The sequence below is a fragment of the Polypterus senegalus genome, chromosome 1, assembly GCF_016835505.1.
Source record: "Polypterus senegalus isolate Bchr_013 chromosome 1, ASM1683550v1, whole genome shotgun sequence".
In the NCBI taxonomy this organism is placed as follows: Eukaryota; Metazoa; Chordata; class Cladistia; order Polypteriformes; family Polypteridae; genus Polypterus; species Polypterus senegalus.
This window is the reverse complement of record NC_053154.1, coordinates 301,205,420-301,493,777: the sequence shown is the minus strand read 5'-3', so window position 1 is coordinate 301,493,777 and position 288,358 is coordinate 301,205,420. Positions and strand designations below refer to the sequence as shown.

The following is a 288,358-nucleotide window of genomic DNA, read 5'->3' as shown; positions in this document are numbered from 1 at the left end:
CTGGAATTCAAGTGGTATCCATTCACTAAAAGATGAAAACGTAAGACACTCATAAGGCCCAGCATAAACAGTGGTGCCTCCAGGGTTGGTGCTATCAAGCTTGAGGACACAAGATTGTTTCTTTGAGCAGTTTACCTCCTTCGTGATTTCAGCTCATGGACACTTGATTGTTTCATCGAGCGGCTGTCCTTCTTGGTGAATTCAGCGAGTGGACACTGTAAAATATTCCAGGGTGTCAACAGTCCAAACCCACAACACAAACACATCAAGAGTCTCGGGTGCAAATAAAGGATGGTTTATTTAACCCTATTTCTTCTACAGTACCACAAACTATCAAAAAACACAGGTTTCTCTCTCCAAAAGACAAAATTCTCTCTCCTTTCAATTCTTACCACCACACTGCCCTCCTCCGGTTGAGTGTTGCCTTTCTTCCTCCCAGCTCTGACTCACCTGGGTAAGGGAGTGCGGTCCCTTTTATTAAGGACCCAGGAGTACTTCCGGTGCCATGGCCATATGAAGGTCCATTACAGCAGTGAGCTTGTCTCCCTGCAGTGCCCTCTTGCAGTACCCAGTGACCCCAGCAGGGCTGATCTGCTGGACTACATTTCCCAGCATGCCCTGCTGGCTTCCCACTAGGCAGTGATATCCAGGTCTGCTGCCATCTAGCATGCTGGGGGAATAAAAAAAAAAACCCAGTGGCATCATCTCTTTCCGGTGAGCTGTCTGTCCATCCCTACTGGCTCTCGCTTCTGGGTCTGATCCCCTTCTCCTCCCTGTCCCGGATGCCTGTCTGATTGCTAGAAGCCTCCCATCCTGATAAGGAACCATCCCCTCTTCTGGCTGGGATGTCCATTCAGCCCGTGTGGCATTTAAAGCACAGTCTTTTGTTTAATCAGGTTAATCCCCTTTGGTGATTTCAGCCCACAGACATTCAATTGTTTCACCAAGAACTTGTCCTACTTGGTGAATTCAGGCCACAGACACTTAATCGTTTAATCAAATTATTCCCCCTTGGTTTTTTTTTTTAGCCTGAAACACAGTACAAACTTTTTTTAGACAATCATTTTCATCACCTTCTCTGATGCTGTCACCCACACCCCACTGCCTCTAAATGACCATGGACATGTGACTTGATATTATATGGATATCAGAGAAAGGGAAATGAAGAGTAAAACATGAAAATGGAAAAGTGGAATTGAAGAATCAGAACAGTCAGTGATAGAGTGAGGAGGCAAAAAAGAAACAAAGATTGAAAGGATTTGGACACATAAGCCATTTTCAAATTTTAGTGATAGAAACTTCTTCAATCCATTTTTAAAGCCATTCAGTTCAAAACAGATTCGCGGAAGAGGGTACGACTTATTGTGACATTATGGAGCACAAGGCAGTAGTGTGCCATCATGAGTTATATTCACACTTCCAATCTATAATACAAGGCCAAGTTAGAGCTACCAATTGTCCTAAGATGCACTCCTTCTCATGTGGAAAGAAAATCTGAAGTGTCTGTACAGATTGAGGGGCAACTTGCAAATTCTGTCAGGATGTGTTCAGGTCAGAATTCTTACCTAGGAATCTGGCACTGTGAGGCAACAGGGCTGGTCATTACATGGCATTGTCAACAAAAGAGAAAGTCAGTTTGCAAATAAGTAAGCCAGTGAATAATCTTTTGACATATATGGCAAGTTTTCATTTTTAGCCTGATTTCTTTAGGTCACTTCAACATAAGAAGGTAAATCAGGTGTTGGCCAAAAGTCAAATAATAATTGGACCAAACATGTCAAAGGTGTGTCCACACGTTCATTAGTTCATCTAATCATCCTTCTATTCCTGCTATGATCCCACCCAACCAATTATCCACCCGCTCTGTCTTATCATCCATCATTTGATACATCCATGTGTTATGCCCATTCCTAATTATTTAATTAGAGCTTGACGCAGACTAATGTGTCTAATTAAAGCCAACATGCCGAGTAATTAGGTTTACTGCTGAGAAAGTGCAAGTTCTAATTGAAATAGTCACACAGCTGTTCATGATGGGGCCCACCTGTCTGATGCCATTCCTGCATCTGTCGAATGAGTTTTAGTGTGATTTTGGAACGTTCTTTATAATGCTGATTACTTATCACAAAGGCAATGATTTTCATTCTTCTTGAAAGTTACAATGTGCCTTTCTGGAAGTTTTGCTGCATAGGAAAGTTGGTTAAATTCACTTTATGCATTGTACTTGTAGAGGTAGGAAACCAACATGCTTCAAAGATGTGGATTCAATTTAGAGCTTGGTCAACTAGTTGTTGATTTTTCCTGACATTTCGGCTTCTCTTAGAAATAAGCAAATTAGGTCAATTGAAGTGTTTATATTGGTCAGAATAACATGAACCGTTATGTAACAATATGAATTATATGCTTTTTGTTTTATTATCATTATTATTTTTCTTTGTTAATTCTGATAGGTTTGTTATTATATTCTGTAACTTTAAGTGTGCCTCAATTCCATGGACTTTGTGGGTGGAGTCCCAGGAGGGGAGGCCACACTGACGTCATCCCTCCTGAGCCCAATCTCTGCATATTTAAGGCCAGAGAAGAGGAAGCTTAGGCAGTGGACCGTTATATTTGTGTTGGAGTTCTTGTGTGATTATCACTAGTACTACAGTATTGCTTCTGTTCTGTGGATCCTTTGGAAAGGCAAAACCATTAAAAAGTTGGATGGAAGCTGACCCTAGGACGTACACAAAAACTGTTATAGATTTGCCACATACTGTACTTAAAATTAGTTCTTGTAAGGTACTTCACCAGAGTCACTTGTATGACAATTTGAATATAATGTACTTCTGAGAAAACTTTTGTAAAGGCACCTCTTGTAAATCAAAAATGCAACCACAATTGTGAAATGTGAAAGAAATGTATGTGTTCTCAAGCACCAAAACTGACAGCATTTTATTTTAATATTTATTTTCAATAGTTATTAGTATCTGGTAAAACACTTTTCAAAGGGGCATTTTTCTTTCATTAATGGCTCATTAACACAGATGTTTATCAATTCCCATTAAGTTTATTCACAGCTATTGTATTACACACCTTGCATTTATACCCTGCTCAAAAAAAATTAAGGGAACACTTAAATGACACATCGGATCTTGAAGGACAAAATACTTAAGTGGAAAATCTTTACTGAGTAACACTGTGTAATTTGTTCAGAAGAAAATGATGTAATAGCAATCAGTGGAAATCAAAATCACCAATCCATTAATCACTGGATTCAACATCACACCGAAAATCAAAGTAAAAATTGTAATCACAGGCTGATTCAACTTGCATGAATTTCATCACAGCAGCTCATAGTGTGTCTCAGTAGTGTGTATGGCCCCCATGTACCTGTATGCACTCCTGACAATGTCTGGGCCTGCTCCTGATGAGGCAGAAGATGGTGTCCTCAGAGAACACTCCTCCCAGACCTGGATAAGGGCATCAGTGAGCACATGGACAGTCTGTGACGCTACTTGGTGGCGTTGGATGCACCGATACATAACGTCCTAGAGGTTCTCAATTGGACTTAAAAGTGGGGAACGTACAGGCCAATCAATCAATGCCTTTGTCATCCAGGATCTGCCTACACACTCAAAAGGCCAGGTATTGTCCTGCATCAGGAGGAACCTATGGCCCACTGCACCAGCGTAAAGTCTAAGAGTGGTCCTTAGGTACCTAACAGCAGTCAGGGTACCGTTGCCTAGCACGAGGAGGTCTGTGATGCCCACCAGGGATATACTTCCCCAGATCATCAATGACCCATTACCATGCTGGAGATGCTGAAAGCTGCACGGCGTCTCTAGACTTTCATGTCTGTCGCATGTGATCAGTGTGAACCTGCTCTCATCTGTGAAGAGAATGGGGCACTAATGGCGGAACTGCCAATTGTGGCATTCTCTGGTGATTGCCAATCAAGCTACATGGCAATGGGCTGTGAGCACAGGTCCCACAGCATGTTGATTTTCCACTGTCCACTACAGTACACTGCATAAAGAGCATATATATAGTAAAAAATTTTAGAACACCTCAGTTTTTTTTTTAAATTTTTATCGAAATTGACACAGTTTGATGCCTTAATGTTTTATGAAATCAAGGAATAGAACAAATAAACAATGGCAAAATAATAAGTCAAGGAATCATTAAGTGTACAAAATTTTATTGAAATTTTTAATTCATCAAAGTAGCCACCATTTACTGATATAACACCTAACCTGTGGTGACTCATTTGATTCAGAATTGCAGTCACTCTGTGTAAGTCACCAACTCTGCCTCCAGCAGAAGAACCCCAGACCATCACACTTCCTCCTCCATGTCTGACAGTTGGTGTCACACACTGAGGAACCATCCTTTCACCAACCCGATGGCACACAAAATCCCTGCCTGAAGATTTCAAATTTTGATTTCATTGGTGCATAAGACTTTCTTCCAGTCTGCAGTAGTCCACAGCTGGTATTTCAAGTCCCAATTTTGTCCTTTAAAGAATGGCTTCCTTACTGCCACTCGTCTTGTCAAACCTGCAGCACAAAGTCTCTTGTTCACAGTAGAAACTGAGACTTGCTTTTGTCGACTGATGTTAAGCTGTGCTTAAAGCTGTTGTGCTGTGAGGCATCTATCACTTAAGCTGGTGACCCTCAAAAACATGTCTTGTAATTGGGTTGTGACTTTGGGTCTGCCAAATCTCTTCCTATCAGAGTTTCTTCCAGTTTCCAATTGCCTTTTGGATTGTGTAGGACACCACTGGACTCACTGGCACTTTGATTTTCTTTTGCAATTTCTCCAAATTAAAGGCCTACACTTCTAGAAGTAATGCCTAATTTTATTTGTTAACTGCTATTTAATCTCTGTAATATTGTACAATTAGTATTTCAGAATGTTTAGTTACACAGTCTGTCCCAACTCTGCTTTAAGATGGACAGGTGATTTTTAAGTAATCAACAGAAGTTGAGACAATTGTGCACAAATTTTTTGTTTCAACTTGCAAGGCTTAATTTAATTTAATTGTTGCAGAACATCTGTAGGTTGCAACCTATTAGTTCTTTCCTGAATAAAGCACATTTATAATATTCTGAAATTTTCTTTTATTCAGTTTTTATAAACCTTTTAATTTTAAAAAATTTAATTTAAACCTCTGAAAGTTTACCACTTATCTTGTCACCATTTTAGGTCATTCATTGAATTTCAACAGATTAAATTTGAAGAAAAATTGGGAAAACGGAGGTGTTCTAAAACTTTTCACTGGTAGTGTGTACAGGATAGATAGATAGATAGATAGATAGATAGATAGATAGATAGATAGATAGATAGATAGATAGATAGTGTCATATACGAGCGATTAGGGAGCAGCTTACGGACCCGACAAGCAATGCGAATCCGCAAAGCAAGGGACTGCGACAATGTACTAACCAATCTCTCTTTATTTTGGTAGGAAAAATGAATAACAGCCCCTATTAGGCCAACTATAACCATTTGAGGGCCGAAATCTATAAACGCTACGGCATGACTGCGGGCGAGCAGGCAAGGGAGTGGCGGCAATGGAAATTTGACCCAGAGAAGCCTGCCAGAGTACAGGCATTTAAGTTCTGGGGCAAGATGGGCTGCTGGCTAAGGCCAGATATTAATCATGCCCGAGTACCTTGCCCAGCAAGTCCAACAACATCTGTTCAAGGACATAAATGGCCTTCTTGAGGTCCTTGAGTGCCAACTGGTGGTAAACTGACTCAGGGGGCCAGAACAGTAAGACTGCGGAGCTCGACAGGGACACATTGCTGCTCCTGAGCCCACTCATCGTGCTATGGAGGCTCCGGGGAAATCTGAAGAAAAAAGTCCCAGTCTTCCCCATTGTTTCAAGTGTGGGGAGCTGGGACACATTTTCACTGCTTGTCCATAGAACGCCAAGCCCATGGACTGCCGTTTATTAAAGGGAGAAAGGTATTGTGTGTTGTCAAATCCCCTATCAGTTCCAAATACGGGAATGGGGTTGATAAATGGGCATAAGGTGGTGGCTCTGCTTGATTCCGGGAGTAACATCTCTATGGTTGCTCGCCTTTTTGTCTTACTGCGACAATGGGAGGCTCATAAAATAAGCATAACCTGTATACATGGGGTGACCAGACTTTATAGGTCTGCTAGGTGCTTTATAACCTGGGAGGGTTCAACCGAAACAACTAGTAGTGGCTGTCCTACCCGAGCCCCCCTACCCAATTATATTGGGACGTGACTTGTCGGAAAGTAAAAGCGGTAAGTCTCCTACCACTCCTAAAAAAAGTTGGGTCTAGTCATGGAGAGACTGGAGTCTGCCCCAGCTGCTCTTACAGTGTGATAACCAGCGAACACTGATGACGTGGAAGCCCTGGGGACGGATGTCCCCACGCCAGACCCAGAAGCGACTGGGAAGGTCCGCCTCCGGAGGTCAACGTTGATCCATTGGTCGGCCTAGACTTTCACTTCAGGGCTACACTGGCCTCCATTAAGAGAGAACATTGGAGAGAGTGAAACTCCAATCATTTTGGCCAGGAATAAACAAGGAGTCCGGCAATTTTGTCAGTCATTTCCACAATGTCAACTTTGCCAAATACCCCGGAGGGACCATGCTCCTCTCGTTCCTATACCCCTTATTGACATTCCACTTGAGATAATAGGCATTGATCACGTCAGACCCTTAGAACCCTCGGCAAGAGGCCATAAACACATTCTGGTAATGGTAGATTATGCTACCCGGTCCCCAGAGGCTGTTTCCCTGTGAACAGTTAATACGAAAAGTAATGTACGGGAACTAGTAGGACTCTTTTCATGAGTACGTATACCTAAAGAAGTCCTTACGGACCAAGGTACACCTTTTACCTCGGCTATGTTCAGGAAGGTTGCCAAGTTACTCCACATTAGGCATCGTAAGATGTCTGTGTACCACCCATAGACGGACAGACTGATTGAAAGATTTAACCAGACCCTTAAACAGATGCTCTGCAAGGTAGTCAGCAAGGACGGTAGGAACTGGGATCAGCACAACGGGGTTTTCCCCCTTTGAATTATTATATGGACGACAACTCTGAGGTATTCTGGACATACTAAAAGAAGGTTGGGAAGGAGAGGCCCTTCCCTCCACGAATACTTTGGAGTACATTGCACAGTTACATGATAGATTGGCTAAAATCTGGCCCCTACTAAAAGAGCACATGTCAAAGGCTCAATCAGCGCAGGCCCAGAACTATAATAGAAAGAGCTCCTTACAGGAGTTCCAACCCGGAGACTGAGTGATGGTACTCATGCCCACTTCCCTGGCCCATTGGCAGGGCCCGTACAAGGTTAAAGAAAGAAAGGGGCTCGTTGACTATTTGGTGAAACAGCCAAATTGTTGACCGAGCGAGTGGGTTTACCACGTCAACTTGTTAAAGCCGTGTAAAGAAAGGGAAACCGAACTACAGCCCGGCCAAACCCACTTCCTTTTCTCGAAAACTTCCACCCTTAACCTCGAACCAGATTTGAGCCCCTTCCAATGACAGGAGCTAGAGTCTGCAATCCTGTCCGTCCTGGAAGTGGTCAGCCATGACGCCTGGCCACACTGCACTGATTCAGCACGACATAGTGACCAATTCTGGGGTGATCATTAGGGAAAGCCCCTACCGCCTCCCGGAGGCAAAATGCGTGGAGGTAGAACTGGAAATCCAACACATGTTGGATATGGACAATATTGAGGAGAGTCATAGCCCATGGTCCAGTCCTATCGTTCACTTTTCTAAGCCTGATGGCTCATTGAGGTTCTGTAATGACTTTCAACGTGTGGATGAGCTCCTCGAGCGGTTGGGACATGCACGTTATTTGACTACTCTTGACATGACAAAGGGATACTGGCAAATTCCCTTAACGGCAGCAGCACCCCTAGCAGACACTGGCAATACAAGCTCCTCCCATTTGGATTGCACGGAGAACCAGCGACCTTCCAACGTCTGGTAGACAGAGCGCTAAAGCCCCACAATGCCTACTGTGCTGCCTACTTAGACGATGTCGTCATTTTTTCCAGCACCTGGGAGGAGCATGTACTGCTGGTTAACACTGCCCTTTTGACACTAGTGAAAGCCGGGTTATGCATCAACCTCAAGAAATGTTTCTTTGGGTTGACGGAAGCTAGATACTTAGGCTACCTGGTGGGCAGAGGCATAGGCGGTTTTGGACAGGGGCCAACAGGGGCCAGTGCCCCTGTAGAACTGGCCCTGGCACCTGTTATGGCCCCTGTGCTGAAGAGATAAAATTTTAATTAATTACTTACGGTGATGTTCTGTGCCCCCATGAAAAATCACTGGCCCCACCCTTGCACCCCTGGTACAGTTAAACCGCAGTGCTCCAAAATCAGAGCCATTCTTGACTGGCCCCATCCAATTACCAAGCACTTTGGCGGGCTACTACCACCGGTTTGTACCCCGATTCTCTGAGAGCCGTTGACAAATCTGACAAAGAAAAGGGCCCCTTCCCATGTGGTGTGAGACAACGGAACGGGCATTTTGTGACTTAAAAGTGGCTCTTACGATGGCATCTATATTGAAAACTCCTGATTTTTCCTTTCCCTTTATCCTCCAGACCGATGCTGCTTTAAGGATTACCTATTACTAGAATGCAATCCAAGTCTTTCTAAGATCCAATATTTTAGTATGTGCCTCCTGTAAGTATACGTTTTAAATTCAATCCTTCATAAAGTACAGTCATTTTACAAAAGTAACCATATTTGAAAAGAATTCAGGAACTGGTAGTAGCAAATATGAAAAAGCCCTCTTTCTTCTGTCTTGCAAAGTTTTGACTATGTCTGAAAGTTTATTTCCTGGGAGGTCTCAGAATAAACCCCTCCCGTCCCCCAGTTTAATCTTTCCACTGTTTGGAAAATAGAGCTGTAACCAGACTAGTCCCTAACAAGCCCTGCTATTTGGATTACCACGTCTTTGACCTGCTCGTGTGCACCCAGTGCTATGATGTGGATGTTTTGGAAGCTGGCAGACCGGTTCAATATACCCCACTGGGGTCCCGTTGGAATGTTTTTCTTTGTCTCTCTTAATCACACATTTTAGGATCACTCCTACTGAAACTCATGGAGCGACATAATTACCCTGAAAAGCTATTAAACTGAAAAATATTTCCACTTCTTTCCAACCATTCCCCATTGAGAATTTTTTTTTGTTTCAGTTTAAAGAAGAGCTATTAAGGTTTTTCTGTTCACTACTGGAACAGAGTGCCAGGTACTGTACTCAGGCCAAGCTGAACATCAGAAAAAAAGAATAAGTTTAATGTAAAAAAACATGCTTTCTACTTCACAAAATAGCTACAGTTGTCATTCATAATTGTAAATATTTTAATATCAGGGCTACTGTTTATAAATAACATGTCTACATTGGGTTTGCACTTCTTGTTGTACTCCTTTGGCTGACAAAGGTACTGTAGACAACCCAGGTCTGCTTGGCACATTTAAATCCTGGATATATCAGCAGGGCATCATGCCCCAAATTCTCTGGCCTCTTTTGGTGTATGACTTGCCAATTACAATCATTGAAATCTTGAAGATGAAGATTAGCAGCTTCCTCCGTAGCAGAGCAGCCAAGTGCGGGAGGAGTAACATGCTGCTGCTTCCACTCAGTAGCATCTCTGAGGAGTTTAAACTTTCTCACTCAAGGGAAGCACTGCAGTACAGAGAATCCAGAGACCCTGAGGTTTCAAAAGCTGGTATAGAAGATGAAATCAGCAGGAATTGGTAGGCCCACATCTAACCGGAGTTGGCAACACTGGCAACTGGGTGAGCACGGCTAGGCACCTAGAGAAAAGAAAGGGGCCAACTCTTCAGGAAGAAAATGTGAGCAGGCGTAGAAGAGGGTTGGTAGCAATGTGGCAGCAGGGGGCTTGGATTAGGTGGGAGACTGTACTGGAGTAGAAGATTGCCTAGTCCAACATCTGGCAAGTAGATCCCCAGTGCTTAAAATTCCTGATTCAAGCTATGTTCAGTGTCTTACCCAGCCTGGCAAACCTCCACAGCTAGGGCAAGAATGAAACACCATCTTGCCTCTTCTGTTTGGGAAGTTGAATGCTAGAACACACCCTGAGGAGCTACTCGAAGTTCTTGGGAGCAGGTCACTATCACTGGCGACATGATCAAGTGTTAAAGGTGATGGCAGACAGCATATCACCCCCATCATCAACTTTGTGAGGCCAAGAGGTGACCACAGCCCAAATCGCTTTCTGTTTCAATGTTTGAAGGGGCCAGGATTTACTTCTAATTGAATGTATCAGGTACTGTGGTCACTTGGGCCACAGTTAGCTGAGAGGACTATATAAAAAATTACTTGCTTGAGTGTTAGTTGCTGCTGCTGCTGTGTTCTTTGGCCCTTCTATGTGTGTTGTGGTCTTTTTAGATTTTATGTTGGAAATTTTCTTGATTTTAAACTATAGTTTTTGCCTTTAATGTTATGTTTCAGTAAGAGTGTTTTCCCAGTCTCGTGTTTATTTTCATATTTTGTGCCTTCTTTGTTATTTTAATTATTTTATATGCTTTTTGTAATTATGAATTTTAATTAATATTGTTGTGTTTCTTCACTATTTCACTGATCAAAATCAAAGAAAACACAATACTTACAATGACTCCACTATTCACCAAGTTTATAGAAGGAGGTTTAAGGAATGGCCATATCAAGGTGGCCCCGCCAATTGGGCTATCACCCACGGAATACAAGGGGTGTAAATACATTTAAAAAGACAGTGCATAATAATAAAATGAGGTTGGTGTAATAAAATAGTTGGTATCCACATTCCTTACATACATTTAAGGCAGCTACAGAGTAGTTTGACCAGGTGATGCCACACAAAACCGGTAAAGACAACAGGGAAAGGTAGAGGTCAGTGAATGGTGCAGATCTTTATAGAATGAGGTCCTGCTGCACCAATTAAAATCTGTCACAATCAGAATTAAAAAAAAACATTTTGAGAGAGCCTAATTAAGTAAATGTTTTTTTGTCTAATTTTTTTAATGTTCCATGGTATTAGCTTGGCATTTTTCAGCCAGTAAAGCATTCCAGATTTTTGGTGCAAATTTTGCAGTTATTTTATCTACTTGCCTCTCAGAATAATAAAAAAAAACAGTGACTGAGGGTGTGAAATTACGATTGTAAGTGTAATGGAAATAGATATTCCAAAATTTAAGAAGGAGCCAGATTGCTTCAGAGTTTTATATACAACTAGACATTAAGCCTGTTACAATAACGGGTGCTAGAACAGTATTGCATAAACATTATTAGGAACAGTCTACTGTATATTAAATGGCAAGGGACCTTGACCTCATTCTGTTTGTTGTCTTAATTTTTTTGTTAAAAATATTTTTGCAAGAAGCCTAAAGTAAAATATTAAAAATAAAATAGAAACGTATATGACAATACAGTAAGTATAATTAATATTGCCTTAGTGTAAAACTTTATAACAATCTGTAATACACAATATCTGAAGAAGATATTTAGGAAAATGTTTTTTTTTTTTTTACCTCAGGAAATTTTTCAATAAAATTTCATTATAGACAACATTTTTTGTAAACACTCTTGTTCAGGACCATCTGCAACATTGACAACAACATCTGTAAAACTTCTAACTCTTGATTATGCCACATATAACTGACTGTGGCTGAATACTGGTTGTGGCAAGTAAATGGCAACTTTTTCTAAGGTTTGCCCGTGAGCTTTATTAATTGTTATGGCAAAGGCTAATGTAACTGGAAATTGTCGCCTTCTTATGGTAAAGGGTAAATTAGTAGAGGATAGAGCCAAATCAATACGGGGAATATTCTGACGCTCATTTTCTTTTTTACAATCGATCTATTTGCTCGTATTTTTCTTTGTCTTTCAGCCTTTCTTTTGTTGATGTTTACTTGCTGAGCTGACCGTTCTTCCAGGAGATGTTGCTTATATACAATTTGAGTGTCTGTGTCTTACTTGACGTGTCCTTTTTTTTGGGTGGCATGTTGTTAGTAGATAGTTAGTTAGTAAACATGCACGGGCCAGTATGTGTGGCGTCTCCCCAGCAATGGATTTTATGTGCGCGGCCGCGACTACCCAATCAGCACTCTCCCCAGAAATGCTGTCCTTTATTTGCTTCTCATGCGCGGCCGCAGCTACGTCATTCACTGTGTGCTCAGCTTCCAGTGTGTGTGCGTCCATGATGCCGGCCGTGCGTGTCGCACCGAGCCTTGCGCATGCACACTTCACCAAAAGACACACACACACGGACACCTAGACGCACACAGGGGTTTTATTAAAGAGGATGATTATGTTGTTGTTGCTCTTAATTAAGAGTATTTTAAAATCAGTTCCAAAGGGCACAGTGAAGCAGTAACACAGTATGACCAGTGACATGTCCTCATTTTGGGTAACATGTTGACTGCCACAGTACAATCGGTAAATTTGTAAAATCACAATAAAAATGTGTTCTCTCTAAAAAAAAATCTATTTGAGTTACATCCTGAGACTTTGTGGGATCCCCTCAAGGTTGCTGGATATCATGGCCGGCCTGTGCACTGGTACTGTGAGTGTTGTGCAGAGTGGAGGCAGAACCTCTGCGTTTTTCTCAGTTGATTCTGGAGTTCATCATGGGTGTGTTCTGCTCCTACTCTGTTCAATGCTTGTATGGATTGGAGGCTGGGCAAGGTTGTGAGGTCCAGCAGCTGTGGGGCATCTGTTGGCAAAGAAAGATTAATTTATCTTGACTTTGCTGATGATGCTGTGATCTTCATGGAGTCATTGGATGCTCTCGAGAGACTGAGTAAGAACTCTGAATGTCTGGGCATGTGAGTGTCCTGGATAAAAACCAAGATCCTGGCCTTTAATGACCTCTTAGGCATAGCCATCAGCAGTCTGTCTGTCTGCGGAGACAGTGTCGATCTTGTTGAGAGGTTTATGTACCTCAGCAGTGATGTTCATGTCTCTGGTGACTCTTCCAATGAAGTCAGTAGATGGATTGGGAGAGCATAGGGGGAATATGAGGTCGCTGGAAAGGGGTGTGTGGTGCTCCCGATACCTATGCAAAAGGACAATGGTCCAAGTCTTTAGAGTCCAGGTGCTTCCTGTTTTGCTATATGGTTGTGAGACATGGTCTCTATCCACTAAAACGAAGACTGGACTCCTTTGGTACTGTGTCTCTTCAGAGAATCCTTGGGTACCACTGGTTTGACTTTGCTTTGAATGAGTGGTTGCTCACGGAGTCCCAAATGAGACACATTACCTGCATTGTGTGGGAGTGTCAGTTACGGCCATGTGGCGCAATTCCCCAAGGGTCGCAGGATCCTCATTGTTTAGGACCCAAGTGGCTGGACCAGGCCAAGTGGACGCCCAGGTAACCCCTGGGTGCAGCAGATACAGTGTTCTTTCTGGAGGGTGGGACTGGACCACGTGTCTGCCTGGGGGGCTGCCAACCAGGATCCCAAGCTGTTTTGTCGTGTTGTGGGTTCGACAACATGCTGTACCAGTGCATACTCACCTACATGACTTGACCTGAGTTACATTGTAGTTGGTGCATTGAACAGAAAATCATTGCAAATGAATGTTGTAATTTCCATTTGAACTTTATAGTGGTGAGACACTAATTTTGAGAAATATTCAGATTGTTGTGATTCTACAGGCGTATATTATATTTGTGAAAAATAAAGGTTATCCAAAATATGGCTAATAAGAAAAAAACTTACTGAAAGTGAAATATTCTGTTCTGTGACTCCACACTGATATATTCGTTGCCCACTATCCTCTATTTACATCTGTTACCTACTCAGGAACACGCTCATATTTGACACTACAGCACCAAAAATGGTTTATGAGATAACTTGTAGGTTGGATCTGTTTATAGATCACCTACCACGAGCTAACTCGAAGTCAACTTGTTAAGATTCTTGCTGCTGCATTCTGAACTAACTGCAGTTGATTGATGTCTTTCTTAAGTAATCCTTTTAAGTGTGCATTACAGTAATCGAGTTGGCTAAAACTAGTATGTGTATTAATTAACAAAAGCATAAAAAGAGTAAAGGAGACCATACCAGTTACCATGCCAGTGCACTAACTAGGACACCACCAGCAGCAGTATGCCTAGTGCATGTGCATAGTGGAGGCAGGACACCAACATTACAGGAAAGTTAATGGAAAAGACATGAGAACAGGAAATATGGTTCCTCTAGTAAAGGTAAGATTCTGCGCTGCACTCTACATGAGGTGCAACTTTGGTCCTGCCATGGCAATACAGTCCTCATGTGCTTATAGGAGGCTTTGGGATGTAGATACACAAGAAGAGATGCTAGATGGATGTATAGTCCAGTTCATCTGTAGCCAATATAGTCTTGCTCTTAACCCTAGACTTGGTGCTAAACCAGATATGATCCCAGGAAGGGGTTTAAAAGCTCCTCTGGGACGAGAGCTTATTGAGAGTAGATTAGATGGAGTGCTGGTGTGAAGAATTTAGGTGACAGGTTACAGAGAGAGCGGAGAGTTAAAGGGAACCCTGTTTACAGGTGGATAAATGGACAAGCCTTCCAATTTAATACTCTTGGACTTGAACCAGTGCCAGAAAGTCCAGAGTGGTTTCAAAGGCTCACTCGTTAACTTCTGGACTGTTTATTCTCTTTTGCACTGAATGTGTTATTATGTGACAGTATCTTTAACATAAGCCTATCCTATATGTCAGACAATGTGTGTCAGGTATCTGAAACTGAGTAAATAAAAAATGATGAGATTTGTTCTCTTTACTTGCAGTTATGTCTTCCTGTACTTTAACAAGTGTTTTAGAGGATTTTATTAATTTCTTAACAGTTTGAAACTGAATGAGTATATGCTGAACCAACAGGAGAAACATACGGCAATACCCAAAGAAAGCAATCAGCAGTCATAGTTGTATAACTGTATAATTATTTCAGACTACATTTTATATTTTTCAGATGCTGCATGTGTTAGTATGCTTCATTCCAAAATCAAGTGAAGAAGAGTTTTTGATGTTCCATTCACTACCACACTGTTTGGTAATTTATTCCATGTGTCTATGACTTCCTCTATGGAGAAAAACTTTCTAATGTTTGTGTAAAGTTTACCCTTAAAAAGTATCCAACTGTGCCCCTGTGTCCTTGTAAAACTAATTTTACAGTAACAGCCTAGATCCACTGGACTAATTTCATTTGTAATTTAAACAAATTCGGTATGTCACTTCTTGATCTCCAATATTAAATTGACAATGTTCAGCTCCTTCAGCTTTCTTCATAACTCATACCCTGCAATCCTGGTATCAGCCTGGTGGCTCTTTGGACTTTTTCTAGTGCTGCTATGTCTTTTTTGTAACCCGTAGACCAAAACTACACACAGTATTCCAGATGGGGCCTCACCAGTGCATTATAAATTTTAAGCATAAGCATCTTTGAATTGTATTCCAGACGTTGTAATTTATAACTTAACATTCTGTTAGCCTTCTTAATGGCCTCTGAACCGTGTCTGGAAGTTGAGTGTCCTTTACGACTCATAAATTCTTCTCATATGGGGTATTTTTAAGTTTCAGACCTTCCTTTGTCTATTCAAATCTAGCATTTTTACTTCCTACATGTAATACTTTACATTTACTTTCATTAAATTTCATTTTCAACAAATCTACCCAAGCGTTTTAACAGAATTTAGATTATCAGTCAATCCACCTAACATGGTAATATCTGCAGACTTAACCAGCTTGTTGTTTATGTTTGCATCCAGATCTTTTATATATATATCAAAAACTAGGGGGCTTCACACCCTGCTCGCTTCGTTTGCCAACCCCTGCACTATGCATCATCCACTTCGCGTCTCTGCCACTCGTGTATGTGGATTTCACTTTCACCAAACAACAAATTTTTAATTCTCGCAGATGCGCCTCTTCATTGGGAAGAAACACTACTTTTCTCTGATGGTGTCATGAATTAGACAATCTACAAGTCTACGACTTAAAGTTTAAATCCAAACAATATATTCAATCTCTTTTCACTGTTCCGTTATTTCACTGAGTAATAATTTCCGTTTGCGCTAATGCGATCTTTACTGTCATTTTTTTTGAGACTTTTGAATTTTTGTACTTTCATTACCTCTAACCTGCTCTGCATGTGTATCACGCCAATGTTTTTGAACCTCTTTATGACATTCTACTCTTGGTCTTTTATTTCCTCCCCCAGGTGTGGCACAAATTCTCATCTAGCGGAACTTAAAAGTATCTCTCTGAAAAAGTCACGTCTTGTCCTATGCTAAAAAGTTTTGTCTGATCCCAGGATTTTTTTATATAATAGAGAGATGACAATGGCCTCTGATGGACACCACTTTTAACATGACTTAAATAAGGCTCCTGGCACCATAATCCTTTGCTTTCATGAGGTTTAGTGAATTTTACACCCATCTATACACAAATCCCTGAATTGCAACCTCTTTTAGTTTGATGCCCTACTTCTCATGTGTCATCTTATCCAATGCCACAAGATAATCAAGATAAATAATAACATATGCACCTCTCTGATTGTATATTCCCAGTATATTAGTAAAACACTGAACCCATGCTGACTATTCAGTAAAATCCCTGTTCTTGACGTGTGCTGCTCCATTTGTTCCTTAATAATTCCTTTCATTAATGTGCCTGTGATGCCCGTTAAACTTACTGGCCTATAGTTACTTGTAAGGCACATGTTGTACTTGTTAACTTCCTTAAGCATTTGAGGATAAATGTTATCTGGTCCTGTTACATTTCAGTCTGTTTAATCTAAGGAACATTTCTCACTTTGCAATTCCTATAAACATAACTTGCAAACTTGTAAAATCTTTTAACTTGCATTCGGACTTACAGGGTTTTTAGTCTCAGCTTATAAAGTATACAGTGTAACCATATGATTTCAATTTGTAAGAAATACATGAACAGAACAAGTGAATAAGGCTGTCTTTTATTCTTGTGTTTTGTTATGGCAACTGCAGACATTGCTCATGAAATGCAACTAAAAATACAAGGAAATAAATCATTATGAGGATCTCATAAATCCTGTTTAATGGGATTGCTTGCAACTTTGTTGTGGATTGGATGGTGGAAAAGGCCTTCCCCCAAAGAAATTGTAAGGTTTAAAATATATTACATAGTCCTTAAGTCTTAAAATAAACCTGATGTTTGCCTTTGTCTTTGAGCTGGGTGTATTATTTGGAAAATAAGCAAACAACACCCATCCATGAGTATTTACTGTGTCTCAGCCTTGCAGACAACACTTTTTAGTATTCTTTATTTATCACTTTTATTGACTACTGCTAAATTAAACTTTATGGTTTCCTTAATGAAGATTGTGCTTTTTCAATTATCTGTGAAATACCTGTACTCTGTATGAAAAACTTTCCTTTAATCTTTTTATTTCTTAACTGTTTCTGCATTTAATTCACTAATTTCACAAGAGTAGACATCACTTCCGCCAGTTCGTCACAAAGTTTTGAACAGAGGGCCGACTGATGAATGATGCAGTGATAAACAACAAGGTTGGGCTGAAGTGCCTTCATACGAGTGACAAGTCCTCTATCTTTACCAGTCATTGCTGGTGCTCCCGTCTGTTGTAAGGGAAACCATTTTTGTTACATCCAATCTAGCTGCGTACATAAACTGCGATAATGCTGAAAACACGTCCTCACCGCGGGTCTGTTTTGCTAGCGGTAGTAATGTCAGAAACTCTTCAACAAAATTATGGCCATCAAAAAATCTTGTGAACACACAGAATTGTGGCATGTCAGTTTTATCAGTGGATTCATCGCACGCGAGAGCTGTTTGAGATCTGATATTAACTGACCACTGACATTGTCAGAAAGGTCATCTGCACGACGACTAGCAGTACTGTCTGATAATGGTATTTGCTGAATCAGTTCAACACATTTGTTGTCGCTAAACAGAACTGAAGAAGCAGACATCATGCATTCTTTAACAACCTCTGCATCAGTAAATGCTTTCTTATGTCTGCCAAGAACCCAAAGAATGCATAGTGAAGCTTCTGTAACATTTGATTGTGTGGTGGTCGCTTTCATCATCAGCGATGAACTCACTACCAACGACGACTTAAGGGCGTCGATCTTATGTGAACGGAGCTCTGACTTTGGTGGATAATTCGCATTGTAGTACTCGGCGTGCTTTGTCTCAAAATGTCGTTTTACATTGCCGCTTTTAATCACGCTTACCGTTTCCTGGCAAATAATGCACATGGTGCCGTGCATTAGGCCAGTCTGGCAAAATAAAGAAAAAGTCCTCAGTCCACGACTTCTAAAACGATCGATTTTCTTGATCTATCTTTCTGTGCTTGCAACTTGTTGCCATAATTATGATTATTACCGATTAAAATTCAAAATTCGTGTAAATAATACAAGTTATACAGTTGTACGTCGTACACCGTAAATGAAAATCAACAGAGCGGACAACACAACACTGCGTATACTACAGCAACCGGAAATAATTCAAATAAACAGAAAACAGGTCCGCCTAATCACCGATTAATACCAAAAACGCGTGAAGGCCGAATCTACTGATACATGTTACATTAGCTTTCCAGTAGCAGCTCAGACAAACGGTGAACAGACCAACTGAAAAATTTATAGACCAAATGGCTTGTAAAAAATACCAAAAAAATGCCAGTAGACTAAACGCAAATTTTATATGCCAAACAGCTTTCAAAAATTCCAGATTTTAGTTATTTGACATAAAAAATGCCAGTTGGCCACCCTGATACTGAGTAAATAATAAAACAACAATAATTTTGGTGCTTTTATATTCAGACTTTTGACTTACGCAGAAGACAGTCGCGGTCTGCCAAAAATGTCTTGGCAGTCCGGATTGTGGACCACAGTCCCCCGTTTGAGTACCCCTAATATATGGTGTGAAACCAGGGCACTAAAGCTGCCCCCAACCCTGATACAGACAGGCAGAGACACAAGTTCAGCACACCACATGTTTATTTACAAAGGAGAAGCGTGTCTCCCTCACTCCCCACAACAGCACAGTACATAAGTGCTAAATACACAGTCCTTCATCTTCTTTCTTCTTCTGCCTTTGTCATCTGCCTCCACTCCTCCTCTTGGCAAGCTTCGTCCCTCTTCCTCCTGACTCTGGCTTCCTGAATGGAGTGAAGCGGCTCCTTTTAAGCAGATCCTGGGAGTGTTCCAGGTGGCTCATTAATCAGACTTGGAATCACCCCTAGGTGTGGTGAAAGCCCCCTGTAAGGCTCTGCAGCTCCCACTGGCAGACCACAACGGAACCTATCAGGGCTGTACCACACTTCAACTCTCAGCACACCCTGTGGGAATCCATGGTTCCACAGCTACCCTGTAGGGCTTTCCTCTAGTGTCCCATGGATGGTAGTGCCCTACCAATGCTCTCTTCCCTGGTGCTTCTATCTACCTCCTGTCCCAGCCAGGTAATGGTGGCGGCCGCATATCACAATGGCTAATTTAGACACATTAATTAAGATGACCCTGATCAGTGGAGGGAATTGAATATGTGTTGTCACAGATGTCTGGGGACAGGCGGCCAAGGACTGAGGTAAAGAAGTGATTATTGTGGTGATTGATTAGCTGTGTGCATTGTGTGGTGTTCGGGACTTTAATCCTGTGTTTATTTGTGGTAAATAAACGTATCTATTTTACAAAGATGTGGTTTCCGACTGGTGGTGTCCGGGCAAGTCTCACATTGTGTTTTTATCTCACCTTTCTGCTCTTTTGGTGGCACGTGTCTCATAACAAAGCCAGATCAGTATTAAAAGAGCCTTCCAAGGATACCTCACTTTTGTTTACCTTGTCATTTGTATTTTCTTTCTTATGAAACAAAATGATATCATAAGCATGAGCCACACTTACATTTCTAAAGTATAAAAATATGAAAAGTACATCTGGAGGTAAAATAGAAGTTCAGTTATAGAATGAGACTATTGCCCCCAAGATTTACTGTCTGGGCTCTAAAAGGCTCTGTGAGAGATGGAGAGTGACAGAGGGAAAGCCCAGCCATCAGGTAATAAAACTGTTACTAGCCTGGTAGATTTATGAACACAGCTTTTACATTCCCTTAAAGGATCACAGCCAGGGTCAGTTCCAAAGAAAGAATTAATCAAATAATTGAAAAACTAAACTCTTAACCTTCTTGTTACTATAATCCTATGTTAACCTGATGTCGTTTTTGGGATTTTTTAAGACCTGCGACAATTGAAAGCATTCGACTGAAAAGGGAGGATATAAAAGCCAACGTCTGCACTCATTCAAAGATGAAAAGAAAAGGTTCTTTTTAAATAACGCTTCTCCACTGTGGGAACAGAGCACAGACTCCGAGTAATAAACACCCTCCTGTCTTTTTGTGTCAAAAAGCTGATAATTAGAATGAGTGCAGCTTCTCATCCTCAAGTCGTAAAATGTAATAATACTGTAAAACAAAGTGATATTTTCAGAAGTGATTATGGTGGAAAAATTGAGTAAGCAGTGAGTGCTAAAGGTTAGCTAGTGCAGGATGTCAGACCACGGTGACACACTGTGACAAAAGATTACAAGTCTTGCATTGCGTGAAAGAAGAATGACATGAACATGAAGGGATGACAAAAAATCAAGAATTTAGTGAGCTCAAGATATCCCACAGAAATGAAAAAAATCAAAAAAGAAATATCCTCAATATGTTTTTGGTTTCTCCTAGACAACAACGAGATCAGAAAGAAATACAATGTAGACATTTTCTTTTGTCTCATGCCCCTCAAATTTGTCTCCAGAGAAAAAATTACATAGTAGCCTCATAAGTATCTCCTCTTTAGTTTCAGCAAAGATGTCAGCAAAGTTATAGCAGGGGCTCAGGTTCTCCAAGTAGGTTCTTGACATTTTTTTGCAGTTTGAAAGTATTTGCATTGTGCGTTCAGTGATATATGGTACAATGTATGGATAGCTGTTTGTGGTAATGAAACACTACTAGAATTGTAAAACTGTAGTCCTTGCATCTGAACAATAATGTTAGTTGTCCCAATTAGATCATACTCAGTCTGGAAGAAACGACAGGCAATGTGGTGTAGTGATTAAGACTTTGGACTTCAATCCCTGAAGTTGTGTGTTCAATCATGCTGCTGATATTCTGTGACTATGAGCAAGTCACTTTATCTCCTCATGTTCCAAGTGGAAAAACAAAAAAAAATGTAATCGATCATTTCTCAAATGTTGTAATCCACCTTGGATAAAGACAACAGTCCAATAATAAGTACAAAATATGAAGTCTTGATAGAGATTAAAACAAGTCTAGAAATGGATCTCACAAAACACAAGGGATGTTCAAAAAGTTTCCTTACTTTTTGTTAGCTCTATTTATTAAGAATTTCAAAAACAAATTATATCACTTTTCTACATAGTCACTTTTGTTTGTGATGCAATTTTCCCAATTTTTTATCGCCCAATTACTACTCCAGACTTCACTGTTTCCAATGACAATATAAAATGTCCCATTTTTCAAATTTTCACAAGTAAACCACCCTCAGCCTTTGCAGAGTCTGTAACATAGTCCATCTAGATGGAGCTCCATAACTAATATGTAGTTTTTTGGGTTGTAACAAGCAGTCGAATATTTCTGGTGGTACATGCAGCCATTGCACACCTGACACAATATGTTATATACTGTCTGGGCTGTTGTAATATAGAGCCTGGTTTTATATACACTATGTATGAGCGCTGTAGCCATACACAAATCTCACAATTTGATTTATATCTTAATTTTATTTCCATAGTACAATATGCTTTCAGTTCATCTTTGCTGATCTCTATTGTTATTAATAAGGAAATCACAATATTTCCTAATGTAAGATATGTGAACCATTGATTTTTGCCTGTTCTAGCTTGGACCTGATCTGTCCACTTGCCAGTCTTGACTTCTTTGTTACCACTTCCTTACCACTTTTCTGCCTTTGACTGCCATTAAATTCAAGCAAGATTTGAACTTATGTAGACCCTTGGAGGAATGTAATGAACACAAACTACACCATTACTCACAAAATTACACCTGGGATTTTGCCGGCATTGACTTATATCTTACATTTCTTTAGTATCCGAGAATCCTCATGTTTCCATTTTTTGATTGTTACTTGAAACCTGGGCCATAGTGACATATATTCAACTCTCATCGCTATTTATGTAACACTATTATAGCATGGGAGATGCTTTTCTTTTCACACTGACCCTAAACTTTAGCTTCTTTGCATATATTCCACACTGCACAGGTCATTCTCAGCCATAGTGTGCTCACCATGCAGCAGGGGCTTCAGTCATTAACGTACATCCTTACTTTATAGTGCCGATTCACCCAGTATATGCAGACTATCTATTAAATGTGTGTGTTTACATTTCATCTTTCCAGATTCCCCACTAGACTGTTGGGGCTTCAGCCACTAACGTACAACCTTGCACATATGTTGCTGTTTCATTCAAGACATCTCTATGCACAAACTTTTTTGAGAACATCTTCCCTCACCTCTACTGACCTGGTATTAATAATGAACTCTTAATTTCTAGGAAAAAAAGCACAGGCAGAAGTGCAGTGAAGGCCAACTCTTATTTTTCAATAGAATCTACAAACCCAGTTTCAAAAAGCTGGAACAGTATGGAAAATACTAATAAAAACAAAAAGGAATTATTTATAAATTTAATTCACCTTGTGCTATATTTTACCTTATAGTTTTTTTATATACACCCATGTCAAGTCTGATAACTGCAAAAAATTCTAAGAAAGGTTGGAAAGGTCAAATACTTACCATTGTGTCACATCACCATTTCTTTTAATAAAGCTTATTAAACATGTGGGCAGTGAAGACAGAAGCTGGTTAAGTTTCATAAGTGGAATTTTCTTCCAGTCATCCATTCAAGTCTTCAGCTACTCTTTTTCACAAGCTCTTCATTGCTGTCCATGTAATCCCTCTGGTGGTCATTCATCCATTATCATAAGCCCTGTGATGAGAGAGGTTTGTGATGCTGTGCATTTTAAATAAATAAATTAAATCCCATAGATTGCATGCTCCAGAAGGGTGCATGTGCACATAGGAAGGTGAACATGCTGCTCCAAAGTTGATTGGGGTGCTTGGCAGATTGTGCATTCATGTGCAAACAAGGATCAGTCGAGTGCTTCATTAATACCTCATACAGGTGACTGCAGCCAATGCACCAAAGTGCAGTTTATAAAGGAGCCTTAGCACGGTGGACTCAGGAGGAGCAATGAGAAAGAATGAAAAAGACAGAAAGGGCAAGGCAGAGGTTAAGGCGGAAAAGGCAAGGGAGAAAGAAAAGGAAAGGGAAAGTCATGATGGAGGCAGTGTAGAGGAAGAGGAAGCAGGCAGTTGGGTTATGGCCCCAAGAGTAACATGAGACTGACTCCTATGGGGTAGAGTTCTGTCCAGCCAAACACCCCATGCGCTCAGTCCAGTTTCTTGCGGGTACCTGGGACTCTGAATGAAGGCTGTAGGGGACACAAGATGGATTTTAAAGGTTGACTGTGCCTACTGGGGGATGTCTCCTCTTGCTGGAGAGACCCGAAACAGTAAGCAGGGGAAACATCATCACTGAGGTTTAGGATTGTTTATTCTGTTTGGGATTTTAACTTCATTTTAATGGATTATTTATTGTTTATTTATTGATTTCAACCTCCATCAGTTCACCTGTTTTTATCATAGATTATTTATTATGAGGAAGACTTGCACTGAATTATTTACACTTTGTTTAGTTTTTGGAATAAAAGCACAAAGCACCACCTCTTGCTCACTGCATGTGTCCTTATTTTCTTGGCACATCCTCGATTTTATTATCAACAGTTCTGGGATCAAGCTGCCAGGGACCATGGCACTGACCATTACAAGGGCTCAGAAGAAATCTAAATATAATTCAAATGATAGAAATTTTGTGAGTTCCTGAATTTTAACCTACATATTAAACCCTTCTTAAATTTCTCCCAATCTGAATTCATTACAGTATTTCAAGATTTTCCATACAGTGGTGTTTCATGTCAGGAATCAACATTCTGGGCTCCCAATATGCACAGACCTTAATCATATTTAATTGTTTATGAAAAAAAGATTCAACTGATCAATAATTGATCCCTGTCTTGTCTGCTATCTGACACACTGCCAGTCATAGATTCTATATTACTATTTTTTCCATGTTGTAAACACTCTCCTCTTTTGTTAAAGTTAAGGGCCAGACAAATTTTGAGATGTCCGGCCACAATGGGATTCTGCAGCCCAACTTGACTCTTGGTCCATGTACATGTTGACTAGGCAAGAATGGCTCTCTAAAGTCATGTTGTTCTCTAATGTTATAAGTTCAAGGAGAGTACAACACTTAATTTTGTGGCGTTCAACAAGATGAACCAAACAGAAACGCTAGACACTTGAATTTCTCGTATTTTTGTATGTAAGATCTAATCTTTGGCTTCTTACAACATCAGAATTAGAGAATAACCAATATGTTTTAAATATTCCTTGCATATGTACAGTATATACACATACAGGTAGTCGTCGACTTATGATTGCATTCGGTTCTGATGGACCATTCGTAAGTTGATCTGGACATAAGACAGATTAGTATATGTATTCAACTTGACTATATGTATAATACTGTATGTATAATAAGTCCCTTAAGTCTTATTGTTTGTCTTATTTCCTTTTTTCTACCATTTTTTTTTAAATCATTTTTTCATTTTAATATTTTGTTTCATTATTACTGTTGCTTGCATGGGTGTCAAACCTGTAACAGCTTCACGAATCCTTTCTTTGTCTGTGTTATGTTACGTCATCAGCGTGACCCTCTCCCTGTGTTCATTATGTTATCCATGAGAGGAGGAATTGTACCGTTAGAGTTTGAGCACTCTTGTATTTTCTGTTTTAACATTTCAGCCTGTTAATACTAAACATTAACAGATAAAGAAGTTCACAGTGGTTGCATTACCCCTTCACTGTGATTTGCACAAAGTGGCAAATCATGAATCACATCATAGAAACTTTGGAGGTTAACTGGATTCAATGCCAGAATGCAGCATTACAGCGTGTGCGGTGAATACCGGTCACAATGGGATAACTTAAAGTCATATGCAATCACATTTGCTTTCTTTCCTCCCTCATACTGCTTGATCACTTTCATTTTTGTGTCGAGATCAATTGCCTTTTTTACCTGTAATAGTAAGACAAATGTAACTGAGCATAATCAAAACCCTTGCAGGTAATAAACTGAGATTTTGATAAATGAGTCACAGCATACTGAGCTGGTGTGGTAAAAACTGTCATTTGCCCTGTGAGACATAAGCGGTCATAAGTTGAATGATTGTAACACACATAGTTCATAAGTCGACGACTACATGTACAGTATATATTTAGGCCATTGTTAATGTGAAGCAATGTTACCAATTACTTAGCTAAGCTTAATGAAGTTTAAAGTTCCTTCTATGCATGAACTTCAACAAAGATCCAATCTCCATGGAATTGTATGCATTAATAGCAGAGGAGTTTCTGCATTAAGGGTCATTGGGGCAAAGTTTTATCAGATGTTGTGCAATGTAAATAACATGCTCCCTCAGTAATATGACTTTATATTAAAATGTTAAGCAATTTCTTTCCCATTTCCTATGTTATAGGAACCTAATTATGTAGAAAAATATGTCTTCATGTAATATGTGAAATTGTGTTCATGCCTGGGTTGTCCGTAGCTGGCATACACCTCTTCAGTCTGGGACATCGGTAGTCATAAACTGAGGATGGACTGGTCAATGAGAACACAGAAAAGCTAGACATGGTGCAAAGTGTGCAGTGCTTTTTATTTTAAATCCAAAAAATTGAATGTGCAAAATAAAGTGCTGTGCATGTTTGCCAAGGTTAAGATTCAAATAAATAATCCAATTGGAGAGTGAAATCCAATGTTAAAATACGGTCAAGATTCATCCATAAAAAACGAATCACGAGCTTGTGCCTCCTTCCAAAATGACATCTCCTCTGCTCACCCTTTATGGTCTCCTTAATTAGGCTAATTTACACAGGCCAATTTACAGTTGCTAATCATCAGAAATGTAATGGTTACGTACATACCCTTTATAGACAGCAATCAGACTAGTATCTAAATTTCACAGATGCTAATTGGGGATTGACTCATACGCCCAGCACCCTAGCTGTGAGTTGCTCCCAATCCAAAGCATGAAACAAACAACAAATTCCCTTGCCATCCAAGCCCATTGTCTTTGCTAAATTAACTGTTTAGGCCTCTGACTGCATGGATTAATCTTACAACTGACTCAGTTCCCTTCAGCACTGTTACTTGGGTCATGCAAGTAGTGCTTAAATCTTGTGTTTTTCTAGTGCTGCCAAGTGATAAGCATTCTGGTGTTTAGCTCAGTTGTTTTCAAATGTAGATAATTGGAGCACTGATTTCTTAATTTATTTAAACTAGTGATAAAACATTTCATGCCAGCACTACTACCACCCCTAAAATGCCTCTAAAGTATTACAAAAAAAGGCAAAGTTAGAGAAAGTCCAAAGAAGAGTCACTAGGCTGGCTCCAGCGCTAATAGGTATGAGATATGAGCAGAGATTGAAAGAGCTGAGCCTTTTCACTTTAAGCAAACAGAAATTAAGAGGTGGCATGATCAAAGTGTTTAAAATTATGAAGGGAATTACTACAGTGGATTCCCAGCTGTTACATTAAAATAAATTTTGCAACAAGAACTCATGGACACAGTTGGAAACTTGTTAATTTCACACAAATGTTAGAAAGTTGTTTATCACACAAAGAACCATAGACACATGGAATAAATTATCAAATAGTGTGGTGGAGAGTATGTTGGCGAAAGGATTTTCAGTTCTCAGCTTCATGTTATTTTAGACAGTCTTGGTGAATAGGATGAATGAGCCTGTTGGGCTGGGTACAGGAGATAATTTAAATAATTTAAACATGTTCAGGTGAGAGGTCCATTGATGTCTTAGTCTTGTCAATGAACAGAACTGCAGTGCATGTTGGGTAAGTTGGAACACTAAACATGACTTTAGATTTTTTTTATTATTATTATTACTATTATTTTCTTTTGGCTTACTAGCTGGGAATCTTAGAAAACTGACCTTGCATCTTCAGAAGATACCAATTTAATGGAAGGAATTATTAAGGATAAGATTGAGCAACACCTGGCAAGGACAGGAGTTATTAGGAAAAGTCAGCATGGGTTCAGAAGAGGAAGGTTGTATTTTACTAACTTGCTGTAATTCTAGAGGAGCAACAAAAGGATACGATCAAAGTGGAGCTTATGATATTATTTATCTGGACTTTCAGAAAGCATTTGATAAGGTGCCACATGAGAGTTAGGGCATCAAACTAAAAGAAGTGTGAGTTCGGGGTGATGTTTGTAGATGGGTGCAGAATTGGCTCAGACACAGGAAGCAGAGAATTATGGTGCGAGAAACCTTATCAGAACTGGCCGATGTTAAGAGTGCTGCTCCACAGGGGTCAGTGCTAGGGCTGCTGCTATTTTTAATATATATAAATGATTTAGACAGGAATATAAGTAACAAGCTGGTTACGTTTGCAGATGATACCAAGACAGGTGGATTAGCAGATAATTTGGAATCCATTATATCATTACAGAAGGACTTGGACAGCATACAGGCTTGGGCAGATGTAATGTCAGTAAATGAAAAGAATTTCACATACAAAGTAAAAATGTTAGGTTTGAATACACAATGGATGGTTGGAAAATCGAGAGTAAACCTTATGAGAAGGATTTAGGAGTCATAGTGGACTCTAAGCTATCGACTTCCAGACAGTGTTCAGAAGCATTAAGATGGCTAACAGAATGTGAGGTTATACAGAGCCTTAATGTGTGGAGTACAAGTCCAAGGAGGTTCTGCTCAACCTTTATAATGCACTGGTGAGGCCTCATCTGGAGTACTGTGTACAGTTTTGGTCTCCAGACTACAAAACAAACATAGCAGTGCTAGAAAAGGTCCAGAGAGAAGCGACTAGGCTGATTCCAGGGCCACAGGGGTGAATTATGAGGAAAGATTAATAGAGCTGAGCCTATACAGTTTAAGCAAAAGGAGATTAAGAGGTGACATGATTGAAGTGTTTAAAATTATGATAGGGGGACACTGGGACACAGTTGGAAACTTGTTAAGGGTAAATTTCGCACAGACATTAGGAAGTTTTTCTTTACACAAAGAACAATAGATATTTGGAATAAGATACCAAGTAGTGTGGTAGACAGTAAGACTTTAGGGACTTTCAAAACTCGAATTGATGTTTTTTTGGAAGAAATAATTGGATAGGACTGACAAGCTTTGTTGGGCTGAATGGCCTGTCTAGAGTGTTCTAATATAACTCTGCTTCCTATTAGCCATCATAATCAATGCTATACACCATCTAGACACTTACTAGAACATCAATGTCTTTTTCGTAAGAATCTGTGAGAAACTGCAAAAGTTACTGTCGATATGCTCTTATTGTGTGTCCATATTTGTGAGAGAGAAGGGCAGACCTGATACTAGAGTGGGGTCCACCTTTTGGGTTCTGTTTTAAAAACCACTAAAGAGTTATCTGTTCCACACTTGTCATATCCTTTCTTTGCTGGAGAGCACATAACCTGCAAGAAAAGAAAACAGCTGGGAGTGGAATTATTATCAGAATTGTTCATGTCAAGTTTGCCTTCTACTTGGACCGAATGAAGATTTAAAGCACCCAAGTTGTATGATTTCTGTGTACCTCCTTATATAAACTGATATAAGTTTTAATGCAAATAAATATAATTTACAAGTAAAAGCTTAAAAGTCAATGCCTTTCTCTGATTAATATTGCTGAGTGCAGCTGATTGTCCTTTCCTTGTCAAGCTGAGACCCTTAAAGGTTCAAGGTGACCTCTTTGAAAACTCCTCTATTGGTGGTAAAACTGGGATTAAGTCAAGGTTTGGTAATAAAACACAGTCCCAGCCAGCACGTAGCCTGTTGACAGAATTCCCTAGGATTGAAGAGGTTACAGGTAATGGTTGTATAGCTGATTTTGACATTTCTTCCTATCCTCTTTAAACAAAATAACCTAACTGGTGAGTTGATACCTTTCATGTTAGGTGATCTAATAACACAATAAAACAGAATAAACCCCTGTTCTCAAAATCCTGGTTCAACACTGCTAAACAGTCAAAAAAAAAGGCTGAATTGAAGGCTCTGCTTTACATCATTCAACATCATTTCTACAGTAAAGCCAACAGCCAATCCTCTGTGGAGGGGCTGTTCACAAAGGAACATCAATTGGCAAATTACCCAGCTTTAAATAGCAAAGTTTATAACAGTAACTGTAATGAAATTCTCTACAAAATGATAAAGACTGAAAGATCAGAAATACATCAATTAGCCACAGCATTTAAACCACTGACAGGTGACGTGAATAACGTTGATTATTTCATTACAATGGCAACTGCAAAGTGATAGGATATATTAGGCAGCAAGTGAAAAGTAAGTTCTTGAAGTTGATATGTTGGAAACAGGAAATATGGGCAAGTGTAAGGATTAGAATGAATTTGACAAGGGCCAAACTGTGATGCCTAGATGACTGGGTCACAGCATCACTAAGACTGCAGGTCTTGTGGGGTGTTCCTGGTATGCAGTGATTAGTAGCCACCAAAAGTAGTCCAAGGAATGACAACTGGTGAACCAGCGACGAGCCATGGGCAGACAAGGCTCATTGGTACACATGGGGAGTGAGGGCTACCCTACTTGTTCTGATCCCACAAAAGAACTACTGGACAAATTGCTGAAAACGTAATGCTGGCCATGAAAGGAAGGTGTCAGGACACAGTGCATTACAGCTTGCTATGTATGGGGCTGTGTGGCCACAGACTGATCAAGAGTGCCCATGCTGACCCTTGTCCACTGCTGAAAGTGCAACGGAAGAAGGTGGCTTGATCTGATGAAGCACATTTTCTTTTAAATCAAATGGATGGCAGGATGCACTATGGGTAGAAGGCAAGCCAGCAGAGGCAGTGTGATGCTCTGGTCAAGGTTTCCCAGCAGAAATGTACCACCTACCTAAAGATTGTTGCAGACCATGTTAACACTTTCATGGCAACGTAATCTTTGATGGCAGTGCCCTCTTTCAGCAATTTAATGTACCCTGCCGCACTGCAAATTATTCAGGAATGGGTTGAGGAACATAATAAAGAGATCAAAGTGTTGATTTGGCCTCCAATTCCCCAGATCTCAATCTAATTGAACATCTGTGGTATCTGCTGATAAAAAATAAGTCTAATCCATGGAGGTCCCACCTCGCGATGTACAGGATCTGCTGCTAACATCTTGGTGCCAGATACTACAGGAAATCTTCAGAGGTCTTGTGGAGTCCATACTTGAATGGGTCACTGCTGTTTTGGTGGCATGAGGGGTACCTACACAATATTAGGCAGGTGGATTTAATGTTATCGTGATATAATATGTGCATTATAGTGTATAATGTTGCATTAACTTGTTGCAGAGCAAAACAAACTAAAGTACAGAATCAGTAAACAAAGACCTTGGAGAGACTTAGCATAAAATACAGGAGTGTGCAGAATTAGGTCAGATTGCTTAAAGATTACAGAAATTTGATACAAATAAATATCATGCAGCTTACACTTCATGAGGTCAGCTAAAAAACAAAATCTAATGAAATTTTTTCTGAACGCCAGGGAAGATGAAAAAGGATGACTCACAGTAACGTAATCGAGGCTTTGTTTTGTTTAAGATATTTATTACCTTGATTTCAATTGTAATGTTTGAAAAAAGCCAAGAAAGATGTTTTGCACAAAGTCAGTAAAAAAAATGTAACCACTGCTAAACAACAGGGTGTGCATCTATTCTTGAAAGGAACAATTTCTCACAATCTTGCTTTTTTATTACTTCTTTGTATGTTTTTTATGAAAAACAGAAAACTGGCAAATTACACACGCATTTTTATGTATTTATTTAATGATTTATTTTTAATAATTATGAATGCTACAGAGCTAAACATGCCAGATACATTTATTGAAGACTGGTCCACAGAGCATCTCATGGGTCAGTCCTTCCAAATGCCCTAACTTCTATTTGAGGCATCTTTTAAGAACATTAGAACATTATTGATTTTTGTGGGAACAGTTCATTAAGTCCAGCATAGCTCATCAATTACATCCTACTAATTCCTCTAAAATAACAGCAAATTGAGTTTTGAAGGTCTTTAAAAGTTCTACTCTCCACTACACTACTGTACTTGGTAATTTAATCTGTGTCTATGGTTCTCTGTGTGAAGAAAAACCTTTAAACTATTTGTGTAATATCTGCCCTTAGCAAATTACAAACTGTGTCCCTGTGTTCTTGCTGACTATTTTTAAAGTAGCAGTCTGGATCCACTGTACCAATTCCCTTCATAATTGTAAGCAATTCAATCATGTCACCTCTTAATCTTTTTAAAAGTGAAGAGGTTTAACTCACTCATTCTCTTCTCTGAGCTCATACCTCTCAGCCTTGAAATCAGCCTAGCTGCTATTTTTTGTAGCCTGGAAACCAAAACTGCATGCGATACTCCAGATGAGGCCTCACCAGTGCATTATAAAGCTTCAGCATAACCTCCTTTGACTTGCTCTTGGCACATTTTGACATATAACCTAACCTTCTGTTAGCCTTTTAATGGCTTCTGTACGCTGTCTGGATGTTGATAGTGACATACCATACCATACCATACCATATTTATTTGTTGAGCGCTTAAAAACACAGCATTACAACTGACCAAAGCGCTGTACAGTTACAACAAGCAGGACTAAAAGCAAAATATTAAAATAAACATTAAGAGAGAATTAAAACAGAGATACTAAAAACAGGTCAAGAGACCAAATAAAATAGAGAAAATAGCAAAAGGCAAGTGGAAAATGAAACAGGTTAAGAATTAAAAGCCAATGTGAAGAAGTGCGTTTTTAGGCGAGATTTGAATGTGGCGACTGAAGCGGCTTGCCTAACCACTAAGGGCAGGGAGTTCCAGAGCCTGGGTGCACAGACGGAGAAAGCCCTTTCACCACGAGCTTTAAAACGTGCCTTGGGAACGGTTAGGAGCAGCTGATCTGCGGATCTAAGAACACGAGGGGGATTGTGACAATGGAGCAAGACACTCAAATAGGCGGGGGCTAGACCGTTTAATGCCTTATAGGTTAGGAGGAGAATCTTAAAATCGATTCTGAGTCTAACTGGCAGCCAGTGTAGGGTTTTTAAAATCGGTGAAATGTGTTGGATTCTGCTACTTCCATTTAGAAGCCTTGCAGCCGCATTTTGAGCCAGTTGGAGTCTAGAAAGCGTGGCTTTACTGATACCAAAAAGGCAGGAATTAGAGTAGTCAAGCCGGGACGTAATGAATGCATGAATTACTGATTCCAGGAGGTGGTTAGAAAGAATAGGCTTGAGTTTGGCGATTCGCCTTAGATGGAAAAAGCAGGATTTTACTGTGCTGTTGACTTGAGCATCCATTTTCAGGAACGTATCCATTTTGATTCCAAGATTGGAGACAGACGAAGTTACTGGAATGGGAAGAGAAACGAGGCCAAGGGGTGGAGCCTGTTTGCAGTCGGGACTAAAAACAATGACAATGACATGTCCACTATGACTCCTAGGCACTTCTCATAAATTGCATTTTAAATTTTCAGACCTCCTATTGTGTATTCAAATCTAACATTTCTGCTTAATATTTGTAATACTTTACATTTAAGTACATTGAATTTCATCTGCCACAATTCTGCCCAACTCCTTATACTGTCCAAGTTCCTCTGTAATGATTTGGCTGATTCTAGATTAGCTGTCATTCAGCTTAGCTTCGTATCATCTGTAAACTTAGCCAGCTTGTTATTTATATTCCTGTCCAGACCCTTTAGATATATCAAAAACAGCACTGGGCTCAACATTGACCCCAAGAGGACACCACTCTTAACATCACCTAATCCTAATAAAGTTTTCCATACCATAACTGTTTACTTTTTGTGTTTTAGCCAATTTTGCAGCCATTTGTGCCCTAGTCTTAAATTCCCATTTCTGTTTGTTTGATGCCCAACTATTCATGTGACACCTTATTTAAAGAAATACACCTTATTCTAGAAATCAAAATAAATCATATCATATACCCCTCTCTTATCATGTGCTACTGTTGGTTCGTTATAGAATTCCAACATATTAGGGAAACATGACCTTCCCCATCTAAACCCATGATGACTAACCACTAATCCTCTATCCGGTTCTAGCTATGTGCTGCTTGATCTTTCTCTTGATAAATCATTTAATTAATATACCTGAGATGAATGTTAAGCTTACTGGATCTGACTGATCATCTGTATTATATAATGGGATAATATTTTCAGTTTTCCAGTCCTGAGGAATTTCCCTAGTTCGCTGTGCCTTTCTGAAACTATGGGTGAAGACTCACCTTCTTGTTCACTCAGAGATAGATGTTATCAGTATATTTTCATGTTTCACATCCTTCATCATATCCATGCTTCATCGACTCCATTTTGGAGGCTATGGTGGGCAATTCTCCTTCATTTTTGCTCTGCTGAATATTTGATGCTCAGTTTTTAGCACATAGCAGTGTTAGAAAAGGTCCAGAGAAGAGCACTAGGCTGATTCCAGGGCTATAGGAGTTGAATTATGAGGAAAGATTAAAAGAGCTGAGCCTTTTCAGTTAAAACAAAAGAAGATTAAGAGGGGACATGATTAAAGTGTTTAAAATTATAAAAGGAATTAGTGCAGTGGATCGAGACTGTTATTTTAAAACGAGTTCATCAAGAACATGGGGACACAGTTTGAAACTTACTAAAGATAAATTTAGCACAAACATTCGAAAGTTTTTCTTTACACAGAGAGCCATAGACATCCAATAATCTACCAAGTAGTGTGGTAGACAGTAAGAACTTTCAAAACTAGATGTTTTTTAGAAGAATTAAGTGGATAGGACTAGTGAGAATTGTTGGGCTGAATGGCCTGTTCTTGTATTGATTGTTCTAATGTTGTAATATAAGTATTATTATTAGTATTATTTGGTTGAAGCAGATCTTTTGTGTGAAACATTAACCTATTCCTTTAATTGTTGTTGTGAATGTATTGCTACCTTCTCTAGTGGCAAAGCCTCCTTGTCCTGTGGAAGCTACAGTAAATTTTACACGTAATATATATTGCAGGTTTATTGTGATTGAATTGCATGCATTGCAAGTATTGTATGGATTCTAGGTGTTCATACTGTAGGTGTGAAACTGTTTGAATAATTAGATTGCCTGCTTTACTGATGGTAACCCCCAAAATACGAAAACCAGACAAAAAACAAAAGCTTTTGTCATTATGAAATATCGTAGCAAAGCAGCTAAAATGATTCTGCCTGTAACACTGTTTCTAAGCTCTGGTCTTAGGGATCACTCTGTTTGTTTCTCAATTTAATAACTATTTTAATCAAATATCATATTTCTCAATTTACTTGAGGTCATTTATTTAGATAACCTGAACCTGCTCTTGAGGACAGAAATACACAAGTGTAAGTTTCATATTATGCCATATTACTCATTTATATCCTTTCTTTTTTTCAAAAAATAAGTATTTTTTGTGTCCTTTATCTACTGATTGTTAATCTTAACAATTACATCTTGAACAGTGAAATGAAGAGAAAGCCAAACATATTCATGTGCTCCAAAGGCTACCAAAAAAGAAACTTTTTGATGAGTTTCTATGAAATACTGCGTTACATAATACGGATTATGCCTGGCTATACTCACAGAGCAGGAGACAGCTATCTGATTAAAAGGGACGTTCACCTTTTTAGGTGTGTTTCCATGAAATGCTAAAGCACCTCTGTCATTGTTTTTTTTTCTGTCTGTCTATCTCTATGAAACAACACAGCTTCCAGCTGGTCCAATGGTTCTGATTTGGTGGAAACTGGATGAACTTACTCTATAAAGAAATTTGTAGGGGAAGTCCAAATTTTGTTGATATCTGGAAAATGTCATGCTGCACTAATTTTGAAAGGTTCAAAGACTCCCATTTAAAAAGTATTGGCAAATGTTCAAAATCATCTATCTTAAAACAGAAAAAACATTCTGTGCAACCTCAATTACTGAATAATTTACTCTTTCAGATTATTTCAACTTGTATGTTTCCTTTTACACGTCCAAAATCCACTCCTGATTACAAAGCAAACCCTGAACACAAGCTTCTAAAAAGAGTTGGACAAGTGGCCAGACTTCATCAAAGATATTAATTTTCAATTTGGTATTTCTTTTTAAAATGTTACATATAATAAGTATAAAGTGCAAATAGCCATTGACCCTCCACAATCAACATCTAACAGTAAGACATCAATCAATCAGTTTTTTTATCACTTGAGTTGGAATCTGTGGTCTATGAAAGGTACTGAGCCACCATAAGCTTGCTTGGTCTCGGTTTTTAACTAAATGTTGTTGTAAAATGGCATTCAAAAAGCAACATGTATTTATGTATAGAACTAATAATACCTGTAATAAAATTGTATTACCAACATTATTTTTTATTTAACAATGTTGCAAAATGAACAAAACTGTGTTATCTCCGCCTGGGATGAAGTAAATAAACAAAAAATGAATTTTATGCCGTGGGTGTGTGTGTGTGTGTGTGCCCTGAGGTGGGCTGGTGCCCTGCACGGGGTTTGTTTCCTGCCTTGTGCCCTGTGTTGACTGGGATTGGCTCCAGCAGACCCCCATGACCCTGTAGGTAGGAAATAGAGGGTTGGATAATGGATGGATGGATGAATTTTATGCCATGCATACTGTATATTTACTAACCCTTTTTTTTTTTGTACTGGACTTCTGTCAGTCATTTACGACATGTACTCCTGTTGGTTTTTGGTCTACATCCAATATGGCAGAGTATATATATAGAATGAACTAAAAACTGAGTTTGACCAACCCTGAGCTGAAGCGTCTTTTCACAAATGTCCGGGCATTTCATCATAAAGAAGGCACCTTCAGTGTACTCTCATAAAAATACTGTTTCTGTAATGTCATTCTATTGTTCTTTAAAGGGTTGTATAGTTCCTTGTAGAACAAAGCACCATTTTATTCTTGGAAGGGTTCTTTACATATTACATCTTACTATGTAGGAAATCTTTAATGTGTGGTAGGCTAACTTGCAGGACAAGTTCTACCTGCAGTTCTACCTCCAGCTTGAAAGAATAAGGAAAGCATGAAAGAAGAAGATGAAGGAGGTAGTGGTGCAAAGACAACAACAGGAGATCAGCACTCTACCATCTTCCAACAAGAAAAATATAAATTTACGTCACTTTGTGGTTGTTGCTCACAAAAACTTGTACCCCATCTGCGTGTAATATAGCAGACATCACCTTCTTGTGTATCGTGTGTGGAGTTGATTATAGCCCACCTTACTAGATACAAACATTACTTTTTCCCCTCCGATATCTGGAGTTCACTACCTTATTCTCTGTTATTCTGTGATTTTAAATTCATATTTTCGCCCTTCCATCAAGAGGCAGGTCCATCAATATGCTAACAGATGGCAAGCTCATTCAGGGAAAACAAACTTGTCAAGTCTGTAAAGTTGGAAGATTTAGATGTCCATATGCTTACTAAGGAAATGGAAACACTGAATCCAATTCCTCCTTCTTTATACTTTGGAAGGCCTGTGAACATGCTGGAATCCCTTGCTTTGATGAGAGAGCTGCTGGATATTCCATTTTTATTGCCCTATTTTTATACAATATAATTTATAGCAGCACTAGGGTAAAGGAGTTTTTACATATTAAAAGTGAGCAAATCTTTTTGCTCTAACATGCTCTAACAGCCTTGCAATACTACCCACCAAATGTAATGAGGCGAAAAAACTTCAATACATTCTGAGAGAGTTCGCAGAACAGAAGGCAAGAAAGATTTCTTTATAAGTGTTTTTTTCTTTTAAAATGTTTTATGTTGCCCTGCAGTGGGCTGGCGCCCTGCTCAGGGTTTGTTTCCTGCCTTGCGCCCTATGTTGGCTTGGATTGGCTCCAGCAGACCCCCCGTGACCCTGTAGTTAGGATATAACAGGTTGGTTAATGGACGGATGGATGGATATTTTATGTCAAAATTTAGACAACTAAATTATTAATAGTAATAATACAACAGGGCGGCACGGTGGCGCAGTGGTAGCGCTGCTGCCTCGCAGTTAGGAGACCCGGGTTCGCTTCCCGGGTCCTCCCTGCGTGGAGTTTGCATGTTCTCCCGTGTCTGCGTGGGTTTCCTCCGGGCGCTCCGGTTTCCTCCCACAATCCAAAGACATGCAGGTTAGGTGGATTGGCGATTCTACATTGGCCCTAGTGTGTGCTGGGTGTGTTTGTGTGTGTCCTGCGGTGGGTTGGCACCCTGCCCAGGATTGGTTCCTGCCTTGTGCCCTGTGTTGGCTGGGATTGGCTCCAGCAGACCCCCGTGACCCTGTATTCGGATTCAGCGGGTTAGAAAATGGATGGATGGATGGAATAATACAACATACTATAATATAATATATTCATTGTTCTTAATTTTGAAAAAAATAATAATCCAGAGGGTCTCACTCAAATGGTTCAAATTGGGCCCCACAATTGCTAAAGGAGCCCTTAGTTGAACTGAAGGTTTCTAGATACCAACATGGATCCTCTTGAATAATGAAGGTAACCAGTGGTGATGAATAAAACAATTTGTGTGTAACTGAACTCACAGCAAAACCCAGTGTTTCATTTTGCAAAAGTATTTGCGAAATAAACGACATTTTGCTTCGTATAAAATTTGTGGTATTAACACAGGAAGAAAGGAGTTTACTTCCTGTCTAGAATGGTTTTCCTGCATTCTGCATGCATCTACCTGTCATTTATTATTTAAACAAGGATGAAAAAAAAGAATCACTGATCTCATTTCCTGTACCATGCAGGTTTGTTGAGCCATCAGATGTGTGTTTTGCCTGTAAGAGGATGCCCACTTTGCCAGCTATGATAATCATTTTGCATCATAAAGAAGGCTTCTTCAGTGTACTCTCATAAAAATATTGGTTCTGTAATGTCATTCAATTGTTCCTTAAAGGGTTGTATGGTTCCATGTAGAACAAAATCACAATCCTGCAGATGCATCAGAGACAGAAATGACAGCAATAAAATTTGAAGCATATCACATTTCTGAAAAATACTCTTCACTGTGGTGATGTGGATAAGAGGAATAAATAGAACAGATTTTATCTGCATTATGTGTTACACACAGGTAAAGACAGAAGTGTGATGTAACTTTATTCAGCAATATTCCTTGTTTTCAACCTTTTATAAAAACATCTTAGCGTCCTTTGCGCTTCTCAATTTTGAAATTGGCTATAAAATTAATTTTAGTTTCAATTTCACAAAATCTGTATATGATTCAAACTTTGGCCTCCAGCAGGACCCCCTCTGGAATTGAAGACAACTAGATATGCTGATTGAAAAAAGCTGAGCTACAGGTCTCATACTTTCTCAACTTTATGTTTAAAGACATGTCTCATTATTTCATTTTTAAAGCCACTTTTTCTCATGCTCAGTTGATGCAGATTGGATATCCATCTGCCCCAGGAGCCTAATTTGGGTTAATTAAGTGGCTTCAGTAGTGAATAATTTGTTGATTACTAATAGGAATTGTAACATCGACGTTGCAGTATGCAGAGTTTAAATTACAGACAATACAGAGTGTGGAAAAGTAAATAAGGGTGAGGATGTAGGGTAATTTGAAACATACCAGCTGTTATGTCTGCTGTGAAACAAGAGGGAAATAGCGACCAGAAGATGAAATGAGAGTCAATCATATTTTTGATAACTAAAAACCTGTCCTATTTTTCAACAAAGCCAAGAATTATAATAAAAAATGAAGCCAGAAAATCAAAGCAAGAATTCTTTGAACCAGAAAATGAAACACGAAAGGACACATCAATGAAGAAGACTTTTGTTTTTATCCAAACACAGATAGCAAGAAGTGAGAGGAGCTGACCTTTCCACTATTGATCCAGTGATGTCACAGGTTACAACCTCTGGTCATCCCATTTTATCAACCATCCTAGCAACAGTATACAAAGAACTTAGCTCTCTTGAAGGCAAGAAGGCATTGCAAAGACACTAACCTAAATCAGCATTTCCAAATAATATTCTAATGTGAAATACAAGTGAAGAAATTATTTCTACAGTATTCAAAAGCTCTAATGGGAACAAGAAAATTCAAAAAAGAGTAAAAACAAAAACATAAAAAAACTAAATATGAAATCCAGTTATGATGCACGTTTAGTCATTATGGCAGATTGATTGTTATTTATGAAAGGCCAGATTAGGTGAATTCACCTGTCATATAGCACCAGTTATGGTACAAAACAACACTGAACATGTCCACAATAGTTCTTTATTCATGTACACTCTGATCACTCACAGAAGACAGGGTGAGATTTATAAAATTAAACCAGTGAACTTTCCTTAGTAAAGTGTGCAAAACGTATGACATACAGAGTTTTATGTTTGTCAGTCTTGACAATAGCAGGTCCAGCACAGCACCAGTCACACAGAGACTCTGCCCTCGGCCCTCTGCTCTTCTCTAACTACATGCTTCCCCTTGGCCATATTAGTCATAGCTTTGCCTTGGATTACTATTTTAATGCAGAAGACATACAGATGTATTTCATTGTTAAAAATGGAAGTACAGTGATCCCTCGCTATATCGCGCTTCGACTTTTGCGGCTTCACTCCATCGCGGATTTTAAATGTAAGCATATCTAAATATATATCACGGATTTTTCACTGGTTCGTGGATTTCTGCGGACAATGGGTCTTTTAATTTATGGTACATGCTTCCTCAGTTTGTTTGCCCAGTTGATTTCATACAAGGGATGCTATTGGCGGATGGCCTAGAAGCTACCCAATCAGAGCATGTATTACGTATTAAATAAAACTCCTCAATGATATACAAAATGCTTCCCGCACGGTGCTTGATTGTTTGATTTTCTCTCTCTCTCACCCTCCCTGACATTCTCTGCGCCTGACAGAGGGGGTGTGAGCAGAGGGGCTGTTTGCACAGAGGCTGTTTGCCTAGAGGATATGGACGCTCCTCTAAAAAATGCCGCTTTATCGCAGTGCTTTGGCATACTTAAAAGCCCAAAAGCACGTATTGATTTTTTGATTGTTTGCTTTTCTCTCGCTCTCGCTCTCTCTCTCTCTCTGACATTCTCTGCTCCTGACAGGCATTCTTTAAAGAGGAAGATATGTTTGCATTCTTTTAATTGTGAGAAAGAACTGTCATCTCTGTCTTGTCATGGAGCACAGTTTAAACTTTTGACTAAAGGGTGTTATTTCATGTCTAGAGGGCTCTAATAATGTTAACAGTGTGGGAGAGTTTATAAGGGCTTAAAATATATAAATATAACCATACAAACATATGGTTTCTACTTCGCGGTTTTCATCTATTGCGGGGGGTTCTGGAATGCAACCCCCACGATCGAGGAGGGATTACTGTACTTTAGAATTTTCTCAGCTCACAACTTGCTTCAGTAAAATTAATACCTGGATGTTACATAACTGAAACTGAAGTGATGATATTTGGCACTAAACCTCAGCTTAAGAAAAGGAGCTTCTTTTCAATCACTCTCTTTTTCTGCTAGGAATCTTGATGTCATTTTTGATTCCTTCTTTTCTTATTTTACACATATTCATCACATTCAGAAACGTTTGTACTTCTATCTTAGTAACATATCTTGTGATAGCTCATTTCACACCTTTTCCATTGCTAAGTCACTTCTTCATGCTTTTAATACACCCCATTTTGGCAACTCCCCACTGGCAGGTGCTCCTTGTAGTCTGTTATCTCAGCTCCAGTTTGTTCAGAACTCTGCTGCAAGGGTCCTTACACAGACCTGTAATAGTGAGTTCATAACAGCTATCCTGCTCCGCCTTCATCGGCTCTTTGTGATAAAATATAAAATGTTATTAATAACCTATAAAGATTTACATGGCCTTGTACTTAACTACATCAGTAACCTCCTCCGTCACTATGCCAATATCAGCCTACTAACATCCACTAACTCTTGGCAATCTCATTGTATCCCAAAATAACAAGTGCTCCTCAAGTGACAGAGCCTTCAGATCTATAGCACCAGGATTTTGGAATGACGTCCCAAAATGAATTAGATCAGCCAACTCAATGCTTTCTTTCAAAAATCAACTTCAAACTTGTTTGTTCAGCAATGCATTGAACTTGCCCTGACTCTCTGACCCTTCTTTCTGCCTATGAGAAAGGTGCTCAGGATGGTTTGTGCTTTTACCACAAGTTACTTTATTTGTTTTGGGTGGGTTTTTTTTGTAGTGTTTTGTATTTTTGTATATTATTCTGTTTTTATTGTATTTTATTCTGTTTCAATGTTTTGTATATCCTGTATTTGTCTTTGCTTAGTGTTTCATGTGGATATTATTTGTATCCAGTGTTATATACAACCATTGTTCTTTCTGAAACACTTTGAGCATGGGAGAGGGTGCTATGTAATTAAAAATTATTATTATTATTATTATTATTATTATTATTATTATTATTATTATTATTATTATTATTATTATTATTTTATTGGTGACATGAGATGAGAATATTTATACACCACTCTTCTATTTTCTTGTTTGTCTTGGTGACAGGTAGCATGTTGGTTGGATGTACCAGTAACGGTTTCACTGTACTTTCTATATGTGACAATATTAATAAAGCTACCACAATTGCTCTTTGTTTAAGATAAAATAAATTGCTTACTTAGCTTAGATATGACTGAACAGCTATAGCTTTGTATTTTACTGTAACTATATTTTCTAGAGCATCATGGCAACACAGTAGTTTGTGCAGCTGCCTCATGGATCAAGCATCCTATATTTGAAATAGGTTGCTGTCCTTTGTAAAATCTTCTTCTTTTTCTTGTGTGTGTGTGTTTTTTTTTTTTTGCCATCTACAAACTTGACAAACTTTTGTGTCTCTCCTGTAGAAATGCTGGTTAAATTATCTGGTGACTTCAAATTGGCACCAGTATGGGTATGTCCATATTAACGTTTCCTTGTGACAGACAGGCACCATGTCTAGAGTTGGTTCCTTGCCTTCTACCTGACACTTTTGGGATAGGGTACAGTCCACTGTGACACTGAATTGGTTTGAAGGTGGTTGAGTATGTTACGGCGTTCATTGCATGCAACTGACTCAGGACTATTCTATAGACATTATGGGGGTAAGGAAGCAGGTACCAGCTTAGGGAGAAACACAATTGTTAACAGCCTCTCTCCTTTCAATTGCAGCCTGAAGAAAAAACCCCTCTAACATCACATTCCAGCTTGGCGTCAAAGATACCACCCAGTGGACAATTTAAACAACCATGATGCCATGTTGTCTACTGAGAACCGGAGACTAAAAAGCACTAAGCTCGTCAACAAAGAAGCACCCATTTAAGCCTGAGAAGGAATGCAATGTCCACGATAATTCATTTAAAAATTTTGTTTTGTTTTCTCCAGTCTTTAGTTGACATTAAACGGGGTATCTGCTGGTCCCCAATACTTGATTCTCTCTATAATGACCTTTCTCATTATATATGTCATACTTATTAAGTGTATAGTGCTAGGCTTATACAGGGCAGTAAACTTTATAAGAGTAATTGAAAAGTTCAGTTCACTTTATTGCTCTCCTTTGAATCATTTCCAGAACTACAGTGCCAGAATTTTTAAATTATTCCTAGATGAATAAAAACACCAAACTGCCTGTACTATTTTTACTGCTTTCAAAAAGAGTAAAAATCAGAAATAGTGTTAAAGGACATAGCCAGGGTTCTAAGAGCTGTCATACTGATTTTGTATTGTTTTATTTTTTCGCAGTGCGTATGCAGTTATCGTTCGCTGGAAAAACAAAAAACATGAACTTCTCAGCAAGGGATAAAACGGCAATAGGATGCAATCACACGAGACCCCCCTCTGTCTTAGTTTCCATGACTTCTAATGAAAACCAATCCTGTTGTGATCTCCTGAATGAGGAAGTTACTGGATCTGATTTGTACCCCTGAGCACAGCATTGCAAGAAGTCTCTTCTTTGGAGCAATAAAACTGCCAGGGAGGTTTCTTTAATTATTGACATTCCCTTAGGCTCTGGAAAGCATCTGTTTTTAGATATTTCCTTTGCATTATCCAAAAATATCAGTGCTACCTCATTATATAGTGTCTTCAGATACATTGGCAGTATGCTAAGGATTAACACGGCAGAAAATAAATGTCAAATAAGACCCTGGCTGTGACTGAGGGGCTTACCACAACACCATTAAATCCCTACAGTTTCCTGCAAATTTGAGTTGACATTTCAAATATATCCCCCCCTGCTACTATCACATGTATCCTTTTATGTGTCTTCTTGCTTGTTTGTTACAAACAGACATTGTCACCATCCAATTCATTGATGTTTGTGAAGATTTTTAGGCACAGTTGCCTCTCTTACAATGGTGAACTGTTGAAGGCAAATAGTACAGTGGTTCAGTTTGTCCTTTGTCATTACTGGCTATCTTTTGTACACTTTTAAATGACTAGGCTCAGACAAACAGTTAACACTTCTTTTCTGGTAATATGATGTTAATGTCTTCACTATCAATTGATTTTAGAGTGGGGGCATTTATCTAGTTCTAGGATTGCCATTATACACATCAGGGTTTGGTACTCGATTGTACTAATGGACCCCTCCTCAGCCACAACATCACAAAATACTGTATTAGTTATTAAACAACAGCATTACTAACAGGACATTATCAAGATGTATTTTATAAATTAGGAACCCAAATTCAAAACATTACAAGCTTACATTTTTCAAAGTGAATGCAGTATATGGCCAAGTTACATTTTGTTGCACTGCAAAGGAAATGAACCAAAAAAATTATTGTAACATCATGTAAAACAAATATAGTAAATAACAGGTCATTATTTATACAGAATTCAATGGGATCATCTTCAGCTCCTGCTTCTTTTGTGGGCTTGCTCCCTTAAGTTTTCTCTTCAGTATATGGAAGGCCTGCTCAGTTGAATTGAAATCAGGTGACTGGTTGAGCCATTCAAGAATTTTCCATTTTTTAACTTTGAAAAACTCCTGTGGTGCCTTAAAAGTGTCCGGGATCATTAGTTTGTTGTAGGATGAAGCGCCGTACAATGTGCCTGGAGGTCTTTACTGGAACTTGAAAAGACATTGCTATACACCTCTGAATTCATTGTGTATCTGCCATCAGCAGATCTATCATCCATGAAGATAAGTGTGCCAGTCCCTTTGGCAGTCATACATGCTCAAGCCGTAACACCTCAGCCGCCATGTTTAATAAATGAGGTAGTCTGTTTTGAATCTTGATCTCCACACTTTGCTCTTGCCATCAATCTGATGCAGGTTCATCTTTGTCTAGTCTGTCCACAGGACCTTTTTCAGAATTGTGTAGGCTCTTTTAAGTTCTTTTTCCCAAACTGTAATCTTGTCATCCTGTTTTTGTGACTAACTTGTGGTTTGCTTGTTGCAGAGTGACTTCTGTATTTCTGTTCATGAAGTCTTTTGCAGGTAGTCATCTCCCTGGTCCTGTTTCTGATCTGTCAGACAGGCGTTTGGGGCTTTTTTATCTGACTACTGTCAACAGCAGTGGAGGTTTTCCTTGGCCTAACACTTCCTTTGTGATTACTGAGCTCGGCAGTGCGTTGATTTAAGAAGTCCTAAGGTTTTACCAATGTCTGCAATGATTTTATTCTTGTTTTGCAGCCTCATAATGGCTTCTTTGACTTTCACTGGCACAGCTTGTCCTCCTGTTGACCAATGGCAAGGAAACACACCTGAGGAATCACAAACACCTCTGACATCAGTTGTCCCAAGTGGTATGATGTTCAGAAATAGGGAGACCATGTTGAAAAAGTGGGCGGCACGGTGGCGCAGTGGTAGTGCTGCTGCCTCACAGTTAGGAGACTCGAGTTCGCTTCCCAGGTCCTCCCTGCATGGAGTTTGCATGTTCTCCCCATGTCTGTGTGGGTTTCCTCCCACAGTCCAAAGACATGCCGGTTAGGTGGATTGGCGATTCTAAATTGGCCCTAGAGTGTGTTTGTGTGTGTCCTGCTGTGGGTTGGCACCCTGCCCAGGATTGGTTCCTGCCTTGTGCCCTGGGATTGGCTCCAGCAGACCCCCGTGACCCTGTGTTTGGATTCAGCAGGTTGGAAAATGGATGGATGTAAAAAAAGTGTTGTTATTTCTACATTGTGTGATTACAAATACTCTTAATTTATAGTCTGCAATGTGCACTTTAATCATGTCTGAATTATTTGATTTGCAATTTTAAAGTGTGGAGCATAGCTATCATGATGCTTCAAATGCAGTAAGAAGATGTTAGACACAGAAGGAAGTTACAAAAAGGGGAATTGCATAATTTACTTGAGTTATGTAATGATGATCTCAGGAGTGTATACATTGCATTGTATAAATATCTATAAGTAAACTAACAAAGTGTAGATATTTACTAAGTGTGAAATGAATAGAATTGCACAAAGTTACAATTTTACCATACAGTCAGTCATTGGTTACAGTACATTGCACAAAGTGTCGTGGTCTGTTATGATGTCTGCTAGACCAGCTCAGTACCATTCAGCACACATGGACCAATACCACCTTGGCTGAGGGTTGACTCAATATACAGGCCCCATGGATGAGAATAGAAATGACCTGACAAGGTGCTCCTTGGAGCAGTATTGTTGTCTCAGTCTGGTACTGAAGGTGCTCTTTTCTTTAGCCCAAACCTCAAACGAAATTTGAACTTGCTTTTTTAATCGGTTTGTTTAATTAGTTAACATCAGCTGCACTAATGGCATTGCCCCTAAAAAAGCACTGGCCATTATAGACTATAGAAAAGATGTAAGAGTAGCTTGCAATCACAAAATGACCTCAACTTCCTCATGAACTAGAGGTGACTCTGGCCCTTTTTGTATACAGCCTATTTTTTGGTACTTCACTGAACCTGTCATTCAGTCCAAGGCACTTATATGTCTTCACCACCTTCACATCTTCACCATCAATGAGAATCAAAGCCAGAGTAGGCATGACCTTCCTGAAGTCTATGATCATCTCCTTTGAGATATTGATGTTGAGTTGTGGGTGGCTCAATTTGCACTATCCAACAAAATCCTTCACTATTGCCCTGCATTCATCCTCCTGTCAACCAGTGACCCAATAAACTATGACTGTTGTTATTGGAAAAATTTAGCAGATGACATAAAAAAGTAATCTAAACTCTGAAGAGTACAGGGTAAACAGGAAGGAATCCAGCACAGTCCCCTGTGTAAGCCCAGTGCTATTCAGTTAGGTAGTCCATTATCCAGGACACAGTGGTAGCATCAACCTGCGCTGAGAAATGTAAGTAATGCAAGTAAGTAATTTTATCATGGATTTCAAACTACTATCTTTAAAAGAAACCAGTTAATGCTGAATAAAATAAATGTGGCTGAGGTGGGACACCATTTTATTCTGTGGTAGGTAGTGAGGCAATAAAAATAGGGAGCTGATTTCCAAAATAGCCCACTCTGTTTAAGTCATTATGTATTCCTGCCTTCTCTAACCCCACACAGTTGTCACCACCACTCTTGCTGAAATTGTTAATAATGGTACTGTTCCAAAAATAATGAATTTCTATACAAACCTAAAGCCCGGGACAAGTATTCCCATTTCCCCCCCGTTGGCATCCCTGCTACCACCCACAGCATAGTACCGACAGAACTAGACAGTAAATCATAAGATTTCTGGCTCTGTCTGCACCTTCATCACACTGTATGAAATCACTTGCCTCCATATGTGAAAAATCTATGGAAAAATTATAATGTAACATGACTTTGTAAATCACATTGGAGAAAATTGTCTGCCAAACAGGCCATAATAATAATGAAGTGAGGTTCGTTTATAGGGAAAATCCAGGAAAAGATCCTGTGTCTTCCCTACTGACCAACACAGGTCATTTTGCTTACCAGTACCAAGCAAATCTAACAACTTAATGGGTGATAATTTTTTTCTGCCTGTCGTGATGTATTATATCAGACATCTTTTATTTAGAAATGTTCTGTGTGCAGGTTATTATGTTTCGCTGAGACGGCTGTATGTAGATGTGACTCCAAGCAAGACTTAATTCAAGGAGGTAACCATTTTTGTGTTCAGGCAACTGAAGACAACCATAAATGTAGGCATCAATAGGGACATCAGTACTAAAGTTAGAGCTAACCAAAAACACAAGGACAAGCACAAGTCTGAGTCCTACAAACAAACGCAAAATTTCATACATGTGAGTGACATACCATATAAGTTGGGCTTGATTTTATCGTATAATTTCCAGTATTTTACAATGTCAGTCGTATAAGTTGAATGCAGAAAACTCATGCTATTGGTCCAAGAGATTATGATATGATAACGTCCACCTGAGAGAGTAACTACGGAGCACACTACCTTTGTTTTCTATGTATTGTGCCTACGTGGCCACAGGGTGATACCCAAACTATTCTGAAGCAACATTTGCACTGTTTTGTGTTTTTTGTATCTCATATCCTCATACACCTTTATCATAAGACCATCCGTTATCTATGGTGGAGCGTTCGAGCAGAAGAAAATATGAAGCTGGTTTTAAATTAGAAGTTGTTGAAGTTGTGAAATTGGTAACTGCACAACTGGAGCAAAATTCAATGTCTGAGAAACTGGTGCGAGATTGGAGGAAGCAAGAAGATGTAAAAAAAACAAAAAAACTTAAGTGTCATATTTTTGAATGGGCGTATAAGTGGGGGTCTGATTTTATTATCGATTTTTCAGGTTTCAAGACCCAACTTATATGCAAGTATATACGGTAAGTAATTACAAAGAATAAAGTAACTAAGAGGAATGATGTGTATTGAATGTAACTGTAAATTCTTTTGACTAAAAGAATCTTAGGTGTTTCACACAAAATTAATCAGTTTATATTAATACATCCCCAGTCATATCTTCTCTATATAATAGTTATGTGAATAGAAATTGGATGGCCAGTTCTTACAACAAAAAAAATTCTAATCTAGAAAATAAAATTTATTGGGAATAATAGGGGTGTGTGGTAAAACCGTGTTATAGGCTAGACGAGAGCCCAGAATAGCCTTCTGTGCATCAAAAAGAAAGAAAAGTTTTGTGCTTATCTCATTGAAAGGAAGCTGGTGAAGGATCCTGGACTACTGCATGATGTGCACGCATGAGAGATCATTTGGGCCATGCACGCATCTGTGGTTGGTGACCCTGGTGACACCTCGTCTCCTGTGGAAGAAGAATGACTGGTGAATGGCCAGAACCATTACACGTTAGAGCTTATATGTGTGTGTGCAGGTTCGATACCCCATCAAAACAGGAGATGTAATTAGATGACTGAATGCAATGGTGCAACCGTGGTGGAGCATGAGCCTATGGGGGGAAGAGGTTGAAGAGTTGCTTGAGTGGGATTGGCTAAAAAAATCCTACCAGGATATCAAAAATGCTACAAGTGCTAGCAAGGAAGCTCTTATTTTGCTGTAGTACACTTGATGGCTGAATTGTAGCAATGTTTTGCAAGCTCGATGATAGGGGAAGAAGGTGATGCAATGTCTGAGTTTAAGGCCTCAAATTTATTATTGAGGTTGGAGCAAGAACCTAGGAGGACAGATGCTGCAGTTGCTAGGGGCAATTCAGTTTTGCTTCTTATATTCTTTTGATATTCCTGTGATGGGAAAGAATGTGTGGCAAAGACTGCAAAACAAAGTCCCCTGAAAGGCCAGAAAAGGAAAGGCAATATTGTGAAATGTTTCATGAGCTAGACGGTATGCGGTTGAAGAGCTTAGTGAAATCTCTTTGATTTTGTGGAAGTTAAAAAGTAAAAAAATAATATAACTAGTTGTGTCAACCCATTAAAGCTGTAAAAGCTGTAAAATGCCCGGGGGCTTGTAGAAACCATGGATTATAGCACTTTAATCAATCAATTGCATCGGTTGTGTACTAGTGGCTAAGCGAGGTTCTCTTTTCTTGATGGTTTCATTTTGCCGACGTGCTCACCTCCATTGTCTATCAGTGCCTAAGTGGGTTTCTTTCTCTTCAGAAGTTTAATTTTGCCGATGTGCTCACCTCACTTGTGTAATAGCAGCTAAGCAAGTTTCACTTTGGCAACAGAGTCGCTTTCTTTGAGTGTCATGCTGTAGCCTCGCACTTCCGACCCAACTAGACAGTCACACATACTGTACTGCCACACATAGATTTTCATATATAAGATTTATAATTGCAGTTTATTTTTTTGGTTGTGTCAGAGCATCAGGATAGAATTTATTAATAATTCATTGCTTGGCACAAGACTGTGAATCAGCACACATAATAAAGAGCTTTTATATTTTTCTTAAGGAGCTTTTATGTCTGTGTCTCTCTCTCTATCTTCTTATTCTGGATGCTCAGGTACAACTATAGATGCCCATAATCTGATTTAAGTGCAAATGTTCTGTTAAACGGGGTATCACAGGGTGTGACAAATGGTGTAACACATTTAGAATAGAGTGCTACTTTGTGTATGTCAGCACCCCCCAATAGCTAAACATTTGGCTGAACAATTAAGATAATCAGAAACATTACAAGTTATTAAAAGTAGCACACAAGTTTTATTTAAGATAGCGCATTTCTTTAGTGAATGGTGTGCTAGGGCGCTGTTCATTATAGTTCAACTGTTTATACACATGTATGGTTAGAGAATGAAGCCTGACAGTTTAAAGGTTACAACTGAGATGTAGGAAGGCAAACACAGGACATGGAGTTCCAGCTGATAGACCATTTAGTTTGGATGTCCCTAACAGACATGCTTAACAAATCTGCCATCTTGCCATAGCAAAACAAAGTCAATCATAAAAGTGGTCAGAAGCACAGAGGTCCACTCCCATATGAGGATGATCTAATAATAAAGGCTGACTTCTGGTGATGACTGTGGTTAGGTATTGTTATCACCAGACAGGAAGAGGGTTCACGGGCACAGGAAGTGACCTCAGTGGTCATCTGGCTGTTTCTCTTCCTCCATTCCAGGGAAACAGATGGAACATAAGTTAGTGGTGGTGTCACATTTAACTTCTTTCCGGTATTAGCCCAGCATACACTGTATACCCGTAGAGTGTTAAAAATGCTTGTGTGTCTGACAGATGACATTAAAATATTATTCTGCAAATAATACATTTTTTCTGGATTCTTCTTGTGTATTTTCAGCAGTGTTGTTTCTGTATATGTGTTTTTTTATATTTCATGTTTGAGATCAAGCATATTTTATTAAAGTAATGTTTTTGTTTTACTGTTACACCATTCATTTTTTTATGAGCCATTTTGGTAGTCTCATTGTTAAAAAGCACTCCCTAGCTAGGGGGTGTGGCACCAGAGGTTACAGTGGTGATGTCATCGACATGATGCTTCATCAACTAGAACAATGGAGTCTGTTTCTTCTGAGACTGAATTGTTCTTAAAGACTGTTGTGCATGTTTTTTTCTTGAGTTTTAAACTTTAACGATTGTATGGCTCTGGACTCACACTATGAATCAACTCAGTTTGCAGATTTGTATTGTGGTGAATTGTATGTGGTCAGCCACAGACCCGTAACAACAAGCTCAGAAGTAGTCTCCTTATAGCATGAGCTAATGGGTGATCTCCTTCAGTTAGCCATGCAGAGCATTTCTGAACACTGCAAGCAGCCAGCTTCCTCGTGATGTCACATGAGATCTCTCTCAACTTTCGGTGAAACACTGCCTCTACACTCCATCCACCCACAGTACAAATCCCAACTTTGTCACCAATCTGATTATTGCTGTATACTCACACCAAAGAGCATCTCAGTTCATCGATTTGAACTGTGGAGAACTGCCAGTCATCAGGCGCAAACCCACAACGACTGGCTCAGAAGGTGTTTTAGTATCATTTCATGCTGTAAGTAGACCACTTCTGAGCCAGATGTGAATTTGTGGCTGACCGTGAGCATTTACCACAATGCAAATCGGCGAACTGACAAACTTTGTAGTGTGAGTCCACAGCAAAACAGCAAGTTTTTTTAACTTTGATTTCAGGTTAGCATGTTTGGCCTTCTGGTGTCAACAATTATTCCTGACATTTTGATTTACGATCCTTGGTCTGATATCTTCTTGCCAGCCTTTTTTGTAACCCAGTCCTACACAGGGTTCATACACTAACACTCGCCAGTTATTCTAATATACATCTCTCTGTAATGTGACACCAAAGCTGGAGGAAAAAAACCCCACAGACATGAGGAGAATGTGCAAACTCTGCATTGACAGTAAACCAGGCAGGCATTCACACCTAGGACTTTGGAGTGCCAAGGCAATGGCACTTCTTAAATATTTTTTTCAGTTTTTTAATATTTATTACATTTCTTGGGCACATCCTTAATTTTTTTGTAAAAAGTTACTGTGTAAAAGAGTTAAACTTGGGAATTCATAGTTTTGTCACAAAACCCCTTTCAAAAGCCTTCTGGCAGCACAGTATTCCGATCAGCTCATGGGCCAAGCCCCAGCGTGAATGCTTCTATTTATGCCCTCCATGTTACAGCCTTGGCTTAGATGAATGATATCACACCTAATGCTGAGAATGACCTATAGCCTCCGTACAGTCCAAAGATGTAACACACCTAAAAGTGAGTGAGGGCCTGTAAGCCAACACTGGGGTGGAGCTGTCCAGACAAACAGGGGAGTCACTGTCTGCCCCAGCAGTCTTGGGAATGTTGTTATTATTTGAAATCACCTAAGCAGCTTCTCGTACCTCTGCAATGATGCAGAAAGGGCAAAGGACAACTGTGAGTAACCTTACATGGTGGCTGCGAAAATTCACTTCAGGGAAAATGTGGCAGGACTTGATGGGCAGCAAGATGTGATAGTTTTGTAGCAGAAGGCAGTGGCAGTGCTGTCAATGTGTGGGACTGCATGTTGGTTAAATCTTTTATTATACAGAATTGTTAACATAAAGGTGCTATGCCTGAAAGATTTAATTACAGTAACATTTTAACACAAAAAACATTACAATTATAGACAAGAATTTAGGATTTACAAACACTGAAAGAAAACACCAAACAAGTAGACTGGCTTTCATGTCCTGGGTCTTCTCTGTGTGGAGTTTGCATTTTCTCCCCATGACTGGGGGGGTTTCTCCAGATGCTCTGGTTTCCATCCAGAGTCCACATTCATGCAGGTTAGCTGGATTTAAGATTTTAAATTATCCCTAGTATGTGTGTGTGTGTGTGTTTGTGGCACCTTGTTCATGGATTGTTCCTGCTTTGTGCCCGATGATTGCTGGGATTGGCTCCAGCTTCACTGGGACCCTGCTTAGGATAAAGTAGGTGTACAAAATGGATGGATGGATGGATAATTCAGAAAAAGGGGCAAAGCAAAGAAAGAAAAACAAAATTTCAGAGAGTTCATACTGGTAGAGAGGAGAGGGTGTGTGGGCATCATCAGCTCAAATGTTAAAGTTCTTGGAGCCTTCAGTTTAATTAGCATCCTGTCCAAGTTTGGTCCATACCTTGTACAGAATGTTATCAGAATAAACTAAAACTTCTGTTGACAATGTACACCAAAAAGGGAGATTCAGAAAAGGGCAAAGGCAAACTGCATATTCTACATGAACAAAAACTAGACATGGGACTTGGGCCTAGAATGCTGGATTGGTGAGGAAGCACAGCTAACCTCTACACCACAATACAATACAATGCAGTTTATTTAAGTAGTGCCGCAACGGGCTTCAACAGGCCCTGCCTTTTGCAGCCCCCGAGCATTGACACTAAGAAGACAAGGAGAAACTCCCAAAAAAATCCTTGTAGAGAAAAAAATGGAAGAAACCTTGGGAAAGACAGTTCAAAGACAGACCCCTTTCCAGGTAGGTTGGGCGTTCAGTGGGTGTCAAAAAGATGGGGGTCAATACACAGAACACAACACAAGTAATCCTCAATACAATATAATAGCACAATAGAAATATTACAAGTGCAGAGCAGAATTTAACAGTAGGTGATATTATATATTAGGATTTGGATTTGTTTAGAGTCCTGGAGATCTCAGCCATCAAGCTGTCTCCCCCTATTGGCCATTCCACAGCTGAGTCATTGCAGGGACAGCCAATCTGATAAAAGGACCCCTCTACCCGACGATTCCTGCGATCCTCCATCAGGGATGACTTTAACTTAGGCAGGCAAAACAACTTGGCAGATTGGCCGTGGCACCAAGTGCCACATTTGAGTACCAAGAAGAGAAACAGAATAGGTGCGGGTTAGTATCCAATTATAACTCTCATGTTACTTATGTTTTAGTGCTAATGACTAACAACAGAGATGCAGTCTGTACAGTTAATCAGCAGCTCTAGTCAGGATATGCTAAACTGAAGTAAAGAGTCTTCAGCCGAGATTTGAAAGTTGAGACTGAAGGGGCACCTCTTATAGTAGCAGGCAGACCATTCCACAATTTGGGGGCCCTGTAACTAAAAGCTCAACCTCCCACTGTTATTCATTAATCATAAGTAGACCAACATCTTGAGATCTTAATGTGCACTTTGGTTTGTAAGTCATGATAAGTTCAGGCAAGTAAGCCAGACCTTGGCCATTTAAGGCTTTATATATTAAAAGGAGAATTTTGAAATCTGCCCTAAACTTAACCGGGAGGCAGTGTAAGGATTTAAGACCTGGAATTATGTGTTTGTATTTTCTTGTTCTTGTAATTATTCTTGCAGCAGCATTTTGGATTAACTGGAGGCTGTAAAAAGAACAGTTTGAACATCCAGTGAACACCGCATTGGAGTAGCCAGTCCTTCTAGAAATAAATGTATGAATTAATTTCTCAGAATCCTGTTTATTTAGAAAACTGTTTAATTTTCAAAATATAAGAAACATGATTTAGACAACTTTGCAATGTGCGCTTTAAATGACATGCCAGAGTCAAAGATAACTCCTAGATTACAGGCTGATTCAGTTAAATTAATGGTAATTCTAACTGAGTTAAATGATGACAGAATATTGTTGTGATAAGCGTCATTCCCTTCAATAAGTAACATCTCTGTTTTATCAGTGTTTAAAGACAAGTAGTTCTCATTCATCCAATGCAGCTCAGAACTGGAGCTGAGTTAATTGGAAAGATGCCATATAAAATAAACACTCATATAATTTGATTCTAATGAAGATCTCTGAGTTAAGTTGAATGGTGTCTCTATATCATCCCAACAGGACAGATTTTAAATGAAAACTGTGCCATCTCGAATTAATTCTTCTTTCTGTTTCATTTTAGTTCCAGTACTGGAAAATGTAGTTCAGAAATGTAATAGATAGATTCATGCCACTGTTTCTACCTTGCAGAAGTTTAGAAAAAACGCATTTGCAGTGCTTGCCACGTGTGTCCCCATTCCCACTCACTGAACCACTCTTATGTACTTCTCCTGCTGGAAGTGTCTAAAACCGGAAGATCTGCCATCTTAAGCAGTCGACCTTTTGAATCTGAAATAGATGTTCTCATTGCTATTTTGTTAAACAAGTTTATTTTTTTCTTCAAATTGTATGGGGTTTGCCTGTGGGTGCCCAGCTAGACCCTCCTGAACCTTCTAGAATTACCTAAAACTGGAAGATCCACCAAGTTAAGCAATCAGCCTTTGGACTACTGTTTGAAAAGACATTCTCAGTGCTATCTTTTTAAATGAGTTTATTTTTTCATCAAATTGTATGGTGTTTGCCCAAACACTTTATGTTGTTTCTGACCCTTTTCTTTCAATATATATTCAGGTGCTGATCTATTGGCTACTCTGCAGCCAAGCGTCAAGGATTTGAATTTAATACCTGCTGCTACAGAGAGCCGATGCAATGATCTGAAAAGAGAAGTAGCATGTGCCCACCTCAGCTTGTTGAACACCAGACATGCTGCTGTATTTTGAATCATCTGCAGTGGCTTCATGACACATGCCAATACTCCTGCCAGCACAGAGTTGCAGTAGTCTAGAGTGGACCCTTCAATTTATAATATGATACTACCATGTGCAACATGCTGCTTGAATAAACTTTGCAAATTTACACTGAATTTTAAAAAGAGAATTCAAAAAAGGATGGAGTAATTAATTTGAGTCAAAAGCTTTTTGTCTATACTGTGAAAGTAGCTCTGCTTGTGATGAATGATTACTTATAGATTTAATACTAATAGTTCCATGATGGATAGCTCTGTACATGAATTTGCAATACAATTTTAGAATAGATTTCACCATGAAAACAAATTTGGGGCCAAAGTGGATTTGACAAGAATTTGATATTGCAGGCTGCACACATATCCATATTCACACAATAGCATGATTTAGTGACACCTTTCAGTCTACGTGTGGCACAGTGTTTACAGCTCCAGAGACATGGTTTATATGTTCTGACTATCAGCTTTTGAATCCACTCCATATTCTGAAGAAAAACAAATAATTCAGGTTAATTAGTAACCTCAAGAAGTCATGTCAAGAATGAACACACCTCAGTATGGACTGGTGTCCTATCCAATTTTGACTCTTTCTTTGCATTGTGGCTTTACTCATCCTTGTAAAGATGTTTAGAAAACAAATATATGGCAATTTATCTGACTGTTCTATGAAGAAACCAACTTAAACACAAACATCCACAACAGGGCCAGGAATGAAATCTCAGACCTGAATACTATGAGGCCACTACTGCAATAACCAAACCACTTGAACCCACGGAACCTTCTGAACAGAAAAATGTATCTCTAACTCTTTACCAGGACTATTGTTAACAACAACATTTATTTATATAGCACATTTTCATACAAATAATGTAGCTCAAAGTGCTTTACATGATGAAGAAAAAGAAAAAAGACAAAGTAATAATTAAAATAAGAGAACACTAATTAACATAGAATAAGAGTAAGGTCCGATGGCCAGGGAGGACAGAAAAACAAAAAAACCTCCAGATGGCTGGAGAAAAAATAAAATCTGCAGGGGTTCCAGGCCATGAGTCTGCCCAGCTCCCTTTAGGCATTCTACCTAACATAAATGATCAGTCCTCATTGTATTCAGGGTTCTCATGGAAGGACTTGATGATGATGGTCACATGGACTTCTGGCCTTTAATCCATCAATGTAGGGACATCACGGTGCTTTGATCAGGTGGTGGTGGTGCAGATCACCACCACAGAAAACCAGAAAAAGAACAGAAGAGAGAGTAGGAGTGCCATATCAGCCTGGCGAATTCCTATTAGCAGGTTATTCCAGATTTTAGGTGCATAATAGCAGAAGGCCGCCTCACCATTTCTTTTAAGTTTAGCTCTTGGAATTTTAAGCAGGCACTCATTTGAAGATTTAAGGTTACGATTTAGAATATAAGATGTCAGATACTCCGATATGTAAGATGGAATGAGATTATTTAAGGCTTTGTAAACCATAAGCAGTATTTTAAAGTCAATTCTGAATGACACAGGTAACCAGTGTAGTGACATCAAAACTGGAGAAATGTTTTCTGATTTTCTTTTCCTAGTTAGGATTCTAGCAGCTGCATTCTGCACTAGTTGCAAACGATTTATGTCTTTTTTGGGTAGTTCTGAGAGGAGTGCGTTACAGTAATCTAGTCGACTGAAAACCTGTTAACCTTCTCCTCTCTCATCCCAAAAGACACCCATATAATTTGGTGACTCCAAAATGACCCCATATGAGTGTGTATCTCCTTATTGAGAGCGGACTAGCATTTCATCCAAGAGTGGCTTCTGCCCTTGCATCTGATGCTGCCAACATTGGCTCATCTCCCATGTGTCCTGTAGAAAGTTCTGCTCGTTTTAATAATCTCTAGTAAACAAGTATTCAAATGAGGGGATTTTTGTGGAAGATTTTTACTAAAGTAGTCTGGCTACAGTTGCTCAAGGCAATATTTACAGGAAACTTTTAAATAAAACCATTAACTTCCAAAAATGTGCTAATATTTATGTGTTGATTCAGCTTCACCAGAGTGCCAGAATAAAGCAAAGCAAAGTAAAAGATCATTTGTCTGTATTTTATTTAATTTTTTGTGTACAATTATTTACACACCCAGAGTAATTTAAAAAGTTAACTTTTTGGAAAAAACATAAGCGAGTTCTCCTAAATCAACAGTACAGTAAGCAGTGAAAGGGGTGATTGTATAAATCATCACAATCCCCTTTTCAATTCTGTTTGTTTGAGACATTCATGATGCCTTCATTCTAAAAATCATAAAGGGCATAAAGACAAACCTGAGGAGATTCATGTAAGCATTAATCTGTAGGAAGCGTAAAGCAGTCCTTCTGTTAGTGCTGGTTATCCAAGTGAACAATCTCTAAAACTATGGAAAGTTTGACTGCTATAAAGAAAGAGAAGGATCTACAAGAGGTTTAGGGCACCCTTGCACATACTCACAAGTTTAATATGAGACACCACAGTTCAGATGTTAATAAAGTCCAAAGATGCAGCTTATCAGTCCCTTTGGAAAATAGAAGACAGCCAATGTAATTAATCCATCACACATATCTTTGGCATGTGGAAGGAAATTCTGAGCCACAGATGAAAAAAATGATGTGGAATTCAGGCAAGACAAACACACTTTATTTTAAATAGCACCTTTTCATACTGAACATTACCTCAAGTTCAAGTTTAATATCATGTGTACATACTTTGGCACAATGAAGTTCGTATCTCCTTAGGACAGTAACAGAGATAAATAAAGGGGTTTAATTGTGAGGGCCTGTAATGGTGTGGGTCAGCTCCATGCTACCATTTCTCTCTGGGGTCCTCTTGAACCCGTACACAAGGGATGAGCCTAGCAAATGAGAACACTCACACACAAAGCAAGGGGTAGGTGCATGAAAGTACTTGGTGCTTTTATTTAAAACTATTTTGTGTTGGCAGAGTTCTATATTCCCCTTTTGTATTATTAATATGTAGCTTTTATCAGAATGCTTCAAATCTCACAGACTTACCACTGTTTATAAGGTATTGTTGTAAATAACGTCTCCCCACCTTTTCTTCTACATTTATAACCTCAGGCAATTAGGTGTAGTAAAAGACAAGCAGTTACCCTTTAAATAATGTATTATTGATAATATTCATAAATAATAACAATAAGCAAAGTACAAGTGAATATTGGCAACCATATAACCTGATAAATGCTGATGTGTAGTTTCAGGCGTCACACAGACTTGTTTGTTACTTAAAATATCTAGTTAAGGCATCATTTTTGGTCAGCTTTCTTCAGAACAGGCTGCATGCCTGTCTCAATATGGCTGCTGAGCTGTGCTCTTCATTGTGTTGTCCTTTTCATTGTGTTTTCCTTCATGATGATGGTGTAAGAGAGAGAGGGAAGGGTAAAGTAAGCAAATTTATACATTCTCTGTCCAAACCATACAGCTAATTGGGCATCATGGTACTTAATGGCATCTGGATTAAAACCAAACAGCCAACTTTAGACTAATAGAATTCTGGTGCAACACAATGGTTTCACACCTGCCCCAATACCATTTGTTAAGGTCAAACTTGCCGGCCTCCATGTGGGGGTTGATTGAGAGAATCCTGCAGAGAATCACTTGCCAAACCGATCTTAAGCACTTCCCTCAATCCTGTTATAAAATTAAAAAGACTCAGTCCTAAAGACTTGGGTGGGTGTTAACCATCAAACCATTGCTGTTCTTATCAATAATGTAACACTAAAATTATATTGCTTTGTCTAAGTTACAAATTAATAAATATTTATCAAGTTATATACAAAAATTCACACTACAACAAAAAACAATTCAAAATCCAAAAAAGTGTTCAAATAAAAAGTGCAGTGCAAAAAAATATTCAATTAAAAAAAAAAAACTGAGTTAAAAACAGACAGGAGTCCCCAGTGCTTTCCTTTAAAACTGACCTCTTCCCAGCTATTCCTATTACAGCCCAGAGAGACATTAACCAATAGGCACAGACATCCTTCAGAACAGCTCATGTCCCTGCCGCCAATCCCCCAAAGTTCCATGGGGCGCCACCGAGCCTTCTCCTCTTTGACTCCTGCTGCCCCGCTGCCATCACCAGCCTTGCGGGGGAGTCCTTTGGAGTACTGTTGTTGCTCTTGCTCCCAAGCTCTCAGCAAGAGCAACCTTCAGCCTTCTCTTGAGTGTGGGCCACTCCTTTACCTGGGGCTTCATTCCCATCCGCATGCTTCCTTTCTGTTGCACTGGCTCTCTTGCGCTACTGCTCTTCACTCTCTCGTCTTTCAACCTCTGTTGCTACCTTTTTGTTTAGTTTTTTTTCCTCTTCCACTCCAATTATCCTCCCCATTTTTATAATGCTGCCTCTCTTATATGCTTCTGTGAGAGCAGTGTTTCAATCGTGCACCACAGGAAGCTGATGAAGCAATTAAGTCAGACCGCATCCTCACGTGCAGGCACTTCTCGCCCCAAGTACTCCACCAACTCCCTGCAGCTGCATGAACACTCATACCCACGGAAAGCGAGCCAGCCAATTAATTACTTCTTTATTAAAATGGCCCTCATTTTCAAGCCGTTAAACCTGCTATACCACATGGTCAAGGAAAGAATCTGTTATGTTGTGGGTGATCTGAGTTCAATATCAGTTACTGATGGTTCTGCTAGAAGGCAGCTGCAAAGGATGCGGCCTTATAGATCATCTAGACCTTTAAGGTAGTGAACCAGCAGTCACTTAATATCATCATAGACAACACTGAGATTCTTATTCATCTAGAATTGTCAGCACATTTCCTGATCAAATCTTATGTTGAAAAGGCTTTTACACCATAGAGAGTCAAAGTACTTTGTTGTCTCAGGTATAATATAAACACAAAAATACTCGAAGGGCAGCTAAAATATTGTCGACAATGCCAAAGGAAAACTGCAATTTGAGCTAAGAATCACTTCTGGTCATCAAAGAATTGCTTTCTTCAGCCCAACAAGGTTCTTATAAAGAAGAATGTAGTGAAAGCAGCAGATTGTGAAGAGGTTGGTCCTGTTAGCTAGTGTATCATGGATCTTCTTCTGGGTCGACAACTATGGAAGTGTAGAAGAAATAGACAAATACGTGAGTTCCTTGGTATCTTCTACTCACCTCTATCTCCCTGAGGCATTCCTATGATTTAATGTTATCAGGGTCTTAGGCCCCTTGAAGAGTTTCAAGCCTGTTTATACACATACAGTATATAACATCACAGAGCAAAGAGGGGGAGTCTCCATTGGGATTTGGAACTAATTAAAATCAGATAGCTAGAGGGGGACTTCTTGCGGTTTCAAGATTATTAATCCTGAGGGATTCCCCCTTAGGGTTTCCAATTTGGACGTAATGATTGGCGTAATACATACGGGGCTTAAGCCTCTGAAAAACGAATGGTCTTCTTTGAGTGTTAAAAGATTCTAGGATTCAATATGGTATTCATTATCCAGTCTTTCTTAGGTAAGTTTAGGGATGCAAGTATCATGTCCACTGTGAAAGTGAAGAAAGTGATCTGTATTTCCATTGTCAATGAGTTATTTTGAAAACTCCTGAATGATTTTTTAAATTAAATTCCTTGGGAATCTAGTATTACTTATTTTTGTTTTCAAAAAATACAGAAAATAATCATCATGCGACACAACCTTAAATAACATGGTTGCAATGACATAACACTGTTATGGTTCTCCCTGGCTTATGTTTATTTCTGGTTTATGTAATATTTGGCTACCTTATAGTCATTATTTTTACATGTTTTTGTTATGTAAATATAGCTAATATTGGTACATGTGTTTATTAATTAGGTATTGTTATATATTCTATTTTCTTTCCTTACTTTTTGTAGGTGGGTTCTCAAAAGGAGGGGCCATGCTGATGTCACTGCTGAACGTCCATCCTCAGCCTTTATATCTCATGGCTGGTGTGTTTCTTCTTCAGTAGATCATTGACGGTGAATGATTGTACATTGCAGTGAGTATTAAACATCTGGTTTCTGGATTGTTTGCTTCTGTCTTTGGTTTTTGATTCTTGGATTGTGGATTAGTACTTGTTTACTGTGGGTTTGCCTTTTAAGGCAAATCCTCCTGCTTCATTTTTGTCTTTTTTTTCTTTGTTATTTAAATAAATTCCAGTATTTAAAACAATTTTTTGTTTGGACTTGTCTCTCAAGCCAGATGTTTCATGGCTTCCTTTCAGTAGAGAGGCATTTTTGGTGTATTTTGAACTTTTAAAGCCATCTCCCAGTTTGGGACCTGTGCAGACCAAAGCCTGCCTGTTGATTTTGGGGTCAGGCTTCCTAAGGGAAAGCTTGTGTTTTAATCAGACCAGTGAAGGTCCTGTCCCAGTTTTGTGGGTCTTGCTTTGGGAGGCCCAACACCCGTTTTGCTATATGTGTGTCAACTCTTCACAACATACACTCATACAATGTGCAACATGCATGAGCTCTTAAAAACAAAGATAGTGAAACAACTCAATAGAATAACAATAACATAAACAAAATTGGAAATGCAATGGTTTGATTTAATTGCCTAATAGTCACTGCTGTACTCTGACCTGGCAGAATTGGGCACAGGCCAGAATTGGGATGCCAATGAGTCACAGGGCACACTTACATACACACATACTCACATACCTATCCATTTACAAAGGGACAAGTTTAGAGTCGATGATTTAAATTCTCCAAACATGTTTGGGGTAACTGGAAGAAAAAGTAATGCAGACATAGTTAGAATATATAATCTATAGAGAGTCCCTGGGCTGCAATTCAGTCACAGGGCTGTAAGAGCCTAGAGACAGCAACTCTAACTACTGTACCACCCCAGACAAACCATAATTCACGACTTAACAAACAGACAAAAAGTGAAAAGATGGACTTGCTGAACACACCTACCCAAGTGCAGGGTAGTTGTTTCCTCTTTGTAGTTCAGTCATCAACATTCATGCAGAGCTAAATTACAGAAAATAAAGCTGATTTTCTAACTACAGTGTGGCATGGGCCCAATGCCAAAGAAGTAGGGACCAGAAATATGTGAGGCCTACCACATGGCTTTTATTTAAAGTTTCAGTAAAAAATCCTTCAAGAAATAAAGGAACAAAATGAATAACAAAAAAGTTTAATTTCTCACATTTTTAGCTTGAATCACTTTGGTGATGTGTATGTGGACAGTTATGGCCAAGTTAAAACAGCTTCTTTGGGTGTTTGTCATGGACACTCTGTGACCGGTGAAGCACCCTCATTCTTTGAGCAATATAAACAGGGACCTCCTGTCTGTGTTCATTTTGATTAACCTTACATCATTATAAAGAAGTTTAATGAACAATCAGACAGGTTCTGGGGTGACTTTGTTAGTCTCGTTTTGTCCCATTAAAGGCTGCTCTTTCTATTTAAAAACATCCCATTATACTGTACATGAACAGATCATTTTATAAGAAATTAGACTCAATCATAACTTAATTTATTTGGAATTTGAAACAATCATACATACAAATTAGGACTCTACAACAATCTAAAGCAGAAGGGGGCATGGCATTATCTAACTTTCAATTTTATTACTGGGCAGCAAATATACAAGCTTTAAACACTTGGATATCGACACAAATTGATGAATATCCACAAGCCTGGTCTGCAATACAAAAAAAGTCTTCCTGTACGTCTTTATATTTCCTGCTTTGTGCCCCAGTTAATACAAACTATCGTCATTACACTAAAAATCCAGTTACCCTACATTGTCTCAGAATATGGAACCAATGTAGGAAGCACTTTAAGAAAGAAAAGCTTTTATCTGTTGCGCCTCTACATTACAACCACTACACTATTCAATGTCTGGAAAATGTCTGGGATTAAAACACTAAGAGACTTGTACATAGATAATGCCTTTGCATCCTAAGAAAACGTTGCTAAACAGAACCTGCCCAATTTTCCTCGCCTTCCTCTTTTTTCTATTCCAGAAGAACTATTTATCAGTCTTGAAGACTCAGCTAGCATCTCCACAATTTATCAGTTTCTTCCTTTCAAAGACCCCACAGTACATTGTGCAAAGCATTCAATCATTCAACTTAAAATCTTTTATAGAGTGCATTTATCTTGTTTAAAATAATTCAAAATGTTCCCAGGGCAAGATTCAACCTGCAAATGTTGCAATCGAGCTCCAGCCTCACTGGGCCACATGTTCTGGGTGTGCACCAAATTAACATTTTGGACAAAAAAACTTTGCATGGCTATCAGACAGTCTTGGTGTCATAAGGTGTACTCCCAGACGGCCTTAAATTGGAGAAGGATGAACAAACTATAATTTCCTATATTACACTACTAGCATGTATACTTATCTTGCTCAACTGGAAGAATCCCACCCCACCACTGTTAAGTCAGCGGGTAACTAATGTTCTATACTACTTGAAATGGGAAAAAATCTAACTCTCACTTAGAGATTTTCTTCAAACCTTTTAAAAAAAATGGCAGGATCTAATCAATAACATTTTAGAATAAGCTTCCATTTCAGGGAAAAGGATACCCTTCTTTTCTTACTCCTTTTTTATGGTGCTGGTCTTTTACACCCTAATAGGTAATAGCCACCCCTTAATTATGTTCAGCTTACAAAACGTTTACAACATTGCTTACATAAAAAATATAGTACTATTAACATCTTTTTTTTCTGCTTTATTTTATACTAGTACTCAGGTAGAGTGAGGTATTCCTTTGAGGTTAGTATTACTTCTTTGAAACTTTTAATATGTAGACTTTATAAAAATTCTTTCATATTCATCCTTCAGTAACAGAGATTCCTTCAGTGTGTGAATTGATAGTTTTAGTCGTCCATCCATCCATCTTTATCCCAGTTACTCAGTGCAGGGTATTAGAGAGATGATGACACTGGGCATAAAATAGAAATCAACTCTTCATGGAGCATCACATAAGTCATCTTCATTCTTGGATTACATTAATGTTAGCTTTCTTATAAAGTTCATACCTGGATAACTTTACTGTGTCAATAAGTCAATATATCAAGCTGTGACAGATAATGGGCGCTCTCGTCCTCTTGAACCCTCAGACTTGACTCCAGACACCAGGTAAAAGTCCAAATGTTGACTTTATTAATACACAACAGTGCACGAAGCACCCTCCTCTCCACAATACTCATTAAATTAAATAATACACTAATCAATAAACTCTCCACCACTCCTAGACACGTTGCCACCCTTCCACCCAGCTCAGCTCAACGCTCTGGTGTTCCTTAAAGTCTTTTATAGTCCCTGACCCAGAAGTGTTTCCCATCCTTCAGTCCATGATTCCTTATCACTTCCGGGTTAGATAAAAAGTCCTTTTCTTCACCCCGAAAGCACGTCATTCCTCTTGTCCATGTGACTCGGACGTACTTCTGGGGTGTAGGGCAAATAATAGTCCCTGGGTCTCCCTGCAGCAACCCCTGGTGGTCCCGACATTATCCAGCAGGGCTGTACAGGAAAACTCCATAGTCCATGATGCCCTGTTGGAATTTGGGGCATTTCCATGTCGCAGGGAGGGCTACCTCTGGCGGCCTGGGGTATTGGCCGGGATGAATGGCCGGCCATAGTCCACAAAGCATACATGTAAATCATTGGGTGGGGGAGCTCATATTGTACAACATTTTCAGTGCCATTCTCTTTTTTTGCCCCATGTATCTTTACTAGTGAAGTGAATTCTTGTTTTTCTTGGTGTGGTTTTCTAATTGTAGCACTCATTAAAAGCTTAGCTTGCTTTTGGAAAAAACAACTTTTACCAAAATACTTTAATTCCACACTCGTGCAGCCAAAAATATATATCTCTTAAAGCAAAGACTTCTCTTAAAATGAAGTGACGTCTGGCCATCAGGGACTCAACTGTTTTGCACGCTGTTATCTTTCGACATATTTTCCCCGTGCATAAATTCTCCATATCATGCCTGAGTCTCCTCAAGTAAGCTTAGTTTAAATCTGGTTTCAGCTTTACATGTGCTGCTTGACGTAACGTGGTTAACAAGAACAGACATTGCACTAATCTTCTTAATCCTAATGTTCTGGTAATGATGACTTTAACTAGAGAATTGTAGTGGGGGGACAAAAATCAAAGCCTCTAACTCACATAATCATGTGGGTAATCTCTAGGTTCAAACTTTCCATTGCGTATATCTAAGTGACTTAAATGCTTTATGTCCTGTACACTGTTACCACAAGCCCCAAATCTCAGACAAAATAATTATGCAACACAGTCCTAGGTTCAAATAAATAATGTTTTATTACACAATATAAATTATCAAGTGTGCAAAACCAATCAAACCACAATTATAAAGCAAGTGTCTCTTCTTTCTCTTCTTCCTCTCCTCCTTTTGAGTGCTGCCTTCCCTTTAAGCTGGACTCAGGAATGCTTCCGGGGTTACAGTATTTCTTCTTGAAAGCTTTTCCTGATCATATTGAAACCAGGCATGTCCTCCCATGACAGTGCCCTCTAACAGCACCCAGGGACCCCAACAGGGCTGCACTTCTGGAATTCAGTTCCCTTGTACCCCTGTGTGTGTTCAAACTGGAATGCCTAGGGAAGACCACTGCTACCTGTCATAGCAGGGACAGAACTGCTCCTGGCCTCTGGCTTCCATCGGTCCATTCATTATATCCTTCCTATCAGGTGAGAAGATGTTCTCTAATCCAGCCAGCATACCCGACTGTCCTCCATGGTACTTACAACACAAATTCAAGTTTTTCTTCATACAGTTTCTGTGTTCACTGAGGTGGTTCACTGAGATTTTGCATCTCATAGTCTGGTGCTGCAATACTCTGCTGCTATTGACATTTCTGTTAGTATGCAAGTTGCTACCAAGATATGAACATGGTTGCATTTAGATCAAAACACAACTGGAAAATATTGAGCGATTTATATGGGGATGAACATTTTCAAGGAGCTGAAATTCAAATGTATTTACAACTTTAGTATAAACACAACATAAACATTCAAATTGGTCAGTAAGGTATGACATATGTGGGATGGTGGAGACAGCTGTCTAAGGGTTTAAGTGGTCCAAAGAAAAGAAGCAGTGATCTATTGAGCAGTGAAAAAAAAAAATGGGTAATTGTTGTTTGCAGCTAATATAAAATTCTGAATGCTTATCTCCCACGGTGAGAGTTACAGATTGCGCAATTAGTCAGCATTTTCCTGGCGAAAGCCCATAGAGTTCCTTAGATAGCAAAACGAGGGTGTTGCACCATGTCAGCCATTATGGATATAGTGAGAATTCAAGAAAAATGACACCTTTTATTGACTAACTAAAATGATTACAATATGCAAGCTTTTGAGGCAACTAAGGCCCCTTCTTCAGGAAAGATGCTATCTTAGAGAACAAAATAAATTCTAATGAATGTGTAGCAATTCTGACTGATGGTAGTGGAATTGTCTAGGATGACAACAGAACACAACTGGTCAATCAATAGTTTGAAAAGCATGCAAACCTAGTACCATGGCAATTCCAGTCATCAGATCTCCACCGAAATGAGCATTTATGGGAAATTCTGGAGACACCCATTCCTGAGATACAGTTTTAATTCAAGTGATCAAAACACATAATAATGGATTTTCTCATGGAAGAAAGAAACTCTGAAACTGCCCTAGGGTTTTGGGATGGGTGAATGCTCTGCTGAGCTAATGTACTGTATGGAGGATGTTTGTTCATTTTCTCTGACACATAAACAGTAGGAACAGAGCTAAGTTGTAGGACAAGTGCTAACACAGGGATTACTTCACCAGACTAATGTACAGTGTGAAAGGCATATTCCTTGTTTTTTCACTCCAATGAAATGCCAGGAACCACTAAGTCACTGGATACATTAACATTCTGGCCTGATTTCCATTGGCAGCCAGCCACAAGTTGGATCATACTGTACATTGCAGATGTACTATACAATGATGGCTTTGTAAAGTGATTTCTGAAGATCTCTGTATCAGATTCATGGTGATTGCAGGATTATGTGTGTAGATAGATAGATAGATAGATAGATAGATAGATAGATAGATAGATAGATAGATAGATAGATAGATAGTGTCATGCATGCACACCTAGGGACCACCTTATAGGCCCTAAGAAGGTAAGCAATACCATTCAGAGTCAACAGGGGGCACTAACGATAACTACTTCTCTCTCCACCACAATTCCAGGAGGACTTCAGAAGATGTTAACTAGTCCTGACCACAATGCCCAGAGAAGGGTCTGCCCCTGGTGGTCCCTGGAAGGAGGTGCGTCTTTTTGGGTCTAGACCTCATTACAGAAAGTGCTCCAGCTGAAATGCCATACTCTACGCTTTAAAAGCCAGTTCATTTCGAGTGCCTTGGGGACCAGCCTTTGTTATTCTTTATGTGTTTAATTATACAGGGTTTCCAGGGTTGGCACCCCAACCTTTCACTTGCGTCCTCGGCCTCCTTTCACCCAATCACAATAAACAGATACTTTATTGATCCTAAGGTGAAACTACAATCTAATGTTAGCTGACACACACACAAAAAAAGAAAAAAAAATACATAAAATACACTCAACATAAATGAATAAACGTTTACATATTCTGCATCGTAATCTTGCCTTTATGCTGCAATGTCGTGTATTACTCTTTACCTTGTGCCTTACACAGAGAACTTCAGAACACTTTCCCAACAACATTTAAACACAACTCACAAAAATAATATTTTTAACTAAAACATTACAAGGCGAGTTTAACAACCACTTTCTACTGCCTATCACATTACAGTTCTGTCATTTGATTAAGATTCAACCGATTTCATCTTCTGAAGTATTAGTGAGAATTTATGATAACTTAGTTTTTAAAGAAGCAGATATTTTACTTCATCATGTTTTACTAGGCATGTAAACCTAAATTTGTTTTCAGTTCAAGTTCATATTTTTTATGTATTCCATTGGACAGCATGAGGAGACCACATGACATCTTAGGAGGCTGCATATTCTGCCCACATCTGCGTGGTATTCTCCCACAGTCCAGGGCAGGTGAATTGAGATTATTAAATGGGCCATTGTGTGTGTTTGTTGTGACTCTGTGATAGACTCTCACCCTGTCCAGGGATTGTTCCTGCCCTGCACCCAATGCTTTCTGAGATTTGCTCCAGCTTCCCTCTCACCATGCTCAGGATGGATTGATGGATGGAAAATGTATTTACAATGTACCGAGTGCTGTCATTCTCCCTGTGATCCTGAACTTGATTATGAAAACCACACTTACTAGTTTTTAAGGATCCAGGCATTTCCAAGGTATTCCAAACATTTTCTGGCCTTTTCAAAAGATCTTTTGGGAATTCTGTTCCTCCAAGTCTCAATTATTTAGTAATTAAACAGGTAATAATGTTGAACTTAGAATATTTATATGTATCCACCTACTCTCCAATTTTCTACCAACACATCCACTTCAAGGTTTCTTAAGCCTATCACGGAATAACTGGATGTCAGTCCATGGCAGTGCACGCTCGGTAACATGCTTTCACTCACTCCCATGTGGCCAATTTTAAGTTGACCTCCATTGGTCATCCTATTTATTGCTGTTATCTTACCTGGCAATTCAGAAGAGGATCATTACAACTGAAACATGTTTATAATTCAGCCGCTTTCAAAAAGGACAGAAAGACACCTTAAGAGACAGGAGTTAACGGGAGTTTTTGTGACTGCATTCTAATTAGCTATTTGATTTGTAGTAATTTTTTCCTACTTTTGTTTAATATTTACTTTATTTAAAAAATTTAAACCATCTTGATTTTTCTAGTAACTTCTTAATGTAAAACTTCTGATTTGGTCAACATGAATGCAGTAACAGTGCATACTTTACTTTACCCCCTGCATGTGTGGCTGCTCAAGCATTGTCTTAGTTCTTCCATGTGGCTGCAAATTTCTTGCCAAATAAAATCTCTAAATTAAAACAGAATACGGTTACCTTACAACGGCCTTGTCCATTACCATTGCAGCAGGTACGCAAGAGTGGTCCACTAATGAAGAAGGAATACAAATAAGCTAAAGTAAAAAGGGATAAAGAAAACCAAAAAAATGAACTCATAAATTATTTAGCAGAGTTGGGAAATGTGACAGGATTTAAGAATAAGGAATAAAAATAAGGTGCCAGGAGGTTAAATGAAGTTGAGAAATCAATAAAGCCAAAACACAGTTGTTATCAGAAATAAAATATTCCTGTATCTTGGAGCGCCACTCCAAGCCATAACCTTAGATGTTCTAATAGTGAGCCTACTTATAATTCCAAGAGCCAAAATGAACTTTTTGAGGGCTAAATATTTTTTTCCAAAAAACACACAAAGCAATGGTTTTACACAGAAATCAACATAAAATGCCTGATGCTGCGTGGTGGTCATAGTGCATTGACATCTGATTTGTATCTCTTGTCACTGTAAGTGGCAGTCCTCCCAGGAGAACATTGCCATAGCCATGTCAGCTACACCAACCTGCTCGGCACCACGCTCAGCTGATGCTTGCACCTCACGTTCATTTTCAATCACTTGTATCAAAATCGGAGTCTGATAAATCAGGGTCCAATTAAGTGATAATGAGCAAAACATCGTCCACACAGTATTTTCGATCTCTAACCATTTTTGCCGTCATTTGCTTCTTTCTATTTGCATGAGTGTAGGGAATCTCAGTCAAACCAGTGAATCTAACATTCCTTCTAACAAAGAGAGTTCAACGAAAACATAATATTGGGTTTTGCCACCGTTTACAGTTGACTACCCCCATCAACCCCTTCTTTCGACAAAAGTCGACATCCGCCCTGAAAGAGTTAAAAGAAAATCTGAGGTGGCCTTTTGCTATTATGCACCAAAAATCTGGAATACTTTACCAATAGAGATGTGCCTGTAGAATATTTTAAGTAACTTCTATTTTTTTAATTTTGCCTTTTCATAGCTTCAGTTTGGTTCTAGTCTTAATACCCTAGATGCACATAGAATTATCATTCTCTTCAGTAAATCTGCAATCATTATTAATCTTTACTTTTCTCTCTTGTCTTTTCCGGTTCTTTTGTTCTATGCCACCACCTGATCAATATTCTGGGCAACCGCCTGAGACATCTGATTGAAATCAGATACCCCAATGTGTCACGTCACAAGATGAAGCCTAAAAAGAACCAATAAAGATCAGTTTAAGAACATGTATGTTAGGTAGAGTGCCCAGCTTTGGCCTTGAACTCCTTATATTCTATAAGGACTTCATTTCTCTTAATTATATATATATTTATGTATTGTTGTCCATAAAAAAGATGTTAAGGATAGAGCCGCCAGGCAAAAGGAAAAGAGGGAGGCCTAAGAGAAGGTTTATTGACGTTGCGATAGAGGACATGTAAGTGATGGGTGTAATGAAGCAGGATGTAGAGGACAGGAAGATATGGAAAAAGCTGATCCACTGTGGCGACCCCTAATGGGAGTAGACCAAAGAAGAATATATATCTTCTTTATTTAGGTGTATCTTTTGTGTACTATTTTTTCTTTCTTATGATTTTTATCTAAATTTAAAATGCCTTTCTTTTCATGTAACTGCTTTTTTTTAAAATGTTGTATAGCACTTTGAGCTACATCCTTTTTATGAAAATGTGCTATAGAATGAAATATTTGTCAAAAAGTTTCAACAGAATGTAACCATAATGCTAAATCACTAAAGGGCTTTTTTGGATTATAAATGTTTTGTATGAAATGTGCTTTAGAAATGTGATGTTTAATGGGCATGATGCAAATATTAAAGATAACAGTGCACTCAGGTTGGTGACCAAACTGAATATTAATGTTTTATAAGGGGTTTGTTCCATTTTGACTTTTGGATTTTGATTTGGTTTTATGTTATGGCCCCTGCCTGACTCATGAGAAGCCTTCTGAATCTCTTTCTAAACTTAGTGTTTTATCTTTGTCAGTCTATTAATACTCAAGTCAGTCCAAACGTACTCCTACACAATACGATCATAACAGAATGCAATGATGTGGAGTGCTGCTAAACCCTATGTTATTATACACTTTATAAACTTTGTTTATAATAAGGAGGAAGGCCACTCAAAATTCACTTTGAATCACAAAAATAATAGATAAAATAAAAATAGAGAGAACAATACAGCACTTTTTTCAGATTTTGACAAAGCTATTGTTATGACTTCTAGCTCGCTCTCCCAGAAAACAAGTTTTTCAGACTGAGATATCGAGCGTTTTTCACCAATTGCTTAGTCTAATTCGCAGGTGTAGCACAAAATGTGTGCCACGTGTAATCGTGAAGGTTGGTCACCCATCCTGAAAATCCTCTTGTATTCAGAGGAGTCCCATTGGCTGAAAGCTGAATTCTTATTCTGGTACTATGGAACACAATAAATTACAGTAGATATGGAATATTTTATCAACTAGAATATGTATAACTTAGGCATACATACTGCATTATACATCTATATGAAGTCTGCAATAAAAACATTATGTGGAAAAGCTGCTTTTCGTGATGTACAGTATATTACTGAATGCTTTCTATTTAAAGAGTGGGGCAGCTATACCTAGACTATTTCATATCCCTCTAAAACTGAACCCCAAACTGCACTTAGCCACTGTGCACTCCTGTTGACTGCTGGGAATTGGAGTCCTCTCTGTAGCACTGCCACAGGATCATCTCAATAAATGGGCTTGTTTATTAAACAAGTAAATACAGCAACACTGCAACATCTGCACCCGGTTCCAATTTATCTATTTACTAAGAAGCCTCTGCCCTCTTCCTTGATTTTAAGAATGTGGACTGCGGCCACTCAAACATCTCACCCCACCCAGCTTGTTCCCAGACAGTCATCTTGCCCCTCCCAGACTGCTGAAGCTCCTGCAGACCACCGTCTTCCAGTCCTGACTGTGAATAGCTCTCTGTATTCTGTCTCAATATTTTCTTACAAATTCAGTAATTAGCACTGAGTAATTTATAATGCCATGCAATGAAACACAACAGTTCTTTGTTGAGTTCTTTAGCATAAAATGAACAAAATATTTATTTTTGTCTTTCAAAACTCAGTGTATATTTGTGTGGCTAGCTTTGTGTAGATTTGATGAGGGGGCTGTTGGGTGTCCCCTACACAAGCAGTCTAACAAATCTTTTTGGTTTCTCCTTAAATCTCTGCTGCTCAGATTTCAAATCTATCTTGACTATTTTGAGATCAAACAAGAATGAAATCCTTGAGAATGTTGGCTCATTCCCTCAAATCCCTCAAAGTACCATAAGCACTTCCTTTCCTTTCTCTTAAGCCACTCTGGTCTCTAGTGAAAGATAAGGTGAGTTCTTTCCTTTCATTAACTCCCCTCCCAACTCCAAGTCCACCCAAACCACAACTTGGAAAAAGTTTTTAAGTGTACTCCCAGAACTAATTCTGGTTTGCCATTTCCAGGGTCATGAATTTTTCCCTGCAGTCCTGAGCATCAATCCCAGAAGGTCTGATTATCATAAGTAGCAGGAGTCTAAGAACAAGATGGCACATCATTCTGCTGCCATTTCTTGTTTTTGGAGGACTAGTAACCAATCACCTAGTGGCCCCCTTGTCTTTCCAATAACAAACTGCTCAAAATAATTAAAGGAACACTTTGAAAACACATCAGATATCAATGGGAAAAAATCCTGCTGGATATCTATACTGAAATGGACTGGGTAATGCATTAGGAACAAAAGGATGCCACATCGTATGATTGAAATGAAAATGATCAACCTAGAGAGGGATGAATTCAAAGACACCCTAGTCCATTTTGCCAAAATTTCATTGCAGCAACTACAAATCGTATTCAGTAGTTTGTATGCACCCCAAGTGATTGTGCTTGTATGCATGCCTGACAACGTCGGGGTCGGGCATGCTCCTAATGAGACGATTGGATGGTGTCCTGGGGGGATCTCCTTCTAGATCTGGACCAGGGCATCACTGATCTCCTGGACAGTCTGAAGTGCAACCTGGTGGATGGACCCAAACATAATGTCCCAGAGGTGTTCTATTGGATTTAGGTCAGGTGAGCATCGGGGCCAGTCTATGGTATCAATTCCTTCATCCTGCAGGAACTGCCTGCTTACTCTAGCCACATGATGCCGGGTATTGTTGTGCACCAGGAAGAACCCAGGACCCACTGCACCAGCACAGGGTCTGACAGTGGGTACAAGGATCTCATTCTGATACCTAATGGCAGTCAAGTTGCCGTTGTCCAGCCTGTAGAGGTCTGTGTGTCCCTCCATGGATATGCCTCCCCAGACCATCACTGAACCGCCACCAAACTGGTCATGCTGAACGATGTTATAGGCATCATAACGTTCTCCGCAGCTTCTTCAGACCCTTTTAACGTCTGTCACATGTGCTCAGGGTGAACCTGTTCTCATCTGTGAAAAGCACAGGGTGCCAGTGGTGGACCTGCCAATTCTGCTATTCTAAAGCAAATGCCAATCGAGCTCCATGGTGCCAGGCAGTGAGCACAGGGCCCACTAGAGGATTTTGGGCCCTCAGGCCACCCTCATGAAGTCTGATTCTGATTTTTTGGTCAGAAACATTCACACCAGTGGCCTGCTGGAGGTCATTTTGTAGGCTCTAGCAGTGCTCATCCTGTTCCTCTTTGCCAAAAGGAGCAGATACTAGTCCTGCTGGTTGGTTAAGGAGCTTCTACGGTCCTGCTCTCCTAGAGTAACTGCCTGTCTCCTGGAATCTCCTCCATGCGCTTGAGACTGTGCTGGGAGACACAGCAAACCTTCTGGCAATGGCACATATTGATGTGCCATCCTGGAGAAGCTGGACTACCTGTGCAACAACTGTAGGGTCCACATATCGCCTCGTGCTACCAATAGTGACACTGACTGTAGCCAAATGCAAAACTAGTGAAAAAACAGATGAGGAGGGAAAAATGTCAGTGGCCTCCACCTGTTAAACCATTCCTGTTTTGGGGGTCATCTCATTGTTGCCCCTCTAGTGCACCTGTTGTTAATTTCATTAACACCAAAACAGCTGAAACTGATTAACGATCCCCTCTGCTACTTAACTGCTCAGATCAATAGCCTAGAAAGTTCCATTGACTTGATGATATATTTTGATTAAAAAGTGTTATTTTAATTTTTTGAGCAGTATGTTTTTTTCCTGAAGAAATACCTTATAGGACCCTTCCATTACTGTTGAATCTGTCACTTCTGCCAGGACAGAGTTGAAATCCAGTCTAGGATGGCATCGAAAAGCTTCACTTCCATTCCTGATCACGACTGCCTTTATAGGCTCAGACACTGCTGCTTGTACACACTATAGGTAAGGACACAAAAAAGAGATAACAAAAGCAGGTCTTTGAAAATGTCTGACTGAGTTGGTCTTTTCGCTTTCAGGAAAAAAGTAATCTGACTCTACAATGAAAAAAAGTTTATGATTTATGACATGAGTTTACAAAAAAATGAGTGTTATAGTCATCAAACCTCTGAACCCATTACTGGTTGTGTTGGACATAACATTTTAAAGACAGGAAATAAAAGCAAAACGTTTGGAAAAAGGGCTGTGCTATCTGTCGATAGTCTTATATTGAAGAATTCTAGTTGTGGTCTTTCTGTTTTTATGGCTTATGTTCATATTAAAGTAGAAGACTGAGAAATCCCAGGGAAAAAGAGTAAGAATTTTGAGCATTTCTAATGATTCAAAGCATAGATGAGAATCTTGCAGCATAGATTTCATGAAAACAAAACCATATACTCAGGAAATACTCAGAATCATACTCAGAAAATAGAGCGCCATGGTTGTCACTCGGTAAGGAGATCAGTATTCATGTCCCTGGTCCTCCCTGCATGGATTTTGAACATTCTCCCCCGGTCTGTGTGGGTTTCTCTCTTGGTGTTCTGGTGTCCTCCCAAAGTTATGCAGGTTTGTTGTTTTAACGTCGCTAAGTTGGCCCTTGTGTGTGAGTGTGTTCACCTTGTGACAGATTGGCACTCTGTCCAGGGATTGCTCCTGCCTTGCACAATATGCGTTCTGGAATAGGCTCCATGGCTCTGTGACCCTGCTCTGGACTAAACAAACTTAGAAAAGTGCTGTATTGTAATCAGAAAATGACAGATACTGTTTAAAAAATAAGGCCAGGGGTCATCGATTTAGGATGTCAGAGGATTCTTGCACTTGATTGAATTTCCTGAGGTAAGCTGGCGTGACGGATACAAAAAAGTCACATCTGTGCCCTCTAGACTCGTCCTTTGCACCACAGGTTAGGCAGATGTCTCCATGCTCTGCTTTTGTTGTTCTTTTGCAAATAAGTCAACCCATCTGGATGTGAAAATGGCTTTACAAAGACAACTTGCGTTACCAGGATACACATGGAGCTCCAGACAACTTCCTTTTCAGTGGCTTGTGTACCAAAGGCAATTAACCAAGCAGAACAGCAAGAAACTGTCGCTCTTCACTTTTTAAAACTGGCATTTTGCAATGTGATGGAACACTGCATTTGGAGGTATCTGAGACTTCATTAGAGTATAACTTAATTTTTCTAGGTCATCCCATTTTCTGAAAAAGTCATTCTAAAATAATAGTTTTGAACATAATCATGTTTCTCTACTGTTATTTAGGACTGTGTGCTGACTTTTCACTTATGTTTGCTTTCTGTCTCTAGTCAAGTGCTGTTGTGTTGGGGTTAGGGTTATGATATGTCTTTCTGCCCCCTTGGAATTTGGATTTATTTATGTTAATATCTATCTATCTATCTATCTATCTATCTATCTATCTATCTATCTATCTATCTATTATATAGTGCCTTTCACTCTATCTATCTATCTATCTATCTATCTATCTATCTATCTATCTATCTATCTATTATATAGTACCTTTATTATCTATCTATCTATCTATCTATCTATCTATCATATAATTCTACTCTTGTCTGTTTGGTATATATTGTCTTTCCTGTCTATTGTAATTATGTAAACAAAACAGATGGCACATGATAACAAACTGGGGACCAATCAGGTACAACATTTAATAAGAAAACTGAAATTTATAATGAAAAAGGAAGGGATAGATGGACTACTCAAAATCATCCTAAGCACTTGGTAAACTTAAAGGCTTCTTCATCATAGGGTTCTGCTCTTTAGGTCAGCATCGTCCAAAAGAGCACTGAATTCATTCAAGAAGCACCCTGCAACTAACATGTTGTCCAATCCCATGATATAAGAGAGAATAAGAGGTTAGTAAATGTTTTTGCTGCTGTCCCGTGGTCAGTGTTATCTATCTATCTATCTATCTATCTATCTATCTATCTATCTATCTATCTATCTATCTATCTATCTATCTATCTATCTATCTATCTATTATATGGCACCTTATTTATCATTGCATTTTCGACTTTGGTATTCTAATGTCTGTTTTTAACTCATGTCTACAGCTCTGCTACCATCTACAATTTTCTTTTTTCATTTTACTTTCCAGCATATTACTACCTCCACTTCACAATAGCTTTGAACGACATTACCCATTAAAGTGACAAGTTTTCTGACCCAGCTGGTTTTAAGATGTGCCGATTGTGTGTGGAAATCAGTCTTGGTTTCACATGTGGTCAATAGGACAGACGTGTTTAGAGAGAAAACAAGTCAGTCAGTCATTGTGAGAGTGAAAAAGAGAGAGAAGGAAAAAGAGAGAGTGAATGGGGGGAGGTGGTGGGGGGCCTAAAGGCGTACAGGGACAAGGAAACAGTGTTACAAAACAGCTTTAAAGTTGAACCGAATTACGTTGTCGGATTAGATTAAGAGGCGCTAGGTACAAACCATCGGAGTCCGTTACTTCATATTTGATTCTCTAGTGTTGCTGCAGCTAGGTCGACCGAATGATGGGAAATATCTTAAGAATGAATAAATGTGAAATGAAAAGGAGCTATATAGGTCACATAGTCTCTAAAGAAATAGAATACTTATAAAGCCCAAATATGCTGAGATGAGCCTTCCACATGACGGATGGAGTCAGTCTCCGAATTGATAGAAGAAAAAAAAAAAACAAACAATGGGGGGTAGCAAGGGGCAGAGAATGGACGGTAGGAGGGAGTCACATTTCATTCTGACATCACACGCCTGAAGAGTGGGAATGTACTAGCGCTGAGAAGTGCGCTTCTGCACAGCACGCCGCCGGACGCCAGCTCGGGAGAGACGCACGGAGAGCGCAGCGCAGTGCAGCGCGGAGACTTGAACTGGTAAGCCGCTCTTTGCACGTTTACTCTGACAAAAATAAGCGAAAGTGCAAGGTGTGCTGTTTCTTTCTGCTAAAACGTTGACCGATAACTTCTTGATGCATGCATTAAGTTATGGCTTTTGTCTGACGTGATATTTTATTGCGGGGTGACGGAGCATATCCTAGTGGTGTCTGGAAGTAGGCAGGAACCAGCCCTGTACGGGGACCCGGTCCGTGGCGAGGACCATCCACCCACACCCGCACGGCCAGCTTAGAGTTGCAATTTAAGGGAACCGTGCATTAAGGGGGTTGAAATTTGTTAAGTATGTGTAACGTTTTTTCGTTAACTTTAAAGTTTTTATACTATTGCAAATGTTTAATTGGTCATTCTTTAGTATCGTATTATCATTTGTATAGTTTTAGTTATTTATTTGTTTGCCTTTATAGTTATTACTAAATTTTATAAAGTGAACGAAAGCTCAAGTCACAAAATGCACTCTAGATGAGGGGACGCGCTTGTGTCGAGACAAACGTTTTACCACCTGTAAGTGTGTTTCGTTTGGGCCATTCTGTTAAACAAGGACGCAACCTCAATCTCAAAAAGCGGTTATTTTGTTTTAGTGTTTGCTCGTTTGATTGATTTGTAAATTGCCTTTCGGTGGAGCGTTTAGAAAATGGTGACCCCCAAAATAAAGAATGGTCACTTTTTTTTTTTTTTTTAATATAGCAATTCCATCTTTATAATTAAGGCAAATTATAGTTCTCTATACATGAACACCCCTCGCCCGTGTCCACATTTTCAGATGATATCAGGTGCCTTGTCGCTAAGCTCCCAGACACCAAAGCACCAGACCGACTGCTTGAGTAACTCAGCCTATCGCTTTATCTGCCGGTGCTCATATTATGAAATATGAAAATAAAGGTGCTATGCCATGAAACGTCTTGAACTAGCGGTCACTACAGAAAGATGCTAAATAGATGTAAGCACCAAATCTTTAAATTTCTTCGAGTTCATATATAGATTGAGCCTGCAAAGGAATGTCAGATGGTTCTCCAGTTCATTACAGGGGACAATTATTTATAGTGTATCAAAGTCAATATTTAAAAATCATCCCGACCTTTCACATTTTAGGATATGGGAGGAAAACAAAGTAAACACTGCCACAGTGAGAGCATTACGAATTGCACAAAGGCAGTGTTGTATGTAGTCTGCAGGGGCTATAAGGGAACCCCCTCCAACAACTCAGCCACCATGCAATCCTGTTGTATAAATGTAGAAAAAAATATCAAATTCATTTTTTAAACCCCAGGGTTACAAAGTGCCCTACCAGTACTAAACGTACAGCACAAGCCAGCACTGAATGGACTAACAGCCCACCACATTTACACATATAACCTCTCGCAGTGAGACATTTATAGCCACCAATTTATAACACATGTCTTTAGGATGTGGTGGTAAATTTGAGCACTCACGCGAACAAAAGGAGAACATGCAGAAAGTGGCTTGGCTTGGAAAGAAAATTAACCTTAGTCTTTTAATTTCTATAGAAGCACCACTAAAGATTGCTTTAATATGCTGCTTTGATGTTTATCTTGTTTTGAGGCAGGCAGCTTGGCTTAAGGCCCCACATAACAGTGCAACTTAGTCAATCAAATGTATCTTGTGTAGAACTAACAGCTGTTGATATGAATTACTTGAAGTGTCAAACTATGGAGACACCACCAATCAAGGGTGGAAGATTCTGCAACAGTAGATTGAAAAAAATGAAATCATTATAATTAAATAAAATGAATAATAACTTCAAATCCTAAGGTTGCGGATTCAAATCCCACTACTATGTAACCATGAGCAAGTCACTTCACCTGCTTGTGCTCCAATTGAAAAAACAGAACAAATGTAACCACCAATGGAATTTGATCGACTTTGACAACGGCCAGATTGTCTTGGCTAGATGACTGGGTCAGAACATCTCTAAAACGGCAGGTGTTGTGTGGTGCTCCCAGTATGCAGTAGTTAGTATCTACCAAAAGTGGTCCAAGGATGGGTAATAGGTGAACTGGTGACAGAGTCATGGACACCCAAGGCTCATTGATGCATGAGGGTAGCAAAGGTGAGCCCCTCCGGTTCAATCCCACAGAAGACCTACTGTAGCCCAAAATGATAAAACACTTAATGCTGGCCATGAAAGAAAGATGTCTGAACACAGAGTGCATCTCAGCTTGCTGAAGACTGGTCAGAGTGACCACACTGTTCCTTGTCCAGCACCACAAGCACCTACAATGGGCATGTGAGCATCTGAACTGGACCATGAAGTGATGGAAGAACATGGTCTGGTCTGACAAATCACATTTTCTTTTAGATCATGTGGACGGCACGGCATATGCACATTGTTGACCTAGGGAAGAGATGGTAGTTGAATACACTATGGGAAGAAGGCAATCCAGCAGAGGCAATGTGATGCTCTGGGCAATGTTCTTCTGGGAAATCTTGGTTCCTGGCATTCATGTGGATTTTTCTTTGACACATACCACCTACCTGAAGATTACTGTAGACAACATACACCCATTCATGGTGATCGTATTTTCTGATGGCAGTGGCCTCTCTTAGCAGGATAATACACCTTTCCACACTGCAAAAATTGTTCAGGAATCTTTGAGGAACTCGACAAAGAGTTCAAGGTGTTAACTTGGCCTCCAACCTAAAGGATTTAAAGGATCTGCTGCTATCATCTTGGCACCAGATACCACAGGATACCTTCTGAGGTTTTGTGGAGTCCATGCCTCAATGGGTCAGTGCTGTTTTGGCAGCACAAGAAGGCCCTACACATTATTAGGCAGATGGTTTCAATGTTGTGTCTAATTAATATTTATCAAACAATGCTTACATAGGAGACACCCCAGACCTCAGCAAACAATTGGCACCAACCCGATATCTTATTCTACTTGGTTCAGTCTTCCTTATCGTTGTGACATATCCGAAATCACAGCACTCATCCTCTCCAGATGAGGCACTGAAGTATCTCATAAACCGGGAAACACTCTTTGGATAGTTCTTTTTAATGCCAAAAGCAAGATAACTGCAAAAGAAACACAAATAGCAGAATATATGTAGTATACCATGCAGTGCATGCCCAGCTTCATACGTGGGACAAACGTCTAAAACACTTGCCACACGCATACAAGAACATTGCAATGCTCTCAGAAGGAAAGACTTACAGTCTCTGATATATGTACATGCCAATTCAACTGGACACACGTGTAACTGGGATACTGTGCAAGTAAAATTCAAGGCTAATACTAAGAGTGCCATAGAGCTGACTGAATCGTGGCTATCAAATGAAAACACCATTAACAGATGCATGGACATGAACCCAGCATATGCAGTCTTAAAGAGAAGAACATCTAAATAATAATAAATACCCTCTGAACCCCTCCTTACTAAAATCTACCCCCTGCTTCCTCATTTGCTTTATATTGTCTTTGATTCCTGTATGTCTAATCATTTTCCTCTGATGATGATACCTGGTAGGTGTTGAAATCATTGGGAATAAAAGACTATTTTATGATCTGTGATTTATTTTCTCCCTTTGTGGACTTCTTCTGACATACAGTATATTTATATATGTCAGTTTGTTGAGTTTTTGAGCTCTGCCTAGGGACTAAGATGTTAGACTATAAATCATGACTTTCAAGAGAATGTTACTTCAGCTGCTAGTCAGCCAGTTGTATGAAAGATAGTGAAGGAGTTGAATTGTGGCTCTCCACAGAAGACATTCACCACAGAAAGGGACTAAAACAGTGATCTTAATACTGCTTATGAGGATTTACAATGTCTGCTGTTTTCTTATCCTATCAATCAGAAGTGACTGCTATGTAATATTGCAGTAAATCTGTAACTCTTTCAAAAGCTGTACCATTTGCAGGTTAAGTGATTTGCTTTGATTTCACAGGAAATATCTGTATCTTCAGGGTTGTTGTTTAAAGGTAAAGGTGTTAACCACTAAGCCACATGTTCTAATTAGAAGCCAAGCTATGCTGTTAGTTTACTTTCATTTCTTTAAGCAGGCTCATTCGGCTCTCCATATGCCAAGATAACTTCTCTGTAATTGTCATTCTAGTAAATTTGAATGCAAGCTCTCCTTTCTAAATAACCCACTTAATCCAAATCGACATCACCATGTATTTAGCCACCAGGCCGGTGGCAGGGCCCCATCTTGTAATAACGTTAATGGGCACATACTGTTAGGTCCAATTTATGTTAATCAGTTTAGAACTGTTTTTTTACAAATCTGATTTTTTTTATGCATATTCATTATGTAATTAGTATTTTGTAAAGTTTGTAATTGCATTTACCTGTTAACTTAGAGTGCTCTGAGCCTGCACACAGTAAAGAGCGCAACACAAAAATAAACTGAAAACTGAAACCCACATACACACATGACCTATGCTGACTCACTGCTGTGCCTTATGGGTATTTTTTGCGCTGATTCTGACACCCTTTTTTAGGTGCCCTAAATCTATCTTATATGAATTGACTTTCATAACGTTGTACTGATGATTGTGCATTTAGGCAAGGTGACATTTGAAATGTTTTATTATATGATAATAATATGATAAAATATACAATGTAAGAAAACCAGCAGCAGAGAAGTGCATATCCTAAAACAGCTGATTGAATATTATATGAGAATGGATGGGTGAAATATAAAATACCAATTTGGAGACACCTATTTGGGTGCAAAACTTAATTAATTACCTAATAAAATTGAAAAAGAAGAAAATGAAGAAATTACAGAATGAGAGCAGGAACCAGTCCCCCAATTCAATGGCATATCTGTGAACAGTAAGAAGAGACTTCAAATGACTAACCTGGTGTGAAATTAACATAGCGGGACCAGGAATAAGAACAAGAGCACTATATGCATTTGACTTGTGTCATACATGATGAAAGTCCATTCATTGTCCATGCTAAGTCAAATGTTTCCATTACAAGGGTGGGTGTGTTGGAGGGGTTCAGCATTGAGAAGGTGGGAAGTTGTCTACTATATTGCAACAGTCATTGTATTGGACTGGGTTTAAGTCGCCAGTTAATATAATTAACAACTACATCTTTATTTTGTGAGAAGAAAATGGTGTCTATGAAGAAAGGGCATCTGGAGTCACAAACAGATCAACCAGGATAGCATTTGAACCCAGGCTGCTGGAGTAGCAAGGCAGAGACACTGGTTGTTGTGCTACCATGTAGCTCAGTGTGGCTTTTATTTAATAATATGCATTTAATTATGTAGAGGTGCAAAGTTTTGAAATGTGTAAATGTCCACATTGCAAATCAGAAAAGACTGAATTGCTTTGAGGACATATTAGAAAATTCCATCAACGTTTATAAAGTCAGATTGATCTTGTTATAAAAAAAGAAGCATTTAACTAGCAAGTGATGTCCAAAGCCCATTCTTGCTTCCACATTTTTTTTTGTACCTTTGACTTATCTTCATGTCTAATAATTCTCAATATTTTTCTGTAATTACAAATATATCCACAGTGTAATGGATCTGGCAGTAAGCACTGCTGCCTCACATCTCTCAACACCTGGGTTTAAATCGTGGCCTGTAGAGTCTGAACATTCTTTATCTGTTTGTTAACAGGGTCTAGTATGCTGACATTGTTTTCCAAGTACCCTGCATCCCTAAGATGTGCTGGTATGGCTAGAAAGACTTTCCATGTATAGTATGAGAAAGTGCTTAAAAATACAAATCTAGGCTATAATTGACCAGCACTTGGCATTACTAGTATATATAAAAAAGGAAAAACTGTCCTTTGGAAATTTGACTTAGCTGAAAACAACCTCCAATGAAACAAAATGATGACTTTTAGACAAAAGCAGTAATCCAGCAAGGCAATGAAACTGTTCTCCAGATCAATTGAGAACAAAATGCTGTACGTACCTGTAGTCTTTAATGAAATCATGCTTTGGCCACAGCAAAACTTTGTGTGTGCCAATGGTAACTTTCTCCTTCAACTGTTGTGCACTCCTGCTGCCTGATGGGAATTGTAGTCCCCACGCTGGAGTTTGTTTTCAGGTTGCTGACCTCACATTATAACCCTTCTCTCCAATATGACTTATAGTGTATATTTTAGGTTAGACCGGTGGATTGGCCATTTTTGTGTAATTAGCGAACAAACAAACAGACAAAAAAAAAAAAAAAACAGACAAATAGACATCCAAATGGCTTATGATTTCATTTATTGATGATATATTTATTTTGTTACTTTAGAATTATTAATGTGAATTGAACCAGCAGTCCTATATAAAATCTAGTTTTCTGATCATTACATTAAACTGCTTATCTTAATCAGTTCATTCACCTGATATGGCTGAGTGCACCGTGTGAGTAAAGGTGCACTGTAATAGACTGCCGTCCCACTCAGCAGGATGAGACCTGATGTTATGATCATTCATCAATGGAAAGGAATCACAGTGAATGGCCAAAGACATGTGACATAACTTAAGATGAATAAGTAAATGATGTCATTAACTAACAAACACACCTGAAATAGTTTAACATGAAAAAGCCCTTAAGCAAAACCAGTTAAATGATATATTTTTTTCAAATGCTGATTATCCCATTTGGTGGGCAACACTGTGGTGCAGTGGTAGCACCGCTGCCTCGGAGTAAGGAGACCAGGGTGCATTTCCCAGGTGCTCCCTGTGTGGAGCTTGCATGTTCTCATCATATTTGTGTAGGTTTCCTCCGGTTGCTCCAGTTTCCTCCCTCGGTCCAAAGATATAGTAGGCTAGGTGAACTGGCAATCCTAAATTGGCTCTAGTGTGTGGTTAGGGTTGATATGTGTGTGTGTGTCTATTGTGTTTCTCCTACAATGAACTGGCGCCTTGTCCAGGGTTTGTTCCTTTGCCCTATGCTAGCTGGGATAAGCTCCAGCAGATCCCCGATGCTGTTCAGGATTAAGAAAATGACTGACTGACTGACTGAACCCATGCGATGTGTAGTAATGTCTGAGAAAAAAAATTGTTAGTTTAATGTTTTTAATGCAGAATGGTGCTAAGACTCTTGACCAATGAATGAGGATAGAGGCAGATCTTCAGTTCAAAAACTCAGTCCCATGTGACTTACGTTTCTTATTATGCACTGATTTTTCCAGAAGTATTTATTTAACAATATTTTAGCAAAAAATGCATGTGTTTTGCATGATGTGAACATACAATTGGATAACTGAGATATGGATGAAGCAATACAAAGCAAAAAAAAATGTGTCTTTGTATCTGTCCGTCCAGTTACGATGTCTCTGTCATTCCAACAGATGGCACATCACAAATCTTTGTAGTAATGCATTTTATTACACAAATATTTGTGATGTGCCATTGTTGGAATAACACTGTTACTGTATGCATTGCAAAATACTTTCTATTAGATGTCAATTACTTAGATTTCAACTTGTCTTAGACAAGTAGTACAGTTAGAAAGAGAATAAAACATTATTTAATGAAGAATATAAAATTAAACCGAAAACAAACAAATACATTTTTTTTAAATCCAAACCAAAATAAAATCCAAAAGTTAGGGAGATTAGTCAGTCAGTCAGTCATTGTCCAACCCGCTACATCCTAACACAGGGTCACGGGGGTCTGCTGGAGCCAATCCCAGCAAGCACAGGACACAAGGAAGAAACAAACCCAGGGCAGGTTAGGGAGATTAAAGAGGCAAATACTCAGAAAGGCAAAAAAAAAAAATCAAAATAATTAGACACTAGTAAACATCAATAAATTCTTCATAAATTAGGCTGAAAAATCCTTAACCTCTTTAGAGTTAGACCCGAGCATCACGTGGGCTGTAAAAACGGTGCTGAAAGCATTAGTCCTGAGTGTCACTCAGCAACTGTATAAACACGTTTTGTGACAAGTGCCAACAGCGTTAGTGCCGAGCGTTGCTCGGGAAATGATATAGGCATGTCTTACGTAAGCGACAGGCCAGAGTGTTACCTAGGCAAGTGGTGCAGACACGTCTTCTTCTAGCCTTATAATGGCATCTTGTAAGACATGTTTTTTCAGCAGCCCATGTGATGCACAATCTTGAAAGTGACACGAGCAGTGATGATGAAGTGAATCTGTCTTCAAGAAACTGAAACGGACAGTGAATTCTAAAGTAATTCTGATAAATCTGAACATGTGCAGTGTGCTGTTCAAAAGCTGATCAGTCTGGAAAGAAAATTCGCAAGGAATCACCCTACTATTGTGACGCTGGATTGTGAATTTCACCCTGCTTCAAGATATACCGCACAAACAACACATTTTGACAGTGTATATGGTATTAGCAGTATTTTGTACTATAATTATTATTCATTATTATTGTTTTTGTCTCATTATTACACTTTCTACACTTCTGACTTTGCACTTTTAGTGTTTTGCATGATTTACAGAAGTAAGATCAGATTTAAAAAAATGTAATTTTTCAAGAAATAAATGCGATGCTTTTTACATGTTTTTCAAGAAAAAATGTAATTGTAAGAACCATTTTCCTAGTTCTATAAAATGTATGAATATTTACTAGATGATAATGCATAAAATATGGGAGCTTCCTAAAACCCCCGTGAATAGAATTGAGTTGGTATTTTCCTGTCATTTCTTAACAGTTTTTGAGTTAACAATGTTCTTTAGTAAGTGTTTTGCCTTGCCTTGTGTAACGTATAGAGGCATATGGTTTTTTAACCGTGTCCTTGAAAGAATTCTTTTTTGTGCTCACGTTCGTGCTCATGCACGGTACTGAGCCTGGCGCATATCTAAGTGCCAACGGCATAAGGGTCTTTTGAGCGTAAAGTAACTCGTAAATTAAAAGATCTAAGTTTTGAACCGTATGTTTAAAGCATACAGAAGAAGAAATAAATAACCTTTAAGTACAGAAGTAACCAAAGCTTCATAAGAAAAACTAAGTTTATAGAAGATACATTTTTTTCCTTTTTTTTTGCCTTTATTCTTTGTGTGTAACTATTTTTCTTTTTATTCTTGTATGGATTATTTGCCTTTAACTTTCACTAAATATTTTTAAAACGAACTTTTGGACTGAGAGATTTCTTCGACACGCGTCTTACCCGTGCCTGACTTCACCTTACGCAAAGCGAGGAGGTTATTGTCTATTGCAAAAGGGAGAAATTTCCAAAAAAAAAAAAATGTAACCTCCTTTAATGGTATTAAAGAATACCATTGAGATTTATTTATCGAAGTTTAAGGAAACCATGAGAGAGAAGGGACAAATGCAACCACTTCAAATCAACACCCCAGCAACCTAACTGATGTGTACAGCACATGTTGTTCTGCCACAGCAAAATGAGCAACAGAGCTGGAAGAAAATAATCACAAGCCAAATGTAGTCAAAAAATGGGCAGGCCATGTTTTGATTGTGGTTTCTTTTTCTTATTTTGGTGATTTGGGCTTTTATACATTTATTTTATTAACTGTTTAATTTTTTTTTTTCTTAGTTGTTTAATTTTTAAATCTTATCTTAATTTTTGTTTATGCAACACTGTCGCATCATCATGTGACTCGTTCTATCGCAACAATGCATTTCAGCTTTTTGTTAGGGCACTAATAACAGATGCAGAGAAAAGTGAAAGAACCAGCAAATGTACCAACGGTTTACCCACAATGAAAGTATAAAGGGGAAAGAATCATGCAACCAAAAATCAAGAGAATAAACAACTCAAAGACTGTAAACATGCAAGAATTTTAAACTAGAATTTTTGATAATAGAACACGCAGTAATTTCTTTTGGTTATCAACAAAGCTGGACAGCATAATACTCAAAATGGTGACCACTGTACATATGAAGCATTCCATTAAATTGTCCATGCTTGAAAATCTTCACTTTCCTAGGAAAACTAATTTCTTGAAAGAAACTTGTGTATCTTCCAAAAAACATTTCAATTGATTCCAGATTCATGGTATGATCGCAAAGTATTAATTTTGTGGTATCAGCACATATAGTTATACCTCAGTGAGTAAAGAAAAGCTCTTTTGGTAGTTTAGCTAATAGACCAAGTACAGAGGATGTTTCAGGTTTCTGATTTTGGCTTCCTTTACAAGACAACTTCAAGTATGACTTAGTTTCAGGTCCTGTGCTCTTATTATCTCCCAGTCTCTTTGCTCTCACAATGACTCTTGAGTACCTGCCTGTGCTTTTAAAAATCAAAGGCAAAAGAAATTCATCGATCCATCCATTATCCAACCTGTTATATCCTAACTACAGGGTCACAGGGGTCTGATGGAGCCAATCCCAGCCAACACAGGACACAAGGCAGGAAACAAACCCTGGGCAGGGCGCCAGCCCACCGCAGGGCAAAAGAAATGACTGTTAAAATACCAAATCTCCATACTTAACCAAAGGTCTAAGTCAATGTAAATGTTGACTTCCTAAGAAGAATTTTCACTTGATAACTTCAAGAAAATGTTATTTTGTGAATCCAGAAACTTGGATTGTGCTGATAGCAAGCCACCATCTTAAATAGTGACAACCTGATGACATCACATATCAAAACTTCGGCTATCATGGGGTAGCAACAGAATGCCATTACCAAAGATAAAGTGCACAAAATGCCTCCAAGTAAAAACAAAACATAAAGTAGAAACAAAAAAAAACTTGCACATACACACAAAGCAGTATTTTGCATGAATTAAAACCTTAAAACATAACACATAATACTTTAAATATGGCAGTCTTATTAGGATAACAATCACCCGCTTCCTTGTGCTCGGTCTTAAATGAGGGAAAAATAAGAACAAAAGTAAGGGAAAAATGAACAAACAAAAGGAAGACTATTACAAAATAATTAACAAAAAATAAAATGACAGTTAACAAAAAGTAAAGAAAAAGAACTCAGAAAAAAATGTTAATTTAAAATATCAACAACAAATACAAAATGAAATGCAAAAAAAAAATCAAAATCAATGAAATGAAATTAAAGATACCTGAGCATTAAGAAAGAATAATGGAAACGAGTTTGAAGCAATTTTAGCTCAGTGCTGGTCTAACCAAGAAAGAACAAAAGCAACCCTGGCAATCCACCTAATGCATATACGTCATTATCCCTGCTGTAACTCACAGAAATGTAACGATTTTATGGTACAGTTAATCCTCCTATTGGGATTCTTAATACTGTAGGCGTTCAGAGTTCTTAAAAAGTGATGATTTGCCATGAGTAGTTTTAAACTGGGTGATTTTTATACAACGCATGAAACACTTTGATAGAAATCTGTCTATTTTCTAACCTGTTTATCCAGTTTAGGGCCACATAACACATCCACACTCAATTAAGAAACATCAGTTACCTTAATATGCATATTTTTGGGTTGGGCAAAGAAAACTAGGCAATTACATTGCAGGAAACATGCACATTTCACCAGATTCTCTTAACTGAGGATCCTGGGACATGAATTTGGGCCCACACCCCATGCAGACTTCAGAAGGAGAACTTCTTCAGTACAAGTGACTAATCAGGCGTCTGACAACAAGGCGGTCTGTCCCACTTTATTCTGAACTTGCAAAATCTCATCTTTCATGCCAGGAAGGCTTCTCACACCACCTTGTCAAATTTAGGTCAAAGTACAAACACAACCAGGTTCTCTTCACTTGGGTGGTACTCCCTTCATACACGTCATTACTGGATTTCCAGGTCCACCTGCAGCATGGTGCACAGAAAGCAGTCACATGAGAAACTTGGATTCTTCTGTACAGTAAGTGAGCTAAGTGAGTGCTTTGTAAAGTTTGGATAAAACTTTATCTTTGTCTAACTCTGGACAGTTATATTATTCCTTATGTAGATTAAAGAAATACTTCTTTTTTGTAATTTACTCAGTAAAACGTCTGCTATTATGAAGATACAATTAATATTTCTTTGCAATTACTCAGTAAGAGTGAGCAAAAGGGAGAAAGTCTAACTGAGATAAGCAGCAAAAGCCAACAGAAAGCCAATATGGACCACTAGTATCCAACTGCAGCAGATTAAAGAGTCCAGTTCTAGGAATTAATATTCTCTCAAATAGTCCAGGATAACTAAGCCAGTCTTGTGTATTTGTCTGCTGCCATAAATATGAAATTTTTTTTAATTCTTTATTTATTTATTGCCTCCACTGGAAATGTCATATAAACTCCTTACAGATGGCTTTTGTTTGAGACACCTCTTCCGTTCCTCGAAAACACCTGCACAGCTCCTTCCTTTTGCCTGTCATTCCGGTTATTCCTGTAGGGTGACGATGTACAGCCACTACTTTACTATTTCATAGATTTGTTATTGCATTGGTCTCATCAACCTTCCTCCTTTTTTTGCCTGTTTGCACACTAATCAAACAAAATAATTACAAATAATTCAGTATAAATTCCACATTCACTTTCTTCTACTTCAAAATGTTTTTATAGTCACATTATAAAGAAGTAAAACATTAGATTAAATAAATTCTCCACCCAAAAATGATATTTATTTATATATTACTTACCTCATATAGTTTTCAGTGATGGCCAAGAAAAATTTTTAATCTCATGTATCTGGCTTAGCCCTCAAATGGTCCAGGTCATATTTCTGCAACAGGACTCTCAGAGTCATGCTAGGCGATTTTTCATCTGAATCAGTCCCACTCCCATGTGGGGTCCCCCAGGGTTCCATTTTAGGGCCACTACTTTTTTCAATCTACATCCTGCCTTTAGGTGCAATTTTTAGAAAACATGCAATTTCATATCACCTATATGCTGACGACTGCCAAATTTATTTCTCCCTCAAGCCAACTGACTCCACCAAACCTCTCCTCGACTGCCTATCTGACATTAAGGACTGGCTGGCTGTAAACTTCCTTCACCTGAACGATTCAAAAACCGAGGTCATTGTTTTTAGTCCCGACTGCAAACAGGCTCCACCCCTTGGCCTCGTTTCTCTTCCCATTCCAGTAACTTCGTCTGTCTCCAATCTTAGAATGAAAATGGATACGTTCCTGAAAATGGATGCTCAAGTCAACAGCACAGTAAAATCCTGCTTTTTCCAACTAAGGCGAATCGCCAAACTCAAGCCTATTCTGTCTAACCACCTCCTGGAATCAGTAATCCATGCATTCATTACGTCCCGGCTTGACTACTCTAATTCCTGCCTTTTGGGTATCAGTAAAGCCACTCTTTCTAGACTCCAACTGGCTCAAAATTCGGCTGCAAGGCTTCTAACTGGAAGTAGCAGAATCCAACACATTTCACCGATTTTAAAAACCCTACACTGGCTGCCAGTTAGATTCAGAATCGATTTTAAGATTCTCCTCCTAACCTATAAGGCATTAAACAGTCTAGCCCCCGCCTATTTGAGTGTCTTGCTCCATTGTCACAATCCCCCTCGTGTTCTTAGATCCGCAGATCAGCTGCTCCTAACCGTTCCCAAGGCACGTTTTAAAGCTCGTGGTGAAAGGGCTTTCTCCGTCTGTGCACCCAGGCTCTAGAACTCCCTGCCCTTAGTGGTTAGGCAAGCCACTTCAGTCGCCACATTCAAATCTCGCCTAAAAACGCACTTCTTCACATTGGCTTTTAATTCTTAACCTGTTTCATTTTCCACTTGCCTTTTGCTATTTTCTCTATTTTATTTGGTCCCCTGACCTGTTTTTAGTATCTCTGTTTTAATTCTCTCTTAATGTTTGTTTTTAATATTTTGCTTTTAGTCCTGCTTGTTGTAACTGTACAGCGCTTCGGTCAGTTGTAATGCTGTGTTTTTAAGCGCTCAACAAATAGGTATGGTATGGTATGTTTTCGTGGAGAATGGACATAACAAAGATTCTGATAGAACAGGGCAATGACCAATGCTGGGCAATAGCAAATAATAAAAAAAATCCATGAAATAAATCTCATAATACTCATGTTACAAAATGTCAACTCATCCAGTCATATGCTCACAATGTGCAAAATATGTTTACTTTTTGCTAAAATATTGTTAAATAAATACATCTGGAAAATGAAGTAAAATACAAACAGTAAGCCACTTTACACATGATCATGCTTTTGAACTGAAAACCTGCCTCTCCCCTTCATTCATTGGTCAAGAGTCCTGTCATCAATCTCCACAAAAACAAGGGAATAATAACGTTTCATACCCATCAATACAATCTACAGTATTCCTTTAAATAATGGCATTATTTTACCTTTTTTACATTAAAAGTAATTATATCATAAATTTAATTTACTGAATCTTTTTGTATTAATTATGACATGTAGGTAATTGTTTTGCATGCACTAATGTTTCATTTTAATAATAAATCAAGTAGCAATGCTAAATTGGCCTTAGTGTGTGTGTGATAGGTATACATGTCTGTGAGTGAGTTCACCCTGAAATTGACTGGCACCCTGTGTAACAGGATTGCTTCTGCCTTGTGCCCTATGATTGCTGGGATAGGATGCAGCCCCTGTACCATGCTCAGGATTAAGTAGGATTAGAAAATGGTATGGTAATAAGGCAATTTTCTTATTTGTAAAGTTTGGATACTGTAAAAATCATGCATACTGTAATTATATATTGTTAGTGATGCCATCAAAATGGAAGGACAGGGGAGACAGCCCACATGGGGCATTATCACCCACAGACTGCTAGATAGCAGCCCCTCTGGGTTGCAGCAGCACTGTGGTTTCCCACAGGACATCATGGGAACTGGCGTTCTTGGACTTAGTCTTGTCGGGTTCCGTGGGTGCTGCCAGAGGTTGTTGCAAGGACTGGAAAGCCCTACTTTTTCAGGTTCTCACCTCACCCAGAAGTGCTTCGGAGCTACAGCTTCGGAACACCAGAAGTGCTTCTGGGTAATATAATAGCATCTGCCTGCCACTGCGTTAGAAGCCAGAGTCAGGAGGAAAGAGGATGAAGCTTGCATGGTGGAGTGGAGGAGACAGTGACCAAGAGAGAGAAGAGAGAGAGGAGATAAAGTATTGCTGTGTGTTTGCTATTTGTCCGGCTATATTGTTTTTGATGCTGTGGGAAACACTTATTGGAGGAGCACGTATTGGAATACCATTTGGCCTAACCCGCACCTCTTTGGGGATGTGGTAGAAAACCAGAATACCTAAATGAAGAACCACCCAGACATGAGGAGAATATGCAAAGTCCACGTAAACAATGATTAGGTGTGAGACTGGAAATCAGGATGCCATCATTTGTAAAGAAATCATCTTTTATAAAATTATTCTTTATGTGTAATCAGGTAAAGCTCAGTATAGCAGCAAGGTATAGACAAAAGACAAAAACTGTCTAATAAACTGCTTCTAGATACTCTTTCATTACTAACAAACCTTGTGACTGATTATTGAATTTTTCAAAAACCTTTGAAATGTGTACAAATTCAGCATTTTTTTATGAAGAGTATCACAGTTTAAAAGTCTTGATGGTTTAAGTCAATGCTGTAAAATCTGACGTGAAAAGATTAACCATTACTACACATGTCTGCTGGATCTGCAGGGGTGTTCGCTTAAAATAACAAGGTAGTAACAGGATGAGATTAGTTTTCCAGACAAACAGGCAGGCAGCAGAGAGACTAGGGAGGTTTTCCATACACCAGAAGGTGTGTGAGACACGGCGGCTGTTTCTGCATGTTTCTAATGAAGAGTTTCACCTCATTTCTGAAACCATGCGGAAAAAAAGGAAATATGAAAGAAATATGCTAGGAATTAGTAGTGAATAAAACATTGAATGACTGAATAGACTTGAAATCACAAAGATATAAAAAAAAAGTATTGAGGTATTGCTGTATAGGCAGGAAGTGGGAAAACATAAGGAGCCATTGTGTGTTGGACAGGAAACTGTCAAAAATAAAATGTGTAAGTGAAAAATAGAAGAAGGTGCTCCTGTTAATGGAACAGTCATTTCATGTCAACCAGCAAACAGAAAGATAAGAGATATCTGAACAATGAAATTAATAATGCTGATGTGGCTATTGGAGGAATGTGGACACTAGAAAATTATCTCTTTCTCTGTCTGTTGGTTCCTTCTCAGAGACTGAGGTTGGCTAATACCATGGCCTGTCTCCATTGGTCTTGTGCTGTCTGTATCAGTTGTTTTTGTTAGGTCTTCTCTGGTCTCTTATGTTTTCAACTTTGTCTTGCATGTTTTCCTTAGCTCTTTCTTTTTATAATTTATTATTTTATCTTGTACTTTTTGTGTCTTTCTGTCTGTCCAAAATATTCACATTTCTTCTTTTAATTGTTCTTATTCAGTTCATTTCCTCTTCATTAGTGATTCTCTCTGTCCATGATAGCATCTGCAAGCCCACATCTCAAATGCATTTATCTCGGGTAGGAGGTCTGTATGTGTCCATGGCTCACGACAGTCAAGAAGAGTTGACAAAATATAACATTTTAGAATTTGATACTTCAATTTTAAATGTAATTGTCAATTATAGAGAATGTTTTTCATTTTTGTAAATACTCATGTTTGTTCTAGTCTAACTCTTACTTCACCAAATGACACAAAACCAATGAGTAAGGAGCTAATGAAACATTTGCAATGAATCAATGAATAATAATTGTTCACCCACTGCCTTTTTGCATCTTCTATTTGTTAAATGTAGTTATTTCTTGATGCTTTTATCATAAGTGTCACATATAGCTTGACAACTGGCACATAAAGATGTAGTGCCACTCAATCTTCCAATCTGTAAAGCGAGGAGAAGAGAAGGTAGTCTGGCGCATGTGTGTGACTATATATATATATATATATATATATGTAGTGCTGCTGCCTCGCAGTTAGGAGACCTGGGTTCACTTTGCATGTTCTCCCTGTGTCTGCGTGGGTTTCCTCCGGGCACTCCGGTTTCCTCCCACAATCCAAAGACATGCAGGTTAGGTGGATTGGCGATTCTAAATTGGCCCTAGTGTGTGCTTGGTGTGTGGGTGTGTCTGTGTGTGTCCTGCGGTGGGTTGGCACCCTGCCCAGGATTGGTTCCTGCCTTGTGCCCTGTGTTGGCTGGGATTGGCTCGAGCAGACCCCCGTGACCCTGTATTCGGATTCAGCGGGATAGAAAATGGATGGATGGATGTATATATATATATATATATATATATATATATATATATATATTCACAGTTTTGATATTTGCAAGTTGGTCGTAAACAACTAAATCAAGATATTTTGGGAACACTGCAAAAACAGATCACAGATTATGTATAAGCCAAAAATGTATAAGCAATACTAAAAATGATTTGTATCACATAAAACCAAATAATATATACATTTTAGTGTTATTTAACATGTGTAAATTTCATACTATACTATAGTATAGTATACTTGCATAGTATAATATTTAATGCGATTTTTGGTATCTATGCAAGCTACACTCTGCCTTCATCACTCTCTTAGTTATTCAGTAGAGCTAGACATCTCCTTCCAGCCGGTTCATACTTCACTCTCCCTCTCTCTCTTTCGCGACCTTCACCAGAAACGTGCATACAGTTTTAGCAGCCATCCTTCTCAGCTCTTGCTTTTCTCAATCTCATGCTCACTTCTTGATTTTCTTTCTTTTTCTCCGGTCTTACTTGGCCCTCTCTTTTTTATCTGTGCGGCTAACCCAAGTTGAAACTGTGCACTCACCACAGTGCTAAACAGTCATCAAATCATTAAGATGAATGCACATAGGTGCAGGCACTGGTTAACCAATGAGGTAAGTAAAAAATAAAAACTAAAAGCAATTAATAAATTAAACCCCAAAAGACCTTGTTGTAATGTGTCCCACCACAATTAGTAGGGCTCAAATAAATAAATAAATTATGAATGGATGTGAGAAACACTTGGAGCTCGTACAAAGTGTTGGAGTACCAGTGAGGGCATCCCCTTGAATCTTTTGGCAGATAAAGTAGACAGGTGCTCAATGGAGCAATAATAAACATAAATCACCTCAATGGTTTGTGCAATTGAAGTAGCTCTTGCAAGTACGTAAAAATTAGGGAGCTCTATCCTCTCAAAGATGATGTCCCGTCAGTTGTGGCATCCCACTTTTATAGCAGTCCTGCTGCAAGGAGAATGGTCATTTAGCGACAAAGGGCAATCTTCTTGGTGCTAAGGAAGAAAAAAGAGATAAGCATGTTAGCGTTAACACTCTCTCTCACCCTAGTTGGTTATTATAAACTGATGAGTTCTTGAGGTGTCTCTTGAATGCACATGTGTGACAATATAAATATTTATATATATACTGTATATATATTTTTTTAAATCTATTTGAGCTAATTTTGAATATATTGAACAAATCTGAAATTTAAAAAGGATATTAACTTCATATATCAAATATGATTTTTTATTTATTATTTCATTATATTACAGTTGCACCCCACCCTACCTATTTTATCCTCTTGTTTCTGATCCTTGCTATCCCTCATTTCTTTTGAGCTATTACAGTACTAGGTATTTGTCTTAAATTGATTATTTGCTCTTAATTTTGATTAGCAGCAGTTAACTAAATTCGATCAATCTCTGTTCTTTCAAAGGTTATCTGGGAAGAGAATGATAAAGAAACAGTGATAAAAGAAAGCTTCTGCTGAAATGTAACATTAGAAGCCGTCTGTGAAGTGATGGGCGTTTCTCTGAGAGGAGGCTTGAAGAGCTAATTAAAATGAGGCACTCAGCTTGTCAATACACCAGCTTAACAGTGCTGGCTCTGTTGTGTTTGGTGTGGGCGAACAGTCAAAGAGCTTTGGCAGTGCCAAGGGGACCAGATTATCTTCAGCGTGGCTGGCAGAGGCTCCTTGAAGAAGGTGAGAACTGCGCTGACTGCCGAGCAGATGAGTGTCCTTCTCCTAGGGGATGCCTGGCAGGAGTGGTGCTGGATCATTGTGACTGCTGCTGGGAATGTGCCAATCTGGAGGGCCAGATCTGTGACTTGGATAACACCAATCATTTCTATGGCAAATGTGGAGAGAACCTTGAGTGCAGGCTGGACCTAGGAGACCTTCGGGAAGGGGAAGTTCCTGAACCACAGTGTACTTGCACATCTAACAAGGCTGTATGTGGCTCTGATGGAAAGACCTACCCGCAGATATGTAAATTCCAGGAAGCTGCAAATGCTCATCCTACTAATAATCTGAAAGTGCAGCATGAAGGACCCTGTGAAGCAGGTACAACATTAAGACATATCATTTAATATTTATAACTGTCCTTTAATTAATTAATTAATTTTCTCCATATTATATATTGTGACAGGGGACTACTGCCAAAATCTAAATCTTTATTAAACATACATAAATTAATTAAATATAACATAGAAATGAAGGGAACATGAAATAACAGTTAAAACAGAAAGCAAACCCTAGGTTTCCTATAGAGCCTGACTAGACCATATTATGGTCCTAACTATAAGCTGTTTGAGGCTCACCAAGTTCCCTACTGTCAGTGCATCCCACCATTGGCTTCCACAACACAGAAGCAAACGCCATAGAGGTGGAAATCAGACCAAGGCCCCATTATATTTGGCTGTCAGTTCAAGCTAACAATGAGGAGCAAATCAGAATGAACATATTATAACTACAATACATACAGTAACCATGATAATCCAGCTGGTGGCGCTATGAAGGAGGAGAAATGGAGCAGGGGAACTACTGAACTGCACCAGAGCAAAAGCAAAGCAGAGTTAAAATCCTAGCACTTTCTTAGATTGTTTTCTCACAACTGTCACAACGACAAAGTTTATTTTCTGAAAGGATTCAACACTTGGATAACTAGCTGCTGTGCGCCGTAATCTTAAATAGGCGGAACATGGTGGCACGATGCATTACATTACCTCCATTTCACAGCAAATGACATAAAAACCACAAATGTAGCCACAGCTGTGCAACAAGTAACAAGAAGAGAGGCGACCATCCAAAAAAAAAAGAACATAAATTAATGTCACCACAAACACTACAAGATTAAAATAATCAGAAATAAACATGCACACATACCAAAAGTGAATATCACAAATGTAGAGTTAGACAAATTAAACAGATACATGGCCAAAATCTGGAAAGGCAAAGTAGTCTTAAAAATGAATTGTGAAGCCAAAATCTAAAATAACAGGCAAAGGTCAGAATCAATCACGCTTAAAGCACTAAATCCTAAGGAAGAAAGTGTAGCTGACACAAAGGTCAAAAGAACATAATGCAAGAGTACTGAAAGGATGCCACTGCTCCATTTTATTTGGTTTTCACCCCCATCAGCACACGCTGCATAATTAGTTGTCCCCAGTTAAACAACCAAAGGCAAACAACACATCAAACATGATAAGTAACAAAGGCTCTCATCCACAAACTACAACATTTAACAGAGATGAAAATGTAATAAACCACTTCTTTTAGATCACAAAATTAATTAAAAAATCTGCTGCCATGTGAATGCCTAATCATTTGTATGTCGGGTCAAGCTATTTTTCAATACCATTAGTTCTACGAAATGGACCACTGGTTTTGTATTTTACTCTTTACACCTTGTGACAATGTAGAGGGCGTAGCAGCCACTTGACCCGACACAGACAGATGCACGAGGCACGCTAGTAAAACACAAATGTTTTATTTACTTTTTTTCACCTGTGGGCAATGCCTTTCCTGTTTCCCAAAGGCACAGCACAGTCCTAATAAGTACAACAGCTAAACACAGTTAGTTTCCTCCCTTCATTTCTCCTCTTTTGTCTCCTCCACTCCCCGCAGCATGCCTTATCTCATTCCTCCCGACTCTGGCTCGGCCCTGGTACTCTCCCACCTGGTACATTTTTGAGTCTTGTCCCTGTTTCTTCTGGGCTTCTTCCTGCCAACTACACCACTGTCACAATAACAGACCACAGACATCCAAAATGTTTGGGTTAGCCATGTGTATATTATAACTTGACTGCAAATTGATATTTTGGTTGAGTTGTTCACAGGTTGGAGTCCAAAACAGAACTGATTTAAGAGTGCAAATATGGCGGCTTTAAAGGAAGTGGCATAATTGGGACTGGAAGTGGCATCATCAATAGTGCCGGTTCCGGAAGTGATGTCATGAATGGTGAATAGTCTGCAGAAGATTGAGAGAGAAAGTCAGTGCAGCTCGCCACCCCCTGGTCTGGTGTGGTACTACTATTATTCAGGCCCTTTTGCTGCCTCCCAATCGCACATGTGTAACAACAAGTAGAGTATAGGTGGACACATCCAAAAATCCATAAAAGAAAAACAACTCGCAAAGCCAGACAAAAGTCAAAAAGAGCTAGAAATGTACAACATAGAAAGGGAGCAAAAGAGACAGGTTTCTTGAACTAATGCAACAGCAAAGAAGCTGTGGCAACCAGTGATTTAAACAGTCCTCGAGTAACTGCATTCTTAATCATTGCAGCACCTGATGGCTGTCTCACAGTTAGAGGTCTTACCCCATCATTATCAAAAGACATAATTAACAAAGAAAAAGCGATGAGAAGAAATCTATAAAAATAAAATCATAACCTGCTTGATTGTCTTTTTATTTGTTTATTTCAATTTCTGGTTTTTTTTGCATAAATCACACAAAAATGTTTCAAACGATGTTCATCAAAGTTTACACGAGCATTGCTGATCATTCAACTTAAAGTACAAGCTATGTGGTGTATTGGAGAGAGGGGTTGTAATGGGAGAGGGGCAAACCAGACTCCAGTGCTGACTTGGGTACTGCAATTCCCATCAGGCATGCGGATTATGTTTAGGCTGATAAAAGGATATCATCATTAGTACGTACAGTTTTCCGCCAGTCAAAGCCATATCTTATCTAAAACCACAGGTGCCCTATTTTCTTCTCAGCACATTTGGATAACAGTTTTATTGTCTTTCTGGTCTACAGCTATTATCTAAGAGTACATCATTTTGTTTCATTGTGGGTTGTGTTTAACCATATTAAATTTCCAGATGAGAGTTTTTCCATGTTTATTTATACCTGGGCAACACTGAGTACTTCAGCTAGTTAGCAATAAATTAACAATTGATAAAGCTTCAACTAATACCTTAAAAATTAGGAAAAACGAAAAGAACATAAAAGTCATGGATCTGACAAACTTGAGTGATCCTTAAACTTTTCAGGCAATTTATTTTTCCATATGCCATCCCCGTAGTTACCTAAAATGAAAATGAGGACAAAACTCCATCACTTTCATTACTAATTCACACAATTATGTTTTCACAAGCTGGAATTTCTTGCCGGTTTGTTGTCTACATGTAGCTTGCACATTTACCACATATGTGCACAGGTTTTTCTCTGGATACCTCCGTTTCCTTTTCTGTTCCCAAAAATATGTGTGTTTGTTTCATTGATGAAATTGCCACTGTGAATGTCGGTTTCTATATGAGCAGAGATGGTTCTTGCCTTGTGGCCAGGATAGGTTCCAGTCACCCTGAATTAGATAAAATGGGTTTGAAAAAGCTAAGGCGTATGATTTAAAAAACAATCTATACAACAATAGGTTTTTTGAAGTACCTGTGATCATTTGATCAAGATTATTGTAGCGTCCCAGCCAAGTTGAAGCCTTTTTGTTTTTGACAGACCGTTAGGTTCGATTGAAGGAGGGTGGAGTACAGCACAGAAGACTGACAGCGGGGTATTGATTAAGGTGCTAAGGGGGACCTAGAATGGGAGGGGGGGTTGGAGAGGGTGCTTAAAAAGGGGGTGTGTTTGGGGTTATGGGGTCTGCAATCTTTTTTTTGATTGTTGAAGTAAAAACTTTTTGCTGAGACTTTAATACATCTGTCTGCTTTTTTTACTTCTTCCCTTTTTCGAGCCTGACACTGAGGCCGCTACATTATAATACATAAATATGAACTAAAATGTGTATGCCAGATGTGAGTAAAAACTTGCATCATAAACACAGCTCCTTGTGAAGACAAATACTTTATGACTTATTACAAAGTACTTATTTTCCTATTTTGTGCTTTCCGGAACTTATTCGAAGTAAGACATAAGGATGTCAAAGGATCAGGATAATAAGTTGACCGCTCATATTTTTATGATAATATTTTGAATAGTCTGCCAGTTTTCTTAAGAACCCTAGAAGAAGATCTCTTGTTTTAAAAAAGAGTGCAACAATGGCACTCCGTTTGGTTTAAATGTGCCCTGCATTACACTGTCACCCTGCACAAGATGGCTCTCTGCCTTATATCCAGAATTGTTAGAATAATCCTTAGTACAGGAGTTAGTGGCTGGTGGTTTGAAGATGCTTATTTGTTTCAATAAACTTTAAAGTTATGATGTCCAGACCTCATGAGTGTGTACGGGAGCAGTTTGCAAATGAGTGTGATACAACTAGACTGGGGATCAGCACCTTTAAATCTGAGGACATGGCTTACTCCTAGAAAAGGATGGTTTAATTCCTGCATGTACTGTAAATGGGAAGCAGTTGGCCAAAGTGGAGGAATGTAAGCACTCTAAGCTTTATAAGTGAGGGATAAAATTGAAATTGATAAATGGAGCAAAACATCAGTAGCAATTTTGCCATTGTGGTGATGAAGTAAGAGCTAAGCCTTTGGATAAAGCTTTCAGATTCCCATTCATTCTACAATATTGCACATGTACGTCATCTGTGGTTAAAATGCTGGGTTCTGACCAAATGACTGAGATCATGTGTGCAGCTTTTCTAATTGAGGCTCCAATGTAGACCTGCTGTGCTGACTGAGAGAGAAATCTGGAGCAGAATTGCTTACTTCTCTGGATTCTCTTTCAGAGCAGATGTCGACTTTTGTCAAAAAGGATGGTAGTAATCAACTGTATGTTTTAGTTGGACTCTCTTTTCTAGAAAGAAGGTTAGCTTCATTGGTTTGACTGAGATTCCCTGCACTTGCATGGGTTGTGAGGTAGCAAACAACAGCAAAAATGGCATCAACATCTGGCAAGAGACAGAAGCAAATGAGTAAAGCAAAATACTCCATGGAAGACGTTTTGCAAATTACCGTGGAATTGCCCTCTGACTTGTCAGACTCCAATTTTGATACAAGTGATTGTAAACAAATGTGAGGTAGCAGCGTCAACTGATCGGTCCCCAGCTGATTGTGGAGCTGAACAAGTTCATGTAGCAATTGCGCCTACGGCATCACCATGACTGATGTGACAGGTGTACCTTTTAGTACAACAATAATCCAAAGCATACAGCCAAGAAAACACAGCAATCGCTTTTGGACAAGTCTTTGACTGTAACTGAGAGGCCCAGCCAAAGCCCAGACTTAAACCACATAGCACATCTGTGAAAAGACATGTTCCTTCTGTGATGGTCAGGGTTGGCTCCCCGCACTCTGATTGCTTCCAGGAGACTCCTCAACCAGGAACCATTGATAGTCATGAGTCAGGCAAATGACTATCAATGGTTCTGGGCCCAAGAGACTCCTGGAAGCAACCAGGGAGTGGAAGGACAAGCCGGACCATCATAAATGGTGGCAGTGGTGGGATGAGCCTGTGGCAGTGAGGAACGAAGAGCAGAAGAGGGAACAGCAAGCAGGATTGGTGCCTGACTTTTTTAATGAACCCACATACCCAAGTCTGAAGAGACTTTTTAGAATTTTTAACTTGTAATGGACTATTTATTTCTTGCTGATTTTATTTTCTTTTTAAAGTTCTTATTCTTTTAATGTCCAGTTTTTAGAATGGGGGCTTGGGATTTGTTTTATTAAGGGTTTTTTTTTTAGTGTTTTTATTTTAATGCAGTGCTAGGGCCACACCCTGGACTTTGGCCAGTAGTTGCACTGGGATCTTGTGTAACTGGTGGCTTAAGGGGAGAGGTGTGTGATAAGAGGTCCTTGGCAAAGTGTGATTTTTAATAAATAATCAGGTCCCAGAGTATGCAGGCTCAGATTAAGTGCAGGTTTGCGCATACTGGTGCTGCTCAGAAGTTGATTGAGGTGTTTGGCTGATCGTGCATTTATCAGAGGAGTGGTTCAATGGTGATGGAGTCCTCCTCAGGGTCCAAGGGGTGCCAGGTGTGCGAGAAGGAAGAAAGGATGAAAGCCAACTCCAAGTGGTCTGGCAGACGCCAAAGGAGGCAACCAAAACAGGGGTCGGTAAGGAGGTCCACGGCTGCTGGAGTCTCCACAGGCTGAGCAACGTATGAGTGAGCCGGGGAGACAGAAAGGGGGTTACGCTGGGCTTAGTTTGGTAAGAACAGAGTAAGACACAATGACTGTTGTTTTATACGGATTGTACCTGCTGGTAAGTAAGGAAGGATCAAGCATGGGTCAAACACATGCCGAAAGAAATCTCTCAGTCCAAAAGTTTGTTTTAAAAGATTTAGTAAAAATTCAAAGCAAACAGCCCACACATGTATAAATAAAAAAGTTTGTTACACACGTAGAATAAAAGGCAAAAAAAAAATTGGAACAAATGTCTCTTCTCTAAATTTAATTTTTCTTGTCAAACTTCAGTTGTTTCTACACTTAAAGATGCTTTATTTCGCCTTCAGTTCTCTCTAAGCGTACGCCACTGCACCGTCAATAGAGCACGTTAACTGTCATACTATTGGACAGGTTAAGGCACTGTTTACAACCGTGTGCCCTCCATGTCTTATTCTCGGCAAGGCAGGTCACTAAATGAGACTGATCTATAGTCAGAGGGGCAAGAAATAGTTAGAATATACCAATTCAATTCAGCTTGTGAGAGTTATAAGAACCTCCCAAAGACTATAAACTAATATATAGGCAAACATTTAATATAATTTAAATAACTAGGAAATGTCTCTTCCACTGTTTTTAAGGCTGGCATTTTGGAAATGTAACTAATAAGCTATTCACTGCTGTCAAGAATTAGTTGTTTACTTATTTATGAAAGATCATTTTATGTACTACACTCTAGGGCAGTGTTTGTGGATTTTAATAAAATCACTTGGCACCTTTGTGTTAGCCCCTTGCTGACAGGGTGTGTCCTCATTTGCCTGAGAATCTCGGTTCATGACTATTAACATTTCCAGGTTCAAGAGACTCCTGGAAACAACAAGAGAGCATGGAGTCAACTTGGACTGTCAAACCATCCAATCTAGTGAAGCATCTAAAAAAAATAATAATAATACATTTTATTTATATAGCACTTTTCCCAATGCTCAAGGTGCTTATTTGAACAGCAAGGTATATGTAACATTGAATTCAAATATTTTCTCCATAGAACACTAAACAGATAAGTATAGGATATACATGTATTAAATAGAATAAAAGAAAAAAATAAACTAGAGTAAAATTCTAAATTCAATATTAAAAGAAATGCCTGAAACAAATAATATCATTTGTGATATAACGCACTCACAAATTACACTGGGTATGTGGACAGAGAAGTAAACCGAAAGAAGGTGCATAATGTCAGGTTAAGTTAAAAGCCTTCATTAACAAACTGATAAGCTGACCAAACTCATGTGTGCAAAGCTTGTAGTGACTTACCTCAGAGGACTTGAAACTGTACCTGCTGCCAAAGGGGCCTCTAAAAAGCCCACCCATCCATTATAGAACCCGCTATATCCTAACTACAGGGACACGAGGGTCTGCTGGAGCCAATTCCAGCCAACACGGGGCACAAGGCAGAAAAACAAACCCTGGGCAGGGCGCCAGCCCGCCACAGGTCTGAATTCATATATGAATAAAAGATTTCAGTGTTTGATTTTTAATAAATTTGCAAACCTTTCTGAAAAACTGTTTTCTCTTTGTTGTTATTGTTTATTGAGCATATATTGATAGGCAAATTTTGCAAATGGCTGCTCCTGTTAGAGTTGCCACAGCATATCATCTTTTTCCATTTCTTCCTGTCTTCCACATCTTGCTCTCTTACACCCATCACCTTCATGTCCTCTCTCACCACATCCATACACTTTCTCTTAGGCCTTCCTCTTTTCCTCTTGCCTGGCAGCTCCATCCTTAGCATCCTTGAAATATTGCAAATGTATCCATTTCAAACTGAATCTACAACACAGCAAAGTTTGCAGAAAGTGAAGGGGTCTGAATACTCTCTGAATCCACTGCACATTTAGCAAAAGGAGAATGAATATTGTTTGACAAGTAGTGATATCTCTTGTTGTGCCTTTGAGTTTCTATTGACATCATTTGCCTGAACAGCATAACCACACAGACATTTGTGTGCAGAAAGTGAATTTATTGTATTTATGTGTATATGTAATCCTAATTATCATCACTAGATCTAGTAAACTGCCTCCTGAGCACATGAGCATATACATACATATGTAGTACATACACACACACTATACATATATTAAATATCTTTTATTGCAACGTACTGCTGTGTTGCTGTTGTGTAGCAAGACAGGGAACATCAAAGTCAGTTCGGTAGAAGCATCAACAGAATACCTCTGAATAACTAGAAAATAAGTTTTTTCAGATACTGTGAATGTTAAATTGTTTTCTTCAAATGTTTCTGTTTACAGATTCATTGTTGTTATTTTCATCTCATTTTTAATTTCACATGTCCCTGTGGTGTGTTACTTCTTTGAATTCAGTTTCCAAGGCTGACCACAGTAATGACAAAAATTCCTTTCCATTCCATGCATTTGAGTTCATCTGTCTTCCAGCAGCTTTAGAAATGTCACAGCAAATCTGAAATAATAGGATCTTCAGTTGCTTTAACGGAAACTAGTGGACAAAAGTAAAAAAAAAAAATCTGAAAATATCATAATAATCAGCTGACTGTCCTCAGATGTTGCATGTACTTATTATTTTGTTCAACCGTTTGGTGTGCAATCAGCAGGTGGTTTAATGAAACTGCCAGAACCTTTCATTTTAAGTTGATTCATAACATGTCATGGAGATAATGAGTTACAGTAGTAGAATAATTTGATTGAGAAACTATGGAAGGTATTTCAAGTGTTTGAAAATGTATTTACAAAACGAAATTATTTTCACTGCTGGCATAATTAATAAACTGTTTATATACTGTAATTAACTACACTTATAATGGATTCTTAAGGTAAAGTGTTAAGCAATCATGACATTAACATTCCAGTTTACTACTAAAGGGGTACCACAGTAGCTAGTGCTGCCCTAAGACTCCATACTTCCATTTTATGTTTGGTGCCCTCTGTATGGAGTTTTCTGTAAGACTAATTTTGACTGGAATGAGTGTGTACTCCAGCATATCATGGAGTGACTGGCATTCCTCCTCTGCATTTGGACCTATTGGAATAGGTTCCAGCTCTCCATAATTTCATACAGGAAAGAGTGGCCCATAAAGATGGATGCAAAAACCTGTGTTGTACATCCTCACTTTGCTTGTGTAGCTTCTCTCTGCGCTTATTTTGACATCTCTAAATTGGCCTCTTGTGAGTGGGAGTACTTTAAAATTTGGACAACCAGATTCTCCCTGAAAGAATACGTGATAGTCCCTCTGGAGTAGCAAGGGGTTATTAAGGAGCTGGGACCAGGGGTATCATGATTTCGCAATGCTGTATACAAACATATTAACACTGCTCATTCACATGATAGCTGTAAAGATTACAGCCAAATAAATGTAGCCAGCTTGAGAGACACTTCCATAATAAGGTAATTTATTACTTTGGTACGTTAAACAACACCTATGCACTTAATGGGGACATACTGCTATGTCACAATGCTAACTAGAACCACTTTGAGGCTGCTTGTACATACGATAACTCAATTGATTTAATAAGCCCTATACAGCCACTCAGATCTTATTTTGTTTATGCTGCTGAAGGATATGTGAACAGCTCAACACTTACATAAATTGTGTCTGTTTCAAGTCATGGCCCCCTTAGTATAATTAATTTTTTCAGCGTCTTTATGTTTTTTGCCATTGATATGGAAAGAAATTTATCTGCATCCTCCGTGGGAAATAGATAGATAGATAGATAGATAGATAGATAGATAGATAGATAGATAGATAGATAGATAGATAGATAGATAGATAGGTACTTTATTAATCCCAAGGGGAAATTAACATAATACAGCAGCAGCATACTGATACAAAAAAGAAATTAAATTAAAGAGTAAAAAAAATGCATGTAAAAATAGACAATAACTTTGAATAATGTTAGCATTTACCGTGGGGTAGAATTGAGGGGTCGCATAGTATGGGGGAGGAACGATCTCCTCAGTCAGTCAGTGGAGCAGGACAGTGACCGCAGTCTATCACTGAAGCTACTCCTCTGCCTTGAGATGACACTGTTCAGTGGATGCAGTTTATTCTCCATGATTGACAGGAGTCTACTATGCTGGTATTAACAGAAGGATGGTTGGAGGATACAGTACTCTGAGGTGAGACTGGGTTAGGATGGTCAAACCTATTAAAGAAGTTGTTCATTTGGTTTGCTCTCTCCACGTCTTTCTCAATGGTGGCACCTGGCTTCGAGCTGCAGCCAGTGATGATCTTCATCTCATCCCACACTTATTTCATGCTGTTATTCTGCAACTTCTGCTCCAGGTTTCTTCTGTACTGCTCCTTCGCCGCCCTGAGCTGGACTCGAAGTTCCTTCTGCACGCACTTGAGCTCATGCTGATCACCACCTTTAAAAGCCCTTTTCTTCTGGTTCAAAAGGCCTTTGATGTCACTTGTAATCCATGGCTTGTTGTTAGCATAGCAGCGTACTGTTCTTACTGGAACTACAATGTCCATACAGAAGTTGATGTAATCAGTTTCGCAGTCAACAGCCTCTTCAATATTCTCACTATGTGACCCCTGCAGAATATCCCAGTAAGTGGTTTCAAAGCAGTCTCTCAGAGCCTGATCTGCCTCAGGGGACCACTTCCTGAATGATCGTGTGGTTGTAGGTAGCGCCTTCACTCTTGGTTTGTAGTGAGGCTGAAGCAGAACCAGTTATGATCTGCTTTCCCAAGCGCAGGCAGTGGGGTGGCGCTGTATGCGTCTTTAACGTTTGCATACAGTAGGTCAATAGTCCTATTTCCCCGGGTGTTACAGTCCACATACTGGGAGAAGGCAGGTAATGTTTTGTCCAGCGTCACATGGTTAAAGTTTCCAACGATTAGCACAAGTGCCTCAGGGTGCTGCTTTTGTAAATTAGCAAATGCAGAATGGATGATCTCACTCACTATCTCTGCGTTCGCTCGAGGGGGGATGTAAACAATAACAACAATCACATGTCCAAACTCTCTGGGCAAATAATAAGGACGCAGACTTACAGCCAACAGTTTGATGTCCCTGCAGCAAGTGGAGATTTTAAAGTTTACGTGTCCTGAGTTGCACCACTTTGTATTGACATAGAGAGCGACACCCTGTCCTTTTTATTTTCCTGCTGGTATTTGCGTCTTTGTCCGCTCTAACTGTGCTAAACCTGGGTACCTCCACTATAGCATCTGGGATGGTAGTTGTTAGCCAAGTCTCACTAAAACACAGCAAGCTGCATTCTCTGTAGGTTCTGACATTTTTCACCAGCGCGGCTAGTTTGTCGATCTTATTTGGTAGTGAGTTCACATTTCCCAAGATCACAGAAGGCACCGAACGTTTATAGCGCCACTTTCTCTCAAGCTGCTTGGCTTTTTTCTTAGAGCAGGCGCAGATGCCCCAATATCGTCTTCTTACCTCGTCAGGTAAATAGGGAACCACACCGGTGTGGACATTTCTTCTCAGCGCTTGAAGTTGACAACTTGAATAGGCGACTCTCGGCGTGTAAAAATCTATGTCAAGTAGTAAAAGCAGTAAAAAGTGTCCAGGGAGCAATTCCACACTAAAGAAAGTGGTAGAAGTGATCAGTGAAATAGAGAATAATAGAGAAAAAAAGTAAAAAGATAAAGTCATACATGGAGCTGCTGGAATGGCTGCCACTCGCGGTGGCGCCGGAAATAGAACATCTACCTCCACATGTTTGGAATATCAGTTTGTTGTTCTCAGAACCTTCTTCTTCCTCTTCTTTGTCTTCTTCTTCCTCTTTATCTTTTCCCATTTTTATTTGGGATTGATATACTTGATCAACCTTCCTAAACAGCTCGGTCCTGCACCTCCTTGTTAGTCAAGGCCTTTTTTTTCAGATCATCTGATTGTATCATTTCTTATTCTGTCCCTTTTTGCAACTCCACACATCCATCTCAACATTCTCATTTCTGCCATGTCTGACTTCTTCTCCTGTGCTCCCAGTTACTCCCCGTAAATCATTGTTGGTCTTACAACTGTCTGAAAAAGTTTACCTTTAACCTTCACCGTAATTCTTCAATCACACAATACTCCTGATACCTTCTAATTGTTACATCCACACTGCACTCTATCTTCTTCTGCATCTAGTTTCCAGTTACCACTGGTTCTAGGTATTTAAATGTATATAGTCTTTTCAATGGCTCTCCCTGAAGGCTAACTTCGGAACCCTGATCATCATTAAACCTCAGATATTCTGTCTTCTTCCTATTAATCTTCAAACCTCTTTCTTCCAAATCCCTTCTCCATTTTTCCAGCTTCCTCTCTGCTTTCTTTTTTCTAGTGCTACACAACACATTGTCATTGGCAAAAAGCCTACACTGGGGGATTGGTCTTATATCCCATGACCAGATCAGAGAGGTAAGGACTTAAAGAAGATTCATGGTGCAGACCTACTCGAACTTGGATCTTGTCTGTTACCCACCCTATCATACCCCGTTACACTGCTTTTAACCAAATTCCTCACTTCCTCATACATACTCAGGACAATCCTCCCATACTTCTGTGGTACTCCTTTCCCTCTCATACACCTCCAGACCACTCTATCATAGGCCTTCTCCAAATCATTAAACACAATATGCAAACCATTCTCTTCTTCTCAATGAGCTATGTCAATGTATTAGTTGTTCCTCTCCCTGGCATACAACCAAACTGCTCCTCCACTATGGTGATATGTTCCCTAAGCCTTCTCTCTGTAACCCTGATCCAAATTTTTATTTTGTGTGACATCAGACTTATCGCTCTATAGTTTCCACAGTCCTGAATATCACTCTTTGTCTTATAAATGGGTACACTCACACTATACACTCCACTCCTTTGGTGTTCTCACCTGTTCATAGATTTTCTGCATTAGATCCCACAAAAATCTACTCCCACTTCTCCAAAACACTTCCACACTTCTGCTGGTATTTCATCTAGTCCTAAACCTTTCTTTTATGAAACTGAAATCCTCTTTGAAGTTATTTCTTAAACGAGCACAAACAAGTAGTGATACTAATGATTTATTAAGCACTTGGACAAAGCAAGCCATCTGAGTTACTAAGCACCTTGATATCAAACTTGCACAGTTCCCAGTCTGTAAGCTTTGCTTGACCTGCTGGAAGTGGGTGAGGAGGAGAGAATGAAGACACAACTGAGAGCCATTATAAACAATGCTGCACATCCTCTCTCTGACACACTAACACTGAGGTCTTTCAACCAACAAATCATTCAGCAGAAGTTAAAAATTACTAGGACTCCTATATACCAAAGGGAACATGACTGCATAATGGCTCACTGAGACTGTAACCACCAAGTCTAATGTTTTCTTTCTTTTCAGTGATTCTGACGTATAATTAGGAGGGATTTCTTGTTTGTCATCATATAATACAGGTCAAATTCTGTTACAACAAAGTGCCAGGGACCTAAAAAATATTTTCTTGTAATGAAAATTTCATAGTAATGAGATTCTGTTTTTGTCGCTATAGTGCTTTCTTTAACTTGCGTCCAGGTGTTTTCAATAATTTCAGTAGCTTCTTTCACGTTAATTTTCATCTCCTTCTGTCTGCAAGTTATGCTGATGAGAATTTTTCTCAGTATTTCCTTATGATAATACACTTACAGGGTGCGAATGATGCCCAGATCCAATGGCTGAAGCACTGTCGTGCAACTGGGTGGAAAAAATTCAACACAAACATTATCTAAATGTGGAAGCATACTGTGGGCAGCACAGTTATCAGTCAGAAGAAGAATCTTCCTTTTCTTCTTCATATTGTGAGGTTTCTGAACTCTTTTGGGACACCCACCCCCCAACGGGATGACTCGCCGAAGTGTATCCTGAAGCGTGATTGCCGCATCTGTGGAAGATTGCAGTGCTGCGGCAGAACGCCGGAGAAGCAAATCTGAGCTGATTGCGGTGAGCGCCTGTCATTGATGGGTGATGCAAGGAACATTATAATGCAGGGAACAGTATTACTTGGCCACTAACCTGGCCATGACCCTGCCTGATTACTGTGACTGTGTATAGGAGAGTGGTAGATCCTGCTACAATATATAACCATTCTGTTTCTGTTTCAAGCTGAATAAAGGTGGTTTTGTTAAAGTACTGAGACTCAGCCTCATGTTTTGGGGCGTCAGACAGGGTCTCATGCTTTGCAATATCCTTGTCAATTTGTCTTAAGTCAACCAAGCTACCTGGTTTGCTTTATACTCACAGGGAAGGAATGTAATATACTTAAAACACAGAGGATTAGTCAACTTGCTAATGATAAGAGGAATAATTGCTTTTTCGACATCTTCACATGCAGCAGTTTGTATACGTATGCATGGAGGCCCAAGGTTTGCAACCTGAGATTTTTCTTCTATTTTTGCTCGGTCTTTCAAGAAAGTTGACAACGACGATGGCGAAATTCTGAATTCACTGGCAACATCTTTTTTCTTTTTGCCGGAATTGAGAGCTGCAAACATTTCAAGTTTTTTTTCTAATGTGAACTGTTGTCATTTATCCTGTGTCTGCCATTTCTATAGGATGGTAACAATGAGTTTAATTGCAAAAGGTATCACTGAAAACCACAAAAAACAAACACAGCAAAAAACAGTACAAGGAAAGTTTGAAGAAAGAGAAAAACATATAATATTTCTGTTCTGAGATCGTTGTGCACAACTGAGCTGCGACCACAGAACTAACTGCTCTGTGGATGATTCATTCAGGTATTTCAAGGTCTTTTGGGCACTTCGTTGTAATAAAAGTATCTTCTGAATGTATTTCGTAGTAACAAGATTTTTATAGACTGTCTTATGGGGAAAATTGTCAGGGCCATAAAACACTTTGATGTAATGAAAATTTCATTGTAAAGATATTCATTGTAAAGAAATTTTACCTGTAATTTACTCCCCAAAGTGCTCTTACCACAACAAGCATACTGCTCTATCTGTGAATTGAGAGTTAAGGCATGTTTATACTATGGGACAAATTCTGATTTTTAAAAATAAAGGAAGTCACCAAAATTGAGCAAGAAATGTATGACTGGCCTGGGAAATATGGGACTGTTGGTAATCCTATTTAATATGCACTTGTGCCGCACATAGGCTTGTTTTCTGCCTTTTGCCCAGTGCACTCATCAGATAGAATAGGTAATTCTACATAATCTTCTATATGATACAAAATGCTTACTAATTTTTTTTTATAATTTTTACAATTATAATACAAACCGGATTCCAAAAACGTTGGGACACTAAACAAATTGTGAATAAAAACTGAATGCAATGATGTGGAGATGGCAAATGTCAATATTTTATTTGTAATAGAACGTAGATGACAGATCAAACGTTTAATCCGAGTAAATGTATCATTTTAAAGGAAAAATATGTTGATTCAAAATTTCACGGTGTCAATAAATCCCAAAAAAGTTGGGACAAGTAGTAATAAGAGGCTGGAAAAAGTAAATTTGAGCATAACGAAGACCTGGAAGACCAATAAACACTAATTAGGTGAATTGGCAACATGATTGGGTATAAAAAGAGCTTCTCAGAGTGGCAGTGTCTCTCAGAAGCCAAGATGGGTAGAGGATCACCAATTCCCACAATGTTGCGCAGAAAGATAGTGGAGCAATATCAGAAAGGTGTTACCCAGCGAAAAATTGCAAAGACTTTGCATCTATCATCATCAACTGTGCATAACATCATCCGAAGATTCAGAGAATCTGGAACAATCTCTGTGCGTAAGGGTCAAGGCCGTAAAACCATACTGGATGCCCGTGATCTCCGGCCCTTAAAACGACACTGCACCACAAACAGGAATGCTACTGTAAAGGAAATCACAGAATGGGCTCAGGAATACTTCCAGAAACCATTGTCAGTGAACACAATCCACCGTGCCATCCGCCGTTGCCAGCTGAAACTCTACAGTGCAAAGAAGAAGCCATTTCTAAGCAAGATCCACAAGCTCAGGCGTTGTCACTGGGCCAGGGATCATTTAAAATGGAGTGTGGCAAAATGGAAGACTGTTCTGTGGTCAGACGAGTCACGATTGAAGTTCTTTTGGAAATCTGGGACGCCATGTCATCCGGACCAAAGAGGACAAGGACAACCCAAGTTGTTATCAACGCTCAGTTCAGAAGCCTGCATCTCTGATGGTATGGGGTTGCATGAGTGCGTGTGGCATGGGCAGCTTGCATGTCTGGAAAGGCACCATCAATGCAGAAAAATATATTCAGGTTCTAGAACAACATATGCTCCCATCCAGACGTCATCTCTTTCAGGGAAGACCCTGCATTTTTCAACAAGATAATGCCAGACCACATTCTGCATCAATCACAACATCATGGCTGCGTAGGAGAAGGATCCGGGTACTGAAATGGCCAGTCTGTAGTCCAGATCTTTCACCTATAGAGAACATTTGGCGCATCATAAAGAGGAAGGTGCGACAAAGAAGGCCCAAGACGATTGAACAGTTAGAGGCCTGTATTAGACAAGAATGGGAGAGCATTCCTATTTCTAAACTTGAGAAACTGGTCTCCTCGGTCCCCAGACGTCTGTTGAGTGTTGTAAGAAGAAGGGGAGATGCCACACAGTGGTGAAAATGGCCTTGTCCCAACTTTTTTGGGATTTGTTGACATGAAATTCTGAATCAACATATTTTTCCCTTAAAATGATACATTTTCTCAGTTTAAACTTTTGTTCCGTGATTTATGTTCTATTCTGAATAAAATATTAGAAGTTGGCACCTCCACATCATTGCATTCAGTTTTTATTCACGATTTGTATAGTGTCCCAACTTTTTTGGAATCCGGTTTGTAAATAACCACCATAGACACTAAAGTAATACAAAGTAAAGGTGCCTTGTTCCACGAATATGTAGCACACAGATTTATTCATTTGTAAGTGGTGAGAGGCTTTCAAGGGGCAGAGAAGTCAGACATGATGGTTCAGTGAACACTAAAGTCACTAAAATGGAAAGAATCCAAAGGGTAAGCAGGAATTATAAGTCTTTAAGCAGGCAAAAGATCAAAGGAATACCTGAAAACAAATTGAACTGTTCAGGAAGCTAAGTTTCTTGTATCATTGAGTAGTGCAGACTCTAAACAATCCACCTCTTGGCATTTTAAAAATAGCTGCCACTATACATAGCATGCTTTCTAAAAACACACAACATTAGAACAACAGAAATATCAAACGTCACTTCTGGAAATGTCACTGATCCCTCAGTATGATAAAAATGAACAAAATGAGCAAAACTTAATTTCTGACAAGAGTTCTTTATTATGTGTGTGTATGTATATATATATATATATATATATATATAAATATCTATGTTGTTGAGTCAAGAAGCAGTCATATGATTAATGTAACAATGCAGTGTATTTATACATTAAAAGTCTTTATATTATTTCCCAATGTTTTCATTTTTTAACATATCAAACCGTAAGAGTATGAACACAAATACTTACCGTGAGTATTTTAAGAAAAACCTATGAACACTTCTGGTGACAGCATGCAGACTCGATAAGGTGGCCCACTGTGGCATTAGAATATATAAAATGAGGTATGCAGAGCACAAGGTATGTTTTCTAACAACAGTGTCTGCAAGCTGGTGTTGATTTACTCACTAGTCTTCAACTGGTGGTCTGTGCTCAGTGAAACTTCAAACGAGGAAACATAAACTGCACTTTAAAAACAGAACCAGGTGGGCTTTGGAAAATTGCAGTAGTATATTATTCTAAAGTATAACCAGATCTCCTCTTGTTAACAGTAATCACTCAATTAATGAGAATTAAAAAAAATAAAAATTCTCACCTGACTAAGATCAAAGATTCAAACCATCTGCTCCATGTAGAATTTCCAGAAGCACTTGGACCGACACACAGACTTTGTCATTTCCATCTTTGAAACAGAGCAATTTCAATTAAAATTTTGCCAGAAAAATCCAAAGAAGGTCTTAGGCTCTTATGATTTATCTGTGAGGATGACCAGAATGCTGTACAAGTAGTTTCCTCTATTAAAAATAGGGTTTTTATGATTAAAATTAATTTAGTAATTAATCAGTTAATAAATATTCAAAACATAGATGGTGCTGATAAACAAATGAAAGAATTTAAAATATTAAAATCAGCAGGTTAGGTGCATTGGCGATTCTAAATTGTCCCTAGTGTGTGCTTGGTGTGTGTGTGTGCGCGCCCTGCGGTGGCTGGCGATCTGTCCAGGGTTTGTTTCCTGCATTGCGCCCTGTTTTGGCTGGGATTGGCTCCAGCAGACCCCCGTGACCCTGTAGTTAGGATATAGCGGGTTGGATAATGGATGGATGGATAATAATAGATATTCCTTAATTCTTGCAGAGAAAAGAAGAACCTAAACCAATATTGTGCTCAGGAAACTTCATAGCTCTCCAGATATCAAAGTAGTGCTCTCTGTCCTTTTGGTTGTATGCCGGTGCTGAAGCTACAACCATATTCTCTTCTTAAAGGTTGAAGTCACAGGTTTTTAGACAGTATGTTACACCTTAGCTCAAATGGAGATATCCAATGTTCTTAGACTTTTGAAATGAGTACCAACAATATCTGCTGTCACAAAAAGCAGACACATGAGTCATAAGAGTCATAAAATGTTTGGGGCAGTATAATATTCCCTGGCTGAAAATAGGTAAATTGTTGGCACTGATGTCCTCAGAACAGAGTCCAAAACAGAACTGATTAGGTTAGTCAAATATGGCTGCTTTAAAGGCCAGAAAAGGAAATGAAATCATCGAGGGCGGGAGCGGACGGGTCCTCTTCCATAGATTTGGACCCGGACATGACGTCATCAAAAGGGCCAGAACTGGAAGTCTCTTCAGTCATGGGTTCTTCACCGGAACTGATGTCATCAAGGTTGGAACCAGGACTGATGTCATCTGTGTCAGGCGGAATTTTCCATCCTTAGCTTTAATTAGTTTGACTCAGGCCCCTTAGCTGTTTTTTCCTTAATTAGCAGCCGGACAGTAATGAGACATAAAACAAGCAGGACATGACCAGCTCACGTGTACTCATCAAACAAAATCTGAAAATAAAGATGAAGGTCTCAGTAAGTTTGATCCCTTGGGTTACCAAAACATTTTAGGAGTTCTTGGAAAAAAACAGAATATCCATAGTTGTGGAAATGTCTGCTGTGGCAAAAAGAGAGCAGCAACAAGCCATGGAATTGAATAATGGGTTTAATTAACAACAAGAATCTTCTCATTAAGGAACTGGTTGGAGCTTGAAGCCCCAATTTAGCTGCTCATCTGTTGGCTCGTTTCATTATATTATGTCTGTTTGGCTGTCATTTAATGAAGAAAAGAACCAATTCAGAAGACAATCCTTAAAAACATGGATTTAAAATAGAGGGAAAAGAAGTTAATTAGCAGTGAAAACTGGATACTGATTAGGAAATGGATTAGAAAGAAAACCTGCACCCACTGCGGCCCTCCAGGCCTGGAGTTTGACACCTGTGGTCTACAGGAAAGTGAGAAAAAAGGACAGCGCACTCTGCCACCCCCTAATCTGGTGTGGAATTACTCTCATTTAGACCCTTTAGCTGCCTCCCATGTGTGCGTGTGTGACACTGCTTAATCGGTTCACTTGTGAACAGTAGGGAAGGTCCTGAGAGTTCCCTAACTCCAAATAACAACTAGGTGAGACTTAAATTCATTAGACTAAATTTTTTATGGATAGATTTAAGGTACAAATGGGAGGATTTAAATAAAGGTAAGGATAGGGAGATACACAGGGTAAACATATAGACTCGCACCTTGTACTGGCCTGACTGAACAACACTGCCATATTTCTATGTTGTACTATCCATGCTTCTTTTACTCTGTCTCTTGCCTGCTCTCTATCCCTTACCAGGCAGCCTCTTCCTCCACTCCACCTAGCTGTAAGGTCCCCTGATTTAGATTATAATGGGACTTCTAAGCCACCACCCAAAGGTATTTTTGGCAGCACCCAAGTCTGGCTGGCATCTATATCCAGGTTAGATTTAGACTTTAACCCTACATGGGCAGAGCACAGACTAAATTTCTAAGGTCTCATTGTGGATTTAGAAATGACCAGATTATTATAGTGCTGACGTGGGGAAATAACATTTTATTACTTAGTATTTTGGGGTCTCACTTGGACTGTACAACAGATTATAGTTCCATTTGTCATCCGGCTTCAATATTTGCATACAATTTCAATATAGCACCTTTGTTACAATGGAAAAATCACCACCACCAGCACTGCCATTACCTTGCAACATTTTTATTCTAGTGGAGAATATGTGCACCTCCCTTCAGGGCTGAGCCGATGGTCGATGATATCATCCATCGACGACTGGTGTAAATGAACATCGCCCATTGAGTCTAAACATTTGCAGAAATTTTCGTAAAGTGCCAAACTGCTGATTTTATTTGTGTAATTCACATTCAGACACTTGTATTTGCAGCAGGCAGAGTGTGTTTAGTTTGTTTAGCGGCAGTGCACTGTAGTTGAGGGGAGGGAGCCAGAATATTGAGTTGAGTTGAGTTGAGAATACGCAGTGTGCTCAAAGACTCCGAGTCCTCAATGTCGGCCAGTTCCAGCGACTCTTGAAACTTCAAGGTGACCCCTTAAGTGGCTGACTCAGCATTTATTTTTGGCACAAGCCTGTACAAAGGACAGCGGCCACTGGACTTCAACCTATGCTGATTAAAATCACTGAAAGAAACTGAGGGCCGAGCTAACTGAGCTCTCTGCAACCAGTGATGTTCTCAGGAGAAGGCCCTGTGTGTCTTTCTATGCAAAGAGGCGAAAGGGTTTATAATGGGAGCTGGTGTTGTGTGTGGGTATTGGAAAGGCCAAGTAATAAACAGAACTGAAAGAAACAAAAGTGTGCAAGTCATAACTGTGAGACAGCTTGCTTTGGGGTCAAATGAAATACCAGAGCAGCAGTTAGGACATGCATCATGGCCATAACAATGGAGAAGTGGCAGTCAGGGATGTAAATGGTTATAGCTTCTTTCTTTTCCTGCTGTAACATTGCTTAAAGACACTATTCCTTTTTTCTTATTTCTAATCTTAAACAAGAGTCAACCTTAATTTTTTTTATTATTTATACAATCCATGTTGTCCTCCTTTCTCCTTTATCCACATGGAGAGTTGCTACAATAGTAATGTAATTGTGCTGTGTATATGACATAATGACTTTAAAATAAACTGATTACACTACATATGAAAGCAGTGCCTTACATTTTTAAAAAGCCAGTGCCTTTGTCATTTTACATGCACTTTATACATTGGAAGCTCACAATACCAATCAACACTCAGCTTTATGCAACATGTGATTTGCACGAATAAGAAAAGACAAAATATGTATAATAGCCAAGCCACAATTAAACACGAAGTATGATTTTTTTCTATAATGTATACCATATCGCTTTTTTGTTCAGAAGATGGTAGAAAGAGAACAACTGATCACTTCGTGTTTGAGTGAGTAAAAGTAATTTAATGATGAGGCACATCTAATTTTAGAATTTCATGCCAATACGTCATCATGCATTGTATCAATTTTAAATAATTTTGGAGAAAATCATTGTAATAACATTACTAAATACTATTATGTTACAACAAAGCTACTGCACGTCCAGCTAAAACACACAGTGATGTTATCGCATATCGTTGATGTTTTGGAAAAACAATGTCACGATGTGAACTTTTAAGACATATCGCACCCTACCACCATGTTTTTTTTTTCTTTTTCCAGTAAAGATCTTTCTTTAAATACTATATGAAAGAATTAATGTACGAAAATGCGTCCAGACAGGAACTGAAAACACATTTCTTCTTGTATGAATGGCTTAAATTTTGTTTCTCTGGGTTTTTTTGTGAAGTGAAACACTTGAGTATTGCTGCAAATGAAATTTTGCGCAAATCATTTTGATCGTCATTACAAACAAGTAATAAGTACAGGTAAAATAGCATAGTAAAAAGTATGCACTAATCCAGTACAAGTTCGTTATAAAAAAGAATTATTTTTTAGTACAGTATATTCTAGAATATACTGTATTTAAATAGTTCTACTGTTTTCTTGACAAACTGTATATATTAATTAATTTGGAAAAAAAAATTTGGGACCTGCTATTTGCCTGGTTTGTTTTAAGAAGAATAAGAAAATCCTGCCTAAAAAGATTAAAAAACCTGGATGCTGAAAATCAGATGTGCTGAATCAGGAGCAGTTAGCTGACCTGCACTAAACTAAAGATGATTACAGGACAGTGAGAAATGGTGTGGTTATTCAGAGGTGGTTTTAGAGTTTACTCCATTCAGATGGAAGATTTAGACTGTAGATAGTTTGAGTTGCACAATTCATTCATCTGTCCTTTGTGTAATCTGCTTATCCAATGTGGGGTCACTAGAAGCCATGATCACAAGGCAACAACCAGCCTTGAAAGGGCACAAGCACATGGCGAGGCACACATCCACTCCCAATTTAAAGTCAACATACAAATTCCACACAGGCAGTGCTTGGTCCGTGATTCAACCCTAGAAATGCTGGAGCTGTGAGGCAGCCGCTTTGAACACTGCATTATTATTCTGCTCCTGGGAAATTCATTATATTTTAGTTTTTATTGCAACCACCTTTCTAATCCCATCTACTTGTCCTCCATCTGTGAGCAGTTTTACTGCCCGAATCCCAGATTCTACACTTGTATTCCTGTAAAACTTGATCTTGTGTGTAAAAATGCTTTAGCATGATGATTGCCATAAAAAAAGTCCAATAAAGACACATGTTTACAGATCAGGGGCCTCATGCATAACGCCGTGCGTATTATTCACAATATAACATGGTGTGCGGACAAAAGTGGAAATGTGCTTACGCACAAAAAAATCCAGATGCATAAATCTATGCATTTGCCCACTTCCACATTCTTCCACTACATAAATCTTGGTCAGCGTTAAAAGAAACGCATGTGCATGCGCCTGCTGTCCTCCCAGAATTATGCCTCTTTGAATATGCAAATCAATATAAATAGCCCTTAAGCTCAGCGTTCTGTGAAAAGGCAATGGCAAAAACATGGGGGTAAATAGAAGACGTTCAGCGAATACCAAGTGGAGGCAAAGAAAAATTTACTATTTGTTGGTTTAAACAGTGGTATAAACAACAAAAGGAAGTTGATCGAGTGACATAGAGTGTCGGAGAAACTCGAAAGCTCAAGTTCACAAAGTCACACAGTGCCCCAAATTAAAAAGAAGTTGTCAGATATCAAAGTCACCGTGCAAAGGTGAGTCGTAGCCCACTGTCTGAGTGTCATATGAAAGCTTATTAGGGTACAGAGAAAAAAAAAAATAGGCACACATTGGGAAAAAAGCACGAAATGACAACTTTAATTTCTAAATATCCACTTTAATCACGTAGTTTATTTTGTCATTAAAGTAGAACATCATAAACTTCATATTAAAATCGTTTAATTCACTAGCTTCTGAAATCCCATCATAACTAAAGTAGCACGTTAAATGCTTTGTTTTGTATTTGATCTTCTATGTGCTCCATGTGTGTGAATCACTACGTGCTTCCGGGCTTTCTCTTCCTCCGACAGGACACAGAATCCATTACATTTATAATATTACAGCTCTCTGAATAATTAAAATACTAAGAAGTACACTTGATATAATTTTTATGATGATAGGAGTTAAAGCATGTTATTAAACATGGGAACACGGTGGCGCAGTGATTGTTCATGCCTCAGACAAGATACTTGCTGCGCTGTGTGCTACCTTCGATGAAATAATTTATTGCAGCAGTACTGTCTCTTTCAAATGTACTAAACACCAATTCCTGTCCTTACTTTTCTTTCTCCAAATACCCAATCGCCACACAATGAGATCTGTAATAGACGTTAAGCCATCTGTAAGCTTAGAATGCTGATTCTTCAAAACTTTTAAGGAACATTGAAATATCTTCGTAGTACATGTTAAATTATTCTACCCATCCAGTGTCGTGCCAGTCCCAGCAAGAATACGGTGTGAGGCAGGAACAATCCGTGAACACCAGCTTATTTATTAAAAATATAGATTATTTAAATTAAGTTAAACTTTTATTTTGCTGCATTTCATCTTAAAAATGATATCGTCATCATATATAAATACACGCTTTCTAAAGTGGTTCAGATTGTGCAATATTATAACTGTATCGCAAGTTTACACTGAGGTAATTGTACTTATAAGTACAAACAGTTCTACAAGGAGCACTTGATGGACTGATGGAGTGCGTTTATAGTTCTTGGGATGAAACTGTTTCTGAACAGCGAGGTCCATATAGGAAAGGCTCTGAAACGTTTGCCGTATGAGAGCGGTTCAATAGACAGCATGGCTGAGGCAGAGTGTGCTTCATGCTGTATGCCGATAATTCTCCTTCTGATCAGCTGCTGTACAGCTGTGATTCCCCACTCAGATACAGTGATATAAATACTCTGAGTGGTGCAGTGAGAGTAATATGGAAAAAGATGATCTGCTGTGGCAACCCCTAACGGGAGCAGCTGAAAGAAGAAGAAGGTGCAGTGAGAGTAGCAACGCCAAAGAAGCTATTGTATTTAGAATAGTTTGACCATTTTGTGGAGCATTATATTGCTACAGGTTAATTACAATCAGATGCATTAAACTAATAAACAACATGCGGTTAATTTCAGTGTATTTATAAAGCCGCACCAGGGATGTGGATCTAAAAAAGAAAGGAAAACCACACTGGAACAGAAGCACTGCTTTGACGCTGGGTGCCGCCAGTCTGCAAAACCAAGTGCAGAAATTGCGTATGCCAGGGTATGAGCTACCATGGAAATTTGCATGGCTTTATGCCAAGTTTAGGTTTTATACATCGTGATTTGAACGTGGAAATATTCTTATGCAACATTTTTGTGCGTAAGCACTGTTTATACATGAGGCCCCAGTAGAGTGAGGTCTTCTAAGATTTTTGCTTTTCCAAAAGTTTTTTAGGCTTTCAGGATATTGTTTTGAAATAGAATGGCAATTTTACTGAGGTATAAAAACTTTTATCGGTGCCATCACAGAGTGATCCTTTGAACTATTAAGATAAGACCTAAAAAGTTATTTTTGGATGATTGGCAGCTCTTGTGAAACTTTTATTAATTATTCTTATCACTAACCTAAACAGCAGGATGAATAAGTGTATGCCAGAATATTTTAACAGATCCATGCATCACAGAATGTTCCAGCAAAAAGGATATCTTTTTGATTTATGGACAGATGTAAAATCTTGTGCTATGTTACAAGCTGCATGATTAAAAAAGCAAATTGAAATTAAATTAGTGAGCAAGGGATAAAAATGCTACGTGAAGGATTATTGTTATTGTGATGGCCCAGGTTAGCTGCAGCTGTCCCTGAATTCAGAACATCGATAAATGTAACCGGGGATAGACTGGGCAATGAGTACACACACATACAGGTGCGAAAAGGGCAGTGCAGTTTCCTTTCATTAATAAATAAATAACTTATAAAAACAGAGATGAAAGTGGAGGTTAAAAGCAGTCATCAGAAAAATAAATAAATAATCCACAACAATTAAAATCCAGGTTGAACACAGTCAGGATCAATCAGTAAAAACCAGAATGAGCCTTGGCACATCCCTCTGTCTGTGATACTTACTTCTCAGGTCTGTTCAGCCAGTAGAGAAACCTGCTGAGAAGTGCAGACAACCCTTAAACTGGCTCGCGTCTTTTGTTGCCATCCCTTGTTGTCTACGAGGACCACGTGAGTTGCGCTCCTTTCTCATGCTGCCATCCCTCAACCTTCAGTGGGAGCCCATTCAGAAAGGTCTGTTACTCCTGCTCCAAGGACTCTCAGCAAAAGTTACCCTCTCCTTCAAGTGCCACCCAGATCTCGCTGTTTTTAATTTTAAAACTGCACACTGCAATGGGCCTCAAATGTGTTTTACCACAGCAAGAAACAGATAGATAGATAGATAGATAGATAGATAGATAGATAGATAGATAGATAGATAGATAGATAGATAGATAGATAGATAGATAGATAGACAGGCTCAGAGAAATAAGAAAATGACTCTGGGGAGTAGACTCAGAAAGATGTAGGTCATAATGTCATCTTTTACAATCTCTACCTGGTAGGCATACCCCTGGGGATTCAATTGGTCTGCAAGGTGCAATTGTTTATGACCAGTTTACAAAATGTCTTTCTGAAGTGTAAAATATGACCTACTGGTCATTCTAGAAATATTGTATAATAAGTAATTATTAGAGAAAACACATCTAATATTTCTACACTAATCTAGATGGACGGGAAGATATCCTGGAGTTACCAATATCATTATAGGCAGACATGGACAGAATATAGATGTATATATAGTAGATTAATAAATAGAAATAAAAGTATTTAATATAACTAAAATTTGAGAATTAGAAGTATGCCCAATAAGAACAAGCTAGATGTTACAGTGGACTGATCAAGAGAATGTCCAGAAGTGATTAAGAGGGCTAATATCAAGGGGAATCATTTCTAATCTGTACTTTATAACATACCTGGGATGTTGCATCTACAATACTGTATGCAGATATCAGTGTTGTATATGAACCAGTTCAAAAGAACACGTTCATTGAACGTATTTGCAAGTGAAGAACTTGAACGTGAGCTAGTTCAGTTTTATTTGACATTCTGGATCTTGTTTAGGTCCAGATTAAACGTTTTGCCTTACCTTGTAATATAGGGGTGGAGCCGAATCCGAATACAGTATTCAGATAAGCACAAATAGCACAAATAGTTTAGTACGAATTTTTTGCCATTTATTTGTATTCGGAAAAAATAATGTAAAATCAAATAAACACTGTCTGTGTCTGCCTGCATGTGCTTCAGTTGCACCCCCGATGACACGAGCATGCGGTGAAGCTCCGCTTCGCTTTTAGGAAAACGTTGTACTTCTGTGGACAATTTATTTATTTTTCCCCATTGGACATGCAATATGTGACGTGAATTTTGACCAGCAGTGTAAGAGATTAGTTCAACTACATGCTGGTCCCACAGTCATCATTTGTCACACAGTTGGAAATGGAGCAGTAATTTATATGTATACTTGAATCTATTTCATTTCTTTTTTGACCTGGAGGATATTAGCATATAGTTATACATGTTTGTTGCTGGGTATAACTCAATAAAGTGTATTTAAATAAAAAAATCTTCATAATTATTGTATTTTATTCAAGAACATTGTAATAGCCTAATATAAGGCATGCAAAATTGAAAAAAGTAAACTCATGGGTCATTTATTTTCACTCCTTAATAATACAAAATGAGGTGTGAACTTGTACAACACTGGCAGATATAGTCCCCATACTGTTACACTTACAGATCTCTTCCATCCATTAACCAACCTGCTATATCCTAACTACAGGGTCATGGGGGTCTTCTGGAGCCAATCCCAGGGTGCAAGGCAGGAAACAAACCCTGGACAGGGTGCAAGCCCACCACAGGGTACACACACACACTAGAATGCACCTAACCTGCATGTCTTTGGACTGTCGGAGGAAACCCACGGACACAGGGAGAACATGCAAACTCCACGCAGGGAGGACCTGGGAAACGAATCCAGGTCTCCTAACTGCAAGGCAACAGCATTGCCCACTGAGCCACCGTGCTGCCTTACAGACCCCTTCACTTTCTACAAATTTTATAGTTGTAGATTTCATTATAAATGGATACATTTGCCATTTTTACTTATCAATCTACACTCAATAACCCATAATGACAAAGGGAAAACATGTTTTCTGAAAGGTTTGCAAATTTATAAAAAATCGAAAACTGAAATTATTTATGTAACTACTGATACCCTTATCTCAGCCCCTTTTGCAGCAATTGCAGTTTTGAGTCTTCTTGGGTAAATCTCTTAAAGCAATGTACACCTGGATTTGGGCCGTTTCTCCCATTTTTCCTGGGACATCCTTTTAAGATTGAATGGGATGCGTCTGTAAACGGCCATCTTCAGGTCTCCTCACAGATGTTCTTTTGGGGTTTACATCTGGGCTTTGGCTGGGCCATTCAAGGGCAGTCAGAGACTTGTCCCAAATTCTTACCAGCAATATCCTCTTCGCAATATTCTTGGGTCATTGTTGTGATGAAAAGTGAAATGCCACCCCAGACCAAGATCACATTCACTATGTAGCAGGCTTTCTTTGAGGACCTCTTTTCATTTAGTTGCTCTCATTCTTCTCTCATTTCTGACAAGTTTCGCTGCCCTTGCCACTGAGAAGCACCTCTATAGCATAATGCTGTCACCACAATCCTTCACTGTAGGGATTGTATTATGCATGTGGTGAGCAGTGCCTTGTCTTTTCCAGACATAGTTGCTTGGACTTCTGTCCAAAGAGTTCAATTTTTGACCAGAATCCTTTGTTTGCTATTTTGCAAACTCCAAGCTGGCTGTCATATCCCTGTTACTCAAGATTGGCTTCTGTCTAGCCACTCTAACATAAATGCCTGATCTTTCAAGTGCTGCTGAGATGGCTATCCTTTTGGCAGATTCTCCCATCTTGGTAGAGGATTTCTGAAGCCCTGTTTTAATGACCATTGTGTTCTTGGTCACGTCCATGACTAAGGCACGTCTCGCCTGGTTCCTCACTTTGGCCAGATGGCCAATTCTAGGAAGAGTTCTGGTAGTTCCAAACTTCTTCTGTTTCACAATTAATGAGGCCACTGTGCTGCTAGAAACACTCCAAGCTGTAGAAATGGTTTGATCCCCTGATCTATGATCTATACCTTACCACAATTTGACTGCAGAGGTCTACAGAGAGTTCCTTGGACTTCATGACTTGGTTTGTATCCTGGTCTATAGACCGAATCATAGGATCTTATATACACAGGCATGCACTTTTTCTGAACAATGTCCAACCAATTCAGTTTGAAGCAGGTGGACTTAATCAAGTTCAATCAATTCACTAAAACGTCAAGGAAAAGCAATGGGAGAAATAATTAGTAGTACTTAAAAAATGAATTAAAAAGTACTTACATGTATTTTTTTGCTGCAAATAATTGCAAAAATAGTAGAAAAATGTACTTCTGTGCTGCTGACAGGGCACTTAACATAATCTTCTTCAGAAAATGCAGAATTGTCGGAAATGTACGTTTACACATATGAGCCTCAGCCCATCACGTCCAGTGTTTGCTTTGCTTCATGGGGAGACCGTGGGGTGGTATAATATTTCTAAGTGGTTCAATACGCTGGTGTACAAGACATGTAAGGAGGAATAAGGTTAACTTATAATGTGTTTTAGGCCCTCTAATTACTTGCAGCTGGAAGAAAAAGGATTTTTTTCACTCATTTTGCCACAACAAAATTCCTTGTTCCACTCAAACCAAGGACGGTCTAGTCTTACAGGGTTTGAAAATTGCTGTGGTGAAGCATCTGATAAGCATTTACACTTCTTGTTTCTTTAATTGAATGTTTCAGCTTGAGTGGATCTGTTCTTTTTTGCATGCCACTAAATGACTTGTTTAATTTAATTGTGGCTCTTTCTTTTCATATCCACTTGACATAAACAGCCTGTAGTGTTTGATGGTGTTCGTATGACAGAGGCCACGAGGGACTGAAGATCAAAATAATAGTTTCTATCATATGTCCTTCTATATATATATAATTTATTTACTATGGGTTTTGTGATAAAATGCATCAAAACCACAAACTGCTAATCAAAAATTATGTAGAAGAGCACCAAAATTACAATGAGGGAGAAATTACCTACATATGTGCTGTGATAGTGTGCTTATTTGTGATTTAATAAATCAGATAACGTGTAATAGTTTAACTTGGCACAACATTTGGCTTAAATATTTTGATTGGCAGGGGGCACATTGGTTAATGCTATTGCCTTGTGGTTCTAGAATCCCAGGACTGAGTTCCACACTTTATTTATGTTGAGTTTGTACATTCTCCCTATAGCTGTCTTGGTTTTCCTCCAACATCTCCAAAGACACAATGTGCATGGCATTAATAAGCAATTCAAAACAGGCCCCACATGATTGGGTGTGTCCATGGGGTCTTCTTTCATGGGCTGTTGTCTTCTTCAGAGTTGCTTTTGCCTTTAGCTGAATACTGCCAGAGTAGCTCCAGCCATTTATGACCACAATTAGGAGTATGCAGGTTAGAGATTGTTATGCATTGTTATTTTAAATAACTGTAGACTAAACTATTGGACAGAGATTCTCTTATTATATCCACCTTAATAAAAGGAAATTGTCTGTGTGTGTGTCCATCCTGTTGCTAAGTCTCTGTTTTATACCATTTTGCACTGGATTCATAAAAGCAGTGGTAATGTTTGTGATGTGGCATCTGTTGAAATAAAACATGTAATGCAATTTATTAATACATCCATTACAAAATACATTCCAATAGATGGTGCACTGCAAATGTTAACACTGAGTATGTGTAACAGAAAGTAACAAACAGAAAATAGTTTATCCACCTCAATAAAAAAACAAGTTTCTGTGTATCTGTGAATCAGAAAAAACAAGTAGAAGAGGAAGGATTAAAAAAATCAAAAATGATATTACAAATACCAAAAAAAGTGAAAACAAAAAAATTGGTCCTATTGGCTTATTGTGTTGTCCAAAGTTACACCCTGGCAACAGTACCATGGTGGCGAATTTGTTGCACCTGATTGGGCCACATGAATGACATTTAGAACTGAAATGCTAATGATTGATGGTGGGCAATGGATAAGTTAAAATAACAATGAATCAACATTGCGATGTTGAGAAACCAAAACCCTGCTACGACTCGGCTAGAGTCAATAAACTGGGCCATTGCAGTAGTGACCACAGCCTCATTTTCCCTGCAAAGCACTTCGACTATAAGAGTGGTTAGTTCAACAAGCGCTGGCGAGAGGAAGTGGTGCAAACAGATGGCTCTGTCTGAAGAGGAAAAGGCCGCTGTGAGTCAAAGGATCAGGTGAGAAATTTTATACCAGACCAAATGGACAACTCGTGCATCAAAGAAAAAAGTTACTTAGATTTCCACCAATCTTAGATATGTAGCACAGCTATTTGTACAATAACTGCACTTGGATTTGACCGTGTCATGATATAGAATAACTGTGGCCTGAACAGGAATTTTCAGATATCAATGAGAGAGAATTACAACTTCCACATGATTTGTTAAATATGATTTCTTATATTGAGATAAAAGTAAAAATCAACAGTTACTTTGAAATGGGATCATCAGATTATTTCCTGCCATCTCTTATCTTTTAGATACTTGACCAATCTGGATATTTGATTGTGTTCTTTTATTCATTTTGAACTTGTCTATTTAGAGCAGCATGGGGTTGAGTGGTTAGTGCAGCTGCCTCATAGTTCTAGGACAGTAAAGCCAAATTTCGCAATCATTAAACATGCTTTTCATGCTGTTTTGTTGATCATTTTTACAATTTATTTATTTTTATTTTCTTCCATCTTCTTGATGGTTCTGGATGGAGGTGTTGTTGTGACTACACCACCATGGCAGTCATCACACTCACAGTTATTCTTGGGCATGTGAATGCTTGAGCTCAAAAAGTGTGCTGGCTGCCATATGTTTGCTGGTAGTTAATGTTTATCTTTTTCTTTGAAAATAGTTTAATGAGACTTTAGACTTGGACATTTTCTATTCTTTCCAAACATCCTTTTGCAGCAGTTGTTTTTGCTGCCTTGTGATTCTTTCTAAACACTAGTTAGTTTTTGTGCTCCTGCTGTGTTTTTATTATTTCCTTATTTGTTTAACACAGTGTTGTGTTTGCTCATTTCGAGTTAGTTTACTGAAGGCAGACACCTACATTTGTTTGTATGAGGACAGGAGAATTAGGTAAACCTTTTCAAGCACTCAATAATCCCTCTGTGCTATTATCCAGAAACTAATTCTCCATGGGTACTGGAAAAGCAAACCCACACTCACCCATACCCACTACAATTCAATCCAATCCCACCCATCCCATATACACTTCAGTTTGCACTTAAACCAAACCATACCAGCTTCAGGTTGTACCCAAATCCATCTTTACACACTGCAGTGTGTACTCAAACTGACCTGATCCCGCTGCAGTTTGTATCTAAACCTGCCCAAACCTGCTGCAGTTTGTACCCAAACCAATCGACACCAGCTGCAGTTTGTACCCAAACCCACCAAAACCTCTGCAGTTTGTACCCAAACCAAACAACACCTGCTGCTGTTTGTACCCAAACCTATCCATACACACTTCAGTTTGTACCTAAACACAACCATACCAGATGCAGTTTGAAACCAAACCCATCCATACACTTTGAAGTTTGTACACAAACCCATCCAAAACTACTGCAGTTTTTACCCAAACCCACCCATACGTGGAGCTATTTGTACCCAAACCTACCTATACATGTCACATTGTGCATTGGTACATCAATTCTACACAAACCCTACACAAGCTCATTGCAGCACTTCTTGTGTGATTTTGGGCTATACAAAAATAAATTGCATTATATTGTATTGTGGAAGTTGACCCGGACACAGACAGGCTGACACGTTCATGTCACCCACAAACACGTTTATTTACACAATTTACAGACAACTCAATGGTCACACAGACCCAAATAATGGTCACTAAGACCCAGTTTGCACAAACCCCAAAACACTCAGTCCTGGCCACACAATGCCTTTCTTCGGGCCACCTCCACACCTCCTCTGTGCTTCGTCCTTCCTCCTCCCGACTCCAGCCTCGAATGAATGGAGACGGCCCCTTTTATATGGTTCCCAGATGAGCACCAGGTGTTCCACGCCCCAGCGTGGCGGAAGTGCCGGCTGTCCTCCCGGCTGCTCTCTGGGCGCCGTCCTAAATCTTCCTGGCGGTGACCACGGGCTCCTACAGGGTGGAGCTTCCATGCCCTGTACCCGTGGCCCCCAGAACAACTCGGAAGGCAACCCCCACGTGATCCAGGGTGGGCACAGACCCACATCCGGTCCCTCATGACGTCCCGGCCGGGTCACGGCCCCTGGCATCCCTGACAGTATGTATGACAAATCTCCAGTTCTTGGCACTGTACAACTGTTTGTTGTTACTGAATATCAAAATACAAGTCCTCAGTTGTATCTAAATCTATTTTTTTGCAACAACTCCAGAGTGACATTTTCATATCCCCACCCAGGCACTGGCTGTGTGAAGTCAGCAAGGGAGGTTCTCATGGATTCACACAGGTTTCCCCTCACATTCTGAAGATTTGAACTTTAGGGTTTATTGGTGACATTAAAATGGCCTGTGAAGAGTAAGTTTGTGTCCTGTAGACTGCTACCCTATCTGGAGTTGCTTCTTGTGCGGTGCCCTTTGCTCCTGACTTCTGCATACCTGTACTAGAAGAAATGGATGAATATAAACAACGCTTAACCAAATATAAAAATAATGAAAACATATTCTCTCTTTCAAATAAAACTGTTTAGAACTTGCATATTCCATTGCCATTCCTAGAAATGTCAAATTCCAGAGAAACAAGTCATCAAAATTCTTCATTTACTGCAACAAAATATAAAAAATAGTATTATTTGAAAACAGTTGGTTTAATCATGCAGCGTAACTTATGTTTAAAAATTAGGTCTTACCTAAAAAGAGCCTGCATGTGTAACAGTACCCAAAGTATTTGAGTGAATGTGTGACATCATTCTTTGGTGTTAAAAGCCCTTATTGTCACACAAACCACTTATCTTTACTATGAAGGTTTGATTTTTGCAGCCAACATTTTCAGCTTTCAGAACGTACACCCTCAGAAGTGAGCGTACTCATGGTGGTTAAGAAATACTCCTGTCAGAAAGAGACACAAATGCAGTGATCAGTATTCATCAGATTGGTGATTGCCACCAAAGAGCTGTTTGCCACAGAGGCTCAAATACATAAATCGTGTTCTAAAATATAAATGTAGGGTTTCAATTTACAGTGTCTTTTATACAAGCCTAGCTATGCATTCACTCCCCACCACTCCCCTTTGGTCCAAAAACCTTGAAGGAAGACACTCTTCTCAAGGCTGAGAAGAATGAATAACTACAGGCTAATACCTGCTTTATTATACCATGCATTGCAATTTCCTTATATTTACGGAAAGAGCAGTGATGAAGTAGTCAGTGCTGCCACCTCACTTATCCAGAAGCTTGGCTCATTGTCTAAGTTGTGATTAATGAGATGATATTTGAAACCATGAGTGCTTGGAGATGTAACAATGTTTATAGAGAATCAGACCAGGAGATGGTGAGAATGAAATATGTGCCGGCAAACAAGGCAAGAGGAACAGGCGGAAATGTAGTGAAGTAAACAGGACAGTGTCACATTACAGTAATAACCAAACAAATTACAAAGATAAAAGCAGAAACAAAGTGCAAAGCTCAAAATCAAAGAAACATGCTTTAAAACTTCTCCTAACTAGAATCCTTTGCCTGTAACTAATAATACGTTTATAAGTTTCTCACCGTCACATTAACAGAGTACAGTGACATTGTCACTTGCATGTGCTAATCAACTGGGAGCTTCAGTGGAGCACCATCTCTACTTTAGGACACTTCGGCCTGACCCAGAATAAATGCCTTTGGGAAATGTCCCTGCACTGAAATTGCTTGTAGGTACAGGATAAAAGAGGCTGCCTTACCTCACTTGGGGAGTCAAAGTCAGGAGATGAGTAGGGTGACACTCACCTGAGGATGTGTGTGGTCAGATGGGTCTGGTGTGTTTGAGGCTCCGAGATGCCCCCTAGTGGGCTCACAGTCCCTGGTTGAACTGGTTTGTGAGCTAGGAGATTAGGGGTGTTTTATGTTCAAAGATTTAAGAATTATTTAGAAAAATCCATTGCATGAACAATAAGAAACGAGACTCAACAGCATCACATTTAACGACAATGCCTGACCACATAAGGGTATCAGACATCATCACTATACACAATATGGTTATGGCCATCAAAGAAAACAAAATATTATCACATTTGTACATTTCCCTTCTGTTCTCATAATTGTCCAGTTTTCGAGCTCCTTTTCAGGGCGATTCGTCCAAGAATGTACGGGCATCTCATCTAGCAGATGTTCTTCTAGAATTGCTTCAGTTCTCTTCTACACTGTTTTGGGTTTGGCTGGAAAACGAAAGAATGAAATCTATCCATTTTCCAACCTGTTGAATCTACGTGATTATATAGTTGCAGGAGACCACATGAGGTACGACAGGTGCCAACATGAGATTAAGAAATAAAAGACTATATGTTAAAGAAATGATCATACTCTCTGTGTGTTCTTGAGTGTTTCCTCCAGGTTATCTAGGTTCCTTCAATGGTTTCCCAAAGATATGTGAAGTTGATTGATTGTTTCCTCTGTTCACCCAGTGCTGCAGGGACAGAGTTCTAGTCCAAAAGTGTTTATAAAAGGTATCAATGAATGTACCTGTAATTATTTTTATACACTGTATACACTTATAGTACAAGAAAGTTGCAGGATTGGTTACTTCTTGAGTGTTTAAAAAGAGCTAACCTGTGTTAAGAAGTGTTATGATGTGGGCAGAGGCCATACCCAGTTACATTCCTCAGATAGCTCATGCATTGTTGTTACCTTTATTGTGTCGTGAAGAGAAGGACACAAGTTGAAGTTCAAACAGTTTGCAGTGAGCTTTCTGGGTCTAGAAGAATTAGTCAAACATGCTGACGTTAACGTGCTTTTAGATCATCTTACACAGTGAGGTTCTCTGATTGCACAATTACTGGAGTTTATTTATATGCTAGGCATCTCACACAAAAACCTGTCATCATAACTGGCTGTTTTGTTTTGGAATCCTGATAGTGAATAAATATTTCATCACCAGGAACATTCCTGGAGAAGATGAGTTGAAGAGGAGGGAGTGGAGGTGGGCGTCTTGTTGACAGAACTGTTCGAGCTTACATTAAAGCAAACTGCTCATCCACATCTTTGATAACAATCTCTACTGATGATGTCCATGAAACTATTTTAATAAAAAAAAAAAAAGATATTTCTACTGACATGAATCCAGTAAGTGATTGTTTCCTAAGAACAAGCCCCAACAAGTTGACTGTCATGGTCGTTATATTTCATGCATGAGTTCTACGAAGCTATTTAGTATATTTTACAAGTTTTTCATTTTTTGTAATAGTTTTGCAGTGTAAACCCTGGACCATTTTAATGATTTCAGTTCTTTGCTAATAATAAGAAGCACAGAGCACAGTTATACAGAAAATGCATGTGACAGTGTCTTCCCTTTCTTTTTTTTTTGGTTGCCTTACTATTTGTTTCAACATTAATACATAATTGATTACAAACTCAGCTTTCCTATGACTAAATATACTGTAAGACTTATTCTCCATGTAGCCCCAGATTTAGGACTCCATGATTACAGGTCTGTGCAAACTAAGTGTTTCTGAAAGATTAACACACCAATCCCAGTTATTCTAATAAAGGAGTAACACTGTTTTCAACTGCAATGAGTATTTATAGTTAGGTATAAACTAACTGTTTAAAAACAAGATTTTAAAACATCTCTCCACATATTGAGTACACCTCCCACTCCTCCTCAATATGTTATTATAAAGCTGTCTTCATTGCCCACCTCTCTGCTTACACCCAAAAGGGGGAACATCATTTCCTCTCCAAGCAGATATCCCTGAAGGTGGCAGCATATCACTTTTATTCAGTGGTTATTTAAAGTTCTCACTCCAGCCACAAGTACTGTATTCCTCTAAATGTTACCATTTATCCAGACAATGAACAATCCATGCAGACCAAAACTTATAATATGTAAATAATTAACTATCAGTCACTATCTCTACTTATGCAGAAACAAAGAACGTGTCACTATGAAGTACAGGCAAGCATCCTTGTAATGAGAGTGATTCTCTTTAACCAGGAATTTATTTTAAAGTTTACTGCAGAGAAACACAAAATAAAGTTCAAAAACTTTATATGTGTGCTAAAATCCAAAAGCAATGGCCCTATATCTTGCAGTAAGAGTTAAGAATAACAAGTAACCAATAAACAATATGTTGCTGCATTATGTGAGACTTATTGTCCTACATGCATGTGTTGTTAATGAATGTATATATTAGTATAGAAGCTCCCCTAACAATGAATTAGTTACCACCAGTGTAAGAAGTGACATATACTTCAGACACCAACTGAGAGAACCCTAGGATGAATGCTGTCCTACAAATACAATCCTGTGTGGCATGCAACACAGTTCTTTCTGTGAAAAATTGGCCTGCACAACAGGTGTGAATGAATGGCAAAAAGAGATTTTGTGTTCAGTCGTAGAAATTACATAGAAAATCTGTGATACTATTTGGAGCAATGATTAAAATGACCAATAGAACTACGGGATTGCGTGCTGGAAGAGTTGATGAAAATTCATGCAGCCTAAATCCACAAACAGGAGGCATTCATGTCACACAGAACTGCAGCTCTTCGTTTGTCTCATTGATGAGTTACGATTCAACCAATGATGATAGATAGATAGATAGATAGATAGATAGATAGATAGATAGATAGATAGATAGATAGATAGATAGAGAGTGTGGAGGACTGCCGGCCTCTCATGCCGGTCCTCAACCCCAAGCCGCTGGGAGGAGCCCTCCCGACAGCAGGATAGTGCCCCGAGGTCCAGCAGGGCCTTATGGACTTTGTAGTATTTATACACAGCCCTGCTGGAGACCTTGGGGGCCACCAGGAGTCACTGTGGGGGGACTTATGGGCTCTGTTGTGCCTTATGACCCGGGAGTACGTCATGGTCATGTGACGGGAAGGAACGACGTGCTCCCGGGTTAAAGTAACGGACCGATTGCCCTGACCCGGAAGGAATAAGGAACTGTGGACTGTTGGGACAGGAACACCTCCGGGTCAGGGGCTATAAAAGGACGATGCCTCAGTCCAGACACTGAGTTGAGCTGGGAGGTAGAGGAGCAAAGTGTCTGGGCGAGGAGAGAGATTATTGTGTTTATAGTAGTGATTTATGAGTAGTGTGGAGGGTGCTTGGTGCACCGTGGAAAAGGAAAATAAAAAGTATTGGACTTTTACCTGGTGTCTGGAGTTGTCCCTGAGGGTTCAAGGGAGCACTAGCGCCCCCTACTGCCATAATAGATAGATGGATAGATAAAATATGAACACAAACACAACAGATCAAGAGTTGGGGAGCTTCCCTGTATACTGGTTGAAGGTTCCAGTCTTCTAAATCAGGGTCACAGTAATGCAAAACAAACATTTGACAACAAAAGAATCGTTTCTTGGAGCTTTTATAGAATGCGTGGCAGGAAGTACAACTGATAGGGAGGAAATGAAATCAAAAGTGTGTGTGATGTTGATTGAAGAAGAGGGGGATGACGTCAGAATCAGGGGATGGAACTGAAGTCATCACGATGAGGCTGGAAAAGAGGTAATTCAGGGAGCTGGAAGGGAAGTCCTCTGTAGTAAGTGACATGGAGGTGGATACATTAATCTTCTGTGTTTCTGTTGAGGAAGGGAAAAAAGGCATTGATGCTCCGTTGCAATCCCCTATCTTCCGTTTTTTCACGCCCTATCGAGCCCTTTGACTGTCCCCTATTCATGCGTTTGTGACAATAGATAGATAGATAGATAGATAGATAGATAGATAGATAGATAGATAGATAGATAGATAGATAGAAGTGTAGGCTTAGAAGTATATTTCGATTTAGGTAGTTTACTTTAAAGTAGGACAAACCAGATCTAGATGAAATATACGATTGGAGACAAATAAATGGAAAGACTATAAAAGTGAGAAGAGAAATAAAAACAATAGAATTTGCCAGTTACATGGCCATTCAAAGGCCTTGGCTAAAAAAAGACAAACTACTTACATTTTAATTGAAACTAATAGAGGAACACAGAACAAACAAAATGTCTAGGAATAGTAACCTGGACAGACTTTTGAAAACAAATACCTAGACAATGGCCACCATGCTCGTGAATGTTTGATGCCGAAACACGAACAACTTGATCCCTTCTTCTATTTCACTGACCCAGAACACAGTTGACAGCCAGACTTGTTCCCTGTGACACTGTGCTATTCAATAGGTTTCCTTGAGTTGTTTGTGTTTTTGACTACAAGTAAAACTTTATAATATCAGATAACGTCCACTTTTTAAAATTATTTTCCCTTGGGTATTATCTCTTACTCCACTGCTGGATTAAGGATGCATTCCCATGTAAAATCTGCTGCTGTGGTCTACATATCTGGTCTATACAGTATTTACTGATAGTTGTTCATGGAAGAGCATAGTAGGATGGCAAAATGCTTAGTGCTGCTGTCTTAAAATTCATTGGGCTCAATGTTCCAATGTGCACCTTTCTCTTATGTCCATATTGGTTTTCATCATAGATAGATAGATAGATAGATAGATAGATAGATAGATAGATAGATAGATAGATAGATAGATAGATAGATAGAAATTTAGTTGTCCCCAGGAGAAAATATGGCTTTTTACAGAAGCTCAACAAAATGAATAAATACTAAATAAATAAATAAACATTTTAACAAACAACAACAACCCCCCTCAAATGCATAGCAGAATTACTAAAAAGAAAGAAAAAATTCTGACTTGGCCAAAACTAAAAAGAGCCGTCAGAGTCGCACTGAGGCATCATTAAAGCATATAACAGTTGGCATAAAGGAGCCCCAATAGCATTAATTGACACACTTCCACTGAATAATTCAAGAGTTGAAAGTTCTTGGGACTAGAGTGTCAAAGAGAGGATGTGCAGGTTTGTTCCAAATGACCATCAGTTTTGTCTTCATTCTGTTCTAGTCCTCTACTACCTCCAGTTGTTTGAGAGTTCATCACATTACTGAGCTTGCCTTCTTAATCAGCTTGTTGATTTAGTAAGCCTCTCTTAAAGTGATGTTACCAGCCCAGCACACCACAGCTACAAAATTCACACTAGCCATCATAGAGTTGTAGAAGCTGTCACTATTCACATTAAAGGAGTGCAGTCTCCCAAAAACATTGCACTGCTCTCTCTTCTATAGTTCCTCTGTGTCACCTTTTTTGTAACTTGGAGACCAAAACTGCATACAGTACTTCAGATGAGTTCTCATCAGTACATTATACTGTAAAGCTTGAACATAACTTCATGTACACTACACATCAGGGCGCTATATAACCTCACATTCTCTTAGCCTTCTTAATGTCTTCTGAACACTGTCTGGCAGTTGTTAGTGTTAAGTACATTATAACTCATAAATTTTTCTCATAAGGTGTACTTTCGATTTTCAGACTTCCCATTATGTATTCTAACCTCACATTTTTAGATTAAATTTCATCTGCCACATATCTGACCAATCCTGTATTCTGTATCCTGATTCAATAGTTTCTAGATCACCTGCCAGTCTACCTAGCTATGGAGTACTATGAATAGAGAGTTCTATAAACAATTCAATTGGCCAGACTGATAACTGCTTTAAGTACATTCCAAATAACTGTGATGGCAATGCTAGAAGGACAGCAAAGGTACTCATTTATGTATAGCAGCGAATCTAACATATACATTTTGAGTACTGAAATACAAGAGAAATCACATCATTTTCTTTGCAGTCCCAATGAAATTCCCAATGTCTATCAGTGTTAACAATGAACTAATCAAAGAAGGATTAGTAATAGATGTGCAGGGCACACACACACGTGCGCACACACAGAGACTTAGATTAGTTAATGTGCGAGCAAATCTATCCATTCTAGAAAGAAGATGTGTTCTTGGGAGAGCAGAGGTATTTTTTTTTATAGTGGGGTGCTCTAATTGTTTTTAAATGCTTGGATCCTTTACCAGCTATGACAGGTAATGTCCACGATACTTTGTAAACCCACAAGATACACTTTTCCCCTGGTGGTACTGCACTGGCAGGCGGTGCTTGATTTGTAAATCATGAGTTTGTCATAGCAGCTGCCCAAGGACAGATTGTGGGGTGCACCAACAATAGTAATTTGTGTCCCAGATTGCAGCACTGTAATATTTAAATACATCATCAGTCTAATAAATACATAAAATCAATACTTTTTACTTGTACACACACACATATTTTAGTATTTCACTTAGGTGTCATGAAATTTTTTTTCACTCACTGCACTTTGTACAGTACACTTGCATTGAAGTTTTTGCTGTCCTCAGTCTTGTCTGATGTGTCGCCATTCCCTTTGCGTTGCTCCCACTGCTTTAATCCCTCAGCCTCCATATCAGCATATACACCTGCTGGGCTAGAACCAGTTTTTATTTTTATTTTTCATTTATTTAACTGCACTAACCTGGTGGCACAGTGCAGAGTGGTAGCGCTGCTGCCTCACACTAAGGAGACCAGGGTTCATGTTCCGGGTCGTCCCTATGTGGAGTTTACATGTTCTCCTTGTGTCTGCGTGGGTTTCCTCAAGGTGCTCCAGTTTCCTCCCACAATCCAAAGACATGCAGATTGGGTGAATTGAGACTCCTAAATTGGCCCTAGTGAATGGGGTGTGTGTAGATCCATGTGTGTGTTCGCCCTGCAATTGACTGGCACCCTGGCCAGGGTTTGTTCCTTCCTTGCACCCTATGCTAGCTGGGATAGCCTCCAGTGACCATGTTTAGGATGAAGTGCGTTAGAAAATGACTGACTGGCATAATAATGTATTGTGATTTGTGCAGCAGTGTTTTTGCTGCACTTCATATCAACCAATCAAAACCATCCAGGCATAACATTAAGTAGGCTACTTTTTAATAAAGTTTAAATAAAATCTGTGTAATAAACTTTATTTATTTAAAAGTTATAAACAATTAAAATTGATTATTTTATGTAGATTTTGCCATCCTGGAGAACATGGATGTTTTAGAGCTCAGAAGTCTAAAACTCAGAAGTCAGTCATGGCACCTGCCAGTTCATAACTCCTGAATAGCTCACTTGCTGTTCCACAGTAACCCTGGTGCCAGCATTTATTTTTATGTATTTAATAACATATAGTGGAAAATATTTGCCCTATGCTCTTTTTTTTTAATTTTAAGTAGAACATCTTGGCTGGAGGATGTTTTAGAGCTATCAGAATCAAGTACACTGAAATAATATTGTAGTACTGTTTAATAAATCATGGTATGCCTTGAACACGGTGCATGTGCATAAGATGGTAAATTACAAAACTGTCATGGATATTCACTGTACTGGAAGGTTTGCCTGAATACACAAAGGAATAAACTTAAAACACATCTTCTTTGTAGAAGTAAGTGCAAACGGTCATCAAGAATATAAGAAAAGTTAGTGCAGTCTTCATGTTTTCATTTATGTGACTTCCGTTTGTCATTCTTTCCTTTTTTAATTCCATAGGCAATCAGAGAAAGAAGCGAATGCCAATGCATTTTTTTTCCTTCACTTGGCTTTTATCTCTATCTGTCCCCTCAGGGCTCCAGTGCATTGCTTCAATGTTATTGCATTATTTCAATATCAGATTTAAAAAGGATATTACTTTTGGAGACAACAATTTCATTTTTTATTGCGGCTCCACTGAAACTACACTTTCTGTCATTTCTCCTTGAATGCTACTAACAGTATTAAAAAAATCTTTTATCATTTTTTTTTCTGTATATCTCCAAGCTGCAGCCAATTTAAAATAAATGTGTGACCTACTTGTAAACTTAAGATAAAGATGAAAAAGGGTGCGTTTTTAAGATAAACTGTCAATTGCAGCCCCCGTATGTCCCTTTCAGGCCTCAACAAAGCTATTTGCTCTATTATGGGGACCAAATTAAGGCTCTGTGAAAGTGGGAGTTGGTGTGGGGGACGGGGGCTGCTGCTAAGAATTAGACACCAGTTAACACATTAGTGTAGCTTCTTGCCACCATTAATGATCATTTTTTTAATCCTTGCAATTTCTTTATAGACCATTAATCTGTTAAAGTGTAAACTGACATGCTTTCGCATTTGGCTCATTTAACTCTTAAAATGGCCTGCATCATTACCCCATAACATTTTTTTATCTGCTGCCTGGACATTTAATTTGCATAAAAAATATATATAAAAACTGGTTTACCTCCAAAAGCGAAAAATGCTGACATTTAGCAAAAAAAAAAACCTTTACATCTTGCATGCACATGTCTGTCACATAATTTGTTTGACATTTTCTTTCATACTCATGAGGCAATGTCTTTTATTACGGCTCTTCAAGTCGGAAAGTCACCAGGGGCCTCATGTATAAACTGTACGTACGCACAAAACTTTTGCATACAAACATTTCCATGCTCAAATCGTGATGTATAAAACCTAAACTTGGCGTAAAGCGATTGCTCTAACCCTGAAATACAAAAGTTCTCCGCTCGGTTTTGTAAAATGGCAGCATCCAGCGTCAAAGCAGTGCTACTGTTTTTGTGTGGTTTCCCTTTCTTTCTTAGATCCACCTCCCTGACACGGCTTTATAAATACACTGAAATTAACCGCATATTGTTTATTAGTTTAATGCATCTAATTGTAATTAACCTGCAACAATATAATGGTCCACAGAATGGTCAAACTATTCTAAATACCATAGCTGCTTTAATGTTGTTACTCCCACTGCACCTTCTTCTTTCAGCTGCTCGCGTTAGGTGTTGCCACAGCGGATCATCTTTTTCCATATTACTCTGTATCTGAGTAGGGAACCACAGCTCTACAGCAGCTGATCAAAAGAGAATTATCGGTATACAGCATCAAGCACATACGGCAAACGCTTCAGAGCCTTTCCTCGCAGTTCAGAAACAGTTTCATAAAACTATAACTATAGAACTATAAACACACTCAATCAGTCCATCGAGTGCTCCTTGTAGAACTGTTTATACTTATAAGTACATTCACCTCACTGTAACTTTGCACTACTGTTATAATATTGCACAACCTGAGCCACTTTATAAAGCGTGTATTTACATATGACAATATAATTTTTTAAGATGAAATGCAGCAAAATATGTTTATTATATTATACAGATAAAACTTTAACTTCATTTAAATAATCTAAATTGTTAATAATAAAACATGTAAGGACACGGTGCTGCAGCGCTAGCGAGGAGCTGGCGCTCCGTTCACGGATCGTTCCTGCCTTGCGCTGTATTCTTGCTGGTGCTGGCACTGGATGGGTAGAATAATTTAACATATACTACAAAGATATTTCAATGTTCCTTAAAAGTTTTGAAGAATTGGCGTTCTCAGCTTACAGATGGTTTAACGTCTATTACAGAGCTGATTGTGTGGCAATTGGGTATTTGGAGAAAGAAAAGTAAGAACAGGAATTGGGTTAGAATTGGTTAGTATGTTTGAAAGAGACAGTACTGCTGCAATAAATTATTTAATCGAAGGTCGCGCACGGCGCCATGAACAATGAGGCATGAACAATCACTGCTCTACCATGTTCCCATGTTTAATAACGTGCTTTAACTCCTACCATCATGAAAATATCAAGTATACATCTCAGTATTGTAGTTATTCAGAGACCTGTAATATCATGAATGTAATGGATGCTGTCTCCTGTCAGAGGAAGAGAAAGCCAATTTAAGAAGCATGTAGTGATTCACACACATAGAGTACATAGAAGATCAAATACAAAACAAAGCATTTAACGTGCTACTTTAGTTACGATGAGATTTGAGTAACTAGTAAATTAATTGATTTAAAAATGAAGATTATGGGTGGCGCAGTGGTAGCGCTGCTGCGTCACAGTTAGAAGACCCGGGTTCGCTTCCCGGGTCCTCCCTGCGTGGAGTTTGCATGTTCTCTCTGTGTCTGTGTGGGTTTCCTCCCTCAGTCCAAAGACATGGTGGATTGGTGATTCTAAATTGGCCCTAGTGTGTGCTGTTTGTGTGTGTCCTGCGGTGGGTTGGCACCCTGCCTGGGATTGGTTCCTGCCTTGTGCCCTGGGATTGGCTCCAGCAGACCCCTGTGTCTGGATTCAGTGGGTTGGAAAATGGATGGATGGAAGATGAAGTTTATGATGTTCTACTTTAATGACAAAATAAACTACATGATTAAAGTGGAAATTTCGAAATTAAAGTTGACATTTCCTGTTTTTTTCCCACTGTGTGCCTATTTTTTTTTCTCTGTGCCCTAATAAGCTTTCATATGACACTTAGATGGTGGGCTACGACTAGCCTTTTCACACTGACTTTGATATCTGACAATCTGATTTTTTATTTCGGGCACTGTGCGACTTTCTGCACTTGAACTTTCGAGTTTCTCCGACACTCTATGTCACTTGGTCAACTCCTTTTTGTTGTTTATACCACTGTTTAAACCAACAAATAGTATGTTTTTCCTTTCCTCCACTTGGTATTCGCTGAAATTCTTCTATTTCCCCTCATGCTTTTGCCAATGCCTTTTCACAGAACGCTGAGCTTAACAGCTATTTATGTTGATTTGCATATTCAAAGAGGCATAATTCTGGGAGGAGTTGGGGTGGGGCAGTAGGCGTGTGCACGTGCGTTACTTTTCATGCTGACCGGGATTTATGTAGTGGAAGAACATGAAAGTTGGCGTTCGCACAGATTTATGCATCTGGATTTTTTTTTGACCTGAAATTAACAATTTACAGAAGGTCAAGAAAAACTGAAATATTTTAACAAGCAACAACACAGAAAAGAACTCCTAACCTGGCAAATGACAAAATAGATAGATAGATAGATAGATAGATAGATAGATAGATAGATAGATAGATAGATAGATAGATAGATAGATAGATAGATAGATAGATAGATACAATAAGAACACAAAGACATTTAGGAGAGCTGCTGCTGTCTAATAATAGTATTACCGGCAGGAGTATGATGGATCAGATTGTGGTCAGATCTTCCCAGTTGTGGCACAGGTATACTTTTAAAAGCATTTCACATTTGAATATAGGTGGTTAGGCTTATTGTTTCCACAAATGGAAAATGACACATACTGATGGACATTTGTTATTGTTCCTTCCAAGAACTGTGATTGAAATCACCACACATTTGAAATGATTTATCATTTGAGTTTTTGTAACAGAGTGAATTGTTTCTGTTTATGAGTCTCAATTTGCAGAGGGAAGAATGTAAACATTTTATTAGGATTATGTAACTTATCTCCTTAGTCCACCTCCTGTTTTTTTTTTCAACTCTGTGTAATCATATCAGATGAAACTTGTCCAGCATTAAAATAGCATCAGGGATAGGAAGGTTGAAATAGTTCTCTGCAGTACCCAAAATGCCACAGTGCCTAAAGGTGTTGCGATTTACCATGAGAAGTGACAGTTCCTCCGTCATATTCAAAAGCAATCAAACATTCCCTAGTACTGTGGAAGCAGGCCAGTTCTGAATCCTTTCCATCTTACTTTTATCCTTAAACTGGGTCTTCACCCTTTCACTCTTCAGACAAGCTACTCTGCTGTAAGAGAGCGCCTTAGAAACTACTGATCATAGTGCTACCAGCTGACGACTGGAATATTTAATATAACCGACTTTATGTTCCTTACCGTCTCTTTCATTTTTAAGGAAACTCAAGGTTTAGTGCAATCAAGACATATGAAAGTGATTCTTGTCATATGGCAGCTATTCAAAATGAGAAAAATGACCCTAAACAGCTGAGATGTTCACTGGTTGAGTTATACACCTTCAGGCACAAGAGGCTCCTGTTGAATAATATAACATTACTTTCTTACACCCACATAATCTAATTCAGAGTCACTGGGGTGGGAGACATTGCAAAATTAACTTTGGGAGTGACTGCTACAAATGTCAGTTTTCCATCTTTTTCTTATAGCAATATCTTCAATATATCTCATCAGAGATGTAGTTGGACTCGAAAGGAATTGATGCTTGATAAATTATATGGCACCATAAAGTTTTTTCCATAAATTAATGTTTCCTAACTATTGAAGTTAATCTGGCTTTTTGTAGATCTTGATAATGTCTTTGAGGCAGTTTCTGTGGCCACCTAGGATACTCTGACCATAGAGGACTCATCTGGTGAGAAGGAGTCTGGCCCAATCAGCAGAGTGAGTCCCACTAGATCATAGTTCCAACGCAAAACTCATCAAATGCCTACTGATCTTCCAAGTTTCCATAAAATATTTGCATTGTATACTACATACTCTTCATAGTATAGAAAAGAAAATTAGCACTTGGAAGATGTTAATTGATTATTAATATAATTAATATAATATAGGGTCATTATTGCCAAGTGTATAGAGTACAGCATAAGAGTGGGTATTAATATCAATCTATGAATTAAAAAATTAGAGTAAGAACCATCAAAACTTACATAATAACATAAATAATGCAAACTAACACAAGATATATGTGACTCAAGATAGGAAATGCTTTAGCTTTGCTATTTATATTGGTGGACATCTTGACTTTTATCAACCTCATACTTTATTGAAGCGGTAAATTAATCCATTAGTATGCAAGTACAAGGAAAATAAATACACTTGGAATGGAACGACTTGATTTAAATCAGACAGCAATCAGAAGATTTTGATTAAAACGGAACATGTAAAACTAATGACTGTGAACTGAAATATATAATGGTTTAAGAAGCTGATCAACAACACCACAGTGTCAACATTGATATGCCTGGTATCAAAAAATCTGTTTTGAAATAATTCAAATTAGGAATCAACCAAGGAACCGAAACACATTTAAGAAAGGCATTCAGGTCTAATTTGCTGGTGGAGGCTTTAAAGGCACCAACAATCTGGCCTCGGTGGATCACAGACCAGATATTTTGATGGCTGAAAGCCTTGACTCAGTTCCCAGAGGATTAAACATATGCCTGAACCTTTATTTTCTTCTGTTGTTGTTCTTTTGTTCCAGTTAAATAAATATAAAAAAGTTTTCTTATTTGATCAATGTTTCATTTTCACTGTAATATAAACCCCCATGATAAGAACATCAGTATTCATTACTTTGTTAAATATTAAAAATTCATTCTTTCAACTATTTTCAAAATTCTGTAGTCCTCATGCAAGGGTAATGCAGATTGTTTAAGCAGTAAAAGGTGCCTGGGCATCACAGAACACACATCCCTATTGACTGTGGGCCAACTAACCTAACTTGCACTTCTTTGGGATACAGAACTCACACTGTACAAACACTTTGAGAACCACTGATCTACATGGAGATTGAAACCATTTTGAAATTCTTTGGAACTCTTATACCTCAAGCAATTTAGTATGCATTCAAGAACTTCTCCAAAATTTCATTTTAGTTTTTTTTTTTTTTTGCTGCATTTTCCATTTTGTCAGCTTCTTGTGTGGCTGTTTTCCCTTGTTTTGTGCTTCTGTTTGCAATGCTACATACAGCAATTGTTACAAATAATGCTAAAATTATAAATTCTCAATACACACTAATTTTGCATTTTTTTTCTATTTTTGTGACCATTTACCTGTTTTTAGGCCACTCATTTTGGCTTTCCTTGATCAGTTTTATTTCCTTTTGGAGCTGGGTAGCTATGTCGTGAGCTTTTCTACTGTACATGTGGTAACGTTTTATGTAACAAATGCTATCTCATATCTCTAAGAAGATGCAGCATAGAGCTTTCCTGGTGCATATTTACTGTACAATCTGAGACACTGCAGCTTGTGTCTGTTGTTATACATTCACTGAGCAAATTATCAAAAACATGTTTATACCTGCTTATCCATGCAATTATCTGATCAGCCAACCTTGTAGCAGCAGTGCAACACATAACATAATACACGTGCATGACAGAAGCTTCAGTTAATGTTCACATCAAATGCCAGAATAGGGAAAAAATGTCATCTATGTGATTTTGACCATAGCATGATTGTTGGTGCCAGACAGGTAGGTCTGAGTATTTTTGGAACTGCTGATCTCCTGGGGTTTTCATGCACAACATTCTTTAGAGTTTGCTCAGAATGGTGCGAAAAACAAAAAGCATCCAGTGAGTGACTCTTCTGGAGAAGGAAATGCCTGGTTAATGAGATGGGTCAGAAGAAAATGGCCAGAGTGGTTTGAGCTGACAGAAGGCTTTGGTAACTTAAATAACCACTCTGTACAAATGTGATGAACAAAAAAGCATCTCAGAATGAACAGCATGTTGAACCTTGAGGTTGATAGGCTACAACGGCAAAAAACTACTGTCAGCCAAGAGCAGAAACCTGAGGCTGCTGTGAGCACAGTGGACAGCTGAAGACTGAAAAACGATGGCCTAGTCTGATGAATTCTGATCTCTGCTGAGGTACACAGATGGTAGGATAATAATTTGATGCCAGCAGAATGAATCCATGCACACAACCTACCTTGTGTTAACAGTGCAGATGTAATAACGTGCAGTGCGCCATTACTTGTATATATATATATATATATATATATATATATATATATATATATATATATATATATATATATATATATATATATATACTAGCAAAATAGAAGTAGTAGAGAAGTAGTGTGTTAAAGAAGTAATGAAAAAGAAAAGGAAACATTTTAATAATAACGTAACATGATTGACAATGTAATTGTTTTGTCATTGTCATGAGTGTTGCTGGCATATATATATATATATATACAGTATATATATATATATACATACATGTCTACATATATACACACACATATACATACACATATATATATCTATATATCTATCTATCTATATATCTATATATATATACTGTATATCTATATATATCTATATCTATATCTATCTATCCATATCTATCTATCTACTTTGATGTGCGACCAGCTGTTGCTGGGGGTGCCAGAATCCATCGAGGAAGAAAAATGAAAAACATTATTTGTACAAAATCTTAATTTATCTATCCATTCCTAAATAATTAAATGGGCAGGCTATTTCGTATCAGTGCAATACGCTGCTTGTTAAAACGGATGACTCCTCCTCTTACGTGCACTTAGTGCTGCATGGGTATTATGAACTATCGTATCTGTTCAAGTTCTATTTAAATTTTAAATATAAGTAATTTTTATTTAGTTGACAGAAATATGTTTAGTAGGAATGTAAGTTAAATTTAGTCATCATTGCATAAATTTTTCTTCACCATAGAAATTTAAAGACTAAATTCAACTTCCATTCCTACCAAAGATATTTCTGGCGACTAAATAGAACCTACTTATATCTACATTTGAGCTATTGAGCTGTTGCCTGCCTGCCTGAATAAGTCACCTTCACTTCGCTCTTACTTTTTTACTGTTCATTTAATCATGGCTAGTCGCGGAAAAATTATAAGATGGAAGGAGGATTAAACGAAGTATGGCTTTACCAAAACAATTATTGATGGCGAATAAAGTATCCATTATTCATAAAGCTTCAATTGGTGATCTGTTTTTCTGCGTTAACCTCATATTTTTTCAAACTTCTTCTCAAACCAAGGGGGTGGGAGGGTAAAATGAATCGGGAAGCGCTGATCAATGTAATCGGTGTACCAGGAAATCATGCATTGAGAGAAGTTCCCCTTTGTTTGTAATGCAAAGTGTGATTAAATGCGTGATTTTTTAACGCGTTATGGAGCACATGCATCGAAGCTTCTCAGCTGTGCTTGTGCTAAGAAAAGGAAACATTTTAAAAATAACGTAACATGATTGTCAATGTAACCTTTTGTAAGTAGTGCCAGGAGGATTCAGAGTGTGGAGAAACACTAGAGAGTGTATTAACTTGTGGATTTTTCTGTGAGTATTTGGTGGCAGCGTGACAAAGTTGCTTCCGCAAGACCGCGTTAGCTGCAGAGCTCAGCTCAGAGCGAAATGAGGTGAATGGGAGGGGAGATGATGACGTGACTCCCCCACCCACCTCAACTGTCAATCCCCCCACAAACACAGTCTCTCAGAATTTGCATAAGCACAGCCCTTCACCAGCAATTTTAACTTAGTTACAAAGTGATCAAAACTCTCGTGTATATCCTGCGTCCTCTCATTAAACTTGTATCCCGCATTAGTCGTGGGCATGACAAACGCCAGCGGCAGCCTGTCTATGAACTTAATTTAAACTTTAGGTTTACACCGTGCTTTGTTTCCGAAGTAGCTGCAGTCATGAATATGCTTGTATGCGTCACTGTGCATGTCAAACGGCAGTGGGAGAATGAATATGCTTGTATGTATCACTCGCTTGCTTCTTATTGTTTCACTGCCTTCTCAATTGTATAATGCATGTTTTCTTCAGCGCTTTTTGGAGCTCTTCCTTGTTTTCTACATACTGCGCTCACAGTCAGTTCACGTGATTACGTGGGAGGCGTGATGATGTCACACGAACCTCCGCCCCCCCCACGGCCATCGAGCTGAACTCCATTACAGTATATGGAGAGAAATAGGTTCCAGTTATGACCATTACGTGTAGAATTTCGAAACAAAATGAAACCTGCCCAACTTTTGTAAGTAAGCTGTAATGAATGAGCCTGCCAAATTTCAGCCTTCCACCTACATGGGAAGTTGGAGAATTAGTGATGAGTGAGTGAGTGAGTGAGGGCTTTGCCTTTTATTAGTATATATATATATATATATATATATATATATATATATATATATATATATATATATATATATATATATATATATATATCCTCTTTAATAAAACCCTTGTGTGCATCCAGTGTCCGTGTGTGTGTGTCTTCTGGTGAAGTGCACATGCACGTGTTCAGTCTCTTCCTGTGCATTCCCTGTGCAGAGAGAGAGACAGATATACAGTAATCCCTCGCTATATCGCGCTTCGACTTTCGCGGCTTCGCGGATTTTAAATGTAAGCACATCTAAATATATATCACGGATTTTTCGCTGGTTTGCCGCTTTCTGCAGACAATTGGTCTTTTAATTTAGGTTACATGCTTCCTCAGTTTGATTGCCCAGTTGATTTCATACAAGGGACGCTATTGGCGGTTGGCTTAGAAGCTACCCAATCAGAGCATGTATTACATATTAACTAAAACTCCTCAATGATATAAGATATGCTTCCCGCGCGGTGCTTGTTTGCTTCTATCTTCCTCGCTCTCTCTGCCTGACGGAGGGGGTGTGAGCAGAGGGGCTGTTTGCACAGAGGACACAGACGCTCCTCTACAAAATGCTACTTTATCGCGGTGCTTCTGTATACTTAAAAGCACGTATTGATTTTTTGAATGTTTGCTTTTCTTAGCGAGCGCTCTCTCTGACATTCTCTGCTCCTGACGGTGCTCCTTTGAAGATAAGATATGTTTGCATTCTTTTAATTGTGAAAAAGAACTGTCATCTCTGTCTTGTAATGGAGCACAGTTTAAACGTTTGACTAAAGGGTGTTATTTCATGTCTAGAGGGCTCTAATAATGTTAACAGGGTGGGAGAGTTTATAAGGGCTTAAAATATATAAAAATAACCATACAAACATATGGTTTCTACTTTGCGGATTTTCACCTATCGCGGGGGGGTCTGGAACACAACCCCCGCGATGGAGGAGGGATTACTGTACACACAGGCACACACACACACACACACGAGTCACACACACACGCACACATGAGACACAAACACACACACAGGCACGCGCGACAGACAGACACACACACAGGCGAGAGACAGACAGACACACACACACACAGACACAGAGGCGTGCGCTTAAAGAGACACACACGCGAGAGACACACACAAAGGCGCGCAAGAGAGAGACACACACAGGCGCGTGCGTGCATTGTTGCAATGTTACTTTTCTTGGTTGTTTATTTAATTACAGATTTTTCAAATGTTCATTTTTTCCCCTGTGCTTAAAACTCATTAAAAAAAGAGTTTTTAGCGAGCGGGTCATAAGGCTATAGCGCAAATTCTTGCAGTGTTAGTTTTCTCTGTTGTTCAAGGTTTTCTTAGTGTTATTCAATGTTTTTACATTTAGTTTACTATTACGCTGTGCTTTTCTGTGGTATAGTTAACTATATTTGTGCTTAAAAACTTAAAAAAATATATATTTACATACAGTTCATATGCCTGGAACGGATTAATTGTATTTACAAACAATCCTATGGAGGAAATTACTTCGGTTCACGACCAAATCGGGTTACAACCAGAGTTTTGGAACGAATTACGGTCATGAACCGTGGTTCCACTGTATTACTGTCAGACAAAATTACAGGCATTTCACGGAAATACAAACCAGTATTACTGAGAGAGAAAATTAAAGGCATACAATACAGTGATGTATATTACAGCCACATACAAGGTCCCTTGCCATTTAATATAGACTGTTCCTACTAATGTTTATGCACTACTGTTCTAGCGCCCGTTATTTTAATATCTAGTATATATATATATAAAAAGGGACGTTTCTTTTTTTGCTGATTATATATATATATATATATATATATATATATATATATATATATATATATATATATATAAATAAGAGGCCTTTCAGTAAAATTATTGCTTTCATTTTTCTATCCCAATATGAATTGTGAGAAAGAAAATTTAGAATAAACTGCTTAGTCATATGGTCTTGCCATGGTTGTAAAGGATTTCCAGGTTCCGGAATAGGACTGGTGTAAAGCAGTGTTATCCTCTTGTTCAAATGGTATACAGCACTGGGTACGATGTGACTGGTATAAAATGCAATATTATTATACTCTTTGAATAGTCATTTATGTAATGAAATGAAACCAATAAAATCAATAAAACATGCAGTGTTTATAAAAATAAGTTTGCTATCCTCCGGTTCAGGGTGCTTTTCTGCTCTAGCTACTGTATAGAGGCCCCTGACCCTGACTAGGAACAAAGGCTAATAGAAGCATAATGGTCTGGTCCGGTTTGCTCCTACATATTGTTTTTAGTACTAAAATTTCAAAATACAAATCATCCCTTCTCCCAGGTTTGACCAGTATCATCTGTTTCTGGAATGGGGGTCACTATCTCTTTTTAAAGTGATTTCTTTTCAAATCCAGTCAAATGCTAACAGCAGAGACATAACAGGTCTTCTGGACACCTGGTGAACTTGACCTTTTATCTGAATTTCCTTTGATCTGCATATCTCGCCTGAGGGTGGTTTGAGCTGGCTATGCACGTCTATGTTGGGAACTTTTGTCAGGCAAAAGTATTCTTTGTCTTGTTTGCAGCTTCTGTCTTTAAAGTGCTCTCTCATCAGTGCATTTAGTTTTTATCTTTCTGCAAGTCTTAAACCCTGGCATTCTGGCCTGCTTATACACATTATAAAAATGTCACCTGAGATGCTATGTGACAGTGAAGGTTTAATCTTGCTGGGGAAAGCTGAGATGTTTAGGTGAACAGTTTTGAATGCACAGTGTAATGAATGCAGGGAAGCATGAAATCCAAAATATCCACCCATCCATTTCCTAATCCTACTTAATCCAATTTTAGGGTTGTGGGACAATAGGCCTTGGCAGCATTAGTTGTAAGACATTAATGAACTCTGGACAAGGTGCCAATATTTACTGTATACTTAACATTGAATAATACAGGATGAGGATTCCTAATCCAGCTGGGATTTTGGGTTTTCAAGATTTTGAAATATTTTCAACTTCCTAAAACACTCGCCCTCAGTTCCTACAATCTGTGCACTGGTGCTAATCTGGTGAAGATTGATCGAAGATTGTGATATTTACACAAGATGAGAGAATTTTACAGATCATAACAAGTTTTTCCTGTTATAAATTTAGGTTTATGGAACATGATAAACAGGAATCTTGCTTTAGACAGGAAGATAGATAGACAGAACTTTATTTGTCCCCGGGGGAAATTTGGCTTTTTAGAGAAGCTCTATAGATAGATAGATAGATAGACAGATACTTTATTAATCCCAAGGGGAAATTCACATAATCCAGCAGCAGTATACTGATAAAAATAAACAATATTAAATTAAATAGTAATAAGAATGAAAAAATAAAAATAAAAAAAGCAGACAATAACTGAGTAATGTTAGCATTTACTCCCCCGAGTGGAATTGAAGAGTCGCATAGTGTGGGGGAGGAACGATCTCCTCAGTCTGTCAGTGGAGCAAGACAGTGACAAAAGTCTGTCACTGAAGCTACTCCTCTGCCTGGAGATGACACTGTTAAGTGGATGCAGTGGATTATTCATGATTGACAGGAGTTTGCTTAATGCCTATCGCTCTGCCACAGATGTTAAACTGTCCATCTATCTATCTATCTATCTATCTATCTATCTATCTATCTATCTATCTATCTATCTATCTGATGTTTGAGACTAAAGCCCCTTGTCACTTTTAATATATACAGTAAGTCATGATAATATTTGTAGGTGTACTGTGAGCAGAATATTTATATAACATATTTATTAAATATATTACATTGCACAGTTCAAATGTACTCTTTTCAATAGTTAATGCTATTCACTTTTTCATTAGTAAGACAGTACAGAAGGAAAATGTTTTGTAATTGAATCTCTGCCAGCAACATAGACACACTCATTATAAAAAAATGGCAATTAGGTCCCACAGTCCACAGACATGCAGGTTAGAATTATTGGCGATCCTAAATTGTCCCTAGTGTGTGCTTGATGTGTGTGTGTGTGTTTGTGCCCTACGGTGGGCTGCCGCCTTGCCCGGGATTTGTTCCTGCCTTGCGCCCTGTGTTGGCTGGGATTGGCTCCAGCAGACCCCTCTGACCCTTTAGTTAGGATATAGCAGGTTAGATAATAGATGGATGGATGAATGCTTGTACTGATGAACTGCACACAGATGTTTGTGGTTAGACTTACCACATAACATGTAAGAAAACGTGTGCATGGTGCAACATTCAGGTACATTCAGAGACTTAATTAATTTTGTTCAACCTTAGCACAATCTTATTTTTTAGTTATTTCATCAAAGAATCAATTGTCATATTTTTGGTTATCATATATTTTTCTCAAGTTATATTTTAATGTAACAGTAATAACACAATTACATGTGTTAGTAGAGTATATAAAATATATGGTTTTAAATAGCACTTTGCAATATGATGATGTATCATTGTTATTTGTTGGTTGTGGAGGTCCTAATTTCAGGTTAATTTCAGTTCAAATGTATTAAACATACAATATTTGAAAGACGTTCCAAATGTAGAGATTAAATCTGTATTAAACTCCCAACCTCAAATTACTGGCTGCACGAGACCATGATGGATAGTAGTTCAATGTGATGCATTGCCTATAAATATACTGTTAGAGAAATATTGAATGATTATACAGGTAATGCATCAGTGAGGTTGTTGTTAGTGTAATACAAATTATGATTATGTTTATTCACTGTTTGAATAATAGAGTCACACTTGACAGGTTCGTTTCCAATTCCCTTCATTTCCATATAATTTAAGTTGCTTTTATTTTTCCTTTTTGAGCTTCATGACCATAATAAATTACCTATTGTGATATTAGGTAACAGGAGCCGTGAGCTGGTGTGACAGGGGTCCACGCAAGCCACTGTCTCCGAATCTACAGGTGTTGCCATGTGTGCACCTCTGCAGGCGTTTTACTGTTTTGCCATCAGGAGCAGCTGTCAGAAAAGTAAATGAGGAAAATATACAAAATATACAAGTTGAAATAGCCCATCTAATGGTAATTTGAAAAGATAAACTAATCTGTAATTGAAGTCGCACATAGTTTTCTTTCTGTTGTAAGAGAGATGAGTTCGAATATTTACCTGTGCTTTTCAAAGGAAGTTTGTACAGCACATACTATTTGAGATCTCTGATGGAAGGCTGAGCTTTCCGGACAAATGTACTTAAAGAATAAGTCTGAAACCTTTCATGACTGGCTTTTACATTCCTAAAAGATAAGAATATTTTTGACTTTGATATAACATGCCATGCTGTGCATCTGCTATGTTCATATATGTATGTGCTCCACTATGTGTGTCAGCATGATAGTTACCCTGGTGACTGCAGTGTCTGAAGAGAACATGAAGCATCCAATTGTGCAGATTTTATTATTGAGCAATGGAGATCAAGTAAGGTCAAGTCAATTTTATTTATAGAGCACATTTGAAACAACAGGAGTTTACCAAATTGCTGAAGTTTCCATAAAATACACCAATAAATATGTGGATTAAATAAATAAATACACCAAAATATATAAATAAAATAAGAATAGTACTCTAAAGCAAGTTGAAAAAGCTAAGTTAAAAAAGAGGTTTTCAGACTGGCTTTAAAAATGCCCAGTTGGTGTTGACCTAATATAAAAAGGCTGACTATTCCAAAGCTTAAGGATAGCTATTGCAGTAGGCACAGAACCCTCTTAAATCGAGACCATGGCACAACCAGTAACTTCTGGACAGAGGACCTAAGTGATCACGAGGGAGAGTGAGGGTGTAAGAGGTCAGCAAGATAACAGGGGGCCAAACCATCCATTGACTTAAAAACAAACAGTAAAATGTCAGCCTCAATCCTGTAATGAACAGGAAGCCAGTGGAGAGAAGCTAAGACTGGTGTGATGTGATTCTGTTTCTGTGTGTCTGTTAGGAGCCTGGTAGCAGCATTCTGGACAGTTGAAGATGAGCAAGGGATGACTGATTAACGCCAATGTATAATGAGTTGCAATAGTCAAGCTGAGAAGAAACAAATGCATGAATTTGATTTTGAAAATCAAAGAGCCACACTCTCAAGATCGATCATTGTCATTTGCAAATATCAAAACACAGAAGTTGTTGAAACACCTAGTTTTAAGGACAAAACCACAGTTATAGTCGTAACAAAACAAACATTTATTCCATTACCTTTTCCCAAAATAATGGTTAAATTTTGCCACAGCACTATACTCTCAATGGTTCTTTACTTGAAGTATTTAAAGTTTGGACACTTCTTAATTAAAGAAGCCATCTTTTATCCAAAGGCTACCATGATGCTATGGGTCACGTGGCATTGACACTTTGTACCAGTAATTTCTCAGTTAGCATTTCAAGACTTTACTTCTTTATGAGAAACTTTATAATCAGAGGTAAATATACCATAGGAGACAGATTTTAACAACCCTTGAGAAACACCCTTGTGTTTATTCCACAGATGAATCTGCGTTGTCAGTCCTTGGCTGCACTCTAGTGCCTCTGCTGATGGCTCCTTCCACGAGTCTGCCTCAACAATATCTGCCTGGAATCTCAGTGAGGACCAGTGGAAACAACATCTGCCTTGCTTTCCCCAACACTGGGAGCCAATCCAAGACTTACCAGTTGCCCACATGCATAGGACAATAGATTTTAGCAGAGGAGAAGTGACTCCTAAGTGCTTGCAGATAAGTGGTCTTTATCCAGGCCCCTGCTTTGACACTCAACACCATCTTGATTCATGTCCTGGTGCAAAGCCCAATGATTCTGCTACATTACATCTGTTCTTTCGAGCTTTTAATCTCTTTCAAATCTGCATTTCAATTCCTTTAGATAATTGCTTACTTTTCTTAATATACTGACCAAATAATATTTATTACTTAATAAAAACAGGGTGCCTACAGCGCACATGAAATAAGTAAGCGCTCATGTACAATTAGTTCACGTTTTGCAGCACACTTGTGCTTCACAATGATTTCCACAACTCTCTAGATTACTTGAACTAACACATGCACAACTGCCCAATTTTTGAAAACTTCCCTTTAATGGAGCAGCATTTTCATTAATGAGATATTGTTGTTCAAGAAAATGGCCACATATAAAATAATGACAGAAAATACAAAAAATTTAAAATGCATTAAAAACCAAAAACAACAACAACAATATGTATTTATATAGCATGTTTTCTTACAAATGATGTAGCTCAAAGTGATTTACAGGATGAAGAAAGAGAAAAAAGACAAAATACAAAAAGATTAGGCAATATTAACATAGAATAAAAGTAAGGCCTGATGGCCAGGGAGGACAGAAAAAAAAAAAAAAAACTCCAGATGACTGGAAAAAAACAAAAACAAAATCTGCAGGGGTTCCGAGGTCACGAGACCACCCAGCCCCCTCTAGGCATTTTACCTAATATAAATGATCTCAATCAGTCCTCATGGTTTTCAGGTTTCACATGGAAGACCTTGATGATGATGGTCATGTGGACTTCTGGCCTTCAATCCATCAATGTAGGGAACAGCACGGTGCTTTGATCAGGTGGATCACCACCACAGAAAAACGGAAATAGAACAGCAGAGAGAGTAGGGGTTAGTATGCATTTCGGAGCCACCAAAAATGATAACAATAATTAAATGCATATACAGAATATCAGGGTTACACTAAAATGAAGCTATAAGAAAGTCATGTTAAAATAATGAGTTTTTAGCAGTTTTTTAAACTGCTCCACTGTATATGCCTGGCGAATTTCTATCAGTAAGCTATTCCAGATTTTAGCTGCATAACAGCAGAAGGCCATCTCACCACTTCTTTCAAGATTAGCTCTTGGAATTCTAAGAAGACACTCATTTGAAGATCTAAGGTTACGATTTGGAGTGTAAGGTGTAAGACATTCTGAAATATAGGATGAATTGAGATTATATAAGGCTTTGTAAACCATAAGCAGTATTTTAAAGTCAATTCTAAATGACACGGGTAACCAATGTAGTGACATCAGAACTGGAGAGATGTGCTCAGATTTTCTTTTCGTAGTTACTGTAAGATTCTAGCAGCTGCATACTGTACTCGTTGCAATCAATATATGTCTTTTTTGGGTAGTCCTGAAAGGAGTGTGTTACAGTCATCTAGCCGACTATAACAACAATGTAAAAACAATACTAAAATAAATTTAAAGACATGTTCCTGAAAAAAATGAGGACAACGTAATCTTGATACCTAGATCAAAATCCATGTATTCTGTGTAAAAGAATGTGACTGTTGTTTCAAAAACAATCCTTGAACTTTTTTAGCCTTGTATCATGAAGCATTATCTTGCTGAAAAGCCCATTCCCAGAGGAGTACTCTGCAACCACATCTGATGACAGTTCAACCTTCAGTCTTACCCATTCTCCTACATACATAATCCTTTGCTACCTTCCTTCTTGTTTTTAATAGTGTTGTCTTCAGAGATGATGCTGTCCTTGACTTAATAAAGGTCTCACCCAATGAATAGCCAAGTACATCTACAGGCAGAACTGTCTCATTGCCACAATAAATGTGCAGCTCTCAGTTGTATCATATACACCACTGAGATTATAACATCAGCAAAATGTTTAAAGTGCTATGCAGAATGACTTAATGACTATTAATAGTGTATCTTCACTGTGTCTTTCTTCAGCACCCCATATTGTCTCCCCTCCATATGACATCTGGAATGTTACTGGAGAAGATGTCATATTTGGATGTGAGGTTTTCGCCTATCCCATGGCTTCAATTGAATGGAGAAAAGATGGCAATGAAATGTTCTTGCCAGGAGATGATCCTCACATCTCAGTTCAGGTAAGGCACCAGAGTTATGATTTTTAATGTATTTTGACTGTCTGTTGACAAAGCAGTAGTGCAGTTCAAAAAGTTCAGAATGGAAAATATGCCAGTCTTGTCAGGAAATACTTTTTACCACAGGCAGCTCTTTAAATTTGTACGTTTCTGGAACAGAAAATAAATAAGGAGTCAGACTTCATACCTTGTGGCTTTAAGGCAGCATACCATACCAATGACCACATGACTTGGTATTCCAGCCCAAAATTATTATGGAACCTCTAGCATAGCTTGTATAATTTTTGTAATATATATAATGGCCACCACACGTTAGAGTGCATTGGATCCTGGTATCTGCTTTTGTGGAAAAAAGCACCCTGCTCTGAAAAAAAAGTATATAAAAACAAGGGAAGGATGACTATTTTAATTAATATGAACCAATATGATAAATGTGCTCACTTTTTCTACATAAAATACGTTTCTTTTCTTTTTTTGAAGAATTGCTTGAATGTCAGAAAAAAGAAACATCTTGATTATATGGGTTGATAAAAGGAATAGTAATTAACCAGACAGTCGTGAGTCAAAAGGACTTTTTACCAAAATCAAAGCTAAATACTGTGGTCGATTGAAGAACTGCAACTCTAAAGAGAAATGTTGTGGTGCCAACCCAGTCATCCCATTAGAATCAAAGGAAAAATATCAAACAAAATACATGCTGTGTGGCAAAAAGTGGAACAAAATATTTCTAAAATCCAAAGGAGACTGGGAAACAGCAAATTTAAAGTGTTTATCTGCAAGCTGATCCCTTGGATTATTCTGTGTTATATATTTTCCTACCATGTTTCCGGTCATATATAGCCTGGTTCTTTGTGAACCTCACTCTTTTTCCCATGTGTCACTAATGGTGTTTACATGCATACTAACCACTGCATTCACCATTTTAGTGCTTGAACATCTGATTACGAGATTATTATGACTCTGGACACATGGTAACGTACAGTATTTTGTCAATAGGTGTACATAGTAATCTTGAGGTACATCATTAATAATCCAGCTCTTCCTTGAATTTTTCATCTGCATTTCTATAACGAAAATCTGATGAGCATACCAGGAGAATCACAACTTACTAAGCATTAGCCCCTTATAACAGTATTCAGAAGAGAGAGTTTCTCTCACAAAGTCGTAACCCCCAACTAATTAATATGTGCTACCCAACTCTGACTCAATGCCTTGAAAGTGTAAGCCCACATCCCAACTCCACACAACCAAACTTGAGGTCAAAAATCTAAATTCTTGAAACCCTAAATCACTGAGGAGCAAATAGCAAACAAAGATTGTCTGTTGTGGAAAGATAATGATATTATCATAATTCATAGTAATTATACACGATTACTCATCTACCTCCATTCTATTTCTTTTCTTTGTGTTCTGCCATGGCACATGGTGCCACAGCTCTACCAGTTTTTTTCTCGCCAATGGGAAAGACATCTGAAAAGGCGTGAGTCTGAATCTAAGGTTAAAATTATCTTGTTGTCCTGTTTGACTACCCATCACAACTTATGTAAAACAGTAGAATGTCCACAGGGGGTGGTGGTCTGTAGGCCTAAGTTTTCACAGCTGTGATTGTGTCTTTGACTTTACTTGTTGTAACTGACTGTGGACTCCTCCAGAGGTTTATTTTCTCTAGATATGCTGCTGATTGGAGTTTTTGTTTTCCTCTCATCAGTTGTCAACTGGCCATATTTTAACGATAATATCAATAAACCTAAAATGTTAGGATGTCTTTGTGTTTATCAGTTCGTAGTTACTTTGTTTACAGTGTGTCTAAACTAATCTGTATTTTTGTGAGCATACATTTTGGTAATTGGTACATTCTGTATTTTCCTGTTTTTTCTTACAACACTCTTACCATGCACTCCATATAGATTATTATACAATAACAAATTGAGTTGACTTTTTGATATCCACAGCCTTTGATGCCAACAGTAACATATCACTGTCTCAGATATGCAGAGGTGCATATCTGACCTCACACTGCAACATAATGGCAGCCGTGAACCATTGCAAACAAAAAACCCACAAAATGGCAGCACCCATAAATAAAAAATGACAATTAAAAAGGTGGTACTGAAAATATAAATAACTAACACTGTCAAAGACTTAGTATAAAGAAATAAGTACAAAAATAAATGTAGCACCTTATGAAATCCTCAGAATCACACCACTCAGGTGAATACCATTCCTAGAAAAAGCTCCAAAAATTGGTCTCAGTATTCCTGTTTTAGGCAAGGTTTAATTGGATTTGAGAAGAAGCCATCATGGTGAGATCCCATTTGATTCAATTTGAATAACCCATGAACGTCTTCCAAAGAAGATCTACTAGGAATGTGAAAAGACCCATGGTAGGCCCATTATTCCATATGTCACAGAACAAATTAGATAAATTACACCTCTGCTTAGGGCAGAGTCGTCTGTTCTGTTCTGTCCAACCAGGCATGTTCAAGAATAACAAGATGTATATTATTTGAGCAGAAAATGACCTGAAGCTTCTAGCCTTGTCTACAAACTCATTACATGATGTTCCTACCAATAGTTCTGGATATCATTTTTCAGCCTAAAGATGTTTCTCAATTAATTTTTTTTTCATTTCTTTATAAAAACTTGCATATGGAAAACGTCCTTCAATGTCTCTGAACTAGTGTCCAGCTCAATTCAATAATGATAGAAGTTTGAACATTATATATTTAAGACTCACTATGAATCTCAGGGATGTTCTTAGTATTATATAATCAGTAAAGTTGTTAATTTTCTCAGTCATACTTGTGCTCAGTATGCTTTTGATTGTTGAGTTTTGAGCAAAAGCCTTAGCCATTGTCCACCCATCCTTATATCTATTAAGCCCATTAAACAACTTTACCAGCAATACCTGCAGTCGTAGCCTTCATTTGCATAATCTTAGCAGGCTGGAGACTTTGGTAGTGCACTTCCGTAAAGATGATCACCTAATGTGACATACGTAACAACTGAGGTCAACTAGTCTGTGACTGGCTACTATAGTCTTTTTAGTGAGAGGGGTGGTCTGTATATGCAGGAGAGCTGCCACACAATGAATGCTCATTCGAAGTACAATGCATAGAATGTACCTGACGAGGAATAAGGAAAATGCATGTTTTAAACGTTACAAATAGAAAAGAAGCTCATCTGTCTGATGTCCCGTGTTTAATGTACTAACACAAAATAGTAAAAAGAGAAAAAGGTCTGAGACTGTAAGTGAACACACCACAGCTATCAACTCTTTGCATAGTGCCAGTACTGCACCGACTCCATCAGGCAGCACAGAGACTGTGTGAACCTCAGAAACAGAAGAAAAGCCTGTTGTCCTGATTTGTTATATTTCAAATACCGTAGCAGAATGGAAAAATAAATAAAGGACTGAGACTGCTGCTGAACTCGCTGTTAACCCTTCATACAGCATGGGCTCCATCAGGCAACATACTAGTGGCTATCAGATAAAGGGGCAGGCATGGCTATGCTAGAAGATTGGTGCTTGGTTTGTAAATGTGACATGGGCTGCGATTTTCAGTCATGTAATTTGACATGGTTCAGCAACGAGATCAGCAACTGCAATCAACAAATCGACATACGTCATGACAGAAAGTCATGTAATGTGACATTGCCTTAAATTGTCAACAGCCCGTGATAAAACCTGAAATAAATGTATTAACAGAAGCAATCTTTTGAAGTTGGTAGGAGTATCATGGCTTTGATAAACTAGGATGTATACCTTTATAGTTTGCACAAGAGGGTGGTTAATGGACTTCTAGTCTTCTCTTTTCACTTTTATGCAATATGTCATCCATTATCCAAATTCTGGCTTATAATGTTTTCCCACCCAAAATAAGGAAAACAGATAAAGTGGACCATTAGAATTTTATAATGTGCTGTCTCAATCTCAGAGCTTTAAATGCATGCCTGACACGTTATTCACCATTAACAATAGGCAGAGTTTATGTGAAGGACTGCATCCTGCTGGAATATATTGGGACTGCAGCCTAAAATAAACCTTTTGCTTTCAGTAGGCTAGAAACTTAAGATCTTTGAGATGAATAATTTAGCTCAGATGTCTTGTTGAATGACATCTGTCTTCATTCGCGCATTCGCTCAGAAGTTATTCCCTTACTGCTCCTTTTTAGTTTGCCAAAGAGAGTGTTAGATTAATTGGATTTTGATGCTTACTTAATTACTTAATGTAACTAAGGGAGATTTTTTATGTTAAGTTATTTCTGTAAAATCATTAAAGACTCAGTTAAGGCAAATGCTTGGTAATTAATTACCTTTTAGCGGAAAGGCATGTGTGTTCATTTTGCAAAGTATTTTGACTCACACAGAGCAGCTAGAAAGGACTGCCTCATTTTTTATAGCTGAGATTTACTTAGGGGGAACAAATACATCCTGACAAGGAGAAAAAGGCACAAAAAGTAAAAGATGTTTGGGCAAAGAAAAAACTTTCTACATTTTTTACAGCTAATCCCAAATAATACATTTTATTTTTTTACACTTAGAACGGCTGGACAGCCTACTTGTCTTTGGAAACTTGCTCTTCCATCCCGTATCAGAGTTTATCCTTTATCATTTTTGTATTTATTTATCACATGGTTAGATTTTTACATAAAAATTTAAAATGAGATCTGTAAAATGAGAGTTGGGTATCCTGTCAAATGTTTAAAACAAATTCCCCAAGTCTGGTCTTGTTAATAATGATCCATAGGTCCTGAGCCTTCTGTCTGAAGACACTGTGTAGGGCAAGAGAACTAACACAACTTTTTGACACAGGCAGGCTGTTAATATCTACTATTTATTACCAGAACATGTCGTGAAAATTTAGAGCCTGGATACGCGTGAGTGTTAATTACACTTGAAGTCCATGTCGAGCCCAAGGCAGACAGCATAGTAGTTACAAACTAGCCAAACAGAAATGACCTGAAATAACAATAAATATACAGGAAAAAGCTGTGCTGGCACAAAATGTCTTATGCTCTCGTGACCTTTGATCTCCCTGTAAATGCACATAAACTAAACCATTTGTGGTTTAGTAGTAAATAACAAGGTTTCCTCTTCTTTACTTTAGGTGACTTCCTCCTTTATATTTTGACCCAAAGCAACAGATTAACTTGCTGTTTCCCTGTCACACAAATGACAGTGTCTGATGAACCATATGGGTTCATTTTGAAAATGTTTGTGAGAGCAAAACATATTACATTAACATTAACAATCCGTGTTTCCTAATAACCAGCACATATGTTGTGGCTTCAGAAAGTATTCAGACCCTTTCATTTTCTACCACTTTATGATGCTGTAGATTGAATTTTAAATGGATATGCTTGCCATTTTTGCCCGTCAGTCTACAATCAGTAACCCATGATAACAAAATAAAAACATGTTTTTTGGAAAGGTTTGCAGATTTATTGAAATTACAAACTAAAATGTGTCATTCATTCAAGTATTTAGACTTTAAATTCAAAACTTCGTATAAGAGCCTTTGGCAGCCATTACAGCTTCAAGCCTTCTTCAGTGAGAAACTTTGTACCCCTGGATTTAGGCAGTTTATGCCATTCTTCCTGGCAGATCCTCTGAAGCTCCCTTAGACTGATGGGAAGAGTCTATAAACTGCCATCTTCAGGTCTCCCCACACATGTTCTGTGAGGTTTAAGTGTTTGGTTTGGCTTGACCACTCAAAAACAGTCAGAGACTTGTCTGAAAGCCACTCCAATGTTGTCTTGGCTATATGCTTCAGGTCATTGATGTGCTGAAAGGTGAACTGTCAAGCCAGACTAAAGTCCAAGGAAACACTACAGCATGTTATCTTCAATGACCTTTCTGTATTTGGCTTTATTTATCTTTCTCTCAATTCTAGGTAGTATCCAAGTCCTTACCATTGAGAAGCACCCCCATAGGATGAGGTGTCATACCGTCATGCTTAACTGTAGGAATGGTATTAGGCAGGTAGCGTGCAGTGTCTGGTCTTTGCCAGGGATATTGCTTGGAGTTCTGCCAAAAGAATTCAATTTTTGTCTCATCAGACTAGAGAATCTTTTTCCTCATGGTCTCGGAATACTTTAAATCCCTGTTGGCAAACTCCAAACAGACTGGCCAATCTACCATAAATGCTGTTTGATGGAGTGCTGTTGAGATGGCTTCTTAAGCTCTGTTAGACTGACCATTTGGTTCTTAGTCACCTCCCTGACAAGACCTTCTTGCCTGCTTACTCAGTTTAACCGAGCAGACGTCTTCCATTCTTCAATCATTGAGGCAACTGTGTCCTGGAAATACTCAAAGCTTTAGAAATACTATTATATCATTGCCCTCATCTTTGCCTTACCACAATTTTACAACAGAGATCTACAGTGAGTTCCCTGGACTTTATTGCTTGTTTTTGGTGCTGACATGCAGTGTGAAGTGTGGAACCTTATATCCACAGGAGTGTGATTTTCAATTCTGTTTACTACACGTAACACAATTAAGTTCTAGATACACCTCAAGGAAAAACAAACAGGGTGCACCAGACCATAATTTGGAGTGTCACAGCAAACAGTCTAAATGCTTATATGAATGAGAAATTTCATTTTTTGAATTTTCAACCTTTGTGAAGACATATTTTCCCTTTGTCATTATGTAAAATTGATAGGCAAAACTGGAAAATGTATGCATTTAAAATTAAATCTGCAACACAGTAGATTGTGTAGAAAGTGAAGGGGTCGGAATATGTTTGAATATATTATATTATGTTATATTACAGTATATTATATTATAATGTTGTATCGGGCACTCAACAGCACTGAATGTAGGTAGACTCTCATCCTTTTTTGTAGGTCAGTGTCCTTAGTTAGAATTCATTTACTATTTTTTTTTATAATGGCAGTTGACACTGAAGCTGCTCATTTATGTGATGGAATGCCAACTCATACTGATGGTGACTCACCCCCAGGTTGATGTTACTTGTCAGCACCATTACATAGTCCTCCCTTTGAAGTCACTGTCCCCAGTCACAACTTCAAATGGTGCACAAACACTTTGAAATGCCAGGGCCTCTGTTTTCTCTGAATCAGTCATTAACAGTGATGCATCAGAAGGTGTCAGGAGCACTTTGTTGTCAGGTGACACAACAGAGATTTAGAATGATGTACTAGCAGGTGATGCAACAGTGTTGTTAAACGCTGCACTTCTGTGGGGTGATCTGTTCTTTATACGTGGACATACAGCTTCAGCTCTATACAAGGAGATTTGCATCAGTCTTTCTGTTGTAATCCTTCATAGAACTGATGCGGAAATCTGAGAAAAGAGTTCCAGGTCCCAGATTATAGCCTTGATACTCTCCCTCTATTACTGCTTGGTAACGTCTCCAAGATCTGCCTCATCCTTTGCCTGTTTAGGCCTTGCCTCACACTGCTCACCTGAGGTCTGTGGCAACTAAATCTGCTACATTTTTCCTCAGCTTCATGAATCTGAAATCTGCACCAGTGGCTCTGGCCCCAGGCCAGTGGACATTAGCAGAGAATTTCTAGTGGAATTTTAGAAGCTGGAATCTCTCCACTGTCCTCCCAGTACAGATTCTATAACCTGAATTCCTGATATCAGATCTTAGCTTTGAGACTCTTCAGTAACTCATCTGGAGGGGCCAGCAATTAAATTTTTTAGGTTTTCACAGCACTCTGCACTTTGCTAAGTCAGCCTATAGGTCCTCTTTCCATCCCACTACTGACACCAATGTAGCACCATGACTGGAGCTTGCTAGCACTGAGATGCAGTACATTTTCACTCTTGTAGGTAGCTTGTTGTCCTTATAAGGATAACTAGCTGCTGCAACACTAGTTGAAATTCATATGCAACTTTGGCAGATGTACTGTTTTTAAAGCTTATCTGCAGCTGGCACTGAAGCTGGTTATTTGCATGATGGTATGCCAGGTCTTACTAATAGTGACTCATCCCCAGGCTGATTCAACTTGTCCGTGCAGTAACAATATTATAATATATTTCAGATCCACCTAAATCAATTCAGAGTCATAAGGGGCTGGACCACAGGTGGGAAACAGTCCTGGACGGGGCACTACACTCTTAAAAATAAAGGTGACAAAGTAGTTCTGCAGAGTGATACAATAAGGGAAAAACTTTGGGCCTATCCACATAACCTTCCACATAAATGACTTGTATTTACATCTGTAACAGATTCCATGAATAACATTGAACAGATAATAAAAGGTTTGTGAGATACCAATGGATTCCTGATTTTAAAGGACTCGTGCTGAAAACAATAACATTGGCAAAATTTTGATCTTCTGTATTCTGTAAAACAGCCTACTAGGTGTTAAAGATTTCTGTTTTGAACACATATTAGGAGAATTTTCAAAGCCTAAGGAACCAATTTCAAATGCTAAGAACCTTTTACAGAATGAAATTATTCTTTGTTAAGCAATGATTCTATGAGAAAACACACAAACCAGTAAAACGCCATTAAAGAACCATTAGAGTGAAGTGCATTGCATAGTCCTGAAATGTCAATACCAAACAGTATGTTTATGCATGTTGTTACAAATATGCATCAAGCAGTTGAGTTCTGGCACTGAAGGCCGTGGATGGATTTATTAATTGTACACTTTGAAAAAGTCTTGATCCTTGTGAACACACCATTAATATCAGCTATCTCAGACTTGTTATAAATGTAAGTTTGTGGGGTTGGCTATTGCTGGGATTCTTTTATTAGTATGCATCTGTAGTGTGGTGTGAAAAGCAGCAAAAGCATTCCTAGTATGGTAGGCTGGAGTGCTAGTTGCCCTGCTCAAAAGATGAGGGGAAGGGGCAGATGGTTTGATCCAGTTATCAAAGTCTTCCATCTTGTTGAGTGCTTCTGTGGTGGACTACAGTAAAGAGGACACTAGCTAGTAGACTTTGAGATTGTGTCCCGACTGCGGAACTCTGGACACACTCAATATTCTTTTATCACTAGACTTTTTTAAGTATGTAAGCATGATACAATGGCTGGTTTTGCTCATTAATCCTTTGCTCACTAATCATAGAAGAGTTACAGATGATAAATTGGTACACAGGAAGTGGCCAGAGAGAGAATAATCCAGCAGGGATACTGGAATGTACTTTTGACTCCAGGGGAGAGGTATTCACCAGTGACTGGCTACCATTTTAAGAGTTACACCTGTTTAGTTTGCAGATGATGTCGTTCTCTTATCTTCATCATCATGTGATATGTATTGTTCACTGGAATGGCTTAAAGGCAAATCTGGTCTAGTTGAAATGAGAGTTAACATCTCCAAATCTGAGGTCAGGGTTCTCACCCAGAAAATAATAATGTGTTCCCTTCAAGTGGAGGAGTTCAAATGCCTTTGGGTCTTGTTGACAAGTGATTGTGATATTGGGCATCGAATCAATCTAGCTGTAACAGTCTTACAGATGTAGTACTAAACTCTGGTGCTGTCCTTGGCTGTAGCTTTCGATTTGAAATGAGTCTAAATTTTCATCCTCCCCTACGATTGTGAGATTTGAGAAATAATCATAAGGATTAGACTCTGAGTCCAAGTAGCTGAAATAAGATTCCTGTGCAGGAGTTGCTGAATGATGAGCACAGAAGTTTAGATAAACCATGGAACAAAACCACTGCTTCCTCGGATCGAGAGAGGCTAGTGAGACCCAGGTGCAGACCTAGGATAAACTGGAGGCATTATATCTTTTTCTGGGTAGAGCAAAAAGAGAAGAGATTGAGCACTATGGTACATGCAGATGAATATTTTAAATGAAGTAAATATTTGAGCATGCTAACAATCACAATTACTATAGTTAACAAAAACTAAAGTCAAAACTAAGACAATTATTAAAAAATGTTTTCGTAAACCGAAATAAAAAACTAAAACTAAATGAAACTATAGTATTAAAGTAGATGGAAAGAATAACTGAAATAAAATAATAATTGTTTGGTCTCGTCCGTTGCTAGAGATGGACGTCTGAAGCGGAGCTCCGCTAGCAGCGGTGTTATTTTTCATATTATCTTCTTATTATTCTGAGATCTCCTGTATTTATCCAACCTGAGGGTACTACTACAGTATATGCAAGCATAGATAAACATGGCCAACAAGAAAGAGGTTCAGAAAGAAATGAAAACTAAAGCTACATCCAAGCTCAGACCGACAAGTTCAAGCTCAAGGTACGGCCTTTCAGAGACTGACCTGGATCAGATGGACGAAAGCCAAGTCTCCTCGGGATCATGGTCCGCTACATCGTCTCTGGCTGAGAGCGAAATGGGGAACAAATGTACGAGTACGAGTAACGCAGGTCACAATAGCTCGCCGATTGGAGAAAATCATCTGAAACTGGAAAAGGCCTTGTAGTCCGCACTTTGAACTACTCTACGCAAGCCAGGAACACCGACTGTAATAGAGTCCACCGCCTCACCTACAGTGTGCGAAAGCAGAAATGATCTGTCTGAACTGAAGGTGATGATCACGGAGCTCAAGCAAACTCAAGCAGAGCTCAAGCAAGAGATAAAGAAAGATATAAGGAAAAGCGAGAAGGCAAATGAGAAGGCAAGTGAAAAGGCAAATGAGAAGCTGCGACAGGAGCTGCAGCAGGATAAAAAAGACTTGGAGAAACGCTTATATATTTGCTTTGAGGCAGTCTTTAAAGATATGCTGGATAAAATTGTTGAGCACATTCAGGAAACCACATCTAAACTGAGCACACTTGCTGATCAACTGGAGGATGTCAAGGAGACATTCGTGACTCGGATTGAAACAGCCAAAAATCTAGCTGCCAGTGCTGAAGGAAAAGCAACAGCTGCCAACTCTGAATGCAAAAAAACTTGCTGCTTTGGAAGATGGAAGCAGAAGGAATAATATTAGAATCGAAGGTCTACCTGAGAATCGAGAAAGTCCAAACCCAGTGAAATTCGCAGCTGAACTATTTTCTAAAATAACTGGAGTGAACTTTAAAGCAGATTCTGTGAAAGCAGCAGCTTATCGCGTACCTGGATCAAATACTGTTAGACCTAGATCTTTTATTATTCGCTTCGAGAGATTATTATTTAAGCTAGTGGTGATGGCACTCCTCAGACACAACCAAGAGATTATATTAGGGGTGGGCGGTATGACCAAAATTCTATATCACGGTATTTTTCTAAATTATCCCGGTTTCACGGTATTCAATGGTATTTTTTTCCCCATGCATGAGTGGATGTTAACCACATTTTCCACTGCAATTACTAGCTAAGAATAACCTATTCCACTGTCAAGAGTATTGTACATTGTACAAAAAAAAAATTTGAATGTGCACACAAGTATTAATACAGTATTGCATTGCCCCATAAAGTGATAGTTTTCAAGGGGGTGGCACTAATGGAGAGGGTATCACATTTCATGACAGATGCAGTCAAAATATAGAACCTTTTTATTGAACAAATTTTGCAAAAACAAACTATAATTTTGACAACATATTTTCAACCATACAAAGAGGCATTTAGACTTAGTAAAATATCCAGAAGTGCTTGTCAAAAAAAGTATTGCACTGAATATGTCTTAGAAAAGGAATAAATAGTAAATATTTTTTGTAAACCAACTACACTTTCTGTTAATGTTAACAATCTCTGTCCACTGACACGTTAAAGTGACTTTTTAAACAACTTTATCATCATTAAACTGCATAATATTTAAACTAATAAATAATAACAATAAAATAAATAATAGTATTATTACTGATAGTTGCACTATTACTTCAAGACTTCAAGCCCAGGTGCATTACACAGTATTCACCAAATTAAAATAAAATAAAACAAGTGCAACTTGGTGATGACATCTTTACCAGCTGAACCATCATTTAGGCAAACTGCATTAATATGGACCTTGCTTTAAGCTAAGCTATACTGGGAAGAAAAAAACAAACTATATGTCGAGAACAAAGTCAACATTTCCACTTTATTCTCGCCGTTTATGTTGAGATTAAAGTCGACATTTCCACTTTATTCTCATAGTTTACTTCATAATTAAAGTAGAATGTCGTAAACTAAACTTCTTCCTAAAATCAATGTTTAATCAATTACTTAATTTACCCTGTCATAAAATAATGCAGCACACTAAATGCTTTGTGTTACGTTCCCCAACCCAGTAGTTAATCACTACGCTTCTTAAATTGACTTCCTCCGCACTAAGAGAAGACAGCGATCACCATACAGAATCCATTTACTTCATGATATTCCTGCTTTCTGAAAATTTTGAACGCTAAGATAAATACTTGATATCATTTTAATGATGAAATGCATTAAAGCAGGTATTACACATGCACGGTAGTGAGGCGGTAGTGCTGCTACCTCGCAGTAAGGGTTCCCCAGGTGTATGTTCAGTGTAGAGAACTTTATGGCAGGTGTGACGAGGCTCCAAAAAACTGGATGTATAAATAGCTATCGCACAGGTTTAACTTAAATATTGTGCAAATGTTGGGTTTCTGATCTGCTGGTCGGAGACACAAACACAGAATTCAATGCATGTTCTTCTGAGCGGGCTATCTTTATTGCATGCATGTTGTCTCTATCTGACGTACCAAAACCCCAGTTCCTTTTTCCTTCCTTCCTTTTTCTTTCACCACATAACCAATCACCACACGATAAACGTCTTTGTGAAATTAAAACTAGTTATAAACTTAGCCCACGGAGTGTTCAGAACTTTAAAAATATCTTCGTTATACATGTTTAATTATGCCATCCATTCAGAGTTGCGCCCATCTCTAAATGAGTCGCCAACACATCGCAGGATGAATACAAGCAAAACATACACTAGCAGGGTCAATATAGCACAACAAAACCCGATATCCTACATGACTTTGAAAGGAAACTGAAGCAAGCCGAGTAAACCCACCAGAAAAACATGCAAATGCAAGGCAGGCACGCCACCGTGCCCCCATATGATTAATGCATGCTTTAATGCATTTCACCATGAAAATAATATTAAATATTTATCTTAGCATTCTAAATGTTCAGAGAGCAGGAAGATCATGAAGTGAATGTATTCTGTTTGGCGATCACTGCTGGCGCCTCCTCTTAGTGCAAGAAGAAGTCAGTTTAAGAGTGACTTAACACAAAGCATTTAATGTCCTATATAACTTATGATGGGGTTACGATGAAGTTTAGTTTACGATGGTCTACTTTAATGACAAATTATGAGAATAAAGTCAACATGTCGTCACACTATTACACAGTACCCAGGTACATTACACTGTATTGAAAACAAATAAAAGAAGTACAACTTGGCTTGCAGTATTTAATTACATTTACAGACATTTGTGTTTATTTTTTTCTATTATTTATTGTTTTATTATTAGACTATATTGGGAATAGATATCTCTATTTTTTAATCCTAAAACGCCGCTGCACGGGGGCTTGTTTTGGACGTGCTCTGTCTCTGGGTATATCAGAGGACCAGGACTGCATGAAGTGGGGTCCAGCCTCACGTGGGGCGGCAAAATGGGAGGGTGGCGAGTTAAAGGGGGGAGAGAAAGAGAGCAGGTTATATCTATATCTAATCTATCTTTTTAATCCTTATAATTATAACTACCAACGTAACAATAGGCTGCATGGCAATATCTCTTGGGGAAAAAGGAAATTAAGGTTAAAGCTGTCTCACTTCCAGTTAAGACTATAAAATGACATCATAAATTCAGGGGGTTCTTCCAGATGGGTTTAAAGTGGAGAAGGACAAACAAACTGTGATTGCATTCACTACACTTTTGGCACTCAGACTTATTTTGCTATACTGGAAGAATCCTCTCTCCTCTTTTAAGTCAGTGGGAAACTGATATTTTATACTGTTTGAAATTGGAAAAAATCAAATACACAGTTAGAGGACCTGTACAGATTTTTTTCAAAACATGGCAGGATCTAATCAGTAATATTTTAAAATAAGCTCTTACAGCACAGAGGAAGCAATTATTTCTGTATTTCTTTTTCTTCTCCATTCATCTCTATTGGCTTATCAAACTCATCAATTTAGGTATGTTTACAAGCCTTACGTTTTACTCCGTTGGCCATGCTCTTTCTCTCAGGGGTGGGGGTCGACTTGTTCTCAATCCTACTTTTTGTAAAAATTGATTGATTTGTATGGAATGATTACAATAAAATTAATTAAAAAAATTATAATTTGCTTAAAATATTTTTAGTTTTCATTTTGAATGAATATTTTTACCGTTAGTCTTTAACCCTTGTAACTTTTAGCTCTATAACAGAACATAATCCACCATGAGCCGCCCACATATATTCATCTAGTTAACAGTGGCTGGTGATTGAGAGCTGTGTTCACCCAGAATTTGCGGTGAAAGAACATGCTGTATGTGGGCACGTAAAGCATGTAAGATAGAAAGTGATTTACTGTGCTGACTTTCTTTGTGCTTCTTGTATTATAAAATGTAATTCAAACTCTTGAAATCGGAATGTGCTGGTCAACAAAACCTTTACCGTATGGACAGAAAAATCAAGAGTGAGTAACGTTTCAGTTTATTTCCTAGGTGCTTGCATTTTGCTGACAGTAATTCACCTGGCACTTCGCACAGAAGAAATACTTTTTGAAAAAAAAACCAACACTGATTGAGAGACTGACTAGGTCATCATACAAGATCAGCATATTGTTAATATCCAATCACTTTTGGTTTAAAAAAGTCATTTAACAACAAAGCAATACAAACTTTGTAAAATTCCTAAGTTGGCAATGTCTCTACTGAACTACAGGTAAGTAGGCAAAGAGAGACTGCTAACTGGTGTATAACTAAACATACTAATGTGTTTTTGTATTCATCCATCCATCCATTTTCCAACTCGTGGAATCCAAACACAGGGTCACGGGGGTCTGCTGGAGCCAATCCCAGCCAACACAGGGCACAAGGCAGGAACCAATCCCGGGCAGGGCGCCAACCCACCCCAGGACACCCACACCCACACACCAAGCACACATTAGGGACAATTTAGAATCGCCAATCCACGTAACCTGCATGTCATTGGACTGTGGGAGGACACCGGAGTACCCGGAGGAAACCCACGCAGACACAGGGAGAACATGCAAACTCCACGCATGGAGGACCCAGGAAGCGAACCCAGGTCTGCTAACTGCGAACTGAACCACCTTGCCACCCTTTTTGTATTCATTCAATATTTATTAACTTTTTTTTTTTCCATTTATATTCAAAGCTAAAAATACCTGAGATTGTGAAAATAATCCAGTATCAGAATTATGTTTTAAAATATTTGTCCCCCTTTTTTAAAATTTTCTCTCTCTCTCAAAATAGATAGTTGAAATATCATATTCTTTTTGTTTTCAACCATAGCATACATATTGCATGCCAGGGATTTTTCCTACCTTACATCCAAACATGCTGGGGTAGGCTCCAGGTTTCCTGCTATACAGGTTTAGATAATGTATATATTGTTCCTAATCTCAGATGCTGTCTCTGTCATTTTCTACCGGTCCATTATCCTATTACCTGCTCTTACTCTGCACATTAAGGATTTACTCTTTTTGTACATTGGCTATTTAAGTGTCACTACCCCTAACCTTCACACTACATGCTTGATTTTCTTTATTTCCCTCAATACAGCTATGTGGGGTGTGCACATTGATTCAAGCCTAAGAACCCTGTTCTTCCTAAGCCCCCATGATTTTCATGATCACACCTGTCAGAACACAGCAGAATCTGTTTTCTGATTTTTTATATCTTTTCATGCCAGCAACTGGCAAAATTCTGTCTATAAATTGTATGTGCCTGAGATGGATTCAGAGATCAATATAACTGGTAGAAAATTACAAACCCCAGTATGGGAGAGTTTTGAATGTAATATTGAAGGCATTCATTATAAGCACATTGTCTTGGAGCAGTATATGTTGTGTGCTGTAGACGTTTACAGTAAAAAACCCTCAACCCTTAAAATCCACCTAAATTTCATTACAAATTGGCCCATACTGGGAAACAAAAGGAAAATATAAAAAGTGGCAATAGTCAGTGCACATTTGTTCAGCACAAATGATATAAATTTTTTCATATTCAGTATTTGGTGTTGATTATGCTTGTTTTTATTAGAAAAAAACAAAACAAAATAGTAAACCATGTATTTTAGTAAGCTTTCACTTACATTAAACTCACATTATATCCAGGTCTGTTAAGTGCACAGTTCTGTCTGATAGTGGCACAATACTAAACTCCATAGTAGCTCCATGCCATAATAAGTAAAACTAAAACTGAAACTAATAGATATAAAAATAAAATAGATATGTCTTTGTGAAATTAAAACAAAAAATACATGATGAAGGAAAACTAAAACTAAACTGAATTTCCAAGTAAGTTCAGAAAAAAGTATAGAAATAAAAACTAATATAAAAAGGCAAATCTATAATAACCTTGCTAACAATTCGCCCATCTCTCTGTGAATGCACTTGTTTGGCAGGATAATGGGCAAATGCCAGAAAGCTATGAATGTCCTAGAATTTTTCAAGAAACATGAATGTTAATTCATGGCAATGCTGTGCCCATCCTCAGTCATCTGTCCAATTGTTCATCAGTGTCATAAAGTGGAATGGACTGTTGGTAATTGAGATCCATCACCAACTAATTTGCAATGACTGTTGGATTGATTGGAGCTGATATGTAGCCAGTTTCTCATTGCCTGATTTTCAACAAATGTGTTGAGCCCAAGTCTTGACCAGTTTTAGCTTTCCTGAAAAAAAATGAGAGACCAACTCATTATAAAGTTGGAGAACCTAATAACATGGTCACAACCTTTATGCTTTACATGCAGTAAAACTGGCAAGGAAAACAAGATGAGATGACAAATGTACAATGATATCAAAGAAATTATATTAATGCGCATTTCATCTTCAAACTCAGTCTCTAGAGTTGTTATTTGTTTAGGAATTGTTTAAATATACTATTTTAAGAATTAAATTAAATAAGAACTGGGGAGAAGGAGGGATTTACAAAATTCAGTAAACAGATTATTTTTGTCCATTTGCTGTTTTCTTATTTTTTCGGTTGAGGAAGTAGTCAGTTAGGCCTCAGCACGCTTACTCCACCCTGCTGATCTCCAGGGCAACCCAATTATATAGGGCTTAGAATAGAAAAAGAGGAGCAGACATGAGTATGAAAATATAGACTTGAGTCTCTGCATCCGATTAAAGTGCTGCCTGTGCTGCCCGTTTGTGACCACGATGACGATAATGAGTTTCAGATGTCTCACATTTCTGTTACACTGTTTTTTAAAAGACTGCTGCTCTCTGCTTTCACTTTCTGCTTTTTGAATTTCTCTGTCAATTTATTTTCACAAAATTCTTTAAAATGTTTTGATTGAAACCTGGGCTGAAATATTTTAGGTAACTTGATAAACGCAGGAAAAAGGAAATATGTTCAGAGCCAAAAATATTAAATGATAAATGGATGAAGGGAATAGCAATAACCCATCTATCAATCATTTTCTTTTTCTTCTGATCGAGCTTGTAAGTCAGAAATATCTCCATTTAAGAATTTGTACTGAAAGAGCTTTTTCATTTTATTTTTTTGCCAACAATGAAATACAGCCTATCTCTGATCTGTGTGTGGGGAGAACAACAACATTTATTTATATAGCACATTTTCATAAAAATAATGTAGCTCAAAGTGCTTTACAGGATGAAGAAAGAGCAAAAAGACAAACTATATTAAAAAATAAATTTATGTTCCAAATTTCCCTAGTGTGTGCTTGGGGTGTGTGTGTGTGTGTGTGTGTGCACCCTGCGTTGGGCTGGAACCCTGCCCAGGGTTTGTTCCTGCCTTGCTCCCTGTGTTGGCTGGGGTTGGCTCCAGCCGACCCCTGTGACCCAGTAGTTAGGATATAGTGGGTTGGATAATGGATGAATGGATGAAATAAATTTAGGCAATATTAATTAACATATAATAAAATAAAGGTCCGAGGGCAAGTGAGGACAGGAAAAACATACAAAAAAAGACACCCCAGACGGCTGGAGAGAAAAAAAAAATCTGCAGGGGTTCAGAGGTCACGAAACCGCCCAGCCCCCTCTAGGCATTCTACCCCACATAAATTACCTCAATCAGTTCTCATGGTGTTCAGGGTTCTCATGGAAGAACTTGATGATGACGGTCATCTGGCCTTTAATCCATCAATGTAGGGACATCACTGTGCTTTGATTAGGTGGTGGTGGTGCAGATCGCCACCACAGAAAAATGGATAAAGAACAGCAGAGAAAGTAGGGGTTAGTACGGATTTTGGAGTCACCATGAATAATAATGACAATTAAATGCATATACAGAGTATTAGGATTAAGCTAAAGTGAAGCTAACAGGCTAATACAGTTAATTAAAGCAGTCCACTGTATTAGCCTGGTGAATTTCTATCAGGAAGCTATTCCAGATTTTAGGTGCATAACACAGAAGGCTGCCTCACCACTTCTTTTAAGTTTAGCTCTTGGAATTTTAAGCAGGCACTCCTTAGAAGATCTAAGGTTACTTTGGAGTATAAGGTGAAACACATTCTCAAATATAGGATGGAGTGAGATTATTTAAGGCTTTGTAAACCATAAGAAGTATTTTAAAGTCAATTCTAAATGACACAGCTAACCAGTGTAGTGACATCAAAACTGGGGTGATGTGCTCGGATTTTCTTTTCCTAGTTAAGATTCTAGCAGCTGCATTCTGCACTAGTTGCAACTGATTCATCAGTCTGAAGACTGATTCCACCTTAAAAATACACATAATTTGTGTTACATTTTTCAGAGTGTCTTATGTCAGAGTCAGTGGTCTGACTGTACATGCTACAGTGGTGTTTTCAGTCAAATTTGTCCATAAAAAATAACCACTTTTTTGAAAGTGGCTCCCACTGTCCTGGACAATCTATAAATTGTGAGATACTGGAGCCTATAATGATGATTTCTTAACAGTAATAGTGGCCAACACCTTTGTTTTTATTGAAGGCCTGTTATTGGCTTAGGCTGTTGTCCCAGTCACTGTTCTTTAGGTGTATGTGTGAGTTACAGTGGTTACTATGAGACTGCTATTTCCTGAAGATGTGAATGCTAGGCTGCTCAATGCACTGCTGGTTCTAAATTAGATGGGGGTGAGGATTAGTGTGGGTGCTCACCCTGTCAAATGTTACTTATAGCCTTACAGTGAAGGTATTCTGATTCATTCTTGTCTATCATGGTGTTGGAGAGTGGCAATGTGCTGCATAGCTGATTGGACATGCATGTCAGAACTTCACAGTATTCTTTATACATGACAATGCTACATGTTATTTTTGTTGTACTGCAATTACTACAACAACTGATTTGCTATTGTCAGTAAAATGTTATTACAGGTAAGGGGAGGAAGACCCCCAAAAATGTAACAATTTGCAGATAATAAGAAGGCTAACAGAATGTTAGGTTATATAGTGCCCTAATGCAATGTTTCCCAACCTCTGTCCTGGGGGCAAACTGTGGCTGCAGGTTTTTGTTCCAATCAGTTTTTAATTGGTATCCTGGGTTAATTGACTGATGTGTTATTTCCCAAGTTCTGTGTTTTGGGAACAATATAGAAATTAGAAAACTAAGTTTGGTATATATATATATATATATATATATATAAATATATATATATATATATACTGTGTATATACAGTGTATATATATATATATATATATATATATATATATATACACTGTGTATATATATATATATATATATATATATATATATATATATATACAGTATATATGTATTAAAATGTACCAATCAGTTAAATAGGAATAGTGTATTTTTTTCCTTTTAACAATATTTTCATCTTGGGTTTCATTCTACTTTTCTAGGTGTTCTAATTGTTTAATTAATCCATTATTTACTAATTAGTGGGTCTGATGATAAGGTAGTTTCAGTCTTTGATTATTCCGTGTTGTTTGCCAGCATGTCTGCTCTTCTCATTTTTATTTGTCATTAATAAGATACAACAAAGGGAAAAACTGCACAGAGAAAAGGCAAAATATATTGAAATCAACAAAAGAAAGTTAAACATTTAAATCTATAGCAAAAGCAGAAATATTTCTAAATGTCTTATAAATGTAAAACTAATGCTGCTGTGCTTTTCTGAATGTAGAATAAAAGAAAAAATAATACCAGCTAATTAAATGAGATCAGTGTTTTCAGGTGTTGTCAATGTTTAGGAATCTGGCTGGAACAAAAACCTGCAGCGAGTTGGTCTCATCCGATGCGAGAGATGGAAGTCTGAAGTGGAGTTCCGCTAGCAGGGGTGTTATTTTTCATATTATTTGCTTATTATCCTGAGATATCCTGTATTTATTCAACCCAAGAGGGACTGCTACAGTATATGTAAGCACATATAAATATGGCCAACAAGAAGGGGGGTCCGAAAGAATCGAAAACTAAAGCTACACCCAAGCTAAGATCAGCAAGCCCTAGTTCAAGATACGGCCTTTCAGAGACAGACCTGGATCAGATGGGCGAAAGTACAGACTCCTCGACCACGGTCCACTACATCGCCGCCGCTGAGAGCGAAAAGGGGAGCGCGGTGCGATCGTGAGTGCAGATCTGGATAGTTCGCCGATCAGAGAAGATCACCTGAAACTGGAAAGGGCCGGGAAGTCCGCGGCTTCAGCTATGCAATTACGCGGGCCTGGAGCAGCGGGACACCGCTTCAGCAAAGTCTGCTGCTTCATCTACGGTACAAGAAAGCACAATTGAACTGTCTGAACTGAAGGTGTTGCTCGCTGAGCTCATGCAAGATATAATGAAAAGCGAGAAGGCTAATGAGAAAGCAAGGGCAAAGGCTAGTGAAAAAACGAGACAGGAGGTGAGACAGGAGTTGAAACAGGCAAATGAATGGCTGCGACAAGAATTCCAACAGGCAAACAAAATGCAGCGGCTGGAATTGCAACAGGCAAATGACAGGCTGCGTCAAAAGGTGCAATTTGAGCTACGACAGGTGCTGGGTAAAATTGAAGAGCGCATTCAGGAAAACTCGGTTAAACTGAGCACGCTTTCTGATCAATCGGAGGATCTCAAGGAGACATTCACGACTCGGATTGAAATAGCCGAAAATTTAGCTGCCAGTGCCAAGGAAAAAGCAGTAAATGTCAGCTCCGAATGCAAAAAACTTGAGACAGACTGGCTGCTTTGGAACATGGAAGCAGAAGGTATAATGTCAGAATTGAAGGTCTGCCTGAGAATCGAGAAAGTTCAAACTCTGTGAAATTTGCAGCTGAACTTTTTTCTAAAATAATCCGGGACGACTTTAAAGCAGAATCTGAGACAGCAGCGGCTTACCGCGTATGCAGATCAAACACCGTTAGACCCAGACCCAGATCTTTTATAGTTCGTTTTGAACGATTATCATTTAAGCTAGAGGTGATGGCACTCCTCAGAAACAAGGAAGATATTATATATGAAAATAACCACATTCGTATCTTCCCTGACTTCTCTCCAGCAACAGCTACTAAACGCGCAGCCTTCTACAACATTAAACAGCGGTTACGGCAAGCCAGCGTCAAATACAGCCTCTTGTATCCGGTAAAACTAAAAGTGGAATGGCAGGGTCAATTCTATGTCTCCGCTGGCAAGGAAGAAGCAGAACAGGAATTAAGCAAGCTGATTCCGGGACTATTCTGATACATAATAGTGAGTCATGGCGGTTAATGATAAAGCAAGGATTAATAATCTACTGTCTGATCTATTTGTTTTAAAATACGGGTTTTTATTAGAATGTCCATCCATCCATCCATCCATCCATCCTCTTCCGCTTATCCGAGGTCTGGTCGCGGGGGCAGCAGCTTAAGCAGAGAGGCCCAGACTTCCCTCTCCCCGCCACTTCTTCCAGCTCTTCCGGAGAATCCCAAAGGCGTTCCCAGGCCAGCCGGAGACATAGTCCCTCCAGCGTGTCCTGGGTCTTCCCCGGGCCTCCTCCCGTTGGACGTGCCGAACACCTCACCAGGGAGGCGCCCAGGAGGCATCCTGATCAGATGCCCGAGCCACCTCATCTGACTCCTCTCGATGCGGAGGAGCAGCGGCTCTACTCTGAGCCCCTCCCGGATGACTGAGCTTCTCACCCTATCTTTAAGGGAAAGCCCAGACACCCTGCGGAGGAAACTCATTTCAGCCGCTTGTATTCGCGATCTCGTTCTTTCGGTCACTACCCATAGCTCATGACCATAGGTGAGGGTAGGAGCGTAGATCGACTGGTAAATTGAGAGCTTTGCCTTACGGCTCAGCTCCTTTTTCACCACGACAGACCGATGCAGAGCACGCATCACTGCGGACGCCGCACCGATCCGCCTGTCGATCTCACGCTCCATTCTTCCCTCACTCGTGAACAAGACCCCGAGATACTTGAACTCCTCCACTTGGGGCAGGATCTCTCCCCAACCCTGAGAGGGCACTCCACCCTTTTCCGCTGAGGACCATGTCTCGGATTTGGAGTTGCTGTATTCTCATCCCAGCCGCTTCACACTCAGCTGCGAACCGATCCAGAGAGAGCTGAAGATCACGGCCTGATGAAGCAAACAGGACAACATCATCTGCAAAAGCAGTGACCCAATCCTGAGTCCACCAAACCGACCCCTTCAACACCCTGGTTGCGCTTAGAAATTCTGTCCATAAAAGTTATGAACAGAATCGGTGACAAAGGGCAGCCCTGGCGGAGTCCAACTCTCACTGGAAACGGGCTCGACTTACTGCCGCAATGCGGACCAAGCTCTGACACCGTTGTACAGAGACCGAACAGCTCTTATCAGGGGTCCGTACCCCATACTCCCGAGCACCCCCACAGGATTCCCGAGGGACACGGTCGAATGCCTTTTCCAAGTCCACAAAACACATGTAGACCGGTGGTGCAAACTCCCATGCACCCTCCAGGACTCTGCTAAGGGTGAAGAGCTGGTCCACTGTTCCGCGACCAGGACGAAACCACACTGTTCCTCCTGAATCCGAGGTTCACTATCCGACGGACCCTCCTCTCCAGAACCCCGAATAGACTTTTCCAGGGAGGCTGAGGAGTGTGATCCCTCTATAGTTGGAACACACCCTCCGGTCCCCTTTTAAAGAGGGGACCACCACCCCGGTCTGCCAATCCAGAGGCACTGTCCCGATGTCCATGCGATGTTGCAGAGACGTGTCAACCAAGACAGTCCTACAACATCCAGAGCCTTAAGGAACTCCGGGCGATCTCATCCACCCCGGGCCCTGCCACCAAGGAGTTTTTGACCACCTCGGTGACTTCAGTCCCAGAGATGGGAGAGCCCACCTCAGAGTCCCCAGGCTCTGCTTCCTCATTGGAAGGCATGTTAGTGGGATTGAGGAGGTCTTCGAAGTACTCCTCCCACCGACCCACAACGTCGAAGTCGAGGTCAGCAGCGCACCATCCCCACCATATACGGTGTTGACACTGCACTGCTTCCCTCCTGAGACGCCGGACGGTGGACCAGAATCTCCTCGGCCGTCCGAAAGTCATTCTCCATGGCCTCCAAACTCCTCCCATGCCCGAAGTTTTGCCTCAGCAACAACCGCCGCGTTCGCTTGGCCTGCCGGTACCTATCAGCTGCCTCCAGAGACCCACAGGACAAAAAAGTCCTATAGGACTCCTTCTTCAGCTTGACGGCATCCCTCACCGCCGTGTCCACCAACGGGTTCGGGATTGCCGCCACGACAGGCACCGACCACCTTGCGCCACAGCTCCGGTCAGCCGCCTCAACAATAGAGGCACGGAACATGGCCCATTCGACTCAATGTCCCCACCTCCCTCGGGGCGGGTTGAAGTTCTGCCGGAGGTGGGAGTTGAAGCTACTTCTGACAGGGGACTCTGCCAGCCTTCCCAGCAGACCCTCACAACACGCTTGGGCCTACCAGGTCTGACCGCATCTTCCCCACCATCGGCCAACTCACCACCAGGTGGTGATCAGTTGACAGCTCCCCCTCTCTTCACCCGAGTGTCCAAGACATATGGCCGCAAGTCCGATGACACGACCACAAAGTCGATCATCGACCTGAGGCCTAGGGTGTCCTGGTGCCAAGTGCACATATGAACACCCTTATGCTTGAACATGGTGTTCGTTATGGACAATCCATGACGAGCACAGAAGTCCAATAACAAAACACCGCTCGGGTTCAGATCGGGGCCATTCCTCCCAATCACGCCCTTCCAGGTCTCACTGTCATTGCCCACGTGAGCATTGAAGTCTCCCAGCAAAACGAGGGAATCCCCAGAAGGTATGCCCTCTAGCAACCCTCCAGAGACTCCAAAAGGGTGGATACTCCAAACTGCTGTTCGCGCATATGCACAAACAACAGTCAGGACCCTTCCCCACCCGAAGGAGGGAGGCCACCCTCTCGTCCACCGGGTAAACCCCAATGCACAGGCTCCAAGTCGGGGGGCAATAAGTATGCCCACACCTGCTCGGCGCCTCTCACCGGGGCAACTCCAGAGTGGTAGAGAGTCCAGCCCCTCTCAAGGAGATTGGTTCCAGAGTCCAAGCTGTGCGTCGAGGTGAGTCCGACTATATCTAGCCGGAACCTCTCAACCTCGCACACTAGCTCAGGCTCCTTCCCTTCAGAGAGGTGACATTCCACGCCCCAAGAGCCAGTTTCTGTAGCCGAGGATCAGACCGCCAAGGTCCCCGCCTTCGGCCACCACCCAACTCACACTGCACCCAACCTCCTTGGCCCCTCCCATAGGTGGTGAGCCCATGGGGAGGAGGACCCACGTTACCTCTTCGGCTGTGCCCGGCCGAGCCCCATGGGTGCAGGCCCGCCACCAGGCGCCGCCATCGAGCCCCACCTCCAGGCCTGGCTCCAGAGGGGGCCCGTGACCCGCGTCCGGCAAGGGAAAACGCGTCCAAAGTTTTTGCTCTTCATTGGAGGTTTGTTGAACCGCTCTTTGTCTCATCCTCACCTAGGACCAGTTTGCCTTGGTGGTTCTACCAGGGCATAAAGCCCTGGACAACATAGCTCCTAGGATCATTGGGACACGCAAACCCCTCCACCACGATAAGGTGACGGTTCAAGGAGGAGTTATTAGAATGTATTCTCATATATTTTCATTATGACTTAGTATTACTAGGGCGCTATCTGTTTATGTTTTATTGTGCTTAATTACTTTTTCTTTTTTTTTTTTCTAATTATTTCATCTCTACCCTAAACGAGACTGTTCAATATCATACCCTTGGTTTATTGTTATTGCTATTACTGCATTAAGACTTGTTATGCTTATTCTGGACACATTTTAACACCATCCCTGGGTTTATTATCTGGGTGTATCATCTTAATGCACTAAAATTGCTGAAGACTATATATATATTTTAAGTGCAAAATTTTTTTTTTTTTTTTTAAAGACTATATTGGTAATAGATATCTCTATCTTTTAACCCTAAAGCGCTGCATTGGGGCTTGTTTTGCTTTGGACGTGCTCTGTCTCTGGGTATGTCAGAGGACTGGGACTGTGTGAAGTGGGTTTTAGCCTCACTTGGGGAGGCAAAAAGGGTGGGTGCGGGGTTAAGGGGGGAAGAGAAAGAGAGCAGGCTTGATCTATACCTAATCTATCCTCTAATCTTTATAATTATAACTACCAACGTAATAATAAGCTGCATGGCAACAACTCTAGGGGAAATAGGAAATTAAGACCTAAGCTGTCTCACTTCCAGTTAAGACTATAAAATGACATCAAAAACTCAGAATCAGTGTCTCCATGATGGGACAGTTAACTTCGTAAGCTGGAATGTTAAAGGCCTGAATCATGAATTAAAGAGAAAGAAAGTACTCTCACCTAACAGGTCTAAATGCTAAAATAGTATTTTTACAGGAGACCCACTTACTAAGCAAGGATCAGTTCCGCTGCAAAAGACTGGACTGGCCAAATGTTCCATTCTAGTTTTACAAAGAAAACTAGAGGTGTGGGAATTCTCATACATAGAACAGTACCATTTGTAGCATCAGATGTAGTATTGGATCCTGAAGGGAGATATGTAATGGTCATGGGAGACTTATCTAACTGTAAAATGATTTTGATAAATGTTTATGCACCTAATGTTGATGATAAGGAATTTATACAAAATTTATTTGCATCCATTCCCAATCTGAACACTCATAAAGTTATAATGGCTGGGGACTTTAATTGTGTTCTAAATCCACTTTTAGATAGGACTTCCTCCACAGGGGAACGCATCTAACACCGCAAAGATAATTACAAAGTTTATAACTGATCACAACTTATCAGATCCCTGGAGGTTTTTAAACCCAAATTCAAGAACATATTCTTTCTACTCACCAGTACATCATTGCTACTCAAGGATTGATTACTTCTTTATAGACAATAACTTCTTGCCTAAGATTAAATCTTGCAAATACGATGCTATTGTTATTTCTGACCATGCACCTATGATCTTGGAGCTAAAATTACTAAGCCCCATACACTCACCCCGCAGATGGCCTCAACCGCTTCTATTAGCTGACGAGAATTGTACTGAATTTATATCCAAACAAATCAAATTCTTTCTAGAGACAAATACATCCCCGAGATCTCTGCAGGAATACTCTGGGAAACTCTTAAGGCCTTCTTAAGAGGACAGATTATCTCATATCTTTCCCACAGAAGCCAAGAAAGTAGCAGAGATAAAAAGCGAAATTACTAAAATAGATGAAGAACATGCCAGACTACCAAGCGAGACTCTACATAGGAGGAGGCAGGCTCTACATTCAGAATTAAACCTCTTGACAACTAAAGAAACTGAACAACTAATTTACAAATCCAGACATCATTACTATGAACATGGAGAGAAAGCTAATAAGCTTTTAGCTCAACAAATTCACAAGCAAGAAGTGCAATGCAATCTCGTAATCACTACACGAACGGAGATAAAATCATCGAACACAAAAATATAATGCACACTTTCAGAGATTACTATAAATCCCTTTATACTACTGAGTTTAAAGAAGACAATACACAATCTAATGCATTTCTGGATACATTACAGATACCACAAATAGACGCTTTTAGTGTGGAGGAACTTGATAAACCTCTGCATTATCAGAATTACTAGATGCTATAAAGTCACTCCAAGGTGGAAAGCAGCAGGCCCTGATGGCTACCCTGCAGATTTTACAAGAAATTCTCCGCTCAGCTAGCTCCCTCCTATTAGCAACATTTACAGAAGCCAGAGATAACCAATCTCTTCCACAAACCTTTCGCCAAGCACTAATCACTGTTTTCCAAAACAAAATAAGGACTTATTACAATGTGCATCATACAGACCAATTTCACTTCTGAATAACGACGTTAAAATACTCTCTAAAATCATAGCTAGAAGGATGGAGAAAGTGCTCCCTCGTAATATCACAAGACCAAACTGGATTTATTAGGGGCCGACACTTATCTTCAAATCTTCACGCCTGTTTAATGTAATATACTCACCAACTAAATCAAACACCCCAGAAATATTATTATCATTGGATGCAGAAAAGCATTCGACATGATTGAATGGAAATACCTTTTACTACATTGGAGAAGTTTGGGTTTGGCCCAACATTTGTGCATGGATTAAATTACTGTATACTAACCCAGAAGCTTCAGTTTGCATCAATAACATTTGCTCAGACTACTTTAAACTAGAACGTGGCACAAGACAAGGATGCCCTTGTCACCGCTGTTGTTTGCATTGCCATTGAACCACTGGCAATACATTGTCGAAATACTGATCAGATAAAGGGGATTAGCAGAGAAGGACTGGAACAGAAAATCTCATTATATGCAGATGATATGGTACTGTATATATCGACCCAGAAAATTCTGTGCCTGCAGTCTTAGCAGCACTCACAGAATTTCAAAAGATCTCTGGTCTCAGAATTAATCTGAATAAAAGTGTACTCTTTCCAGTGAATTCTCAAGCATATAATATTAGATTAGATACCCTACCTTTTATCATTGCAGAACAGTTTAAATACCTAGGGTAAACATCACAAGTAAACATAAAGCTCTTATCAACAAAATTTCGCGTCTGCATGGAAAAAATTAAACAAGACTTGCATAGATGGTCAACCCTTCATCTCACACTAGCTGGAAGAATTAACACTGTTAAGATGAATATTCTTCCTAAGCTCCTTTTTATTTCAAAACATCCAATATACATTAATAAATCATTCTTTAGGCAATTAGATTGAACAATAACCTCATTTATTTGGAATTCAAAACATCCACGCATCAAAAGAGCGACCCTACAAAGACAAAAGGCAGAAGGCGGCATGGCTCTACCTAACTTCCAGTTTTATTACTGGGCAGCAAATATACAGGCGATAAGAACCTGGACACAAATAGAAGAACATACACAGGCTTGGACCGCAATAGAAGTAAAATCCTGCAGTACTTCTTTGTATTCCTTGCTCTGTGCTCCAATAAACACACGTTATCGGCAATATACAAATAACCCAATTGTGCTCCACTCACTTAGAATCTGGAACCAATGTAGAAAGCATTTTAAGACGGAGAAGCTTCTATCTGTGGCACCTCTGCAAGAGCACCACCTCTTTCAACCTTCACAAACATATGCAGTTTTTAATATCTGGAAAATATTTGGAAATAACTTGCTTAGATATCTTTATATAGACAAGGTCTTTGCATCCTATGAACAATTACATTCCAAATTTAACATTCCAGCTACACATTTCTTTCACTATCTTCAAATCTGGAACTTTGTTAAACAGAACCTTCCAGATTTTCCTGATCTTGCACCCTCATCAATGCTGGAAAAAATATTGTTCAATCTCAAGGACTTAGACTCCATCTCTACAATATATAAAATCATTTTACAATCAACAAAAATTTTTAATTACCTTTCAGACAGCCTTGGACTCACAATCCCTCCTAACCCATTAACAGTTGTGTTTGGGGTTCTTCCAGAGGGGCTTAAAGTGGAGAAGGACAAACAAACTGTGATTGCATTCACTACACTTTTGGCATGCAGACTTATTCTGATAAACTAGAAGAACCCAAACTCTCCTCTTTTAAGTCAGTGGGAAACTGATGTGTTATACTATTTGAAATTGGAAAAAATCAAATACTCAGTTAGAGGATCCATACAGACTTTTTTCAAAATATGGCAGGATCTAATTAGTAATATTTTAAAATAAGTTCATAAAGCACAGAGAATTTATTAATTTAGGTATGTTTACAAGCCTTAAATTTCACACCGTTTGGCTTGCTCTCTCTCTCAGGGGTGGGGATCGATCTGTTCTTAACTCAATTTTTCTTTTTGTAAAAACTTGATTGCTTTGTATGGATTGCAATAAAATTAATTAAAAAAAAAACCTGCGGCCACAGTGGGCCCCCAGGACCGAGGTTGGGAAACACTGACCTAATGTGTAGAGTAAAAGTCCAGGGAAGTTCTGCTCAAGCTTTAGAACACACTGGTGAGGCCTCATCTGGAGTACTGTGAGCATTTTTTGGTCTGCAGGCTACAAAAAGGACATAGCAGTACTAGAAAAATTCCAGAAACAAGTGATTAGGCTGAGTTCAGGGCTACATGGGATGGATTATAAAGAAAAATTGAAAGAGCTCAGCATTTTCAGTTTAAGCAAAAGAAGATTAAAAGGTGACATTATTGAAGTGTTTAAAATTATGAAGGGAATTATTCCAGTGAATCAAGACTGTTATTTTAAAATTAGCTCATCAAGATCACGGGGACACAATTGGATAATTGTTAAGGGTAAATTTCACACAAACATTAGGAAGCTTTTCTTTACACAGAAAATCATAGACACATGGAATAAGTGACCCAGTAGTGTGGTAGACAGTAGGACTTTGGGAACTTCAAAACCTGACGATGTTATTTTAGAAGAAAAAAATGGATAAGACTGTGTAATAAAGGCGCTATATAGCGCCCGACCCAGCACGGTCTCACACAGAGGCACGTGTAAAATCCAACAAAGACTTTTATTATCTTCAGCTGGAGGGCACGTCTTCCCTGTAATCCCTCCAGCCACAACACAGTCCCAAAAGCACTTAAATCACACTTCTTCTGGCACCACAACTCCTCCCTGGCAACCTTGTCCTCCTCCTCCCGATTCTGGCCTTTTTTATAGCCCACCCAGAAGTGCTCCAGGTGCTTGATCACCTATTCCTGATTGCACTTGTTGTAGAGTTGTCCAGGCTGGCTCCAGGATCCATGCAGCACCCCCTGGCGGCCACTCCAGATCCCCACAGGGTTGTGGAGAACTCCGTCTCCCATGGAAGCCTGCGGGAAACAGAGGCACCATCATCAGCCAGGGAGGCTGCCACCAAGTATCCCGGGGGAGGTACTGAGACACCCATGGCTGCTCCCCCGGTACATATGTAGAAAAGGCGTCCTGGCCGTGCATGGTACCCAGCTGCCCGCCACAACTAACAATATACACAGATGTATTCACTCTGATGGAAAAAATGTACCAGTTGAGTTAAAATATACTGTATGTATATTTGAATTATAAGCAAGTTCTTCCAAAATTTTATGAAATGTCATACAACCTCCTAGGAAAATTATCAATGACTTTCACTAATGAAAAGTACTTTCTAATCACTTACATATAATGTATAAATATTGATTTTGTAAGTCACCTGTCATATAAAGAATAGTAGCATTAACAATATTACTTTCATGAATCAGTTCAGGGGAGGTCCCCAGAAGTATGAGGTCTCAGGATGGCTGCAGATCCAGGGGATTCGGCATGGAGATGAAGGGACATACCACTGTTATGCCAAGAACAGACATGGGGAAGTGGAAGCCACTGCCAGCTTAACTGTGTTCAAAGCAGGTAAGTCATGTGAACAAATCAGCCTTTCTGCTTCTCAATGTGAAGAAGGGTGATATCCAGGGATAGTATAGATATTGAGGGACCTCTATACACACAAATCTGTCCATTCCTTAAAATACAGACTCATATATTCTTCCCTATAGGCCTGTCAGCATCCTGCTCCTGAACATTTTTATATCATAAAACTTTCTCCAATGCATTTACTCAATTGTTTTGCAGTGGGTGGAGAGGACACAAGTTTACCATGGCTACATTTACACAGTTTACTTAAGAGAAATGTTTTTGGGATGACAACCAAACTATCAAGAAAACAACACACAGCCACAAGGAGAGTTTACAAAAGCTGCACAAACAAAGATAAGGGTGCAAGTCAACCCCAGGACATTGGATCTGTGAGGTAGCAACTCTTTTGCACCTATAGTACCTTTCTGATGGACTCTGATGAACACTCATTCACCTCCAAATGCCAACTGAGTAGTTTTTGCATTCGTAGTGATTTATATTCTGATTTGACACCAGATTATTTGCTGTGTTTTTTGAGAGATTTGGCATTTTTGTGATTTACAGTGCATTTGAGTGTTCCTGCTATCTACCACTCAGATTCAGATCTTACAGGCTATTCCTCCCAAAAATTACAGTTAAGATGGGTCATTCACCCCTATCTCTCTTTCTCTCAACAGGACTACAGAGGATATGGGTGGTACACTTTCAAACACAATATTCAGTCTTTAAGAAGTGTGGGTACTTCAATTAGTATTCAAGCACATTACTCTCAGAACAGGCAAAACTTTTAGTAACATTTTGGTCTTGGTGTTGAAAAAATGCATTAGTTACTTGTATACTGTTATATAACAAGACCTTAACAGAGGCATCTTTTGGACTTAATAACACTTACAAAGTACCAGACTGTGCATTCATATAAAGAAGAACATTATTAAATGTTCTAATTAAACAATTTGATCAATTTAAACATCACAGTTTAGATTCAAATAATTAGTAAACGTTTTAAGGACTTATAGGGCTGTTTTTTTCTCTTCATTGAGGTTTCCATAATGACAAAAAAGGAAAAACAGAAATACATATTATTTTAAAATTACCGTATATATTAGACTAGCAAAATACCCGCTGCTTCGCAGTGGAGTAGTGTGTTAAAGAAGTAAAGACAAAGAAAAAGAAACATTTTGAAAATAACGTAACATGATTGTCAAAGTAATTGTTTTGTGTATTTGGCGGCAGCGTCACAAAGTTTTTTTTGGTAGCTGCATCAGAAAATGTACCACGACATCTGACACGCCTCCTTTTTAGTGTTTTCTCACAGCTTGGATTGCTGCTGTCATAATCGGTTTGAGTCTACATATATATATATATATATATACATACATATATATACACATTCATATCTTCATATATATATATACATATATACATATCTATATACAAATCTACATATACACATATAAATATATATACACATATATATATATACAAACCTATCTACATTATATATACACACACATACATACATACACACACACAAATTATATATGTATGTGTGTGTGTGTGTGTGTGTGTATATATAATGTAGGTGTGTGTGTGTGTGTGTATATATATATATATATATATACATACATACATACATACACACAGGTATATATATGTGTATATATATGTTTGTGTCTATATGTGTGTGTATAGCTTTGGTCACTGAGTACAAGGAAAAAAAATGACATGTAGTCTATAAGTTATTAGATAGTAAAACACTAACGTTTTAAGAAGTAAAGCTACATTGAGCACTACTGGAGTGGTTTCGGGTAAACTACATTTTAAAGACGGTGTAACACAACAGGTAAGTAGTACTAACAGCAGCTAAAATGTATATGGATCATCTCTCAACAACAACAACAACATTTATTTATATAGCACATTTTCATACAAACAGTAGCTCAAAGTGCTTTACATATTAAAGAATAGAAAAATGAAAGACACAATTATAAAACAAAATAGATCAACATTAATTAACATCGAATAAGAGTAAGGTTCAATGGCCAGGGGGGATCTCTCGGTAGTAGATCCCTTTTGAAAGGCGCTACATGAGGGCTGTGGTATAGAAATTACATTTTCAGTGTGAACATCCAAATTTGTGCCTCTGGTAATGTGCCTTACCGGCATTACCAGCAATTAAAGAAAATTAGTTTTGTGTCCTCTGCAGTGTTAAGAGAAAAAGGCTTTGGTTTGGGATAAAAGGAAAAAAGGTGTAAAGAAAGAAAAGTTGCCTTTTTCTTTTATATAGTGTAGAGAGATGTCTTCGCTGACGATATGAGCTCCTTTTGGGGACCATCGCGGTGGGTCTTGTGTAGACTGGTGAGACGCCCCTGCCATTAACTGGCTGGAATGGCACTGTCGGTCCTCCACTCCTGTGCGTGTCTTCCGCGACCTCATAATAGTATACGTGAAAAAGAAAGTGCGAAGCACCTTAATATTAGTTTGCCGCGGTCTAGAAAAGGTATCCCGTGTTTGCAGTTGTCTGGGCTATAGCTCAGGGGAAGGAGGAAAAAAATGAAAAGTGCTCACTTTGACTTAAGGCAGAAGCGCAGTCAGCGTCTCAAAGGCCGCCACAGCTATGCGCGCGCACCGGTTGCTCGACTTTTGCAGGGTAGGAGATGCTACTTTTTGCAGACACGCTCACGTGATCACAAGTCTCTGCGCTCTTTGGAGGTCATTCATATATATATATATATATATATATATATATATATATTGTAATAAGAAGAGACTTGAGGCATGGCAAGGTTTGGGGCAGCCACCCGTTTAATGCGGTTTCCTGGCTGCAAAAGCAATTGATTCATGTAAGGCAAGTTTACACGACAGAGTCCAAAACAGAACTGCCTCCCAGAGCAAAGGCAGGAGGCTTTATGGGATGGTGGGCGGAAGTGATGTCGTCCTCTGTGCCGGAACCGTAAGTGATGTCGTCCTAGGGGCTGGGACCGGAAGTGATGTGTCCCGCTTCGAGGTGGTGGCTCCTGGTGGGATTTCCCGGGAAAGACCTGTAGAGAACTCAGAAAGAGCGTTAGCATACCAGGGCAGATGTATAATTAATCCTCTCTAAGCCCTTCAGCTGCCTCCAATGCACACGTGTGTGACAATATATAACTGATCATCCATTGGCCTCGCTCACTGAGTGCAAGGGACAAAAATAAAATGTAGTCCATAAGTTATTAACCAGTAAAACATTAACGTTTTAAGAAGTAAAGATACATTGAGCACCAGTGGAGTGGTTTCGGGTAAGCTACATTTTAAAGCCGGTATAACATAGCAGGTAAGTAGTACTAACAGCAGCTAAAATGTATATGGATCATCTCTTGGTAGTAGATCCCTTTTGAAAGGTGCTACACGACGGCTGTGGTATAGAAATTACATTTTCTATGTGAACGTCCAAATTTCTGCCTGTGGTAATGTGCCTTACCGGCATTACCAGCAATTAAAAGAAAATCATTTTTGTGTCCTCTGCAGTGTTAAGAGAGAAAGACTTTGGTTTGGGATAAAAGGAAAAAAGGTGTAAAGAAAGGAAACCTGCCTTTTTCTTTTATATAGTGTAGAGAGAGAGGTCTTCGCTGACGATATGAGCGTCGCGGTGGGTCTCGTGTAGACTGGAGAGACGTCCCTTCCATTAACTGTCCGGGATGGCACTGTCGGTCCTCCACTCCTGTGCATGTCTTCATAATCTGACCCGATGACCTCATAATCGTATACGTGCAAAAGAAAGTGCGAAGCGCCTTAATATTAGTTTCCCGCGGTCTAGAAATGGGATCCCGTGTTTACAGTTGTCTGGGCTATAGCTCATGGGAAGGAGAAAAAAATTAAAAGTGTTTACTTTCACTTAAGGCAGAAGCACAGTCAGCGTCTCAAAGGCTGGCACAGCTACGCACGCGTGCGCGCTGGCTGCCCGACCTTTGTAGTATTTTTGAAGTGCAGGAAACGGCACTTTTTGCAGACACGTTCATGTGATCAAAAGTTTTTGTGCTCTTTAGAGGTCTTGCTTTCTCTGCGTACTGCGTTCATAGTCAGTTCACGTGAGCCGCCGAGTACATGCATCGAAGCTTCTGAGCTGTGCCTGTGCTATCTCGTGCGATCTTGCGATGTCCACGGCTTTATTTAATGTTAGCTAAGACCCGGCACTTAAAAGTTTCTCGCTACAGCAATTTTAACTCCGTTACAAAGTGATCCAAAGTCTCGTTTATACCTCGTGTCTTCTCATTAAACTTGTATCTCTCGAATAAAGTATTCGGCGTTTTTCTTCAGCGCTTTTTGGGAGCTCTTCCTTCTTTTCTATGTACTGCGGTCACAGTCAGTTCACATGATTACGTGGGAGGCGTGATGATGTCACCCGCAGTTCCGCCCCCCACGGCCATCGAGCTAACGTCCATTACAGTATATGGAGAGAAATAGGTTCCAGTTATGACCATTATGCGTAGAATTTCGAAATGAAACCTGCCCAACTTTTGTAAGTAAGCTGTAAGGAATGAGCCTGCCAAATTTCAGCCTTCTACCTACACGGGAAGTTGGAGAATTAGTGATGAGTGAATCAGTGAGGGCTTTGCCTTTTATTAGTATAGATAAGTTCTCCCGCGGATAAGTCGGGACTTGCTTTTACAGAATTTCTGGTATTTTATAATGTTGGGCATATAAGTCACGCTATTGGTCCAAGGGATTATGATATGCTAACGCCCACCTAAGAGAGTAACCATGGAGCTCACTGTTTACTTCTATGAGGGTGTGGCAATGCGCTGTATAAGCGTGTGCTCCTAACCTCTCTCTCTGTCTCTCTCTCTCTCTCTATTGTGCCTACATGACCACACGGTAATACCCAAACTATTCCGAAGTGACGTTTGCACTTATTTGTGTTTTTTGTATCATCTCACACCCTAATACTCCTTTATTGTAAGAGCATCCCTTATCTACAATGGAGTGTTCGATCAGAAGAAAATATGAAGCTGGTTTTAAATGAAATGTCATTGAAGTAGCGAAAAAAATTGGTAACTGCACTTCTAGAACAAAATTCGATGCATCTGAGAACTGATGCGAGACTAGAGGAGGCAAGAAGATGTAAAAAAAATAAATAAATAAGTGTTGCATTTTTGAATGGACGTACAAGTCGGGGTCTGATTTTATCATAGATTTTTCGGGTTTCAAGACCCAACTTATACATGAGTATATACGGTAATGTTTTTAGCCCCCTGAGGTCTTAACATCTGAAGTAAAACTGAAGACCACTACATGCCTTTTAACCGAGCAGTAGTTCTCATTGGTTTTAGGAAAGCTCAGTCTTAATAGAACAAGCCTCACTATATATTCTGCCACATCTGCAGTTGATCTCCTTTCCTTAAATCAGTTTATTGTTCTTCAGAGTGTCAGTGAAGTTTAAGTTGCACATGCTAGCTCTCGTGATCACTCATTTGACTACATGTTACACTCTATTTGAAAACATGGGTGTTTAATCATTTATTTATTTTATTTGTTCACTTTTGTTTTTTGGCACCTTTAATATTTCTGAGTTTTGTTGAACAGTAATATGGCTCTGGCCTGTCCACCTAGATGTAATCTCTCCTGAGTAAAACTGCCATGTGTGCTTTTCTTTAACAAACCCTGCACCTCACATGAATTATGATACACATGCTTTCATAACATATACCCACTGTATATGGATCAGACAAAATATGAGAATTTGATTATAGTCTAAGTAACTATGAAGACAAAACCCAAGAAGACTGGGAAAAAGAAGGTATCTTATCCTCCTTTATTTATTCATCTGTCTATTTATTGTTCCATGAATCTAATACTAATAGATTAGTTATGATTGTATTGTGATAAATAAAAAAGAACATGGTGTTAGTCAGATTTATGTGCATCTGTGTGATGTTTTCTCACTTCTGCTGACTTTAAGAACCCACATTGACTATGTGCCCAATTCAAGAGTATTCTAAAGCAGAAAGCAGAAGTGAAATGGAACCTGAGAAAACGTCAGAAGTGGACAGAAAATGAGTTGGAATTTAGTAAGAAATTAACAGGAGCAGTATGAAACTATAGCAGGAGTGGTTGTTAACGGGTCTGAAAAATCTGCACCATGCAGAAATCTACTGCGAAGTTCTTTGTTAAACAAGTACAAACTCCTCATCATATCGATGAATTAAGCATGTGGCTAAAACAAGCCATCTTAGAATGAAGTGCCTGAATATCACACCTAGGCAGATCTCAGTTCTGAAGCCTCACTTCATAAATAGAGAATATCTTATTGGGCTGATATTGCCTGTTTTGAATAGAATTGATATGATTGGTGATTTTTTAATGCACTGAAGGATGCATGCTCCAAAGTGCTCTTCTACAATGACTTGCATACTGCTCTGTTGACGAACTACGAAATAGTTTAAAAATATAAATCATAATGCCAAAATTGGGTAAGAAATACATGCAAGACGTCTGGTAACCTTAATCATGGCCATATCTTTATTATTCATAATAGTAACAGCAAGCTTATAATTGTTTTTCCAGGTCAGATTAACATGACGGCTCTGCAGCAGCTGAGGACTTCTTCCCATTATACAGAGGATTACTCGGAAAGTGAAGATGGTGATGACTATTATTAACTCCTTCAGACAGATGAGAGTTAAAAGGTTGCAAATAATCAAACATATCTCAGGCTCATCTCTACTGGGGTTCATATTTTTCCACTGTTTGTTGAAATATTTATCTAGAGAAAAAGAAAATCCCATGTAAACATATTTATAATATGCAGAGAGCATGCTGCTTTTGTCTTGTGTATAGGTTTCTCATGGTGCTTCCTCTTTATGTAGCATAAATGATAAAAGGCTTGTAAAAGAAAGCACTTGCAGTATTCAACTATTTTTTATGAAATATGTATAGTTACCTCTACATTTCTGAATGATTTTGATGTGATTTATCATCTTATTGACTTGAATTATATTTAAATTATTCAAATACTGGAAAATACATTGTTATCATATGCCTATTTGCAAGAGAAATGCCAGGTCTTTCTATGCATTTTCCAAAGTGGTGCACTTTTCATTAAATGTCCAAAAATATTATAGCTAGCTATTATGTTAAAATAATTTCCTATTCAATGAAATGGTAAGATGCTTTTTTTGTCTTGTTCCTGTGTAACAAATATTTGCAAATAAAAGATAGAACAAGTAGCAAAATGAATGGGGTAGCATTGGCGCTTTTTATTGAATATCCAACATGGGCTGAAGAATAGACTTCAAAGTTTTGTTTCTCCTTCCAGTGTTTCAACTAAAATAATATATCCTTTGTTTTCTATTGTTTTTCCTAAAAATGGTCAGGGTAGGAGCCAAAATATGTTCAATTCAGTTTCCTAGTAGTACTTTTCAGTTAGCAAGCCCAGATTTTTTAAACTCAAAAAATTATCTAATTTATTCATTCATTCCTTGTTAATTGTAAACCTGCATAATTCAATGCAGGCTGATGGGGTGGCAGCTTTCCTGGCAGTGTTGGGTGCAATGTAAGAGCCAATTCTGAGCAGGGTGTCAGATTTATTTAGGGTTCCCAATTACTGTAACTTGTACACTCACCTAAAGGATTATTAGGAACACCTGTTCAATTTCTCATTAATGCAATTATCTAATCAACCAATCACATGGCAGTTGCTTCAATGCATTTAGGGGTGTGGTCCTGGTCAAGACAATCGCCTGAACTCCAAACTGAATGTCAGAATGGGAAAGAAAGGTGATTTAAGCAATTTTGAACGTGGCATGGTTGTTGGTGCCGGTCTGAGTATTTCACAATCTGCTCAGTTACTGGGATTTTCATGCACAACCTTTTCTAGGGTGTTTACAAAGCATGTTGTGAAAAGGGAAAAACATCCAGTATGCGGCAGTCCTGTGGGCGAAAATGCCTTGTTGATGCTAGAGGTCAGAGGAGAATGGGCCGACTGATTCAAGCTGATAGAAGAGCAGCTTTGACTGAAATAACCACTCGTTACAACCGAGGTATGCAGCCAAGCATTTGTGAAGCCACAACACGCACAACCTTGAGGCGGATGGGCTACAACAGCAGAAGACCCCACCGGGTACCACTCATCTCCACTACAAATAGGAAAAAGAGGCTACAATTTGCATGAGCTCACCAAAATTGGACAGTTGAAGACTGGAAAAATGTTGCCTGCTCTGATGAGTGTCGATTTCTGTTGAGACATTCAAATGGTAGAGTCAGAATTTGGCGTAAACAGAATGAGAACATGGATCCATCATGCCTTGTTACCACTGTACAGGCTGCTGGTGGTGGTGTAATGGTGTGGGGGATGTTTTCTTGGCACACTTTAGGCCCCTTAGAGCCAATTGGGCATCATTTAAATGCCACGGGCTACCTGAGCATTGTTTCTGATAATGTCCATCCCTTCATGACCACCATGTGCCCATCCTCTGATGGCTTCTTCCAGCAGGATAATGCACCATGTCACAAAGCTCGAATCATTTCAAATTGGTTTCTTGAACATGACAATGAGTTCACTGTACTAAAATGGCCCCCACAGTCACCAGATCTCAACCCAATAGAGCATCTTTGGGATGTGGTGGAACGGGAGCTTCGTGCCCTGGATGTGCATCCCACAAATCTCCATCAACTGCAAGATGCTATCCTATCAATATGGGCCAACATTTCTAAAGAATGCTTTCAGCACCTTGTTGAATCAATGCCATGTAGAATTAAGGCATTTCTGAAGGCGAAAGGGGGTCAAACACCGTATTAGTATGGTGTTCCTAATAATCCTTTAGGTGAGTGTATATGTTGCCTACCTGGAGGAAATACCAAGCACATGCTGAGAAAAGGCACCAGCTCTACACAGTGTCCAATTTAAAAAATTCTATTTGTATATTCATATTCAAGAATTAGCCCTGATAGAGACAGTACTCACTCATTTCCAATGTACAAGACTTTATTATTTAGATTTAGATTGTAGAAGATGCAAGCTTGTTGATTGAAACATTCAGAGAACATTCCTATCTGCTGCATCATCCAAAAAGTAACGATAGTAAGAGTTTATAAATATATTGCCCCGGTTATGCTGTCTCTTCCAATCAGTTTTTTGACTTGGAGTCAAAAACATTGTGAAAGGGTATAAGGGCTACTAAAAATCCCAAAAAGCAGGCCAGGACTTTCAAAGACATACCCACATATGACCTTAGCCCAGATAGACAGCCCCCAACTGGTACTTGCATGCTGAGGATTACACAGTCATTAAAATGGGGAGCTGACTTTAGAAGTTCAAAATAAACTGTTAAAGTTTGAAAATGCACAAAAATGCCCTTTGAGAAAGGAACTAACCAACTTCTGGCTTGAATAGACAAGTCCAAAACAAGAATCATTATATCTAAAGAATTAATAAGAAGTTATCATGGAAGCACAAAATGAGAAAGTAAGAGAAAAATGGTATGCAAGAAAAGGCAACCGATTTCAAGTATGCAAACAAATACCACAGTCACACACAATAAAAAATCCACAATCCAGAACATCAAAGGAAAAAAAATACAATAATGAACTCCTACAACACTCAACAGCTACCTGAGGGATGTTGCCTCATCCACCATAATGTAAAGGTGAAGGGCAGTCCCTCAGACATGATGTCATAGCAGCCCCGCCTCTTGGGATTTCACCCACAGAACTCACAGAATGGCAAAATGTTTAAAGATAAAATAAAACAATAGTATGTAATAAATAATTCTAAAAGAAATTATAGAAAAATATGAAAAATAATAATTCAAAACTAACAATCAAACAGAAAATAAATGTAAGTCCAGACTCAGTTCTGCATCGTTTAGAAATAATACCAAAATCGAGCATTATAACACCACCAGACGCTTCAAAGTCTGTGTTCTTCATTCCTCATGAAATGTCCAAATACACTACTGACCACCCCAGAAAAAATTGACCAAGAGACATTCAAGAAGGGTGAGGTGGAACAATGGCTATCTAATCATTCGGGGCACAAGCCTCAAAGAAGGACCAATAAGAGAACAAACACAACAAGGATAGTGTGTTTCAGGTGAGGACTCCAGCCAGAATGGGATTATGTGCATAGGGTAGCTCTGCATATTCTAAGTAGAACCATTAAAGATTTTCCAAGACAATTAAAAAAAAAAGATGACAAAATAAAAATTAATTCGCCTGGGTATGAGACAAAAAAATCAATCAAATTATCAATTCCCGAAGGTATGCCCAAACTCACTATCAAAATAACATGCGCAATGTCCTTCCTTCTTGAAATGACTTTATTGCTAACTAATGGCATACATTTTTTTTATTGAGTCTTAAATAGTGTCTGAGTGGTAACATCTTCTTATTGTCCTATGATGGCAATGGAGCACCACTGCTAACAAATTATGGCCTTCCTCAAGAAAAAAATATTCTAAATGAGAGCACCTGCAATTTAAAAAATGTCATCACAAAAGTTCATAAAAATGATAAAAACTAATTACAAGTGTAAAATATACAAATAATTACAAAAATCGTACACAAATATCCAGAACCCCTGAACCACAACAAATGTTTTTATAAATTGAATTGGGTATTCCAACATGCTGAGATTTTAAAATTATTCTAATTTCTTATGTCCTGGTTTATGGAATGACTCTTAGTGGTCTCAAATGACATAGCTGACAGGATATGTGATTTCAGCAGCCACAGGCCTCAAGAGCCAAAATATTAAAAGAAATGGCTGTGGTGGAACTTTCTGTGGCTTAAAATGTCCAGACATTACATTCAAGAAATGAAGCATTTACCTAAAATGTCACAGAACTGTAAAACTGAAAAAAAACTTGAGGGATGTTGACATCCTATGGCAAAAATTGCAACATATGAGATCTGAAACAACATGCATGTAAGCTGAATTAGGAAGACATATTATGCCTGTCCAAGTGGAGATGAATTGTGCTGTTAGTTAACACTTGCCGATAGATAGATAGATAGATAGATAGATAGTGGCAACGATGTTCCTATAGTGGACCACTTCAACAGCTTTGGGCACTGTGAGAGGGACTTTAAAGTCAAACTCATGCTAAAATGTAATAAATTGCAACATGGTTTAAATAGAGACAAGAGTTTTATGGCCAGGTATGAGGATTGCTTGCATCTCTCAGACTAACACAGACAACCTGACTACAGATCCACATTATATGGAAAAACTCATCAGAAACTTTAAAAGACTTTGTTCAACAGTTATCTTATCCAAAGATCTTGACCATGCATTGTTCTTCTCTCTTGTTAAATTAATCTTAGCCTGAAGAGGTCTATTAATTTTTTACATGTAAGATTTCTCACTTTAAGATTTACCAATGTTGTTACTTGTCCTAGTGTCTATATAAACACAGGAAACTCCAGTTTCTGTATTACATCTTGCCTGAAAAAGGGGCCTGAGTTGCCTCGAAAGCTTGCATATTGTAATCTTTTTAGTTAGCCAATAAAATATGTAATTTTGTTTGACGTTTCACTACATCACAATCCTGGAAACTGAAATGAATTACAAAGGCCTAACAGCCAAACTGGAATGATTTGAGTGTCTACCTGACTTCCACAGACTTATAATTTATATGCAAAATATTCTAGCACACAGCAACCAAACAAACAAGAGCACAAAAACAGAAAATGCAGAATATCCACAAGACAAAAGAATATGCAAAATGTGTGGAAACAGATGGAAAAATATAGGGTAAAAAGGTAGAATCTTAAACATTTAAAGATTTGATGATCTTACACTTTTTACAGGCCTGCTTTAATAGTAAGTGAAAATTGTGATATTGTACACTGGCAAGTCCCTATTCACTCTTGTAAGCATACAGGTACATAGTCTGCAGTCTATAGTGTAGCTCACAGGACATTGGTTCACTTACCAACTCTACAGAGATTTGAAACAGATACCTGCTTATAATAACTAGCTCCTGCAAGTAAAATAAAACAACGATGCACTGAGTGGCATCCGACCAAACAAACCAAAAAATTAAAATAGTGGCCAGTAGCCCAAAGCTACAAGCCAGCACAATACCAAGTGTCTAAAAGTATAACTAGCAGCAATGCAAACAAATGTACAAGTCTTAGCTTCTTACTTTAGTATTAGTGGAACTGATAAGTCAAGTACTACAGCTAAACATACTGACACGTGTGAGCTGCTTTGAGCAACGTGGAGAGGTACATAGAAACAGGTGCTGAGAACAAGCTGGTGCCCTACAGAATACAAGAACTACATGTTAAGTGGCCTTATTTTTTAAAAACCTACAAACAAGAAGTATTCATGAAATGATGGTTTAACACTGGTAACCACTGTCTTTCTCTGGGTTTCCTCTTTTAGAGCTGTTTTATTGGAGACAACATGAGTCTCCACACTCTGAATAGTGTATTGAGGACCCAGAGATCCCACAATAGGAAATATCTATATACTCCATTGTCTGAACACACAGTGGAATGGATAGAAAGGAAGAAACATTTAAATAGAAAAAAAAAAGAAAACCTCTGACTTGGCAGCCTCAGCCATAGTGAAGCATTATGTAGGAATATTGCTGTTGGTATAAAGGAGCCCCAGCAGTGTTTCTTGACACACTTTTGCTCAATAATTTGTTTGCTGAAAGTCCTCAGTTTTGGTGTGTCAGAGAAAGGATGTGCAGTGTTGTTCTAAATTTTACTCTGCTTTGTTTTATCTCCTTTGCTACAATCTCCAGGAGATCCAGAGTGCATCCCATAACTGAGCCTGTCATTTTAATAAGCTTTTCAATTTGGTGTGCCTCTCTTGAAGTGATGTTACCAGCTCAGCACACCACGGTGTAGATAATCACACTGACCATCACAGAGCTAAGAACATATGAAGGATGTCACTTCTGACATTAAAGGAATGTAGTCTCCTAAGGAAGAAGAGTCTGCTTTGTCCTTTCTTATATAGTTCCTCTGTGTTCAGAGACCAGTCATTGATGTGGACTCCCAAGTACTTATAGAACTTAATAGTGAGCTGACATAGAGGCTTTTAGTCAATAACCAGTTCCTTTGTTTTTCTTATGCTAAGGTGCAGACATTTTTCTGTACATGAAGAAACAAAGTTATCCATCTGAATCCAATACTCTGTCTCACCCCCTTTATCAATACACCCTTTAAGTGCAGATTCACCTGAAAATTTCTACAAGTGACATTACCTGGGGCCTCATGTATAAACGGTGCGTACGCACAGAAATGTTGCGTAAGAACTTTTCCACGTTCAAATCGCGGTGTAAAGCCACGCACTTTTTCACGGTACCTCATGTCTTGTTGTACGCAAGTTCTCCGCTCGGTTTTGCAAACTGGCGGCACCCAGCGTCAAAGCAGTGCTACTGTTCTTGTGTGATTACTCATTATTTTCATGACGCGGCTTTATAAATACACAGAAACTAACCGCATATTGTTTATTAGTGTAATGCATCTGATTGTAATTAACTCGTAACAATATAATGGTCCAGGGAACAGCCATAGTATTCCAAATGCCATAACTGCTTTAGCGTTGTTACTCTCACTTCTTCTTCTTCTTCTTCTTTCAGCTCCTCCCGTTAGGAGTTGCCACAGCGGATCATCTTTTTCCATATTTCTCTCACTGCACCACTCGGAGTATTTATATCACTGTATCTGAGTGTGAATCACAGCAGCAGCTGATCGGAAAGAGAATTATCGGTATACGGCATTAAGCACGCTGTCTCAGCCACTGCAAAACGTTTCAAAGCCTTTCCTGTACGGACCTCGCGGTTCAAAACAGTTTAATCCCAAGAACTTTAAATGCAGCCAATCAAGTGCTCCTTGTAGAACTGTTTGTACTTATAAGTACAATCACCCCACTGTAAACTTGCACTATAGTTATAATATCGCACAACCTGAGCCACTTTATAAAGCGCGTATTTACATATGATGACGATATCATTTTTAAGGTGAAATGCAGCAAAATATGTTTGTTAAATTATACAGATAAAACTTTAACTTCATTTAAATAATCTATATTCTTCACTGGGAGTGTCTTTAAGGATAGAATAATTAAACATGTACTACGAAGATGTTTCAATGTTCTTTAAACGTTTTGAAGAATCGGCGCTAAGCTTACAGATGGCTTAACGTCTATTACAGAGCTGATTGTATGGCGATCGGTTACTTGGGGAAAGAAAAGCACTGACTGCAGTGACGGCTACGCCAATATATATTGAATATAAAACAGAAAGATAAAATAACAACACAGCTAAAAACGCAGCGACAAATTTCGCAAAAGTTAAATGCTTGTGTCATGAGCACGAGGCTAGTGTCTGCAACATACGTGGCCATCCACCGTGCATAAGATACTTTACTGACATTGGCGGCGAAGGAGCCAGCCACTGATTCGTCCTCTGCCCAGTGCCACCACAAGCTTAGAGCCGCCCCTGAGTACTGCTGCAATAAATTATTTCATCGAAGTGAAACATGTTTAATAACGTGCTTTAACTCCTATCATCATGAAAATGACATCACGTATACATCTCAATATTTTAGTTATATAGAGAGCTGTAATATCACGAATGTAATGGATTCTGTGTCCAGTTGGAGGAAGAGAGCCGGTTTAAGAAACAAGTAGTGATTCACACACATAGAGCACATAGAAAATCAAATACAAAACAAAGCATTTAACGTGCTACTTTAATTACGATGTGATTTTAGAAATTGGTTAATTAAACAATTTTAAGATGTTCTACTTTAATGACAAAATAAACTACGTGATTAAAGTGGAAATGTCGAGATTGAAGTGGACATTTCGTGCTTTTTCCCCACCGTGTGGCTTTTTTCTCTGTACCCTAATAAGCTTTCATATGACACTCAGTGGGCTTACAACTCGGCTTTCCATGGCGACTTTGATATGTGACTTCTTTTTTATTTCCGGCACTGTGCGATTTTGTGGATGTGAGCTTTCATGTTTCTCCAACACACTATATCACTCGATCAACTTCCTTTTGTTGATTATACCACGGTTTATTTGAACAAATAGTATGTTTTTCCTTTGCCTCCACTTGGTATTCGCTGAAATTCTTATATTTCCCCCCGTGCTTTTCCCATTGTCTTTTCACAGAAGGCTGCGTTTAAGGGCGATTTATATTGATTTGCATATTCAAATAGGCGTAATTCTGGGAGGATTTGGGGCGTTACATAAGGCGCGTGCACGAGCGTTAGTTTTCACGCTGATCGGGATTTATGTAGCAGAAGAACGTGGAAGTTGGAGTACGCACAGATTCCTGAATCTGGATTTTTCTGTGCGTAAGCACATTTCGGCTTTTGTGCTTATGCCATGTTATAGTGCGAGTTCTACGCACGGCGTTATACATGAGGCCCCTGGTGTTATAGTTGGAGGTGTACAGTGTAAAGAGAAAAGGAGACAGGGCTGTTCCATGTTGTGCTCCAGTACTATTAGATGAAGAATTGAATTGTTTCCCATTTAAAACTTTTGCAAAATTGTTAGAGCTCTTCCAAAAAAAGAGGAAAAGGTTTGTTGACCATGACAAAAGAAAAACAAACACTCCCTGATTTGTCAACCTGTTATTCTACTGGACTCATAGAAAAGGAAAAAGTCAGTATTGATTTAGTTAGTAGAATTATTCATATATCTCTTGAGAGACTTATTTCCAGAGTTAGTTATTAACCATGATAGAAGATTTTAAAGATCATCATGCACCAAGCTCACCTGATATGTTTCAAACATATCAATACAGTCTTAGAAGTAGTAGCAAGTGCTTACAGAATCCTGGAGGCTATGTGGGGAGAGATGGAAATGAAAGTAAACATACTGCTGGCCTTGTAGTTTGAAGAAAGCAAGAGCTCTTGATTTAGTCCAACTGTTTTAGTGCCAAAACCAGACCTACTTCCTACAAAAAAAAAAAAAAACTGGCAAAACAAAATTGGTAATGGACATAGTTAAAAGATACATGCAAAGGTCAAAACAAGGAGAACAAAACATAGGCTTTAAAACCGGAAACAAATCCCTAAACCGAAGTCAAACATCAGAGCCAAAAGTCTAATTCTAAGGTACACAGAGACAAAATAATGTTTAAATGAAGTTAACCACAATACTGGATTGACAGAAAACGTCCAGTGCTCTCCTTTTATCTCATCGCAGTGATATCACCAGTTGTACACTTTCAGGTTATTTTTTAGCAATGCCAATCAGAAACAAAATGTCACCAAAATAAGATGTGAACATATTTTAACTAATTTAAATCCAATTTACATCAAAATATCCTTATAACATTTGGTTACATGATGCTTCTAAACCCATAATAAAAGTAAAAAATACCAGAAATACGCAACAGTAATACAGCAAAAAGAGTCACAACAAACTCAGTCATAACAACTGGGGAACCTACATTCTCTGCCAAGCCAATGAGATGATTCAAAATAAAGCAATGCATTTTGTGTTCAACCAGCTGAGACTGTTGGATATCATACCACTTTTCAGGATACTTCACTGGCTCCCTGTTGCAGTACACATATCGAGTTCAAATACTTGATGCTTAACCAAAGTCATGGCTGTCCATTGATCTGATGATGATGCTGTGAATCCGTTTGGCAAACTCCCCCTACTGTGTATATGTTGGTGCGTGAGCAGCCCAATATGAATGGAAGGAGGAGTCTGCACAAAGAAGTTGTGATATCGGTGGTTGTGAGGGTGCACAATCCATAATCATGATGATGAGGGATGGCAGGGAGATCTAACACTTTGGATGGATTCTTGGTGGTATGAGGGGAGGTGGTTGAGTCAGTCTTAGTCAGGACTTTACCTCTGACCTTGCCACCATGGATGGCCCTACCAGGAGTGCTTGACTCTTGATGACATTGTTCAGGTTTGATCAAACCATTCTTTCTTTTTAAAGATCTAATTCCTTGGAGGGTTACTAAGTGTAGTCAATGAATGTACATGAATATGTAGGCACTCATATAAAGGGAGAATTACTGCTAAGAGTAAATATGATGAAATTTAACAAATCACCAGGATCAGATAACATTTATTCTCAAGTGTTTTAGGTGGTTTGTGAGGGCACCCTTGATGCATATTCTGAAAAGGTCACTGTTTACTGAGGAAATTTCTAAGGAATTATTAGTTCTGCTAATGAGAAGTGTCTGGTGATACTCCTACTGTGTGGCATCAAATCTCAATCCAGACCCTAATCATATGTAGTGGAATGAGGTGCACACCTCCATTTGAACCACCAGCTCCCTCACTTTGTTTAAGAAGTGTTTGTAGAATATCTTTTTAATTGGTAACGGTTTTGAAGCAAGGTACTTTCTAGCTAAGATAATAGTAGCTAGTCTTGGGTCCTTCTATTTGGTTAAGAGCTCTCGGATTGTGATGGTCACAGGACAAATAATACAGCCAATCAGTCAATCATCAATTGATAAATAAATAAACATTGTGCAAAACTTTCAAAATGAATTTAAAGTACGTCAACAAGAAGCAATGAATTACCTAATGGTAGTGGGCAGAAAAGCCCTCCAAGAGGCAGTTCTTAGCACACTGTGGAGGAATAAGCCTGTTGCTAGAAGTGCTCCAAGAGAGAGCCTCCTGAAGGGGATGAATGGAATTTTTCATGATGGCTTCCAATTTGGCCAAATTCCTCTTTTCTACACCATCTTCCAGTGTGTCCAAGGTTTGCCCTATGATGGTGTAGGTTTTTCTGATAAGTTTGTTCAGGCTGTCTACATCTTTTGAATTCAAGCTGGATCTCCAGGAGACTACAGCGTAGAACAATACACTGGTTACAGCATATCCAGCAGCTTGCTACATACAGCTAAAGACCTGAATCTCCTTAGGATGTATAATCTGTGCTGGCCTTTCTTTTACAGCACCACTGTGTTGTCAAACCAGTTCAGTTTGTAGTTTATTTGAACCCCCAGGTACTTGTAGCTCTGCATCACTTCCATGTCTTTCTCCTGAACGGTGACTGGAGAGGCTCCTTGACATGTTGGAAGTCCACCACCAGTTGTTTTGTTTTGCTGATGTTGAGCTGCATGTTGTTATCTCTGCACCACAAGATGAAGTCCTCAACAAACATTCTGTAACTTGTTTGCATTATTAATGCAGCCTACAATATATGAGTCATCTGAAAATTTCAGTAGGTGGCAAGCACTGGTATTGTGCTGGATATCAGTTGTTTGGAGAGTAAACAGGAAGGGAGACAGGACAGTTACTTGAGGTGCTCCAGTGTTGCACACCACAATTTCTGACACACAATCTCTCAGCTTCAAAAACCGCTGTCTGTTGGTCAAGTGATCCAAGAGAATGTGGAGGCATCAGGAAGCAAAGCCCTGAGGTGTTTTCTCAGTCATTGAGGCAGAATTGTGTTAAAAGGCACTAAAAAAATCAAATAATGTTATCGAGACTGTGGTGCTGGCTTTGTCCAAGTAGAGCAGGGGTTCTTAAACTCAGTCCTGGGGACCCACTGTGGCTGCAGGTTTTTTTTTCAATCAGGTTCATAATCAGTGACAACAATGCTGATCTCATTTAAATAGCTGAATTAAATGCTTAACTCTCTTTTGTTGATTTCATTACATCTTGCCCTTTCTCTGTGCAGTTTGCACCCTTCGTTGTATCTTATTAATGACAATTAAAAACGAGCAGAGCAGACACCCAGGCAAACAACACTGAATAATCAAAGGCAGCAGCTACTTTAGCGTCACACCGAATAATGCATTAATTAAACAATTAGAACACCTGGAAAAGTAGAATGAAAATCAAGATGAAAATATTGTTAAAAAAAAAAAAAATAACATTATTCCCATATAACTGCTTGGCAAATTTTAATATATACGTATATTTTTACCAAACTTAGTTTTCTAATTTCTATATTGTTCCCAAAACAATGAACTTGAGAAATAACAGTTCACTTAATTAGCCCAGGGGTCCAATTAAAAATAAAAGTTGGTTGGAACAAAAACCTGCAGCCACAGTGGGTCCCCAGGACTGAGTTTTGGAAGAACTGCTCTAGAGCATGTAGCCCAGAGCATCCTCCACATCTACCGTATATACTCGCAGATAAGTTCTCCCGCGGATAAGTCGAGATTTGATTTTACAGTATAATTTCTGTTATTTTATAATGTCGGTTGCATAAGTCAAATATGGAAAACTCACGCTATTGGTACAAGAGATTATGATATGCTAATGCCCACCTGAGAGAGTAACCACGGAGCACACTGCCTTTTTTTTCTATGTGGGTGCAACAATACGCTGTATCAGCGTGTGCTCCTAACCCCTCTCTCTCTCTATTGTGCCTACGTGACCTCACGGTAATACCTGAACTATTCTGATTCAACGTTTGCACTGTTTTGTGTTATTTCTATCTCACACCTCCATACACCTTTATCATAAGAACATCCCTTATCTAGGATGGAGTGTTCCATCAGAAAAAAATATGAAGCTGGTTTTAAATTAAGTAGCGAAAGAAATTGGTAACTGCGCTTCTGCAACAAAAAATCAATGCGTCTGAAAAACTGATGTGAGATAGAAGGAGGCCAGAAGATGTAAAAAAAAAATGTAAGTGTCGTAAGTTTGAACGGGGGTATCAGTCAGGGTCTTATTTTATGATCGACTTTTCGGGTTTCAAGACCCGACTTATATGTGAGTATATATGGAATATATGTTAAAAGGTAAACTGCATAGGATCCAGATGTTCTGAAACCTGGGGTCATAGATGTTTTAGAGCAAGCCTCTCAAACTACAAAATACTTCAGTGACTTTTAAACATGGATACGAAATCAATCAACCATTATTTTATATGGAGCTGCTCACAGAAGACACTATTACAAGCAAATGCAATTTAAAATGCCAAGATAAAGTACAGTAAAAAAATACATAATTAATCAAAGTGAAACCAAAAATGGACAGTTTACGCAAATAAAAATGAACTGATAGGGGCAGTAGCTTGATTGTATGATTGGATAATAGAATCAGTACAGAAAGGTCATTTGATTGATGAACAATTAGACGTATAGACAATTAAAATGCACAATAGCAAAGATGTAGTTTCATTTGATTGCAATCACTGAAACATTCGTCATGAAATGAATTAGGGTGAAACATCCAAAGAATAGGAAAAACAAAAATAAAGAGGTGGGAGTAGCATAGCTTTTGTTTAACTTTACCTCTTTTAAGGACATACTGAAAACCCACACACCCACATGCTGTTCCACTTAATATATGTTGCCATTGAGATTGAGCCAGTGGGCATCAAAAGTAAAGTTCACACCTTCCATGTGCCATTAGTGGGGTGTGTAGGCCACATGTGATTCTTATTATTATTAAAATGATTCTATAGACCATATCTGGCACGGTATTGGAACCAAACATGAATCTAAATGCTTTCAAAACCTTCTGTAAATAAACATGTTCAGCACTGTCAACATCCACTTACATTCCAAACAAAATCAACACCTTGAAAGCACACTGTGCTTGGTTTGTATTTATAGATTCCTTCTGCACCCTAAAACTGAGTGTCTTACATTGATTGGCAATCTTAAATTGGTCCACTAAGAGGGAGAGAGAGTGAGTGTGTTGCATAAGGGGTCAACATGCCATCTATGGTAAATACTTGGCTGTTGCGCTATAACTTTGACTCTCATCAGCAATGTGGTTATAAAACTCAGCATGTTGAGCCAAATCAGCACGTAGCAGTCCAACTTGTCCTTCAAGAAAAGAAACATAAGCAACAAAGGTTAAATATTTGAACCTGAAAACAACCTGTCAAGTTCACTCGAAAGCTCAAACTTATAAAAATAAATTGCAGGGTTCCAGGAATTGACAGAATACATCAGCAAAGTGAAAGAAAGCCAGTCTGAAAAGAGAAAAATCCTGACTAAATACAGACTTTCAACCACATGCTGGACATGAAAACTGACCACCACAGAAAGAGCTACATACCCAGGTGGCTGAGACTCTGTGGTGACTGGACTATTAGCTATACAGAAAAATAAGTAGACAAGTATCTCACAAAATAAAAACAATACAGGTAGTGTTATAGCAGGTGGGGTTGGGTGGGCTTCAGGAATGAGATGGATGGATAGATCTTTACATGCCCAGAAGACTCCAATAATTGAAGGACAGTGGTAACTCACCTATCAGGGCTAACGAATCTAGCATGCCCTAGGTGGCAGCATCCTTTTGTTAGATCACCTATTTGTATACATACAGGCCAACCTGGGAATTGTAGACAGTCGTGCAAGGTGCCATGGGTGCCATCAGAGGGAGCTACCAAGAGAAGGTATCCCAAGTTTAAGAGGCTTCCACCTGACCCAGAAGTGCTTCTTTGCTCGTGCAGTGTTGTGGCAGTGGAAGAACTCATAAATGGAGCTTCCACACCTCACTTGGGGAGCTGGAGTTGGGATGAGGTGGAAAACGCTTACTAGGGAGGAATGGAGGAAACAGACAAAAAATTATGCATTGCATTGTGCTGATTTTGAAGAAGAAACTTGTTGCAATGTACTTTGTTAAATAAATAAGAAGTTTAAACCCAAGACTGTTATGGTGAGTTGTGTCTAGAGTTTTATGTTTCTGCTTCTCATCCTAAAGGCCACAATGCTTCATAGAACAAAGAAGAGCAGAATTCGCAGTCCTTTGGACTTTAAATATTATGTAAAGTCATAAATATGTATCAATGTATGTATGTATTTGTTTATTGTGATAAACTGGAGCTGGTTTGAAAATGTCATATGCTCAATCTGTTGCTGGAGGATAAGTGTTTCAAGTTTTCTTACTATTCAGTTATTGTCAGAGATGTATAAAAATACAAAATATGATTAATTATATTTTTGAAGACTGGCTAATGGTTCACATTCCAGAAGAGTCCCTGCCTGTGTGAAATCTACATGTTATCTCCATGCTAATGTATCTTTTCCTCCAGGAACTCTGGTGATCTTCCCAGATTGCACAGAATTTTAATTTACTGGCATATTAAACCTGGCCCATTATGGAGGTGTTAATGACTGTGTCCTACATTGAAATGACACCCTGTGCAGTTTTGGTTCTCACCCTTCACCAGATTCTGCTGGCACAGGCACTGGCTCACTATCATTCAGAACTGGATACACTGTTTCAAAAATAAATATTTGGATTATTGATGATGAAAATAAGTATAATGAGTTTTTAAATTTGATATTTTTAAACCAATTTGATTCAGTGTGTTCTTGCTATCAGTTTTTGTTTTTTAGACTACAGAACATGTATAATATAGCATATATTTTAAATATAGCAATTTTTTAAAACAGGTCGAGCAGAGAAATCTCAAATGGACCTGGGAAAATTAAAAAAGAGAAAAAAAAAAAAGAAACTCTGAAGCAACTAATAAACTGAGGACTTCACATGCACCAGCACCTTCTATACATTTTCCAGCTGTCTAGCAAGTGAATCATAATTAGCATTTTTAGAATCTTTTGTAGAAGTTTAATTTTAGGACTACTAGGTTATTAGGGAAGTAGTGACCCCTAGTGGCAAAATCTGATATATTTTTAGCTGCTGGTAAATGAGAATATTCAGACGGAAAGCTGAGTAAGGAAGCTCCACATTCCGACACCAGTTGATCATTATTTTTCACTTTAGAAAAAAAAAAAAACAAAGACTAAAAATTTTACATCAGAGCGATAACGTTGCACTTATTATTAATTACATTAAAACAGCATATTCCTTTATTTTAATTTACTTTGCTCTTCTTCCTGTGGCTTAATTTTATTTTGTTTAGCTCTATCAATCTGTCTACGTATCTATCTACAAGTGTTATATTGCTGCAAAGCAACCTCAATATATTAAATATTTGTCCGGCCTGTAAAAAAAGTGTCAGTTTTAAGCAAGAACAGCCACTCTACTGAAAAGGACTTAATTAGTGCCTTTTAGCAAGGCCTTGGAGGGGAAGTGACAAAATAAAACAAGGTAAACAGGCAGCCCTGGTAGGATTAGAGAAGTTCACTTTGGCAGTAAGAAGACTCCTTTGCATGCCAATGTGAAAAGACAGGGGTGACTAGGGGGACAGCATTGTTCCAAATGTGAATTCACGAGAAACACCCACAAAAGAGAGATCATAGTACAGTGGGATGCAAAAGTTTGGGCAACCTTGTTAATAGTCATTATTTTCCTGTATAAATCGTTGGTTGTTACGATAAAAAATGTCAGTCAAATATATCATATAGGAGACACACAGTGATATTTGAGAAGTGAAATGAAGTTTATTGGATTTACAGAAAGTGTGCAATAATTGTTCAAACAAAATCAGGCAGGTGCATAAATCTGGGCACCACAAAAAAGAAATGAAATCAATATTTAGTAGATCCGCCTTTTGCAGAAATTACAGCCTCTAAACGCTTCCTGTAGGTTCCAATGAGAGTCTGGATTGTGGTTGAAGGTATTTTGGACCATTCCTCTTTACAAAACATCTCTAGTTTATTTAGGTTTGATGGCTTCCGAGCATGGACAGCTCTCTTTAACTCACACCACAGATTTTCAATTATATTCAGGCCTGGGGACTGAGATGGCCATTCCAGAACGTTGTACTTGTTCCTCTGCATGAATGCCTTAGTGGATTTTGAGCAGTGTTTCGGGTCGTTGTCTTGTTGAAAGATCCAGCCCCGGCGCAGCTTCAGCTTTGTCATTGATTCCTGGACATTGGTCTCCAGAATCTGCTGATACTGAGTGGAATCCATGCGTCCCTCAACTTTGACAAGATTCCCAGTCCCTGCACTGGCCACACAGCCCCAGCATGATGGAACCACCACCATATTTTACTGTAGGTTGCAGGTGTTTTTCTTGGAATGCTGTGTTCTTTTTCCTCCATGCATAACGCCCCTTGTTATGCCCAAATAACTCAATTTTAGTTTCATCAGTCCACAGCACCTTATTCCAAAATGAAGCTGGCTTGTCCAAATGTGCTTGAGCATACCTCAAGTGGCTCTGTTTGTGCTGTGGGCGGAGAAAAGGCTTCCTCTGCATCACTCTCGCATACAGTATCTCCTTGTGTAAAGTGCGCCGAATGGTTGAATGATGCACAGTGACTCCATCTGCTGCAAGATGATGTTGTAGGTCTTTGGTGCTGGTCTGTGACTCTGACTGTTCTCACCATTCGTCGCTTCTGTCTATCCGAAATCTTTCTTGGTCTGCCACTTCGAGCCTTAACTTGAACTGAGCCTGTGGTCTTCCATTTCCGCAATATGTTCCTAACTGTGGAAACAGACAGCTTAAATCTCCGGGACAGCTTTCTGTATCCTTCCCCTAAACCATGATGGTGAACAATCTTTGTCTTCAGGTCATTTGAGAGTTGTTTTGTGACCCCCATGTTGCTACTCTTCAGAGAAAATTAAAGGAGGAGGGAAACTTACAATTGACCCCCTTAAATACTCTTTCTCATTATAGGATTCACCTGTGTATGTAGGTCAGGGTTCACTGAGCTTACCAAGCCAATTTGAGTTCCAATAATTAGTTCTAAAAGTTTTGGAATCAATAAAACGATAACGGTGCCCAAATTTATGCACCTGCCTGATTTTGTTTGAACAATTATTGCACACTTTCTGTAAATCCAATAAACTTCATTTCACTTTTAAAATATCACTGTGTGTGTCTCCTATATGATATATTTAACTGACATTTTTTATCGTAACAACCAACGATTTATACAGGAAAATAATGACTATCAACAAGGTTGCCCAAACTTTTGCATCCCACTGTAGCTTGGCTAAGAATCCACTGGAACAACAGAGCAGAACTAACAAGCACACACTACAGATGCCTAGCTCTCTTACAGAGGAAGTGAGTCTATGGGGTTTGAGCAGAAGGCCAGCATATGTTAATGACAGACGGCTACCACCTGGGATATAGTAGAATGCAGTTGTCCAGGACAGATGGATACAGAATACTCTTAGACTATCTCAAAAGTGCTTTAGGTTCAAGCATGCACTTTCTTCATAGGCCATTTGCTGTCACAGAAAGCCAGTGACCCCAAAGTCGAATACTGCAATGCTGTTGCCGTGAATGACTCCATATCTTTAACCAAATGTATCCTTTGGATGGAATTTGTAGGCTAAGCTTCATTAGTCTATCAGAGGATGTTTGTGTTGGAAGGTGAATTGTGTAAAAGCTTTTTGGTGGATGGAAATGTAGCCAGGAATGGACGTGAGATAGAGACATTAAGTGGTTGTACTTTTATATAAGCTTCTTATTGGAAGCTGGAGAAATCACTCCACCAGTTCATTGGAGCAAAGGTATGTTTTCATCATTTCAATGATGTCTCTATAATTATCTCTTCCTTGTATGTGTTACTACAACCAATGCATCATTTTGATAACTTTGGAAATCCAAGTGTGGAGGCTCATCTAGGCCTTCTTTTGTTACCATAATCCTCATGTTTATATACAATATTCTTGCATTAAAACAAATCTATTATTTCTATGCAACTACGAAGATTTTTTGATGTTACTTTTTGCAATTTGACATTAAACTGCTCATTATTACATCTTCACTCCAGCAAAATGGAGCTGTACAGTTCTTGGCTTAATTTAAGATGCTTAAAGATTCCTCCTCAGACATCAAAGCTTTTCAACTATCCCTTCATCAATAGAAGGCTCAGAACCTCTTTATTATTATATTTACAACTCTATTCTGTGGTTTATGGAACATCTTCATAGTTCTACTTTGATGCATCGGGGTGAGCAATTTTCGTCCTGGAGGGCCACAGTGACATCAAGATTTTGTTCCAACCCAGTTGCTTAATTAGAAACCAATCCTTGTCAATAACAAATCTTGACTAATTTCATGGTTTGCTAGTGTTTTATCTCTACATTTTTAAGCTGTTCTTATATCACAGAGTATTACCTTTACAAGGATATCATCCAAATGATTTGAATCCTGAAACAGACGAGTAGCTCTCAGTCCTTCACCTTTTTTCTTTTCAGTTATCTTATATATATTTTATTAAAGAAGATAGTTCATGATGAATGCACACAGGTGTACACAGAAACAAGTTATTTGGAGAAGTGTTGCTTCCTTTGTCATTCATATCTTATCACTAATATAAAGCAATTAAAAAGAGTGAATTCAGCTGTTTAAGACTACACTGAGTAAGTTAGAGTGGGAAGCAGAAATTTAATGCTTGAGCAATAAGTGGTTTTTCAGTAAAACTGGACTTGAATTAAACAATTGGGTTGGAACAAAGACCTGTAGCCACTGTGGCCCTCCAGACTTAACATTGCTTATCCCTGCTCAAGCTCAAATGGAGGTAATGTGGGAGAATGTCCAGCACAGACCCTCTGCACTGGTTTTGTATCTTGCATCAAACTTTAATGTATAAATTTACTCCACTGGCTGAGCATACGTTCGTTGTCAAGTACAGGCAGTGTGAAAAAATATCAGGCTGAAGATTTTCAAATTGCATAAAAAAAATCTTTAATTAAGAAATGAACAGAGGTCAAGTATTGATTGATAAAAAAAATAAGCAAACAGCACCAAATAAAAATTACAATTCAAGAATTCCAAATGGCATGTCAAAATTTACAAAGATGGGCATGAATGGCATGAAAGTATGTATTGTTAAAACAAACGCCTCTTATATTTCCTTGTAACTGTTCTCATCATGTGACTGCTACATAATTATTGTTGCATAGCAACATATACAAATAGGAGTGACTGGGGCAAAAGCAAATAAAGGAAGGGGTAGAGGCAGAGCCTCCACTAACTCCAAATAGATATGAGTTGCCATGCGTTCATTAAGTTTCAATTTAGATGAGTGCAAGGTGACAATGTGGTACACTGGATAACACTGTTAGCTCACAGCACTGGGGACCTAAGTTCAAATCTTGGTTTGGTGACTGTCTAAGCCCAGTCTCATGTTCACATGGGTTTTCTCTGGCTACACTGATTTTCCGTTGTAACCCCAAACAAGTGAAGGTTAAGAAGATGGTTGATATTAAACTGGCCTGCCCTGAAGGTGAGTACATGTCTAAAGCTTGGTCCACACAAATACATATAATTTTGAAAATGCTGTTATCACTTTAAATGTTTTCTATCCACACTGGCATTTTCAGATTATAGTAATAACAATAATAAATAACAATTGTGGCAGATTAAGTGGTCGCTCGCACCCTTGTACCCTCAGACACCAGGTAAAAGTCCAATAATGATATTTATTATAATAATAAAGTGCACAAAGCACGCTCCTCTCCACAATTCTCCAATAAACAATACAATAATTAATAAACCAATCCTCCACTCCCAGACGCTTAGCCACCCTGCCTCCCAACTCAGCTCCTCGTCTGGGAGCTCCCACAGTCCTTTTATATTCCCTGACCCGGAGGTGTTCCTGCCCAACAGTCCACAAGTCCTTATTCCTTCCGGGTCAGGGTAAATAGTCCTTTTCTTCAACCCGGGAGCACGTTGTTTCTTCCTGTCACGTGACCGTGACGCACTCCCGGGTCATAGGGCACATAACAGCCTACAAGCCCCCCTACAGCGACGCCTGGTGGCCCCCAAGGTATCCAGCAGGGTTGTGTACAAACACTACATAGTCCATGACGCCCTGCTGGAACTCGGGGCATGATCATGCTGTCGGGAGAGCTCCTCCTGGCGGCCTGGGGTTGAGGGCCGGAGTGAAATGCCGGCAATCCACCACTCAATACATTCTATTTATATAGTACCTATCCTATGGCTTATTTTTAGATCAATTTCTAAACATTTGTCATCCAAAGCAAAATGCCAAAAAAGTGTACATCTTGCCTGTGGTTTGTCAGTCAAGTGCTCTGTTTTTGTACAGAACAAAAGCAAAGTAAATTGAAATACCAATAGAAAAGTGAAAAAAAAGACAAATGGGCTGCTTTCTATTTACATAAAATGAAATAAAACTGCTTTTAAAGTGAGTATATGGGAGTTACAAGTGAGTCTATGGGAGTCCTGCTAAAAACAGCAAAATATTTCACATTTCAATGCAGAATACCCTTGAGCTAATGCAGAGAAGTTAGGAAAGGCAAGTTGTGCCTATAAAGAGGAAATTACAAAGGGAATTTTCACATCAGACTGAAGTCGACACATGATCTGTAGTTTTCTCAAACACAATGTGATGTGATTGCTGGCATTTTTAAATGTTCACACTTTGGAGAGTGTTTTCAAAATAATACAAAAATGCTGTTTCAGCATGAACTGATGGTAAAACTGAAAAAAAAAAATGCTTTTTCAAATTTATCCGTGTTAGCACGGACTAGGCCTTAGTGCTACAGATTGTTTCTTTGCTGCTGAAAAAGGCTCTGATGGATATCTTAGTACAGTTCTCCCCAGGTGCTACTTATGCACAAAGCATTAGAAGATTCTATCTGGTTCTACAATCCTTAGACTTGTCATATATCATGACCTTGTGTCTCTCAGCTGGCTCACTTTCAGAGATTAGTTGCCATTTCAACTATCCTCTTCAGGGGCCTCATTTATAAAGCTTTCATACATACAAAAAGACACTCAAAATGTGCATATACAAATTCCCATGCAAACATTGTGATATATAAAAGAAAACTTGACAGGGGAATGTACACATATTTATCGCAACTGGGACCAACGTGTATGCAACATTTTAGGGAAACTGGTAAGTGACAACACCATTGATCAAGCAGGGAAATGCATGCCGAATCAGGTAAATGAAGACTCCCACGCATAATAAGCTCACCAAGCTATTATTTTAAAGTGCATTGATGTGACATATTAAAGCTCAAATGTGATCAATATGATTATTGCTGACCAGCCAATTTTGACAAAGCGTTATTTGCAGCAAACTGGCTGTGTTAGTGTTTGCACTTGTTCCTCAAACTATTTATTGATAATTTGGCCGGATTAGGAGAACTTGCTACATCCACTTTTCATTTGGTGTGGATGCATATAACATAACATTTTGTTACCAACATAAAAAGGCAATTTGCATTAGTGTCCGTTTTCCTAACGTAATTGGAGCACTTTAATGCATACATATTGCAATAACGGCACCTAATGAGAATGAAGGTGATTTTAACCATAAGCAGTTACATTCTGTCAATATGCAAGACATCTGTGATGCCAAGATAAGACTGACAAATGACAAATAAGACTGACTGCTCTGGCATAACGCCATGTAAAAAGGCATCTCCAATTACAGATGCCATTCGCAAATTGAAATAAGAGAGCATAGTTGTGTTTTTTGTCTCTTCAACTTCATTGCCAGACATCGGACTTTTATGTTATTTCAGCCATGGTGTTGCTGGAGCACATGGCAATTACAGCAACAGCATTCAACATACAGTATTTGTGCTGGTCGCTGACACCCATGCTTAGGCCCCCAAATAAAATTTATTTAGAGACAAGAATTTCTATCTTACACTATTTGATCCATCATGTTGCTCCACTACCAGCCAGTGAAAGTCTGCAGCATCGTGACTGCATATGTATGAGGTTGATTAGCATGGTCCATATAGGGATATTTCAGAGTGGAACATGGAGAGGTTTGAAGCACATTCCAGAATGTACATTTACAAGACAATTGTTATTTATAAAGGGTAAATTGCATAAAAGTGTGCGTATGTCGGGTTTTATAGATCTATTTTACCTGGCTTTGTCATGCACATAATCTCATGGTTAAAATTAAGAAAAGGTTTATAAACAAGGTCCCAGGAACCTATTTCTTACTCACAAAGCCTTATAATTGTAGAGCCCTGCGAGGGATGAAAACATGCCAGGCAATGTTTTTTTAACAAAGGACAAACTTTATTAACGTGATGAAACTATATACACAACTTTTTCCTCTCAAATCATCACTCTGCCTCCTCCCACACTGCAGTGCGTGTGAATTATGTCCTTACAGTGGCACAGCACCTCCAACCGCTACACAATCAAGGCACCAGAGTATAAGGCAAGTCATATATTAACTACCCAAGCTCTTCTTGGTCATCATTTTGTTTCATGGATTTTTAGTTACTCTCATCAGTTAGCCCTTGAAATAAACTACACAATGTATGACTGTTTCTTAAATTCTGTCTTTGCCATTGGTCCGACAAGATGCCATTCTTTTCCAAGTTTACAGTCCAACAAAACCAATGACTTATTTGTGCCTCTTTAGTTTAATACCAGGCTTTGTCACCTCTCATTGTGTTGTTAAAATCCCCTGCAGAATTTGTTACTTCTGTAAGAAATGCAGAAAAGCTTGTGTTTTTGCACTCACTTTCATTACAAAAGAGTCACAACATTTTTATGCAACATTTGCTTACTCGAGTGTCATTATTGGGACGCAATTAACAAAGAACAGAGCAGATGAGTTCAAATGACAATAAAGGCTAAAGAGAAGAGGCCACTTGAGGGGTGTTTTCAGCTGTGCATTCATTAGCAACTAAAGGCTTAAATAAGAAAATAATTCTCAAAAGAGATGAATGTTATATTGCAAGATCTGGGAATTGTTTATTCTAGTATATAAATTCCAATAAAAACTAAATAAACTCTGATGGGAATATCTAGATAGAACGATTAGGACAGAAACAGTAGAGCTATAGGCAAAACTACTGTAGATAGTAACAACTAGTTTAAATAAGAGTCTGGTTGGAATGAAAGCCAGAAACCGTGATGGTCATCTAGAGTGCAGTTTGAGAACTACACTCTTAAAAATAAAGGTGCCAATGTTGTTTTTCAGAGCAGTTCCATAGGGGAACCATTTATGGTTCCCAATTGACCCATCCACATGAAGGCTCCAGAAAGATACTTTATTTATTTAGGTCAGTAAAAGGCCCCATACAGCAGATAACCATGAATAGATTAACTAATGTTGTCTTATTTTAATTTCTTATTTTGTCTTTTATTTTTCTTTTCTTCAGTATGTAAAGCACTTTGAGCTACTTTTTGTATGAAAATGTGCTATATAAATAAATGTTGTTGTTGTTGTTGATTTATGAAAAAACAATGGGTTGTGATTTCAAAAGAAATCATTCTGCCTATTATAACACAGGGATAAGTCCAGGTTTTCTTAATCTGGCAGTGTCCTGCAGCCTACCATACAGTAAAAAGATTTTAGGTCTTCTATATATTTGTAAATTTTTGCAAGCACAAAGACCCATCTTCATATGCAAAGAACCCTTCACAAAATGAAATGGTGCTTTGTCAAGCAGTATTTCTACTAGGAACCACAAAATCTGGTACAGAATCATAGAGTACCATTAAAGGAACAGCATTTTGAAGATGGTACAGCTACATTGAATACACACTTATCTTATCTCTGCATTTTGTCCTTTAGAATATAAGAGACGTTTTCTCAAGGAGATCTGTTTTCTCTTGTTCAAGTTGGTAACTAGTCATGCTCCTACTGTAGCACAATTAAAGCATGCTGATTGAATCCAAAAAAATACCCATGGCAGGGGAGGTCGACCTGAAATAATGGAGGTGTTTTTCTGGTAAAAACGTCTCTTCCTTCAGAATTTATGGCTGTGGTTTAATTACTAATGACTACTGACTGACTGTTGTGTGCTGTGACAATGGATTATTGTAGCACAGTTAACTTAATGCACATTCATTTTTCCAAGCTGATGTTCACTTTGATGCACACACATGTATAATGGATTTTCACTCCAGCAGAGCTTACTGTACATTAATATATATGCTGAGGCATAATGCAAGGTGCAACATGAATAATTCACACAAAAGCAGTAGTAAGCTAGCATGTAAAACGTATGAATTATTTGACTGATGTGGAGATACCCAACATACTTACTTAATGACCAAGTAATACTCTTGAGTAAAGGCACCAATTTTTCTTTTTACTTATTTTTGCCTCACAGGAAACTTAAAGCCACACTCAAGAGATTATACTGCAAGTGTTATATATAGCATATGATATTTCTGAAAGTCCGGACATACTTTTCTACCATGTAAACCTGTCAAAAACAAATAGATTTCTATTTTCCTGTTTGGCCATTCTGATGTTCTGTTCATTCCTGTTGGCTACTAAAGGAATTCCTGCCAGAAGATAGAGATATATGGATCAGGAGTTATCAGAATCCCCTTCAAAGATACATCCATCCTACCATTTAATAAACCTACTTAGTTCAATTATATTGCAGGGTGTTGGAGCCAACCCTGTTCATAAGGTTATAGTCCCTAACTAGGTACTTTCATTAAAACTGTCCAGTTCAGATTCACTGCAAAAAAAGATTCCTAAACCTGCTTAATCCACTGTCTGTTTCAACAGTATGGGACATGATGAAGGAACCAACTTAGGATGGGGTGACAGTTTTTTGATGGACACATTGAGGCATACACCTGCACACCTAAAGACCTGTGGGCTTAGAGTGACTGAATGAAAGAAAAAATAACATTCTTAAACCTGGTTAATGCAGTCGAGGGTCTTTGACCATTTCGATTTTTCCAAAACAGAACAACTTTGTTGTGTAGACTGAGCAGGACAGAGTAGCCTTTTTTAGGGAAAAGACAGAGTAGTCTGGACCAGGATAAAATTATTATCAAAAGTACTGCTTTTAATAACAAATAATTATTTTTTACATTTACTGTATATATCATTTTTCTCAATACTCAGAGTGCTTTACATAATGAGTGTGAAGCCACTTCAACCATTACTAATGTGCAGCATGCACGTTATGATGATGTGACAGCAGCCATTTTGCACTGGAATGCTCACCACACATTAGCTGTAAGGTGCTGAAGACAAGCTGGTAGAAAAGCTTAATCTGGGTCTGTCCACATCGTTGTGTCTCTGGATCAGGGACTTTCTTACCAGGCCTCAGGTGGTTAGAATTGGAGATCATACATCAGCCACACTGATTCTGAACACTGGCACGCCACAGGGTTGTGTGCTCAGCCCAGCACTCTTCACGTTATTTAGGCACGATTGCTCTACCATCCATGCCACAAATATGGTTGTGAAGTTTGCGGATGATATGACCGTGGTGGGTCTAATATCAGACAATGACAAAACTCACTACAGAGAGGAGATACAACATCTAGCACTATGGTGCTCAGCCAGCAACCTCATTGTGGACTATAGGAGGTCCAGAAGAACAGAACATGCTCCTATATTCGTAGATGAGGAGGCTGTAATGTGTGTGGACAATATCAAGTTCTTGGGTATCCACATCACATCGGATCTGACCTGGTCTTTGAACACACATCTCACCTGGTAAAGAAGGCCCAAGAAAGACTCTTCTTCCTCAGGAAGATGAGATGTGCTGGATTCTCCTCTCGGCTGCTCACAAACTTCTACAGATCCACTATATAAAGCATTCTCTGTCACAGTATGACAGTGTGGTACGGCAGCTGCACAGGACAGGAAGGACTTGGCACGGGTGGTGAGAACAGCACAGGGGATCGCAGGAAGTCCTCTCCTAGACCTGGACTCTGTATATGCTGGAAGTGTGCAGAAGAGGGCCAAATATATAGCTGCGGATCTCACCCATCCGGGAAAGGGACTGTTTAAACCACTGCCTTTGGGAAGGCGGTACAGAAACATAAAAACATGTACCAGCAGACTGAAACACAGCTTTTTCCCCAGAGCTGTGAAGTCCATCTGTCCCTGCTGATACACACACATATATCTACATCTACCCCATACCTGGCCCCATGTAGACATGAACACGCACTTTCCCTCGTAATCAAGCACACACACTCGTATTCCTTCCTGCAGACCCACGCAAACAGATCACTGGTCTCTGCAGGCGTACTACCTCAGGAAAAGTCTGGACTTGATGATATTTTATTGCTGCTGTCTTTTATACTTATTACCGTATATCTTCTAGTAGTGGTCGGCTTCTTAATGACGCCCGTTTCCAATAAACACCGGGTTTGAAGAGATGTTGCGACAAATAAGACGCCGGTCTCTAATAGTAGCTGGTCTCCTTTAAGCGCCGGTCTGTAGTAAACACCGATCTCCAATGACCCACCGCCTTTTTCGTACGCTAATCCTTTTCATATCACCTGGGCTACCGCCCTCCTGCAGTGAATCATACGGTAAGTACCTTTTCGTGTCAAAAATGTTTTGTCGTCGGATGCTATCAAGGAAGCGAGAAAGTCGAAAAGAAATTTCTTTGTGTACATTTTGCCCTTCGTCTCCACGTCAATCATAACCCCACAGGGAGGGCAGAGGTGGCGGGAAGAACATGAAAATGCCATCTTCGATACGTTAATCCTGATAAAACTGATTACTGCGCGACAACAATGGGAGTACCTGTATTGCCATCACAAGAAGAGGAAGATGAAGAAGAACTCGCAAATAACGAAGCAATCATTACCTATTCAGACGGCGAGTAGATGGTAAGTACTATACTTTATTGTATCTTAACCAGTCTCATGTCGTAATGTATACGTATATGTGTGAGTTTGGAGCTTATTGCATTTCCTTATGTTCCGCAGGGGACAGTTTTTCATGCTTACGGTAGTACCGTACTGTATACTGCTTTAATAAGACCATACTGCTGTACTGATAATTTCATTAAATCCTGAAATGTTCATCCGGTGTTGTTGCCTACATTTTGTGACCGTAAATACGGTACCATACCGTATTTTACTGCCAAATGAACCCCGTTTACCCATCACCATTCCGTCTGCGAGGCAAATAATAGCCGGTCTCCAACAACCGCCGGTCTCTTTTAAACGCTGGGCCGTCCGAATAATTTTTTGAATAAACGCCGGGGCTACTATTGGAAGATATACGGTATGTTTATTTTATTACTAGGCTGACCCGCCTTTTAAGGTGACCAAATTTTAAGTTGACCACTTCTTAAGGCAATTCAATATGTAGATCAATTTGATATTTTATACAAACTCATTAATTTGGTTATAATGCATTTGAGCGGTATTACTTTAATACTCGTAGTTTCTGTTATTTTTGTGATGAAATTTAAACTTTTTTTCTATATTGAGGTCGCCCTTTTGAACCCCCCTGATATTTACTACGCGGTGAGGCATTTGTACTCCATCAACATTAATTATTTCCAGAGACATAATTTTGTCTATTTTTCCAGCGCATCGTGCACAAAAACAAGGGAACGATGGGAGCACCAGAACTCTGCTCACATCATGTCGCTTCATACCGCAAGTTGCAAGTACTTTGTAGTAAATCTGTGATAAGCGGAATACCGCTACGCTTTCCACTCACGGGACGGAAGGACAATCCCGACCACTTTTATATAGTAAGAAAGAAGAAGATATTGCACAGTCTGGAGTAGAAAATCATCTTTTACCTGGAAAAACGAAACTACAAATCCCATCGTGCATTGCAAAATGGACGGGGCATGTGTGAAACTCAGCGCCTGTGTAGCACTCAGGGGACGGAAGGACACCCGACCACTTTTATATAGAAGGATTTATAGTGTATTGTGTATAGAGTGGTCCAGATCTAATTATGTAATTTTCATTACGCTATAACTTATTAAGTTTATTACACAGAGAATTCGCAAAAAAAATGTTGCCGATAGATGGCAGCAACTGCCTGCATTCCAAAATGGCGGGGAGATGGTTGTCAGTCGAACAGCGGGTTTGATGTGCTCGCCTTTTCATAATTGCATAATTAGATCTAGACCACCCTGTATTTTAAGTATTCTACCTTGAAGCCGAGTCCTACCAACAAAAAATTTCGTTATGTGTATGCATAGTGACAATAAAGAATTCTATCTATCTGTCTATCTGAAGGGATGAGAGATAGAAACAGGAAATGATTATGGTGCCCAGAATGACCTGGCTGTGGTGAGCAATTTAGCCAGTACACCAGGATACATCCTGTTCTCTACCCAGGGATCTTTTATTACCACAGAGTCAGGAGCTCAATTTTATGCCTTTTCTAAAGAATGAGGCCAATTTCACAGCACAGTGTCCCCATCACTGCACTAGGGCAATGAAATCCACATTCAGATCACAGGGTATGCACCCCCCATTAGCCTCGCCAACATCTCTTTCAGCAGCAACCAAAACTTTTCCTGGTTGGTCTACCATCCAAGTGCTGACTGGGTCCGAACATATTTAGCTTCAGGTGGATTACCTGTTCTGAAATACATGAGGTATTTTTAGGCACCAGATCAAAAAGAGCTAAATAATACTTGCATAACTGAAACTGAAACCGAAAATCTGAAAAAGAGAAATTACTTCAAAAAGTAATATCCTTGCTTCAGTGTTTTTCCTTTATTAGAAACAATGGACAGCTGCTTTTTGAATAGGTGACTGACTACAGTATTATGGATAACCTCCATGGATCACAATCTTGTGATATCACATGCATGAACCTGTGTTGGCCACACTCTCAGTGATGCATTGGGTGATAGCAAGTCATTCCATGTGTGATGACAACACAAATGAATAACTAAAATTACCATGAAAGATAAAATCAACAAGAATAAAAACCCTGCATCCCCGTGGCCATAAATTGGATTAAACTTTTTTAAAGGTTATGTTAACAAATTTTTTTTTTTTTTTCTGAATCGTAACATATAGTACAAAAGGCGGGAACCAGTACTGGATGGATGCCAGTCCATTGCTGGGTGCACACCCATATTCATTAATACTGAGCCAAGGTGATTGACTTCTATCTGCCTTTTCCTTTCTTTTGTTAGGTTAATTTCTTAGGTTACTGAGTAGTATTTGAGTGGCAGAGATTAAGTAGTCTGAGTGATAAGCAAAATCTTTGTCATAACCTGAAAACAAGTTAAACCAGAAACACAAATGGCGTCTAAACAGAGACAGAACTGAGCTTGAGGTCAGGAAAGCTCCAAGGTCGAAAACCAAAACAAAGCCGTAGGCTAAGGCCCAATTTAGCACTCTTCATGGAGAGACATCAGCCTCATCGGCTCCCAAGCTGATGACTGATTCACCCTTAAGCCCTGCTAAGCCTCTTTCCCCAAAACAAAACAATGCATTCATAGCCCTCACTTTCCTCATTAGTTTTTTGTTTTTCCCTCAGGCTTTTTTTTTTTAGTTTTTCTCTAATATTATATAATTTAAAACTAGCAGTCTTCACCCATGTCAAATAAAGATCTGACAGCTTGCTGCTCTGTCTATCTGCTTATATATAAAACTAGCTGAAATACCCGGCGTTGATGGGGAGGAACATAAAGTGTTTTTTATTTTTTAAATTTTTAATTGAAAAAAATATAATTGAAAAAAAAAATGCAACTTTAAAAATAAAAATAAACAAACAATGAAGACTCACTAATGTATTTGTATTGTTTACTGAAGTGCCTTGTTATATACAATGTTGTTAGTTTTTCCATCTTTAGCCAATATATAAAGGTTGTTAGGACTTCATACCCTTGAACATGTCACATAAAGTTGTCCATGTGAGTTGTCCAGGCTGTGTCCAAATAGATTCCAGCAATTTTCAATGATTGTGCAAACGTTCTGAGCGTCAAGTGGATGATAACAGACATACAAGACCAAATGTCTAATTGGGTCTGTTCTAACTGAAATTCTTTTACAATCAATTAAAGGTTAAATATGTTACCTATATAAATAAATAAGTTAAATATCATAGTTATATTTGGTCTATACTTTACCTTCAATTTTGATAACTTAATTAAATTAGTTTTTTGATTATGAACGTAATAAAAAAATTCCCATTTTTTTACAAAAAAATTGTAACACCAACAACAAGGCTACAATGCTACAAAACAAGTTACATTTAGTTCATTAATGAATAAACAAAAATCGCAAAGAGAGAAGCTGAATCCTCAAAATAAATAAATGTTTAGGGTAGATAAAAATAAAATTGCATACTTATATATAATATAATAGATAGCCTATTTTAATCAAATTATAATCGCAGAATATGTTCAAAGTAATGTAAAAAGGATGGGAAAAGTGAAGCCTTTATTAAGGTATTTTTTGACAGATTAATTTTTGTTTTGTGGTGTAGTAATAAGTTATTATATGCAGAATGTTTGATGACATAAAAAAGTCAATTGAATTAATATTTTTATTAGGTTGATTTAATTCTATTACCACTACAACATTGTTACAATAAGAATAATGCAAGATGAAAATATAGTTAACAAAAACAAACATTAAACAACAAACAAATAATACTACGGATTTTTCATGATAAAACTGTCGGTTGGTTTTTACAGAGCACACCAGAAAAGTTCTGAGCGTCAACTGGAAGATAACATACATACAAAACTGCAAGACAGTTATAGTCTTCTTTATATATATATATATATATATATATATATATATATATATATATATATATATATATATATATCAGTGATGCGGGCTCTGCATCGGTCTGTCGTGGTGAAAAAGGAGCTGAGCCGTAAGGCAAAGCTCTCAATTTGCCAGTCGATCTACGCTCCTACCCTCACCTATGGTCATGAGCTATGGGTAGTGACCGAAAGAACGAGATCGCGAATACAAGCGGCTGAAATGAGTTTTCTCCGCAGGGTGTCTGGGCTTTCCCTTAAAGATAGGGTGAGAAGCTCAGTCATCCGGGAGAGGCTCAGAGTAGAGCCACTGCTCCTCCGCATCGAGAGGAGTCAGATGAGGTGGCTCGGGCATCTGATCAGGATGCCTCCTGGACGCCTCCCTGGTGAGGTGTTCGGCACGTCCAACCGGGAGGAGGCCCCGGGGAAGACCCAGGACACGCTGGAGGGACTATGTCTCCCGGCTGGCCTGGGGACGCTCTGGGATTCTCCCCGGAAGAGCTGGAAGAAGTGGCGGGAGAGGGAAGTCTGGGCCTCTCTGCTTAAGCTGCTGCCCCCGCGACCCGACCTCGGATAAGCGGAAGAGGATGGATGGATGGATATTGATATATATATATATGGTGGCTCAAGTCACAAACACAGAATGAGTCCCAAAAATAGTTGGGATTCTAACCCGGCCAACTCTATTTAATTTCAAAAGCAACAGGGGTAGAGAATGCTGGTAGTCACCTCCCGTTCACTCTCTGGTGGTCATTCCGAGTGTCAACTGGATAATAATATGCATACAAGACTGCAAGATCACACCCCACCCTACCCAGAAGGGGGTGGGTTAGGGTTGATTACACCCTACAGTATTTTTAGTCGACCAATGAAAAACATGTGTACCAAGTTTCATGAAAATCTGTCCAGCCGTTCAGAATTCATGCTGGAACATACATACATACACACACATACAATGATTTTTATATATATATATATATATATAGATGGCTACTGTGATGTGTGTGTTTTGCGACATTCGGTGTCTGTCTGTCTATGCCCAGGGGCTTTCTTTCCATATTGCATTTGGTGTTACTTTGGTTACCCTTTCATTTTCCTTTATTTATGCAAACCATTTTGACTCTTATCATATGACCTTGATTATTTCTACAGTTTCTTTATGTGATTCTGATTTTGTCATCGGTATAAGCCTTCTCTTTTTGGTTTTCCCATCTACTTTGATGTGCTCTGTCAATGGCTCAAATAGCTCGGAGGAATCCTAAGAAATAGTTGGGGAGCCAACAGGGCCATCCCATTTAAATGTCTGGCAAACAAAATTAAGTGCGCAATGGCACCACATAAGCACAACTCAGGCTTGTTGGTCACACAGACTGCCTTAACTGGCTTCTTTTTTGATGTACTTAAATTAAGCAGGTTGACTTAGGAGCTCCATTTTTTGAAAGCTGGTTCCAAAAGAGACACTCCCTTTCGGGGATTCCCACAGTTATAGAGCTCTGCCTGGAAGGGGCAGAGCCTTCTCTCGGCACTGAAGGTGTCTCAAATGCCCCATTGGAAGCCTTCTTGGAATCGTGGAGGGTAAAGACAAAAGAGTTAGTGTCCGCGCCCCATCCTGTCCTGGCGTAGTATTGCATACCTTGGAAGAGTAATGAAGGTCATCTTTAGGCTTGAAAACTGATCCCATGCCTTTACAGCTTTGACCTGGTGCATATCCGACTTCATTTTAGTTCTGTCCTAACTAATAATCTCTTGGGGCTTCATGTATAAACATATGCATGCATAAAAATGTTGCATACGCCCGTCTCCATGCTCACGTCGCGATGTGTAAAAACTTAACTTGGTGTAATGCCACGCACATTTTCATGGCAGGCTCAGACCATGCATATGCACATTTCTGCTCAGCTTTGTAAAAGGGCGGCACTACTACTGTTTTTGGGTGGTTTGCCTTTCTTTTTTATATTCTCATCCAGGACACTGGCTTTATCAAATACACGGAAATTAATTGCATATTGTTTACAAATTTAAGGCACTTGATTGTAATCAATCTGTAAGAATATAATGGTACACAGAATAACTAAACTATTCCAGCTACCATGGCTGCTTTATTGTTGTTAAAAGACTTCACAAATGGAAGAAGTAGAAGAGAGTGAGTATTTAGAGATTGTAATGATTTCTCGTCACTGGCTTCTAAGTCGATTTAGATTTCCAAGAGCGATCCTCTTGGAGCTGTGCGTTGAACTGGTGCCAGCTTTACAAATGCAGACTTAGATGAATTGTGCTGTACTGTGACAGTAAGGGGCGCTGTTGCTCCTCCAAACCCGCAGACAACACGTCCAGACACCAGGTAAAATATAAGAAATAAATTTAATTTCTTCAATAATGTGCACAAAGCATCTCCACCTTCACAATACTCAATAATCATACAATAATCAGCAAAAAATCCTCCTCTCCACCCAGCAGCTTTGTCACACTCCCTCCCAACTCCGACTCAGTCTGATGGGTTTCCCACAGTCCTTTATATAGTTTGTGACCCGGAAGTGCTTCTGTCTTTCCGTCCATGATTCCATAGCACTTCCGGGTCAGATGAAAACTTCTTCTTTTCTTCAGCCTGTAATTAATTTCTTACATCCCCGTGACTAGGGAGTACTTCTGGGCTATAATAAAAACATTCGTGCCTCCCTGCAGTGTCCCCTGGTGGCCCCCACGGTATCCAGCAGGGCTGTGAAGTCAAACTCTATTGTCCATGATGCCCTGCGGGAATTCGGGGCACCTCCATGTTGCATGGAGGACTCCATCTAGTGGCCTGGGGGTGTTGGCTGGGATAAACTGCCGGCCATCCCTCACAGTACCTGTTCCTTTGCAAGTTCTGTCCACACTCTGGTTTTTAACCACAGGGACTTTTCAATGTTATCCAGATATATAAAATTTCCTTACACTGTGTTTGAACAGCCAAAAATCAAAGAGCAATTCACAGCAACATCTGGTTTTCCAAATGTAATCAGAGCAGTCGATGACATGCATATTGCTATAAAGGCATTCTCAGAGAATGAATTTGCCTATGTAATAAGAAAACATTTCCACTCTATTAATATGGAATTTATTTGTGATGCGAAAATGTGTCTCATGGACATGGGAAAACATGGAAAGGACTAAATAAAATGTCTTAAATAAATAAGCAGGCAAAATACATGTAAATCTCTAGATCTTGACAATATCTAAAATAATATTACAAAGAATTGTGTCAGGAAGAAAACCCATTTGGATGTGAGAAGTCCAAATGTCACAAAGACTGTGATAGGGACAGGAATTGGTGACTTGTCTATTTAACTTGAAATTATCAGGATTTTCCATCCCTCCATTTTCCCAGCCTCACTTGTTAAGAGTGAATGTTTCTCTCTCTGCCCCAAGAAGATGGTGTCCCATTCAGAATTGGTTCCTGCTTTACACTGGACGTTTTAGCTCCCCAAAAAGGGATGGATTGAATAATTACTTATTTAAATTTAACAGACATATACAGAGGGTGGCTTCAATGGACCCAGCCAAGTCAGTGCCTCTGTGAATTTTTATTTCTGTCCATGTCCATAAATTTGTGCTTCCTCATACTACTTTAAATTAAAACGGAGACTCTAAATTGTCCCAGTGAACATTAGAACAGTTTTAAAAAGAAGAAGATCAATATTTCTAATAGAGTTAATCCTATTCACCTATTTTGTCCAAGATTACAACAGACTTTGAAGGTCACGCAAGTCTTACTATCTACCACACTACTTGATAACGTTTTCCATGTTTCTATAGTTCTCTCTTCAAAGAAAAACTTTGTAATTATTGCTCTTAATAACCCCTTAACAAGTTTCCGTCTGTGTTTATGCTTATCTAGCATTCCTCACAGGGTCCAAAATCATCTGCTATCAACTGACTTCAGAAAATGGGTGGATGCTGTTTCATGGATTGCCCTGTTGCAGAGGTATGTGAGCAGGATGGAGAAATTACATGCTACCCCTGGGAGAAGGAGTTCTATTATCAGCTCTGAGTGGGTTACCAATGGGAAACTCTGCAAAATAACCCCCCACTTATCTAAACCTATTTTTGGCAGCAGGGATTACAAGTTGGGAAGTCTAGGGACCCTTATGTTCTCAGAAAAGGGTAGTCTTTTGATCTTAGCATTTTCATTGAAAACCAACCAGGAACAATGGCAGCAAAATATCCAGGAGCCATGACCACCACATTACTTTAAACCAGGCCTATGACCCTGGTTATATCATTCTGTCACTTCATGAAGTGAACCCCGAAACCTGGCCCACAAAATCAATGTGCAATGCACTCCCCTGGGAGGATGCAGCCTACATATCATTAGCAATGGGGATAGACTAGATAGACAAGAACATGGAACAACAAGGAAAACGCAAAGTGAGAGAAGACTTGGAGTTATTAAGGCAAAACAGGTGCACCAAAGAAATAACAATGGCACGTGTAGTGCCATACCAGAGGCACTGATTAATCTCCACTCACACCCAATCTGTGTTATGGTAAAAATTCAAAATTCTGCTGTCTCTGCCAAAAGGTACGGTCTGTGACACGGGGAAGGAATAACACCCTGTCATAAATGATACACATGCAACTGACAAGCTAGTCCGTCCATCAGTCAGTCATTTTTTTATTTTAAAAAGTACCCTTTACAGAGTTAAACATTGCCAGTCACCTTTCAAAAGAAACACTCAGACATTTCACTCTGCATTATTGGGAGGCAGAAAATCTTCGAAGGTTTATGAAAACCCCAAAATCCTCATGCTGGTGATATAAAAAATCAGTTTGGCCGATGGCTTCATAGCTTCACAAGTTTCTGAGAATTTCCATGCATGCTTGTTGTTTTTGGTAAATTCACTGCAGAAGTGACAATGGCGAATCAAGTGGTGGGAGATTAGAAGACAGGAGTGATGCAGGACTATGCGTTGTTGTTTTGCATTCAACAGTTAAAAAGCGCCATCTTAGGACCAGTCTGTGGTGGTTGCAGAACTACGCTGATGACAGCCTGTTGGACAGAAAGTAAGTAGCATCATGGTTCAAAATCCTGCCTTTATTATTTAATTTATTTAGATTTTATTTATTATTTGTATAAAAAAATATTCAGAGAAATAAAGTTCCATGATCTTGATTGACTTGTAATTCTTGGCTATCTGCAAACAGCCTAAGGAAAAATGGTTTCTACCTATTAATTGATTTCATGGAACTCTTGTGACAGATGGGTATCAGCAAGAGTGAAAGGGAAGGTCTAGAGGATGGTAGTGAGACAGGTTACTGTATATTATATGGGCTGGAGATGGTGGCACTGACCAGAAAGCAGGAGACAGAACTGGAGGTAGCAGAGTTAAAGATGCTAAGATTTGCACTGGGCATGATGGATAAGATGAATGGATAAGATTAGAAATGAGCACATCAGAGGGTCAGCTCAGGTTGGATGGTTGGGAGACAAAGTCAGAGAGGCGAGATTGCGTTTGTTTGGACATGTGCAGAGGAGAAATGCTGAGTATATTGGGAGAAGGATGCTAAGGATAGAGCTGCCAGGGAAGAGGAAAAGAGGAAGGCCTAAGATGAGGTTTATGTATTTGTTAAGAGAGGACATGCAGGTGATGGGTGTAACAGAACAAGATGCAGAAGACAGAAAGATATGGAACAAGGTGATCTGCTGTGGCAACCCCGAATGGCAGAAGCTGAAAGAAAAAGAAAAATTGATTTTATGGAACTCAAGCCCAGACAATCCAACCTCATCAAAAAGGGGCAAAAAAAGCATGGTGATGTCTCACATTTAATAGTTGAGAAGGTGATCTTAGTGCCGTTCCACAGCAGTTGCAGAATAGCACAGATGGTAGCATGTCTACCTACAATTCAGCAGCATTGTGGTTCAAGCCTCATTTAAAAATACCTTGCCATTAGTTATAATGGAGCAGTGCAGTGGTGCACAACGAGTGTTCGCTGTGAAAGTCTTTTATAAGAATGGTGACAGTGTGACTGCTGCACAAAGGGGGTTTTGGTGTCATTACCAGTTATGATGTCATGATGGTGTCCCGTTTGCTCACGTGATTACAACATGGGTGCGTAATTTCGTGGAAACAGATTCAGCATTAAAAAAGAAGTGGTGCCACTTCACGTACTGCCCGACAATCAATGGCAGCTATTCGATGATTGCTTGGAAGGTTTGTCATTTCACACAACGGTGACATTCCAGATCTCATTGTTTGTGAATTTTTTCCCATCTTAAAAGCCAGGTGTACCACACACATCCTGCAAACATTGCTGAATTAAAAAGGAGGATTCAAGAAGAAATAGCTTTCATTCCCCTTGACATGTTACATCAAGCAATGCAGAATTTCCACAACAAGCTGTCAGAATGTGTATGGAGAAATGGACAACACCTTCATGTTTTCTTCAAAACATGAAATGAATATTGAATGAATTTTGGTTACCATCATTAATTGCATATCCTGTACAATACATTTTATCATTAAATGTATTTTGTAATGTGTTAACAAATTTTGAAAATTTCCCGTTTCCCTGCACCATCCTGTATATGCACTACCCCTTCAATTGAGCAGCCAGTACCTGCAGTTTTGAACAACAGGATTTTTGATTACTTTTGCTCTTTTAACTTATGTCCTAAAAACAGTTATAGTTTGACAGTGGCTATATACCAAATAGTGACTGCATAAGCCTATAAAACTGTGATACATCAGCAGAGATGTAAATACTTATCTGTTCAATTCATGCCAACTCCAACTTCACTCTATACTTAAAGGCTGCAAGCACAAAAAAAAGCTGCAGCTTTTGTAGTTCTGGTGCAGCCTTTTGTGATAATTTATCACGTTAGTCGTTAGGCTGCAACACTCACCAACGAAAAAGGAAATGAGATGAGATTAAATGAATAAGTCATTTGAGTTTCTTGATTCCAATAGTTGTGAATATTCTATGTGTAGTACAATTGTCCTAAATTAACATTATTGAATATGTTGTCTTCAACATCCATGAATCAGTTAAGGTAGGGAGACATCGGAAGAAGTCAAAGATTCAAGAATATTATTTAATAAAATAGTGAAATTACTAAATAATATTAATTATGGAATAAAGAATCTGAGTTTCTAATTATTTGTTTTTTACTTCATTGTGTATTGGGATTTAAAGAAATAGTAACGCTTTTACCTGTTTCACTGCAACATCAGTAGTCCCCCTCTGAAATTCAGATGTTCTTCTAGAGATTGTGGTGAAGGCCCGGACTATATAACTGATACTACACCTCATGCAGATAACATTGTTTATAAAGAATAAATGTAAAATTATTATGTATAAAATAAAACTATTACTCATTAGGAGGTAGGGAAATAAACTTTGCAGATGCAGCTCTTTACTGTGTTCTGTCTCAGTAGAAATTAAAGACTTTTTTGTAAAGGCCTGGGAACATAAACCAAAGCCATGCTAGGGTGCTTAACAAGAACTGAAGTCCAAAAATCAGAAAATAATCCTTTTCAGACAGAAATGTACCAAAGAAATGATGACTAAAAATAACACTATTTATACGCAACCTTGGATTCAATGTAATACACATGACTACATACTTGGAATGCTGTGTTCTTTTTCCTCTATGCATAACGCCCCTTGTTATGCCCAAATAACTCAATTTTAGTTTCATCAGTCCACAGCACATTATTCCAAAATGAAGCTGGCTTGTCCAAATGTGCTTGAGCAGACCTCAAGCGGCTCTGTTTGTGCTTCCTCTGCATCACTCTCGCATACAGCATCTCCTTGTGTAAAGTGCGCTGAATGGTTGAACGATGCACAGTGACTCCATCTGCTGCAAGATGATGTTGTAGGTCTTTGGTGCTGGTCTGTGGGTTGACTCTGACTGTTCTCACCATTCGTCGCTTCTGTCTATCTGAAATCTTTCTTGGTCTGCCACTTCGAGCCTTAACTTGAACTGAGCCTGTGGTCTTCCATTTCCTCAATATGTTCCTAACTGTGGAAACAGACAGCTTAAATCTCTGGGACAGCTTTCTGTATCCTTCCCCTAAACCATGATGGTGAACAATCTTTGTCTTTAGGTCATTTGAGAGTTGTTTTGTGACCCCCATGTTGCTACTCTTCAGAGAAAATTAAAGGAGGGAAACTTACAATTGACCCCCTTAAATACTCTTTCTCATTATAGGATTCACCTGTGTATGTAGGTCAGTGGTCACTGAGCTTATCAAGCCAATTTGAGTTCCAATAATTAGTTCTAAAAGTTTTGGAATCAATAAAATGACAACGGTGCCCAAATTTATGCACCTGCCTGATTTTGTTTGAACAATTATTGCACACTTTCTGTAAATCCAATAAACTTCATTTCACTTCTCAAATATCACCGTGTGTGTCTCCTATATGATATATTTAACTGACATTTTTTATTGTAACAACCAACGATTTATACAGGAAAATAATGACTATTAAAAGGTTGCCCAAACTTTTGCATCCCACTGTATATGATTGCATCAATGACGTCACAAGCCACACAAACCTGGATCACAACGTCATGGCAACCCTCAATGGAAAGGGTGGGCAACATCGGTTGTGGAGGGTTGCAGTGGCTGCAGGTTTTTGTTCCAACCCAATTGCCTAATTAGAAACCAATCCTTGCCAATCTCAGACATTATTTAATTTATGGCTTGTGAGTCTGTAATGTTAGGTTCTGATATCATAGATTTTTTCGTTTCCAAGGATATCATCCAAATGATTTGAAGCTTAAAACATATAATTTTCTGTGTGTCCCATTTTTATCTAAAATGTTTTATTAAATCAAATAGCGCATGATGGATCCACACAGGTGTAAATTGAAACAAGTTAAATGGAGAACTGCTGGCTCCTTCATCATTTACATCATATTGCTAATAAGGAGCCATTAAAAATAGTGAATGCAACTGTTTTAGATCCGAAATTTGCAATTAATGGTGGGGAACCTTAACAATCAAGACCACTAAAATGAAGCATCAAAATGTCACTTGAGCAATAAGTGCTTCTTCGACAATAACTGACTTCCCATTAAGAAGCTGGGTTGTAGCCTACAGCCACAGCTGCCCTCCAAGACTGACGCTGCCCACCCCTGATCATTGGACATGTTGAATCATAAAATAGACATAAATCAGAATTTAATTCCTTGGGTGTAGGAAACCCAACAAAGGATGTGCAGATTGACCAAATCAGAAAAAATGTAAATAATTAAACTAATCATAACACACTACATTAATTTTAAATAATTCCTTTTTGTTAAAAAAAACATACAAATCAGAAACTTTGTATACCATTGTCACAATAATCTATTAGTTTCTTATAAATTAATGTGTGCATATCTTTTGTATTATTTTATTTTTGGAAAGCATGATATACTTTCTGATTTCATATGAGTTTTCTATTTCTGTCCTCACTACTATGACGTTAATCTACATCCAGGCCTGCAAGCAGGTCCTACAATTTACAGGGAAAACTTGGTGGTTGGTGGCAGGGCTGGCACTTCAGCCACCGTACAAAAAAACCTCACGCTGTTTCAGTGCAGTGCTGAGATGTCACCCGCTGCACTCAGGAGGTCCCAATCCAGGTGGTTCGTTGTGTGGTAGGTACAGCAACATGCTATAAGCACATGCTCCCAACATCTCCTCTCCTCCTCCTAATTTAAACTGACAACTATTGTCCACTTAGTTGCTTCAGCATCACCACAGTAAATTCATGGCAGTTACAATGATTAAATGATTGATCTCATGATCATCACTTCCTTTACTAGTGAAACTGTGACACCAGGCCCACAATTGAAACTAAACCAGGTCTATTGGTGGTTTTACTCTAATAAGTAACTGTTTTCCAAGTGACCCACTAAAGACGGAAGAACCAACATGGAGATACTACTGTATATGCGTGCATGGGTGTCTAGTGCAACATCAGTCCAAAGAAAAGTTTTTGTCTGTTAAAATATCAGGCCACAAGTTTGTCATTTAAACAATGTCTTTGGCTCTCTTTACCATTATACTGTATGTGACAAATGATGTGACTGCATTATTGTCAATAAAATAACACCTGCCCATCACAGAACCCAGTCATGAATGTACCCATACTTACAAAGGACCAGCTTGGAACTTAAGTAGCACATCTTTGGGGATGTGGGAGGAAATCAGATTACCAGGATAAACACCCCCCACAAACATGGGGAAAACATACAAACTCCACACACACCAAAGCAACATTATGATGAAAGTAGTAGGTTGTCCAGACAAGCAAAAAGGGAGGCATGATCAGCATGCTTAAAATCAAATGGCACTGTTTTTGTTAAGTGCTTTTTGGAGTGGTCCTTGTTGTGAAACAAGGATTATTCTTAAAAAGTAAAGTAATGCAACTGACAAACAGGAAATTGTTACACTGACTTCAAGAACAGGCTTGCTTGTGTCATGTTGGAGATAAAGACACCATTTCAGATCAAGAGGCTGCATTATACAAAAGTGAAGTGAAGGAGCTGGATGGAACAGTAGAAGAGATTCCAGATGTTTCTACTTCAGAACTGGACAAAGATTCTATCATTAATCTGAGCAATCCAACTGAAGATATTCCACATGCATCAGCATCTACTGCTCCAGTGGCATAGTATATTGAAAGACCTTTACTGGGCAAGGGGTCAAGGCCACCAAGGAGATGTACTCACATCTGAAAAGTCCCTAAAAGACTGAGTTTAAGATTGATTTAAATGAATTAAGACCTTTTACTTTTCTCAGTTTTGAAGTAAAGACTGGAGTTGGGTAGAGTTGTGTGGCATCTGCCCTGCTCTATAACCTTGCCATTGATTAGGTAACACAACTTAGGATGCATCAAGAGGCATCAGATGGATGTTGTTCTTTACACTTGAGTACCTGGACTTTGCTGATGATGTGGCCAAGCTATTACATATCCATTGACACATGCAGGAAAAGACTGGTCACTTGACTACCTTTGCACACCAAGCTGGACTGAAAATCAGCCACATAAGACTGAGGTCATGAGCCTTAATGTGGAAACCCAGCACCAATCAAGCTACATGGAGAGCTTCTTCCCATGACTGACAGCTTTACCTATCTGTCCTGTCTAGACAGAATAAAGGAGCTGAATGTGACATTCAAAACAGGCTGAGCAAGGCAAGAACATTTTAGATCACTCAGTAACATCTGGAATTCATCACAATGCAGCACCAATGTGCTGGTGGTGGCAACCTTATTAGCCTGGTTTAGCAATTCTAGCCTAGTCATGTTGAAGCACTGGTTTCTTGAAGTGCACGTTTTATTACCGTTGTTTTCACTCATCCATTGCCCATCATGAAAAGTTATCAGTCATTAGCAATACAATTTTGAACGTTTTTTTAAGGTGAATAAGTTGACTTCTGTTAATCTGGCAGGTACACTCTGTTGGACGAATTCAGCACTAATGTTTGCAGTGCACCATCTATTAGAATGTATTTTGTAAATTTATGTAGCAATAAAATGCATTGCATTTTTAATTTCAACAGATGGATCATCAAAAACAATAGCATTGATTTTACTAATCCCATACCATGGCACATAACAGAGAAAGAGCCCCAGGACTGACACAAAGATTCACAGACACTTGTCCTTTACTTAAGGTAGATTATTATTATTATCTATACTAATAAAAGGCAAAGCCCTCACTGACTCATCACTAATTCTCCAACTTCCCGTGTAGGTAGAAGGCTGAAATTTGGCAGGCTCATTCCTTACAGCTTCCTTACAAAAGTTGGGCAGGTTTCACTTCGAAATTCTACGTATAACAGTCATAACTGGAACCTACTTATGTACATATATATGGCCATAGCCTGCAGCTCGGTCGCCATGTGAGGCGGAGTTGTGTCCCTCATCATCACGCCTCCCACGTAATTGAGTGCCTGCCCATATTAGGCCGTCCGTCGGCAGCAATCCAATAGACACGCTGCCGCTAAATATTTACGGGCGGAGGACTGTGCTTATGCAAACGAAGATGAGATAGTCAGGGATACACTAGTGTTTGGCACAAACTCAGCGAAAGTGCGAGAGAAACTTTTAAGTGCCGGGTCTTAGCTAACAGTAAATAAAGCCGTGGACATGGCAAGATCGCACGAGATAGCACAAGCACAGCTGAGAATCTTCGATGCATGTACTCCGAGCGGCTCACGTGAACTGACTGTGAACGCAGTACACAGAGAATAAGGAAGAGCTCCAAAGAGCGCTGAACAAAAAACGCATTACACAATTGAGAAGGCAGCAAAAGAATATGAAGCGAGTGACGCATACAAACATATTCATAAGTGCAGCTACTGTGGAAACAAAGCACGGTGTAAACCTTAAGTTTAAATTAAGTTCATAGACAGGGTGCCGCTGGCGTTTGTCATGCCTACGACGAATACGATATTCGCAAGATACAAGTTTAATGAGAAGACGCAGGGTATAAACGAGACTTTTGATCACTTTGTAACAAAGTTAAAATTGCTGTAACGGAGTTAAAATTTCTGGTGGGGGACTGTGCTTATGCAAACGAATAGGAAAGCAAGGTGTAAAGCTTAACTTTAAATTAGGTTCATAGACACGCTGCCGCTGGCCTTTGTCATGCCTAAGACGAATACGATATTTGCGAGATACAAGTTTAATGAGAGGACGAAGGGTATAAACAAGACTTTTCATCGCTTTCTAACGGAGTTAAAATTGCTGGTAAAGGACTGTGCTTATGCAAATGAAGATGAGATGGTCAGGGATAGAATAGTGTTTGGCACAAACTCAGCAAAATTGCGAGAGAAACTTTTAAGTGCCGAGTCTGAGCTAACATTAAATAAAGCCGTGGACATCGCAACATCGCACGAGATAGCACAAGCACAGCTGAGAACCTTCCATGCATGTACGCTGAGCGGCTCACGTGAACTGACTTTGCAGGACTGGGAAAGGTAAACCCGTGCATGCAGTGTGTGATGTCTCAGATAAAGATAACTTGAACACAACACATCCTACAAATACGAACCTGATTGAAAGAAATAATGATAATCAAATCCTTGATGACAGCAACACTCATAACAGTGACAAAACAATTACATTGACAATCATGTTACATTATTTTTAAAATGTTTCCTTTTCTTTTTCATAACTTCTTTAACACACTGCTTCTCAGCTGTGAAGCACGGGTATTTTGCTAGTATTCTTATATAATAAGCTACTGTGGCTGTTCGTTTGTCTCTCCATGATTTTGAATCACCTGTAGCTCGCAAACCATTTTACCTATTGACTTGAAATTTGGTAAAAAATATATTACGTGACTTCTACTATCCGCTTTCGGGGTGATGATTTTTATTACTCATTTTATTTTATTTTATTGTAGAATCAACTCTCAGGAAGCGTGCAGCAGGGCGGCATTCCCTACCACCTTCGCTAATCATTCTTGAGGCAGATTGAAGACTTAAGGGCCAGCTTAAGTGAAAAATTAAAGAAAACACTACTTTTACTAAGTAATTGCAACACAAAAACTAACTTTTCAGTTTTAAGTTACCGACGAAAGAACGCTAGGGTGGAGAAAAGAAGAGCTGCTCAGCAAGTAACAAGCACATCAACCTCTGAGCAAACAAATGCTAAACATACAGAGAAAGAGGATGAAAACTAGGAATACTCAAGCCAAGTGTATTCACTGCACGTTATCGTGCAGTAAGCCGTTACTTGTTATTATTATAAATTTGAGATGGGAAGTTGAAATGTTGCATTTGAAAGATATTATTGTGGCCTTAAGTTCATTTTTACCTGGCAACTGGTTATGAAGGTTGTCCGCATATGCTTTTAGTAAAGGTATAAGAAGTGTATGCAAGGAGGCAATGTTATTCTGGAAGTTGTTCTTCACTTTTATCAAGCTGCAATAAAGAGTATGGAAGTCTTTGAAAGTGTGACTACTGAAGTTACTACACACGTGAGAGAGAAAAATAAGTGAATACATAATACTGTAGCTAATATGACCTATATTAACATTTACTTATTAAATTAAACGTGTTTCATGAATGAGACACAATCTTTTATTTTAATTTAGTCCGCACAATACTTAATTTCACATAACTGCTTAAATATTGTTCAGTTTCTTTATTTGGAATGCTGATGGGTCAATTAACTCACATAGGGACACTTAGTGAGCAGAGACTGTACCTACAACCTTAATCTACACAGGCCATTGTCTTAGCCGCTAGGCCACATTGCCTGCTTAAGGGTGAGACATTTTGTTTTCTGGGCTGTTGCTTTAAAAATAAAAAAACACATTCAAAGAAATCCTTGCCAGCTTGATGAGGGTGCAACATGAATTTCTGGGAAATTCTGTTTGTCAGATAAACATTCGGTTGGTTTGTGTGTGCTGTTTACATTGTAACAGCTGTGCATGAGAATCGCATCTTCAAGAGTAAGAAACTGGCAGCCAGTCTAAGTAGCCATGCCCACTTTTAGCAGTGCTGAAGTGTTTGAATCAGCAAGCACAATAAACAGTTTATACAATCTGGATATAAACCTATTAAAAGGGATCAGCTTAATTACTTAATATGAAGTATGTAGCTCATGAGTAATATGGGCAATTAAGGGGATATCCTTAAATGGTAATCAATTAACAGGAGGAAAGAAGATGAGCGATGAACTTGAATATTTATTAAAAGCACACAGTACACACATTCTGCCCTGGAATGCAACATTTTCTTTTCTGGTTACATAAAGATGAATAATTTTAACAATATTACAAAAAAATTGAACTTTCTAACTACTAATTCCATGCACATTTGTTGTATATGTTCTCAAGTAAAACAAGGAGTTAAAAATATCACCAGGCTTACTAACGTTAAACTGCAAGCTGAAGCTTTGTTCAGCATTTGAAAAAGTACATTCGAGTTCTTCTTTCGGCTGTCTATACTAGTATCAAATTAAATACAAAGAAACAGCCATCCATCTACCCATTCCACAAATCCTCAGCAGTCCAATGCAAGGTCAGCTGAGTAAAAGCCTGTCATCACAGAACTGGACACATGGCAGGAGGCGACCCTGGTGGGCCAATCCATCACAGGACACACAGCAATTGAGAACAATAGAGGGTGCTCTTGAAGTGTTTGTAACCCAGTATAATACAGAGAATACCACACAAATGCCACCAGCAGAGTTACGGTAGTTGGTCATAGAAAATTGCTTCTCTTAAATTTGGGTTACTGCACTAATTTCTTATTGGGGAAAAAAAGTCACATCACTAATTATTTAACTTCTACATTACTCTATAAATTCATGTAAATATGCTCCACACATAAAGCACAAGGGTGACACCCAGATGTTCTTTCAGTAGTTTAATAAAAAGAAATAAGTATTAGAAAGATGAATAGATAAAGGGCATGAATTATCTTAGCACTGTGCCATTTCAAATATATTGCAACACTAACAAATTGTACTAGCCTGGGATGAGTCACCACCACTATGAGCTAGCATTTCATCATTCAAACAAGCAGCTTCAAAGCCAGTGGCAGGTGCACATATAAAAACAGCAACGCTGCAATGTCAGTCAGTCTGTCAGTCAATCAGTCATTTTCCAATCCGCTACATCCTAACACAGGGTCACAGGGGTCTGCTGGAGCCAATCCCACCCAACACAGGGCGCAAGGCAGGAACAAACCCTGGGCAGTGTGCCAGCCCATCACAGGGCACACACACACCAAGCACACACTAGGGACAATTTAGGATTGCCAATGCATCTAACCTGCATGTCTTTGGACTGTGGGAGGAAACCCACGCAGACACAGGGAGAACATGCAGACTCCATGCAGGGAGGACCTGGGAAGCGAACCCAGGTCTCCTTACTGCGAGGCAGCAGCGCTACCACTGTGCCACTGTACTGCCCACCTGCTCAACAACTGCGGGTAAATTGCAAACAAGTGGATGAATTGTAAAATAAATCAGACAGTTTGGCCAACAGCTCTGGCAAAGAACATAAAACCATGCAGAGTAAAAGTGTGACAACATTTGTTATGTCTTGGGGTCCAATATTCCAAAGCAAAGGACTTATGATTGGGGACCCACTATGATCTTTCAGCGTCAACTGTCCCCAGCTCAGTTTAGTTGGTAGCAACAGGGACACATGATTTCTTTAACTAAAACATGAGAACGTTGTCCAGTAGCCAATTGGTTGATGACCTAGTCCACAGCTTGATCCCCTCTTTGGTATGTCTTGATTCCCCTTGAAATCAGACATTTTCTTCATTTGTAGACTTTTTTTACAGCTCAGTTTCCAAGTTCAAATTTTAGTGCAGTCATTTGTGATGTGCTAGGAAAAGCAGTTTCTAAATGCAGGTGCAAATTATGTCTCAAAGTAAATCCACAATGTTCAATTTTCCTTTCAATTTGTCTATTATATTCAAAATAAATCCTTGGAAAAAAATTTCCCCAACTGTTGTATCCAATTTTGCTGTTTTGCACCACTCAATTGAAAACATACTCATCATAACAAGTAAATCATCACAATATAAAATAAAGTCAATCTTAATATATATCAAGGGGAAAGCATTCAGTTAGTCTCACGATATTACAACTATTGGCACATAATCTTTGCTGCTATGAAAATAGCTTCAAAAACTAACATTAATTTGTAATTTTGTATAGCACATAACAGCACCTACTAGAATCCCTCCTTATTGCTAATTTTGCTATTGTTATTTTATTTTTAGAGGAAATGTGGAGTGAGATTGGATTGGTCAGCAAAAACCCTGAAACTGATCCTGTTAATGTAACAGCTTGATAAGAATTGACTGTTATAATTGTCCCATAAAGAACACAAATAAAACCAGGGATGGAAAACAACAACAAAAGAGAAGAGAAGACAAAGTGGTGTGGAGGTTGTTAGTTAAAGAGCCATGTTCTATGGAGGTTCCTGAACAAATTAAGACATTTTGGAAAGGACTTTCACCCCTCATCCTTAGTACTAGGGTGTTGTGCCATGTTAGCCATTACGAATGTAGAGAAAAGTCAAGCAAAATGACACCTTTTATTGGCTAACTACAAAGATTACAATATGTAAGCTTTCGAGGCAACTCAGGCCATCTTGCCTGAAGAAGGGGCCTGACTTGCCTCGAAAGCTTGCATATTGTAATCTTTTTAGTTGGCCAATAAAAGGTGTCATTTTGCTTGGCTTTTCTCTACCCCTCATCCTTGAAATAGACTGTAGGCAAGCATTTATCACCCCCAACCCAATTTTTTTCATAGAGTAATGGACAGTAATATAACACCAGTGTCCTCCAGAGAACATCTCTCAGTGAATACATTAAGCAAACGTAAAGGAAGAACTCCATAGCATGGACTGGTAAATTCCTAAATATTTTTAGAAATTAGATGAAAATAAGCCAGAACCGTTAGGATCCACATTCCCTTTCCCATTGCTCTAGTTAAAGGATATCTTTCAAGTATGTGCAGTTTTAAAATTGTAATCATTTACAAAGCAAATTCATATTTTACTCTGTCTAAGGCTAGCAGGGTAATTTATATAAATTATATATTTTACTTTTTCCCCACATAAAGTCCCTTAAATTATTTCAAAAGCTACTTAGATCAGCAGAAATTATCTTACACATCTATTAATATCTCTGTTGTTTTAAAGCTAAAACAATTTCTTTATTCATATCCCAAATATGTTTCCTTAAGCTATTATTTTAATACTAATGAAATTACATTTCTACCTTAAGCTGTAGAATTTTAACAGTGTTCAGAATGTTTTACATTCTATTTCACATTTAAAATATGCAAATTACTAATGAACAAGCAGTGAATGGGAAAAGAAATCAATATATCACATTTAATTAAATGCCTCATAATTTTAAAATCTATTCATATTGTAAAATGCTTTCAGTTTAGTTAGTTCACCCTGTTACTGCAAATGGAGATGTTTGTCCTTTGCCAGTTAAACATTACAATAACTTCTTACTCAGGCTAATTGTTCTTGTACACTCTTTTGTTGTGATCTTCTGAGATCCTACTTGCATCCTTTCCAGAGTGTTGATTATGTATAAAAAGCACAGTCTACCTGTTTTGTTTTTTTTTTTTTGTTAGTTAACCCATCCTTTTGTACAGCGTATCTTAGTATGGAACACTACCCAGACTGGAAGCCAGTGCCCTTCACCAGCTCCCTTGCTATCTTACAGAATATGTCTGCTCTTACTTTAAATTTAATTTAAAATTACTAAAAGAACCCCCTTTTATCAGAGTATGGCCAATACTCAAAAGGAAGGTACTGCGCACATTATTTTGTGACTTTTTCATTGCATCTAATCATATTATTTTCAGCTTGAATTCAGAGCTCTTTTAATGTAAACATCATATATATGTTCCCAAGTTTATGCATAGTCTTATCAATCACATTCTTTCAAACAACACCACATATCATCACATATTATATTTAACCCATTATATTTCCAAACTCAGTTAAACCTTGTTTTAATACCCTCCAGTCAAATTAACAAATTAATATCAAACATACTCAAGACCACTTAAACTGTCTTTAACACATGTAAACTTGCTTAACCTTTCCATATCATGCCTACAATTATTTCAGTCCGCACAGAGAACATACAAGCTTCATTTCCTATTGCATGGCAGCAGTGCTAATCGCTGCACCACCATATAACACTCTATCCTTAAGTTACCTAACGACTCATGTAAAGCATTTGAACAATATCCACAATATATAAATATACTGTATGCAGATTCACATTTAGAACCAATTTAATAAGTCAGCTGACACACACAAACACACACTAGTACTATCTATGCTCAATGCACATTCTGCACTTTCCAAAAGCATCACAGTATACTCAACCTTACACACTGATGGCATTTTTACTCTTGAAAGAAATTGTCTCTCTTGTATTTTATTATTACTAAAATAACATTTTTCCTTAAAACTTGATCAAGGTTTCAAGGAAAGATGTATACATTTATAAACATCTCTAAGTGGAGATATTTTCATTATACCAAATATTACACACATTCAAATTTTAACTCAGAGCTCTGGAAATTGATATCAGATAATTCTAATTTCACTCACACAATGTCTTTTCATCAAATACTGGAACATTCAATTTCATACAAATACATTTCAGACAAAGAAGTCCCATTTCTTAGACTTACCTTCACTCACCAGTCCATCACAGGACACTCACGCTGCTAGTGTTCATTATTAATTGAGACCCTTTACTAATTTCCAGCCCTACAACTTCAATTTACACATGTAATTTCTCAGTAGCAGTAGTCACACATTTATTTTCTTTCAATTTGCTGCACATTGAGAAAACAGAAAGATGCAGACTCCAGACAAGAATGAGCTAACTTTACACTTCACTCTCAATAATGACAAAAATCATACCTTTTAATCTAAGTTCTACTCTTTTTCTTACTAGTTACATTTTCCACATACTGTATAAATTGTTTTCTCCACAATTACTATGCAATTAATTTGGGCCTCGTCTCATTAACCACTGGTTGCAACTTTTTAACATTATGGGCCTCAAACCCAACCCCAAGGAAATCATAAGCTTTCCTTCTCGGGGGCTTGAACCGCTACTACTTACTGTTATGTGCCTGGTCCCCGAACCCAACAACTTCAGAGTACACCTCAAATCCACTCTCTTTGCCTCCTGGGGGCTTCGAACTCACCTGTCTATTTATGTGGTTGGGCCTTCAACCCAAGCACTTTTTCTTAGCTATTTTATAGCATCCCTCTTTGCTGGGATCTTTTGCCAAGCCCAGTGTGAGATCTGGGCAATTCTCCCAGACAATAGTGGGTGACTTCCGCCAGACGGCAACCCAAAATAATCCACCATGAGACGAGGACCACTCGGCACCATTCGTACTCAATGGCAGTCTCTGTTTTCAGATGATCACCAAGGTGATGTAAGGTCTCAAGGAAATCTCTTTACTCTGTCACTTCCTTTGGTTGAACTATTCTAACACCAATGGCAAACTAATCGAGCCACGGCAGTCTCCAATCCCTAACCTAACTACACTCAACTAACTCTAATTCTAGACACAAAACACTAATATCCTTCTTTATTAATTTTATTGCAATCCATACAAAGCAATCAAGTTTTTACAAAAGAAAAATTAAGTTAAGAACAGGTCGATCCCCACCCTGAGAGAGAGAGCAAGCCAAACAGCGTGAAATTCAAGGCTTGTAAATATACCTAAATTAATAAATTCTCTGTGCTTTATGAGCTTATTTTAAAATATTGCTGATTAGATCCTGCCAACACTAATTTTCTAATGGCTTGGGGTAGAACCCAGGTCCTTATCCCCAAAAGAATAAATCAACAATCTTCCTCCTAGGAAGATGGTCTTGTCTCAGGTGCTACGCAGATGAGAACATGTTGGCCAATCTGCTGGATGTCCCTCACCAGAGGCATCGGACCACCCCATGTTGAGCGCCAAAACTGTGGTAAAAATCAACATGCTAATTAAAGAAGCTTCTCCTCTACCAGGAAAAATTTGAAAAAAACCTTTTGAGTCAGTAATCAGGCAGGAGAAAGTTTGTCCATCTGTGTCATTTATTACTCTAGCAGAGCCAGCTTGAAGAGGAAGCACTCATTACAGCAGTCTGTTACAGCATGGTCAGAATGATGAAAAAGTGCAGGTAGGGAGTTATATTTATAGACAATTGAATTTGCAAAACATTGCTGAATTAATGCTTACTTATCACATTCTGATTGGTTAAAAGAAATAAGTTGATTTAGCATAGAACACAGCCTGCCTAAAATAATGTTATTTCTCCTTTATATCCATGAATGTCCTTTAATATCTCTTGAATTGAACTCTATATGTGTCTACTAGCAAGTCTTACTATGTGCATGAAAAAACATTACATCAGCCAGTTTCTTGAACCATCCCCCTGGAACATTCTCATAGGATTGTATGTAAATACAATTAATCCGTTCCAGACCATACAAACTGTATGTAAATATACTGTATATATTTTTTACGTTTTTTTCCTGTTAAGTCTGTATTGTTTATAATTAAACATGTGAGGACACGGTGCCGCAGCGCTGGCTAGTTCACAGATTGATCCTGATTGATTGCTGTATGCTGGAAGGACAGATGGATAGAATAATTAAACACGTACTATGAAGATATTTCAATGTTCCTTAAAAGTTTTGAAGAATCGTCATTGTAAGCTTACAGATGGCTTAACGTCTATTACAGAGCTGATTGTGTGGCAATTGGGTATTTAGAGAAAGAAAAGTAAGGACAGGAATTAAAGGTTAGTACGTTTGAAAGAGACAGTACCGCCACCGTGTTCCCATGTTTAATAACATGCTTTCATTCCTATCATCATGAAAAAGATATCACATATACATCTCAGTATTTTAATTATTCAGACAGCTGCAATATCACGAATATAATAAATTCTGTGTCCTGTCGGAGAAAGAGAAAGCCGGTTTAAGAACCACGTAGTGATTCACACACAGAGCACAAAGAAGATCAAATACAAAACAAAGCATTTAAAGTGTTACTTTAGTTACGATGGGATTTGACAAACTAGTAAATTAATCAATTTTAAGATGAAGTTTATGATGTTCTACTTTAATGACAAAATAAACTATGTGATCAAAGTGGAAATTTCGAGATTAAAGTTGACATTTCCTGCTTTTTTCCCCACTGTGTGCCTATTTTTTTTCTCTGTACCCTAATAAGCTTTCATACGATGCTTAGACGTTGGGCTACGACTCTCCTTTTCACGGCAACTTGGATATGTGACAACTTCATTTTTATTTCGGGCACTGTGCGACTTTGTGGACTTGAGCTTTCGAGTTTCTCCGACACTCTGTCACTTGATCAGCTTCCTTTTGTTGATTATACCACTGTTTAAACCAACAAATAGTAAGTTTTTCTTTGCCTCCACTTGGTATTCACTAAAATTCTTATATTTTCCCCCATGCTTTTCATATTGTCTTTTCACAAAAGGCTGAGATTAAGGGCAATTTATATTGATTTGCATATTCATAGAGGTGTAATTCTGGGAGGAGTTGGGGTGGGACAGCACATGCGTGCACGAGCGTTACTTTTCACGCTGACTGAGATTTATGTAGCGGAAGAACGTGGAAGTTGGAGTACGCAGAGATTCCTGCATCTAGATTTTTCTGTGTATAATTTCGGCTTTTGTGTTTACGCCATGTTATAGTGCGAATTCTACGCACGGCGTTATGCATGAGGCCCCCAGTCTTACAAGTAAATAGCTTTTGGAGCCAAGGAGGCTGCTTTTTGTTTAGTTTATATGTGCTTTGCACCCTTGTGTGCTTGTTTTGTTTACACGTGCCTAAATGATTAAAAAAAGTGTCAACCCTGGTGGCCCAATAATCCTTTTCTGGATTCACTCTCTATTTCATCCACAGCCATCATTTGAAATTTAAAGAAAATGTATGCAAGTTCCAGTTGCCCACCTGATGGAAACTTGTTTGACTTTAATAGTGCTTATTAAATTAGTTTTGGTGTATAGTACTGTATATTAAGTTTGATTTGCCACTCTGGGTGTGTATGTGTGTGTGTGTGTGATGGTACCCAGGGGCACTGTAGACCCCTTATCCAGCTCTTCCTAGAACAAATGTGGAATGCTGGAGTTTACCTAGTAATGGGTATAAAATGAGATATTGTGATAAATAAAAGTATATACTGTAGTGCCATACTTATCTGATTTGACATACAAACAACATTGAGTATTGAACAGTCTGAAACTTTATTCTGCAGGATACTAATTTAAACAGAGCCTGATTCTTGCTGTTTAATTAAATTGCTACAATTTAATATTAAATGTATTTTAGAACTTAATTGTTAACGCACTGCTTGTATAATTGAAAATGGTTGAAAAGCAAAATTAACTGCTAATCTGCTTGTTTTTTGTGCTCAAAATTTGGCAATCCCACTGCAATTACATTTGTTTGCATTTTCTTTCCAGAAAGCTCTTAATATGTGTACTGGTTTAAGCTTTGCTAAAAAATGCAAACCCCATTTTGAAGCCTACTCTTGTTATTTCATCTTCTAAATGAAACCCGCTCATATGAAATAAATTACACAGAGCAAGCTCAGCTATATAATTTATGAGCTACCACTTTACAGAAGGACATCCTTTAAAACTGAGGTGTCAGGTTTTAATAACCAGGACCATAATTTGACATCCTTTTTATTATTCAACAGAATGCAAATGCTGTAATAAAAGTGTTATGGGCAAAGAATGTAGTATTATCAGTGCGAAAGAGTCAAGACAGAGTTTTAATAAATAATGTCAAGCTATCTTATGATACATGGGTTTACTAAATAATGCATTGACCATATAAATTATTCAGTTGCACAAACAGTTCCTAGGACTTGATACAAGTTTGTGATTGATAGCAATGGAGGCCAACTGGATGGGATTTTGTTTGTTTGTTTTATGAAGAACTGATAAGCTTTCCTACCTGCTTTTTGGGCAATGGGATCAAGGCAAATAAATAAAAAAAAATTATAGGAATACCACATTACATGATGTGAGCTGTTTTCTTTTAATGGTGATTGCACACATTCTGTCTTATCTGTCATAACTGACTGCAATCTTTCCCCAGATTATACATGTCCATTCATTAATCATTCAACCCATTTAAGACAGCTCAGGGTTCCTGGGCAAGTATAGGGTGCAAGGCAGGAATCTACAATGGATAAGAGACTTTACATACAGTATTTAGGGGACCATGTATGAAGCTCTGGTAATGTTTTTGTATATTTTGTAATTTTATTTTTAAACTTTAATAATAAGTAATAATAATACATTTTATTTATATAGCACCTTTTACCCAGACTCAAAATTAACACTAGAAATTATAGGTTTTTTTTGAGTCCTGTGACCACCAAGACTCTACCAAGTGGAGTCTAAATTCTTTTGCTCTCACTTAATGGCCCATCGGCTCAGCATCCTGATAACACATCACTATGGCCTTACCGCCATACCCATAGATACCCTAATACAGCTTGAGTGAATAAATAAATTCTTAGCAAACAGCATACATTGCAAGGCTGTACTGCTGCTAGGGCAGAAAACTGCAGTGATGCACATAAAATAAGAAGTGAAATAGTATCTTTTTTTTTGTAATTTAAACTATTATAAACATACTAATGTTTTAATAAAAATCCAAACATTTGTAAATAAAAGGTATGCAAGCTTATTACATAACATTCTGCATCAGCAGTCAGCACACAATCTTATCATCTTAACAGTGACACCTCACATAATTTTTTAATTGTATGTGCATCTTTCTAGTTGGCATTGAGTTGTTTTACTGGGCGCAAGAGAAACCCAAAGAGATGCTGTCAGTGGGTTTCCATAGTTGCAATGCTGACAATCAAAAATAAAAAAACTAATATTTTTTCAAAAATGCAAATTAAAACTTTGTATTCATCTATAAATATGAAATTATAAAAAATGAGCATTTTTTAAAAAATAACTTATGAAAAATTACTGTCATACTTAGGTGTTTCACAAAATATGTAAGCAAATAGGACATGGGGCAACTGATTGGTTCTAAATCTCTCCACAACAGCAGTCTGTACTCATTTTTGAAGTCTGATCAGCTCCCACACCTGAAACAGTAGCATTCCCTTTATTTTATTTTTTGGTTGTGGGTACACTGGCACTTTATCATTGTCTGTTTTCATGACCATCCCTTGTATTGCTTTTCACAGCAGCTCAAGTTTCAGTTTATTTACATTTCAAGCTACCAACAATAAAAATATTGTCAGCATTTCTCCCATACCCTGTGAAAGGCTCAGTAAGTTACATCATTACAGCCACAGATTGTCTTTTCCTGGTGATCAAGGGTAATCTTAAATATGCAAGCTGCTGTTTTATTTCAGCCAGGGTTCTTCCTCTGGCTGTGGTTCAAAATCATGTTCTATATTATTTTTTTCTTTGTTAAGCTGATTATTTAAGTTAATGTTACTTTTAAAATTATCTGTTGTATTTTTTTTGCCTATGTTATTATGTTCCATGTGTTTTGTGGGTGGTCACTCAAAAAGTGGAGCTAACTGCCAATCACCACCAGAAACTACCTTCTATCCCATAAAACAATAGGGTCACCCACAGTTTCTGGGGGTTCAATTGAATGTGTTTGGGAAGTTTGTGAGTTACTGTGATATTTCTGCACTTGTGCTATTGTATTTTCTGGCATTTTTGATCTTCTGCTCTAGTTTTTTTGGGTTACCTTGGATTACTGCAATAAGATTTTATTCACCTTGAATTGCTTGAATTGAACTCCTTTATGCCTTATGTTCTCTTCAGAGCTTCACAGTGTACCAGAGCATTTCTATGAAGAATAAACCTTTTACTTTTATAAAGACTCTATATTCTCCCTAGTACTAGCCAGGGTTTTGATGGACATTATATTAAATAGAACTTAATTTGTCCCCAGGGGGACATCTGGCTTTTTACAGAAGCTCTTTGAATAAATAAATAAATACATAGATAGACAGATATATACACACACCTTGGTCTGAACACACATCAGAATTACTATAAAGCATTAACATTAAAAAGAAACAAAAGTTCTGACTTGGCTGACACAGTCACAGTGAATGGTATAAAGGAACCCCAAAAGAGTTTCTGCTGAATAATTTTTTGGCTGAAAGACCTCAGTGTTTATGTGCCAATTAGAGAATGTGCAGCATTGTTTATAATGGCATTCCATTTTAATTCTCTTCTTCGCTATTAAGTCTAGGGAGTCCAGAGTGCATCCCATAACTGAGCTAACCCTTTTAATTACCTTGTTTATTTGGTTGGTTTCTCTTGAAATGATGTTACCAGCCCAGTATACCACAGTGTAGAAAATCACACTGACCATCACAGAGTTGTAAAAGATATGAAAGATTTCACTTCCAGCATTAAAGGAATGCAGTCTTCTAAGGAAAAAACAGCTGCTCTACCCTTTCTTATACTGTATAGTTCCTCTGTGTTCCAAGACCAGTTCAACCTGTCATTAATGTGGATTCCCCAAGTACTAGCAGGAGTGGACTACTTCTCCATCCACTCACTGAACATTGAACATAGTGGTGCAGCGAGAGTCAATAACCAGTTCCTTGCTTTTGCAGATGATAAGATGCAGATGATTCTCTTTGCAAGAAATTCTCCATTTGACTCCTATATTCTGTCTCATCTTTCTTATCAATACACCACATAAGTGCAGAATCATCTGAGAATTTCTGCAAGTGACATGACCTGGTGTTATAGTTGTAGTCGGAGGTGTACAGAGTGAAGAGAAAGGAGAAAAGGAGACACAACTGTTCCTTGTGGTGCTCCAGTGTTGCCCACATCCATATCAGAAAATAGACCTTATGTCACACAAACTGTGGTCTGGCCAACAGATATTCCATTATCTAGCACACCAACTGGGAGGGTTGGATGGTATTGAAGACACTGGAGCAATCAAAAAACATTGGTGCCAGACTTGTGGAGAAGATAGATAATTGCAACCTACACTCCATTCTTTGCCCAATAGGCAAACTGTAGTGGGTTCAGGTGGTCTACCACAAGAGGATCACATAATATCCTTCTCTAGTGGGCATTTTTGGAAAGTTTTGGGACTCTCGGTTCATAACAGCTGCTAGTGAAGACAACAGCACTTATTTTCTTACATGCATATACACTTTATGCCATTTTATGATCTGTTCACCTGTTTGTGAAATAATAAAGAAACAGAAGATTATTTAATAAAGTATCAATGATAACCAAGTTGCTATACTGAACCAAGAACAGAAACAAGCCAGGACTGATAATTTGCAAGGTCGTGCCTGAAGTGGATATACATTGGTGCTGGTACCCATGGAGGACTGCAATCGAAGAATGGGGTGGAGAGTGGTTCACAGCCATGATCAAAGGGCAGTGGTGAGAGGTAATTGTTGGTTTATAGTGCCATGACAGGAGACTGGAGTGCCCAGAGCAGAACAGATAACTATAATGAGAGCCGGTACGCATTTAATAGTGCTAGCAGTCAACATCAAAAAACAGTACCTGCAAACCACTTTGCTTTGCTTTTTCCTTGTGCTTTACCAAACTTTCTGTTTCAATTTTGCAGCATGATCACATTTTTTTTTTCGTCTCTCCACCCTACTATTGCTTAGTGGTGCTATTTGCATGGCCACTCTATCACTTCTGCTACATCCCTTATTTGCATAAATCACCATTTCTCAACCTTTAGGGTGTTGCCACCCAGATTTTTCTTCTCTAAGTGTAGTAATGACCCCTTTACCTTGGTGAAACAAGCACCAATGTCAGAACATTGTTCCCCTTGGAGAATCAAGCTTTAATGTCGGAGCAGGGGGAGGGTAGTGGAACAAACATCAGATAAATTTAATAAATATCATGTGACAGCTCTTCAGCAAACTGCAGCCTGCGACCCATTTTTGGTTTCTGAGAAACACTCAATGAAGCACAGAGCATGTGTGTTTGCACAATATTAATACACAAATAAAAGATTTCTGGACAAATACAAAAACATGTCACCAAATTTCAATCAAACCCATTAAAGGCATTTCTGAGATTGTGGGGTATTTAATTTTAGATTTTGACATATAAAAATATCCTTTTTTTAGTGGATACTTACTGCCCTAGATGTACCACTCTGCCAAATTTCAACTTTTAACTAAATGGGAATTAGTGTTTTTGTTGATGAGTGAGTGAGTTAGTCAGTCAACTTAGCATTACGTATATAAATATGCCAACCTTGTGTAAGGAGCTATTGTAAGAGCAAAAAATGCTGAAGAGTTCCACTGGAAGAATGGGAATGTTTAAATTATGACTTTTATTGATGACATTGGGTCTAATAAAGTCATTCCAATATGTGGAGCAACGCAATCATTAGACAATCTTTAACAAATGTGCTGTTTTATTCTTTTCTTTGGACTTTGGCTGTCCATTTCCTAATAATTTAGATGGTGGATAGTGTCACACTCATCTGCCTTAGGGACAAGTTAAAGACTCTGGTGGTGGTAATCCGTCATTCAGGTGCTGTAGTCCTCTTCTCTCCAGATCAGATGATTGACAACCATGCAACCTTTTATGTCACTTCCGGTTTTTGTCCAGTATTTAACCAGAGGTGTGGCCATCTTGGATAGTCTGATTTGTATGATAAATATTAAATATGGGTTCAAAAATACATTTAAAAACAATCAAATAAATAGTATTATTTATGTTCATTTGTTTGTAGTTCATTGAAATGATTTTGCATATATGTGAAGGCCACCATTTCGTGAAACCAAAGCAAACTTTCAAGTGAAATATATAATAAGTATATTACTAAACCACAGATGATGCATTACTTTCAAATAATAAATAAATTATGTTTGGTTTAAAGCATGGATGACACGCCAAAATGCAATGCTAATAGGCATACCATCTCTTCACTAAGTCTTTAAGTCTTAGTATCAATAATACATGTACACAATATGGATAATAAATATAAAATTTTATAGCAGTAGTAAATTTAATATGCTGTACTTTTTATCCAGATGTAATATGAAATGTTTGATGTGTAATACTTTTGACTGTTCAATTACAGTGATCCCTCGCTATATCGCGCTTCGACTTTCGCGGCTTCAGTCCATTGCAGATTTTAAATGTAAGCATATCTAAATATATATCACAGATTTTTCGCTGGTTTGTGGATTTCTGCGGACAATGGGTCTTTTAATTTATGGTACATGCTTCCTCAGTTTGTTTGCCCAGTTGATTTCATACAAGGGATACTATTGGCGGATGGCATAAAAGCTACCCAATCAGAGCATGTATTACGTATTAAATAAAACTCCTCAATGATATACGATATGCTTCCCGCGCGGTGCTTGATTGTTTGCTTTTCTCTCACTCTCTCTGCCTGACGGAGGGGGTGTGAGCACAGAGGCTGTTTACTAAAAAATGCTGCCTTATCGCGGTGCTTTGGCATACTTAAAAGCCCAAAAGCACGTATTGATTTTTTGATTGTTTGCTTTTCTCTTGTGCTCTCTCTCTCTTTCTGACATTCTCTGCTCCTGTCACGCATTCTTTGAAGAGGAAGATATGTTTGCATTCTTTTAATTGTGAGAAAGAACTGTCATCTTTGTCTTGTCACGGAGCACAGTTTAAACTTTTGACTAAAGGTTGTTATTTCATGTCTAGAAGGCTCTAATAATGTTAACAGTATGGGAGAGTTTATAAGGGCTTAAAATATATAAAAATAACCATACAAACATATGCTTTCTACTTTGCTGATTTTCATCTATCGCAGGGGGTTCTGGAACGCAACCCCCGCGATCGAGGAGGGATTACTGTACTCCATAATATGTTTGTCTCTATACTGTAGTTATGAAGATACAGTTTATATTCATTGATCTTTTTGGCCTTTGTGACCAGAGGCAAGGAAGTAGTTAGAAGCAGGAAGAAGTGTTGAGGAAAACAAATTCTTAAACACACAACTTAAAAGTCACTGATGTAAGGTTGTTCTGTCACTCTGGCACTTCTTGTGCTCTGCTTTCTCTTGTAAGAATCTCTGTCTCTTAGCAGAAGCAGGTCCTGGTGGGCATAAAGACCCCACCTTTCTGTGCCATCCCTTTATATGGTGGATCATGTGAAAAGGGCAGGGCTTGCTCCAGATATCATTGCCAGGCAGAAGTTCCCTCACTGGGCATCTTCTCTGGTGACTGGGGAGAAATACAAAATACTGTTAGAGACAATGTCTCCTTTCAACCCAGAGTGGTACATTTTACCTCAGTCGAGCTCATCTGGGGACCCCCAAGCACACATGCATGACACCTTTCTATCTATTTCAAGTACATAGAGCACTGAGCTTAAAGGAATGTTCCATCCACAAATGATATATTTTATAATATGTTGTTTATCCCATGTAGTTTGTAGTGATAGCCAAAAAAAATTTTTGATCTTGTGTTTCCATGTAGAATGGAGAAAAAATGTATGATATAATAAAACCTAATGGTGATTGATCTGTGAAATTTGACAAAGCGTTATTTGCAGAGAATTGGCTACATTCGCGTTCAAACTTGTTTGTCAAATTATTAACTTAGAATTCAGCTGGTTTAGGAGAACTTTTTATCCCCAGCTTACCTTAAACTTTGCAAGGCCAGTGTATTATCCCGGGAGCTGTAACAGCACATTGGATGGGATGCCCCCCCAGGTATATAATGCTGATCATTTGAATTAGTTAGTTAGTGGTAGAACAGATAAGTAAATAATAAAGGTTCAGAAAATTAAATTTTTATGAAACATATACAGCATAAATAATGAGTTATCTCTGCTTGCTGCCAAATGTGCAGGGCGATCTCTGAGTTCCACATCAGTATAAGAGAAGGAGTCACGTGCCCTATGGATGCTTAATTAGCCATGTGCAGATCAAAAACAAACCTTGAATGAGCCTGACATACCCCCATTCCCTAGTCCCCCAAACACAGGAGACTTAGTGAAATAATAATAATAAAAACAAAACATTTATTACAATTTACACAATGTTTCTATCTTTTTGATAGAAGAAAAAGTGCAAAGCATCAGCACAGACAGTTTAGTGAGTCTTCAGCGTGACTTCAAAAAATAGAAAAAGCCAGCGGCTTCAATCATGACACGCCATTTTGAATTTTCTAAATTTTGACTACGATTTCAGTATTTCCACTTTGTTTTGACAAAATATATGACTGCATGTCTCTGACTGCATTCTGTCTTAATTTGATATCACAGAGGCACGGTAGTGCAATGGTTGGCACTGCTGCTGCACAGCTCAGGTCACCTTTTTGGCCACAATATTCAGTCTAGTATAGTTGGCAGATGTTTCCCTAGCCCTCAGGTTCACTTTAAAGATGATTGCACCAGTATAATCCAGTCATATCTAGTTCAGTTAGACTTCCCCATTGACTTAAATGCATTTTGCTGAGTTCTGCGATATTCAGGAACACTTCTGTGATTTCTCCGAACTTGATCTGAAGCAAACACTGTGGAGTTCACTCATGACTAGTGACCAATGCACCTGGACAAAGCTGCCTGCACTGTGTGGATTTTGTTTTTTGCTTTCTCCAGTGCCTTCAGTACACTCCAGTCATGCCTCTTAAGATGGTAAGCGCAGAGATATGCAGGTGGATGTGTTTATGGTGTCCTGGATAATGTTATATTCTGTCAGGCAGAACCACAGTTTGTGAGACACAAAGACTGTGTTTTTGATATAAATGTGAGAATCACTGAAGCATCACAAGGGATAGTCCTGTCTCCTTTTCTCTTCACTTTGTACACATCAGACAATAGATATAACAGCAGGTCATGTCACTTGCAGAAATTCTCAGATGATTCTGCACTTATGGGGTGTGTTGATAAAGTGGATGAGATGGAGTATATGAGATAGGTTCTTCATTTCTTGATGCAGAAAGTATTGTCTGCACCTTAACATCAGCAAAACCAAGGAACTGATTATTGATTTTTGCCACACCAAAGAGCCTCTATGTCCAGTTACTATTCAGAGAGTGGAAAGGTGGCCTTCGGGGGTCCACATCAATGACAGGCTGGACAGGACTTATAACAAAGAGGGACTATATAAGAAAGGGCAGAACAGACTCTTTTTTCATAGAAATCTGTGTTCCATTAATAGGGGTAGTAGCATTCCTCACATCTTCTACAAATATGTGATGGCCGGTTTAATTTTCCACACTGTGAAGTGTTGGGCTGGTAACATCACTTCAAGAGAAGCCAATCGAATCAATAAGCTAAATAAAAGGGCACGCTCAGTTATGGGATGCATTCTGGACCCCCTGGAAATATTTGAAGAGTAGAGAATGAACACAAAACCGAAACCCCTCTCTGACACCCTAGCATTGAGGTCTTTTAGCAAATAATTTATTCATCAGAACTGTGTCAAAAAGTGGTACAGGGGTTCAGTATGTATGTATTTATATATAGTATGTAGGTGTGTAATGAGCTTCTGTTAAAATCCAAAATTCCATTGGGAAAAGGTAAAAATCTATCTATCTATCTATCTATCTATCTATCTATCTATCTATCTATCTATCTATCTATGAAAAAAAGAAAACAAAAACCTCACCTTACTCATGTCACATAATCCACATGTTAGTTATGTAGTCATATGTACAAAAATGCAAAGCACATGTGTTTGTTACTAAAATACTGTTAAATAGAAACGTCCCGAATTATCAACGCCCATAACCAAAAAACGCACCTTAAGCTTTTGAACTGAAGATCTGCCTCTTCCCTTCATTCGTTGGTCAAGAGTCCTGTCTTCTTCTTGAAAAAAACAGTATTATGGGAATATATTTTCCCATCAGAATATTTCCAGTTAAATAGTGAATCAAATGTTCAAGAACACCAGTGGAAATGAATAAAAAGTACATTTAAGGTTGAACCCAGAAAACACTTCTTCCCAGAAAGGGTCATCGTGTTATACGTGGAACCTAGGCAACTGTGAAAATGTATCCAGATGAGGTATTGTAGCAGCTTTACTTTTACCTGACCTAATAAACTTCATAAAAGACAGTTCTTGTTCTGAGAAGTGACTCCAAGGCACAGTACAAAATGACCCAGGATTTAAAATTACATCACAACTATTGAATGAACTGTGAGTCACGAAAACCGTTGTTTATTCTCATATTTATTTCTTTATTTAATATTTTTTTTCTTTGATACTTTCTGTTCCTAGATATCTTTAGGGTTTCCAGGTGCTACAAGAGCACCCCCTTTTGTTCAACCCATGCATAAAATAATTCCTAGAACTATTTTATATTCAGGTTTTTTTTTTTTTTACTGTGCAACTTTTGGTATTTCAAAGAAGATGTAGATGTATTATGTCAAATGGCTTATTTGACATAATACATCTACTGTATGACAGCAAAGTTCACACAGTGTCTTCAGAATGCAACTACTGTATGTCATATTAAACTTTACCGGAAGAAGAAGGAGCTCTTTATTCATTCATCCATTCATTTGTTCAGTGTTTGAAGTGCAACAGACCTTGTGTGGCTTGCTTTTTTTTTCTTTTTTTTGTCATATATCAAAAAAATGCATTTATTCCTTTCAACCTTTTCAGAGAACGAGTGACAAGAGAATGAGATGTAAACATCCTGCTGTTTTTAATGTCAAAGATGGTTTTCGTTATCCATGTGCTTCAAAGCTTTTGAATAAATCTCAGCTTCCTCCTTCAGGGAAAGATTTATGGGCTGCTCTCATGCTGCAGTTAAAAAGTTTTCAATAGTTATAAGATACCATCCTTTCTTTCATTGTTAAAAAAATATGCAACTATCTGTACTGTAAGCACTAACCAGAGATAAAACAAATAGTGAAAGATTCTTTCTTGATGAATTGGGGACGCTCTGAGTATTGTGTTCAATGAACTCATGAAGGACAAAAGTATATGTGTGTTTGTTATATATATATATATATATGTTTGTGTGTGTGTGTGCATACAGTATTCATTTGCTTTAATCATCTGTCTGAATGATAACTGGACAAACCAAAGTCAAATAAATACAGACATGAAGACACTTGGGGGTTTCAGCAGCTGAGTCAAAAGACGGCTGACAACTGATCTTGTTTACAGATCACTGACACTGAACAGGGAAGGAACGGGAAACACGAGCGGATGTTTCATTCTGTTTGCATATCTAACGACAAACCACTCAGTGAGCAGCTCTACTGGTTGTCTTGAAGGTTTCTTTAGTCATGTAAACCTTTAGGTCACACAGGGCGGCATATTATTGTCTGCCTCACTGTGTATACCAAGAGAGACTGGTCAGAGAGGTTAACGTCATTCTGCTCTTAAGAGAGGGGGAGCTACCACTAGCCATATGGCAGTCTTTCCTCTGAAAACAGAAAGAAACTGTTACTTACTGTATAATTTTCATTTTATTATTACTTAGGTTTTTTTTTCTTTCAACATACCTATCTATAAGTCATTATTTCATTCATTTTTTATTTATCTGTTTATCTACTTAAAGCTATAGCCTTTCTTTTTCTGTGTATATGTGTCTTTGTTGTTATTTTATTATACTCACTTGTTTTGAAGAGACCTGTAAGTAAGAATTTCAATGTACTATGGACACAGGACAATCAATGTAAACTTGGAACTTTAAAATAATTACCATGTCTCTCTATATATTGTATTTCACATTAATTTATTCCTAAACTACTTTTTCTATATGTATTTGATATTTTTTTTTTATTTTTACATTAATTTATTTACACATTTTTAATAGATATGCATAACATTCATTTTTATTTAAATACTAATTAGCCTATCTATCTATCTATCTGGTGCCTTATCTATTGATCTATCTACCTATTTATTTAGTTAATGTATTTATTTATCAACATATCTATGGACATTTTTAGTTATTTGTCTGTTTATGTATTCATCTATGATTTTACTCATTCATTTATTTTTACTTTTATTATCTTATTCATTTATTATGTTGTCAAGTATTATTAACATATATATAGTTACCTATACATTGATGACAGCACTTTTTTATTAATCCATTTTTAAATGTTTTTATTTTGCCATCTAGTGTACGTATTCATTCTTTCAGTCATTATTTCTTAGCATTTTGAAAGTTTCCTGATTTATGCTTTAATTTATTCACTTTTAACTTTTAATTAGTCATTTACTTTTTGTTTAAGCTTATTAATTAAATAACATATCTCTCTGTCTTTTTATAATTTAGTTCCTTGTGTACCCACCTTATATTGTTTAATTAATTCATTAATTTGTTTATTTATTTACCACCTTAATATGATTAATTAATAAATTAATAAATGTATTTATTCATTCTTCTTTTGTTAAGTTGACTGTTTGTTTTTTTTTTCATTTCAGTTAATGATAGTAGTAATGACGTGTTTGCTTGTGTCATCCCTGCTAATATCAACTTTTACTCTCCTCAGTACTTTTTTATGTTATTATAATTATTTATCCTTCCAGATATCTCATTTATGAATAACTTTTTTCTGTAAAAACAGGTAACAATCAGATAATAAGCAATTACTATTAAAACAGATAAAGCAGCACACAAAAACAGCGTCATTTACCAATATAAGTCAATTTACTATCAAGGTTTTAGACTGTGGAAGACACGTAATTGAACACAAAAATCCTAAAATCAAACCCAAAGAGAAATGATTAGTACATTAATTAGATTCATTTTGTCAGTATTGAAAACGGATGGTTGTATAGTTGAAAAATGGCGATTATACAGGTACACTGTGTACATTTCCAAAAAGCATTATAACGTTGAGAATATTGTAAACTCCATCCTGAGATGAATTGATAATAAAAACATTTGCAAATGCAATTATACCAGATATGGGTTTGATTTACTGTGCACTACTTTACATATAGTAATTTTTTCAGTTTTAATATAAATGGCATGTTTTTGAATGAAAATAAAAATATTAATGTAATATTAAGAGCGACAATAATTTTGAGTTTTGAGCCTTTTACATTTTGCAGTAATGTAATGAGGGAAATATTTATACTAATTCATAAAGTTTACAAATGTATCCTGTTAGAACCATTTGCTTTTTCATTTTTTAGCTGCTGAGGTCAATTTAATCTCAAACATTAAAGACATCGTTTATCCACCCATTTTCCTAACTCGCCTATCCAGGACAGGATCACAGAGCAGCTGAAGCCTATGCCAGCAATCACTGGGTGCGAGGCAATAGCAATACCTGGAGAGGGTGCCAGTTCATTACAGGGTGAACACACACACACAAGTTTAGCAATGCCAATTCACCTACTGTATCTCGCATGTGTCTGGACTGGGGAACAAAACTGGAGCAACCCAGGGAAACTGAAGTTGACAAGGGGAGAACATACAAACTCCAGTCTCCCACCACTGCATCACCATACTGCCTAGACGTCATTTAATTTAAGCATAATAGGAAACAAATGATTATAATTCAAATTCGAGTTTATTGTTATATACATTGCGAAATAAAATTCTTAATGACATGTCTGCTAAGAATATTGAAAGCAATAAATATTGACAGAAAGACACATAAAACAAACACATAGTATGCATCATACTGAAATTGTATACAGTATATACTTTATATAAGAAAACATGAAACACATTGATTATTTGTTATCAGTAATTCTGTAATCTGTGGGTACAACCTGACTATGAATCTACTGGTTAAGTGCCAGTGGTCTTGTACTGTTTCCAAAATGGGAGAACAGCGAATGTGCAGGGTTCCTGAGCTCTTTATTAATAAGGGTTGACTATCTAAGGCAGTGTGTGCTGTATGTGTCCTGAGCAGAGCAAATTTTGTATTTTACACCAGTAACATTAGCCCATAAATGAACAGCGACGTTTTGTTTCTGGATATTGTCTCCTATCTGGCAACATATACTGTATGATGAAAGTCCATGAGGGACACCATATCTCACTACAAGCGAGGGAATTCTGCCTATAGACTTTGCCACATATAGAAAATAATTTGATCAATATGGAGTAAACCAAATAGAAAAAGTGACTGAATGTCCAACAAAATTTCTCAAGCTCATATGCTACAATGGTTTGATCTACAGTATAGTATCAAAAGCATATCCTGCATCAGAGGAGATTAGAATATCATTTATAAGAAAAGTCAAAGCAGTTTCTGTACTGTGACCAGGCTGAAATTTCTGTATTTTAAGAAAAGATTTGAGTTTTAAGATTAAGTTTAAAAAAAACTTTAAAGAAAAAGTAACTCTGAAACAGATCTATGTTTCTTAAAAAACACTGAGATAATAATCTGTATTAATAGAGGTATAATAATGGCTATTTTGAAGGAATAAAGGATAATGAAAATTGATGCTATATTATCATTACAGTATGTCCAGTATTTGTTAAAAATGACTTTCTCAGCAGGTTTAACAGAACGAGGTTTAAATTACAGCTAGAAAGTCTCCTTTTTGGAAATTAGAAGAGTTCCTCTCCTGTAATCAGTTTATAGGTACTAATGTCATTGGTACAAAGTGTGAATAAATGCTAATTGGTTTACGTTCATTCAGTAAATCGTATGTTGTCTCCTTTATTTTAATAAAAGTGTAGTCATTGCTACTAGTATTAAGTGGTATTTGTATTATGGTAGACAGTAAGACTTTAGGGACTTTCAAAACTCGACTTGATTTTTTTTTGGAAGAAATAAATGGATAGGACTGGCGAGCTTTGTTGGGCTGGATGGCCTGTTCTGATGTTCTAATGTATTATTTTAGACATTTCAGATTTCTCTTTTGTCAATTTAACTATTTTTTAAATATAACTAGCTGGTTAATAATATTTTTAATCTATTAATCTGGAAGTGTAATTAACTTATAAACCTTTCTACTTTCAGTCCAGGCAGACTGATAAACTTACAGCTTTCTTCATTTGTATTTATGCTCTAATTTCTAACTGATGGTGGCACAGTAAATTGTGCTTCCTCCTCACAAATCCTGCTCCTGTGGTCAAATCTCAGCCCTGTGTCCCTATTTAGGAAACATGTCAGGCAGAAAAACGGTCCTGACTGGTTCAAAAATCTCAGAATGATGCACATTTGGTCCTACTCTTAGAAAGAGGAGTAAAATAATTTTATCAGGTTAAGAAACTACTCCTGACTTCACCAGAATTTGGTATAGCTTGTGAGCTGTCCTATCTTTCTAGGACAGGCTAGAAGATGGGATTCAGGCAGAGATCAGAACATACATCCTAGGAAAAGCTTAATGTTTTGGAAACTATGGATAATGATGAATTCATAATGGACTTAAGAAGATATATCGATTTGACAATATTCGTGACATTATAGTCTTCTTGTACATTACATTATCAATCCATTTATGCAGAGAAGCCATGCACTGTCAATGCATACTGTAATTAAAGTGTTTATAATGTTACACTTTTAAACAACAGGGAAAATCCAGCTTTGCCGTAGCAATGATTTGGGTATGTCACAAACAAGCATTTCTCTACGTTTGTACCAAATTTTGAATGCTCTTAAATCACCTGAAGTAATACGCAGATTGACAAATTTCCCTAACACTCCACCTTAGGAAATGTTAAGGCAAACTGCATTTGCGTTAATCAGCATGCACATAAAGATCATTGCCCCAAGTGTAGATGATTATGGATATGTGAATGGCAAGTGATATCACAATATTAACATACAGGTGCTCATGGATACAAACTGTACTTTAGCAGCCAGCATATTACAGTGAAGATAAATGGGGCTGGATGGGTGATTGGCAGCAAAATGTCACACAGCTACGCTGAGCTCTGCATTTCACAGACCCCTGGATCATTCACTTTACACCTTACATCTTACAAGGCAGGAAGGTTCAAGAAGGCAAGTGGAGGCTACCAGAGCATCACAGAAGATAGGGGGGATCAAGGAGATTGACAGATACTGTATGTCATGCAATTTTGGAAGATAATCAGGAACAGTGCAGGAATAACAATAGTGAGTTTCAGTATGACTGTTACTTTACGAGGCGTTTCCCATAGCCAGAGTGTGAAAGTGAATCTTCATTCATGATGTTACAAAGAGGCAACAATTACATGCAGTTTAGCGCAGTATCTTACCTTAATATATTTTCCTTCTTCTTCTGCTATGTATATTATTACTATTTTTATTCACAACATCTCTCATTCCCTTGCTTGGACTGGACATAGGATGCTTGTAATGACCTGGTTTTTGTCTGCGTGAAGTTTGCACATTCTTTCCTCGTCTAAATTGTGTTCCTCCAGGTACTCTGGTTTTGCTCCCACCTTCCCAAAAGGCATACAGGTTAATTGGCAAGTTCAAATTGGCCAAATGAGGGTTGGTGAATGAGTGGGGCCAACAATAGACTGCTATCCTTTTTTTGCTCTTTGCTGCTGGGGTTCAGCTTAAGCTCCGGCCCCCATGGCTCTAAATTGGATTTATGTTATGTTACCAAATCGGTCTGGGTATGTTTCACACATCCTTTAATAATGCTATCATTTATCACACAGGGAGTTGGACTTTGTCAGGGCAGCATATGGAGAGAAAGGTAAAAATTAATGAGGAGCCACAGTGAGATACCTGTCAGGAGCACAGGGCAAGGTGCTGGAGTTCACGTTTGTGCACCTTCTGTCATTTGTATCCTCCTCAGAGGTGCTGCAAGGCAAATGCTGAGCCGAGAGTTGGATTTAAGATTGATAGTTTAGTAAGGGAGACGAGAGCAAAAAAAATAAAAAAATAGGGGACATCCTGTAACGGGGACTAATGTAAACCTGTCCAGGCAGGGACACCAACAGAGTACAGAATGAAAAATTCCTTAGAATAGTGTCATCATGGAAACTAGCAGTTTAAGGCGTCTGCAGAGCCTTCTGGCCGTTTTATTATAAATGACCCAAAAGGACAGCCAAATTCCATAATCCAAAGATTAATATTTGAAAATTCATATATTCAAAAAGAACTGAATGGGAACCAAACAGCCATTTTTAGTAATGACACAGTGATCAGCTTATGGCCTGCTAGTTCTATAAATTGATATGGGGACAATCCCTTGGCTGAGATGTCTTCAGGGTGCCTATTTATGCTCAACAGAAATTAAACAAGGAACGTAAGACACACATAATTAACACAAGAATAATGTCACACAGGTACGTTGAGCTCTGCATTCCACTGACCCCTGGAACACTGGCTTTATGCTTTACAAGTTGGGAAGGTTTTAGAAGGCAGGTGGAGATTCTTGGTACACTGGATAAATAGAGCCTCAAAGAAGATAAGGGATGTTCACAGAGACAGACGGACACGTCATGTGAAGCTGGAAGATGATCAGGAACAGTGCAAGAGTGAACACAACATCAGTAACAGTGCAGGAATATCCATGGTGAGTTTCAGTATAACTGTTACTTTATGAGGCGTTTCCCATTGCGATAACAACAGATTCTTCTTACAATATTATTTTTGATGTTGCGAAGTGATAACAGTTACATACAATTTAATGCAATATCTTACCTTCTTATATTTATATTCTTCTACATTTATTATTATTATTATTTTTATTATTATTGTTATTATCTTTGTGGTGAAGCCCCAGGGTTACTATGAGAAAACTACAAAACGTCATTATGACGTGCAATAAAATCTTAATGTATTTCATTCCCTCGCAGGGCTGGAGCTAGGATGCTTCTTAGCTTTTTCTCATGTCCTACTCTGAGGAAGGACAAATCCTTACCCTGGTCAGACTTATTTACAATTCCTAGGTGTAATTCTGAAATGCTTGGTATATACATGTCCTGGTTGTTGTCTGTATGAAGTTTGAACATTCTTTCCTCGTCTAAATGGCTTTCCTCCAGGTGCTCTGGTTTTCCTCCCACCTTCCCAAAAGTCATGCAGGTTAATCGATGAGTTCGAATTGGCCAAATGTGGGTCTATGAATGAGCAAGGCTGTTTTTGCCCTATGCTGTTGGGGTTCAGTTTAGGCTCTGAGTCCCCCAATATCTCTAAATTGGATTTATGCTATGTTACCAAATTGGTATAGATATGTTTCACACATCTTTTATTAGTGATGTCATTATGTTGTTCTCTTGTTAACTATCCATCCATCCATCATCCAACCCGCTATATCCTAACTACAGGGTCACCGGGGTCTGCTGGAGCAGCTAAGCAAATGTAAGGAACGCCTCGAGGCCGCACTCCCCTCGGCCTGCTGCATGCCTCTCGGATTCATGCAAATAAATTGGTACCGCAAACAAACTATGATATATAGCGCAATGAGAGAAATTGCAAAATCAACCAGTAATGTTTAAGCAAATTACAGAAAAAAACCCGATCTAAATCCGTTAAGGAGTTCTCTCTTGAAAAGTGGACAGACATACAGACATTGGAGTTTATATAGAGAGATCAGCACTAAAATTAATTCAATTGTCTGCTTTATTATTCAGTGTCATTTGCACCCTTGTCTGCATTGCTCACCACTAACTGTCAGTATTCGGATACAGTTGAAGGTGCAAACCCCACAGAAATAAGTTAAATTGAAAAGCAAATGGTAAAAGAACATTAATTGTTTCAAACTATGACAAATAAAACACATTTCTGAATTTCTTCTACGTGCAGATATCATACTAGAGCACTTTTCCTAATGCTGAATAAGAAAAGAAAAAAGCCAGCTAAACAGATTAATGAGACATAAGAGTCACGCACTTGATTTGTGAAACTGGTTGGAATGAGAGCTTCCAGCTGCAGTGGTACTCCGGGACTGAACATGGACCCCTGCTCCAAAGTCTCCTAAATACTGGATACATCTCCATTTTGCCTATTTTACTGTACACTGGACAACTTTGTCTGCTCTTCACTTTATATAGTTCTTGCCGGGCTTTGTGAACTTAATACAGGAGATATTTCCATTGAGTGAGACAGCACCAAACTGGAGTCCAGCACACAGAAAAGGTGGACAGGCACGTAATATGGTAGCAGGTTGAGTTCAGTCACAACATCTACAAGAGCAAGACTGCTCAGCAGAAATACATAGAACTTGACTATCACATTCTGGGTAAACTAATTGCAATTTATGTATTTATTTACTTTATTTTTTATTTTAGCAATTATGAAAAGAATATTAAAGTTACTGTGGCTAAAGGTAAATGAAAGGACTGAAATCATGTATAAGTATCATATGAAAGACACATATCTACTGTTACATTTGAAGTTCCCATAAATAAATGTAGTCATATATAAAGCAAATGTTTGTAACCTTTACCCCGCAATTACCAAATTATAGATGAATTCCAGTTGTTAGAAAATGTCGTTTTCCTCCCCAGGGAAAAGGCCTGCGATTTGTCGAGCCCTGGCTTGGAGCTGGCAGGCAGGCTGGGTGTGAGATAAGATTAGGGGGCTTTTGTGTGGCTCCGAGTGAGCTGTCAGCGCGTGCTGCGGGCTGTGCCTCAGGCCTTCTGTGGCAGCCGGCCCTCTGTGCAGGCTTCGTGCAGGAAAGCCTGCGGCAAGCTGAGCTGTTTTAAATCATTTTGACACCAATCTGAAGTTATCTCTTTGAGTTATGGGGCTGTCTGCAGTAATGGTTTATCAAAAGCTCTTCTATTGCCTGTCTGTTTTCACATAATCAACGATTTGGCTTTTTTTTTTCCTTTTCCATTTGTGAGTGGGTGTGTGTGGGAGTATTTTAACCACCAACCCAAGCCTCCCTTCTCAATTTGTGTTCATGTGGATACTCTTCAAATCCCAATAGAACAGAGCATATGTAGCTGGGATCACTGCAAAACAATCTCCTTCGAAATGTGCCATTCCAGATCTTATGGGATGTCGGCTTATAAAATATGATGTTAGCAAGACTTGTTGCAGGATGCTGATTTGACTCTCCCTGCTGTCTGCTTCTTTAATGAATGCTAAATAATCGTGTTGTACCATCAATTCTGTCATGAACTGGAGGTGAATATGACAAATTGGTATCATGTCTGGGTTGCTCCCATCACATGATCATTCACCTTGTGGACTTGAAACTTTAACTTTTTGCTTTTCAGCTGTTGCGCAGAGCTGGTAAATGAGCATCTTAGCACTTTTTCAGTGTGGGGATGAGCAAGTCACCATAAGTCTATTGTAAAAGGTTCACTTTTTAGAGCTGTTAATTGAGCATTACAGCATTCATGACAGGGTTTGGAATGTGTGATGTCTGGCGAAGTACCTGGTGTTGCCCAGGTATATTTGTAGAATGGGTTTAAGTAAAGAAAGCAAAGGTTTACTGTATATGCTCACGTATAAGTCGGGTCTTGAAACCTGAAAAATCAATAATAAAATCAGACCCCGACATATGCCTGTTCACAAATGTGAAACTTATTATTTTTTTTTTTTACATCTTCTTGCCTCCTCCAATCTCACATCAGTTTCTCAGATGCATTGAATTTTGTTGCAGCAGCGCAGTTACCAATTTCATTTGCTACTTCAACAACGTTTAATTTAAAACCAGCTTCATATTTTCTTCTGATCGAACAATCTATCGTAGATAAGAGATGCTCTTACTACAAAGGTTTATTAATGTAGGTGTAGAGGTAGCTCTGAGGCCAGGGATCTGCACGGAAGGTTACTGGTTCGTATCCCGTAAAATGCCAGTAGGGACTCTGCTCTGTTGGGCCCTTGAGCAATTGCCCTTAACCTGCAATTGCTGAGCACTTTGAGCAGTGAGAATAGCGCTATATAAATGCAAAGTATTATTATTATGAGGGTGTGAGATACAAAAAGCACAAATCAGTGCAAACGTTGCTTTGGAATAGTTTGGGTATTTCCATGTGGTCACGTAGGCACAATAGAGAGACAGAGAGTAGTTAGGAGCACACGCTGATAGAGCGCATTGCTGCACCCACATAGGAAAAAAGGCAGTGTGCTCCGAGGTTACTCTCTCTGGTGGGCATTAGTAAATCATAATCTCTTGGACCAACAGAGTGAGTATTTTTTTCGACTTATACAACCGACATTATAAAATACCAGAAATTATACTATAAAATGAAGTCCCGACTTATACATGGGAAAACTTATCCATGAGTATCTATGGTTATGTGTTTTTGAAATAGTGACCCTGTTGTTATTGCTAGCTGTGCCATCTGTCATCCACATTGCCTCTCTATCAATTTCTCTGCTCACATGAGTTGTTCTTTTTGGTTCAAATTGGATTCCAGAATGGTGGTAACTGCTTGCTGGGTCATAGCCATGAAAATATCAAGTCTGACTCGTCATCTTAGTTCAAGGTGGACAGTTCATAGTGCTTAAATTATGTTGAAAAGCCGATAAAGCAGAAGTTAAACAAGAACGCTTTGATTTTCGTTTGTTTTTTGTTGCATTTCCACTCTCGATTAAGCCTCACTTAATAAACCTTTGCAGAAGTGCAAGATATTCCTTTTTATACTACAAAAGACAGAAGCTGCACTCAGCTTTTCCAGAATTTGTTCTTTTCAGTACCAATTGGATTCCAGAATTGCAGTAACTCCTAGCTGGGTTGTAACCATGAATGCTGTCATATCTGAAACTTAAATTACAAGCAGAAGCCGACAAATCAGGAGATAAGCAACAATCCTTTGATTCTTTTTATGTTGTGCTGCACTTCCACTCTCAATCAGGCCTAACCCAGCACACCCCCCTGTAAAAGCACATGAAGCTTATTTTTACATTAAGTAGATGGAAGCAACACACGGTGTTGCTCAGGTTAGTGATGTTAAGCTTGGTTCATTTTGGCTGCTAGTCTGGCTTGGATGTTTCACTTGGTGTGCAAACTGTAGCACACAAGGGGAAAAGCATAAACTGGGATCCACATGGTCAAAAATTTGGGTTTCAAAGAATTCACTTTTCCGTATAATCCTAGAGAGCAATTATGCACAGTTTGGTCCAGATCAGTCAAAGTGTGTTTGAGGAACATACAGGTAGACAGTCATTTTATTTTATACATAGATTTGTGTTTGTTAGTGTTGACTCTGTACATGAACAAATAGACTAATATTGATGGGACACCACAGAGTAACATGTTGATAATGAAAAATTATTCAATAAAGATCCATTGATGACTTTAAGTCAGAACAGGAAATATACCTGAAGCTACACAGGTTTCGGGCCCAGCCAGTACTTGGATAGGAGACCAACCAGTTAAAGCTTGGGTTGCTGCTGGAAGTGATGTTGACAAGGCCATCAAGGGGTGGTTACCCTGTGGTTTGAAAGTGGACCCCAATGCCCCTGTGCAGAGACCATAAAAATGGTGCTGTCCTTTGGATATGATGTAAAATTGTGTTGTAACTCTCTGTGGTCATAAAAGATCCCTGGGCATCCTTTGTAAAGTGTAGGGTGTCCTGCTCTCCTAATCATCCCATCCATCCATCCATCCATTTTCTAACCCGCTGAATCCGAATACAGGGTCACGGGGGTCTGCTGGAGCCAATCCCAGCCAACACAGGGCACAAGGCAGGAACCAATCCTGGGCAGGGTGCCAACCCACCGCAGGACTCCTCTAATCATCCTCTCTCTAATTAGCTGACTATCTCTCACCTCTTCACCACCTAACAGCTAATGAGTGGTGAGAGTACTGGCCCAGAATGGCTGCCATTGCATCATTCAGGAGGATTCTACACAAAAGTGGCTCGTCACTCACTATGTAAAGCCCTTTGAGTACTGAGAAAAGCGCTATATAAATGTAAAGAATTATTATTATTTACATTGACCAGATGTTAATGAGTATGTCCTGCAGTGGACCGCCATCCCATCCAGGGTTAGTCACTCGAGCTTGAGTTCAGTCAGATTCCATGGTGAGCAGCAATGGACTGCTCGTTACAAGTCAATCCATGGATTTTCTATTGGATTTAAGTCAAGGCTCTGATTTGGCCACTCAAGAACATTCACCTTCCTATCCTTAAGCCATTGTTTTGTTCTTTTTTTTTGTATGTTCTGGATATTTGTCATGTTGGAAGCTGAATGACCTACCCATTTTCAGCTGTCTAGCAGAGGGGTGCAGGTTTTCCTCAAGAATTTGGGTGTACTTAGCCGCATACATTTTTCCATTCAATCCTGACCAATCCACCATTCCTTACTGAAGAGAAACACCGTCACAATTGTGACAAAAGGTGCAATATCAATGCTCAGCCCGACACAGACAGATGCAGGAGGCACACTAATAAAACAAATAAATGTTTTCTTTTCTTTTTCTTTGCCTGTGGGCAATGCCTTCCCCGTTCCCACAGGTACAACACAGTCCCACAAACACAGCACAAACACAATACTTTTCTTCTTCTCTTCCTTATCTTTCTTTACCATTCAGAGTCAGGAGCTTCATCCTCCTCCTCCTGACTCTGGCTCCAAGAGTAATGGCTTCTGGCTCCTTTTATAACGTACCTGGAAGTGCTCCAGGTGCTTGATGATTTATTTCCGGCAGCACTTCCGGGTGTGGTGGAAGAACTGCCCATAAGGGCTCAGCAGCACCTGCGGATCTCAACAGGGCAGCACCAAGCTTTAACTCCCATGGAGCCCTGCAGGAGAACGAGGCACCGCGCAACCCATGGGGGTTGCCATCTAGCATCCCGGTCGAGGTAACGCTCTGGCCACACTGGCTCCCCCGGTCTTCCCAGCGTGGAGGTGTCCCGGCCCGGCAAGGGCCCTGGCCACATGCTACACAATATAATGTTGCCACCACCATGCTTCACAGTGGGTGTGTTTTAGATGGTTTGCTGTTTGTGCTTTTTGACAAACACAGCGCTTGGAGTTCAGTTCAAAAAGGTTAATTTTCGTCTCATCTGACCACAGCACTTTTTTCCACATTGCAGCATAATCTCCCAGATGTGTTATTGCATAAAGCAAACAAGACTGAATGTGGGAAGTGGGAACTGAAGGGTTTCTTTTTGGCCACCCTGCCATACAGGCCAGTTTGAAAGACTGTTGTCAAATGCACACATCGCCCAATCCCAGCCATGAAGCATTGCAGGTCCTTCAAAGTTGCCTTTGGCCTCATGGTAGCCTCACTGATTGCTGCCCTTCTAGCTTGGTCATAAAGTTTGGACAATTGGCCTGATCCAGGCAATATTTTGGCAGTGGAAAACAGTTTCCACTTCTTAATGATGCTCTGAACAGTACTCAGATGGATGGCTAAAGCCTTTGAAATCTTTTTGTAGCCTTCTCCTTATCTTGTGCATTTCTACAACTTTATCTCGGAGGCCTTTTGACATCACTATCCCAACCATGTTGGTTTCTTTTTCAGAACCTTATACTACTAGTAGTGAAATCTTCAACAGACAGCTGGTTTAATTCTGCGGTAATCAACACCACTACAATTGATGTTAGGTGGGGCAATCAGCTTAGTGTTTGATCTGGCAGCTGATTGGTTGCATCTGGCTAAGTTTAGAATGGTACATTCTAAGGGTATGATCACTTTACCAAACCAGGTATTTCACTAATTGATTTTTAATAATTGTATAAAATGTTATCGAATGTATTTTTCACATTGACAAAGAGGGTTATAATGTGTACATATAGCTTGTAAAATGACACACTTGAAAAGGTTTGGGGCAGCCACCAGTATATTATCCCTGGCTGCAATGGGTTGATTTTTAATAAGAGATGTTTCTCTGTTAGGGTCCAGGATTGAACCGCTGATAGTCTGCAAAGACTTAATCAACTTTACGGGATCAAACCAGAAGTGACGTAGGGGAACTGGAAGTGACGTTTTTCTGACATCGGTTTGTGTGTCAGAACTGGAAGTGACGTCATCCTGGGCAGCAGAACCAGAAGTGACGTCATCAACGTTGAGTCAGACAGGGTTTCCCACAGCTGGTCTCCAGAGATAACAGGAGAAGGTTTAGTGCACCCCATCACCTCATGGCCTGGCATGTAATTACCTTCGCTTGGTCCATACAATGTCCTCCTACTCACATGTCTGTGACAAGCTAAACAAATTGGACTTGATTTTATTTTCCAGGGTGTAATGTGACAAAAGGTATAGATTTTCACAGGGTATTATGACTTACTTTACGCACTGTCCATCTGAATCCTCTTCATTTTCCTGTTGATAGAGTTGTCTTCCCTATGTTTCTCCATCATTACATCAATGTGAACTGTTTCAAGTTCAGGTTCTCTTTTAACTATGGCACCCCACACATATTTATAGCCTATGATGGATTTGTGCTCCCTGGTAGGTTTTTCCCATGTACTTTGATTAATATTTTTATGATCAATTTTTAATACTGGAGATAATGAGGTCATTTTCAATGCAGAATCACTGTAGCATAGTTCCATTGTTATTAATGTGCTTTTCACAACACTGCCTAATTGCCTTTTGTCATTCTTCTGTTTTATTCTTGGCTTGCCCATTGAAATCATCCATTATTACTAAATCTTCATTACTATCATTTACTATTTTTGGAAGTTCTCAATAAACGACTGTTTACTTCCACACTAAAATCATAATTTGGCCCATACTTCACTACTAAGCTGAGCATTTTATTTCAATACTTAGTACATCCTGCCATAAACCTTTTATTTATTCAATTCCAATGCAGTTCATTTTCTCCTTGATTTCAGTTTATAGGGCCAGCAAGTCCAGCTCAAGTTCTCTTATATCCCTGGACACCGCTGTAGATTAGATAATTGACACCCAACTTCTTCTATTTCAATTCTTCTTTGTTTTTGTAATGTCTAACAAATGAACTACAGTTTTCTTTATTTCCTAAATTTTCTCCTTTCCAATCAAAGTTTTAATTTTTCACAGTCCAAAGGCTGTATATCCTTCTCCGTCTTCGATCCATCACCTTTGTTTCTGGTCCGACTTTTTCTCTTTCCTTCAATTTGCAATAGTCCCCATTTATGGAGGTTTGGCCCATGAAATCCTAGTTTAATGGAGTGTTGCCTCCAAGCTGACAAGGCAGCTCCCCTGTGGTTCCAAGGTCAAGATGACAACGTTTCTGTAATTTCAGAAATATGTTCACAGATTTGACGCTTTCTCAGCTTGGCTTGGGACCAGCTATAGCAGAGGTGGGCTAAGGTAATTGTGTGCCATAAACCAATTTGCTACACTGAAGCCATGCCATAGATATCATTAAGTTTAAGTAGAATGACATCATTTCAAGGATAAATAAGGTGAAAAAAAGGAAACACCCTAACAGTTACTTTTTACTGAATTCATATCAGACTGTATTTTAAGGTTTGTCAATGCTGATTAAAAGTTTAGCCCAATAACAGGATTATTTGTTAAACAATAGTAAACAGCAACATCACACTTTAAGAGCCTCATGATACTAGGCTCTGACTTCCATTCTTAGTGTTACTAGCCATGGGAAACCTTTCCTACACAACAAGTATGGACTGGGAACAAGAAATTAGAAGCATCATACTGTAACCCTGCAACCTGAACAGTGTACTAGCAATTACCATCACAAACTCTTCAGCATCACTGAGACCAAGGTACGTATTTACATTTCCCATATAACTTTCTGCGCTCTTTTTCAAATCCTTCCAAGGCTTATCAAAGTACCCTTTGCTGTTCCCTGCTGGATGACTGTTTGTATACACACACACAGTTTATTTTTGTATAGCCCAAAATCACACAGGAAGTGCCGCAATGGGCTTTAACAGGCCCTGCCTTTTGACAGCCCCCCAGCCTTGACTCTCTGAGAAGACAAGGAAAAACTCCCAATAAAAACCTTGTAGGGAAAAATGGAAGAAACCTCGGGAAAGGCAGTTCAAAGAGAGACCCCTTTCCAGGTAGGTTGGGCGTGCAGTGGGTGTCAAAAGTAGGGGGTCAATACAATATACACAACAGCTGTACTCAAGCTTTTAGCTCTGCCAGCCTGCGAAGAGCTCAGTGCCATCTCCAACAATATTTACAATCATTAGAGTGATTTATAACACTATACATTTCATTTATGTATTTATTTATTTTCAAGAGACTTCACCACACATAACTTGGGCTTTTTTAGCCTTTCAAGGAGTTAATTGCAGGTTACCAGAACAGCTCAGGGCCACTCAGAACCCCCAATAGTTTACAACAGTTGTTATGTTAAAAATTAAAGATGGCTTACAATGTGAATATTTCCCAAATACAGGGTGAGTCAAAATTATGTTAGCATTTGAGTGGCGGAAACAACTTATTCGCAAAACATACTTCATATATGCAAGATGATTTACAGGAATGTCTCAACCTTTTTGCCATCATGTTCAACACATGTACCATATGTGGCACTTAAAGTGTCCACAAAAATTGTATATAAGGTGATGGGCGGCCATGACCACTACCTGGCCGGGACGCCAACAGAGTGGAAGGACCAGTGGAGAGGGCATTGGTGAGGCAATACCTCTCTGGGGGCACTAGAGTGCAGCCCTCTTGGGTGGCTGTGGCACCATGGATTCCTGCAGGGCATGTCGAGCACTGGAGTTTGGTGAAGCCCTGTTGGGTTCCATGGGGGCCACCAGGGCAAGCTGCTGAGCCTTATAGAGGACCACCAGTGCACCTGGGAGTGATTCCATTTAATACTGCAATTCTTTTAAGCAAAAGAAGATTAAGAGGTGACATGATTGAAGTGTTTAAAATTATGAAGGGAATTAGTACAGTGGATCGAGACTTGTATTTTAAAATGAGCTCATCAAGAACACGGGGACACAGTTGGAAACTTGTTAAGGGTAAATTTCGCACAAACAGTAGGAAGTTTTTCTTTACACAAAGAACGATAGACACTTGGAATAAGCTACCAAGTAGTGTGGTAGACAGTAAGACGTTAGGGACTTTCAAAACTCGACTTGATGTTTTCTTGGAGGAAACAAGTGGATAGGACTGGCGAGCTTTGTTGGGCTGAATGGCCTGTTCTCGTCTAGATTGTTCTAATTCTAATTCTACTGATGAGCCACCTGGAACACTTCCGGGACCTGAATAAGAGGAGCCGCCTCACTCCATTGAAGGGCCAGAGTCAGGAGGAAGAAGACAAAGCCTGAGGAGGAGTCGGGGCGGATGGACTGGCAGCAAGAGAGGACTGTGTATTGGTGTGTTGCAGTGTTGGTGATTTGTGCACACTTTAAAACTGTAAATAAACTGACTGTTGGGTTTGAACTTGTGTTCTGCCTGTGTGTGTCTGGGCTAGGGCGGCTGTACATGCCCTGGTGGGCATACATAGCAGTACCATTAGTGTTAATATAATTTTGACTCACCCTATATAAATAACTTTGCTTTGCATTTACATTTCACTATAAGAGGTATTTTATTTCAATCATCCTTAACCACTTTTTAAAGGTTGGTATCATTAGAGGCTGAAATGTATCCCAGTATCAACAGGTGGAAAGCAGGAATTCAGCATGGATAGGACAGCAGTCCATCACAGAGCATTTTCACACATTTAGCCCCAATTAGAATTGTCAAAATACCTGACAGCACACCTCTGGACTGTACGAGGAAGCTCACATGTGCAAACAGAAGGAAGCCCATCCAAGGTTTGAAAACTTGAAGGCAGCAACCCCATATTTGCTGAAGGAATTCTTTGATCCATCCATTTTCTGAGACCACTGCCTTCTGGAGCTAGAATCTATCTTTCAGAAACAGGAAGGAAGAGAAATCAGGGAAGGTTTTCAGTCCATTTTAGGACATTAGCCAATACTGGGGGTTAATAATGAGGTGAGAAAAAAGTGGATCTTTGGAAGAAAGTTCATGGAGATCATGCAGTCTAATGAAAGAAGGCAAAGCAGATAGGAATTAATTCAGGATCCAAGTTCAGTAAAGCTGCAATACCAGTTAGTCTAACACCATGCCACCCTTTACTATAATTACAGTTTTAAGGTTTATTCCATATTCATTTCAAGGTAAACCATTTTATAAATCTTTTTAACTTGTACGAATTAAAAAATTAATTAAGTAAATAAAAATAAAACAAAAGCAATATACTGTAGTTCTGTGCAAGTAAAGTGCTGAGCTGAAGAATATTTTCTCTTGTTTATTGAGGCTGGAGACTTCGACTTTAGACTTTGGAACACAGGGAATTCCAATGGAAGCTTCACTTCAAGCCGTCCCTAATAATTGTCATTAATGATTAATGATGCTGCCTTAAAAAAAAAAAAAACAACTCAGATTATCCTCTTTTCTCCTCTCATACACTATGCATCTTGTCTGGTTACTAATCAATTCTTAAGACAAAACTTGAATTTTAATAAAATTAAATACACTACATTACATTTAGTTTTATTAATTTAATAGTAATAATAATACTTGCATGAAATTGTAAGCATGTGCATAAATATGCTGATGTTTGGACAAGCTTATGCAGTATGGTCCCTGAACAACTAGACCCCAACCCTATCTTTAGCAAAATCAGCTAAAAAAATAGAAAGACCTTCCAGGCATAATTTATGTCAACATTTCTGTTTGACTCTGAGGGATAAATCAAAGTGGCTTTTTGAAATGTATGCATATTAAGTTAGAGGGGAAAAAGAAACACTTCAGCTAAAAAAAAGTGGTTGACAGCTACAATCAATCTTAATGGCAGTGTGACCCCCCTAACGGTTGAGGTGGTTAAAGCACAACATTGCCAGTTTAATCCTCACCATGGTCTCCATATATGACCCTTGTTGAGTCACTTAATCTGTCACAGAGGTGTGTTATAAGGATATACCATTTATCTTTAGTATGATTGGCAGAAACCAAAATGCTTATTGGCTGTGTTATGTAAATGTCCCTAATTTATATAAGGCCACTTATATAAAGGTCATTTTAGTAAGTCTTTGTTAACTGAGCAGTGTGCGTAACAGGCTCAGGCCTGATGTGATCAAGAACATCCATCGTGAATACATAATTAACGGTGATCATAACAACTTTTTATTTACATAGTAGTTCTTTAACAATCTGCCACTGCTCACATTCATTAATTAAATGGAATGAATTCTACTGTACCTGTTGAGTGCCTTCGACGGTATTCATTCTATAAAGGAACTTTTTGAAATAAAATACATTGTTAAAGGATTTCGATTCCTTTCCCTAACCATGAATCCATTCCAAAACAATTGGGTCCCCCATGAATTCGTAGACTCATCGAAGCAATAAGCAATAATCGGAGGTTGGAGTCCCTCCTGTTAACTCCAAATCACATCACACTACATGTCTCTTTATAGCCGCCTCCTGGCACGCTCCTGCACCACATTGAAATAATATATTTCCGTGAAGTCACAATAGCTTTGAAGCAATAAGGGGGGGAATCCCCCATGAAGTCGCCAGTGTGTTAAAGCAATGAGGAGGGGGGGTGAGGAGGTTGTCCGTGAATTGTCCGTCTATTTTTAATGTATTATTTGCACGTCATGTTGTTACACTGTGGACCCTGAGCTTCGCAATTTCATCTATCTGTATACTTGTATATGGTTGAGATGACAATAAAGTTCATTTTGACTTTGACTGTGAAGTTGTGATCGCTTTGAAGCAATATGAGTGAGACATCCCCCATGAAGTTCAGAGTGTGCACAAGCAATAAATGGGTGGAGGGGAATCCTGTGAACTCTCGATCGTGCTGTACTTTGCACCATCACATCCCTCTTCATAGACGCCTCGCAGGTGTACCGCAGCATCACACCACACTAAACCACTGGGGATGGGATACCCCGTCAAGTCATGATCATTTTGAAGCAAGGTTGGGTCAAGTCCCGAGCATGTTGAAGCAATAAGGGGCAGGTGTAATGTTGGGGGCAATTGAGAGAAAACCTGATGTTTACTTTCAATACTGAAAATACCAAAATGTTGGTACCGTACCATTTTTCATTTTGGGTTTTTTGTACCTTTCCAGTACAGGGAGTTTACTTCAACAAAATTTCACATGCTTTTTCATTAAATGTTTCTTTTTCCTTCATTATCAAAATTATACTAATTTTCATGATATTTTAAAGGTATGATGAGGTGTTTACCTACTGTTTATAGGTGAGCATTCTATAATCCAACTGTAATCCAGCGCCCCTTAGGTAAATCTGTGTTTATTAGATAACAGCAAAATCTGCCACTGAACTACTAATGATATATAAAGTTTTAAATAATCTCACTTCTTCCAATATCTCACTGTTTAAATTTTCCTGTTCATAGCCTCAGTTTAGTTCTAAAAATACACTATTACACTGGTGAGGCGTGGTGATGGGGGACGCAACTCCGCCTCACACTGCAACCGAGCTGCAGGCTATGGCCGTATATATGTACATAAGTAGGATTCAGTTATGACCATTACGCTTAGAATTTCGAAATGAAACTTGCCTAACTTTTGTAAGTAAGCTGTAAGGAATGAGCCTGCCAAATTTCAGCCTTCTACCTACACGGGAAGTTGGAGAATTAGTGATGAGTGAGTGAGTGAGTCAGTAAGTGAGGGCTCTGCCTTTTATTAGTATAGATTACTTTGTGTTTGCTATGATGAGATTTGACCTGTATATATAATATTATTATATAGTTTTTTTTGTACCACTTTCCTCTCTCTTCTGATGGTTACTGAAAGGGTATATGTACAGGTTCAAGTATGTCCTGCATTTTTATAAAGAACATAATCCCAGGGAGGAAGTGCTCTCTTCTGGAGGCACTGACAGCATGGTGTATGCAGGTGCATTATCATAGCACAAAATCCTGTTTTGAGTGTGCCCCTTCTACTGATGATTTTTCTTGATGCTTTCCTGTAGACACCATGGCAGTTCAGTGTAATGTCACTGATTAACAGCCAGCTCATGGGGAATAAATGCTTTACGAACAAGTCCATTAATGTCGAAAAACACAATCATCATTGTCTGTTGAAAATTTGTAATGATGGCATGAAGAAAAAAAATGCCAGGTTATAGGCATGATTGTAGAATAAATGCCAGAAACTCACGCTCGATCAGCTTAGCACGATTCCACTCTGCACACTCATGAACCAGAAAGTAGGCATTTAATATCAACCGGCATATTCAAAAAATAACCCTTACTCCTGTACTACTGACATATTCCCAGATTTTTTGGGTCCCCTTATTTATCTGTTCCATTGTATGTATGTATGACCCCAATTCCAATGAAATTAGGATGTTGTGTAAAACGTATATAAAAACAGATTACAATGATTTACAAATCCTTTTCAACCTATATTCAATTGAATACACTACAAAGACAAGATATCGAATGTTCAAACTGATAAACTTTATTGTTGTTTTGCAAATCTTCACTCATTTTGAATTTGATGCTTGCAACACGTTCCAAAAAAGCTGGGACTGGGGCAGCAAAAGACTGGGAAAGTTAAGGAATGTTCAAAAAAACACCTGTTTTGAACATTCCATAGGTGAACAGGTTAATTGGAAACAGGTGTTTGTCATGATTGGGTATAAAAGGAGCATCCCCAAAAGGATCAGTCGTTCACAAGGATGAGGCGAAGTCCAGCAGTTTAAGAACAACGTTTCTCAACGTATAATTGCAAGGAATCTAGGGATTTCATCATCTACTGTCCATAATATCATCAAAAGATTCAGAGAATCTGGAGAAATCTCTGCACATAAGCAGCAAAGGCGAATGCCAACACTGGATGCCCATGACCTTCGATCCCTCAGGCGGCACTGCTTTAAAAACCGACATTCTGTAAAGGATATTACCACGTGGGCTCAGAAATACTTCAGAAAACGATTGTCAGTTAACAGAGTTTGTCGCTTCATCGACAAGTGCAAGTTAAAACTCTACCATGCAAAGCGAAAGCCATATGTCAACAGCACCCAAAAACGCTGCCGGCTTCTCTGGGCCAGAGCTAATCTGAGATGGACTGACGCAAAGTGGAAAAGTATGCTGTGGTCTGACGAGTCCACATTTCAAATTGTTCTTGGAAATCATGGACGTCGTGTTCTCCGGGCCAAAGAGGAAAAGGACCATCCGGATTGTTATCAGCGCAAAGTTCAAAAGCCAGCATCTGTGATGGTATAGGGGTGTGTTAGTGCCCATGGCGTGGGTAACTTGCACATCTGTGAAGGCACCATTAATGCTGAAAGGTACATACAGGTTTTGGAGCAACATATGCTGCCATCCATGCAACATCTTTTTCAGGGACGTTCCTGCTTATTTCAGCAGGACAATGCGAAGCCACATTCTGCATGTGTTACAGCAGCGTGGCTTCGTAGTAAAAGCGTGCGGGTACTAGACTGGCCTCCCTGCAGTCCAGACCTGTCTCCCATTCAAAATGTGTGGACGGAGAGCCCGGACTGTTGAGCAACTGAAGTTGTACATCATGCAACAATGGGAAAGAATTCCACCTACACAGCTTCAACAATTAGTGTCCTCAGTTCCCAAACGCTTATTGAGTGTTGTTAAAAGGAAAGGTGATATAACACAGTGGTAAACATGCCCCAGTCCCAGCTTTTTTGGAACGTGTTGCAGGCATCAAATTCAAAATGAGTGAAGATTTGCAAAACAACAATAAAGTTTATCAGTTTGAACATTCGATATCTTATCTTTGTAGTGTATTGAATTGAATATAGGTTGAAAAGGATTTGTAAATCATTGTATTCTGTTTTTATTTACGTTTTACACAAAATCCCAACTTCATTGGAATTGGGGTTGTAAGCTGTTTTATGTGGATGTCCTTTTATTGGTATTGCATCATTCACTATTGTGAAGAGACATGCAAGTAAGAAATGCATTGTACGGTGTACACGACAATTAACTTAAACTTGATGGTACAATCTGTGATAAGGCCTTTATAAATAAAGGCAGTGTGACTCTTAGAGGTTAAGTTAAAAAAACTGTCCAGTATGAGATGTCTGGTTCAGTTCTCATCACTATCTTACAGTTGCTTACCCAGAGTTCTAAATACAGACACACAGAAAGCATAAAAGTGCACCTAGAAAGTGCCTCGGATAGCAGTCACTATAGAAATTAGACATTGTATTGCTTTGTGATTGTGATTACTATGAAAAGCTTTACATCAGAAAAAACAATGCAGTCCCTACAGGATAAACCATTGGACTACAACACCTGACTTATGTTGCCTTAGTCCAAACTAAATTGTGACCCTCTGAAAATTCAATTGTTTTGCCGGTGTTCACATTGGAAAGTTAAAGGGATTCTCACTCTGCACCTGTTATCTGTATTAAATTTGGGAAAAAAAGGATAAATATCACCTACATTCACTTTATATGCTTTCTACTTTCAAGCCTTACAGAGTGCACAGATGGACGTGAGGAATCCCAAGAGGCTGGAGCGTATTGATCCATTGCAAGCTGGAGTGGAGTCTTGTACACACAAGCTATAATGCTTGCACAAGGGTGACCCCCATAATCCTTCGGGACCTTGATGCAAGGCTGCCAAATCCTCATATTAAAGTTTCTGCAGAATTGCTCTTTCTAATTGCTCCTGCATGTTTGTGTTTATTGGACTTGTTTTCTGGATGATGGATTATTCAGTCCTTTTTACCAGTTCTAGCAGAATTCCCCTGTAAATATTTTTTTATGAGTTTTAGAGTTGATCTGCACAATATAAATGTAACCCTTCAGGCACTTTAACTTATGTTGCTTATGGTAGCATGGCACAACATCTCCTGTGTGTGTTGGACCTGTCCTTCTCTTCAAATGGGTTTCTCGTTTAGATAAGTCATAAAGATGCATCTGGTCGTTGAAGCTCAAAGACGTCATTAATTTTTTCTCTTTTTTATCTTTTCCAAGTTTGCTTTTAGTTCTCTTTTTCTTTACTTCAGTTGTATGTACTTCTGTATCTAAGTCTAGTCCTTCAATATGCTGCCATCTCATTATATAACCCTCATTACTCTCGTCCTTATTTTGAAGATGGATTGTCTGTCTCTCAGGGCTATGTTTTGATTAAAATTTGAAGTTTGATAAATCATCAGAAAAATCATAATACTTTAGTTATGCCAATGACTGTCTTGTTGTACATTTTTTAACAGGTAGGGAAGGGGACATTAAAAGATCATGTAGTGAGTCAGAAACAGACTTGAACCAGAAACACTGGGGTTTAAAGCCTGGTGCTCTAGCCACTACGTTACACTGCTTGCTCGTCATAAAGCATGACCTGCCTGGGACGTCTTTGGAAAAGGGGGTGTCAGGGTGGCATAGACAAGGAGTCTATCCACAAAGAGACAAACCCACACTGGCCACCAGAGCACACCTCCTCATACCAGTTGTCACACACATGCGCATGGGAGGCAGCTAAAGGGCCTGAATGAGGATAATTCTATGCCAGACCAAGGGGTGGTGGAGTGCCCTAATTCTTTTTCTCATTTCTCTGCAGACCAGTTACAGGAAGTTCTGCCTGGCCCCGATGATGTCACTTCTGGTTTCCGGCCTCAATGATATCACTTCTGGTTTTCCATGCCCCACTGATGATGTCACTTCCGGTCCTGGTCCTAATGACATCACTTCCGGGCCCACTGATGATGTCACTAATGGTTTTGGCCCCTAATGACACTACTTCCGGTTCCAGCCCCAGTGATGATTTCACTTCCTCCGTTCTCCTTTAAATCTGCCATTTTTGTGCCAGCAAATCAGTTCAATTCTGGACTCCAAACTGTACCAATCAATACCTTAACTATCCATCCAGCCAGGAATAATATACAGGTGGCTGCCCCAAACCTTTTGTTTTTTTTGTGGCTCATTTACCGTGCTTATGACAAAGTATAAGTAACTTAGTGCCACTGGACATGGGAGCTGGGACTTACACCATGCCTTTCTGATAGGTGCCTGCAATCTCTTGCTAATTTTAATATCTTTGTTGTTACCCTGACATTATTTTGAGTATGGAAAAGGCAAACTGACAGAAATTGGGATCTATCTGCAGCAGATAGAAGCTGACACAATACAACAAATTCAGGATGGCCTACAGGTAGTTTGAACATGCACAGTGCAGTGGTCTGCCATTAGTCAAGATGAAGCCAAGGTCAAATGAACATGGACACTCCACTACGGGACTGAACAACGTGCCGTAGTCAGATTTCTTTGAGCAGAGGGAAGGAGACATGACCAATCAAATTGTAACATGAATGCAAGTCTGAAAGAAGAAGTATGAGAATGATCAAATGGACGTGTAAACTGTCACAGAGTAAGAAAAAAAAATTGTAAGTTTGGAAAAAGATCTGATGTGGAGGAAAAACAAACTAAGGTGGTTTGGAAATGTGGAGTGAAAGGCAGAGGAAGGTTGGGTTAGGAGGTGATCATAGATGAAGGTAAAAGGAATGAAGCCAAAAGGTGTTTAGAGGTCGTGTCAGTTAAAATTAAATTTACATGTCACCCCAAAGGATAGCCAGGATTATAGGAATTCGCTCTAATCTGGGTGAATCCAGAAAATGGCTGTTAAACCAGTAATGATGATGATATCCTGGGTAGTTTCCTTGAGTATGATGCTGTTGAGTCAGTCTGTAACACTAAATTGAATTAGGCCTGTTTAAAAATGTTAAGCGATGAGGTAACCGTGAACTATGCTGAACTAAATAGACCTTTTTCTAAACTGATCCTATATTTCAATAGAAACATATCCGAAAGAGCTGCAAATCAGAATAGGGTTCTGATTCTTAGGCTCACAAAACTCAAAAATAATGCTTTTGGTAGAGTCTGTCAGCAGTCTGTCCTTGGATCTTTACTTTCTCTGATTTACAATAATGGCATATTTCAGTATAGTTAGTAAACTTGTGAAATTTGCAGATGATGCTGTAATTGGATTGGAATGGCAGGCACTGAGAAGGCAGAAAAAAACAATTCAAGAAGATCTGGTCAAGCTTTAGAACTCATTTTATTGCAGAAAAGTGCTACATGCAAAAGAAATGTCAATTATAAATACAAGATGGACATTTTCATGGTCTAAGCAATGTGGAGAAGTGATTAAACAGGCAAAGAAATGTTAGGTTATATTGTTAAAACTGTTGAATCTAAATCAAAGGATTTTATGCTCAGACTATACAAAGCAGTAATGAGACTGCACCTGGAGTGTAGTGTGCAATACTCATCAACAACACTAAAAGAAAGACTTAACAGCACTGGAAGCTGTGCAGAGGAGGATTTAAGGACAGACTTAAGAAATACTTACTCTCAAGCAGAGGAGACTGTGTGGGACCTATTCCAGATCTTCAAAATCCTCAAATGCTGTGGAAAAAATGGATCCAGTAGAGTTCTATCAACTTAACAGTAAATCACATACTCAAGGAAACCAAAGGAAATTAAGGGTTATATGCATTTAGGACTGGAAGCCATCAAGCACTTCTTTACTCAAAGAGTTGTGGAAATCTGGAACAAACTTACTGAATCATGGAGTTGAAGCAGAAACCTTGAAAACCTTTAAAAGATATTCAGAAAACCTAGCTATTTGCTAGACAAATAAGCTTGAAGGACTGAATTTTCTCCTCTCATTTGGCAATTTTTTTATGCTCGCATGTTCTTTGCATCCAGAAGTTTCAAAAGCTCCAAAAAGCCTATAATCAAAATCAAGCCGGAAAATAGGGGTAAAAGCTTTTAACACAAAACTCATAAAGGAGTGAGAAAAAGCTGTAAAAAAATCTGTAAGCTTCTGTAAAACTAGTAACCAAACATGTTTCTTTGAAAAATGTGAAGATTTAATTACAAAAAGAAAAACACAGCAAAAGGGCAAGAAAAGAATGTATAAAGGGTAAGCCTCCAAAAATAAACAATAGTAATAATAATAATAACTAAATAGATGACTTAACTTAAATAACTTAATGAAATAGGTTAACAATAGAGCATTATGTAGATCTGGATGCTTGCTTTATTTAACATGTGGATGGACTGTGAACAGAAGCTCTTCCTCCATCTCTCTGGATTTTAGGCAGTGGTTTCATTTTCCTGACTGCAGCACAGAAAAGAGGCTGTTATTGGAATGATTTGTGTCAATAATAATTCTCCTTGCCCAACTCCAACATTTCTTAGTGTAGATATCCTGGAGGTTGATGAGTGTACACACTGTTATGCGTTCAGCTGACTGCACCACTCTTTGCAGAGACTTGTGGTCATGTTAAGTGTTATTCCCAATTCAGGTGGTGATATTTCCTGTCAGAATACTTTTGATGGCTGATGTATATTTCTTTAGTATCTGGGAGTGCAGCCTGAAATCATCGAGGTGTTTGAGGAGGTGCAGATGCTGTCAAGGTGTCAACATGCTTGGATCAGGTTAGATCCTCCGTGATGTTATGAGGTTTCTGAAAACTGTCCACCCTGTCTACCTGAGTGCTATTAACATTGAGGGGATGATAGTGTGTCTGCTGTTTCTTCCCAGATTCCACGATCAGCTCCTTTCTCTTTAGTTTTAAAGTTACATCTGTCTAAGAAAAAATATATATTTAAAAATGTAACTTGCTTGAAATATTCCAGTCTTTTCTGCTCAGGGGGCGGCACGGTGGTGCAGTGGTAGCACTGCTGCCTCGCAGTTAGGAGACCCGGGTTCGCTTCCCGGGTCCTCCCTGCGTGGAGTTTGCATGTTCTCCCGTGTCTGCGTGGGTTTCCTCCGGGCGCTCCGGTTTCCTCCCACAGTCCAAAGACATGCAGGTTAGGTGGATTGGCGGTTCTAAATTGGCCCTAGTGTGTGCTTGGTGTGTGGGTGTGTTTGTGTGTGTCCTGCGGTGGGTTGGCACCCTGCCCGGGATTGGTTCCTGCCTTGTGCCCTGTGTTGGCTGGGATTGGCTCCAGCAGACCCCCGTGACCCTGTATTCGGATTCAGTGGGTTAGAAAATGGATGGATTTTCTGCTCAGGAGGAAAGTCCCTGCTTCCTCTTTCTCCTGTTCCACTTCTGTCAGTGCCTAATACTTAGGAAATATGTATTTACAATTTATGTATGCATATTGAGCATATTTGTTCATGCTTATTGTGCTTTTCGTGGTGGGAGTCACAGTTATAATATGCTGAGGCAAACAGACATGGCTATCCAATGCTAGCAGATTCTATCGGCTCCTCCTGGGGTATTCCAAGCCAGTCGAGAGATAATAATCTCATTATGTCCTTAATCTCATCCAGGTCTTCTCCCAGTAGACTATGCCTGCAACCCCAATCTGAAAGCTCACAAGGGAACATCCTAACTACATGCCAAAACCACCTCCACTGACTGTGCTCTTAGTCATGTTGGAAAGTCTAAGGTCCTTCTTCATTGCTAAGCTCCTCAACCAGTCACAGAGAGTGAGGAACTGTTCAGGAACTTAATGTCACCTGCTATTGAATGATTCTCAGAACATGTGATCATAGGTCTGGATGAGTATGTTCCGATATATGGACAACTATGGACATCCATGGACATTACTGCCACTTCATTATCACAGTCTGGTACAATTTCCACAAAACTGCTGCCGCTTCAATGATTTGCAATCATGACTGTTAAGAAAGTAGAAAACTTTATGATTTTTATTCTGAACTTGGGAGACAGAAAATGTGAAAATTCCCCAGAAAGACAAGGTAAGAAGAAAGTGGAAATTTTTCAGAACAGGATTAGGCATTTAGAAATAAATTGGAGTCAAAAAATACATCGCGAACAAGGCCTGAAGGCAGAGAGAATCAAGAAACCATAACCGTAAAAAGACAAGAAACGTAGTCAGAGGCAAACTAAATTTGTAATTGGGATATCAGTTCTTATTATTTTCTTTTAACATTCATTAATAAATTAGTGACAGTATAGAAATGTGAGGCACTGACCTTTATCCCATCACATGGATGACATGACATGTCATGTGCTTCAACCACACTGCCAAGCAGTGACCAAGTAATAACGACATGCAATGGCAGCACCCATTACAAAATTAAGCCTGGTGCTGTGAGATAGTTCCATTTCATTTTTAACCTTAATGTTACAAAATGTTAGAAACACACTTTGGTGGGATTTAAATGTTTCCTTTGATTTCTTCAGTCTTCTTGACATAGGTCCTGGAACATAGTGAAAAGCTTAAAACAGAATTCAAATCATGACATTTGTAGGTCATTTCCAGAATCATCTCTACCTTTAGGTCCTGTAGGGACTAAGCCACTCTTTTCTGGGAGAGGACAATAACCTCAGATTTGGAGGTACTAATTCTCATCCAGGTCACATCAAACTCTGCTGTGAACCATTCCAGTATTTATGTTATTGAGCAATAAATTTCACAGACCACAGTGTAAGCTCCACACTGCAGAGACACGGACAATGGCTAATTGAAATATTAAAATCAAGGACATTGACTCCATGAGATAGCCGTTCTAAGAACTAAAACAGTCATGTTTTTGTAGTTTTTAAGCATCTTCTGAAAAAATATGAGTTAAAGATGAATAACGGTAGAAATTCTTAAATTTTCTCTATTAGTCTTTATGTAAGACTTTATGTGCTGTAAACTTTAAATGAATATGATTATATAT

At 38.8% G+C, this 288,358-nt stretch overlaps 1 protein-coding gene across 1 annotated transcript; it reads left to right on the top strand.

Annotated features, from left to right (window-relative positions):
• Positions 1-77,092: 77,092 nt before the first annotated feature.
• Positions 77,093-194,547, top strand: LOC120514553 (kazal-type serine protease inhibitor domain-containing protein 1-like). Its single transcript, XM_039734989.1, has 5 exons — positions 77,093-77,196; positions 95,663-96,289; positions 156,356-156,516; positions 187,182-187,329; positions 193,876-194,547. The coding sequence occupies exons 2-5, from the start codon at positions 95,788-95,790 to the stop codon at positions 193,968-193,970; spliced, it is 906 nt and encodes a 301-aa protein (XP_039590923.1). The 5' UTR covers positions 77,093-77,196; positions 95,663-95,787; the 3' UTR covers positions 193,971-194,547.
• The last annotated feature ends 93,811 nt before the right edge of the window (positions 194,548-288,358 follow it).

Excerpts from the sequence above, each read along its gene's own strand:
- LOC120514553 (XM_039734989.1), top strand. The coding sequence starts at position 95,788 with ATGAGGCACTCAGCTTGTCAATACACCAGCTTAACAGTGCTGGCTCTG. Across the intron at positions 156,517-187,181 it reads ATCCTCACATCTCAGTTCAG|TTCAGGGGAGGTCCCCAGAA; the intron begins GTAAGGCACCAG and ends TTCATGAATCAG. Across the intron at positions 187,330-193,875 it reads CTTAACTGTGTTCAAAGCAG|GTCAGATTAACATGACGGCT; the intron begins GTAAGTCATGTG and ends TTGTTTTTCCAG.